The sequence below is a fragment of the Caretta caretta genome, chromosome 2 (assembly GCF_965140235.1).
Source record: "Caretta caretta isolate rCarCar2 chromosome 2, rCarCar1.hap1, whole genome shotgun sequence".
In the NCBI taxonomy this organism is placed as follows: domain Eukaryota; kingdom Metazoa; phylum Chordata; order Testudines; family Cheloniidae; genus Caretta; species Caretta caretta.
In genome coordinates, this window is record NC_134207.1 from 67110872 (window position 1) to 67399229 (window position 288358).

At 42.1% G+C, this 288358-nt stretch overlaps 1 protein-coding gene and 1 long non-coding RNA gene across 10 annotated transcripts in view; both read right to left on the reverse strand.

Moving 5' to 3' along the window:
* Positions 1-4788, reverse strand: part of LOC125632482 (uncharacterized) — a 21761-nt gene extending 16973 nt beyond the window's left edge. For 2 of the 4 annotated variants that reach the window (XR_012666974.1, XR_012666975.1), the window contains exons 1-3: positions 4638-4788; positions 2646-4050; positions 1049-1288 (exon numbers count right to left, since the gene is read on the reverse strand). This is a non-coding gene — a long non-coding RNA (uncharacterized LOC125632482). Of the gene's footprint in view, positions 1289-2645; positions 4051-4637 lie in introns of all 4 variants that reach the window. The other 2 variants (XR_012666973.1, XR_007355324.2) reach the window with 2 other exon arrangements.
* Positions 4789-34069: 29281 nt separating this feature from the next.
* On the reverse strand, positions 34070-223018 carry FAM110B (family with sequence similarity 110 member B). 6 transcript variants are annotated; one of them, XM_048840737.2, is made up of 4 exons: positions 222731-223018; positions 162162-162307; positions 114252-114339; positions 34070-36954 (listed from the first exon to the last, which is right to left on the reverse strand). In XM_048840737.2, the coding sequence occupies exon 4, from the start codon at positions 36653-36655 to the stop codon at positions 35543-35545; it is 1113 nt and encodes a 370-aa protein (XP_048696694.1). In that variant the 5' UTR covers positions 36656-36954; positions 114252-114339; positions 162162-162307; positions 222731-223018; the 3' UTR covers positions 34070-35542. The 6 variants fall into 6 exon arrangements, with proteins under 6 accessions (XP_048696694.1, XP_048696692.1, XP_048696690.1 ...); XM_048840735.2 differs by lacking the exon at positions 114252-114339 and adding an exon at positions 194130-194239; XM_048840733.2 differs by lacking the exon at positions 114252-114339.
* Positions 223019-288358: the final 65340 nt, after the last annotated feature.

The window sequence follows — 288358 nt, forward strand, 5'->3', positions numbered from 1 at the left end:
CATCCCCATGGTCCTGTCTTTGAGACTGGTACAAAGGAAGGGAAGCTCCCAAACGTTCCACATTACCCCCAGCAGCCGGGCAATCTGGAGTTACCTCAAACAATTATGGTCCCGCAACTAGAGATGCTAAAAGCCTCCTTTCCTCAAGGTCAGGGTAAGAGAAGCCTGCACTTGACAGCCAAATCCACCAGCCAACACCCTGTTCTCAATCTGCCTCTGCCTGCCCAGCTAGAACGGTCTCCTTTCAGTGAGCATGCTGACTTACATTGTGGGCGGGTTGTCTGCCAGGTCCCTTTCCCGATAGCACAGCGAAAAGATCAAGTTGCACATGGTGACATAGCAACTCTGCCCCCTTCCCTCCAAAGCACATACCCTTTTCAAGCCTCAAAAGTGGTCAGCAGCGCAAGTACACAGGGAAGGTCCAGGTCTAAGTCTATTTTGTACATTTCCTGATTGCCAGTTCTTCCCTGAACTGTTCAAACTGGTGCTGGTTAACGAGCTTCAAACCCTGATTTGTGATTATTTTCACAAATGAAAGTATAAGGATGGGATGCACTTTGGCAGAGGAACAAAGTTACCCATAGGGTGTATGGCGGCAATCACTACATAGCAAGCCTTAGCAAAAGAAGTTCAGTGCTAAGGCACTTCTTGGAGCCAGCAACACTATGTGTACAGTTCTCAGCAATAACTTCAGTAAAGCATTCACTGTTACTTAAAAAGCCTCCAGTAGTGTTTCTTAGGTTATGAGAGCAAGTTGGCATCAGAACACAACTGAAAGAAAGAGAATAGAACCTGAAAAGTAACTGAAAATGGACCAATTAAAGTCTCCTGCAAAGTCAGTGTTTGAAGGAAATGCAGCAGAAAACTGCAGAAAGTGGAAGCAAGTACATGAGCTGTGTAGCATTGAGAGTGGCGCAGACAAAAATGATGAATGGCTGCAAACAGCATTATTTCTTCATAGGGCAGGTGAAGAAGCAAGAGAGGTTGTTAATACTTTGCATCAGACAAAGAAAAAATACAGATCTTAAAGAATACATTGGAAGCATACCGTGCACCATGAGATGTCACGTATGAGAGGTGTACATTTTTCACCGGAAGTCAGGCAGATGGGGAAAGTATGGACCAATATAGGACTGATTTAAAACTGGCAGCACAATCTTGCAGATTTGGAGAACGGTGTGAATCGCTCATTGACGACCGCATCGTGGGTAGTGTTGTGTCAGTTTCAGGCTGTTGAGGGCTGTTTAACCCTTGAACACGCTGTGTACATATCGTGCCGATGAAATGACTGCAAAATAATTGAAAGGGCTGGGTGGACCGGGAAAATATGTGAACAGATTGCAGTGTAAATCAGGGGCATGGCCATGGCCCACCCACTTAGCACTGAGGCCCACCCAGAGCATGGGCGAGGCCAGTGCCCCACAAATCCATAGGCTGGGAGGGGGGTGAGTCGTCCCAGGCAGAGGGGGGTGCCTCATGGGGGCGGGTCAGGATGGGGCTAGTACTGGGGCTGGAGCAGAGCTGGACCAGGTGCCTAGGCATGACTGGGCTGAGCATGAGCAGGGTGCTGGAGACCGGGGTAGCAGCGCATGGCGCCGGCAGGACAGAGGGATGCGGCCAGCCAGGCGGATGGACACTGAGCTGGGTGCAGGAGGGGTGGGCGAGCCTGAGCCCCAACGGGGCCCCCTCTGCCCCATGGGAGTGTCTTGCAGCCTGTGTGCCCCAGGCAGCCTCCTTTTGTGGTGGCTGCTGAATGGTAAAGGCCGGCTGGAGGGACCCCCATTCCTTCTGCCCCCCGTCACTGTCTGTCCCCCCAAAAGTCAGGGCCTACCCAGATTTCCAGTCCTAGCTACACCACTGGTGTAAGTCTGCCTTTATAAGCACTCACACATGCAGCCATGGACATGAGGACATCCTGCTGCTAATAAAGCCAGCGATCAAGAGAAGTGAAAAAAAAGAGGAGTCCGCGGAAACTCAGGATTGGTATAGATGTGGCCAGTGCCATGCCATAAGAAACTGTCCTGCATATAGGCAAGAATGCCAAAGATGTGACTGCAACTTTATTCTTAAATGACTGGGAGTACCCAGTAGATAAAAGTGTACAGTGCAGGTAATTCCATAATCATTTCAATATGTACCGGGGGAGAGGGAGGTCTGTCAGCCTTCCCTGTTACCCAACCTGTTACACAAGCAACCCTATGCTGGGACCTCACCCCCACCCTCCGCAATGAGGGTTATGGGGGAGCTATCAAGGTGGAGGAGGGGTTGGGTCCATTCCATACCAGTCATAGGAGCCTCATCCTTCCTCTGTTTCCATTCCTTTAAAGAATACCTCCTTTAAACCCTTTACCAATCTATTTTATCTGATCACTGTATTCATTCCCTATGGAGTACCTGCACTGAACATCTGCCACAAGGAGGCTCCAGCAATTAGCTTGGTTTCCTCTCCCCATACCTAGCTGAGTTCTCAGACATATCCTAATGCCCCCTTTAATATTGGCCAAAAATGTATCAGCCCCCAAGTCTGACAGGTGGACCCCATCCTCCCTGAATAATTCTGGGGCCCCGTATCGTATGTCTGGAGGCAAAATTACTGACTCCTTCCCATGACACCATTGAATCTGGCCACATCCTTATTCACTTACCTCTTTGTCTTGTAGAGCCACAGAGACTTCACAGCTCCCCGCCACACCCTGCATTACAGTATGTCTCATCAATTTTTACTCCTGGGAAAAGTTCCAGGATCTGCCCAAGTCCTCATATCTGAGCATTAACTCTACCCCTTTACACATTCCCTAATAATTTTCCCCAAGGTGAACCACAGTTATCTCTGGGGCCCGCTCACAGGCCCCCACAATGTACAGAAGGGGCTCAGCTGGTCCCATAATAATGCCCTCCTCCTGTGCCAGCTCAGGACTGCTTCACCACTGAGGCTCAGCTGCGAACCTCCAGACAACTGGAATGCCTGGCTATGTGTCCAGTAAACACCACTGTGCAGATCCACCATCTGCCAGCATCTGGAATGAAAACACAACAGAAAATTAACATAGATTCCCCACGTAGGGTCTCACATTCATTCTGTATGCTTCACTGTGAATAAAGGGACCCATCTCTTCCTGGGCTTATTGCCACGTATGCCCTCACAGCCTCCACAGAGCAGATCCCGGGCTCACCACCCTCCTGTAAAATGATGGATTCAACCCCAGCCTCCTTAATCTGTCTTTGACTTCCTCAATGTTAATATAACCAATTGCCCCTCCCAGTGTTTATCCCTCAGTTCCTAGGCCCTTCCAGGAGAATCCCTACAGGACCCATGTACTAGCTCACTGATCCTAAAAGTTCCACAAGATGCTACCAGAAATGCTGCCCTGAACAAGGCCACCTCCTGTCCACAATGACAAATGGATTCCAGGATCTGCATCAGGTGCTTGACATATTAACAGTGATGGGATGATGTGTAGCCTCCCTATTGCTGGGGCTTCAAGACCACCCCACTAGAAACCTTCGAACTAAAACAAGAGCACGGGTCACTTGCTGGAGGATTCTCTGCTCCTTGAAGTCTTTAAACCACGATTTGAGGACTTCAATAGCTCAGACATAGATTAGGGGTTTGTAACAGGAGTGGGTGGGTGAGATTCTGTGCCCTGCCGTTGTGTAGGTCGGACTAGATGATCATAATGGTCCCTTCTGACCTTAGTATCTATGAATCTGGGCAACCATTCAGACTTCTGCCAAATGTAAGGGCTGATAGGTGAGAGGAGATGGTTGAAGACGCCAGTCATTGGTGTGCTAATGACACCATGTACTGCAGCCCATGTTCCTCTGCAATGAGCCATATCGATGACAGGCCTTCCACATCCTGAAACTGCACAAAGTCATTAAACTGCATTAAAACTTCTCTCATAGCTCTGCAATGTTTGCAGAGCCACCTGATAGCCATCATATACCAAGGTTCCATAGTGCCAGCAGTATCCGTCCAGGTTCCTCACTGGCTTCATCTGAGAATGAGAAAATGTATCAGCTTTGCCATTATCAACCCCAGGCACATGTCTGAAAGAGAAACAGATAATAAAGCTTAATCACTGTAGTACAAATGCCTTCACCAACCTCATGTGTGATCTGGAGGACTGGCAATTGATAACATATACCACTGCCATGGTGTCACACCAGAAACACACCCTTTTATTAGCAAACTCTGTTCCCCAAATGACCACTGCAGCCAAAATGAGAAAAAAAATCCAGAAATGTTATTTCCTTTTTGTGTCCAGGCAGAGGGCCATTGCTGGGCACACCACCTGCCTTGGTAATCACCCCAAAATCCATACCTCCTGAAGCATCTGACTGGATCTTTAAGTCCTCCTCAAGTATCCATTCCTCCTGCCATAATGAGACTCCATTAAAATGGCTCAGAGCTGTTCCCACACCCCCAAATCCTCCTTCATCTCCCTATAATTTTTATAAAATGGTGAGATCTTGCCATGCCTGGGGTCACCACTGAAAGCCAGGTGCAGACCGCCCATCTCGGGGCTACCACCTAGCAGGCAGGGTTAAAGATGCCCAATAATAGATTGCAGCTCCCAGAGTATAGCTTTCTTGCCCCTCCCCCACCCCTACCCCCACCAGCTCCTGAAGCTTACCAAAGGGAGTTGCGATATACCCTCCAGGATGTCCCGCTCAGTCCCTTGGTAGGTCAGTGTAGTGGTTTTTCCTCCGCTAGGGGTACCCCCAATTTTTTTTGCAAGGACCTGAAAGGTGTCCACCAGGTTAACACACTCATCCAAATCCACCCTGCCTGCGAACAAACAGTTGTCTTAGTAGTGCAGTCCTTTCTGTAAACCAGCTTCCCACATCACTGCCCCATCTAGCACTGAACTGAATTTCTCAAATGCTGAATGGGATAGTGCACATCCTGTGGGTATAGCTTTAACAAAATAAAACTGTCCCTCAAGAGAGAAACTCAAAAGGTTGAAGTCAGAAGGATTTAGTGGTAGCAGTTGAAAAGCAGACTTGATACCACACTAGGCCATCAGCATCCCTGGGCCACAAGACCTAACCATGTGCCTAGCCCCATTGATGGAGGAATAGCAGACAGCACACAAGTCCAGGTCTATTCCATCATTAACTGAGCTACCCTGTGGGCATGACAGGTGGTGAATTAAGTGACATTCACTGGAAACTGTTAGGATATAGATATTCAGGCCTGTCTGTAAAGGCCTATACTCTAAGAATTTAGGTATATTCTTATCACTTAGCTAGTTATAGAAGTATAAAAGAAAGAATCAAAGTCACTGTCTGCCGGTGTAAGAGCCTTCTCTTACTGTGACAGTCTGAGGCCCTGTGCTTAGGCTAAGGCCTTTGGCTAAGCAGCAGAGGCAGCCATAAGCTGGAAAGCGAACGGTCACCTCCTCACATTCCAAACTAGTCACACTGAAATAAGGTGCTATTGGGATGTTAGGAATACAATCCTGACCTGATAATGCCTATCGCCTCCAGAGAAAGGGAAGTGCCTATAAGATGTAAAAGGAAACTTAGTTTGATAGCATCCGGTCTGGCAAGAACTCACTTATCAATAGCTGGGATGTGAAATCCTCACTTCTGTATTGTTTTGTCATTATAGTTCCCGCTTTGCTATTGTTTGTCTGTATAATCTCTGTCTGGTTCTGTGATTGTTCCTGTCTGCTGTATAATTAATTTTGCTGGGTATAAACTAATTAAGATGGTGGGATATAATTGGTTACATAATCATGTTACAATATGTTAGGATTGGTTAGTTAAATTTCAGGAAAATGATTGGTTAAGGTATAGCTAAGCAGAACTCAAGTTTTACTATATAGTCTGCAGTCAATCAGGAAGGGAGTGGGTATGTGGGTGGGGGAAATGAGAACAGGGAATGGGGGTGAGGAAATTGGAATCATGTTTTGCTAAAGGGGAAATGGGAACAGGGAATGGGGGTGGGGAAATTCGAATCATGTTTTGCTAAAGCAGGGGGGAATGGGAACAGGGACAAAGGTGTAAGGCTCTGTGGTGTCAGAGCTGGGAAGGGGGACACTAAGGAAGGAAACTGGAATCATGCTTGCTGGAAGTTCACCCCAATAAACATCGAATTGTTTGCACCTTTGGACTTCGGGTATTGTTGCTCTCTGTTCATGCGAGAAGGACCAGGGAAGTAAGTGGGTGAAGGAATAAGCCCCCTAACAGAAACCTTCTGAGGGACAAAGCCTAGGGGAGAAACCCGCAAGTTCTGTATAGACAAATGAGTGAATGGCCCTGCTACCCTATTGTCATTTAATTCGTGCGTAATCTTTTTCTTTACAATATGGTCTATTCCCACTAAGGACTTCAAACTTTTAGACATCACATGACTTTTTTCCCCCATAAAGGGGATCCTAAACCTTGCAGTAAACTAATCTCACAAATACGTCCCATCTATCTTGTCAGGGTAGCGCTAAAGGAGCACCCTTAATCATGGGCGGCCAGTGACCCGGCCTTTGGGGCAGGCTAGCCCCAAACCCCTCCCCTTCTGCCCAAGGCCCCTCCCCTTCCCATCTGCCCCCCCCTCCACTCCCCTTCCCCTGCAGGAGCCCAGAGTACCCCCACTGTGGCCCACAGCCCCAGCACTGGGCGGCCAAGGGGCAAGGCCCTAGCCCTGGTGCTCTGGGTGGCGCAGCCCCAGCACCAGTCGCCCTGACTCCCTGTGGGAGGCAGGTCAGTGAGCCCCAGCCAGCCTGGGCCAGCCATGGCAGAGCCCTTCAACCACAGAAGGGGCATTGCAGGAATTTCAGGTGGTGGAATTTGACTCAAGCCATACTGGGCTTACAGGCCGTGACAAGTTTAAAATTAGTGCAAAGAGTCAATATGGTAAGGAAGAACCAGAAGGTGAGTGGGATATATTTAAAGAATAAAAGTATGTATTTCAAGGCTTGCCAGGTAAACACACCATAAAGATGAACTTGCAAGTATCACCTATAATTCATGCACTTTGTAAAGTTCCTATGCATTAAGGGACAAAGTAGAAAAAGAATTGTACCACATGGAACAGTTGCAATTAATAACAAAAGTGCAAGAATATACAAAATGGATCAATTCTATAGTAACTGTAGACAAACCAGGTTGAGATGAAATAAGAATACATTTAGATCCAGGAGATTACAATGGGAACATTTTTAATTGCCTACAGTAGAAGAAATCAACCAACCAATTAGCAAAAGCTGAAATTTTCATGGTCTTTGATGCCAGTAGTGGATTTGGCAAATACAGCTGGGTGACAAAAGATCTATACTCTGTAGATTCAACACACCGTTTGGCAGGTACCTGTTCACCAGACTTTCTTGGGGCATCTGTTCAGCTTCTGAAATGCACCAAAGAGTGATCCTACAGACAACTGAAAGTCTGGAAAGTGTTGAGTGTTATATAGATGACATACTGGTGTGGGGAAATACCAGACAAGAATATGATGAAAGACTTAAGAATACTTTTCAATTTGATAATGCAGCAGATAAAGAAAAAATACAGATCTTGGAGAATAAGTCTGAGGTGTATTCTGCACTGCAAAGAAATGTACTCACAAATAACACCTGTAATTCATGCACCTTGAAAAGGTCTTGGAATGGTTGCTTATCTTGGGAAATGTATCCCTCACACATCAACAGTAACAACTCCTTTAAGACAATTGTTGGGAAAAGATGTCAAGTTTGCCTGGATAAGGTGACATATGAACACTTGAAATAATTGTGCACGAGGGCACCTGTGCTGATGTACTTTAAAGTCAAAGAACCAGTTACTGTCCCAGTGGATACAAGTTCTAATAGATTAGGGGCTATATTGCTACAGAATTGCCTCTAAAGTGACAGAATCCGAGTACTGGGAAGTCTCAGAAAAGAGATCTTGGCTATTATTCATGAGAGTCATCTGGGAGCAGAACTATGTAAAAGAAGAACTCGAGATGCTGTCTATTGGCTGGTATATGTAGTCAAACTGATGAGATAGTACAATCTTGCAATACATGTCAAACCTTCAAAAACAGAAAGGAAAAGAACCAGTGCTACCACATAATCACAGAATCATAGAATATCAGGATTGGAAGGGACCTCAGGAGGTCATCTAGTCCAATCCCCTGCTCAAAGCAGGACCAGTCCCCAACTAAATCATCCCAGCCAGGGCTTTGTCAAGCCTGACCTTAAAAACCTCAAAGGAAGGAGATTCCACCGCCTCCCTAGGTAACGCATTCCAGTGCTTCCCCACCCTCCTAGTGAAAAAGTTTTTCCTAATATCCAACCTAAACCTCCCACACTGCAACTTGAGACCATTACTCCTTGTTCTGTCATCTGCTACCACTGAGAACAGTCCAGATCCATCCTCTTTGGAACCCCCTTTCAGGTAGTTGAAAACAGCTATCAAATCCCCCCTCATTCTTCTCTTCCGCAGACTAAACAATCCCAGTTTCCTCAGCCTCTCCTCATAAGTCATGTGTTCCAGTCTCCTAATCATTTTTGTTGTCCTCCGCTGGACGCTTTCCAATTTTTGCACATCCTTCTTGTTGTGTGGGGCGCAAAACTGAACACTGTACTCCAGATGAGGCCTCACCAATGTCCAATAGAGGGGAACGATCACATCCCTCGATCTGCTGGCAATGCCCCTACTTATACAGCCCAAAATGCCATTAGCCTTCTTGGCAACAAGGGCACACTGTTGACTCATATCCAGCTTCTCATCCACTGTAACCCCTAGGTCCTTTTCTGCAGAACTGCTGCCTAGCCATTCAGTCCCTAGTCTGTAGCGGTGCATGGGATTCTTCTGTCCTAAGTGCAGGACTCTGCACTTGTCCTTGTTGAACCTCATCAGATTTCTTTTGGCACAATCCTCTACTTTGTCTAGGTCCCTCTTTATCCTATCCCTACCCTCCAGTGTATCTACCACTCCTCCCAGTTTAGTGTCATCTGCAAACTTGCTGAGGGTGCAGTCCATGCCATCCTCTAGATCATTAATGAAGATATTGAACAAAACCAGCCCCAGGACCGACCCTTGGGGCACTCCGCTTGATACCGGCTGCCAACTAGACATGGAGGCATTGATCACCACCCATTGAGCCCGATGACCTAGCCAGCTTTTTATCCATCTTATAGTCCATTCATCCAGCTCATACTTCTTTAACTTGCTGGCAATAATGTTCCAAACAGACCATGAAAAAAATTTGGCATGGACTTGTTTCATTTTCAAGGTGCAAATAATTTTACTCTGGTTGATTATTATTCAAAATACAGCTGTTTGCTTCAGGACCCCACAAGTGTGTCTGTCATCAGACACTGCAAGTCTATATTTGCAAAGTCTGGCATACCTGAAGAACTCATTTATGACAATGGACCACAGTTTTGCTCCAGAGACTTTAAAACTTTTGCAAAGCAATGAGACTTTATTTACAAATCATCAAATGATTTCTCCCACAGTATTCTTGCCAGCAAGTTAAAGAAGTATGGGCTGGATGAATGAGGGGGGATTTGATAGCTGCTTTCAACTACCTGAAGGGGGGTTCCAAGGAAGATGGATCTAGGCTGTTCTCAGTAGTAGCAGATGACAGAACAAGGACTAATGGTCTCAAGTTGCAGTGGGGGATATTAGCTTGGATATTAGGAAACACTATTTCACTAGGAGGGTGGTGAAGCACTGGAATGGGTTACCTAGGGAGGTGGTGGAATCTCCTTCCACAGAGGTTTTTAAGGTCAGGCTTGACAAAGCCCTGACTGGGATGATTTAGATGGGGATTGGTCTTGCTTTGAGCAGGGGGTTGAACTAGATGACATCCTGAGGTCCCTTCCAACCCTGATATTCTATGATTCTATGAAATCTGGTCCCAGAATGGAATGGAAAGGCTGGGAGAGCAGTTCAAACTGTAAAAAGGATTTTTCGAAAATTTAGCTTGGGTAACAGATACCTATATTAGCCTCTTGGATTATTGGAATACATCTACTGGAGAGGCTGGATCACCTGTTCAGGTTCTCATGGGAAGATGTCTAAGGACTCAACTGCTAACTTCATCACAGTTGTTGCAACCCAAGCTGATACAAGGAGACATACAAACGACCTTGACATTGATACAAGCAAAGCAGAAATATTTCGTTGATGAAGGTGAAAACCCTTTAGCACCACTGGAAAATGGAGACACACTTTGTACCCTTCAAAAAGAAGCATGGAAACCTGCAAAGGCGATGGACCAGTGTGTTGGTCAAAGATCTTGTTGAGACACAGGAAGGAGATTTCTAAAAGAAACAAGGGATTTGATGAGCACTAGGAGAATTGTGCATGAGGGGAATGAAAATATGAAACAAACAGAAACTGTGTCAACTTCCAACTCAGAAATGCAAGCAATACAGACCAATCTGCTGAATCTACTGAGCCTCAAGTGGTCAGTTCAAATACAGGAAAAAAAAATGGGACACTGACACTCCTGTTACCTCCTCTAAAGGAAGAGTGATAAGAAAACCTGCTAGATACAGTGACTAATTGTTCTAGACTCTTTAAGGATTAAATAAGAGTTACTGATGCTAAATTAAGTTGGTACAGTTAAGAAAAAAAGTTTGAACTTCAGTTAAATAGTATGAATCTAATTAAACAAAGAAAAGGCAGATTTGGTGATAGTAGCAGCTTTAGAATAGGAGCCAAAATTACTCACAACGCTGTTCAGGGGAATCATTATATAGTGAGCTTATTAGCAGAAACACAGAGCTACAGCACTTGGAGTGCAGCAGGCACCCCGGAACACTATCTGTACAGTTTTCAGCTAACAAGTTAAGGAAAGTGTTCATTGTTACTTAAAAAGTCTCTGGTATCTTTTCTGTTATAATAGCAAGTTGGCAACAGCTATGACAGAAAGCACTTAGTTTGTTTTGCTATGAATTTGTGGATATTTGGTAAGCATTTGGACAACTGGCTAACACACGTTCATGAATCCTGAATGTTTTATGAATTTTAGCCTGAATGATTATGTATCTGAACATTTGAAGTGGAGGTGTATTATCTGTTCTTTGCTCTTTTTGTTATTCTCCGCCTTAAATTTTTTTGGTCATCCAATCAGGAAGTGAAAACAATGCCATACGACTCAGGAGTCCAACCACACAACACACATAATAGCATCAATAGCTGAAGAAGCAGATCACAAAAAATCTACTTGTCTGTAAGGTTTCAGATTGCGAGCGCCTCAAAACAGGGACTGTCCTCAGATGTTTGGAAAGTTATACCTTAAACAATCACCACCGTCAACAATTATTTTGGATGCTGTGGGTGGGTTTTGCCTCTTTGCAGTTTTCTATGACACTGTAAACACAGTTTGTGATAAGGGTCAATTTACATCTGTATAGGACAGAAAAATCTAAGCATGGGCATTTCCTCAGGGTTCTCCCTGAGGAAATCCTAACCTTTATATTTGCAAACTCAGGCATTTGGTAGGTAGGATCCCATGGAAATCAAGCCTCAGGGGAAAAACTGGTCAAGAGAGTTGGCAGTTTTTCAAAGAGACATTATTAAGAACACAACAGCAAACTATAACACTGCATAGAAAAGATAGGAAGTATGGCAAGAGACCACCCTGACTTAACCAGGAGATCTTCAATTATCTGAAGCTCAAAAAAGTCAAAACTAGGTCAAATCACAAAGGATGAATAACACAAGTATGTAGGGACAAAATTAGAAAGGCCAAGGCACAAAACAAGATTAAACTAGCTAGAGACATAAAGGGTAACAAGAAAATATTCTACTAACACATTAGAAGAAACAGAAAGACCAAGGACAAAGTAGGCCCATTACTCAATGATGGGGGAAAGACAATAACAGAAAATGTGGAAATGGCAGAGGAGCTAAATGACTTTTTTGTTTCAGTTTTCACCAGAAAGGTTAGTATCATAGAATCATAGAATATCAGGTTTGGAAGGGACCTCAGGAGGTCGCCTAGTCCAACCCCCTGCTCAAAGCAGGACCAATCCCCAACTAAATCATCCCAGCCAGGGCTTTGTCAAGCCTGACCTTAAAAATTTCAAGGAAAGGAGATTCTACCACCTCCCTAGGTAACGCATTCCAGTGTTTCACCAATTTCCTAGTGAAAAAGTTTTTCCTAATATCCAACCTAAACCTCCCGCACTACAACTTGAGACCATTACTCCTTGTTCTGTCATCTGCTACCACTGAGAACAGTCTAGATCCATCCTCTTTGGAACCCCCTTTCAGGTAGTTGAAAGCAGCTATCAAATCCCCCCTCATTCTTCTCTTCCGCAGACTAAACAATAACAGTTCCCTCAGCCTCTCCTCATAAGTCATGTGTTCCAGTCCCCTAATCAATTTTGTTGCCCTCCACTGGACGTTTTCTAAATTTTTGCACGTCCTTCTTGTAGTGTGGGGCCCAAAACTGGACACAGTACTCCAGATGAGGCCTCACCAATGTCCAATAGAGGGGCACGTCCCTTGATCTGCTGGCAATGCCCCTACTTATACATCCAAAAATGCCAGTGGCCTTCTTGGCAACAAGGGCACACTGTTGACTCATATCCAGCTTCTTGTCCACTATAACCCCTAGGTCCTTTTCTGCAGAACTGCTGCCTAGCCATTCAGTCCCTAGTCTGTAGCGGTGCATGGGATTCTTCTGTCCTAAGTGCAGGACTCTGCACTTGTCCTTGTTGAACCTCATCAGATTTCTTTTGGCCCAATCCTCCAATTTGTCTAGGTCCCTCTGTATCCTATCCCTACCCTCCAGCATATCTACCTCTCCTCCCAGTTTAGTGTCATCTGCAAACTTGCTGAGAGTGCAATCCACACCATCCTCGAGATCATTTATGAAGATATTGAACAAAACTGGCCCGAGGACTGACCCTTGGGGCACTCCGCTTGATACCGGCTGCCAACTAGACATGGAGCCATTGATCACTACCCATTGAGCCTGACAATCTAGCCAACACTCTATCCACCTTATAGTCCATTCATCCAGCCCAAACTTCTTTAACTTGCCGGCAAGACTACTATGGGAGACAGTGTCAAAAGCTTTGCTAAAGTCAAGGAACAACATGTCCACTGCTTTCCCCTCATCCACAGAGCCAGTTATCTCATCATAGAAGGCAATTAGATTAGTCAGGCATGACTTGCCCTTCGTGAATCCATGCTGACTGTTCCTGATCACTTTCCTCTCCTCTAAGTGCTTCAGAATTGATTCCTTGAGGACCTGCTCCATGATTTTTCCAGGGACTGAGGTGAGGCTGACTGGCCTGTAGTTCCCAGGATCCTCCTTCTTCCCTTTTTAAAAGATGGGCACTACATTAGCTTTTTTCCAGTCGTCCGGGACTTCCCCCATCAAAGATAATGGCCAATGGCTCTGCAATCACATCCGCCAACTCCTTTAGCACTCTCGGACGCAGAGCATCCGGCCCCATGGACTTGTGCTCGTCCAGCTTTTCTAAATAGTCCCGAACCACTTCTTTCTTCACAGAGGGCTGGTCACCTCCTCCCCATGCTGTGCTGCCCAGTGCAGCAGTCTGGGAGCTGACCTTGTTCGTGAAGACAGAGGCAAAAAAAGCATTGAGCACATTAGCTTTTTCCACATCCTCTGTCACTAGGTTGCCTCCCTCATTCAGTAAGGGGCCCACACTTTCCTTGACCACTTTCTTGTTGCCAACATACCTGAAGAAACCCTTCTTGTTACTCTTAACATCTCTTGCTAGCTGCAACTCCAAGTGTGATTTGGCCTTCCTGATTGCACTCCTGCATGCCCGAGCAATATTTTTATATTCCTCCCTGGTCATTTGTCCAATCTTCCACTTCTTGTAAGTTTCTTTTTTGTATTCAAGATCAGCAAGGATTTCACTATTAAGCCAAGCTGGTCACTTGCCATATTTACTATTCTTTCTACACATCGGGATGATTTGTCCCTGTAACCTCAATAAGGATTCTTTAAAATACAGCCAGCTCTCCTGGACTCCTTTCCCCCTCATGTTATTCTCCCAGGGGATCCTGCCCATCAGTTCCCGCAGGGAGTCAAAGTCTGCTTTTCTGAAATCCGTATTCTGCTCCTCTCCTTTCTTCCCTGTGTCAGGATCCTGAACTCGACCATCTCGTGGTCACTGCCTCCCAGGTTCCCATCCACTTTAGCTCCCCCTACTAATTCTTCCCGGTTTGTAGCGACTAGATGTCTAACATAGTGAATGCCGGTGAAAATCAGGTAGGATGAGAGGCTAAAACAGGGAAAGAACAAGTTAAAAATTACTTAGACAAGTTAGATGTATTCAAGGACCTGTATGCAGGACCTGATGAAATATATCCCAAAATACTTAAGGAGCTGACTGAGGCAATATCTGAGTTATTAGCAATTATCTTTGAAAAGTCATGGAAGACAGAAGAGATTCCAGAGGACTGGACAAGGGCATATATAGTGCCAATTTATAAAAAGGAAAACAAGAACAATCTGGGCAATTATAGACCAGTCAACTTAACTTCAACAACCGGAAAGCTAATGGAGCAAATAATTAAGCAATCAATTTGCAAACACCTAGAAGAAATAAGGTGATAAGTAATAGTCAGCATGGATTTGTCAAGAACAAATATTGTCAAATGAACCTAACAGCTTTCTCTGACAGGGTAACAGGACTTGTGGATGGGGGAAGCAGTAGACATGGTATATCCTGACTTTAGTAAGGTTTTTGATACTGTCTCACATGATCTTCTCATAAACAAACTGGAGAAATACAACCTAGATGGAGCTAGGTGCAGAAGGCAGATGCATAAATGGTTGGAAAACTGTTCCCAGTGGCTCAGTGTCAAGCTGGAAGGGCATATCAAGTGGGGTCCCATCAGTTCTGGGTCTGGTTCTGTTCAATATCTTCATCAGTGATTTAGATAACGGCACAGAGTACACTTATAAAGTTTGCAGACAATACCAAGCTGGGAGGGGTTGCAAGTGCTTTGGAGGAAAGGATTAAAATTCAAAAGGATCTGGACAAACTGAAGAAATGGTCTAAAGTAAATACAGGAACTCCTCACTTAAAGTCATCCCGGTTAACGTTATGTCATCATGTGCCAGCAATGCTTCTCTGCCATGTACATTGGCCAAACAGGACAGTCCCTACGTAAAAGAATAAATGGACACAAATCAGATGTCAAGAATTATAACATTCAAAAACCAGTTGGAGAACACTTCAATCTCTCTTGTCACTTGATTACAGACCTAAAAGTCACAAATCTTCAACAAAAAACTTCAGAAACAGACTCCAATGAGAGACTGCTGAATTGGAATTAATTTGCAAACTGGACACCATTAAATTAGGCTTGAATAAAGACTGGGACTGGATGTGTCATTACACAAAGTAAAACTATCTCCCCCACCCACTGTTCCTCAGACGTTCTTGTCAACTGCTGGAAATGGTCCACCTTGATTATCACTACAAAAGGTTTTTTTTTCTCTCCTGCTAGTAAAAGCTCACCTTACCTGATCACTCTCATTACAGTGTGTATGGTAACACCCATTGTTTCATGTTCTCTGTGTATAGAAATCTCCCCCCTGTATTTTCCACTACATGCATACGATGAAGTGAGCTGTAGCTCACGAAAGCTTATGCTCAAATAAATTTGTTAGTCTCTTAAGTGCCACAAGTACTCCTTTTCTTTTTCCAGTTAACGTTGTTTCGTTGCTGATCAATTAGGGAACATGGTTGTTTAAAGTTGCACAATGCTCCCTTATAACTCCCTGTCATTTGGCAGCCGCCTGCTTTGTCCAGTGCTTGCAGGAACAGCAGCCCATTGCAGCTAGCTGGTGGGGGCTTGGAACCAGGGTGGACCAGCAGCCCCCCTATCAGCTCCCCGCTCCCCTAAGTGCCCTGTGCAGCAGCCGCCCAGCAGGCTACCAATTGCTGGGAGTTCAGCTGTCCCTCCCTCCACTGCCATGTGCTGCTCCTGCCCTCTGCCTTGGAGCTGCTCCATAAGACTCTTGCTTGCTGTGGGGGGGGAAGGGAAGGAGAGGGGGGCTAATGTCAGGGTGTCCCCCTCCCCCCTGCTCCTGCACCCCGCTTACCCCATCTTCCATAGAGCGGGGGGACACACAGATGGAGGCAGCTGCTGACTTAGGCAGCAGCTGCGGTCTGGTCTCAGCTTGCTGATCTAATTAACAAGGCAGTGTACTTCTGATCCCACACTTCATACTTAAAGGGGAAATGCACCTCTCTATCTCTCAAACACACACAGGGTGTGTTTCTCTGTCTGCCCTCCCTCCTTTCCTGCTGCCTTTTAGAGTGTGAGAGTTAACCCTTGAGGGCTCAGCCAATTGCTAGTTCATCATTTAGCAGTAAGGCATTCCCTGGGAAATATCTCACCCTCTGACGACTCCACCTCAACCAAGCTTCACAATCATCATCACTGTGTACAAGTATTAAATTGTTTGTTTAAAACTTATACTGTGTGAATGTATATATATATAGTCTTTTGTCTGGTGAAAAAAAATTCCCTGGAACCTAACCCCCTCATTTACATTAAGTCTTATGGTGAAATTGGATTCGCTTAACATCGTTTCACTTAAAGTCGCATTTTTCAGGAACATAACTACAGCGTTAAGTGAGGAGTTCCTGTAGAATGAAATTCAATAGGGACAAATGCAAAGTACTCCACTTAGCAAGGAACAATCAGTTGCACACATGCAAAATGGAAAATGGCTACCTAGGAAGGAGTACTGCGGAAAGGGATCTGGGGGTGATAGTGGATCACAAGGTAAATATGAGTCGACAGCGTAACATTGTTGCAAAAAAAGCAAATGTCATTCTGGGAAGGTTTAGCAGGAGTGTTGTAAGCAAGACAAAATTCTTCCATCTACTCCACACTGATTAGGCCTCAGCTGGAGTATTGGGATCAGTTCTGGGTGCCACATTTCAGGAAAGATATAGACAGATTGGAGAAAGTCCAGAGAAGAGCAACAGAAATGGTTAAAGGTCTCGAAAACATGACCTATGTGGGAAGATTGAAAAAAATGGGTTTGTTTAGTCTGGAAAAGAGAAGACTGAGGGGGTTCATGATAACAATTTTCAAGTACATAAAAGGTTAAGAGGAGGGAGAAAAATTGTTCTTGTTAACCTCTCAGGCTAGGGCAAGAAGTTATGGACTTAAATTGCAACAAGGGCGGTTTAGGTTGGACATTAGGAAAAACTTCCTAACTGTCAGGGTGGTTAAGACTGGAATAAATTGCCTAGGGAGGTCGTGGAATCTCCATCATTGGAGATTTTTAAGAGCAGGTTAGACAAACACCTGTCAGGGATGATGTAGATAATACTTAGTCCTGCCATGAGGGCAGGAGACTGGACTAGATGACCTCTTGAGGTCCCTTCCAGTCCTATGCTTCTATGTGAATGCAGATCTAGTCAGTCAATGTCTCTAACATACCTCAATAAATCTGCAATTGAGAGAAGGGGCATCCACATGACTGAGTACAAATTTTAATTAATCTTCATTAGACTTAGGCAACTCCCAGGGCACAGCATAAAACGTATGAGAGACATTCAGGTAATGAATTATAACTTGCAAACAGGATGTCCATTATTTATAGAGATTCTGTTAATTAGGGTTTTGGGGACAGGACAAGAAACCCTCCTTATCTGCTCATGCTATTCACATCCAGTTCTAGTAACTTGCTAAATTGCACTCAGCAAGTTTCCTCTCTGGCTTATCTTGAAGATCAATGTGCAGATTTATTTTTCATTAAGATCGCTCAGTAGGATACAGCCCAAAATCCTTTTTGTGGTAAATACAACCAATGCAATTGAAAAATGAAGCAACACAAGGACACGTTGCCATTTAGATGTGCAAAGGGAAAGAGAGAGAAGTAGAGACCCGCTTATGGCAGTTTGATGACCCTGGAGCTGTTTGAGATTTTTCATCTTCACGTTAAGTATTCACTGGGTTTTTTTTCTTACATTTTGGACAATCATAGCTAGTCAGTGAGATCTTTATTTTTGAAGGAGAATCTACTGCTATAGGTGAATATATTTTTAGAGGTAATGAGGAACTTGTGCTGAGACACTAAGCTTTGCTCATTGGCTTGGTTTTTTGTTGTCCCATTTGACTACTCTTAATCTTAAATTGCAGGGTGCTTGAACACTTGTCTATCTCAGCATTTCTCAGCAAATACATTAGGCCCTTGCTTCACTAAGGCGTCTGCATTACAGTAGTTGCTGGGTGCTGCTCTTCAGCGACAGGAAGTTTCATTACATACAGTACATTCCATGCATCTTTGTGTACATGCACCTCTTAAGCGCCGAGTACCAATTAATTTAGGAACATTTAGAAATGCTGCAATCTAATTTGCAGCTAAGAAGCACATTATGCTAAATCTGTATCCTTTATACCCGTTAGCCTCTGGCCCCACATTTGTTTCATTTTAATACTTTTATAAACACATTTCAATTTTGAATTTTTAAAAATATAGTCCAATTCAAAACAATAAGGCGGCACTTGGGCCCAGATTTGTAAGGGTATTTAGGCATCGCAGCACTGAATGCAACAACATCTAACTGGTTTAGGAGCTTAAGTCTCATTTTCAAAAGTGATGTAAGCGCTTGGAAGCCAAAATCCTATTGACTGTCAATGGGATTTACACTCCTAACTGCCTACATCACTTTGAAAATGAGACTTCGGCTCCTAAACCAGTTAGGCATTGCAATACTGAGTTCAGCAATGCCTAAATACCTTAAAAAGCTGAGCCTTAAATACTGCATTTAGGAAAATGTTGCTTAGAAAGATTGACAGACTAGATGAGCCAATATGTCTTTTCCCTCTGTGTTTCAAACACTACACTTTCTACATAAGAATATAAGAATGACCATACTGGGTCAGACCAAAGGTCCATCTAGCCCAGTATCCTGTCTTCAGACAGTGGCCAATGCTAGGTGCACAGAGGGAATGAAAACAGGTCATCATCAGGTGATCCAGTCACCCTTGGCTTTGATACCTTATGAGAAGAGTACCTGAGGTGTTTGATAATCAGCCACATACATAGTGCTCAGGGCTTAGGCTCTTAAATGACTTAGATGCTTTGGAAATGAGACTTAGGAACCTAATTAAATCAGGCTTTTTGAGAAGTGTTACCCAAAATGACTAAATTAGCTGCCACATTCTAAAGAGTACAAGAACAGGTGCATTGCACATTTAAAATAAAACCCTATGCCATAACAAAATGTTTAGGTAGTGCCCACCATCCTGACAAATATCACAGCACTTTACAGACTATATGCACTCTAACACAGTCATCCCTGGGGAGGAACACCAGACAATTGTTTCCTTATACTCCTCCATTTGTCTGTCTGTATTCCTCAGTCACCTCCTCTCATACTTTGATTGTAGGATCTTTGGGGCTGGGACTTTTTGTTCTGTGTTTGTACAGCACCTAGGGATTCTGCTCCATGACTAGGGCTCCTAGGTGGTGTGGTAATACAAAAAATAAATAACACCACACTTTGTGCATCCACTCAAGGTCTGGACGGAATCTAGTCCTCAGTCTCCCATCACCAGCATGTTACCTACACCCTCATATAGATCATCATCTGCTAAGATCGTGTAGCTCACACATTGTTGGGCTAGAATCGATGAATGTAACTGTCACAATTGAGACATGGGTAGTCTGACTTAGAGGTTGGAGTGTGAGTTGGGATCGAGGAGGTAGTCTGGGTCAGATACTAGGAGATCAGAGTCTGAGACAGGCCAGAGGACCAGCAGAGAAGCCGGTGTCAGGCAGGGTGAGGTTACAAGATTGAGATCAGAATCAGGGAATAGGTAGTGCTGGGGAAGCCATTCTGAGCAAGGGAAACCCAGCTGCACAGATAAGTTCCTATTCCTTTGCTTGGTTTAAACAGAAGCAGGGAATCAACTGGGATTCTTGGAGTTCCACCAATCATATCCCAGGACTGGAGTCCCGTGTCAGTGTTGAGCTTGTAGTTCTGGTGACTGTTAACAGGTCACTGCATGGAAGGTCAGATCTGTGGTCCCAGACAGTAGCAGGAAAAATCTGCTAAACAGGAGGATGTAAGGTCACATAGTTCCCTCTTTGCTCTAAATATAAACCTTCCTCCTCATGCCATGTAAATTGCTTGGGGTTAGTCTCCCTTACTCCCACACATAAATAAGTAGGTATAAATAGCCTGGGGGTGGGGCTGACTGATCTAGGGTGACCAGACAGCAAGTGTGAAAAATCGGGACAGGGAGTGGGGGGTAACAGGAGAGTATATAAGAAAAAGACCCCAAAATCGGGACTGTCCCTATAAAATCGGGACATCTGGTCCCCCTAGACTGATCCCACCTTTCATATCATCACCTCTATGTTTGGCCCTAAGGGTCTGGATGGTTTCCTGGGTGACTCCAGGAGCTGTTGTTACCACTTTTTCCAGACACATTACTTTGATTGAGCCCACAGAGGGCCTTGCAACCAGTAACATGGCACAAAGGCTTTCTGGAGGGGAGATGAACAACACAATCTCCCCCGCTGCAACTACAGGATGAATTGAGTTAGGCAGCATGCAGTTACCAAAGCTGGAAAATACCCTCGAGCAGCAGGCTAGGGCAAGTGGTCAGTGTTGCCAAAGGGGAGCCTCTTCTGAGTCGGTAGTACGACGTCCTGAGCAGCTTGAAGTGATTTAGCTTTCTGTCTTAGGTATCCATCCTAGTTACTCCTACAACCCCGCATCATTACAGTATCTGGGTGCCTCACAATCTTCAATGCACTGAGCCTCACAATGCCCCGTGAGGTAGGGAGGTGCCATTACCTCCATTTACAGATGCAGAACTGAGGCACAGAGAAGCTAATTAAGTTGCACTGGGTGGCACAGGAAGTCTGTGGCAGGGGAGGGTCTTGAACCCACATCTCCCAAGTCCTAGGCTCCTCCTTCCTCTCTCTTCACACGTATCCAATTCAAGTAGCAAGCAGGCCTTCCTCGACTTAGCTAACATATGAGATCCCACCTGTTATAGCTGCAAACAAATAGGCTAAACACAGTAAAACTAATTGTTGGCATCTTACATTCACTTTGCATCAGGGTGAGGCCCCAACTGTACACTGTTAAGTTTTGACGTTGATTTCACTGAGTGTAGGGCTGAGTAAAAACTGAGGAAGCACTTGAGAATTTGGCCCCCAGTTTTAACCATTTGTGTTACTAGCTGGCTATGAATCCTGGCATGGCATGTTACTTTGTTTTTTTCCATTCACCATACGAAAGGTAGAGGGGGGAAAAATGACCAGCAATTGAATTAGGAAAAACAACATACTGTAGTTTGACTTCCTTGCCTGGATTAAAGTTGCCTAGAAATTCAGTATATGATGAGCACACTTTTAAATACAGTTCCCACATTCATTTAGGACATTATATTGCATTTAAGAGGCACCAGTTGCTGCAAGTGCTAGGAACAAAACCTGGGAAATTCAAATATGACAGCTTTTTATTCACCAATTCTTTAAACAAAAGGGGGAAAAAAAATCAACAGATGGACTCAAATCCATAAGCTCACAGGCAGGGTTTGCAGGGAGAATGAGTTAGTTTTGTGCCAGATACTTGTAAGCGGATATGCTCCAAGATATGCATAACGTGGATAAAGCAAATCAAGCTTTTGTCGAGACTTAATACTATAAATTTCATGCAGCTAGACATATTCATTGCACCCACTTTCCTAAGTCATTTGCAGGTCAAAAATTAATGCAGAAGAATATGTGAATTGTCTGGTCTACACCTGCTCCTCCCTCCTGATACTCCCCCTCAAAAAACATATTTGGTGAAATAAAGTTCTCTTTAGCTAACCAGTATTATATTCTAATTCTTAAGTAAGACAAAAAAACCCCAAACACTGTCTGTATCTTCCATAAATGTCCCCAATGCTTGGAATAGAAAAGATTGTGTAATCTCACAATAGCAAGACTAACTTCATAAAAGATTAATACATTTGAAAAGCAGGCCACATGTAAAAATACCCTTTTAAAGCTTCAAACATTATTACCATTTTTTAAAAATTGCATCTCTTCTAAAGATATTTGCATAAACAGCTTATAACCACTCTCTCCAATTCTCCAGTAGTTCCAAGATTATTTTTTTCTTTTTCCTCCTCGTAAGATGGGAGTGGCCACTGTTAATACAATTGCCTTCTGCCCCATCACAATATGCCTACCATTATAAAGGCACCAGTTATGCCATTAACCTTAATGCTTTTGGAAGTAATATACAGGACATGCCTTTCTTCTGCTTCCATACAATGGAATAACTACTTACTGTATGTTACTTATCCCACCTATGGCCTCTCTATCCTGCAATCAGAGCCAAGTGGGTAGACCTTGCACATGGTTTGGGGCCCTGGTTTGCAAACCCATTGCTTTCTCTCCATGCAGATCCTTAATTTAAAAGAATTACTTCAGTCCTGGTACCATCAGATTCTGAACTCATATATACAGGCGAAATAAAACATATGCCACTCCCTCCTCTGGATCTGCCAGTGTGTCCCATCCACTTTCTGCGTTTACATTCTAAGCCTGTGCTTCTCAAGCTATCTGATGTGGGGGACTGGCAATTTTTTTCCCCTATGTGAGCGCAGACCGGCAGCCGATGGCTCGCGGACCAGGACCAGTCCACGGACCACCACTTTGAGTAGCACAGGTCTAAGCTCTTCAGTTCAGAGACGGTCTTCTTTTGTGTCTGGTATAGTGCTAACGACACTGTTGAAACTAACCAAATCATACACCAGGATGAGAATTATTAGCTCATTTTTTTTTAACTTGGATTTTAAAAAGACAGATGAAAAGTAATCCAGGCCTGTGTGTCTCTGATAATTAACCCCCATCCTTCTTTAAAGATTGCCGCCAAAGTCTCTGTATAAAGATGAGTCATGCAGTGAGCCCAAGTCAACAGCACGAGCTATTTGGGACCAGCAGTATATGAGGGGTGTGAAGCCCTTTCCAAAGCCCTCACAGAGAAAAGGGCACCCTGTCAGCAGTTCTGGCTTTTTTTATGGAGGGAGCTCCTCCAGCTCAAGTGCCTGGTCTGTTCTGAGCTGCAGCAACGTGGCCCAAGGAGATGGACCGTCTCTAAAGTAAGCATGTTGCGGTCCATTTGCGGCTTTACAGCTCTAAAGCAGCAGCACCCTGAAAGCCACAGGCAGATCACACCGCAGTGGTGTATCATGCATGGGCTCATTACCAAATACCTACAACAGAAAAATCCTACCCGACCTTACTAAAGCAAAGATATTTTCAGTGGTGGATGCAAAAGATGGATACTGGTAATTCCTATCAGATGAAGAAAGTATCTAACCGCCTTCTGGACACCAGCAGGCCGATAAAGATGGCTGTGAATGCCATTTGGAATCAAACCAGCTGCAAAAGAATATCAATACTGCCAGCAAGATGTATTAGCAGGTCTCAAAGGGATTAATATTATAGCTGATGGCATTTTAGTGTACAGGTGTGGAGACACAATGGAAAAGGCAATATTAGATCATGATCATAATCTCACTGAACTCCTAGAAAGGGCTAGTGAGGTCAGCCGAAATCACAACAAGCAGAAGATGAGACAGTGACTCACTGAGGTACCATACATGGGATACCGTCTGACCTCACAAGGCCTGTACCAAGATCCAGAAAGATGAGAGTAATACAGCAAATGCCAAATCTTCAAACTCCGAGTCTCTGAACCAACTATTAGGACTGGTAAATTACCTGACCAAATTCCTCTCTTGCCTCTCGGATGTATGTGATCCTCAGACAATTACTAGATTCAGATGCAACATGGATCTGGCTGCCCCAGCACGATACAGCTACCAACCACACGAAAAACTTAGTCACCACACATGCTGTGCTAAAATATTATGATGTGAAAGAAGCAGCTACTATACACTGTGATGCCAGTGAAACTGGACGTGGACTAGCCTGTGCATCAAGGTCCTTATTTCCGACAGAAAGACGGTACGCTCACATTTAAAAAGAGTGTCTGGCAATAGTATTTGCCTGGGAAAAATTTGATCAATCTATACAAGGTCAAAAAGCCATAAATATTTAAAGTAATCATAATAAGTCTTTTTAAAGAAACCACTCCTATCAGCTCCAAAATGCCTCCATCATGCAATTAAGATGCAGTGTTATCACCTAGATGTATGCTATAAAAAAAGGAACCAAAATGTATGTAGAAGACTTCCCTTCCAGAGGAGCTCTGCTACAAGAATCTGATACAAATGAACAAGACTACAAAATCTGTAACCTAACTGAAGCAAAAGAAACACAAGAAGAAATAGAAAGTATTAATCAAACCAACTATTTCCAGGTAAGGACTACAGAAAGTCCGTGAGCATACACGACAGGATAAAGAATTACTAATTCGGACATCTGTTATTTTAACAGGATGGCTGGACACATGTGAAGAGGTTCCAGAGGCCACTCGTGAGTACTGGAACTATCATGACAAACTCAGTGTGCAGGAGAACATTATATTCAGAAACAACCAAATGCTTATACCTAAAGCCTTAAGAAGAGAGACCCTATTTTGAACACATCACAGCCACTCTGGGATAGAAGCATGTCTACAAAAAGCTAAGGGTGTAGTATACTAGCCAAATATCACCAGTGAAATTAAAGCTCTGATAAGGAACTGCAATGCACGGGCAGAATCGCAAGCAAGCCAGCAGAAAGAAAAAAAAAACATTGAAGATACATAGCATTCCTGACAGGCCCTGGAGTAAGAGGGCAATCAAGCTTTTTGTTGTAAACAACACTGACTTCCTCATCATAGTTGATTACTACTCTGACTTTGGGGAATTAGATGAACTATCAAACAGCACTGCAGCAAGAATAATAGGCAGAAGGCATGTCATGCCGGATTGGGTCATCTCAGATAATGGATCACAGTTCACCAGCAAGGAATGTGCACAATTTACCAAAGATTGGGAATTTAAACATATCTTAGCCTCCCCTACAACGGTCAGTCCAATAGCAAAACTGAATCTGCCATCAAAATTGAAAAAACTCTTAAAGAAAAACTTAAAGAATAAGGAAAACAAGTGGCAAACTACTCTATAGTGGAGAAATACCCCAAGGCATGACCAGAAGCTCTGTGAAATATCTAATGTCCAGACACACATGCACACTGGTACCTACAGCCAATGTGCTATTAAAACCTGAAGTAATGGAAGCAGTCACAGATCAATTACAGGAGAAGCGCAACAAGCTAAAACCTACTATGACAGATAGGCCACAAACCTTCCAGAGATACAACCTAGAGAACTAGTAAGAGTGTGATTATTTCTTCAAGACAGATCCTGCACATGGAAAAGGGCAATGTGCATGGAGCAGAATACTCCTCACCCCTATATTGTTGTGGTTGATGAACATACATATCACTGGAACCATAAATTCATCTGTCCAATAGACTATCCTACAGCCAAAGGAAACCCAATGAGGGGCAAGGAGGAACTGTGAGATCCTCTTAACAACGATAAGTGGAATATAACAAATTAACTGCCTAAGACACACATGACAGAGGTGAAACCGGTAGAACATGCCACCCTGCTATGTGAAAGGAGAAGCAAAACTGAGCCAAACACAGTAGCCTTTGCTGGCACCATAAAAAAGTACTCCAGCATGAACGGACATCAAATCACCATCCAGATACAAAGACTTTGTACTAAGTGAATCACTGACTCTCTCAAACTACATCAACGGTTGCATAAATTCCGTTAAGTATTTGTTGCATTATGTTTTATACATTCTGTTACTTAGGTATACTTTCTTAAACAGACATGACAAAGGGGAGACAGCTTCCCACCCACAAATGGGAACTGCAGCTACAATCTCCAAGGGCCTGAGCTGTGCAATATCTTGTTTAACAAGATGTAGAATAGTCAGCACCACTTCTGAGAGCAGATCACAGTGACAACAGATAAGGAAGCAGTCAGTGCTGCAGCCCGGTTTGTAATATCTTAGACATATGAAATAAAAGATTGTTACTGAAAAACTTCAGGGATTTCTTTGCCTTATTGACAGAACCAGAACATCCAAGAGCTGATTTGGAGAGTAGCTGAGATGGGAACCTGGATCAAAGGAAACAGGTTACTAGAAAGGCAGATTTGAGAGTCAGCCATATAAATACAGTAGTTGAAACTATGAGTGGATGATGCTACTCAAGAAAAAGGTGTAAAGGGGAAAAAGAAGGGATCTTGGTCAGAGCGCTACAAAGAGTGGGAGATGGAGGAATCACTAAAAGAGAGAGAATGAAAGAATGACCCAAGAGGTGGAGGAAGAGTATAGAGAAGAGTGAGCTGTGAAAACCCAGAGACATCAAGATGCTGAGAAGGTGGATATGACTGACAGTGTCAAAAAGCAGAAGAATAGCACACATAATAGAACTTTTACTCATCACAAGACCATAATTTCTGAAAGTTACTACCAGCCAAGTTTCAGAAGTATGTCATTCAAATGCATACAGTTCTTGTTATAGAATTCCAATTTTTTTCATAAAGAGAAAAAAATGCATAAAATACTCTTTTACTTTTGCAGCTACTACAAAGTGCTGACAGCAAGACTATTTTAAAATGTAGCCAACATTTTAAATATTTAAAAATGAAATATTTGAGTGACAAGTTTTCATGTTCACACTCATTAGCCCAGAACAGTAGGCTGTGGATGCACTATTCCTTTCAGAATACATGACCCACAAAAGAGTACAGCATCATTTGAAGCTTTTAAAGTGAATGTATTCTTGCTACAACAGATGCTATTTTGTTAGCTACTAGGATTTCCATGGTGACAAGGAGAGGGTGGTGTTAGGCAAATTTCTCAGTCAGAAATGCATTCCTGGTAGAGTTCCGCAAAGTTGACATATTCCATCATTGAAGATAATGCAAATAATTTCTCTTCAGAGTGAGGAATAAAATCTTTGATCTTTCTCATAAAGCTAGCGCTTGATTCAGCTCAATTACAGTTAATTGGAGTCTGCTTGTTGACTTCAGTAGGAGCTGTATCGGGATCTTGGTCATAAGGATTTAGGATTTTGCATGGAATTATATTACAGTTCTCAAGACAGGGACCCTTGTTCTCATTTACACTAAGGGCCCTTTGCCCAGCTCTGTCAGTGTGAAGGAGCCTTAAAGTGAGTGTGCATTTACACCACTGCCAAAATGGTATAAAGGGGCCTTATTTGTCACCTACTACTTCTAAACATGTGTGTCTCAATGTATGCGGTCAGATGTTCTCTCTTTACAATAAGTAGTTGTCAGAAAGTCTGTTTCTGGTCTAGATGCTTGGTCCTTTCCTGTAACAGAGATCATTCAGCTCCATGTCCCAGAGCCCCATTAAGCACTTTGTTTCTTATTGAATGAATGCAGTGACTTGAATCAAACATATACAGCCACCATGGATGGATGAAATTGCAGTGAAAAGTGAGAAGTCAGCGATACTGATTGGCTGCATTGTCTAAACATGTCTCCTCATTGTTGAATTCCTGCCAAAAACATTATCCTTCTGTGTTTACCCTTCAAAAGCCCTTGATCAATCAGATGGTGCATCTCCTTTTTAACATAACATTCTCTAATGCAAAAATTTAATTCATAACTCTGTATCATTCCAGAACCCATCAAAACACATTGATCATAATTTAATTTAGTAGCTGGAATCATATATTTCTTAACTTCAGTACTATTACTGTGTTCTAAAATATGAAGTGGCAAGTTTTCCTGTTGACCTCTTTTATGTACACAAGAGTTATACCAATTTTCCCCCCAGTACTTGTACAACACTGCAAACAGGTTTCAAGATTACGTACACCATGTCAGGTCAATTACATTAAAACAAAACTGTGATATCTTTTTTGAGACAAAGTAGAGCTCCCTCTGCTGGAAATATACCTGCATTGTCTGTAACTCTGAGTGTCATGTTTACCAACTATGATGCTCAGCTCTAGCATTAGCAAAATTCTGTTTGTTAATTTTGTTCCACAGTTTCTGTTGCTATGTAGACACATTTTGGCGTGCACTTTGCACTTGATCCAAAGCCCACTGAAATCAATAGGAAATTGACTTCAATGTGCTTTGTAGAAAGTCCTTTTAGAGAACTGGCAATCCGCAAATGCTTGCTAGACTTTTAGGATGATAGCTATGCATTCTCAGGATGATAATATCAACGTGTATTTATACAGTACATTTCACAAGGATCCCAAAGCACTGATAAAAGAATTGACATTCACTAATCGTGTGGGCCAACTGGGTACAAAGATGAAATGGCTATTCCTATTTAAAAACAAAACAAAAACAAACTAGATCTGTGATCTGACTCATTCTTAAAAGTCAAACGTGGTAAAGGTAAGAATTGTTCATATATAAATCCCCTCTGCAGAAACTGTGTCAGGAACAAAAAAATCACTCATTTTCTCAGATGACTAGAAGCCACAAAAAGTTAACATTTATCAATAAATCAATCTTCTCTGTAATCTCTTTTGTATTACAGCAACCTCACCACCATTGTAAACACAGTTGATGTGAAAGTTAGGACTTGATTCTGAAAATCTTACAGCAGCAGTCCCATTGATTTCAATGGGATTAACTCGGGGAGTAGAGGGTACTTGTATAAATAGGGATTGCAGCATCAGACTCACTGTTGGTACCCTGTCAAAAGGTACTACATAAGAGTTTGTATGAGGAGATACTGCATTATAGATACCTCACCAGCCCAAACCACTTCTGGCATTAAAAGGAAATTAGTTAAACTTGGATCCCATTGCTTCAAAGAGAAAAGGAGTATTTGTGGTACCTTAGAGACTAACAAATATATTTGAGAGTAAACTTTTGTGAGCTACAGCTCACTTCATCGGACGCATTCAGTGGAAAATACAGTGGGGAGATTTATATATATAGAGAGAACATGAAACAATGGGTGTTACCATACATACTGTAAGGAGAGTGGAAGGAAAAGGCCTGTGTGGAGACCGTTGAATCGTGGAAGTCAATGAATGGTTACGCAGGTGGTGTCGGAGAGAAGGCTTTGGATTCTTTGACCACGGGATGGTGTTCCAAGAAGGAGGAGTGCTAGGCAGAGACGGGCTCCACCTAACAAAGAGAGGGAAGAGCATCTTCACAAGCAGGCTGGCTAACCTAGTGAGGAGGGCTTTAAACTAGGTTCACCGGGGGAAGGAGACCAAAGCCCTGAGGTAAGTGGGGAAATGGGATACCGGCAGGAAGCATGAGCAGGAGCGCGCGAGAGGGCAGGGCTCCTGCCTCATACTGAGAAAGAGGGACGATCAGCGAGTTATCTCAAGTGCCTATACACAAATGCAAGAAGCCTGGGAAACAAGCAGGGATAACTGGAAGTCCTGGCACAGTCAAGGAATTATGATGTGATTGGAACAACAGAAACTTGGTGGGATAACTCACATGACTGGAGTACTGTCATGGATGGATATAAAGTGTTCAGGAAGGACAGGCAGGGCAGAAAAGGTGGGGGAGTTGCATTGTATGTAAGGGAGCAGTATGACTGCTCACAGCTCAAGTATGAAACTTCAGAAAAACCTGAGTGTCTCTGGATTAAGTTTAGAAGTGTGAGCAACAAGTGTGATGTCATGCTGGGAATCTGCTATAGACCACCAGACCAGGGAGATGAGGTGGATGAGGCTTTCTTCCGGCAACTCATGGAAGTTACTAGATCGCAGGCCCTGGTTCTCATGGGAGACTTCAACCACCCTGATATCTGCTGGGAGAGCAATACAGCGGTGCACAGACAATCCAGGAAGTTTTTGGAAAGTGTAGGGGACAATTTCCTGGTGCAAGTGCTGGAGGAACCAACTAGGGGCAGAGCTCTTCTTGACCTGCTGCTCACAAACTGGAAACAATTAGTAGGGGAAGCTAAAGTGGATGGGAACCTCGGAGGCTGTGACCATGAGATGGTCAAGTTCAGGATCCTGACACAGGGAAGAAAGGAGAGGAGCAGAATACGGACCCTGAACTTCAGAAAAGCAGACTTTGACACCCTCTGGGAACTGATGGGCAGGATCCCCTGGGAGAATAACATGAGGGGGAAAAGATTCCAGGAAAGCTGGCTGTATTTTAAAGAATCCTTATTGAGGTTACAGGGACAAATCATCCCGATGTGTAGAAAGAATAGTAAATATGGCAGGCGACCAGCTTGGCTTAACAGTGAAATCCTTGCTGATCTTGAACACAAAAAAGAAGCTTACAAGAAGTGGAAGATTGGACAAATGACCAGGGAAGAGTATAAAAATATTGCTCGGGCATGCAGGAGTGCAATCAGGAAGGCCAAATCACACTTGGAGTTGCAGCTAGCAAGAGATGTTAAAAGTAACAAGAAGGGTTTCTTCAGGTATTTTAGCAACAAGAAGAAAGTCAAGAAAAGTGTGGGCCCCTTACTGAATGAGGGAGGCAACCTAGTGACAAAGGATGTGAAAAAGCTAATGTACTCAGTGCTTTTTTTGCCTCTGTCTTCACAAACAAGGTCAGCTCCCAGACTACTGCACTGGGCAGCACAGCATGGGGAGGAGGTGACCAGCCCTCTGTGGAGAAAGAAGTGGTTTGGGACTATTTAGAAAAGCTGGACGAGCACAAGTCCATGGGGCTGGACTATTTCACATTTGGGAACAATGTATACCTTCAAATCAGCAGCACTGCTATGGGTACCCGCATGGCCCCACAGTATACCAACATTTTTATGGTTGACTGAGAACAACGCTTCCTCAGCTCTCGTCCCCTAATGCCCCTACTCTACTTGCGCCACATTGATGACATCTTCATCATCTGGACCCATGGAAAAGAATTCCTTGAGATATTCCACCATGATTTCAACAATTTCCATCCCACCATCCACCTCAGCTTGGACCAGTCCACACAAGAGATCCACTTCCTGGACACTACGGTGCTAATAAGCGATGGTTACATAAACACCACCCTATACCAGAAACCTACTGACCACTATTCCTACCTACATGCCTCCAGCTTTCATCCAGACCAAACCACACGATTTGTCTACAGCCAAGCGATTTGTCTACAGCTATTGTCTACAGCCAAGCTCTACGATACAACTGCATTTGCTCCAACCCTTCGGACAGAGACAAACACCTACAAGATCTCTATCAAGCATTCTTACAACTACGATATCCACCTGCTGAAGTGAAGAAACAGATTGACAGAGCCAGAAGAGTACCCAGAAGTCACCTGCTACAGGACAGGCCCAACAAAGAAAATAACAGAACGCCACTACCCATCACCTTCAGCCCCGAACTAAAACCTCTCCAACGCATCATCAAGGATCTACAACATATCCTGAAGGACGACCCATCACTCTCACAGATCTTGGGAGACAGGCCAGTCCTTGCTTACAGACAGCCTCCCAACCTGAAGCAAATACTCACCAGCAACCCTCACCACACAACAGAACCACTAACCCAGGAACCTATCCTTGCAACAAAGTCCTGTCAAGGTTCCTTCCCCACTCTGAACTCTAGGGTACAGATGTGAGGACCTGCAAGAAAACCTCCTAAGCTTACTTTTACCAGCTTAGGTTAAAATTTCCCCAAGGTACAAATTATTTTACCCTTTGCCCTTGGACTTCCACTGTCATCACCAAACGTTTATCTGGGTTTATTGGGAAAACATTGTTTGGAGACGTCTTTCCCCCCAAAATCCTCCCAAACCTTGCACCCCACTTCCTGGGGAAGGCTTGGTAAAAATCCTCACCAATTTGCATAGGTGACCACAGATCCAAACCCTTGGATCTTAGAACAATGAAAAATGCATTCAGTTCTTGAAAAGAAACATTTTAATAGAAGAAACAGTAAAAAGAATCACCTCTGTAAAATCAGGATGGTAAATACCTTACAGGGTAATTAGATTCAAAACATAGAGAATCCCTCTAGGCAACACCTTAAGTTACAAAAAAGACACACAGACAGGAATATTCATTCTATTCAGCACAGCTTATCTTCTCAGCCATTTAAAGAAATCATAATCTAACGCATATCTAGCTAGATTACTTACTAAGTTCTAAGACTCCATTCCTGTTCTGTCCCCGGCAAAAGCATCACACACACAGACCCTTTGTTTTTCTTCCTCCTCCCAGCTTTTGAAAGTATCTTGTCTCCTCATTGGTCATTTTGGTCAGGTGCCAGAGAGGTTATCCTAGCTTCTTAACCCTTTACATGTGAAAGGATTTTTCCTCTGGCCAGGAGGGATTTTAAAGGTGTTTACCCTTCCCTTTATATTTATGACAAGCCCGTTGCCAACTGTGTGCACATATCTATTCAGGGGACACCATCATAGGGCCTAATCACATCAGTCACACTGTCAGAGGCTCATGCACCTGCACATCTACCAATGTGATATGTGCCAGCAATTCCCCTCTGCCATGTACATTGGCCAAACTGGACAGTCTCTACGTAAAAGAATAAATGGACACAAATCAGACGTCAAGAATTATAACATTCAAAAACCAGTTGGAGAACACTTCAATCTCTTTGGTCACTCTATTACAGACCTAAAAGTGGCAATTCTTCAACAAAAAACTTCAAAAAGAGACTCCAACGAGAGACTGCTGAATTGGAATTAATTTGCAAACTGGATACAATTAACTTAGGCTTGAATAGAGACTGGGAGTGGATGGTCATTACACAAAGTAAAACTATTTCCCCATGTTTATTCCCCCCGCCCCCACACCCACTGTTCCTCAGACGTTCTTGTCAACTGTTGGAAATGGCCCACCTTGATTTTATCGCTACAAAAGTTCCCCCCCCGCCCCTGCTCTCCTGCTGGTAATAGCTCACCTTAAGTGATCACTCTCCTTATAGTGTGTGGTAACACCCACTGTTTCATGTTCTCTGTGTATAGAAATCTCCCCACTGTATTTTCCACTGAATGCATCGGATGAAGTGAGCTGTAGCTCACAAAAGCTTATGCTCAAATAAATTTGTTAGTTTCAAAGATGCCACAAATACTCCTTTTCTTTTTGCGAATACAGACTAACACGGCTGCTACTCTGAAACACTGAATCCTAGGAAGCAAGTGCAGAATACTAGCATATGTCCTACTCAATTACCTAGTTATAAAGCTTTCCTGATTATTATTTCTCGCTGCCAACGGTCAAAGATAGCATAATTATCATCATTCTTGAAACATACCACTTAATAGACAACAACATGAGAGCATTTTATATTGGTTTTAAGTTCTTTATTTCTTAGCTGGACATCTGCATTACATTTGGCTTTAATCCCTTAAAGAATTACTTTCTTTGGCAAAACAGTTACTGAATGGGGTAGAATTCACAGTAGGAAAATATGTTTGAAAAACCAAAGTGATGTCAATGCCAGCTTAAATCCACAAAGCTTAAAATATATCATAAATGTACTTGTACTTTAAATATATATATTCCTCTTTTTTACCTTTGTTGGAAACAACAAAGGTTTATGCCATAAAACCACCCAGAAAAATGTGTAAAACATGTAGGTTGCCTTTTATATGTATTTCCTTTTCATGAATAATCACTCTGTAAACATAAAAAAACAAACACAATTTGTGCAAAGTGCTGTATCCAACAGCGGAGTCCACTATTCTTTGTACTCCAACTCCAGCCTCACGCCAGGTCTTCTGCACTGAAAAAGAACTGAAACTTCCCTAAAAGTAAGAATGCTACATGCAGTTGAGAACAGTAGTGCTAAAGGTGTAGAGGCTCCTTGAAATAAAATAAAACCTGACTTTGTAAGCACTTTTAATACTGAAATTTATAAATATGCATTACCGAAGAAAGATTCAGAAGAAATCAGAGGTTTGTTGGGAACAGATGCAATACAAGGGAACAATAACATTGCCAGATAAGCGTGCAGTAAGAATGGAAGAAGCAGGCTAGGAGACCGGATAAACTCTTCTAGTTCTACAGAAAGATGTTTCTATAGTTACAGTTAAAAGAATTAATGTTCTGCAAAGCGGTTTTGGGGAGAAATCTTCGACTGGAACTACTATTTAACCAAGATTTACCATAGCACCACAATTAAATTACCCACTATTTTTTAAAGAAAGATTAAAAAAATCTAAAACAAAGGAAAAACACCACCAATACCTGCACCAGGAGCTATTTATTAGCATAACACTCTTCTTTTTAAAGATTTAATAACAACTGAAGTATATACAAAGTATTACAGCATTTACACAATAAAAAAGTTTCCTATTAGCTGATGAAGTATAAGGTAGTGCTGCAATGTACTTCAGAGCATGAATACAATAATAATGAAGCAGACCACTGTACTTTCAACTTCTCTGCTACCACACACCACAACTGTCGGTTGGAATGACAGTTAATTAAACCATTGGGAAGACACAGATTGTCAACAAAATTGTAACAGATTAACGTGCAGCACTAACCATCATAAGGAAGGGGGAAAAAAGCTACGTACTGTCATGTTTCTACACTTTCCTAGAGCTGTAACAAACTTTCACAGCCTTAGATATAACATATGCAAGACAACATAATCACAGTTTCTCAGATATAGTTTAGCTATCGAGTGTATTTACTTCTTAACAGGAGGCTTTATACTGATATGGCTGTGTGTTTCCATTTTTGTTCATGAACTGTTCAAACAAATCTACAAAAACTTAAAAGACAGCATGGAGTTTGTAGTCATGGTGTGCTTGACTAATAAAGGCATTCAATATCAGCTATAGAATCTAATCATTCCTGTCAAAAGTTTAAGACTAGGAATCTTTATTTAACAAGAAAAGAAACAAAGGAACAAAAACAAAACAAAAACCCAACACATCATTGAAGACATTTCTATCAGTCAACTTTCTTTGACACTTTTTAACCTCTCCATCAGTGTAACATGAAACTATTAATATTTTTACACTGAATCAAACTCAGGACTCATTTAGGCTATGAAAGGTCAAGCAGCTTTGCTAAACTACTTTCACTGTAAAAATGAGGGAACTTAGAAAATTAAAAGCATCATACCCCAAACAGTGCTTTAATAAAGGTGGATTTGCGTATTTTAACAAAGGATGCATTATTCTCTGTAGTTTAGGAACACTTTTACGTGAGCCAATAAATCCCATTCCACAGAAGATCAAGTTTCTTTGCCTATTGTTGTATGTCTAAATCTCTTATTTTGGCCAATTTTGCCTTGTCTTTTAAAAGGATTCCATTTCAATTTAAAAGCTAGTAATGTCAGTTGACAATATCTGTATTTAAGACACAAAAACGTGAGATATAAAAAAACACAAGGAACTATATAAATATGAAGAAGTTATATAATCTTTTCATGTAAACAATTTGATTATGATGAAGCCCTAATTAGATTCTGGTCTTAAACTTTTGGCAGATAATGTGTATGCTCAGCCAGGATTTGTAGTGTTATTGTTCAAGTGGAAGCCAGGTCAGTTCACATGTTGACAGGCATGCAACTTAAAAACATTGCACAACAAGCAACACAAAGAGATTTGAGAAGTGTACAAGACTTCAAGTAGACTTCACAACCCTTCACAACTGAATATTCACAAAGTTACGGTCCTTGCTTATTCTATTGTGGATTTCCTCTCACACATGGGACACTTTCTGTGACTCTCTAGCTTGCTTGATGCTATACAACCACTTGATGATTCTGGCATTTCTTTCAATTGCAGAAATGCCATATGGCACACGGTCATTGGCACTGTCATCATTTCTAAGGTCACTGTTGCTGTCCTGAGACTGTTCACAGTCTGAGCTAATCATGCTTGCACTGCGAAAGTTGAGGGATATAATATCAGAGTTAGCCCTTGCAAAATTTTCCATCCCAAGGTTTTCAAGCTCTTCAGGATCCAGTCCACAGTAGTTAAAGAATCGTTCAACATCTGCATCAACACGAAAGTATCTGTCACTTAAATCTGATTTTGATCGTTGTAGGGAGGGTCTTCGACTGACTCCACAACTGGATTCTACTGTGTCGATATCTGGGGATTTCAAGGTGGCGATGGCAGTAATTTTGGGTTTTGGAGGCAGAGGTGGGGCTGAACTACTGCAGGGTATTGCTTTTAAGGGCTTACCACTAGTTACTTTTCTAATGTCTGATGAGCTATGGGAAACGTGCAAGAAAGTCTCCGCTGACTGTTCTAAGAGCCTCCTGCTCACGTTGGAGTTGCTTTCTTGAGGGCTGCTCCGGCCCTGGGTGGGGTAGACCTTCAAAGATTCTGCAAATGAATGCCGGTTCAGCTCTGCTGAATCAGATCTGTGGGGAGGCCAGTTTCGTGAACTATGTTTGTGACCTGAACCTGAGCTGGAGCCTTCAGAGCTATTAATGATGTTTTTCAAAATCTCTAATTTTAAATTTTCTCTCTGGACACCACTCTCAGTCTTTGCATTGTTGTTGAACACTTTCAGGGTAGGGCTACCCAATGCTCGCTTGGCGGCAGGGCAAACTGGTGGCTTTGCAAGCACTGCTGGCTTTACAGGCTCTTGTTTGGCATTGATGACCTCTTGGCTCTTTACATATTTTGCTTTATCAGCTTCTAGTCTCTCCACAGCACTAAGTCTTTTTGGATTAGGCTCTGCCTGCCTGCGAAAATAGTCCGGTCCTTTGTTTAAGATGCGAAGAGGAACGGCAGATGTGAAAGTAACAGCAGGACTGACTGGTTTCACCATGCTACCTGTCTGTAGTGTTTCTGTAGGCATGTTTGGTGGTCTTTCCCCCGCAGCCGTTTTGGATTCTTCTCTGGGAGCTTCTAAATGCACGGTGTAGAAACATGTACATTAAGCACAATGAATAGCAGATGAATCTTGGAATTGGAGTGTTAGCAGCAGTGCCTCGTCTCACAGCTCATTAAATAACACTGTTTCTTTTTTAAAGGCAGCCTTTGTACAAAAAGGCCACCAGACACAAGTCCGTATTAATCTGCTCTGCTGAATCCTTTCTTCTTGCTGAAAATGTGGGAGTCTCGTTGTTTTCTTTGTGCTCAACTACAGGCAGTGATCTGAAACATAAAATAACCAACCACATGTTAGTATCAGTGTGTGACATCACAGCTATAGCAACAGAGAAATTTTGTACACTCTTTCAGTTACTGGCTGAGTTACAGCTGTGGGCAGTTCAGAGGAAACAGGCAGTCCTATCTGAAACATTCCATCAGGCCTTTGCCTAGTGGCATATGTCTTTTTGACAGAGTAAGCAAACCTGGATTAATCACTCTCTCTTCATGGATATTTTCATGCATGTATTATAATGCATTTTTAAAATAAGACTTTCACTATTAATCACAATCTAAAGTTGGGTTTAAGAACATTATAACTGAAAATCAATGAAAAACATCCATACATTTATATATTATAGTTTGCATTCACATTTCCACATCTTATGCCATTTCTCACTATCTCTTGGCTACCTTTGTGTTACTTTTCCTTTGGGCGGGGAAGGGAGGAAGGGAGGCAATGTGATGCTGTATGTATATGGGTGGAATGTGCCAATTTGGGGAGGTTATGCAGTCTCACCTAACTACAAGGTGGTTGTTGAAAGATAATTTTCCCCACTGATACTAGTGTGTTTTAAGCTAGCTAATTTATGTATATGTTTTATCTTGAAAAATAAGAACACTTTCAGGACATATTGCCCATAAAGATAAAATTTGAAAAATATCAATGTATTTTCCTTTATATTTCTTTACATTAAATGCTCAGGAAGATGAGCGCGGTTGCAAAGCTAGGAGTAAGTGGAGATCTGTAATATTTCCAAGTGCACCCAGTAGGCATTAATCCAGCATCAAATCCATAATTAAAATGTAGTCTAGCTAAAGATACAAGCTGCATTGCAAAATCTGTTATAACCTAACTCACTAAACTTTGATGATGAATTTACTTACTAAAAAGTAAATTATATCAAAGATCCTTGAGTGTCATGGCTTAGATTTGGGCAACTTAAGGAACGTATTTATGAGTTTGGAATGTGTATAACTTCTGCTTCTTAAATTTTGACGCAATTGTTCAAGTATTAAATAGAGTACTCTGGCTAACCGTGAATGAAGTTTACATTATCCAAATTATTTTAAGATTCTGTCATTTAATTTTGGTCACACCAGACCGTAAAGCCCAACCTCAATGTTGTGTCCAAGTACTTTAATAATTTTTCCCACATAAGGCACTCAGGGGCACTTACCAATGTATCTTACCAATGTTTTTCAAATCAGTGATTTGGCTAATGGAGTTTATTTGCTCTATTACTGCCCCATTGAGCCGTGCTGCCCTTTTCAATATCCCATTTCTCTTGTCATTGAAATATATATATCTATCTTAAAAAAAGAGCTTCTTCAACAGTACCAAGAAATGCACGTAAAGCCTCTCCCAGAGACGGACTGCTTTAGTATATTTTAACAGGCCATGCATTTCCATCATATTATTGATAAACTGGATTATCATCCTCCTCAGTGTTTAGTACTCAGCTGAATTACTATAGAAAGGTAAAAGATTAAAATTAAAGATACAATTATTTAAAATATTTAAAATATTCAGGAAAAGAGCAAGTATTTGTTCAAGCAGATATGATATAGACATTGAACATTCCGTCTAAACCATTCAAGGTCAAAGCAAGCAAATAAAGTATACAAATACTGTAATAAGATTATAAGAAAAAGATGAGCTCTCCCTATAAGCTTACTGTCAGATGTATTCTCCAAATACAAACTAATATATTTTGTTTGGTGATGAACCAGACACAGTTTCAGTCCAACTGAAAAGGCAGTGCAATGTTAATTAAGTCTCTCTTTCAGGGTTGTTTTATTAATCCCAGTGTTAACTCCTCAGCAGTCTGACTTCTTAACTTTCAAGACCGTATTTCAAAAAAAGAAAAGTCCTCTTCCCTCATGGAATCAAAATAGATATCAGCACTATTGTTTTGTAATTAGGAACCAGATTATCAAAGATACTGAGCACGCTTGTGTACATACAGTTGCGTGCACTTATGCATGCAAATACCTAATATGCATTCACAAATCAAGTTTGTGCATATAATCGGTTTAGAGCTTTGTTTCTATGTTTGTACAAATACCTGACCAGTATATACATAGGGTATTTGTGTGCACAAATCAGACACACACAAATTATGCAGGAACACTGGCCATAAATTTCATAAAGAATGATAATATTTTGCACTTAAAGAGTGCCTGCTATTCAATGGCTTTAAAAGCACTCAAGCAAGCAAGACCACAACCCTCAGTTCCCTCCACAGCCATTGTCATTAGGCCACTATGATCCTGCCTCAGAAGACAGTCTTCCAGCTGCATTCTCTTACCTGGGGAGCAGACCAGCACAATACTACAGAGACACAGTATTTGTGAGAAAACAAAACATCACAAGCAAGATAATTTTGGAAAATCTTAACTAGTCACAGGCTCAGAACAGTCCCAATAAAAACACCACTTAACTAGTCACAGGCTCAGAACAGCCCCAATAAAAACTGGAAAGCATGCTACACACCCAGTGCTGACTTCAAATTAGTATTAAAATATTTAAAAAGAGTACAGTATGACTCTGTGTGTGTGCAAGTAAGCAAGTATGGGAGCAAAGGGCCTGATACAAAAGCTCTTTGAAGTCAATGAAAAGGGTCTATGAAGGGAAGAAACAAAGCCAACCTTACTCTATGGTTTAAATTGTATTACTGATGTATTGTACTTAAATATCAACATAATTTAGGTTAGAAAAGTTTATTAAACCTTCAGGTCAGAGAACTAAGCCTGACACTCAGATGCAGTTACAAAAGATGGTAACTAAAATATAATAGTTTACTGAAATTATACTAACAAACACCCTAAGTACACAGCCTTTCTGGAATGTAAAAGAAATATATAAAACCAACCAAAGTTGCAAGCACTATTATTAATATGACGTTACTGCACAATTCAAGTTTACTTTCTCTTTCCCTCACACATACCACTATATTCTAAGCAAAAAGCTAACAATGGTAATTGACAAAAAGAAGAGCATTTCATTTCCCTACATCTCTGTTGTTTGCCTTGTGGAGTGTATTCTTTCCATACCACACAAGTGGTATAACCTTTAACTGTGTTTACATGGGGTTTATTTACAATAACAGTGTACACTGAAATAATGTTAAAGTTGCAGCACATCAGTAAAAAGCAAGGGGGGAAATCCTGGTCGCAGTAAAGTCAATGGGGGTTTTGCCATTGACTTCAATGGGGTCACGGTTCTATCCAAGGATAACTGCTCTTAACTCACACTGCAAGGGAGAGGGCTGGAGGGAGGCAGGAGGAAGCACAATACCAAGAGATAATAAAGATTACCAGCCTTTACTCTGTCAACCCAGATTGTCAACCTTTGCTTTGTCTTGTCTGAATTTTTAAAGGCTCAAGTCAATTTTATTTTCAATTTTTTAAAAGTACCTATCACAACCTTTAGACACATTTACATCAAATATATACATCACTCAAATTAAAAACATAACTAAACACAACTAATTGACATAAACATAGCTAACTGACGTCAGCTCAAAGGACTCAAAGAAAAAATCCCAAATCACAAAAGAGATCTCACTTCCCATGTGCCTTGTAGGTCAAACTCAGGATCCACTGGACCAAAGGGGAAAGTACATTTTAGAGCTGTGGGTCCCATTCTGAAGTGACAGTGGCTTGGGCCTGGTCTACACACACAGTTGCACTAGTTCAACTAAAGGGGTGTGGTTTAAACTGATATAGTTACCCGCTGGGTTTAACAGCTGGTTCAATTTGGTTTGATCCTGGCTTATATATGTATAACTTGTATCTGTAAGTTTATAAATATAAACTAAATATAAATGTAAGCTAGAATAAGCCAGTAAACTGATAAGTTTCTTGTAACTGTTTAATTTTTTTCAGTGTTTAAATCAATTTTAAACTGTTGCAACTTGTGTGTGCACAGAAGGGCTCAGATGATGTCTGTTGTCAGGATACAGCATAAGGAGAGAGACAATTTCTAAGATAGCTTATGACTCAAACCACAAATCAAAGTGCTGATTTTCAATTTCACCTGGAAAAAAAAAAACTATAAGGAGCACTGATGTAATATGTTCCCTGCAGTAAGAGGCGCTAAACAGTCAGGAACAGTCTACACGGATGGAAGTTTCGGAGTGGTCTTTAAGAGTTGCCTCAGAAGGACTGTATTATATTGATCCATAGTAGCGACAAAGGCTTGGATAATTGTAGCAGTTGCCTTTCAAGAGGAAAGGCTGAAATTTTGTTGACCACTGCTACCTGCCTAATGCGTTACTTAAAATAAGCACTTATTCAAGAGAGAGAACTAGCTTTTCCTGTTATAGTATTTTCTTCACAGGATTTTACCAGTGGCCCGACAGCCTCATGCCAGTTCTATTCTATTCTATTCTTACAGCTCGTGCAAATATACACATCAATTCTTGATACTGAACCTCCTTATGAAATGTTTAAAACAATTTTTGAGTCTGTATAAGAAATCAGTTTTCTAACCTGAATATCAGTTGTTGCATCCTAATATATCAAAAAGTTCCATCCAATATTATGGAATAAGGAATGAAAAACTTCAATAGAAATAAAAGTCTGGTTTAGTTTCATAAAGACTGACTTGGTTAACTCTTAACTTAAATCCAACCAAAAGGATTTTTTTATATTAAATTAAATATTTCCTTCTAAGCTGAAACTTTCCATTATCAAAAACCAGTCATCAGTTAATATTAGTTCTATTCTACTGTGCAGTTAAACCTGTGAAGTTTAGACTAGAACCCCAGCATGTTCCGAAACAGAGCTATGAACCATGTTATAAATGCCAGGATTCTAGCAAAGAAAGAGTATCCCAAAATTCTATTTACATACAAACGCCAAAAAAGTGGCTGAGCAACCTAGTACCTTTTTCATCACAAAGGCAGGATGTAAGCATATGGTTATTGTTTGACAGGAGCTAGAGTATGTCTTTGATGGAAAACCTAAAATAAGAAATATTCTTTTCTGCTGTAGAATCCTGCACTGTTCTATTTTCAACCCAACATCCATAATCTACCCTCAGTTATACCTGCTTCTGGATAAATACTTTTCTATAAAAATCTGCACAAATACTCAAGAAAGCCCAGAAACAAAACCTCCTTTTCTTCCACCTCGAGACCAAAACCATTATGAGACATGTATAGGTCCCCACATTCTTTAGAGGAATATTACGAGCTGTATTTGTAAAAGCAGTAATGGTAATCAAGTCTGTTTTCTCTATGCCCCTATACTGCTCAGAACAGAATTCACTGAGGAATAATTCAGACTGTCATTTTAAAAAGTAAAAAGGTTTACTAATGTGACTTTTTTGTAACTACAGCTCTTTGTGAAGATTTCTATCTCAGTATATGTTTGATTAGAATGATTCACTAAAAACTCTGCAGGGGCTTGGAAACATTTCCTCCTCAGTCACACACCTGCAGACTACATTTATTTCTATGGCAATGACTGATAAATATTGTAATAGGTAGATGCATTTTATATACATGTGTAGTACTTCTTTCAAACAAACAAACTTTCAGAGATTGCATGAAACTTTTGCCGGATGAATTAAGCTTCACTATAAGTATCAAAACTGTATACATTTAAAAAAAACCTCTCCTGTTAATTAAACCTCTGATATTAATAGGGAAAGAAATGTTAAATCTAACTAATTTTTTCATCGTTTATGCTGTGTATTTACCCATTGCACTTTTCTTAGCACAAACAATGTTTACTAGGCTATTTTCAGTTAGTTTTTACTTGGGGTTTTCATGCACTTGAACATTTTTGCAGTGCTGTTTTTTTGTTGGGGGTTTGTTGTTATTTCTTACATAAAATGCCACGCACAGCGTGCATTATATATTATAGTTATTATTATTTGTATTACCATAGCACCAGTAATTGGGGCACTAGCCTAGGACTTGGGAGACCTGGGCTTAATTCCCTGCTCTGCCACAAACTTCCTGTATTAGCTTGGCCAAGGCACCTAATTCCACTGTACTTCAGTTCTCAATCTGTAAAATGTGGATAATACTACTTCCTTGCTTCACAGGGGTGTTGTGAGGATAAATATATTAAAGATCATGACGTGCTCTGAAATCTACTGATGAAAAGCGCTTTTTAAGAAATAGGTATAATTATTATTAAAGACTGTACCGTGAGATGTTGTTATGAAAGAATCTTCAAGACTTCGACACAGCCTGGGTGTGAGGACCTGGAGAGATATCTGAGTCAAAGCTGACACACAGATTACGAGCCTGAGTGATAAGCAGGATGGTGGTGTTGTGCACAGTAATTGAGAAAGGAGGGCTTATGGGGAAAGATTAGGAGATATGGTTTAGCTAGGCTGAGCTGACAACTAGACATCCACAAGAGAGGTCAGAGACAGGTTGAGATTTTATTTTGGACAGAAGGAGGCAGGTCTGAAGCAGACAGGCCTGAGTCGTCAGCAGTTGTTGAATTTGTGTTTAAAGATGAGATCACTCAGAGATATGGTGTAGAGCCGTGATTCTCAACCCCCGGCCCGCATGCACCCCAATTAGCACACGCTTGCGGCCCAGCTCAGCTGTGTGTTAAAGGCTGGCCTGCATGGCGGGTCCGGGTTCCCAGCTGCCCAGTGCGGTGGGGTCTGGGCTGCCCTGCCACCTAGTGCAGCATGGTTGGGGGTCTGGGGTCAAGGCTGCTGGACGGCTCCAAAGGGTTGGTGGTCTGGGGTCCAGGGCTGCCGGCCGGTCCCACAGGGTTCGGGGCTACCACCCGGCCCCACAAGCTCCAGGGTCTGAGGCTGCCACTCAGCCCCCCAAGCTCTGGAGCGGCCACTCAGTGCGGTGGGGATCTGGGGCTGCCACCTGGCCCCACAAGCTCCAGGGTCTGGGCTGCCACTGCCCTGCCACTCGGCCCCTGCAGCCCAGGTAACACAATGATAAATAAGTTGAGAACCACTGGTGTAGAGGGGCAGAGAAAAGGGGACCAAGGACAGTCCTGTCAGACCCCCGAAAGAAAGCTGGAGGGCAGATGAGGAGGAGCCTGAAGAAGTGATTTAAAAAGTAGAAGGTGTCTCAGTTAGGACATGACTTCAAGAAAAAGAGCATGGTCAACAGTGTCAAAGGTGCTGACAGGTCAAGGAGGATGAGGTCAATAGAGACGATTGCAAGAGCGGTTTCAGTGGAATGCAATGGATGGAAGGTGATTGGAGGGGGTCAAGGATGGAACTGGAAGAGAGGAGTTCCAGAGAGTAGTTGTAGAAAGTGTGTGTCACAGTTTCAGGGTAACTGTACCTGTATTCACCCTTTGTAATCCACTCCAGGAGTTCCCAGTCAAGTCTCAGGTCTCCAGCCCTCAACTGTCACTGGGCAGGACTCCCTTCTGACCAGGGAAGGGTAATGCAAAGGACCGTCCCAATACCTGATTTTTTGCCCTGAGAGGAGAGGGGAACCTTTGTCTGTGAATTATTTATTCCCAAGATGAAAAGGCTCAAACAGCATAAAGGACTAACTCACAGATCCATGAGTGTTCTTGTTCTGAGCAAAAAGGGGTTATACACTTGTAACCATAGTGGAGTTTGAAGGATTGTTCACTGGCCAGAGCCTTGGTTGGAGATGGGGTGATCTCTGATAAACTGATTATCATGCAGGAAGGCTCTTTTTATTGTTTTCAATGTTTTCTCTATAATACTTTTGCCTTAAGAATAATTACATGCTTAGAAAGACCTGGGTGGTAACAACTGTGGCAATTACACTATTTGCCATCTCTAAGGAGAAAAGAAAAGCAGGCCTGCTTAGGCCGTCTGACTTTGCTGAGGAAGTCATACAGTGCAGGCAGGGAGCTTGTCAGTCTGGAAATACCCCAGTCAGAAGGGAGAGAGGGGCAGGTCTCTGCCCAACAGAAGTGATGGCCAGGGAGCTGGAAGCCAGAGAGTGGGTGCTCTTGCTAGACCTTGGAAGGGAAGTAGAGGTGCAGTTGCCCTGAACTGTGACAGTGTGTTCAATGAGCTTAGAGCTGAAAGGCAGAAGGCAGATGGGGCAGTAGCTGGAGAGGCAAGTGGGGTCAAGATGTTACACAGCTTCTAAATTAATAAAACATTTTCAGATTGATTTACATTAATAAAAAAATCTAATTGTGAACAAATTTTCTAAAACTTTTCTTTTTAAAAAAAGTCTAAATTGGCATCTTTAGACCTAAACCTCTTGACCTTTTAAGTCTAGGGCCTCACCCTGTTCTCTGCTAAGTAAACAGTGTTGCTTGAACTAAAGTGTGCAGGATGAGGCATTAAGTTTGTATAGTCTTTAAAATTCAAAAGATTTTATGTAGATGCCTGGAGGTACAGAGATTGATGGTGGGAATTAGAAAATGTACGTGTGTGAATAGTACAGTATATACTACTGTGTGCACACATATAGTAAACGGTATAGTTAGTATAAAATAGCGATCTTGAAATAAAACTAGGAGTCTAAATTTTCTAAGGTCATTAGTGTTTTGAGGTGCCTCCCTTTCTGGCTGCCAAACTTGAGATACTTAAAGGGGGCTGATTTTCAGAATACTAGACCCTGTTAAGTTGTTTCATGTTGGTCACCGAAAAGTACTAGTCACAGCTGAAAATTTTGGTCAGGATATGTGAAAAATACTTGTATTGGCCTCTGTTTTGCTGCTACTGAAATTTAATGGGCGTTTGTTAGTAAAGAGAGGATCTAGCACTTCATCTATAGTATAATGACAAATCACACATTAACCACTTCATGTATGTTTTAGTAGTTTGTAGCCACAGCAGAATAATAATAGGCTATACTACAAATACATCACGGAGCATTCACGTGATTCATCACATTCATGTGAAGACTATGGGGTTGTAATAAGCCTCGTACAAATACCTATGTAATCACTTGAAAATATCAGCATCAGGAAACTGTATTAAAAAAAGCCTTAAATCTGATCTGACTCCCAAAGCAAGTCCAATTCAATACCCAGAGGATTTTTTTCCATTAATGACCTCCAGGATAGAGACTGGATACTAAAATGGAAAGCTGGCTTTAGAACAAAGCAGGTATGACTGTCAAATCCTGAGGACTAAATACCTTTCCTTATGCCTAAAGACACGGATGTAATTATGATGGAATTTTTCTTCCTGCAATAACTTTTTTGATCTATGAGTACAGTAGAACCTCAGAGTTACAAACACCTCAGGAATAGAGGTTGGTTACAACTCTGAAATGTTCATAACTCTGTGTCTTAAATATAAAGGGAAGGGTAAACACCTTTAAAATCCCTCCTGGACAGAGGAAAAACCCTTTCACCTGTAAAGGATTAAGAAGCTAGGATAACCTTGCTGGCACCTGACCAAAATGACCAATGAGTAGACAAGATACTTTCAAAAGCTGGGGGGAGGGAGAAACAAAGCCTCTCTCTCTGTCTGTGTGATGCTTTTGCTGGGGACAGAACAGAAATGGAATCTTAGAACTTAGTAAGTAATCTAGCTAGATATGTGTTAGATTCTGATTTCTTTAAATGGCTGAGAAAATAAGCTGTACTGAATGGGATGTATATTCCTGTTTTTGTGTCTTTTTGTAACTTAAGGTTTTGCCTAGAGGGATTCTCTATGTTTTGAATCTGATTGCCCTGTAAGGTATTTACCATCCTGATTTTAAGAGGTGATTCTTTTTGCTGTTTCTTCTATTAAAATGTTTCTTTTCAAGAACTGAATGCTTTTTTCATTGTTCTAAGATCCAAGGGTTTGGGTCTGTGTTCACCTATGCAAATTGGTGAGGATATTTATCAAACCTTCCCCAGGAAAGGGGGTGTAAGGTTTGGGAGGATTTTGGGAGGAAAGACGTTTCCAAACGGGCTCTTTCCCAGTTATATACCTGTTAGACGTTTGGTGGTGGCAGCGAAAGTCCAAGGGCAAAAGGTAAAATAGTTTGTACCTTGGGGAAGTTTTAACCTAAGCTGGTAAAAGTAAGCTTAGGAGGTTTTCATGCAGGTCCCCACATCTGTACCCTAGAGTTCAGAGTGGGGAAGGAACCTTGACACTCTGACAAAATGTTATGGTTGTTCTTTCAAAAGTTTACAACTGAACATTGACTTAATACAGCTTTGAAACTACTGTGCAGAAGAAAAATGCTGCTTTCCCTTTATTTTTAGTAGTTTACATTTAACACAGTACTGTAGTGTATTTGCTTATTTTGTTTGTTTGTTTGTGCTGCTGCCTGATTGCATACTTCCACTTCCAAATGAAGTGTGTGGTTGACTGGTCAGTTCGTAATTCTGATGTTCTTAACTCTGAGGTTCTACTGTAACTGTCTTTTGTTCAAATAAAATATTGCACAATTGCAAATCAGTAATATTGTAACAATTTGATATTGTACCTGTATTATCTCCGAATATTGTACTTTATGCTTATGCTTGTTTACATGTCAGTAGACTGACTTTTCTCCTGTTCACAGCTTTCAGACTGTACTAGTGTCTGAGCTCTGGAAACAGCCAGTTCTCTTGCCGCGTTTCCTTTGCAAGTGAGAATAACAGGAACTATTCCCTAGTATTACCCTTCATATTGTGATTGTGTATGAGGATCGTGCAATAACACAAATTGTTTCACAGGGTTCTTAACATACATGAATCTGGAAAATATAAGCCCATTTGAAAGGGAATGCCAGCTTTTCCCACTTCATTTCAGTTATGACAAAGCAAGATACAATATGACCTAATCAAAGCAAATCAGTCTCCTTCATAAAATATACTTGACACTTTACTATTTTACTTTACCTTCCATCTCTACAGATCGGGGTCGGCAACCTATGGCACACGTGCCAAAGACGGCACGTGAGCCAACTTTTAATGGCACGCTGCTGCCTGCCGGGTCCCGGCCGCCGGCCCCGCTCAGCCCACTGCCGGCCTAGGTGAACGGCTAGCAGCGGGCTGAGCGGGCCGGCAGCGTAAGATCAGCATTTTAATTTAATTTTAAATGAAGCTTCTTAAACATTTTGAAAACCTTGTTTACTTTACATACAACAATAGTTTAGTTATATAATATATAGACTTATAGTGAGAGACCTTCTAAAAACATTAAAATGCATTACTGGCATGCAAAACCTTAAAGTGAATAAATAAAGACTCGGTACACCACTTCTGAAAGGTTGATAACCCCTGCTATAGATCATACAGGTCTCTGGATGCTCTCAGCATTTATCCTCACCTCTTTCTGTCAAGGGCAAATTTTCCCTGCTGATGGTGATTCACATTAAATGCTCTTAGCTCTTGTTCAGTGTTATCCCTCTATCTTCTCCTTGGTCAGTCATGAGGCTGGACATCATAAGAATGTCCTTACAAGAGACATTTAACTGGTCTGCCTTCCATTGTTCTAACTACATGTCCTGCCCTCCATAACCCTCTAGAACTCACAACCAACTTGAAGACAATCAATAATCCTACAGAATTCTACATTACAAGTTACAGATTCATATTACTTGACAAAGCCAAAATACATTGTAGCCCATATATGTATTTTAAATATTACTTGCCTTTTCAGAAACCTTTAGCTCTCTTGCCTCAGAATGTGGCCTATTCAAGTAAATGGACCAACATGACCCTTTATTGATACTACAATTCTTCTATTATTTTTACACTGAAGCCTACCCAAAGTCAAGGCTGTGGTGAGTACTCCAGCATATTCAATTCAAACAAAGTGGGAGGCAGTGCAGGAAAGGAACAGATAGTTTGAGATATTCCCACCCCAAAGAAGACAGCAACAGGAGGAGAAAGATACGCAAGATGAAAATGAGGGAGGCAAAAGGGAAGGATAAATGGAAGCGTAGGAAAAAAGAGGAGAGGCAAAGTGGATGAAAAAAGAATAAAGGGAAAAAGGAGTCAGGAGAAAGGAGGCACTGGGAAACAGGACATATGAACAGAAAAAGAATACACAAGAGTGGGGAGAAATGAAAGGAAAGGGAATAGGCGGATGAAAAACAGAGAGGGATGGGGGCCATTCACAGAGACTGTGGGGAGGGAAGGAGGAGTGGAAGCTACAGGAACAAAACAGAAGATGCTAACAAGAAGAGAATACAGAAAAACAGAATACAGAGGAAAATGGAAATAGGCATGAGTGGCAGATCCATTTCTAGAAGGAAAAAAAAAAAAGGATGGAGGAAATCAAGTCAACCGGGAACTGCTTGCTGTCAATCAGGCAAGAGAGAACAGAATTGCTGTACAGTCTAGAGCAAATCCAGTTTTCCCTTTGACATCACTTCTTCCTCTTGCTTACCTTCCCAATTTAATTTGGAATCTGCTGCAATACCAATACATGTAAGTGCTCTGCCCACAGACCCTCCTGAAACTTCAAGTGCATCCAACCCCTTATCCTCAGAAATCCACCAATTAGAAAGGTGATTTAGATTAAAGAATGCTAAGCAGTTTGTCTATCTGCTGATATGGCCCCCAGAATTCTGTATCTGAGCACCTCACAATCATTCATGTATTTACCTGCATATCACCCCTGTGAGGCAGGCAAGTACCATTATCCCCATTTTACAGATGGGGAACTGAGGCACAGAGAGACTACATAACTTGACTAGGTCACATTGGAAGTCTATGGCAGAACCAAAAAACAGATTCAGTCTTCTGAGCCCCTGATTAGTGCCTTGAGCGTAAGACCATCCTTCCTTAAAAGATAAATATTGCCAAGTTCTTAATAGACGATTCTAGAGAAAATGATCCTCCAAATTCGTAGTACAAGTCTTGATGGCAGAATCTTTTCAGGAATCTTTGCAGTGTGGTGTAGAGGATAAGACAGTGGACTATGAGTCAAGAAACCCTGGATTCTGCCACTGCCTTATGTGCAAATTCACCTCTCTGTGCCTGTTTCCCTTCCCACCCACTGTGTGTTTTGTCTATTTAGACTCTATGTAAAGTCTTTAGGCTAGGAACTGTCTTTGACTACAGGCTTGTCTACACTACTAATTTAGGTCGATCTACAGCCACCACTAATTCAATTTAAGCTGCTGTTGGTGTCCACACTACCCTCCTTCTGACAGCAGAGCACATCCTCACCAGGAGTGCTTGCACTGACCGAAGTGAGACATTATGGGGCACTGACAGCTACGCAGGGCTCACAGCTGGAGTCCCCCATCTGCCCCGGGGTAACAGCCCCAGCTGTGAGCCCTGTGAGGGTTCAATTTCACAGCACAGAGCCTATCAGCAGTTGACATTCTTGTCAATTTCACACTGCTATTATCTATGCTCAGAGCAGCCCCACTCTGGGAGCTCCATGGGGAGCCTGAAGCCCAGGTTCTCAGTGCCCAGAAGCTGGGCTTGGAGCAGGGAGCCCAGACAGCAGCCCAGCTAGGAGCGGAGAGCCAGTGGGAAGCAGGACTCCCAGAAGGGAGTGGACAGCCCAGGCAGCAGCCTGCTGGAAGCAAGTAGCCAGGAGGGCACCACCCACCTGCCCTGGGATGACAGCCCAAATTGTGAGCCAGGTGCAGGATTCACAGAAGGGAACCTAATAGCTTTTCTTGTCAATTTCACAGCTCCAGCACAGAGCTGTGAAATTGACAAGAATTTTAGCCAACAGCCAATATAAGTGATGCAATGTCTACATAGACACTACGTCACTCTAACTACACCAACGTGGAGGTGGAGTTGTTATGTCGGTGTAGTACGGCACTTACATCAGCAGGAGCAAGCCTGTAGTGTAGGCACTGACATAGTTAGGTCAACATAAGCTGCCCTACCTTGATCTGACTCTGCATTATAGACCAAACCTATGTGCCTGATCTCTAGACACAACTGTCATACTAATTACTAACCACTGCTGGTTGTGGCTCCATAGCGAAGTTTGAGTTCCATTTTGCACTTAAAGCTGGGATTCAGCATCTTGTTTATGTATGAAACACACATGTCTTCCCCAAACTTACAGCACTCCATGTGCTTTGTATGAGAACTGATTAAAGAAGGAATTATCTGAGAATACATAAATAAATCCAATACAAGACACCAAGAAGGGGAAAAGCATGGAAAATGTGTGTTTTTAACTCTGAATTGCCTGGGTTTGTAATGATTGGTTTTGAGATAATTACATCTTTGGACTTAATTTTTACCTGTAAATTACTGATATGTACTCTCAACCGTAACAACTTTTTGCCTTGGAATAAACAACAAACAGTTGCCAACTGAAGTGCACATGTTATATAGCTTCACCTTCAAGAACTGAATTTGGTGACTGGAAACAGATGAAAAGAATGCCTTCTACTAAATGAACTAAATTTGAATACCAGTGAAGCGTGTTACAGATTCCATTGTTTTGTGATATATGATGTATTAACACTGATTATTATTTATTTTTATAGCATCTTTACACACGAAAAACATCAAAAGTGCTTCATATCTGACTGCAGTTTATAATCCAGATATAATGTATAAATTGGATTACACAAGCTCTACTCACGAGCTATTTATGAAGACAGAAGTACATTCCCATTGAATTGTAGATTCTTTGGTATAAAGCAGCTTGTGTTTCCCTTCCTTACACTCTGGTTTCAGCTGTTTTCCCTATATCAGCTAACAGTAAGCTACTTCTTTTGTTACACTTCTTTCTTCCGTCAATGATTTCTAGAGAGAGAAGATACTGTATTTTTTCTTTTAATAGCTTTAATGATGGAAAAAAGGATTTTAAACTTTAATATATTTGACCTGCCAGAACCCTAAACACAACATCAAAGTGCTGTGGTTAGACTCAAAGATGTTGAAGGCTTCCTCTGTGTTTGAGGGTATAACTAGTAAAATATATACATAACTGAAGACTCTAGATGTTTCAGGCTGAAAGGGCTTGCTTGGAAAGAGCACTTTTTTTCACAGGTTATCACAGCTAGCTGATTCGAAGTCCTTTTTCTACTAGAGACAGCAACAAGATAAAGTACAGACGTTGCACAAAAACAAACAAACAAAATCGAATAAAGAAAACCCTACTGGATTATTCCATGAGAGGATTCTGTCAGCATGATACATCTCCAACTATTTGATTGAGGACACCAAGAAATGAACCTCCACTTTCCTCACTGGAACCTTCTTTCTGAAGCATAAAGATTAAACATATACAAACCCAACCAACACCATCTGAAGGTCAAAGAAAAATTGCCGTTATCATTAGAACAGGTTTCTCAAAGATATAGGGCAAGAGATCAGAAAAAGCCTGTTGGAATCATATACCTTAACACAAAAGAGTACATGTAAAAATACAGTGCCAAATGCTGGCCTCCTTCTTGGTATGGGGATTACAAACCCTACTAGGGTAACTGTCTTCATGAAAGGAAGAAAGATCAGACAACACAAAAAACAGAAATACAGCAGCCACCTATAGGAATGATGTAAGAAATTGAAAAATGCAAAGGTACTTTTTAACATGGTTAAATAATTCCCTGATGTAAGAGAACACAGGGACACAACATTAACATGAGCTAAGACATCACACGCTACTGCAGAGGAAGAAGGAAGAACAGAGAAACCATGCAAAGAACCAAGAAATATTTCTAACTACTTTAGCAGATAAATGATAGAAGCAAGCTGGCTGTACACTGAAGAAACTATGGACTGTATATCGTAAGACATTTGGGAAGCCCCAGAACTTGGTCTTAATCCCTTCTATGCCATCTGCAATGTTGAGCCTAAACAGTGTTATACATTTATTCAAAACAAAACAAATAGAGCTATATTTTCAAAAGTATTCAAGCTATGCACTAAGCCATTGTGTCACGCACAACTGCACATTCAAACAAATGTAAACATTTTCATAAGTAAAAATATAAAAAAAACAAGCTTCCAACAACTTTCTCCTATTTCTAGATGATGAGAGAAAAAAATCAGCGTTCCTTTTCAGAGTAGCAGATGTGTTAGTCCGTATTTGCAGAAAGAAAAGGAGGACTTGTGGCACCTTAGAGACTAACAAATTTATTTGAGCATAAGCTTTCGTTAGCTACAGCTCACTTCATCGGATGCACTCAGTGGAAAATACAGTGGGGAGATTTATATACATAGAGAACATGAAACAATGGGTGTTACCATACACACTGTAAGGAGAGTGATCACTTAAGGTGAGCTATTACCAGCAGGAGAGCGGGAGGGAAAAAACCTTTTGTAGTTCCTTTTAAAACTACTACATTGATTCCACCCCAGAGTAGCCCAATGGTTAGGGGTATACACCTTGGATGTGGGAAACCCAGGTTCAAGTCTCTGCTCTGCCTGGTTCAGGCTAGGCCTCTTTCTCTTTAGGGGAAGGGATAGCTCAGTGGTTTGAGCATTGGCCTGCTAAACCCTGAGTTGTGAGTTCAATCCTTGAGGGGGCTATTTAGGGATCTGGGGCAAAAATTGGTCCTGCTTTGAGTAGGGGGGTGGACTAGATGACTTCCTGAGGTCCCTTCCAACCCTGATATTCTATGATTCAGCTTTCCTAGTCACTGACCCCAGAGTCATCTACTTCAGCAGCATTTTCCAAGGGCATTTCAACAAATTTTTCAAAATTAATGAATGTTCATATGAGTTGTTTCAAGGTAGTCCTAAGCATATTTTATGATAAAAACAGTACATCATATATGGTAGATTTCTATAAGCCAGGGATTGGCAACCTTTAGCACATGGCCCATCAGGGAAAGCCACTGGCGTGCCGGGACGTTTACCTGTAGCGTCCACAGGTTCGGCCGATCGCAGCTCTCACTGGTTGTGATTCACTGTTCCAGGCCAATGGGGGCTGTGGGAAGCGGCGGCCAGCACATCCCTTGGCCGGTGCCGCTTCCCGCAGCCCCCATTGGCCTGGAATGGCGAACCGCGGCCAGTGGGAGCTGCGATCGGCCGAACCTGCAGACACTACAGGTAAACAAACCGGCCCGGCCCGCCAGGAGCTTTCTCTGACAGGCCGCCTGCCAAAGGCGGCTGATCCCTATTATAAGCCTTCCACATCTGGAACTCGGAGTCAAGTCAATGGCATTTGAGAGTGAAGAAGTCTTCCAAGTTCAGTCCCACAGAGCAAGCATGGCAATCCTTTTTTTACAAAAAGCTTTCTCTTATTGATGTAGCCCCGTTATGGTACTGATACAGTGCTAGGACACAATTCTGCTTTCACTGAAGTTAATGAGAGTTTTGCCACTGAGTTTACCTCCTAGAGCAGGATGGAGGACTAGAACTTATTTACACAGCAAGTTACTGTGCTGAAAGCTAGGGCACGGATCTACAGCACACCAGCTTGCCATGCAGTAATGCCTCATGTGAACACTACTACAGCTCAGTGAAAGTGCAGTACGCTAGAAAGTTTCCAAATTTAAGAAATGAGATCAGAAGAACTTTTCAAATTCTTCTAGGACTATTACGAAAGTATATATTTACTTTTCATAATATATTTGTACTGAGTATTGGGAGATGCATCATGAAGCAGCGTCTGAGAGATAAGTAGTAGGAATTTTTGAAAAAAAGATTGAAATTTGGAATTTCAGTAACAAACAAAACAAACCTTGAACCTTTTTTGACCGGCTTTAAATTTTAGACATTGATATTTATACCATAACATTTGTCTTGTAACATATTACTCTCACGGCCAGACAATTACTGAACATTTCACTTTGCATTCAATACTTTTTCACCTTTCCCTACTCCTGGGGGAATTTTGTGCCAAAAAATAAAAAATTCTGCAACAAAATATTAAAAATTCTGTGCAAAATTTTCTCAAATTCTCCAAAATTCTGCATATTTTATTTGTCAAAATAACACAATATAATCATAACAGTTTCAATTATTTTTGGTCATTTATTTCAAAATACCTGTCAGCAAACAAGTCTGTAACAATACAGACAACAAAAAAGATTCAGGAAATGTTTTTTGACAAATAGATTCCTTACTAGACATATTAATACACAACTCTGAGTAACAATTCATTTAAACTACAATACAGAACCGTATTTCCCGCACCCCTCAGAAGCAGTGCAAAGCTTGGGGGAGTCAGGGGTAATGGAGGAGCTGAGGGAGAGGGAAGTCTTTGCTGGGAAGGAGCCTGGGTGTGAACTTGGTGGGATGTTTGGTATGGATGGGAAAAGTATGGAACAGGTGTTTTTTGGGGGGGCGGAGGGATTGTTAGGGAGCAATGCAGACCCTGGCTGACTCCTGGCCGACTCCTGGCCTCTCCCATTCAGTCAGGCCCATCTGCCCCTGTCCCCATGTGTCCCGGCACCCCCACTCAGACACCCACTGCCCACATCCCCATGTGGCCCTGAGCCCCCTCCCCCTATGTGTCTCTGTGCCCCCTTCAGCCACTCCTCTGTCCCTATGTGTCCCTGCATCGCCTCCCCTGTCACCATGTGGCTCTACGCCTCCACTCCCATTCAGCCCTGCCCCAGTCTGTCTTCCCCCATTAGACCTTATGAGCTCCTGACCCACCCCAGCTGCCCCACACTGTCTCCTGACCTGGCCCGACAGGTGCTATGAAGAAAGCAGGCTCTTTCTTCTTTCCTAGCTGGCTGGGAGCTTCTGCTCTGTTCTATCACCACAGAGCCCTCTAGTGGGAAAAAGGAAGAACTGCGGCAACTTTCCAGCCAAAGTTATTTTCTGCTGGGGCTGTCGGGGAGGCTGCTCTGTTCTAGTGCCACAGCACCTTCTGGTGGGCAAAATGCGGAACTGCAAGAACTTTCCAGCAGCAGCTTTTTTCTGCTTAAAGAATTAAAAATATTTGTGGCTCATTAATTATGCACACAGAGGTGCAGAATTCCCAAAGGAGTACCTTCCCCCTTCAACAGTAGAGATCATTATTTGAACTGGAAAAGTTCTCGTGAATCTGATTTTATGTCTACCGATGACTTTTTAAAATATCTTCAGACTTTATAGGACATATAGAATGCCACCATATTGTATTTAAAAATTATGGATAAGATTTCCCTTCATTCAATATATTTGTACACAACAATTTGGAAAAAAGTAATCAGTACATTTGTAGTATATTGCTATTACACAAATGTTTTAAATGTGAATTCTTAAAACAAATAAATACTAACTAATAACTATCATCATCCTTATTGTGTAGCTAGGTTAAAAAAGCAACAGCGAACGATGAGTTGTCCTTACTTAGCAGATATGGCTCTCTATCTGTATTTCAATTTTGACTGGTTATTTCACTGGCAATTTCCCCCCCTTGATTTTGACTTCTGTTAGCACAGCAGATACATTAGAACTATGGAAGAGCAAGCTGGATTCTATTCTGGTTTATACATCAGTCCGCAGAATTGTTAACTAAGGGAATGACTCAAGTAAAGGAATGAAAAGTCCTTACATTTTTCTGCTATACCCACCCACAATTTGAGAAATATACCCAACACCTACCAACCTGAAGACTAAATGCACTGGCTAGAGAGAAAATTTCTGTGCACCACACCAAGAGTAGACCCTGAAAGTCAGCCCAATCACTAGCCATTTTGAGGAATAAAGCAGTTGGGGACGGATCCACAAAAGGACTTTGGTTTTGCAATGCCTTTTAGGTGCCTAGAAAATCACTGGGATTCACAAAACCCAAGTTAGGCATATAGGCTCCCTATAACAATGCGGCTGGGGGTGGGGGAGGCCTCTATCTTTGCTTGTAATCCACAGCTGAGAACCCCTTTTCTGGAGTTAGGCAGCTTAGGTGTCTAAACCATTTTTTGCGAGAATGAGTTAGGCAGGTGTCTAACTCCAAACAAAACAATCAGGAGGAAGAAGAGGAGAACCTCTCTTATAATCTTTAGCCCAGTGATTATGGCACTCACCCCAGATCTGGGAGATCCTGGTTCTATTTCCCGCTCTGCCTGAGGAGGAGTTTGAACAGGGACCTCCCACCTCTCAGGTGAGTGTCCTGTCCCCTGGACTTACAGAGTGATTTTCACTCTCTCTCTCTCTGGCTCAATTAATATTAAATTATTTATTAAAGTGGAATAGCTTCAACAAAAGAGATGGAGATAAACCCATATCAGAATACTCAGTCCACTGGTTACCCCATCCTCCATGTCTGTACACTCCTCTCATGTGAATGGCTTTAGATTCTCCCTCTGCCGCAAGCCACAGCTTTCCACAGAAGTAACGTGAAACCGGCTTGAGTTTTGTCAGTTTCACAGTTACCCACAAAGTTCTGAACATCCACAATGAAAAGACTGGTCAGTCTACAAGCAGCAGCAGTGACAGTGGAGCTAATGATCTGCAGACTTAGTAAAGAGCACTGCATTAATTAACACAGGGCTCACACTGGAAAGCATACTTAACTAGAAGGGTGAGAAAGGTTTAGGCAAGAAGCTGTTGTCACTCATCAAGGGAAGTTTCCTCCTTGCTACAGACAAATAGATTGAGTCATATATACCTGGAATAAATATATAACATATCATATATTTAAATCTATTTTTAAATAATTTACAATAAAGTAATATGCAAAATTAACTTGTGGCAAGTTATGGCAATATTTCTTCAAAATATGTAACACTTTTGCTAGATCACTACCCCAAAGAGCAAAAGGGACCTAGAAGGAATACAGATTTATGACGGGATTGTCAACGTGAACTATAACAATGAAGATGTTCTTATATAATGAACAGCGGTAGATATATTTGCAAGATCTGTATCCTATTGAATCTCCTAAAATGAAAGACTGAGGTCACGGTAACAGAAAACACAAGTATTGCCCATGAGATTGTGGCCTTGTTGTCTGTGGATTGTTGCAATCGTCTAGCTCCATGACAAACAAACTGTGCCAATTCTCAAGGGTTCCTTTAGAGCATATGAAGTAAACTGTGAAATTGCTAGAAAAGGTCATGTCACAAGGGATTCACCAACCTTGGGTTGGGTCCCAGGATAACAATGACTGAGAAAGGTATACAAATAGAGAGAAGCAAATCAATGTTCCATGGAGCCTTTAATCATGTTGCTGGTGTCTAATGTCTATGATATGGAGCAAAAGACCAATAATTCTGTTCAGTGACTGTGAAAGAAACATACACTGCAGATGGAGCTAGCAGGCAAAGCTGATACAGGAACAAGGAGTTAGCAATATGGTTGTTGGGTATGAAAGATTTAAAAATTATCAAGGAAGTTGGTTTAATTATTCTTTGTTGCACAATATTTATAGTATTACACACGCATAGTTTTACTGTTAAGGCTTTAAATGCTACTCCAACACAGGAAGTGCATTTTCTAAACCAATAACACCCCTAAAAATACTCTTCATTCTCTGTACGGCATATGTGGGGCAAGCTGTGGCTTTTGGGGTGCTGGTTTTTGTTTGTGTGTGCAGCTAGGCAAAGATCTTTGAGCCCTCCCCCATCCAGCACACCTATGCCCAGGCCAGTCAACAACGGGCTCATGGTTTGTGGCAGGGTAGAAGTCCCTGGGAAAACTTAGAGGAAGATGCGCTCAGACTCTCAAAATGAAATTCTGTAGAGGAGGAGGACGTAATGGCAACATAATCAGCGACTGAATGTGAAACAATCTACTAAGTGCCTCAAGCACAGCCATATGTTAAGTTCATTATTTAATTTGATTAACTGTGTTGGTAACAAACCTCTCCCAGCAGTTTGTCAGTCCAGCATATTGCTCTTAGAGTGACATATTACAGAAAAACTTCTTAATCAACACAATGCCTAAAGCATAGTTTAAATTAGAGAGAGAGAGAGTGCACTGATTTACACTTATGCAACCCCACTGTATTCTACGGGATTGCACAAAAAATCAGTGCAGAATTTAGCCCAAAATCTTTATCAGTAGAAAATGTAAGTCAAAACCATTGGCCACTTATAAGTACAGTTAAAAGCATGAAATCTTACTTCACTGATGACTTGAATTAATATAAATAAAATAGTCATACATAAAACTCTGTTCAGTGCCAAATTACTTATGTAGATACAGTCGTAAAACGAAAAGTCTCGATTTTCATGTGCTACGCCAGTTAGATATTACAGGCCAGCATCTGTGACATGATGGTTATGTCTTCCTGATTCTCTGTCTGGCCTCAGGTACATGATACAGCAGCGTAGGGGAGTCCCCAAGAGACTATACGCCAGCTGAAGACAGTTGGAGCACCGCATACACTGCTCCTCTCTCTGTGGGAGGCAGGAAGGATCCTGTAGGAACCAGATACACTGATGCTACACCCACTGGGGACTCCTGCTACCGTGAATCACCAGTAGGCTGATGCAGTGAGCCTGTACTCACTTCGAGCTGGCTGCAAAAACAAAATAAGACTTAAAACTACCGACAAGTAATGAAGAGTTTTCTCTGGTTCTTCTGATTCTCCTTTGGGCCTGTTTCTGGAGCAGAAAGCTCTACGCTTTAGTCTTCCTGCATGTGTGTGATTTAGGTAACAAATAAGATAAGTGTATATGCATCTTACTACATTTTTTTCCACATTGGCTGTACTGTACAGCTTGTGAACATTTGCTAGTCCAAACAGACTATTCATCGTTCAATATTTCTAACTGGGGATTTAGTTCTGCCATGTACACAGGTTATGAAAACTACTTGCTCTTTTCAAGTCAGCAAGCCTCCTGATCTTGTTATTTTACCTTGTCTAGGTATGGAGGAGATTTCTTTCACTGAATGCTGTCCTCTTCAGCACTACTGTTCATTGTTTATTTTATCCCCTTCTATTTTCATCCTTTATTCTCTCCTCCGCTTTAAATAATTTAGAAAACTCAGTAATGGCAGACTTTACTCCTGGGAGAATTCTATGCCACTGCATGGACACAGAAATCATGTTGCTCTGCACATTTCTTTGCTTCCCTGCAGAAAGTGATGGGGAAGCAAAGGGAAGCTGAAAGAGCAGTCACATGCTCCTCCCCAGAAGTGTGGGCACCTAGTTGTAGGTACTCAAAGCAGCAGTAAAATCACCATGGGGGGGGGGGAGGGAAAGCAATGCCCCCACAACAGAGGTGAGGCATGGGAGGGCATGTGTCACTGCCCCCCGCCATTTCTGCAGGCACAGAGCTGCCAGAGTGAGGGAAGGTAGCCTTTGGGTTCCTGTCTCTACAGCTGAATGCCATCTCCTGGGTCCTAGTGCCGGTCTATTTCCCCTTCTATGTGTGCTGGTGGTTTTCTGTACAACGGTAAGTGCCCGCAGTGGGCAGAGCAAGGGGGTGGGCGGCAATGGGGGAAGGGAGATGGGGAAAGCGGGGAACAAGCAGTGATGAGAGAGGGGGGATCGGATAGGGCAGTGGGATATGGGAGTGAAGGGAGAAGATAGGGTAGGGGCAGTGTGGAGGGGATGGGTAAGAGAAGGGGGGATAGGGGAATGGTGGGGGAAGCAAGAGCCTGGCATGCAGCATCCCCTTGGTGGCAGCGACGGCAGCTGTGGCTCCCCCATTAAGCAGGCTCATTGAACCCCCACCCTGATGAGCATGCACCTTGGATACCCCCACACCTGAACCACCCCAATGAGCCACCTGGATCCCCCACTCCACTGATCCCCAACCAGCTGCACCTGGACCCCCACCACACCAAGCTCCACTCCCCCAGCACCCAGACCCTCCCTGCTGAGCCACATCCCCTCATACCCAAACCTTCCCTGCTGAGCCCCAACCACCTTCACTTGGACTCCCCTGAAGAATCCCATTGCCCCTGCACCAAGAACCCTCCAACAAGCCCCTATGCTTCCAGATCCACCACTGAGCTGCCCGCACCCAGACTGTCCCCCACAGAACCCTCTCATTCCACACCTGGATCTCCCCACATGAAACCCCTCCACACTTGGATCCTACTGGGCTGAGCCTGCCTGCCCACACCTGGTGCACCTGGCACGGAGGGGCAGTGGCATGGGGTGTTTCTGGGGCAGGACAGGCCTTTCTGTTGTGTAAGGGTCGGGTGCAGTCTCACCGCTAAGTCCCTATCCCGGGAGGTGGGGGGCTGCAGGGTAATATTCCACCTCCATGTAGCCAACGCCCTGGCCCCACTGCCATGCTGAAGTCTCCACATTTATTTATTGAATTTTGCAGAATTTTAAAATATTGTGCACAGAATTTTTTGTTGTTGTTGGCGGTGAATTCTCTCAGGAATAAGACTTGTACCATATGAACACAGGCTCAGGCCAGGGAGCATGTTTACAGGTTTTCACAAAATCGTCTTTTAGAAAAGAAAGCCCACAACAGCATCTTGCTCAACAACCTTTAACAAGTGTACAATACAGAGCCAAAGCCATGACAGATGAGCTTTTCTTAAAGCTCAGACTGATACCCACTACTTACTAAGTGATTTAAGAGTAGGAGTTTGGATGTATTTCTAATTTTGGGCCAGGGATGAATCATAAAAAAATTGCCTATACTTTCCTAACTGTTTCTTGTTCACTTCCTATACAGGATAAAAGATTTCAAGACAACATAACAGTCATACTGAGAGAGAATGAAGCAAGCTGATGTTAGCTTCATAAAACTGTGACAGCCACTAAACTGAACCCAGTGCACTAGCTAAATTACTTCTTGAGTCGCAACTGACACCTCCATTTCAGTTGCATAGGCAGAAGTCGTGGTTGACCGAACAGAAGACTAGAATCTGTGCCTTAAACTCAGGCTGTACAAAGTTAATTTTTCCAGTGTTACCAAATCAGCCATTAGCCTGAGTTTGGATTTAAATGTAAAGATGTGTAAACTGTTGAAAAATGATACCCTGCTAGAATGTTCTACAGAAATGAGCCCAAAGCTGGGAACCAAGAAGACTGATAAGCTTTAATATTTTGCTGGATCCTACACCAATAAAGTCATTCTATATTTGTACAAGGCCTGGCACAATGGTGCTGTGATTTCACTTAGAGTCTCTAGGTATCACAGTAATAGAAATAAATAAAAACAAGACAGTAATAATACATTGTACATGCTCCTCTCCAGAGTGAACTCCCAACTTCTGCCCTCAATCAGGCTGCATCTCTTAACATTCCAGAAGTTTTAAAATCTAAGATCTTCACTTTTAATTATTATTAGTAGGGCCAGAAAACAGTCTTCTGTCTCACTGATGGCTCTGTAGTTGGTTACTGTCCGTTAACACTCCAGCACTGAAATTGCAATAGACTATGGGAAACACTAAGAGCATGTGGTGTTGTCTTGGCCTCAGAATCTTGAAGTGTCAATAAGCAGCAGAGCCCGGTCTTGGTCTCTTAATCCTGTTGCAGAATGGGAAGGGAGTGGTCAACTTATCAGACTTCCAGATGACCCTGTTGTGGATACAATATGGGGAAAGAGATAGGGATTCCTTTTTCCAGAAGGATTGATGGACTAAGTTAGCCATCTGCCTCCGAAGAGCATGGGAGGGGGTAAGTAGGCCATAGCCATTCTCCAAAGACATCTACAAACACATCTTTCTCACTAGAACATTATGGTAGTGTGTGGGGATTCTGGGACCTGGGGAATATGTGTGTGTGTGTGTGTGTAAAACATCTAAATCTTGTCACTCTTATGTGCTGAGACCAACCAAGGGTGATTACTGAGCTAGGGGTACGTGAAGCAATTTATTTGTTCCATTCCCCATGAAGCCAGAGGAAGGAGGCAGATGTATTTTTCCTGTGAAGTGAGTCTCATGGCAGCTGGAAATAGCTCTTCTTTCTCCCCAAACCAGAAATGGGATATGCGGGCCCCAAGACTAGGCTGATGAGCCTGCAGAGTTAGGGGTGGTTTGCTGGGTCTCTAAGAAGGACAGCTCTCTCTCTAGCCATGGGCTCAAAGGAACAGGGGTTCTTAGTGTAGAAGAAAAAGTGTGTTTTCTCTGTCCGCTGAGAAAGAGTAGTAGTTGATTATTTAGCTGAACCAGGACTATTTACTTTGCTGAAGAAAATCATGAGAAAGTGAAACAGAATGAAATTATTAAATATGTTTTAATTATTTTCTAAAGCAGCACCTTGCCAGTGAAATGCAGCCTGCTGTTTGCAGCCTGCCTTCTTTATACAATGATAAAATATTTATATATACATATAGTTTGGCTGGCTGTTTAAAATCTGTTTGGCTTTTTTCTTTCTCCCATGTTTAGTGAGAACTTGACTCTAAACAGCATTAGTATGGCAATATCTCCACAAGAAAAAACAACAACACATGCAACTTTATTTGAACTGACCGGGAGATTACAACTTTCTAGCAGAATATGCAAACATACACTTGAGAGTTTAATATGGAAAGATGCACAGCTACCTTACATGTAAATGAAAAGAAAGAATTTAAAGATACTATCAGCTTTCCACTTAGGAATGCAGTGAGTGTTTAATACAGCAGGTGGTTAGAGCGTGGGATGTACAAGTGAAGAATTTTCAGAGCCACGCAGCAGCTAATTTACAACAAAAGTACTCCAAGGTTGAAAACAAGAAAGTAAAATTGATTGTTTAAAAGACCCCTAGCTATCGAGTTATCCCAAACCCTTCTTCCTCCTGAGTTTTTTTGTTCCTTTACGCAAAATGACCTCTAGACAGAAACAGAAAAAAGCTATAAAGCCATACAGGTCTAATGGTAGATTCCCAGTCAGTGGGCTCTAAACATTTGGTGTTGGGCACTGGTTTAACAATTCATTTAGTATAAACTTTTTGCATTTCACAGGAAGGGACTGGTGTCAGCCGTGCCCTTTTAAATGCTCCTTATGGTGCAAATTTACTGACAAAGTCAGTATTTCCAACTCAGGTATTGGCAGCAGAAAAGTAACTACCAAATCTATTCAGCACACTTAAGGTGATTTTAGAGAGACCAGGTGGGTGAGGTAATATCTTTTACTGGATCAACTTCTGTTGGTGAGAGAGACAAGCTTCTTAAGAACTGTGTGTGGCTCAAAAGCTTGTTTCTCTCACCAAAAGAAGTTAGTCCAATACAAGATATTACCTCACCCACCTTGTCTCTCTAATATCCCAGGACCAATACAGCTCCAACCATGCTGCATTCAGCTTATGTAGTTTGTTGGTTTATGTGAATTTTAAAATGACTGGAATTTTTGGCTGTGACATCCTATTACTGCGTATCTTATCTCACTGAAAAACTGGGATTGGTATTTCCATGATGGTATGGCATCATTCCTCTCCCTGTTGGAGGAAAAGCTGAGTGTTAATTACAATCATTCCAACAAGGTAACTGGAACCTTCATATTTCTGTCTGTTTAAACTGAAGACCAGTTATCTTACACCGAAGAATCTTGGGATTGCCTGCTTTTTAAACTCTGATAAAGTTCTCTTTCTGTCTGTCTCACCCCAGTTTTTACTCTGACTAGTGCAAGTAAATCAGATTATTTCAAAACAAAGCAGTCAAGAGCGTCCACTAATAAATAGCACATATAATAACTGCTTTGTCAGTGCATAGCATTCTCCATCCAAGACCTTAGGCCACATATGAAATGTTAACTCTCCCAACATTTATTATAACATAGACATATTATTATCATCAATGGGTGTATTATTGCACACATTTTTACAGATGGGTAAATTCTGACACTGAAAAGTTTAGGCCCAATTTTTCATAAAAATGGCTTTTAATTATGGGTTCTTAAATGCAGACACAGTCTGATTTTAAGACATGCAGAGTGTCACAATTTAGGGCAACTGCACCTGTATTCCCCCTCTGTGGTCATTCTAGGCTCCTCAGCTGTTACCTTTCTTGGATGGAGACCCATGTCTCTCTCCCTCTTGACCAGGAGTTTTTCCAGGCTCACAGTGTAGGCAGAGAACTGTGCAACAAGCCACGCTGCCTAAACAGGCCAATGTTTTTACTTTGGTTTCTCTTTGAAGGCTACCACCAGCCGTAACTGCCAGCAATTACCACACAACTCTTTCTAAGTAAGTACATTTATTCTTAAGGTAAAAGTGTTTCAGAGAAAACATATTAAAACAAAAGAACCTCTACACATGCTAATAAAGCTCAGCAGAGATCACCTCCAACTCCGGCTCTGGTCAGAATCAGTCCTTCAAATACCACATAGGGGTTTTTCTGTCATTACGAAGTCCATAACAGTCTTAGCTCAGAACTAGTACCACCCACGAATAGAACAGTCTTTCCTTTATACAGCTTGGGCCTTTGTTCTTGAGACTCTGGGAGCAGCAGATAATGGCCCCTCCTCAAGGGCATAGCTTCAAAAGCCTGGATTTTTGCATAACTAAAGGTGGGGACTTTGCATTCACCTCCCCATAGGGATTCCCCAGGCAAACCACTTGACCCTGTTTGTCCCAGATGTCTATTCTTGTCTGTCCCAGTGTTCAGTATAGTCCTTTGAAGTTAATAACACTTCCCAGAGTTCACATCCCATCTCCGCCCTAGAGAGATAACATATAATCCTGTCGCACAATAATATGTAAACCATTCATTTAGCACAACACATCCAAAACTTTTTTACATTTAATTCAACAAGGCCTCCTAAGGATAGTACAGGAAATTGCTCTATCTGTCATAATGAGCCACAATTCAAACAGATCACAGGTGATGTAAATGCTCAGCTCTTCTGAAAATCAGAGCTAGAGATCCAAACTTGGGTGCACACAATCAGAGGCTATTTTTAGAAAATATGACTATTCGTGTTTTCACCAATGGATGTATACAATCTAGGACTCCTGATTCCCAGTCTACTGCCCTCTCCATCAGTCCTTACTCACTTCTTCTCATTTCATCTTTGCAACCAATTTTTATTTTACATGCCATTATATAAAACTTTAATTTTGCTGTCCCTTTGAAGATTCCTGAATTCTAGTTGTTCTAGATCTAGTGGTAAGCTTCAAGATGCTATAAAATAAAATCTTCCTTTCAAACAGTCTCAAATAAGGAAATGGTCAAGTGGCTAGATTAGGTGACCACTGAGTCGCATGCAAGACTACAGGACAAGATGCATGCCTTTAGTGGAAGAAAAGATTCAAAGGCAGATGGCAGCTCTGGGAGCTGTTCTATAGTAGCTCTCCAGGGAGAGGTCAGACCTGGAGGATGGATCCCCAACTAAGGACCTAGGAAAGGGGGCTTGGCCCAAGAGGGACTGCAAGGCAGACCATGGAGGTCATGTAGGAACTGAGACCCAGATAGAGGCACTCAGCCCAAGAAGGGGGCTGTCAAAAAGGCATAGAGTTGTGGTACAGGAATCCTTGGGGAGGTCCAGGGGTCTGAGTGAAGTGGACAAATGCCGCTTGCTACAGGGTAGAGGGAAGAATGGGTTTCCTTTGCATCACCACCTTCAGGATACAGAAATTCCTGCATAAAAGGGGAGGATTATTGAGCCCAAGAAGGGCTGAAGGAGGACTTAGTGACTATTAAGCTCAAGGAGGGTAACCCTGTGTCAACAGGGCAAATGAACTCCTGACTCTGGAAGGGCTGAACAGACTATAGATAGGTGCCTAGGGAGGGCCTCTAAAGAGAAAGCATAACCCAAAGAGATGAGGAGTGCTAGCTGAACTCAGAGAAGGCAATCCTGGATCAGAGGTGAAGAACTAATGCAGTTTTGTGGACTGGTTTGTCTATCAGTGGGAAGAAAAGGACTCTAATGTAAGTTTTGGCGGAAGGCTAAACCTCAGTTCACCCATCTGCTTGAGGAGATGGTAGACTATTACCACAAGTTAAGGAAACAGAGAGACATGTGGCCCGACAGAGAGCAGAGGGGCTTTCCTATATGGTGTGAAACTCTTATCTTTCTGATTTAATATTCACTTTGGTAAGTTATAAATGACTACAATATGGTATAAGACAGTGGAGAATCAAGTCCCAAGCCAAAAGCAGCATTATCTAAGAATATCAGCAACCTTTGCAAAAAGCTCAATATTATTTAGATGTCACTACACATCAATGAGGGAACTAATTTCTTAAGACAAATTTAAAAAAAAACCCAGCAACCCCCAAACCAGCCAGTTGAAGTGCACTTAGGTGACTGCAAGTATCGTCAACCTGTGGTACTCTGCCTTATATACTCTGAAACTATCATACTGCTTTGGAGAAGTTAACTCAATTACCAGCTTGCAAATGATGGAGATCTCTAAAGAGAGAGATCAGGTGTCTTAACTTCTCCCTCCACCCCTCGAAATGGCTAACTGGTCTGTTTATAGTAGATTCGCTCAGGTTCCTCAAATTCTTTACAAAAAAATCAAAATATTACCAGGGAAGAATCTGCCTATAGAAAACTTCTCCTCGGCCAGTATTCATAACATGTGATTTGCTAGGTGTCAGAAATATTATACTGAAAGTGTCTTAGGAAATCGTTCATTTTGCTCTCAAGGAGAAAGTCTTGGGTATTTCCCCAACTACACTCCAGGGCTGTTGGGGGAAAAAAGGGCCTTTGCAAAGATTCTGGGCATTGAGCCAATCTCCAACTGTGCTTTGCCCTGCTAAACAATGTCTGGATTTTGCTGGAGGAGTGTATGGCATAAGAGCTCTCGAAGCACCAGAGGCAATTCTGCGGGCAAAGAATCTGGAAGCAGCGTAAGATGTGGAGTTCAAGGATTAATTCTCCACTTCAGACTTGAACAAAGGTTGATCTTAGATTTGAACCTCACTTTTTACTGGCGTTTGTGTGTGTGTCTTCTGTTTCAGGGTCTGAATTTTAATTGCTACTGAGATAGCATATGTATAAAATAATTCTAAGTTCTTAATTAAATTAAAAAAAAAACAGAGAAGGCAGGTCCCTAACCCTGAAGACACTACTATCATAATAATGGACATAACAGATAAGGATATAATACAAACTCACACTAGGAAGAGGAGGAGAGAGGAAGGACATGTGTTAGGAGATAATTGTGACAGGTTGGACCTCCCCCATCCAAGATGCCACCTGATGTACTGGGGTTTCACTGAGCCTCTCCTGCTCCACCAGCCTGGATTCCCTCTCCCTGTTTTGCTGAATTAGGCTCTCTGGCCTCTTGCAGCACACCTACACAAGTAGGGCCACACCCAGCTGCAGATGCAGACTGAAGTCAGCTGTGTGTGAATGGACTCATCCAGCACTCTCATGCACACCCCGCTTGGGAGATAAACCCAAAGGTATATTGTCTTGCGTATAGAAAAATCTGCATAGTGGAAGCTCATAAAAATTCACCCTCTTCTTTAATGTGAAGAGAGATATGCACACCTTCTCCCCCCTTCCCAGTTAGAAATTGCACAAGCTGAGTTTAATAATAAAACAAATGTATTATCTATAAAAGGCAGATTTTAAGTGGTTAAAGGGATAGCAAACAAAACAAAGCAGTTTACTAAGCAAATAAAACAAAACACGCAAACTAAGCTTGATTCACTAAAGAAATTGGCTACAAATAGTAATTTCTCACCCTAAATATTGTCACAGGCAAATTACAGAGAGTCTTGAAAGTCAGCAGCACTGGCCTGCAGCTTGAAACTTCAGGTGTTATTACTCACAAGCTAGATGCCCTTCTAGCCTGGGCTCAACTCTTCTCCCCCCCAGTTCAGTTCTTGCTTCCAGGTGGTTTTCAGTGTCTTTTTGGCTGGGGAGGCAGAGGAGAAGCACGTTGATGTCACTGCCCTGCCTTATATAGCTTTTGTGTATAGCGGAAACCCTTTGTCTTCCAGTGGAAAAACTCTGGCATTCCAAGGGGGGGTGTCCAGTACTGGGTAACTCAGACCCATGTTTCTGCAGGGTCTGTAATCCATGTCTGTATGAGATTTTAGTTTGTACTGACTTAGCTAGTGCTTTTTATGTAGCGTGTTGTAAAACTAGGCAAATATCTAGATGAGTTAATGTACCCCCAGAAGACCTTTGCGTATCTTCATGGGTACATATATCCCTGGTTGAGAACCATTGATGTACACTGTAAGAACAGACTGTGTAATTGTGTGATCACTGGGTTTGGTGCATATTGAAGGACCAACAATTTCTCCGTGGTGGGGCCAAATCAAGGATAAGGAACAGTTCATGGTAGCTCTACAGTTAAGAGAAATTATCAAGTTTGTATAATCTCTTTGGGACAGGGACTGTCTTCTTGTTCTGTGTTTGACCTGCACCTAGTATGATGGGATCCTGGTCCATAAGTGTGGTTCCCAGGTGCTATGATTATACAAACAAACAATAGCATTTCTGTATTAAATGAACAATTAGGGTTCAATTCTACAAGTTCCTGAGATGGTTGTGAAGGTGCAGAGAATAAAGGTAGTTGTTCAACTCCCAGTGGAGGCTCAGGAGAGTGCACATCTGTCGACACAATGCTGAGCAAAGCTTCTTGTTGCTTTACTACTGCAATGATACTACTGTAAGTGTGCCAAATATACAAAATGGGCATGCCAGTGGGCAGAGCTGGAGCAAGATTAGGAACCAGGTTTGACAAATCCCACTCTATAGTTATTCCCTAATCAAGTGAGGTTTTTTCATATCACATATTAGGAAATGGGCAGTTTAATTATAGGTAAGGCTAAGATTTTGTCATGGTTATTTTTAGTAAAAGACATGGACAGGTCATGGGCAATAAACAAAAATTTATGGAATCCTGTGACCTATCTGTGACTTTTGCTGCTGCGGTTTCATGGTGTTTGGGAGCTATGGAGTTCCCCCTCTGCCCACGGCGGCTGGGAGCTGCAGGGTGACCATATTTCCCAAAGAGAAAATGGGACACCCTAGCCGCTCCTCCGATGCTTCCTCCCTCGCCCCCTGTGCGAGGCTGTTACCCATCACTGGAACCCAGATGAAGGTCTCCTCAGGAGTCTGTCAGCGGTCGCTGGAACCTTGCAGGTGTCCCCTGTCGCTTGTTGCTAAAACCCTTCCAGGGCTCCTGCATCCCTTAGGGCTGAAGCAGAGGAATGTCAAGGAAGTCTCTGAAAGTTACGGATTTCGTGACTTCCATGACCTCCGTGACGGAAATGTAGCCTTAATTATAGGGAATCCTGTGCAGTCTCCCAGTTTCTGCAGTACTTATCACATATGCTGAAATAGAAGACTGGATTACAATTATGTGATCTATTCTTTACAGCTCTTGGCAAACCACATTCAGTTTAAAAATTGTAATAATACTTAATGCAACTGGACTGCATACAACATTCTTTAGCTAGCCAAACTAAGGTTAGTTCTGCCCTCACGAGGTGCTGTTTCCTGCACTGCATATCAGAGATGACCCGTGCCTGCCGAGAGTAGGAGGGGCCATGGGTCCCCTCTGCTGCATATCCAAAAGAAGAAATACATTTACATAAAATCTGGACTGGCATTCCAGGCAAACTAACAGTACAGGATATCTAAGTCACACAACCTTGCCTTTTCCATTCAGTGGATCTAAATAATGACACCATTATTTCAAACTAGCAAATGTAGTCATTTTAATTGGGGGTTGGACTAGATGACCTTCAGGGGTCCCTTCCAACCCTGATATTCTATGATTCTAAATAAAGACTGCAAAAGGCACTTGTTAGGATATAGATATTCAGGCCTGTCTGTAAAGGCCTATACTCTAAGAATTTAGGTGTATTCTTATCACTTGGCTAGTTATAGAGGTATAAAAGAAAGAATCAAAATCACTGTCTGCTGGTGTAAGGGCCTTCTCTTACTGTGACAGTCTGAGGCCTTGTTCTTAGGCTAAGGCCTTTGGCTAAGCAGCAGAGGCAGCCACAAGCTGGGAAGCGAACGGTCACCTCCTCACATTTCAAACTAGTCACATTGAAATAAGGTGCTATTGGGCTGTTAAAAATACAATCCTGTCCTGATAATGCCTATCGCCTCCAGAGAAAGGGAAGTGCCTAGAAGATGTAAAAGGAAACTTAGTTCGATAGCATCCTGTCTGGCAAGAACTCACTTATCAATAGCTGGGATGTGAAATCCTCATTTCTGTGTTTGTTCTATCACTGTAGTCCCCATTTCCCTATTGTTTGTCTGCATAATCTCTGTCTGGTTCTGTGATTGTTTCTGTCTGCTGTATAATTAATTTTTCTGGGTGTAAACTAATTAAGGTGGTGGGATATAATTGGTTAAATAATCGTGTTACAATCTGTTAGGATTGGTTAGTTAAATTTCAGTAAAATGATTGGTTAAGGTATGGCTAAGCAGAACTCAAGTTTTACTACATAGTCTGCAATCAATCAGGAAGTAAGGCGGGGAATGGGAACAGGGAATGGGGGTGGGGCAATTGGAATCATGTCCTGCTAAGGGCAGGAATGGGAACAGGGACACAGGTAAGGCTCTGTGGTGTCAGAGCTGGGAAGCAGGACACTAAGGAAGGAAGCTGGAATCATGCTTGCTGGAAGTTCACCCCAATAAACATTACATTGTTTGCACCTTTGGACTTCGGGTATTGTTGCTCTCTGTTCATGCGAGAAGGACCAGGGAAGAAAGTGGGTGAAGGAATACGCCCCCTAACAGCACTCTTCTCAAAACATCCAAACTACAGTAAAGTTGGCCAAGGTATTCTAAAACATGCAGCTCTTCACCACAGATCCTGTTTCTCTCAGTATTATATATGACAGATCACTTTCCTAATGTACCAATCAACTGAAAACTATATTCATTTAAAAATATTCACTTTGTTGAGATTCTTATAAATACAGTGTGATACTAAAGATACTTTCAGACCTGGGATGTTGCAACCTCCAAACAATGATTTTCTTTTGGTGGGATGGAGGAGGAGGGAGGGTCCAGGAGGAGGTGAAGAGGGGGAACCATTTGACAAAGAATTAAAATTAACCCTCACTGAGCTACAAATCATCTTACAGATACCCCAAACCTGAGGTCTAGGTTTGGGTTCTGGGCTGTTTACTCTGTTGTATATCACAGTGACGTTACTCTGTATATTTTTTGTTAGGTTGAAGTGAACTTTACAAATGTGATACTAATGTGCCCATTTGAGAAACATGCAAATGTTGCATATCCACCAACACTACAAAAGTTACAGTAACAAATATTACATTTTAAAGAGTGCAAGTGTGTATCTATGTGGCTCACGAATGTCCCTCCTCCTCAACAATCACCTTTCTTATAATGTTGTGCTGTAAATATCCAACTTAGCTATTTAAAAGGTATGCTATTGACCTAGAATTGCCAATGCGTAAAGAATGGTTTTACTTCAATATCTGCTGTACCAAGTTAAATGTTTATCACTGAACTTTTTTTAAGGTATCCTAGCAGTACTAAATCTTAAAAAAAAAAAGAAAAAAAAAAAAAGAAAAAGAAAAAAAAAGCCTATTATGTAATTTGGTCCTTTGCAAAACCAATTATAGCTTCTGTATACACATTAATTTACTTAAGAGTTGCTGATACTGAGGTGATGAAAGGTGTACAGAGGTGTTATGATGAAATTATCTGTTATATTCACACTGCCATAATATTTGCTGTTAATAAATCAGATGCACAGGTGGCTCACCTATCCCTCCACTAGGTTCTGATTGTTTTCACAGCCAAATTGCTTTCATTCTATGCAAAAATATACTAGGGTACTACCAAAACTCCAATTATGAAAAACACCTCACTTTTCAGATGTGCATCACTGCTTTTATAAATTACAGGGAGCAGTTCAATGGCAATCAATGGATTGGGTGCAAACCACTCAATCTGACATCTGGACATTTCCTTATGTATAGGTGAACTGCAAATCACCTCTGCTGGGGCTCAGCTCAGGGATTCCTACACTGAAAAGTATCTTGGCTGGTCACTACAAATACTAGGTTATAACTGAAAACAAGGAGAGCAGCCACACCTAACAGCACTCCTCCTCATGCCGTTCTCTGCAGTACACACCAGATTTTGACTACTAATCACTGCAATGGGAACAGAAAATTTTGCCTTATGAAACTATAATGCCATTTTAATGCGATCACTATTAGCATTTTTTTTTCAGACAACAAAATGCACCGATCACATTCACAATGACATTGTGGGGTAACAGCAGCGTATACAGACTGAATCACCCCACAAAAATTTCACCACCACAACTGCATTTGAGTCCATGTTCTCTGACAAATCCACTGCCTTAAAAAAATAAAAATAAAAGGCACTCCTCCTATGGGAAACCTCACTTCTGAGACAACTCAGGGGCAATCCTCAGTGCTGTGGTTTAAGCTCTGCCCAATCAGTAGATATCTAAAGCCAACTTTTTTTTTTTTAATGAGGGACCGTCTAACTATGGAAAACATATCTTGAACAGCGATCTCTTACATGTACATATACGCCATTTACTATTTGTTTAATCTGTCCGTGACCTACCAAACACACAATCAGGGCAAGAATGACACCAGGTGACCCTTGTCCACGCCTTGTTCCAGTATGCTGACATACAGAAGTGTCCCCAATCATCCCCCATCCCCCCAAAAAAACTATATGGAATCACATGATATAAATAAAGAGTTCACATGGTTTCTGGGGATTCTATATTTAATCATTCATATCAGCTAGTCATAAATAATAGCTATGCCATGTTACATAGAAAACACAAGAAAAGGTACTAGGCAGATTTCAGCTGAGTACACAGTTTGCTGCCTGGGAATGCTTAGCTCCTCTGTGTAACAGCACTTTCTCAGGTGCAGCACTATTCCCACAATCCTTGTAACAATGCACACTAAAAAAATATCCTTGTGACCATAAACTGAATGTATGTGTCCCTTACCTGAGCCTATGTTATGTCAGGAGTGGAAATTAGCCAGTATAAAGATATAAATGACATCACAGTACTCACAAAATGAGTCAAAACAAGCCTCTCCATATACCTTTTCACACTCAGTCTGCTAAACTACTTGTGGTGAAGTTTGTAAATGTTTCATACCAAAACTGCACAGTTGCTTTAACAGGACTTGTTTATTGTACACTTTCAAAAACTCAAGCTTCTACTCTCAAGATTACGTAGACACAGTTAGTGATTCTGACACACATCCAAACATATTTAGGGATAAAAAAAATTCACTACTATGTGTACTTCCAATAAAGTACATGTAAGCAACAGTTCCAGGATCTGAAAGCTAGGTTTGATACAAGGAAGGTTAAAATCATGTTAACTGTGACATTTAATATTAACTGCTTTCTAAAGTGGTTAAATGCTGTACAGCATGAGAAGTTCAAAGGAATTCAAAATTCCCATTAGTCTGTGAATTTGATTGTGAGAAAGGAAAAACTAGAAGAGTGTGCTTTGTTTTTACATAAATTGTAGTTGAATGGGGCTTAATCTTTTACACACAAATGGTGCTGTGAGCATGAACCCTTCTTCTTCTGAAATGAAGGTGGAACTTGTGAGAACAAAATGGGGTATTCCTGCATATGTTGGCGGAATGGTGTATGCCAGAGGCTTCCAAACATTAACAGTGTGGACAACTAAAAAACATGAGGGACTGGTCCCTCTTCCATCCATAATCAAATAACTTCCCTGTGGAATCTTACAGTAATTATTCACATGGTGAAATATAAGGAAAGTATTCCGTGCATTTTTAGCTGACATCAAGGCAATTCAGGAGCTGGAAATGAGAAGGAGCAGTTATCACCATGAGCCAACTCTTCATGGACCATACTTCTAGGAACCACTGGTGCAGACAGGTGTTTGTATCCCATACTGATTTTTTATTTTCTTGACTCTTGGAAGTTGTCTTGTGCACCTGAGCAACTCTGGTACCATTGGAGGCACAGATTGCTGCAGTACAAATAAGGATAGTGCACTATGCAGTTTCTTTCTCAGTGGCTGTACCATGTCCAAAACATACTGCTTTGCCGTCCAAGATTAAATGCTTCTGGAGGAGAAAGTTTCCACAAACTACGGGTACTAGTAAGAGTATTACTGTCTGAAAAGATGCTAACATTTCTATGGAAATGTAGCAGTTTTTAAAGACATTATGCATGCCATACATTTCAGCTGCATGGTGAGGACTCCTTTTCCTTTGAGTCCATTCTGTCTGGCTTTTATGTGCATAGCAAATGCCCTCACCAATCTCTCTTCTCATTCCTCCACAGCAGCTGAATACTTCATAACAAGCTCTGGAAAGCTTCACACAGCTTCATAGGGGAGACCTGATTGTGCATTGCCTTCAGCCTCATGTAGACATTTACACATGTGTGTAAAGCGAACATGTAACTGCCACTCAGAATGACTAAATGTAATATTCCTACACTGCAACATCTGATTAACATTGTAACAGATGCAAGACCTTGGAATCTGAGGCTATGGCTACACTACAGACCTTACAATGGTGTAGCTGTACCATCGAAGCAGTGCCAGTGTGGACGTTCTAAGCCCGTGGGAGAGAGCTCTCCTGTAGACTTAATTATTCCAGCCCTGTAAGCAGCGGTAGCCATGTTGGCGGGAGAAGCTAACCCCAGAATCTGGACTAACAAACCATGGTTTTAAAATATTTTTCTAAATACAGATTGCATACAGTTGTCACCGATCCACTGTTAACTCTCTCAACTGGCCACTGAGATCTCTACTTGCACATCATAGGTAAATTAGCTGCAAACCTTCTACGTGCTGCCAGGGGCATGTCACTATGGACCGTAGAGCCATAAACTGACTGCACTAATGACTAGCAAATCCTAACCCCGTGTGCGAGTAATTTTTCTTTATCCTCTTGCATTCACCAGTTTCTGCCATTTATTTCAGATTTGTGCTAGTATGTTCAGGCTTCTGTCAGGTTGATGGATTTGGCTTCTCTTTGTATTGTTTTGTTTTGTGTAATGTTTCTCTAAATTGGCCTCTTTTTTCTTTCCAGAAAGATGGTGTCCATATTATCATTTGACATGGAAGTCATGTTGGTGGCATCCTTAAGTGTGTCCTAAGTAGACCCATCATCATCTTACATAAGAACGATCACACTGTGTCAGACTAAAGGTCCATCTAGTCCAGTGGTTCTCAAACTTTTGTACTGGTGACCCCTTTCACATAGCAAGCCTCTGAGTGCGACCCCCTCTTATAAATTAAAACACTTTTAAAATATATTTAACACCATTATAAATGCTGGAGGCAAAGCGGGGTTTAGGGTGGAGGTTGACACCTCGTGACCCCTGAGGGGTCCCGACCCCCAGTTTGAGAACTCCTGATCTAGCCCAGTGTCCTGTCTTCCAACAGTGGCCAATTCCAGGTGCCCTAGAGGGAATGAACAGAACAGGTAATCATCAAGTGATCCATCCCCTGTTGCCCTCCATTCCCAGCTTCTGGCAAACAGAGGTTATGGACACCATCCCTGCCCATCCTTGCTAATAGCCATTGATGGACCTATCCTCCATGAACTTATCTAGTTCTTTTTTGAACCCTGTTATAATCTTGGCCTTCACACATCCTCTGGCAAAGAGTTCCACAGACTGACTGTGTGTTGTGTGAAAAAAATACTTCCTTTTGTTTGTTTTAAACCTGCTGCCCATTAATTTCATTTGGTGACCCCGAGTTCTTGTATTATCAGAAGGAGTAAATAACATTTCCTTATTTACTTTCTCCACACCAATCATTATTTTATAAACCTCAATCATATCCCTCCTTAGTAGTCTCTTTTCCAAGCTGAAAAGTCCCAGTCTCATTAATCTCTCCTCGTATTGCAGCCATTAAATACCCCTAATCATTTTTGTTGCTCTTTTCTGAACCTTTTCCAATATATCTTTTTTGAGCTGAGCCAACCACATCTGAATGCATATTCAAGATGTGGACATACCATGAATTTATATAGAGTTAATACGATATTTTCTTTCTTATTAGCTCTCTCTTTCTTGATGATTCCCAACATTCTGTTCTCTTTTTTTTGACCCCAAGATCTCTTTCTTGAGTGGTAACAGCTAATCTAGACCCCATCATTTTATATGTATAATTTGGGATTATGTTTTCTAATGTGCATTACTTTGCATTTATCAGCATTGAATTTCATCTGCCATTTTGTTGCCCAGTCACTCAGCTTTCAGAGATCCTTTTGTAGCTCTGTGCAGCCTGCCTGGAATTTAACTATCTTGAGTAGTTTTGTATCATCTGCCAATTTTGTTATCTCACTGTTTACCTCTTTTTCCAGATAATTTATGAATATATTGAATAGGACTGGACCCAGTACAGACCCCTAGGGGACATCACTATTTACCTCTCTCCTTCTGAAAATTGACCATTTATTCCTACTCTGATACCAATCCATAAGAGGACCTTCTCTGTTATTCCATGACAGATTACCTTGCTTCAGAGCCTTTGATGAGGGATCTTGTCAAAGGCTTTCTGAAAATCTAAGCACGCTATATCCACTGGATCCCCCTTGTCCACATGCTTGTTGACCCACTCAAAGAATTCTAGTAGATTGGTGAGGCATGATTTCCCTTTACAAAAAACCATGTTGACTGTTCCCCAACAAATAATGTTCATCTATATGTCTGACAATTTTGTTCTTTATTCTAGTTTCAACCAGTTTGCCTGGTACTGAAGTCAGGCTTACTGGCCTGTAACTGCCGGGGCTACCTCTGGAACCTTTTTTAAAAATTGGTGTCACATTAGTTATCCTCCAGTCATTTGGTACAGAAGCTGATTTAAATGATAAGTTACAGACTACAATTAGTAGTTCTGCAATTTCACATTTGAATTTTTTTAGAACTCCTGGGTGAAACCATCTGGTCCTCGTGACTTATTACAATTTAGTTTATCAATTGGTTCCAAAACCTCCTCAAATGGCACCTGAATCTGGGACAGTTCCTCAGATTTGTCACCTAAAAAGAATGGCTCAAGTTTGTGAATCTCCCTCACATCCTCAGCCGTGAAAACCGATGCAAAGAATTCATTTAGCTTCTCACAATGGCCTTACCATCCTTGAGTGCTCCTTTAGCATCTCAATTGTCTAGCAGCCCCACTGGTTGTTTAGCAGACTTCCTGCTTCTGATATACTTAAAAAAAACCATTGCTATTATTTTTTGAGTCTTTGGCTAGCTGTTCTTCAAATTGTTTTTTGGTCTTCCTAATTATATTTTTAAACGTCATTTGCCAGAGTTTATGCTCCTTTCTATTTTCCTCACTAAGATTTAACTTCCACTTTTTAAATGATGTCTTTTTGCCTCTCACTGCTTCTTTTACTTTGTTGTTAGCCATGGTGGCACTTTTTGGTTCTCTTATTATGTTTTTTAATTTGGGGTATACATTTAAGTTGAGCCTCTATTATGGTGTCTTTAAAATTTTTCCATGCAGCTTGCAGGGATTTCATTTTTTGCGCTGTATCTTTTAATTTCTGTTTAACTAACTTCCTCATTTTTCTGTAATTTTCTGAAATTAAATGCTAGAGTGTTGGGCTGCTGTGGTGCTTTCCCCACTGCAGGGATGTTAAATTCAATTATATTATGGTCACTATTACCAAGAGGTCCAGCTATATTCACCTCTTGGACCAGATCCTGTGCTGCCCTTAGGACTAAATAAAGAATTACCTCTCCTCTTGTGGGTTCCAGGATTAGCTGCTCCAAGAAGCAGTCATCTTCTTACCATATTTGATGTTTCAGATTGGTTTGCTTTACTTAGAATTTCTGATATTGCAAAAAACTCTTTGCAATGGACTCAGGCATTTACTTTGGAATGACTTGGTCTTCTTATCAATATCCATTACAGATTTCTATGACTCTGCTCCATTAAAGGATGCAAGACATGATGCTGGTGTTAAAAATCAGGATTTTTGTGTCAGTGTAATTCATGCTACTTTTCCAAATCTTTTCAAGTTTATGAAAGTTGTTTGCTGCTTTACATCTTGCATAGTGTAGCCATTACTGCATATCTCACTACCTAGACAGGTACAGTGGCTTACATCTACTCGTGTTTCTACTAGTGCATCCGATGAAGTGAGCTGTAGCTCACGAAAGCTTATGCTCAAATAAATTGGTTAGTCTCTAAGGTGCCACAAGTACTCCTTTTCTTTTTGCGAATACTAACACGGCTGTTACTCTGAAACTAGTGTTTCTTTGTCCACTCTAATAGTGACTTTTGGGTCATTGATAGCTATATATTTTGTCTTCCCCTTGTTGATAGAAAAAACAACATGTTTTGCTGAATCTGCCAAAAGCTGGGTCTTTTCTTCCATTAAGATATATGTTGAACTAAGCAGGACATCAGCAGCAAAAATAAGGTAATCCAATTGTGATTTGTCATTTGTCCATAAAATTCCTTTGCTGCCTTTTGCGGTTACTTTCCTTATGACCATTGCAAACAATTGTGGAAACATAATACGCCCTTGACTTACTCCAGTTGTCACTGTGAACTATTGGTTAATGTTGTCACCATCTCTGGCTGCACATTTGCCATTACTATATAGATTCTTATTCTAATAATTTTTGCTGTTATTCCATAGTATTCCAAAAACTGTCTCTGTGTGCCCTGTCAAAAACCTTCTGGAAATCTATACAATTTGTCACAAAAGGTGCTTGCCATTCCACACTTTGTCCTACAATATGTCTGAGAACACCAATATGATCTGCACGTGAGCTCAGTGCTCTAAAATCTGCTTGTTTATCTTTACATCGAATGTCTGTTGGTTTCTGGATACATTCCAAGATGATGTTGCAAATGATTTCCCCAGGCACTGACTACAATGTGATTCCCTTCCAGTTATTGCAGTTGGTAAGGGCAATTGCTGTTCTTTGGCAATTTTACTATAAGGCTTCTCTTCCACTGGGTTAGGTTCTTTTCTTCATTCAATATTCTATCAAAAAAACACAAGGAAAATCTGGATGACTGTTTCTTCGTCACTCGCTTTAAGCTTCTCCTCCAGTTGCTTTCTCATTTTTGAGTGTACTGATGGCTTTTCTATCTTCTTCCACTGTAATATCTCCTAAATCAATATCAAGTGAGTGGTAGGTCTTCATCCTATATTTCTAGAAGTTCACTTGGGCTTGATTTAAAACAGCCTGAAAATGTTCTGTCCATCTTCTCCTTTTGTTCTAAGAGTCCTTTCATTTACATCTTTAATAAAGCATCCAGTACTGTAAGTTTTCTGTTAGCTGTTTTGATTATTGTATACAACTTGTAAGGTCACCTCTTTGGCTAGCATCTTCAGTCTCTTGACATTTTCTATCAATATATGCCCTTTTGTTTCTTCTAGAGCTCTTTTTACCTCTCTACCTAGAATTCTATATTCTTCTTGCAACTTGCTTGTCTCTTCACATCTTAGCATTTGTCAAGGTTCCTCCCCCACTCTGAACTCTAGGGTACAGATGTGGGGACCTGCATGAAAAACCTCCTAAGCTTATCTTTACCAGCTTAGGTCAAAACTTCCCCAAGGTACAAAATATTACACCCGTTATCCTTGGAATGGCCGCTACCACCACCAAACTAATACTGGTTACTGGGGAAGAGCTGTTTGGACGCGTCTTTCCCCCCAAAATACTTCCCAAAACCTTGCACCCCACTTCCTGGACAAGGTTTAGTAAAAAGCCTCACCAATTTGCCTAGGTGACTACAGACCCAGACCCTTGGATCTTAAGAACAATGAACAATCCTCCCAACACTTGCACCCCCCCTTTCCTGGGAAATGTTGGATAAAAAGCCTCACCAATTTGCATAGGTGACCACAGACCCAAACCCTTGGATCTGAGAACAATGAAAAAGCATTCAGTTTTTACAAGAAGACTTTTAATAAAAAATAGAAGTAAATAGAAATAAAGAAATCCCCCCTGTAAAATCAGGATGTAGATATCTTACAGGGTAATTAGATTCAAAAACATAGAGAACCCCTCTAGGCAAAACCTTAAGTTACAAAAAAGATACACAGACAGAAATAGTTATTCTATTCAGCACAATTCTTTTCTCAGCCATTTAAAGAAATCATAATCTAACACATACCTAGCTAGATTACTTACTAAAAGTTCTAAGACTCCATTCCTGTTCTGTCCCTGGCAAGAGCAGCATACAGACAGACCCTTTGTTCCTCTCCCTCCTCCCAGCTTTTGAAAGTATCTTGTCTCCTCATTGGTCATTTTGGTCAGGTGCCAGCGAGGTTACCTTTAGCTTCTTAACCCTTTACAGGTGAGAGGAGCTTTCCCCTGGCCAGGAGGGATTTCAAAGGGGTTTACCCTTCCCTTTATATTTATGACACGCCCCCCAAATCTCAGCTAGGGTGAAACACTGGCTGGGATTTCTTCCTGGAGCTCTAGGAAAAACAGAGTTAATAAGACACATGCATCTCTAAATATACTACCAAGTACATAAAGACTAACAATATTTTCCACATCTCAAGGACGATTTTAACCAGTTGATTCTGGGAAACTTTCACGGGAGAGTGCATCAGCCACTTTGTTAGAAGCTCCTGAGATGTGTTGGATGTCGAAATCAAAATCTTGGAGAGCTAAACTCCACCGAAGAAGTTTTTTGTTAGTTTCTTTGACGGTGTGAAGCCACTTTAGTGCAGCATGGTCGGTTTGCAGGTGGAAACGCCGTCCCCAAACATATGGGCGTAGCTTTTCCAGAGCGTAGACAATGGCATAACATTCTTTTTCAGTGACTGACCAGTTGCTTTCCCTCTCAGACAGTTTTTTGCTGAGAAACACTACAGGGTGGAATTCTTGATCAGGTCCTTTCTGCATTAAAACTGCTCCCACACCACGCTCGGATGCATCTGTGGTTACTAGGAACGGTTTGTCAAAGTCTGGGGCCCTTAGTACAGGGTCAGACATGAGTGTCGCTTTAAGCTTGTTAAAGGCCTTCTGACACTTTCCGGTCCACTGAACAGCATTTGGCTGTTTCTTTTTGGTTAGGTCTGTCAGTGGGGCAGCGATTTGGCTGTAGTGCGGTACAAATCGTCTGTAATAACCGGCCAAGCCTAAGAAGGATTGAACCTGTTTCTTTGACTTTGGGACAGGCCACTTTTGGATAGCATCCACTTTGGCCTGTAGGGGGCTGATAGTTCCTTGACCCACCTGGTGTCCAAGGTAAGTCACTCTGTTTAGGCCTATTTGACACTTCTTAGCCTTAACAGTTAGTCCTGCCTCCCTTATGCGCTCAAGGACTTTTTGTAGATGTTCCAGGTGGTCTGCCCAGGAATCCGAAAATATGGCCACATCGTCAAGGTAGGCGACTGCATATTCTCCTAATCCCGCTAGGAGACCATCTACAAGTCTTTGGAAAGTGGCGGGTGCATTTCGCAGCCCGAAAGGGAGTACATTAAATTCATACAGCCCGAGATGTGTGATGAAGGCTGACCTTTCCTTGGCAGATTCATCTAGCGGTACCTGCCAGTACCCCTTGGTTAAGTCCAAGGTAGAGATGAACTGGGCCCGTCCCAGTTTCTCTAATAGTTCATCTGTGCGTGGCATTGGATAGTTGTCTGGGCGAGTTACAGCATTTAGCTTACGGTAGTCCACGCAAAAACGTATTTCCCCATCTGGTTTGGGAACTAGAACCACTGGAGATGCCCATGCACTTTCAGAGGGGCAGATTACCCCCATCTGTAACATATCCTGGATCTCCCGTTCTATAGCAGTTTTAGCTTGAGGAGACACCCGGTAAGGTTGGACCCTAATTGGGTGAGCATTACCTGTGTCAATGGAGTGGTATGCCCGTTCAGTCAGTCCTGGGGTGGCTGAGAACGTTGGTGCGTAGCTAGTGCACAGCTCCTGGATCTGCTGTCGCTGCATACGCCCAAGGGTCATGGAGAGGTTCACCTCTTCCACACCACCAGCACATTTCCCTTCGTAGTAAACACCTTCAGGCCACTCAGCGTCGTCTCCTCCCTGGGCTGTAAACTGACAAACCTTTAATTCTCTGGATCGATTAGAAGAGCTGAGAGGCGGTGGGTTGCTCCGTGCCGCTGTCCAAGCTCTCTGGAGGCTTTCATCTGCTTCCTGTTCGGTCTGGAACTGTTCCCTTGATGCTGGGGACATCAGTTCCTCATGGGATTGTGGACCTAGGCTTGGTCCCTCTGGAAGCGATATAGGGGATGGAGCTGTTTCTGTTGACTGTGAACCGCTCTCCGCTGGTGCACTATGTTGGGATTCAGGCTCCGGCTGAGCCTCTTGTGTAGGGTTATTGGCTGCTGCCAGTTCAGGTTCGGTGGGGCCTTCTGGTGTTGAGGTTGCAAGTACTGGATTCAGTGCTGACACGGGGTCTGGTGTTGGTTGTTCGGCTGGTTCCGGTTCTAGGACTGGTTCCGTCTGGGTCTCTGGGACTGGATCCACTACTGCTGTTGCAGACATTGGCCTGGGGTCCGGGTCCATCACCTCTGACTGGGTCCTGATAGAAGTTTCCGGAACAGAGCTAGGCCTCACGGCTTGTTTAGCCTGGCTGCGGGTGACCATTCCCACCCTCTTGGCCTGCTTCACATGATTGGCCAAGTCCTCCCCCAACAGCATGGGGATGGGATAATCATCATAGACTGCAAAAGTCCACATTCCTGACCAGCCCTTGTACTGGACAGGTAACTTGGCTGTAGGCAAATTGAAAGAGTTGGACTTGAAGGGTTGAATCGTCACTTGGATCTCTGGGTTGATTAAATTGGGGTCCACTAAGGAAGCATGGATAGCTGACACTTGTGCTCCGGTGTCCCTCCACGCGGTGACCTTCTTCCCGCCCACACTCACAGTTTCCCTCCGCTCCAAGGGTATCTGGGAGGTATCTGGGCCTGTGGACCTCTGGTGTGATTCCGGTGCAATGAACTGTAATCTGTTGGGGTTCTTGGGGCAGTTGGCCTTTACATGCCCCAGCTCGTTACACTTAAAACATCGTCCAGCTGACGGGTCACTGGGGCGAGGAGGGTTGCTGGAGAACGGGGTGGTGGGACGATAAGGGGTCTGGAGGGTTCTTTGGGAGGTAGGTGGGGCTTTGGGCGGCCCCCGGTAATAAGGTGTGGTCTGGGGTGGTCCCTTCTGGTCTCCGCTCCAACTGCGACCAGTTTTCTTCTTCTCTGCCACCTCCACCCATCTGGCTCCAATCTCTCCTGCCTCAATTACAGTTTTGGGTTTCCCATCTAGGATGTATCTTTCTATTTCCTCAGGAACACCCTCTAAGAATTGTTCCATTTGCATTAGGAAGGGCAAATTTACTGGAGATTCAACACTTGCTCCTGATATCCAGGCATCCCAATGTTTCACAATGTGGTAGGCATGTCGGGTAAATGACATGTCTGGTTTCCACCTTAGGGCTCTGAACCTCCGACGAGACTGCTCGGGTGTTATCCCCATTCTGACTCTCGCCTTGGATTTAAACAGTTCATACTTGTTCATGTGTTCTTTAGGCATTTCAGCTGCCACCTCAGCTAAGGGTCCACTGAGCTGCGGCCTCAGCTCTACCATGTATTGGTCAGTAGAGATGTTGTACCCAAGGCAGGCCCTTTCGAAGTTTTCTAAGAAGGCCTCAGTATCATCACCTGCCTTGTAGGTGGGGAACTTTCTGGGATGGGAAGTGGTACCTGGAGAAGGATTGCTAGGGTTTGTTGGTATATTCTGCTGGGCCTTTATCTTCTCCATCTCCTCCACATACTTCCTCTCTTTTTCCTTCTCCTCCAGTTCTTTGTCCCTCGCTTCCATAGCTCTCCTGTGAGCAGCTGCTTGGTGTTGTTCTGCTTCTCTCGCTGCCTCCCTTTCTTGTTCCTTCTTCAGCTGCATGAGTTCTATCTGTCTTTCATGTTCCCTTTGTCTTTCCTCAGCCTGAAATTTGGCTAATTCCAGCTGTAGTCGAGCTGAGGATTTGGTCATTCTAACCTCTCTGTTTTTAACTAACTTTACACCCGAGGTTTAGAAATAAACAAACAAAACTTGGCTGTAAAATTTTGCTGTGCTGCAATAGAATACCTATTCTCTGATAGTGATTGTCAGCCTACAGAAAAAGACAATTCCCTTGTCTCTGCTCTGGGCCCAAATTAAAGCAAAAAACCTCCAACTACTTGGAAACCTGCTTACCCAGCCCAAAGAAAAAGCAAATGGGTAGAACACACACCCCCTATTTACTTTTAGGAAGAAAAGAAAAAAAAACCTCTGGATTGGAAGATTTCCCTGCAGGAGTTAAGTACCCTGCCTCCAGGCAAAGAAAACCTGCAATTCACAAGATAATCCCCTTTTGTCTCTGCTTGGCCACAAAGCAGAGAGAAACCAAGCTGCTTTCAGTTTCAAAGCTGCTTTCTGGACTTTCTTTCCAAAGAAAAAAAAAATTTCCTTTTTAAAATCTGTATTTCTAGTTCAAAAAATCTCAACTGGATCTCAAATGATTTCAGGTTAATCCCACCACTGTGCCACCATGTCAAGGTTCCTCCCCCACTCTGAACTCTAGGGTACAGATGTGGGGACCTGCATGAAAAGCCTCCTAAGCTTATCTTTACCAGCTTAGGTCAAAACTTCCCCAAGGTACAAAATATTACACCCGTTATCCTTGGAATGGCCGCTACCACCACCAAACTAATACTGGTTACTGGGGAAGAGCTGTTTGGACGCGTCTTTCCCCCCAAAATACTTCCCAAAACCTTGCACCCCACTTCCTGGACAAGGTTTAGTAAAAAGCCTCACCAATTTGCCTAGGTGACTACAGACCCAGACCCTTGGATCTTAAGAACAATGAACAATCCTCCCAACACTTGCACCCCCCCTTTCCTGGGAAATGTTGGATAAAAAGCCTCACCAATTTGCATAGGTGACCACAGACCCAAACCCTTGGATCTGAGAACAATGAAAAAGCATTCAGTTTTTACAAGAAGACTTTTAATAAAAAATAGAAGTAAATAGAAATAAAGAAATCCCCCCTGTAAAATCAGGATGTAGATATCTTACAGGGTAATTAGATTCAAAAACATAGAGAACCCCTCTAGGCAAAACCTTAAGTTACAAAAAAGATACACAGACAGAAATAGTTATTCTATTCAGCACAATTCTTTTCTCAGCCATTTAAAGAAATCATAATCTAACACATACCTAGCTAGATTACTTACTAAAAGTTCTAAGACTCCATTCCTGTTCTGTCCCTGGCAAGAGCAGCATACAGACAGACCCTTTGTTCCTCTCCCTCCTCCCAGCTTTTGAAAGTATCTTGTCTCCTCATTGGTCATTTTGGTCAGGTGCCAGCGAGGTTACCTTTAGCTTCTTAACCCTTTACAGGTGAGAGGAGCTTTCCCCTGGCCAGGAGGGATTTCAAAGGGGTTTACCCTTCCCTTTATATTTATGACAGCATTCATAAGTTGGTGCTTTATACTTCAATTTTTCACTGCTACCTAAGTAGAATTCCCATTCTTCCCTTTTAGATTTTGTTGTTACTAGAACCATCTTTGAACTTTCTAAAACTGGTAGATATCTCTGGCTATGGCTAAGCATTTGGAAACAGACTTTTGAAGCTGTAGCTTCTTTTGCAGGTACAGAGCGCATATTTTCTTGTTTTCAGTTTGTTTAACTAGTTTGGTTCAATGACTAGTTCAGGCAAAGTTAAGAAACCAACTGAAAGCTGAAACAGTAGAAAAGCTTATTTTCCTCTTCCAGTCTATTAATAAAAACTAGATGTGAGAGGACGAAGATCTACTAACTCTAAAATCTTGAAGGACAATCAGTTCATTTCACTAGCTACAGATAATACTTTATTTGTTTAAAAAATAACTTAGTTTTAAATGCAAAACATGTTTTGATAAATTTTCTGATAAACTTAATCCAGAATATTTAAGATATGAGTTAAATAAAACTAATTTAAATATTTAAAAATGGTGTTTTGTGCATTTTAATTGAATTCAAAGAGCTGTAGCTCACGAAAGCTCATGCTCAAATAAATTGGTTAGTCTCTAAGGTGCCACAAGTACTCCTTTTCTTTTTGCGAATACAGACTAACACGACTGTTCCTCTGAAACCTGTCCAAATAGAGGTTCACACAGGCTACAAGTAACACATTAATTATCATCTAGTAAATAAGGAATGCATCGTTAACCGTTTTCTAACATAATAAAAATATAAAAATTAAGAATCTGACTAAATATAAAGTTATGTAATTGCTTAAATATATGTGTATAGATATAGTGTATCCCCGTAGTTAGCAAAAAGAAGTCCCAAATTTAATGTAAAGGCTATATTTAGTGGAATGTTAACGTTTTAATGGTTACCAACCAATAAGAATGCTACTAACTAAAATATACTAAGTAACTTTAAAAAAAAACCCAAAAAACCCAAAACCAAACCAAAACAAAACCCCTACAACTGCAAAACCAGATTAAAATGAATGATTTCAGTTCAGGTTTCCTTCATGCTGATTTAAGACACTTTGATTTATCAATCCACCCCGTCTTGAGCTGCAAAGCAGATGGCTATGTCAATGACACAGTACAATGATTTATTTTAAAGAACCCTGTCATAAATGTAAAGGGAAGGGTAAACCTCTTTAAAATCCCTCCTGGCCAGAGGAAAAATCCTCTCACCTGTAAAGGGTTAAGAAGCTAAAGGTAACCTCACTGGCACCTGACCAAAATGACCATTGAGGAGACAAGATACTTTCAAAAGCTGGGAGGAGGGAGAGAAACAAAAGGGTCTGTGTCTGTTGGTATGCTGCTTTGCTGGGGATAGAACAGGAATGGAGTCTTAGAACTTTTAGTAAGTAATCTAGCTAGGTATGCGTTAGATTATGATTTCTTTAAATGGCTGAGAAAAGAATTGTGCTGAATAGAACGACTATTTCTGTCTGTGTGTCTTTTTTGTAACTTAAGGTTTTGCCTAGAGGGATTCTCTATGTTTTGAATCTAATTACCCTGTAAGGTACCTACCATCCTGATTTTACAGGGGTGATTCCTTTACTCCTATTTACTTCTATTTCTATTAAAAGTCTTCTTGTAAGAAAACTGAATGCTTTTTCATTGTTCTCAGATCCAAGTGTTTGGGTCTGTGGTCATCTATGCAAATTGGTGAGGATTTTTACCAAACCTTTCCCGGGAAATGGGGTGCAAGTGTTGGGAGGATTTTGGGGGGAAAGACGTGTCCAAACTACGTTTCCCAGTAAACCCAGTTAGAGTTTGGTGGTGGCAGTGGTTATTCCAAGGACAAAAGATAAAATTAATTTGTATCTTGGGGGAGTTTTAACCTAAGGTGGTAAAAGTAAGCTTAGGAGGTTTTCATGCAGGTCCCCACAAGGAACCTTGACAAACCCAAATAAAGGTCATGAAGTGGTTGGCATGTTGGGGAGCCATCCTAGTACCCACAGATGTACTAGGATGGCTGTTACCCACAGCCATCATATTGGATTGTGCCTAGCGTGTTTTCATGGAAGGACTGAATCATGCTTAAGAGCTTGGGGAATATCCAATCTTTTTAGGAGCACAAATAGTCTGCTTCTACTGACAAAGTCAAAAGCCTTTGTGAGATCGGTGAAGGCTATGTAAAGAAGCTTTTTTTGTTCTCTGCATTTCTCTTGTATTTGTCTCAGCGAGAAGATCATGCCGATGACCTTTCAGCTCTGAAACTGCACAGTGAGTCAGGATAGATTCTGTCTGCAAGGGTCTGAAGTGTGTTCAGGACAACTTGGGCAAAGGCTTTTCCCATAACAAGAAGGGAAGTGCCACAATAGTTGTTGCAGTCGCTCCTGTCACCCTTGCTTTTATAGAGAGTGATGATGTTGGAATCTCTCATTTCTTGTGATACTTTGCCTTCTTTTCAGCACAGGCAAAGCAACTCATAAAGATGTTGCAGTAGAATATATTTTCTGCATTTTATGACCTCTGATGGTATTCAGTTTCTTCCGGGGGCCTTTCCATCAGGGACAAGAACTACTAGAAAATAATTCCTTTATTGGCAAGTGGATGGACCAGATAAGCCAACAGGTTGTTGTTATTTCTAACTTCAGTGATTTGGGCCAAAAGAATCCTACAAAATTCGATGATTCTATTGAGGTTCATGTACAGATCCAGTAGTGATGCCTCAAAAAAAAATTTTTTTTTGCAAAAGCCATACTTTGTTGTGCCTGGTGAAATAGTGTCCATTAAAACTGAACAATGATTATTTAAGTGCCTGCTTAGGGAATAAGGCAGAAGGATACATTAAAGATGTGCTAAATATTATTTGAAATCAAGTAGCTTTTTTATTTATAGTCTTTAGATTTAGAAAATGGGCAAAAGAGCTCTACACTGCAGTGGCCAAAAAGATAAAACATGTCTCCATTGCACTGGATACTGCTGTAGTTTCAATTATTTAGTCTTTCAAAATGAACAACATGATTCAATGTGCAGATATTAATGTACAGTACTATAAGTGCATTAGGGTGGAAGGGGAACAGGGAGGAAATAATTTTGCCTGAACTGAAAATAAATGCTGCTGTAAGTATTTCTAAACCTTAGGTACTTTTATAACATATTACTATGATGACCTCTGATATATGACAAATAATACTTGCTCTCTTGCTTATACAGTTTATTTTAAAAACAAGCTATTTTTGGATCAACACGGGAAGAGTTTAGTTAAAAGGCTTAAAACGGCATTTAAATATTTCACTGCCATCTGGCAATTGCAATGACTGGCAGCAAATTCGCAGTCAAATAATTTATTCTTTTAAGTGAGATTCAGAGAACTGTATTCATAATTAATTAAATATTGAAGTGTAGGAACAATCATATAGCCTAAGCCAAGAAGACTTGTAAACTTTTACTTAGAAATATGCTAGATTTCAATCCATTAATATATTTATAACTCTTTTGTTGTGAGCCAACCAATTTTAACTATTTATACAAGGTCTAGCTGTATAGCTTTCTAATACATTCAGAAATTGTGCAGCCTGCATCAAAAGAGTTTTATAATAAGATATTCCACATAAACCCCCCAATCTGTTTTAAGTAGAGTAAAGTTAGCATATGCACAATATAGGACTTCAATAAAGGGTGTGGTTGGTTTGCCTTTTAGTGAGGTGAGGATATGACAAGAGATAAATCAAAATCTGGATTAGAAATGTGTATATTTTTCTATTTATCCTTATTCAATCACTCATGACATTCAGAAATTATATTGGAAACATAATATAACCAATCCTCAGGCAGTCAGCAGACAGCAGCTGGTCCTAAATTCTGAGGCAAGGTCCATGTATTCTGAGGCTTTCTGGAAATTCTGCTGCCGCTTCATTTATTTTCTGTTTTAAATTAGTTTTTTAAGAAGTGTCGGTGTTATTCATACATAAAATTCAAATAATTCATTATGACGCCCCACATGTTCAGTTTTCAGAAATACTGCACATTTTTGTATTAATATATAACCATGTAATAGAATATGTTATAGGGGAAGCTGGAGGTTCTGGCAGTTGGGTGTCAGATAGGCCTGGTCTTTCACTACAAAGTTTTGCCCTGGGGGGGGGGGGGGGGGGGGGAAGAGAGAGAGAGAGAGAGAGAGTGTGTGTGTGTGTGTGTGTGTGTGTGTGTGTGAAGTCATACCCTTTGGCTGACATAGCTATGTTGGGAAAAGTCCTGGTGAAGATTCAACCCTCCTGACAGAAGTGCTTCCGTCGGCATAGCTAATGTTGTTTGGGGAGGTGGTGTAGCTACGTCGGCAGAAGAAGTCCTTCTGCCAGCTTATACTGCACCTACACTAGGGGGCTTTTATCTTCATAGTTATACTGGCCCAGACTCTGTAATGCAGACAAACCCATAGCAGTGGCTTTTGACACCTGAGGGAGCACTGAGACATTCACATTCACAGTATGTTTATGCTAAAACTAAAAGTAATGTTGACATTTCAAGTATTGTTGCTGTATTTCAGAGTTAACACCTCAGTAAGATGAACAGGCCAGTTCAAACATCTTGAAGCTTCAGGCAGTCTGCAGACTCAAGAGGACATCACTGCCTCACTTGCACTCTGTGAAAATATGAACCACCAGAAGGGCTAGAAAGTATTATTTTTCAAAAAAAATCAAAGTTTAGATTCTGAGCCACAATTCATTGCTAAAGGGTGGATTCCTTGACACCAAAGAATACTCAGAGGTCTGGATATAATAATCGTGTAGCATCTCTATTGTTTTAAGGCAGAATTGATGAAGTAGCAATCTAAGACTAGCTGTCAGTTTCGAGGCCTGTCGATCTAACACCACTTACGCAGAAAATTAAATGAAAAAAATAAAAGTAATATTACCAAAAACATTAAGAATACATTATTATTATAAATCAAACGGCATACGAAGTCACCATAAGGTAAATTTGATTAACATACTTCAGCAAAGGAGATTCTTGATCAACTTCATTTTTCTGTAATTTCTTGAGACTCCCTTTGCCTTGTCTATATCCTTCCACCACCTATTACAGCTGAGATTTCTAATACAATAGTTAACTACCGTCTATGTTCCACTAATGTCATTGGTCCTAACCCAGAGTTATATAAAGTCATCTTGATCACCTTGATAGATTGGTCCTTCAGCCCTCGTATAGACTGCGCCAACCACAAAATGTCTTCTATTCTTCTCGTATCCTGGCCTTCCTTCTCCCTGCGCGGCCATGTCTTTTCATGATAAAATCTTCCCATCTCTTTGAAGGTCGTTTCAGTTCCTGTGGGTACCACTCAGCAACAGCTGCAGTCCATCGATTGTCAGTGAGCCTCGCTATATGCCCAGCCCATCACATTTTACCATGCCTGCTCTCAACAATGACGTCCTGCACTCCACTCTGCTGTCTGATCACTTCACTGGGGACTCAGTCATGATTAAAATTCCCAGAATTCTTCTTTCCATCACCCTCTCCGTGACAGATAGTTGCCCATGTTTCGCTGCCATACAATACTGCTGGCAGTATTGTTGAGTTGAAGAGGCTGGTGCGTGTTGCTTTGTTGATTTTTCTTTAGAAGACATCCTCTATTAATTTCTTAGCCCAAATAGACATATTGCTCAACTTTTTCTATTTGGTCTCTCTTGATTGTTATTTGGGCTTTTGGCAAGGTATCAGACTGCATAAATTTCATTTTGGAGCAGTTAATTTTCAGTCCGACTTGGCTGCTTTTTGTGTTGAGTTCTCGCAGCATTTTCTGTAGTTTCATAGTATTTTTAGTGATCAACACAATATCGTCCACGAATCTGAAATGGTTTAACTGCTTATATAAAGTAAACAAGTAAATAGACCTTGCTGTGCATGCCCAACACACAGTCTTCAATTTCATCCTTAACAAAAAAAAATGTACGCACATATTAAATTAGACATTCATTTAGATTAATCTTAATGTGGCATTTTGTACTGGAAGTGAAACAAACAATGCATAATATTTATGGGAGACAGCAAAAGAAAAATTGATGGGAAAGCATAGTGACGCACAAAGGGCATGATCTACCATGGCACCGGGCACCTCCTCTCAGTGCTACATACCCTCAATTCCCACTGGTTCAGCAAACACTAAGGGCACAAAGCACACAGTAGGATCAGTCCCAAAGAGATTAATGTAAGAATCATCATATTAAATAGGCCTATCCATTTGTAGCAGTGAGTTCCACAGATTAAGTAAAATAGCTAGACATCTCTTGTTGAAACAGTTCGTACCATTCACTGTGAATTTCATATTGTCCCCATTTCTGCAGGAATTATTTTATAATTCTCAAATTATTACAGTGGAAGGAACTGTGGGATATTTCAGCATATTACCCAGCATGATCTACATAGCATTTCAGTGTGACCCTTCAAATACTGGCTCCATGTCTAGTTGGCAGCCAGTATCAAGCGGAGTGCCCCAAGGGTCAGTCCTGGGGCTGGTTTTGTTCAATATCTTCATTAATGATCTGGAGGATGGTGTGGATTGCACCCTCAGCAAGTCTGCAGATGACACTAAACTGGGAAGAGTGGTAGATACACTGGAGGGTAGGGATAGGATACAGAGGGACCTAGACAAAGTAGAGGATTGGGCCAAAAGAAATCTGATGAGGTTCAACAAGGACAAGTGCAGAGTCCTGCACTGAGGATGGAAGAATCCCATGCACTGCTACAGACTGGGACCGAGTGGCTAGGCAGCAGTTCTGCAGAAAAGGACCTAGGGGTTACAGTGGATGAGAAGCTCGATATGAGTCAACAGTGTGCCCTTGTTGCCAAGAAGGCTAACGGCATTTTGGGCTGTATAAGTAGGAGCATTGCCAGCAAACCGAGGGATGTGATCATTCCCCTCTATTTGGCACTGGTAAGGCCTTATCTGGAGTACTGTGTCCATTTTTGGGCCACACACTACCAGAAGGATGTGGAAAACTGGAAAGAGTCCAGCAGAGGGCAACAAAAATGATTAGGGGGCTGGAGCACATGACTTATGAGGAGAGGCTGACAGAACTGGGATTATTTTGTCTGCAGAAGAGAAGGATGAGGGGGGATATGATAGCTGCCTTCAACTATCTGAAAGGGGGTTCCAAAGAGGATGGAACTAGACTGTTCTCAGAGATACCAGATGACAGAACAAAGAGTAATGGTCTCAAGTTGCAGTGGGAGAGGTTTAGGTATTAGGAAAAACTTTTTCACTGGGAGGGTGGTGAAGCACTGGAATGGATTACCTAGGGAGGTGGTGGAATCTCCTTCCTGAGAGGTTTTTAAGGTCAGGCTTGACAAAGCCCTGGCTGGGATGATTTAGTGGCGGATTGGTCCTGCTTTGAGCAGGGGGTTGGACTAGATGACCTCCTGAGGTTCCTTCCAACCCTGATATTCTATGATTCTATGGTATTTTTTTCAACCCACTAGAAAAATTAATGGTAAAGTGAATATATGCTGCATACAAGGCAGATGCTCCATTGGTGTTAAAACATGCAAGGCTTTGAAAGTCTATGATCTTATATATACCAGCGAAGCAACTGTTAGCATAAAGGTGAATATAATAGAATTTGATATACAGTACTTGTGTGGTACAAAGATGCTAGAGTTTTACACTGAGCGGAAAACTGAATATGACGTGGGTATATTAGACTTCTGAGCATGATGCATATATCAGAAATTATGATCTCCCACATTTGGTGTAAGTAGTCATCCGTACAATGATTTTCAAAAATATTAAATTAAAAATCTAACTTCCAAAAAAAAGAAGTAACCATCAGAAGGGTAAAAGAAAAAAATGGGGAGGAAAGGGTGTTACCATACACAGATCTGCTTGTTGTTATGAACACAATGTGTTTCCTTGTGTAATACTAAATAAGGAAGAAAAACATTGTAAACAGACCTTTGTTATGGGCATGCTTCTTAGGCACCATCATAAACATTTAACAGTTACTTAGATACTGGGTATCCTAATGTCTTCTTTGGATACTAGTGTAGAGTTAATGTTCTTGAAACTAGCCTGAAGGGTTTCTAAACTAGTAAGGGTGTTTCCATGGTAACATACTGCATTAACAAAGTGAGATCATTTCACATGTTCACTGTAATCAAGCAAGTAAGTGACCAGGCATTTTGTAAAAATTGTTGCTTTTTTGGTTTTAATTTTGTCAGTATTGCTATAGAATTTAGTCTGACTAAAACAGAGTCAAGTAATTACTGTCTTTTTACAAGGGAAAAGATCTAATATGTGAAAAATGCACTTCTTGGGAATTGATAATGGTCTCTGTATTTCAAGTTCCTCAACGCTGTCTTGTCTACCCATTTCCAACCACTGTACTGTCCATCACAGCTGATATACATGATTAATCATTAACATTACAGTAGCTCCCAAAGGCTTGCCCATTGTACTGGGGCCTGTGTACAGATAACAAGACAGTCACTGCCCCAGAATGTTACAATGTAAAAGACAAATCATACTTCAATTTTAGATTACTTTTCACACTAAGGCCCTGACCTACCACTAGCTTGTGTAGCAGAACAGACTGCAAAACAGGAGCATAAGAATCTATTGAAACAGAAAAAGTAAAATGGTCATCAGAGATACTCAGACAACAAATTATTATACTTAATCCATTCTAGGGTTATCACTTTTCAGATTCCCCCAAAAAGGACACTGCTGGGGACAGGAGGAACTGGAGGGGGGAAGCTGAAGGGCTGGTATAGTTGAGTGTACTGGAGGGGGTACCTGCGGCGGGGGTACTCACTGGAGGTGGGGGGCAGTGTCACGCCGTGTCTCTGTGGTAGGGTGGCTGGTGCAAGCGCAGGATTCAGCAACAGCCATCAATCAGCGCCTCCCCGCTGAACCACCTCCCCAGGGCTGGGAGTTGGGGCCTGGGTGGGGGGGATCCAGCAGCTGTGGCTTGCAGGGGAATAGACCAATCAGCTGCGAATGCAGAGGAGGGACTAACAGGGAAGCGGATCAATAGGGACTCTTTCTGAGCTGCAGCTTGTCAGCTCTGCAAAACCCCTAAATATTTCCTGTTATTTGAGAAATCAGTCTGGACAGAGAAAGGAAGCTCAAAAAAGAGAGGCTATGTCTGGGAAAAACCTGGATTTGTGTTGGAAATGGCCTACCTTGATTATCATACACATTGTAAGGAGAAAGAAAAGGAGTACTTGTGGCACCTTAGAGTGATCACTTTAGATAAGCTATTACCAGCAGGAGAGTGGGGAGGTATTTTTTCATGCTTTGTGTGTATAAAAAGATCTACACTTTCCACAGTATACATCCGATGAAGTGAGCTGTAGCTCACAAAAGCTTATGCTCAAATAAATTGGTTAGTCTCTAAGGTGCCACAATTACTCCTTTTCTTTTTGCGAATACAGACTAACACGGCTGTTACTCTGAAACCTGTCACATATTGTAAGGGACCATTCAAGGTAGAGTGGCCCATTAACACCTCTGCAGAGGTATTAACAGACTACTCTACCTTGAATGGTTCCTTAGGCTACTGACAAGAAGCTGAGGTACAGGGGGGAGAACTGGCACAGGCCAGGCAAGGAGACTGGCGGCATGGCTACACTTGCAGATGTAGAGCACTTTGAGTTAAACCAGCCTTTGGAGAGCGCATTAGGGAAAGCACTGCATTCTTTCCACACTGACAGCTGCAAGCGCACTGGCGTGGCCACATTTGTGGCACTTGCAGCGGCATTGGGAGCGGTACATTATGAACAGCTATCCCACAGAGCCCCTCTTCCCATTCTGGTGCTGTGACTTGTGGGAAGGGGTTGGGGGTGCAGGGCATTCTGGGTCCTGTCCCAATGCTACATGATGCATCGGTTCACATCCCAGCAATCCCCGTGCTTCCATCCACATTTGGCACCATCTTTCAACCGTTTCTGTACTGCGCGCTCTGTCTTCCCTTTCGGTCTGCGGGAATGGAGCCCGAACTGCTGAGGAATATGCTGACGAGTCTCACCAGCATGTCACATTTGGCAGTCGAGTTACTCCGTAAGATCCAAACTGACAGTGAGGTCACCGATGATGATATCAACACGAGCAACGCATATGACACGAGACTGCTTGTGGCATTCATGGACATGCTCACCACTGTGGGACACCGCTTTTGGGCTCAGGAAACAAGCACTGAGTGGTGGGATCACATCGTCATGCAAGTCTGGGATGACGAGCAGTGGCTGCAGAACTTTCGGAGGAGAAAAGCCACTTTCATGGGACTATGTGAGGAGCTTGTGCCCACTCTGCGGCGCAAGGACATGAGATCGAGACTCTGGGTAACAGGCATGACATTTTGGCTGGCTTTGCACAAATGGGTTTCCCTAACTGTGGAGGGGCAATAGATGCGATGCATATTCCAATTCTGGCACCAGCCCACCTAGCCTCCGAGTACATTAATCGGAAGAGGTATTTCTCTATGGCTCTCCAGGTGCTTGTGGATCACCATGGGCGTTTCATTGACATTAACGCAGGCTGGCCCAGAAAGGTGAATGACGCACACATCTTTCAGAACCCTGGCTGTTCAGGAAGCTGCAAGCAGGGACTTTTTTTCCAGACCAGAAGATCACCACAGAGGAAGTCAAAATGTCCATTGTGATCCTTGGAAACCCACTTACCCTTTAATGCCATAGCTCATGAAACCCTACACAGGGAGCCTTGACAGCAGCAAAGAGCGGTTCAACAACATGCTGACCCAGTGCAGAATGACTGCGGAGTGTGCTTTTGGCCATTTAAAGGGCCCCTGGCGCTCTCTGTATGGGAAGCTGGACCTGGCCAATGACAGCATCTCCATGATATATCCGTGTGCTGTACCCTCCACAACATTTGTGAAGGGAAGGGTGAAAGATTCACTCAGGCATGAAACTCAGAGGAGGCTGAATTTGAACAGCCAGAGAGCAGGGCTATTAGACGGGCTCATCACGGGGCTGCAAGGATTAGGGATGCCTTGAGGGAGCAATTTGAGGCGGAAAGCCACCAATAATCTTTGGTGCCCTGCACGGGAGTAAAGTGCAGAGGTTCCAATGTTAGTTGGAATCTGTGTTTGATATGCTGACTTGCAGTGCCTGTTGCTTTCCTGGGCTAAGGTATTTTATACTTTAAGCAATAAAAAAGGATGTATTCAAAGCCAAAAAATCCATTTATTGAAAAGGAAATACATTTATTGAAAAGAAACACAACTGCTTGGGAAAAGAAAGGGCAAGGGGGTGGGGTGGGGAACGGTACAATCACAGATTTGCATATGTCCTGTTATCATACTCAGCCTTCCTGTATGGAGTATTGTGGAATGAGTGCTGCACTTCAGGATGGCTATAATGCATGGTGATGGGGGCTGAGTGCAGTGGGTAAGGATTGTAGTTGTCAGGGCTGAGTGGTGAAGCTACAGGTGTTGGAGGCAGCTGGTGGTGATAAGAACCCGGATGTTGGGGAAAGTGGGTTGGAGGTGACATGGGGGCACAAGTGAAAGAGTTTTGGGACAAGGGCCGCGCGGGGGGTGAGCACGGTAGTGTTCCGCCTGCATAGCTACGAGCCCCTGGATCGAGTCCGCTTGGAGCTCCATGATGCTTATAAGCCGATCTGTGCTTTGCTGCAGGAGCTCCGTGCTTTTGTGCTGGCACTCCTCATTCTGCTGACAGATCCTCCTTTTGCTCTCCCTCCACTCCTGTGCTTTTAGATGCTCATTAAGGGACTGCTGCATTACTTCATGCAGCATGTCTTTGCTTCTACGTGGCCTCTTCCTAATTCTTTGGAGTCTTTCGGTCAGTGATAACATGGACGGCTGAGATCTGAAGGTTGCATCCGTAAAGGCAAAATGCAACACTTAACAGAGGCAGCATTGTTCACACCAGACAGAGCAATGATTCCCCCATACTTAAGGACAAGCACAGTGTACACAATAGCAGAATTTGCACGTCCCAATGCGAGTGCACATAACCCACGGGAACCCCAAAATGGTGAGTAAGCACAGGGTCAAGGGGGATTGATTTTTTCACGGCCATACTGTCCTCTGGGTTTCTGTGCCTTGGGGAGAGCCAAGAGCTGCAGGGGGCCCCTATGCTGAACACTGTCCCCACATTTTCCACAGGAGTTTGTCCTGGAAGATATCTCGCTGCTAAGGGTGACCTGGGAAGCAAGGGAGGGTCTTCTACTACAATGTGGCTTCCGCCCTGGCCCATATGCAGCTTGCCTGTGTGCAGAATGGTTGCCGCACCCCTCACAGCAGAGTGGCGTGGACATGTTAGCCTGACTGGGACAAGACTGCAGTGGCTCTCCCAAGAAACCTGCACAAGCGCATTGGCCAACTTCTGGATGAGACCTTTGAAGAGATCACTGAGATCGATTACCACGATGTGAGAGAGAACATCAACGCTCTATTCTGCATCTAGGCATGCATGCAGCCCTAACCCTCCTTGCCCCAAGAGGCCACAATGAATAACTTCCAAATAACAAAATAAAAGCTGCATACCAGGCACCTCCACTGGTGTTTTTCCTTCCCCAAGCACCAGCCGCTGCGACTGGCTACCTTCCTCCTGGCTTGAGAACAGCTCCTGGCTGCATGCATCAAGGGATACCGGGGTGTCTTCCTCCGCCTCAGCACCCTCGCTCCCGCTTTTCTGCTCCTCCTCTTGCCTTGTTGGACTGGGCTCTGAAGTGTCCATCGTGGTATTCGGAGTGAAGGTGGGGTTGCCCCCAAGTATCGCATCCAGCTCTTTGTAGAAACGGCAGGTCGTGGGGGGCAGCACTGGACCGGCTGTTTGCCTCGCAGGCTTTGTGGTAGGCATTCTGCAGCTCCTTCACTTTAACCCTGCACTGCACTGTGTCCCGGTCATGGCCCCTTTCCATCATGTCCTTTGATATCTGCCTGAAGGTAACGTAATTCCTACGGCTGGAGCGCAGCTGGAAGCAGGCAGCTTGCTCCCCCCAAACACTGATGATGTCCAGGACCTTGCCATTGCTCCATACTGGGGATCGCCAGGCGCGTGGACACATGGTCACCTGGAAAGATGAGCTGAGAGCACTCCACACCCGGCTGAGCAAATATAAAGGGGATTTTTCAAAATTCCAAGAGAATTTAAAGGGTGGGTCTGATGGTTGGTCACCTGAGGGCAGGGCAGTAGAGTTCAAAAAGTGATGACCTGAGTGCCTAGAACAGGTATTGTGAGACACTTCTGGAGGCCGATCAGAGCGCACTAACAGACCAGGCCGTCCACACTGGCACTGCGGTGCTCCAGTAGGGGCGCATCAAGCATTATTCCACTCGCCGAGGTGGAGTACCAGGAGCGCTCTAGCAGGAGAGTCCAGGCGCTCTACGTGCCTTGCCAGTGTGGACGGGTCAGGAGTTAGAGCGCCTGGGGCTGCTTCAATGCGCTGTAACTCGCAAGTGTAGCCAAGCCCTAGGACTGGATGTGGAGAGAGAGAGAGAGAGAGAGAGAGAGAGAGAGAGAGAGATTGGTTGGGGAGCACTGGGAACCAGACAGCAATACCCAGAAGGGGAGACTAGGACTTGCTGGGCAATGAGACTGGGATGAGATGGCTAGAGACTGAGACTGGGGTAGGCAAGAAAAATGAGACTGGGGTTATGTCTATACTAGCACTTTTGTCGGTAAAACTTTTGTCAGGCAGGGATGTGTAAAAACCACCCCCAACCAAGTTTCACTGACAAAACTGCCGGTGTGAACAGCACTATGTCAGTAGGAGACGCTCTCTCACAGATATAGCTACCACCGCTCGTTGGGGGTGGTTTAATTATGCCAGCAGGAGAGCTCTCTCCCATCAGCATATAGTGGCTACACAGGAGTCCTTACAACAGTACAGCATAAGTCCATAGTGTAGACGTAGCCTGGGACAGGGACCCTGGGTGGGAAAGAGATAGGATTGGGTTGGAGATGACAGGGCTGAAAAGGTCAGACTTGAGGGGAATGAGAAGAAGAGTCTGTGCTCACTAGAGCAGACGCTGCTCTCGAACTTGGAACGGAACCCAAAATTCCTCTGTCATCAGCAAATATCTGTCAATGTGTGTTAGTCCCATTCCACTCTGGTGCTGGTCCAGTCAGAGGATAACAACCCACTGCTGCTTTCAGTTACTCTCTTAGGTCAAGTGGCAGAGGTCTATGCAGTAGAATTAAAGGTTCCAACTCTGCTGATGAACCACATGGGTGTCAATATGATGTCAGATGATAGAATGTTTTTTTCGGTTTGCTTTTTCAAAATCCTAGGAAACTACACATAAAAAACTATGTTAAAAACATTAAGGACAAAGTCAAGCACTCAAACGTTAGGAAATGCCAGAATTAAGGTTGCTAGTGTCATTTTAATTTGGCCCCCTTGTGTGTATGCATTATGATTCAGTCTTTAATTACATCAACACATACTATTTTCTTCCAAACAGGACCTCTGCCTCATTCAGTACACAGTATGGACTCTGCTCACTTAATGAGCAACTAATGTGTATTTTGTTTCATCCTCCTCATTCAGTGTGTGGTCCCAGGCCTTATTTACTACTCACTATTAAAACCCTGCTTTGTTTACCCCCCTCCCCCACCAATTATGGGCCTTCAAATTATCACCAAAAAATCCCTGAAGTTTGAGGGTTTCAAAAACATACAAAACAATATAAAAAATGTTGGTATGCAACATGTTTAATCAATCTCTTCCATTCTTTAATGCTATCTGATCTCTTGCTAGAATTTATGTGGGAAAACAAATTAAGAATTATGCTAGCTATGCTGCAGAAAGTCATCGGACTTTATATTTCCAGCTAAACAACATGTTTTGTTTGAGCTCTTATAAACTATGACTGTCCTGGTTGTTTTGACTGACAGGATCCTTACTTTACGATTATGTCATTTACAGTATCAGCTAAAATAATCACAAAATAGAGTGTTAACAGTTGTATCTTAATCGTAAAAAAAAACCCAAAAAACAAAAATCCAACACACTGTGACAAGGAAAAGAACCAACATTTGTTAATGCAAATTAATGGCTTCAGATTACAAACACCTTAGTGCAGTTGCATTTCTGTGAAACAACAAAATACGAGTTGTAAAATTAAGTTGCTTGAAAATAAATCAGACAACAAAACTTAATTACTGTCAGCAAGGACATTATATTTTAATGCTAAAATGCATGAAACACCAGCCAATTTCAAGAAGCAATAATTTTAACACAGACCTAATATGTAGATCACAATTTATAGGGAATAACAGGTTGAGATGCCTATTTGCTCAGAATTGTAGGATTTATAGTTTAATAGCTGGCATGTCAATTGCTGAAATGCTTTGCAAATTTTGCAGCTCTCATAGTGTATGATTCACTAGACTGGTACAAAAAATGACTTATTTCATCAGATGCACACTTCAAAATTACACTCGCTTTGGCAAGGAGTGAAACTAGTCAGCTGGTGAAAAGTTTTTATTTTAGTATCCATCCCTGGTTTGATTGCCTGCTTTAAAATATGAAAGTTTTACTGCAGATTTTCACTACCTATCAAAGGAACACTTAGAATACATTCTCTCTCTTGTCAAAGGCAGTATTTATGTATATGAGAAAATAAAATTGCTCTAACAGAATAGAAGCGTAACAAATTTACAGTGGAAGCAAGTTATGAAAGAGTTCAAGTACATTTATATCTCCTGGGAAGCTGATGTTCAAAAAGCTAACACTGATGGGGAGTGAGTACTGTATGGCTTTTGGCTGAAATATCATTTCACCTTGCTTATCGCACTCAACTCCTGCTTCTCCCTGCCCCTGCTTTGAGGACAGCTGCATACCGAGGAAGGAGATACAATAATTTTTGACTATTGTGCAAACTTTGTAACCTCGATAAAATTCCTAGATAATTTGATCTATAAAGTACCACGCAAACCTCTAAAATTTATGACATGATGAAATATACATCTCTCTCTCACACCCCCTTCCTCCCACCTCTCCCCCACCAAAATAAGAAAAAGTTAGAAGAAAATCTACCTCACCCTCTCCTAGGCCCCAGAACCTTGCAGAAGAGAAATAAACACTGCACTAAGTGGGAATGAGAGATCATGTCTAATCTTGGAGGAACCACTGCATAGGCTTGGTTCAGTCATTTGTGCCTCAATGGCCATACATAGCCAAGTGGCAGGACCACTCTGAAAATAAAACGTCACCTCTAATCTGAGTTTTAACTTGATAGGGTACAAATACAGAAAGAATGGGAGAATCTTTCCCCCTTACATTATCAGCAATACATAACATTAACATTTTAGCTGATGTTTTCAAAGCTATTGCCAGTTTTAAAGGGAACTGGGTGCCCAAATCTCCTAACCAGTTTGAAACTCTCAGCCTCTCTATTTATAGACCACCTTTAAGCCCAAATGATCTCCAAGTACTCTTTAAACTTTACAAATAACGGGCCATCTATTTGTCTTGTGCCACTCTTCTGCAAACTCTGATTATGTACATAAACTGCATGCACACTAACAGGGGACAGGTTGTGCCTCCTTTTGAAGTCTGCTTTTTAGATGAATATTCCTCCTTCCCCCACTTGTGAAATACACCCACATCTACGTTTCTAAGCCTTGGTCTACACTAGGCGTTGAGGTCGAATTTAGCAGAGTTAAATCGATTTAACCCTGCACCCATCCACATGAAGCCCTTTTTTTCGACTTAAAGGGCTCTTAAAATCGATTTCCTTACTCCACCCCTGACAAGGGGATTAGCGCTGAAATCGGCCTTGCTGGGTCGAATTTGGGGTACTGTGGACACAATTAGACGGTATTGGCCTCCGGGAGCTATCCCAGAGTGCTCCATTGTGACCGCTCTGGACAGCACTCTTAACTCGGATGCACTGGCCAGGTAGACAGGAAAAGGCCCGCAAACTTTTGAATTTCAATTTCCTGTTTGGCCAGCATAGCAAGCTGCAGGTGACCATGCAGAGCTCATCAGCAGAGGTGACCATGATGGAGTCCCAGAATCGCAAAAGAGGACCGAACGGGAGGTACGGGATCTGATCGCCGTATAGGGAGAGGAATCCGTGCTATCAGAACTACGTTCCAGTTTTCGAAATTCCAAAACATTTGTCAAAATCTCCCAGGGCATGAAGGACAGAGGCCATAACAGGGATCCGAAGCAGTGCCACGTGAAACTTAAGGAGCTGAGGCAAGCCTACCAGAAAACCAGAGAGGCGAATGGCCGCTCCGGATCAGAGCCCAAAACATGCCACTTCTATGATGAACTGCATGCCATTTTAGGGGGTTCAGCCACCACTACCCCAGCCATGTTGTTTGACTCCTTCAATGGAGATGGAGGCAACACGGGAGCAGGTTTTGGGGATGAGGAAGATGATGATGATGAAGTTGTAGATAGCTCACAGCAAGCAAGCAGAGAAACCGGTTTTTCCGACAGCCAGGAACTGTTTCTCACCCTGGACCTGGAGTCAGGACACCCCGAACCCACCCGAGGCTGCCTCCCAGACCCACCAGGCAGAGAAGGGACCTCTGGTGGGTGTACCTTTTAAAATACTATACATGGTTTAAAAACAAGCATGTTTAATGACTAATTTGCCCTGGCTTTCGCAGCTCTCCTGGATGTACTCCCAAAGCCTTTGCAAAAGGTTTCTGGGGAGGGCAGCCTTATTCCGTCCACCGTGGTAGGACACTTTACCACTCCAGGCCAGTAGCACGTACTCGGGAATCATTGTACAACAAAGCATTGCAGTGTATGTTTGCTGGCATTCAAACAACATCTGTTCTTTACCTCTCTGTATTATCCTCAGGAGAGTGACATCATTCATGGTCACCTGGTTGAAATAGGATGCTTTTCTTAAGGGGACATTAAGAGGTGCCCGTTCCTGCTGGGCTGTTTGCCTGTGGCTGAACAGAAATGTTCCCCGCTGTTAGCCACGGGGAGGGATGAGGGGGTAGCCACACGGTGGGGGGAGGCAAAATGCGACCTTGGAACGAAAACACATGTGCTATGTATGTAATGTTAACAGTAAGCTTTACCGTGAAAGAGTGTATCCACTGTTCTATAAAACGTGTCTTTTTAAATACCACTGTCCCTTTTTTTTTCTCCATCAGCTGCATGTGTTTCAAGGATCACAGGATCTTCTCCTTCCCAGAGACTAGCAAAGATTAGAAGGCGAAAAAAATGCACTTGCGATGAAATGTTCTCTGAGCTCATGCTGTCCTCCCACACTGACAGAGCACAGACGAATGCCTGGAGGCAGACAATGTCAGAGTGCAGGAAAGCACAAAATGACCGGGAGGAGAGGTGGCGGGCTGAAGAGAGGGCTGAAGCTGAAAGGTGGCGGCAGCGTGATAAGAGGAGGCAGGATTCAATGCTGAGGCTGCTGGAGGATCAAACTAACATGCTCCAGCGTATGGTTGAGCTGCAGGAAAAGCAGCAAGAGCACAGGCCGCCCCTACAGCCTCTGTATAACTAACCGCCCTCCTCCCCAAGTTCCATAGTCTCCTCACCCAGACACCCAAGAGCGCGGTGGGGGGGCCTCCGGCCACCCAGCCACTCCACCACAGAGGATTGCCCAAGCAACAGAAGGCTAGCATTCAATAAGTTTTAAACTTTTAAAGTGCTCTGTGGTCTTGTCCTTCCCTCCTCCACCATCCCTCCTGGGCTACTTGGTAGTTATCCCCCTATTTGTGTGATGAATGAATAAAGAATGCATGAATGTGAAGGAACAATGACTTTATTGCCTCTGCAAGCGGTGATCAAAGGGAGGAGGGGAGAGTGGTTAGCTTACAGGGAAGTAGAGTGAACCAAGGGGCGGGGGGTTTCATCAAGGAGAAACAAACAGAACTTTCACACCGTAGCCTGGCCAGTCATGAAACTGGTTTTCAAAGCTTCTCTGATGTGCAGCGCGCCCTCCTGTGCTCTCCTAACTGCCCTGGTGTCTGGCTGTGTGTAACCAGCAGCCAGGCGATTTGCCTCAACCTCCCACCCCGCCATAAACTTCTCCCCTTTACTCTCACAGATATTGTGGAGTGCACAGCAAGCAGTAATAACAGTGGGAATATTGGTTTTGCTGAGGTCTAACCGAGTCAGTAAACTGCGCCAGCGCGCTTTTAAACATCCAAATGCACATTCTACCACCATTCTGCACTTGCTCAGCCTGTAGTTGAACAGCTCCTGACTACAGTCCAGGCTGCCTGTGTATGGCTTCATGAGCCATGGCATTAAAGGGTAGGCTGGGTCCCCAAGGATAACTATAGGCATTTCAACATCCCCAACGGTTATTTTCTGGTCTGGGAATAAAGTCCCTTCCTGCAGCTTTTGAAACAGACCAGAGTTCCTGAAGATGCAAGCTTCATGTAACTTTCCCGGCCATCCCACATTGATGTTGGTGAAATGTCTCTTGTGATCCACCAGTTCTTGCAGCACTATTGAAAAGTACCCCTTCCGGTTTATGTACTCGCCAGCTTGGTGGTCCGGTGCCAAGATAGGGATATGGGTTCTGTCTATGGCCCCACCACAGTTAGGGAATCCCATTGCAGCAAAGTCATCCACTATGACCTGCACATTTCCCAGGGTCATTACCCTTGATATCAGCAGATCTTTGACTGCGTTGGCTACTTGCATCACAGCAGCCCCCACAGTAGATTTGACCACTCCAAATTGATTCCCAACTGACCGGTAGCTGTCTGGCGTTGCAAGCTTCTACCAGGGCTATTGCCACTCGCTTCTCAACTGTGAGGACTGCTCTCATCTTGGTATTCATGCGCTTCAGGGCAGGGGAAAGCAAGTCACAAAGTTCCATGAAAGTGCCCTTATGCATGCAAAAGTTTCGCAGCCACTGGGAATCGTCCCAGACCTGCAACACTATGTGGTCCCACCAGTCTGTGCTGGTTTCCTGAGCCCAGAATCAGTGTTCCACTGCATGAACCTGCCCCATTAGCACCATGATGCCCACATTGCCAGGGCCCGTGCTTTGAGAGAAGTCTGTGTCCATGTCCTCATCACTCTTGTCACCGCGCTGACGTCGCCTACTCGCCCGGTTTTGCTTTGCCAGGTTCTGGTGCTGCATATACTGCTGGATAATGCGTGTGGTGTTTAATGTGCTCCCAATTGCCAAAGTGCTCTGAGCGGGCTCCATGCTTGCCGAAGTATAGCGTCTGCACAGAAAAAAGGCACAGAACGATTGTCTCCTATTGCTCTGACGGAGGGAGGGGCGACTGACGACATGGCTTACAGGGAATTAAAATCAAGAAAGGGGGTGGCTTTGTGAGAAACAGAATGGCCCCCTCAAGGACAGAACTCAAACCCTCAAGATAGAACTCAAAACTGGGGTTAGCAGGCCACTGATTTCACAGAGGGAGGGAGGAGAAAATGAATACAAAACAAATCTGGTCTATTTCTTGTTTTGATCCACTTCATCTATCTTTATACATCTTGCTGGCAGCGGACCGTGCAGTAGGACTGCTAGCCATTGTCATCTCCTGGGTGCTCGGCAGAAGACAGTGCAGTATGACTGCTGGCCATCGTCTTCTGCTGGCTGCTGATTAAAAGACAGTGCACTGCTGGTAGGACTGAATCGCCATGAGACGAAACTTAAAAGGGAAATGACCTGGCTGAGTCACTCCCATGTTTGCCCAGGCGCCCCGACCTCATTGAGGTCGGTTAAAAGAGCACCCAGGACTACATCGACGATGGCTACCAGTCATACTGTACTGTCTGGTGCCAAAAGGCAATAAACTGCTGCAATAAACAGCACCCAGGAGACATACGGTGACGGTTAGCTGAGCGGGCTCCATGCTTGCCGTGGTATGGCGTCTGCACAGGTAACTCAAGAAAAAAGGTGCAAAACGATTGTCTGCCCTTGCTTTCATGGAAGGAGGGAGGGAAGGGGGGCCTGACGATATGTACCCAGAACCACCCGCGACAATGTTTTAGCCCCATCAGGCACTGGGATTTCTACCCAGAATTCAAATGGGCGGCGGAGATTGTGGGAACTGTGGGATAGCCACCCACAGTGCAACGCTCTGGAAGTCGACGCTTGCCTCGGTACTGTGGACACACTCCGCTGACTACATGCACTTAGAGCATTTGTGTGGGGACACACACACAATCGACTGTATAAAAACGCTTTCTACAAAACCGACTTCTATAAATTCGACTTAATTTCGTAGTGTAGACATACCCTAAGTACTAAGTTTCATTCAGAAGACAGCTTCTGACAGCACAGTGCTCCCAAACACCATGATGACTTAGTGAAAAATTAAAAAGGTATATTAGAACCTGCTTCTTCAGCTGAATTATGAACATTGGGAAGAGAAAGTACACATATTCTTGGCTAAGGATGTGCTGTACTGCTAGACACACAATCTTTTGGAGGAGAAAAAACACAAGTCTCTTCTGACTGTGTGTGAAAGTTAAGGTTCTGACAGCACTTTTCAAAAAGATACAAGGGTAACCCCTACGTACTTATCAATGCTCCATTATGAAGTTTTTACAAAATACACTAACACACACACACGCAGTACTTTATGGTGAAGGTATTTTTTATTTAAATGGTTAATTAAAATTTAGGGGCCTACTGTTACAGAGTGCTGAGCATACAAGAGCTCTTATTGATTTAAAATGGCACCTGATGAATGCAGAACACTTGAAAATTAGGGCATTTATGTCAGAAACTTCAGAAACTAATTTTAGACAACCATTTTTGAAAATGTTAGCCTCCACCTTCAAAGCATTAAACAAGCATTACCTAATTACTCTCTGCAACTACCCTGCAAGATGGTTAATATTATCCCTATTTTATAGGCAGAGAAACTGGGAAAGTGACTTGCCCAAGGCCATACCGCAAAGTCAGCAACAGAAGTGGGCTTGGCATGCAAATTCCTGGCTTCCACAGCAATCCTGTTTTCTGTCCATTAAACCAGATGCTTGAAGTAGCGCATGAAATCTTGCTACTAATATCCCTGTGTACAACATAAAATTGCTATGTTTGGTCACGTGGTCACTGCACTAGCACTTGAAAATACACATTGACTGTATATAACATCTTCAATACTGTTGCAGGTCGAGTGTGCCCCATCCCTTTTTGAGACGGAGCAAGGGTGATTATGGATCCGCGGCTGAGTCTATACAACCATCCCTCGTCTTGGGATAGCTTGGCCTAGGGGTAAAAGTCAATATGGCCGCTCTCTCTCAGGGCTGTGTGGCCTAGCACTCAAAGTCCATAGGGCTGTCCTGTTTAGCAGGGCTGTGTTGTCTAGTGGCCAGAGTCAGTATAATGGCCCTCTTAGGTAGGGCTGTTTGGCCTGGTAGCCGGTCATGACAGTGGACTGCCACTGGGGAGTGGGCTGGGGGAGAGAAGGGGGGCGTGGTGGCCTGGTAGGGGAACCCGGGCCCTCCCTGTTCCACCAGGTCCAGGTCCACCAGGTCCCAGCTCAGGCCCCTGATAGTGGCAAGTACGCTTGCCACTGGGTCAGCGGGGAATCCGCCCAAAACACACTGACACCACTAGGTATAATGCCTAGTCCCCCTGAGCTACTTATAGAATCACAGAATATCAGTGTTGGAAGGGACCTCAGGAGATCATCTAGTCCAACCCCCTGCTCAAAGCAGGACCAATCCCCAGGTTTCGCCACAGATCCCTAAATGGCCCCCTCAAGGATTGAACTCACAACCCTGGGTTTAGCAGGCCAATGCTCAAACCACTGACCTATCTCTCCCCCCCCACTTCCTCCCTGTCCCTTGTATAGTGGTCCTGATATCTCCAGAGTCCATAGGCTCTTTGGCCTGTGTGACTCTCAGCAGCTCTGTCACTCCTTGGGAGTCTGCAGGAGCTTGGGCATTTGCCTGGGTCTCGGCGTCTCCGGCTTCTGCCGTCTGTGGCTTCAGCAGCTCCCGGGCTGGAGCTTGCAGCATGCATCATCCTTCTTCAGCAGTAAGCCCTGAATGAGCCAAGCTGCTCCCTTTTATAATTAGTCTCCAGCCGGAGCATGCCCAGCAGGGCTGAGGGGGCATGGCCTCCTTGGCCCAGAGAGTAGAGTTAACCCTTGCAGTACTAGTGCAGGGTGAGTGCACCCTGTGACAAGTACCAAAGGTGTTATAAGACAACGAACTTTTAGCATTCCTTTATTCTCTGTTTTCCCTTCTCCTTTCTATAATCTCATTTCTCTCTCTTCCTTCAGTGAAATATGACAATTTATTCATTTACTGCAAATTTATCTCATAGCATATACATCCACCGATCTAGAGATGTTATTGGGTTAGACTTGTTCATCGCAGTACATGAAGGCAACTTAGCTAAAGTTTCTGGTGCTGTTACATGCCTTTACATAATAGATGTACGCTGCAAAGCTTTCCCAGTAGACATATAACTCCAATTCTTTTTAACACTTAATAGCATTATTATGGATATTCCTTTTGTGAGATTATTTATTATTACACTGTAATAAAAAAAGGGACCAAACACAGGAGTCTCTGGAATTCACATCACAAAATGGTATCTGGAGTGATCAAATATACCTTAGTTTAAATTTTCTCATTCTGCCTTACACATGTGAATTGAAGGAGGGTTACACAAGTATTCATATAACAAGGAATTAAAAAGAGGATAATTAAAAGAACGAGGGATGTCCTACAGACTGGTTAATATAGATTACAAGAGAATCAATTTATAGGTAAGGAACAGACTATTCTATTCCTATACATGAATACAACCAATATGGATATGTTTCAGAGTAACAGCCCTGTTAGTCTGTATTCGCAAAAAGAAAAGGAGTACTTGTTGCACCTTAGAGACTAACCAATTTATTTGAGCATAAGCTTTCGTGAGCTACAGCTCACTTAATCGGATGCATACTGTGGAAAGTGTAGAAGATCTTTTTATACACACAAAGCATGAAAAAATGGGTGTTTACTACTACAAAAGGTTTTCTCTCTCCCCACCCCACTCTCCTGTTGGTAACTGCTTATCTAAAGTGATCACTCTCCTTACAATGTATATGATAATCAAGGTGGGCCATTTCCAGCACAAATCCAGGGTTTAACAAGAACGTCTGGGGGGCGGAGGCAGGGGTAGGAAAAAACAAGGGGAAATAGGCTTGAATAGATACTGGGAGTGGCTAAGCCATTATGCAAGGTAACCTAAGTTAATTGTATCCAATTTCCAAATGAATTCCAATTCAACAGTCTCTCGCTGGAGTCTGGATTTGAAGTTTTCTGTTGTAATATCGCAACTTTCATGTCTGTAATCGCGTGACCAGAGAGATTGAAGTGTTCTCCGACTGGTTTATGAATGTTATAATTCTTGACATCTCATTTGTGTCCATTTATTCTTTTACGTAGAGACTGTCCACTTTGACCAATGTACATGGCAGAGGGGCATTGCTGGCACATGATGGCATATATCACATTGGTGAATGTGCAGGTGAACGAGCCTCTGATAGTGTGGCTGATGTGATTAGGTCCTATAATGGTGTCCCCTGAATAGATATGTGGGCACAGTTGGCAATGGGCTTTGTTGCAAGGATAGGTTTCTGGGTTAGTGGTTCTGTTGTGTGGTATGTGGTTGTTGGTGAGTATTTGCTTCAGGTTGGGGGGCTGTCTGTAGGCAAGGACTGGCCTGTCTCCCAAGATTTGTGAGAGTGTTGGGTCATACTTCAGGATAGGTTGTAGATCCTTAATAATGCATTGGAGAGGTTTTAGTTGGGGGCTGAAGGTGACGGCTAGTGGCGTTCTGTTATTTTCTTTGTTAGGCCTGTCCTGTAGTAGGTGACTTCTGAGAACTCTTCTGGCTCTATCAATCTGTTTCTTCACTTCCGCAGGTGGGTACTGTAGTTGTAAGAATGCTTGATAGAGATCTTGTAGGTGTTTGTCTCTGTCTGAGGGGTTGGAGCAAATGTGGTTGTATCGCAGCGTTTGGCTGTAGACAATGGATTGTGTGGTGTGGTCAGGGTGAAAGCTGGAGGCATGTAGGTAGGAATAGCAGTCAGTAGGTTTCCGGTACAGGGTGGTGTTTATGTGACCATCGTTTATTAGCACTGTAGTGTCCAGGAAGTGGATCTCTTGTGTGGACTGGACCAGGCTGAGGTTGATAAGCTATTACCAGCAGGAAAGTGGGGTGGGGGGAGAGAAAACTTTTTGTAGTGGTAAACACCCATTTTTTCATGCTTTGTGTGTATAAAAAGATCTTCTACACTTTCCACAGTATGCATCCGATGAAGTGAGTTGTAGCTCACAAAAGCTTATGCTCAAATAAATTGGTTAGTCTCTAAGGTGCCACAAGTACTCCTTTTCAGTATGGTATGTATCCAGTCCAGTTGGAAATAAAACAAACAAGAGGGCTGGGTGAAAACCACAAGTATCTGAAGAGTTTTGTGCTTTTCTTTAAATGGGGAACTGTAACCTAAAGGACACTGAACTAAGGCTGTATCTGTGGAAGATGAAATACCTACTTTGTTGTGTTTCATGACTCAAAGTCACCGCCCTGTTAATCTTACTATATGTGACTATTTTTCTCTGTCCAAGAGCTGGTAAATATCTGATTGAAAGGGTTTCAATGTCCAAAGGAGGCATATGTTTAGACATGCACATCAGTTCTAACAAAAATTTGACCCATCTGGAAACACTGAACCTTTGGGCCTTTTTGTGTGTGTGTGTGTGTGTGTGTGTTCTTCCACATGATAAAAAAAAAAAAAACTCTTCTAGAGAGCTTGTAGCCTACTAAAGTAGTATTTGATGATGACTGCTCAAGTGTATGAAATATGACTGCAGTGTTTTTGTTGTTGTTGTTTGTTTTTATTTAAAGGGATGAATTGGTTTAAGGTGGAAAGAAGGTAGATATGCTTTCTGATTCGAGTGGATAGTGGAGTTTACTTCAGGGAGAAATTCTGGAGCTGGTATAAGAGCTACTTGTCTGAAAAGAACACCATGAAAGGCTCCTTGAGACAGAAGACTCCCAGCTGGCCTACTCATCTAGCTAGTGTAATCACTATTAAGAAGGTGACCTTTCTTGATAAGAAATATTAGGACATTTCAGACAGCAGTTAAAAAGGAAGCTTCTTAAAGACCTTACAAAGAATTTTAAGTCCATCTGGGTACAGGATGTCCACAGTAGGTCTCACTGAGTAATATCCTTAAGAAATCTGGTTTTCCCTTTTTTGATATATACAGTGCACACCTCCATACATAAAATCACAGCCCAGTAAAATTAGACATATGCAAACAGAGCTTCCAACCTACATATAGGAGATAACTTAGTCTTTCAAAACTGATATAATGTGTGAAAGCAATAGAACATAAAAGTGAAAACTAATTTTTTTGAAAGATTAAAGGAATATCTTTGCACAGAATACATAATTAGGATACACAAGCCTCAACTTTGTGATACAAAAGGCTTGAAAATCTGCTTGCCCACTCAATAGCGTGGAGTAGGAAGCTTTCCCTGGTGAGTTCAGAGGCTAAGCTACTAATTTCTTTAGAATTTAAACTTTAATTTAAAGGTTTTTCTACCCTGAAGAATGATTACATAAAAATAGCACACATTTACTCTTGGTAAAGAAATCATGCGAAGTTATACTGGCAAAAGCACTTTTATGCGAGTATAACTGTTTACACTGGGGAGTTTGTCGGCACAGAAATGTTGCAAATACATAATAATCATAAAAGCAAAACACACACCTCAGGGAGAAACTCTTGAGCTGACTTCCGATCTTCGGACATTTAGGCCTGTTCTATATATCAAATCTAGTTTTTAATTACAGTGGTGACCCCCACCTTCATTGTCAATAATCAGCTGTGATTACCCCTTTTCTGCTTCCCACATCAGCATCAGCCTTCATGCTGTCTCCCATGCCACCCCAGCACATTGTGAAGCCACCACCTTTTCTCCTCTTTCAAATCTCTCCTTAAAATATCTTTCTTGATAAAATTTTAATCTTACTGTATTTTCTTTGTACACATAGTATTCAATCTTAAATCTGTAAACACTGTCAGTGGAGTTCCTCTTGTAACATTATCCCTGTGCTTAAAGTTATGCTTGGGGCCTAAAAGGAGATTGGAAAATATTGGGAAAAATTTTAACTGTACAAATTAAATTTCAATTTAACATAATAAGATGTATACACCACAAGGAGCATTTTCAGCTCATCTGGTCACTTTTATCATAATTCAGGTCTCAGGAATCCAGAACTCTGATGTGCCAGCTCCTATTCTGGGTCATTTCCCAGTGTGCACTCTGCTAGGGATATCAAACGTACAGTTGAACAAACAATGCTGGAGCTTGCATTATGGTCAAGTCCCACTTTTAACCCAATATTGTATATTTTAAACATTATTTTATCATGAACAGTACATGAATTTTAAGTATTACACTTTAAAATTATGGAATATTGGAGACAATGAGACTCTTCTCACCACAAATAGATAGCCAACTGTTGGTGCAACATAAGATGGACTCTGGGATATCACTCCAAATGGGAGCTGGAAGTCACAGAGGGTTTGCATTGTTGCAGAGAGATGGAGGTGGAGAAGCAAGGAATTATTTTGGAAATATATTCTCTTTCAAAAGAACAAAAAAATCCCAATTAAATACAGATATAAAAGTGCTTCCGTACTCTCTTTAGTTGGGGCATTTAACAAGCTGGAAATGTCTTCACCATACTTATAGATCACCTTAAAAGGTATTTTTAAAAGACAACAGCAATCTAATCAAATGTAAAATGTCTAACCTGCCAATGTAAAAAGAAACAAAAAAGCCTGCCCAACTGACAACAGTAAAAGGATTTATTTTATTTAATTTTGAAAAATCAATATAAAAATGAAGTCCAAAACTTCTTAGTGGATGTGTCATGATTTATTAAGCATGGAGCCTAAGCAAGCCCTCATAAGAGAGAAATTGCTTTCTTTCATCTTTAAAACAGACTTCTCATTCTTTTGCAAATACCATCATTTCAAAATAATTCTTGTCCAAGTAGCAGTGACACACCATCAGAACTTGTGAACAAGGCAGAATAGAGTAATAAATGCTGCACTATACATGCATTTTACACATTCAAAACACACAGAATATGGTGGTGTAATGGATTTAAAAATAAAATCTAATCTAAATTCCATGTAGAAACGCATGCCACGGAACATTTCTGGATCTATTAATGTAATTAATAACTATTATTGTAGATAATGAGAATCATCCTGTGAGAGGCCTCTGCTACTCAGTGAAGAGCACAATATAACTACAGAGACAGGTGTGGAGATATTCTTCAAATATCACATGAGAACAGATGTGGAATTTCAGGCTTCCAATTTCTGTTTTAATGATGAATTGCTCAAAAGATTTCCAGATGTAAACAATACTGTTTGTTCTAACTTTACCAGTAGCATGCTGCTGTACTTACAGTAAAGAGGACATACTGATCAGTTGTCAGGTATCAACAGATGCATTGTGGCTTCATGGTCTTATAAACTGTTCTGAGATGCACGTGTCTGTAAAACAAATTTGCATCTCCTGTCACCCTCATCTCTGCCTGTCTCTCACACTTCTGGAAGTTTCACACCAGCTTAAATTTAACATGGCTCAAACTGAATTCCTTATCTTTCTTCCCAAGCCCTCTCCACTCTCACACAATCTCTGGCACTCGTGGCAACAGCACCATCCTCTCTGCTAATCAGGCCTCCTTCATTTGGGTGTTGTCTTGGCTAGGAGATCTTCTCACCTTACTATAGGCCCCTGGCTATTATGTGCCGGTGCATTTTTTCAAATGGTATGTTCAGAGGAGCAGAAGGATGTGAAGGTGTCTATGAGTGGGATAGATGGATAGATTCAGGTTGGAGAGACAGGGATAGACTGAAAAGAGAGAAAAACATAAAAAGAGGAAATGTGGGGCAGCCAGAAAAATATGAAGGCAAAGCTTGAACACATTATGTAGGGAAAGAGATCTAGGAGCCAACGGGAAAGAAAAGAGGAAACAATAGACAGTGAAAACAATGAAGGATAAGATACTGTCTTAAAGTTTTGTACCGCTGCCCATGATTCTAGTAACTACCACCCACACCAAAATCACTAACAGCAAAATCCCCAGTGGACTTCATGGTGCGTCCGGCATTTTTGCACCCAAAACTCTGCTAGGTGTAGGGTTTTTGTTTTGTGCAGGGGGTAGTGGTGGTAACTGTTTAGAAACAGAAAGGGGTGTTTGAACTGTGAGCTTCACTTCTGGAGGAAATACTTTCTTAAAGAAACATGCTCCATGATGATTACGGTAAAGAGAAGAGAAAAAAGGTGAAATAGGGCCAGGTAGGTAAAGAACATAAAAGGAAAGCCTGAGATTCTTAGCACAACTTTCATTTTTAACAACTATTAATAGAAAGTTGTTACAATTACATACAAGAAACAGTACACAACTACTTATTTCTTTAAATTTGCATGGGTTCTCTCATTGTCATTATTATTTTGATTACGGTAGTGCCTAAAGGCCAGGGCTCCATTGTGCTAGGCACTATTCAAACACAGAACAAAGAGATGGTCCCAGCCCCAAAGAGCTTATACTCAGTGGTGCAAGTAAAATTCATTTCTTACCGGTACGGGGGGGGGGGGGGGAGAACCAGGTAAGCGGGGCTTGTGACTTCCCCATGTGACCCTCCATGTGATTCCTCACTGTGCCGCCCCCAGCCCGGGGCTCCCACGCTCTCCCCATCCCCTCCCCACATCCATCCCATGGTACTGGGGTGGGGGGGGGGAGGGAGAAGAGGGCTCTGTCCTCCTCCTGCTGTGCCAGAGACTTCAGGGCAGGGCTCTCCCGGGAGCTGCTATGGTACACAGATGGAGATGCAGCTCCGTGGAAGGGCAGAGGGCGGGGCTAGGCATTCTGCTCCTTTCCATGCTGGGAGGGGCAGCGGGGAAAGGAGCAGAACTCCTCTGGCGGGGCTGCTGCTGTGTCTTTCCGGTACACCGTACCGGCTATAAATAGCTTGCTGGTACGGCATACCCGCATACTTGCACAGCTGCTTATACTGTAAGTGGTTGCAGAGATACCTTAAGTTTCAAACCTTGTTCAGATAGATTTATTGTGATGGCTTCTACCACTAAAAAGTGAGGTAGTGTGGTCTAGTGAATAAAGCACTGGACTGGGACTCAGTAGACCTGGGTTCTATTTGCAGGTCTGCCAATGAACTGCTGTGTGGCCAGAAGCAAATTGCTTTCACTTCTGTGTGGCTCTCCTCTTCTGTCACCGTTTTACCTGTGTTGTCCATTTAGAACGTACATTCTTTTGGGCAGGTACTGTCTCTTATGATGTGGCTGTTGTGATACAGCATGGCCAGAGGGCAGCAGGAGAGTGTTGGAGTCTTAGTCCCTGTAGAGGGAAGGAAGTTTGCTATAAATTAATTAAAGCATCTGAAGCCAGTCACATGATAAAAACTCCCTGCTTCAATCACACAAGAGGAGGAGTTGAAGCAGAGTGGATTGGTGCTGGAGTAGAGAGCAGTTTGGAGGGAAGCAGAGGAGAGTTTGGAGAAGTGCTGTGGTGGGCTAAGAAGACCAAGATCCTAGGTAAAGGGACACCTGGTTTGTGCAGAGGGAGGGCAGGAAGCCCCACAAGCTGAAGGGCAGGAGAGGGAAGTAGCCCAGGGGAAGGAACCACTAGTTCTAGTGGTTTACTGCTATCCCTAGGGCCCCTGGGCTGGGACCCGGAGTAGAGGGCGGACCTGGGTCCCTCCCTCTCCTCTCCCCTCCCTTCCCCTCCTCTAGGACACTAGTGAGGCAGTTAATACCCCAGTTCCGGGGCAAGAAACGGTGTCCTGAACCCCCCACCCCAAGAAGAGAAAGCGCGAGACCCATCATAGCAGTGCTGGCAATTTGCCACACTGTACAGTACCTAAAACCTGGGGCCTCTACACATTGCTGTAATGCCGCTACTCCTCCCACCACCACTGACAAAAATGGGCAAATACCCAGGTCTTCAAAGGGTTAATTATAGATAGGGGCCTTGACCCACACACGCATGAACTTTTGGAAAATTCAGATACAAATCCCAACTTTGATATCCATGCCCATCTCCAGTTAATTTACATTACTAATACAAGACACGCCCCACACACTGCAGGGGTTAGCCACAAAAAAGTTTTCTACAGACGTCTTACTCAGCTGTCAGTTATGGTCTCTGCTACCAGAAAATGACTTCTCTCTCAGCTGGCAGACAAGGAATGATTTATAATTGCCATAATGGAAACAAAAAGGCACAGTTGCCCTTTTTCCATAAAAGGCAAACTTGTTTTGTATATCAGAAACGTCTGAACCCAAAAATCTATGTATATTTAGTTGTTACGCTAAGGGCTAAATTGCAGCTAGAAGCTAGAGACCTCTGGCAGGGGATGGTGCAGAGGTTCCCAATCCCAGGTAGGAGTAGATTGAGGCACTATGCCTCAGATAGGTACACAGCATGTCTTAGAGCACACAGCTGCCGAGATTGCTGTGTGTGCTCCCTCTACACAGTGCCGGTTTTGCTGGCATGGGGGGATGTGAGAAGTACAGAGCTAGCAGGACTCCATCTTTTTTCCACCTCCTTTCAAATGCTGTGAGGGCTAGACTCACAGAGTTCTTGCATCCCTTGAGAAAGAGTGACTGTACTTGGTCCCTGCACAGTAGGGCAGTGAGGGGAATAGGAACCTTCTTCCTCCCTGCATCCCCTATGGCACACACCCAGCAGATTTACATACAATTTGGTAGTGTTACCACTGTCTTTAATTGGTTGTATTGCCATAGTGCCCAGAGCCCCCAGTTATAATCAGAGCTCCATTGTGTTGGGCTCTGCACAAACATATTCAGAGCAGAATCTGCCATAAAGATTTTAAAATCTAAAAGGTTAAAAAGTAAAACAAACCACCAAAATAAAAACTAGTCAATGTCAGAGACACTCTTAAGGAGTTCTAACAAAGTTATAAGAATATCTGTAGAATTACAAATATGGGTTGACACTACATATGCAATAGTAACCCCTGCACTTGAACTGAAAAGGCAGAGAAAGGAGAAACATGTCTGTGACAGATATGGAAAGTTCCTGCAATATCTTTGGGAGTATTAACGGCAAAGAGTTCTGTGGCACCTTATAGATTAACAGATGTATTGTAGCATGAGCTTTCGTGGGTGAATACCCACTTCGTTGGATGCATGCATTACCCACGAAAGCTTATGCTCCAATACGTCTGTTAGTCTATAAGGTGCCACAGGACTCTGCCGCTTTTACAGATCCAGACTAACATGGTTACCCCTCTGATGCTTTACTGTATTAAGTTTATGTATCATACTGGGCAAGGGACTGTATGCAATTCTATGGGGGAGGGTGACAACAACTCCTCCAGGAACTAAGAACAGTGGGGGGTGAGTACACAAATTCACTCAGGTTGTCACACCTCCAGAGAAGTACTTTCAGGTGTTCATGTGAAGAAGCTCACATATACTAGTTCAAATTGAATTCTCCACAGATCAACTGACAAAGAAAGGACTTTTGGATAAACAGCTTGAGCTTAAAGTGACTCAGAGCTTTCTTTCTGATCCAGCAAATGGATAGGATCTTCTGTCCAAGGGGGCCCCAAATTCTTCCTGGGAAAAGTTGGAAGGGCTTTGGCCTACTGAGGCCCCATTAGACTAACAGCTGACAATTGGTAAGCTTTTAGCAATAGTATAGGAACTTTTACTGTTTTTTGTATGTTTTCTCTGTAATGCTTACACCTTAACAATAAATGTGTTTGCTCAGAAAGAGCTCTGTGATAACTTTTGACTGCTGGCAATTATGCTGTTCATAAGACTTTGGAGAGTGAGCAAAGCACAGATGCTGGCCTGCTAAGGCAGCGTGGCTTGCTAGGTCTACCACAATGTAGGCAGGGAGCTGTGCGGCCTGGAAAAATCCTGGTCAGGAGGGAGAAAGACACAGGTCTCCAATCAAGAGAGGTGATGACTGCAGTATTGGGTTTACAATGGCACCAGGCCCACACTTGGAAGGGGCCCATTAAGGCTCCGGCTCCGAGTGGACTCTGCTGCCAGCCACCTGCAGGGTCCCACCTGCCTCCCCAGGACCGAGCTCCCTGGGACCAGTAGAGACTGGGCCACTCTCGACCAGTGGGGGGGGGGGGGAGAAGTGCATCACAAGAGGCTTGGCAGGGCCCCAACAGGCAAGTGGGTCCTGAGGGAGCCTGGCTCGGGCAGGCCTCCCTCCTGCTTCAGCCTGGTTGACTGCACAGCTCCCAAGTGGCTGGAGTAATCCCCACCCAGGACCAACTCCCGGCCACGCAGCCAGCTCACCCCAGGGGACACAGTCACCTCCCAGTGGGGGTGGTGAATGCAACTGGGAGGCGGGACATGGGGCAGTGGGTCTCTGGAGAGCTTGTGGGGGCGAGGGGGCGCTGGGCATTGGGGGAGGTTTGTGCTTTGTGGCGCTGGTCAGTGGAGGGTCTGTGGGGGGTGCTGAACATAGGGGTCTGTGGAGGGGGCACTGTGGGTGGTGGTGTGCAGGGTGCTGTGCAATTGTGGGGGGGGTCTCTGGGTGGGGAGGCACTGGGCATAGCAGGTCCAGGGGGGAACTGGGCATAGGGGTCCATATGGGGGTCGCTGGGCTGGGGGGCCGTGGGAAGGTGCTAGGGTGTGGTGCAGGCCTGCTCCCAAGGGGTGCGGGCAGTGCAGGGCTGGGCAGGCCAGCGTATATCTGTGGCTGTTGGTTTGTAAACAGTGCCCTCACGCTGGGGTGGGGGACCAGGGCTGCCCCGGGCAGGCCCCTTGCTCTGGGTACCTAACGTACCCCACCTCATGCCCATTTCCCCCATGGGGGCCCCTAAATATGTTTGGCATCGGGCCCACAAAAGGTTAATCCAGCCCAGGGTGGCTGAGGAGTGGGTGCCAGTCATGGACCACGGAGTGGAGATACAGATGCACCTGCCCTAAACTGTGACAATATGCTTTAGGACACAAAATCTCACTTTACTTGTTTTAGGACAATTCTAGAAATTTATATTCTGGCATTCTTGTTTGCGCTTGCTTAACTTTACAAATCACAAGGCACCCAAGTGAAAATCCCACAGACAAACACTTGAGTAATACCTTAAATCCCAATGACTGTTTTCATATCATCTCTCTTATTGCTGGAAGACTACAAAAATGCATTAACCTTAAGAACAGTCTTTCCTCTTTAGATTTGGCACGGTTTTAAGTACAGCGAAATTTACTTAAATATTTAGCAGTAGAAAGACATAATACCTTAATAAATCTAAGCTAGCGTAACACTATTTGTTAGTGGCAGTCAGACTACTATATATACCAGGGGTGGGAAAAATCCAGTCTGCAGGCGGATCCAGCCCATCTAACATTTCTGTCTGGCCCGCCAGGCTCTTTGGCTGTCCCCTCATGATCTCCAGGCTGCTAAAAGTCCTGCAGTGCAGCGGGGCACTCAGGTAGGCTGCCTGCCTGCCGTGGTCCCACGCAGCTCCCGGAAGTGGCCAGCTGCTGCTGGCATGTCTCTGTGCACCCCTGGTGAGGTGGCGGGGGGGGGGGGGGAGGAGGCGACTCTGCGCGCTGCCCCCACCCCCATTCTCACAGCTTCCATTGGCCAGTTTCCAGCCAATGGGAGCAGCAGGGGCGGTGCTTGTGGGCGTGGTCAGCACACGGAGACCCGCTACCCTCCCACCCTCAAGGGGCGCGCAGAGATGTGCCAGCAGCAGCCAGCCGCAGCCGCTTTCGGGAGCAGTGTGGGGCTACGACATGCAGGGAGCCTGCCTGAACCCTGCTGTGCCGCCGGCTGGGAGCCACCTGTGGTAAGCACCTCCTGGCCATAGCCTGCACCTCGCACCCCCTCCCACACCCAACCCCCTGCCCCAGGTCAGAACCCACTCTGGTACCCAAACTCCCTCTCAGACCCCACACCCCTTCCTGCATCCCAATCCCCTACACCAGCCCGGAGCTCCCTCCTGCACACAAACTTCCTCCCAGACTCCACACCCCCTCCTGCACCCCAATCCCCTGCACCGGCCCGGCGCTCCCTCCTGCACCTAAATTCCCTCCCAGACCCCGCACCCCCTCCATTCATATAGTAGAAATGTGCGACCCGTGATGACTTACCAAAATTCGTGGAGTGGCCACCTGCGAAAATTATTGCCCACCCCTGGTATATACTCAAATTCAGTCTGAATATAATTTTTGTAAACCCAATCAATAATATGCACACACACAAAAAAGTCAGCAGTCATTACCGATCCTGAAAATACTGGAATGCAAATCTCTTTTCTGACACCACTGCATTATAACGGGATACCTACTATGACAGTAAAGATGATAAAACCACATTCAACTGTACAAAATCTATTTTAAATACAATATACAACAAATGATTCTTAGGCAATTGGATATTGGACATTTTCTAACTGCTGAAACCCTGTGCCGGATATCACATGTCTGTATTCTTACTTTGTTCCTTGGCATTAGTTTTCCCTTTTTATGTTATAAGAAAGTGCGATTTAATAGGGAAGTTTATACAAGACTTGATGAAAACTGAGGCATGCTACAAAGCCACATATCAGAGGTAAGACAGGTATATTAAGATAGGTCACAATACAATTATCATGTGTAATCCATATATTTCCTAACATTGAATAGTTTTTAAATACTTTTTTAGTTTTAAATAAGTCCCCTGCAGCTCACTATTTGTTGACAACCAGCTGAAACACATGCCAGATTTAATCTAGTAAAATTCTATTTTGAAAGTTTTTTTCAAAAGTTCATTTTAGCTGAGATGAGTAAATCCTAAAATGTTATCTATGTGAATTACTGCTTAAATTGAATTTGTTTGCTGCCCCTACCCAAACGGAAAACACATTCCATTAGAAAACAAAGCTTTCGCCTCTAAAAAAGCCATTTATTTCTTGATGATAATAAAACAGTATTACTGTAAATTACAGTCATCAATGCTAGTTTCATGCTTTTCTGCATTAGCCGCGCCAGAAAAAAATCAGTCACACCTAACCGAGGGAGAGACATCTGTCTGACTAACTATTGGTGAAACAACATCATTATAGTTATTTATACAACGTGCAATTCCAGTATACATTTTCTTTTAACAATGCTTTACACATCACCAAGAAAAAAATATGCTCACTTTTAAAATATGGACCAAGTTACCTATCTGAGATAAGCATAAGAAACGTTTTCAGGTAAGAAGTCATTATCATTTTACAGATATACAGTATTAGTTCACTGCATATACTTAATTTTCACTTTAAGTAACACGTTGTCTTCATTTTGAATGAAAACAGTCAGCTTTGCTAAGTACATTATTCAGCTGGGGATTTCTACCTACCAACTTCCCTTAACCACTACCAGCATCTCCATCATACACGGCTTGAGAGGCTTGTGTCAAAAATTATTCTAGATATTATCAAGAAATCTCTTCTTTAAAGCATGCACATGACATTAATTTACAAACCATATAAATACAGTTAGATGGTAATTCTGAGGATATTGGAAAAAAGTGCCATACACTAAGAACATTGTGCCTGCACATTCTCCCCATTCATCACTGTCCAGACCTAACTGTTGCTATGCAGGAAGGTTATTTTCAAAGCCTGCACCAGTAAAAACACCTTATGGCAATAAAGCACAGACAAATGCAGACAATACAAGCAGACAGTGACTGAGTTTCCTCTGTGGTAGCAATAATAATTTCAAAACCATTTTTGTTGGCAATGCTTTGTCCTGTACTAAAATCAGAATTTAAGTATGCATTTGAAATTTACAGTAGTGCAAATATTTTTGAACTAAGTCAGATAAAATATCTTTGCTTTTGAAGTGCCCCACATTATGAAACACTCATATACATTGTACGTATATCCACTTACATAGAAAGTTAAGCAAGCAAGTGACCAAGATGGAATTTTATGGGCCTTTTTTAAGAAGGTTACACTATTTTAATTCAATATTTTAGAAGTTTACAACTCTACTTTGCAACATTTTGGACAGCACAAACACAATACCTCATTGGGAGGTGACAGGAAGGAGTAGAAAGCAACATTAAAGTAGCTACAGTTCCTTATACCTTTCTGATATTAGCTGAGGCAATCTACTGTTACCTCAGACGCATGGTGGCAGAAAGCCAGCTGGATGAATGGTGACTTACCACACAAGTTTGTGGGCTCTACAGTCTGACACAGACAATATCATTAACTTTAAGTTTTAACAGTCAGCTTTAGAGTCAACTACCTTCATAAGAAGTCTGACTACATTGCTCAGTGCTTGTTTTCTTCTCTTCCAAATACAGTTTTAACTGGGAAACATACCCTCTAAATTGGCATTGTTTTTATCAGAAAAAGTTCATATTAATTAATATGTAGGTCACAAATCTCAAAGAGATTAAATAAAATGGTGCTCAAATTATGGAAAACATTCTGGAAGTCTCAGAATCATAGAAGAAAAGATTGTCTTATACACATTGTTTCATTCTATTGCTAAAGGCAATTCCTACAACAAACAAGGCTTTGGGACAAAATCTGGCCTTTGGGAACAATATTTGTGTGTGCAGCAAAGAATATGCTGCAATATACCAGTTTGGGATCTCCCCCCCCCCCGCCCCCCGGCTGCCTAATAGGGAATTCAAAGAACGAAAGAAAGAAACTACTCAAATACTAAAGCTACAAGCATCTTTGATGAAAGAACGATAGCATATTACTCCACATTTCTTGACCTCTTTGCAAAAAACACAAGGATAGTTATTACCCTGATATAAGTATAAGTACCTCTCTCAGAATTATCCTTTTAACTGCTCATTATTTAGAACAGTTTCATCTCCATGTAAAGAAAGTCCTACATGCCTCTAATTCAACTGTTCTGCAGAGACCCAAATAAATGCAATATTGCCATTACCATAACAAAAGGGAACTAATAAAATTGCTCACATGCACAGGCTTAAGGTTTCACATGAAAGCAAATTTTCCTGTAAAAATATATTCTATTTCCCTGCTAAATCCACTCTGTAACGACATGTTTTGTAATCTGATGGCTATCCCACTGGAGGACACATGATATTAATGAAAGCAAGACCAAATTAAATAGATGACATGATTAACAGTATTCATTTCATGCATGACTGTGTTTTATGGGAGAGATAAAGACCTGAAAGTAATTACCATGAATTGAAACTCCTTCACTGACCTCTGTTTGCAGCTAGCAGTCGTTAAGTACTGAGGTTTTATAACAAAGACCAATGCCTTTCATCTGTGCGCTTTCTTTTAATGCTACAAGATGAGCACCTCCACCGTTGCATGGACACAGTACCTCTGTATCTATGTCTGTAATGCAGCATAAAGATTACTGTGGAAACCTATCAAACTGGCAAGCAGCAACGTCTGCAGCCAATCAGAGAAAGGCACATGCAGAACCCAGCACATGCTCTCTGAGGCTCAGATACTGTCATCACTGTTTAACAGGCTGCTAATCTAATTATAGCTGTTTGCTAGCACAGTGCTACTGAAGTAGAGCACATGAGCAAAACTAAATTTCAATACATTAAACCACTTAATCACAATAATCAAATTTGGGTTTTTTAATAAAATTTAAATGCTTAAAGTTAAATGTTCACCTTACACAATGAACTGCTTTAAAAAAGTGCTTTTTTCTGAACTCTGAAAAAAATGAGCAATATTTAGTAGTGCACTTTCAAAATCAGACTTGTAGTTCATTAGTTATATATAGTAGTGAAAGATTTATTACGATGTAGCAGTTTATTCTGTATTTCTGAATTCTGATTCTGTATGTATATTGCAAAATTACACAACTCAGCTTGCTTTATTTACAATGTTTAGCATAACAATTTAGACCCCAATTCAGCCAGGTACTTAAGCATATGCGATTCAGTACATGAGTAATCCTACCATGTCAAGGGAATTACTCATATGCTTTAAATTACACGTGCTTAAATACCTTGCTGAACTGGGGAACTCTATGTTCATTTGGAACCCGAGCTGTAATCAATCTTCTGTCAGGCTACAGTGGAATGCCATGCAAATTGCTGCTACTGTACAAACTACTAATCAATCTGGAAAATATTCATCATGAATATATTCTACACATGCATGGTGAATTTAATCCACTAAATCTTAGATGCATGTTATAAATGCACGCCTAGCTCCATAAAATAACTAACGTTATGGATTCTGAAACAGAATACACAGATTTCAGAGTAACAGCCGTGTTAGTCTGTATTCGCAAAAAGAAAAGGAGTACTTGTGGCACCTTAGAGACTAACCAATTTATTTGAGCATAAGCTTTCGTGAGCTACAGCGAAACCTTATGCTCAAATAAATTGGTTAGTCTCTAAGGTGCCACAAGTACTCCTTTTCTTTTTGAGAATATACAGAGACTATTATGTATGTAAGTGTTTTTTAAAATTGCTGATAAGTTCTGTAATTCATTTTTTCAGTTTTCCTACTTATCAGATGTAAATAATGAGAAAAAGGTGTAGCTATCTGACATTTAGTACTCTTGACAGTGTATGTCAAGTAATTTCTGTGACCAGCACAACAAGAAAGTAGTTTTCTGAAGTTTTAAGGGCCCGTATGATTCTCATATGTAACTAGAAGTCTACAGTGGCCACAGTTTTAAAACATGGATGTCTCAAATTAAGCATCTAAATCTATACTTAGGCACCTAACTAAAATGGCCTGATCTGCAGCAGAGCTGAGTATCCACATCTCCCATGGAACAAAGTGGATTCTTTAGGTGCTTAGCACTAAAGATAAAGGCACTTTTACATAGCTAGCCAAATAGAGAGAGTAGGTATGTAACCTTAGGCAATCCAGTTTAAAAATGTTCCCGTGTCCATCTATTCATATGTACAATACATAGATAAACTCCTCTCACACAGACTTAAAACCCACTGCAATATTACTCAAAGTGAGCTGCTATATGCCCATACAGCACTTTTCTCCTCAATGCTTTACTTTCTTATTACTAACGACACACAGTATTAATCACTCTCCTACTGTTTAGTATTAAAGGTTTACATATGTTTCTGTTGCAGCATTCTTAGCTGGGGAGCAAAAACTGAATTTGTTACTTCATAAAAGTTGCTAACACAAGACTTCCATATAGTATCAGAAGAAGTCTAAATTTACTGACAATATGCAAATAACTAAACCATAGCTTTTTTTTTTTACTCTGTTAGTGAAAACTGTTAATAAAAACCTGTTACTGTTTCTTTTAGAAATGGAGTCTAATACTTGTACAACATATGTTCAAAACTGTATCTGGCTAGGAATTAAAACTGAACGCAGACAGCATAAAATTCCTTCAACTTTTGTTCAGCAACATATCATAGGTTATAACAAAAAGGGATACCAATGCCATGTCCTAGAAACAAAAATGACATGAATAAAAATCAGGTATAAAAACAAGTATATATATCCTCAACTTGGTACTTATAATGTTTATTAAAAAAATTAGAGACTAACCAATTTATTTGAGCATAAGCTTTTGTGAGCTATAGCTCACTTCATCGGATGCTGTAGCTCACAAAAGCTTATGTTCAAATAAATTGGTTAGTCTCTAAGGTGCCAAAAGTACTCCTTTTCTTTTTGCGAATACAGACTAACATGGCTGTTACTCTGAAACCTGTCATTAAAAAAATTCTTCCTCTCATAAACATATCCCTATTACTTTTGTGTCTAAGGTTCTGTAAACAAAGCACTGTAGAAATTAGGAAGTTTCACAACACTGTTCTAAGGCAGGTAGATTATACATTAAAGATGAGAAAGGGGGTTATAAAGAGGTAAGGAACCTGATTTTGAGAATAGGTGAGCACAATTCCAACAGAAGTTGACTGGAGATACAGGCGTTCAATACCTTTGGAAATCAGTCCCTCACAACTTGTCTATCACCACATCAGGTTGAAGTTTTCAGTTATCACTTCCATAGTCATAGGACAAAGGAGGGTTAGCAAGTTACAGATTGTTGTAATGAGACATAAAACTAGGGTGTCTATTGGGTCCATGATTTTTAGTGTCTCTCAAAGTTATGAATTTAAGCTCCCAGGCTCATCTTTTGAAGGCATTGCACGGGGTTCCCTTGAGGAGGGGGACCCAGAGGTCAGATATGAAGTGATCATTTTGTGAAAAGTGTTTGCCAATGGGTGATACGGTGTTTCTTTCTTTTATAATTTTTCTGTGTGAGTTCATTTGAGAGCACAGTGATAGTCTGGTTTCATTCACATTGTTGTTGGTGCATTTGATGCTCTAGATGAAGTGCACCGTATGTTGTGATAAGCATGTGTAGGACCCATGGATAGCAAAAGGTGTGTTCGGAGAGCACTGATAATCATACCCGTAGAGATATGTCTGCAGGTTTTGCACCTGTTATGGTAGGGTCTGGTGTTGTTTGGAGCTGATGTGTCCTGTTGTGTAGGGAGCTTGCTTCTGATGATGAGCTTGGCGAAGTTGGGGGGTTGTATGAAGGTCAGAAGATGGGGTTCGGGAAAGAGTTATTTCAGGATGTAGTCCCCATCAAGTATGATTTATAATTGTTTGTTAATACGCCACATGGACGCCACAGTGACAAGTAGGAGTATGCAGAATGTGGAGGTTTTTTTTCCAACTTATAAAATGATAAAAGACAAAAACAACAAGAAAAGGAGTACTTGTGGCACCTTAGAGACTAACCAATTTATTTGAGCATAAGCTTTCATGAGCTACAGCTCACTTCATCGGATGCATACTGTGGAAACTGCAGAAGACATTATATACAGAGAGACCATGAAACAATACCTCCTCCTACCCCACTCTCCTGATGGTAATAGCTTATCCAAAGTGACCACTCTCCTTACAATGTGCATGAAAATCAAGGTGGGTTATTTCCAGCACAAATCCAGGTTTTCTCACCCCCCCACCCCCACACACACACACAAATTCACTCTCCTGCTGGTAACAGCCCATCCAAAGCGACCATTCTCCCCACAATGTGCACGATAATCAAGGTGGGCCATTTCCAGCACAAATCCAGGTCTTCTCACACCCCCCCCCCCCCACACACACAAACTCACTCTCCTGCTGGTAATAGCTCATCCAAACTGATCACTCTCCTTACAATGTGCATGATAATCAAGGTAGGCCATTTCCAGCATAAATCCAAGTTTAACCAGAACGTCTGAGGGGGAGGGGGGTAGGAAAAAACAAGGGGAAATAGGCTACCTTGCATAATGACTTAGCCACTCCCAGTCTCTATTTAAGCCTAAATTAATAGTATCCAATTTGCAAATGAATTCCAATTCACAGTTTCTCGCTGGAGTCTGGATTTGAAGTTTTTTTGTTGTAAGATAGCGACCTTCATGTCTGTAATTGCATGACCAGAGAGATTGAAGTGTTCTCCGACTGGTTTATGAATGTTATAATTCTTGACATCTGATTTGTGTCCATTTATTCTTTTACATAGAGACTGTCCAGTTTGACCAATGTACATGGCAGAGGGGCATTGCTGGCACATGATGGCATATATGTGTGAGTTTGTGGGGGGAGGGTGAGAAAACCTGGATCTGTGCTGGAAATGGCCGAACTTGATTATCATACACATTGTAAGGAGAAAAGGAGTACTTGTGGCACCTTAGAGACTAACCAATTTATTTGAGCATGAGCTTTCGTGAGCTACAGCTCACTTCATCGAATAACAGAGACTTGGTGGGATAACTCGCATGACTGGAGTACTGTCATGGATGGGTATAAACTGTTCAGGAAGGACAAGGAGGCCAGAAAAGGTGGGGGAGTTGCACTGTATGTAAGGGAGCAGTATGACTGCTCACAGCTCAAGTATGAAACTGCAGAAAAACCTGAGAGTCTCTGGATTAAGTTTAGAAGCGTGAGCAACAAGGGTGATGGGAGTCTGCTATAGACCACCGGACCAGGGGGATGAGCTGGACGAGGCTTTCTTCCGGCAACTTGCAGAAGCTACTAGATCGCAGGCCCTGGTTCTCATGGGCAACTTCAATCACCCTGATATCTGCTGGGAGAGCAATACAGCAGTCCACAGACAATCCAGGAAGTTTTTGGAAACTGTAAGGGACAATTTCCTGGTGCAAGTGCTGGAGGAACCAACTAGGGATGGAGCTCTTCTTGACCTGCTGCTCAAAAAACCAGGAAGAATTAGTAGGGGGAAGCAAAAGTGGATGGGAACCTGGGAGGCAGTGACCATGAAATGGTCAAGTTCAGGATCCTGACACAAGGAAGAAAGGAGAGCAGCAGAATACGGACCCTGGACTTCAGAAAAGCAGACTTTGACTCCCTCCGGGAACTGATGGGCAGGATCCCCTGGGAGAATAACATGAGGGGGAAAGGAGTCCAGGAGAGCTGGCTATATTTTAAAGAATCCTTATTGTGGTTACAGGGACAAACCATCCCGATGTGTAGAAAGAATAGTAAATATGGCAGGCAACCAGCTTGGCTTAACAGTGAAATTCTTGCTGATCTTAAACACAAAAAAGAGGCTAGGAGAAGTGGAAGACTGGACAAAGGAGCAGGGATGAGTATATAAATATTGCTCGGGTATGTAAGAATGAAATCAGGAAGGCTAAATCACACCTGGAGTTGCAGCTAGCGAGGGATGTTAAGAGTAACAAGAAGGGTTTCTTCAGGTATGTTGGCAACAAGAAGAAAGTCAAGGAAAGTGTGGGCCCCTTACTGAATGAGGGAGGCAACCTAGTGACAGAGGATGTGGAAAAAGCTAATGTACTCAATGCTTTTTTTTGCCTCTGTCTTCAAGAACAAGGTCAGCTCCCAGACTACTGCACTGGGCAGCACAGCATGGGGAGGAGGTGGCCAGCCCTCTGTGAAGAAAGAAGTGGTTAGGCACTATTTAGAAAAACTGGACGTGCACAAGTCCTTGGGGCCGGATGCGTTGCATCCGAGAGTGCTACAGGAATTGGCGGATGTGATTGCAGAGCCATTGGCCATTATCTTTGAAAACTCATGGCGATCGGGGGAAGTCCCGGAAGACTGGAAAAAGGCTAATGTAGTGCCAATCTTTAAAAAAGGGAAGGAGGAGGATCCTGGGAACTACAGGCCAGTCAGCCTCAGCTCAGTCCCCAGAAAAATCATGAAGCATGTCCTCAAGGAATCAATTCTGAAGCACTTAGACGACAGGAAAGTGATCAGGAACAGTCAGCATGGATTCACCAAGGGAAAGTCATGCCTGACTAATCTAATTGCCTTCTATGATGAGATAACTGGTTCTGTGGATGAAGGGAAAGCAGTGGATGTGTTATTCCTTGACTTTAGCAAAGCTTTTGACACGGTCTCCCACAGTATTCTTGTCAGCAAGTTAAAGAAGTATGGGCTGGATGGATGCACTACAAGGTGGGTAGAAAGTTGGCTAGATTGTCGGGCTCAACGGGTAGTGATCAATGGCTCCATGTCTAATTGGTAGCCGGTATCTAGCGGAGTGCCCCAAGGGTCGGTCCTGGGGCCGGTTTTGTTCAATATCTTCATTAATGATCTGGAGGATGGTGTGGATTGCACCCTCAGCAAGTTTGCAGATGACACTAAACTGGGAGGAGTGGTAGATATGCTGGAGGGTAGGGATAGGATACAGAGGGACCTAGACAAATTGGAGGATTGGTCCAAAAGAAATCTGATGAGGTTCAACAAGGACAAGTGCAGAGTCCTGCACTTAGGACGGAAGAATCCAATGCACCGCTACAGACTACGGACCGAATGGCTAGGCAGCAGTTCTGCAAAGAAGGACCTAGGGGTGACAGTGGATGAGAAGCTGGATATGAGTCAACAGTGTGCCCTTGTTGCCAAGAAGGCCAATGGCATTTTGGGGTGTATAAGTAGGGACATTGCCAGCAGATCGAGGGACGTGATCGTTCCCCTCTATTCAACATTGGTGAGGCCTCATCTGGAGTATTGTGTCCAGTTTTCGGCCCCACACTACAAGAAGGATGTGGATAAATTGGAGAGAGTCCAGCGAAGGGCAACAAAAATGATTAGGGGTCTGGAACACATGACTTATGAGGAGAGGCTGAGGGAATTGGGATTGTTTAGTCTAGGGAAGAGAAGAATGAGGGGGATTTGATAGCTGCTTTTAACTACCTGAAAGGTGGATCCAAAGAGGATGGATCTAGACTATTCTCAGTGATAGCAGATGACAGGACAAAGAGTAATAGTCTCAAGTTGCAGTGGGGGAGGTTTAGGTTAGATATTAGGAAAAACTTTTTCACTAGGAGGGTGGTGAAACACTGGAATGCGTTACCTAGGGAGGTGGTGGAATCCCCTTCCTTAGAAGTTTTTAAGGTCAGGCTTGACAAAGCCCTGGCTGGGATGATTTAGTTGGGGATTGGTCCTGCTCTGGGCAGGGGGTTGGACTAGATGACCTCCAGAGGTCCCTTCCAACTCTGATATTCTATTATTCTATGATTCTAGGAAAACGATCACTCTATAGCTGACCTCGTGGTCTCTGTCCTCAAGGGAAGCCTGCACAATACCTTCAAAAGAGGAAGCTGTGAGCTTAAATTCATAACTTTGCTCGACATTCAAAACCATGGATTCAGCAGACACACTGATTTCATGCCTCATTACAACAGTCTGTAAGCCACTGAGGCCATGTCTACACTACACAGTTAAGTCATCCTTCGTTAGGTTGACTTATAGCCGCTGCAGTAACTACTGCAGTTTTTCCTATCCACACTACCTTTCTTTTGTGAATGCTGCATGTCTTCGTTAGGAGTGCTTGCACCAATTTAAGAGGAGCAGTGTGGAAGGCTGAGATCCTGGGCTCTGCAGTCTCAGCTTGGGAACTCTGCAGGGAGCCCCAGCCTAGGCTCTCAGCACCAGGCAGCGATGCTCCAGCTGTCAACACTGCTGGGGCTCACAGCTGGAATTCCTCCTCTCCCCTGCCCACTCAATTTCAAAACAAGGAGGGGAGCAGCCGTGAAACTGACATTCTTGTCAATTGCACGGCTCTGGCTTTCAGCCATCCTGACAGTCAACAGGCAATGCAAGTAATACAGTGTCTATACAGATACTGCGTCACCTGAACTATGCTGACCTAAGCGTTACACCTCTTGTAAAGGTGGATTTACTAAGTCAGCAGGCGAGTTACAGCAGCAGGAGGAACACTGTAGCATGTAGGCTTACATAGTCAAGTCGACATAAGCTACTTTATCAACTTAACTTTGTAGTGTAGACATGCCCTAAGCCTCCTTTGTCCTATGACTGCAGATGTGTTAATTGCCTGCTTCATCTTGAATGGTCTCTCGCAACGTGTTAACACCTTATGCACAACAATCTGTTCCACCTTATATTTAGCTGTGACACTGATTACCTTTCCCACACCTGAAGAAGAGCTTGTCCCTTTCACCAACAGAAGTTGGTCCAGTAAAAGATATTATGTCCCCCATCTTGTCTCTCTCATATCCTGGGACCAACACTTCTACAACATTGCAAACAATATTTGCACATGCATGCACACAAATACACAAGTAGACGATCTCTCCCGATAGCAAAAAAAGGAAGCACTAGACTTCCACCATTGTCTCCACTAATGTAAGCAAGTTTCAAACATAAGCATGGCATCCTTGAAGCCTGGTATTAACAACTTCCAAAGAGAGACTTTGCAAATGCTTTGTACTGAAACTGCTCCTTTTTCTTATCTTTCCTTCTGTGATACGGTAAAGGGAAGGTCTTGTAAAGAGGTTGTGTCAATTCTGCAGACCAATAACATGGACATTTGTAGTCTGGACAGTACTTCATAAAAAAGGAAAGATACCAGAAGTAATCTATGTAAGATCAAAGACTTTTCCCATCACGGTAAGAAAACTGCAGAATGGCTTATCATGTAAAACAATAAGAAAAGGAATACTTGTGGCACCTTAGAGACTAACAAATTTATTTGAGCATAAGCTTTTGTGAGCTACAGCTCACTTCATCGGATGCATTCAGTGGAAAATACAGTGGGGAGATTTTATATACACAGGGAACATGAAACAATGGGTGTTACCATACACACTGTAACAAGAGTGATCAAGTAAGGTGAACTACTACTAGCAGGAGAGCAGGGGGAACCTTTTGTAGTGATAATCAAGGTGGGCCATTTCCAGCAGTTGACAAGAATGTGTGAGGAACAGTAGGGGGTGGGAAATAAAAATGGGGAAATAGTTTTACTTTGTGTAATGACACATCCCCTCCCAGTCTTTATTCAAGCCTAAGTTAATTGTATCCAGTTTGAAAATTAATTTCAATTCAGCAGTCTCTCGTTGGAGTCTCTTTTTGGAGTTTGTTTTTGTTGAAGAATTGCCACTTTTCGGTCTGTAATCGAGTGACCAGAGAGATTGAAGTGTTCTCCAACTGGTTTTTGAATGTTATCATTCTTGACGTCTGATTCGTCAATTATTCTTTTATGTAGAGACTGTCCAGTTTGGCCAATGTACATGGCAGAGGGGCATTGCTGGCACATGATGGCATATATCACATTGGTAGATATGCAGGTGAACGAGCCTCTGATAGTGGGGCTGATGTGATTAGGCCCTATGATGGTGTCCCCTGAATAGATATGTGGACACAGTAGGCAATGGGCTTTGTTGCAAGGATAGGTTCCTGGGTTAGTGGTTCTGTTGTGTGGTGTGTGGTTGCTGGTGAGTATTTGCTTCTGGTTTGGGGCTGTCTGTAAGCAAGGACTGGCCTGTCTCCCAAGATCTGTGAGAGTGATGGGTCATACTTCAGTACAGGCTGTAGATCCTTGATGATGCGTTGGAGAGGTTTTAGTTGGGGGCTGAAGGTGATGGCGAGTGGCGTTCTGTTATTTTTTTTGTTGGGCCTGTCCTGTAGTAGGTAACTTCTGGGTACTCTTCTGGCTCTGTCAATCTGTTTCTTCATTTCAGCAGGTGGGTATTGTAGTTGTAAGAACGCTTGATAGAGATCCTGTAGGTGTTTGTCTCTGTCTGAGGGGTGGAGCAAATGAGGTTGTATTGTAGAGCTTGGGTGTAGACAATGGATCGTGTGGTGTGCTCTGGATGAAAGCTGAAGGCATGTAGGTAGGAATAGCGCTCAGTCGGTTTCCGGTGTAGGGTGGTGTTTATGTGACTATCGCTTACTAGCACCGTAGTGTCCAGGAAGTGGATCTCTTGTGTGGACTGGTCCAGGCTGAGGTTGATGTGGGATGGAAATTATTGAAATCATGGTGGAATTCCTCAAGGGCTTCTTTTCCATGGGTCCAAATGATGAAGATGTCATCAATGTAGCACAAGCAGAGTAGGAGCATTAGGAGACGAGAGCTGAGGAAGCGTTGTTCTCAGTCAGCCATAAAAATGTTGGCATACTGTGGGGCCATGCGCGTACCCATAGCGGTGTCGCTGATTTGAAGGTATACATTGTCCCCAAATGTGAAATAGTTATGGGTGAGGACAAAGTCAAAGTTCAGCCACCAGGTTTGCCGTGACATTATCGGGGATACTGTTCCTGACGGCTTGTAGTCCATCTTTGTGTGGAATGTTTGTGTAGAGAGCTTCTACATCCATAGTCGCTAGGATGGTGTTTTCTGGAAGATCACCGATGGATTGTAGTTTCCTCAGGAAGTCAATGGTGTCTTGAAGATAGCTGGAAATGCTGGTAGCGTAGGGCCTGAGGAGGGAGTCTACATAGCCAGACAATCCTGCTGTCAGGGTGCCAATGCCTGATATGGGGCGTCCAGGATTTCCAGGTTTATGGATCTTAGGTAGCAGATAGAACCTGGTCGGAGTTCTAGGGGTGTGTCTGTGCAGATTTGTTCTTGTGCTTTTTCAGGCAGTTTCTTGAGCAAATGGTGTCGTTTCTTTTGGTAACCCTCAGTGGGATCAGAGCATAATGGCTTGTAAAAAGTGGCGTTGGAGAGGTGCCTAGCAGCCTCTTGTTCATATTCTGACCTATTCATGATGACAACAGCACCTCCTTTGTCAGCCTTTTTGATTATGATGTCAGAGTTGTTTCTGAGGCTATGGATGACATTTTGTTCTGCATGGCTGAGGTTATGGGGCAAGAGATGCTGCTTTTCCACAATTTCAGCCCGTGCACATCAGCAGAAGCACTCTATGTAGAAGTCCAGTCTGTTGTTTCGACCTTCAGGAGGATTCCACCCAGAATCCTTCTTTCTGTAGTCTTGGTTGAAGGTCTTTGTGGGTTAGTATGTTGGAAATATTCCTTGAGTCGGAGACATTGAAAATAGGATTCTAGGTCACCACAGAATTGTATCATGTTTGTGGGGGTGGAGGGGCAGAAGGAGAGGCCCCGGGATAGGACAGATTCTTTTGCTGGACTAAGAGTATAGTTGGGTAGATTAACAATATTGCTGGGTGGGTTAAGGGAACCACTGTTTTGGCCCCTTGTGGCATGTAGTAGTTTAGATAGTTTAGTGTCCTTTTTCTTTTGTAGAGAACCAAAGTGTGTGTTATAAATGTCTAGTTTTTGTAAAGTCCAACCACGAGGAAGTTTGTGTGGAAGGTTCGTTTTTTATGAGAGTATCCAGTTTTAAGAGCTCATTCTTAATCTTTCCCTGTTTGCTGTAGAGAATGTTGATCAGGTGGTCTGCAGTTTCTTTGAGAGTGTGTGGCACAAGCAGTCAGCATAGTCTGTGTGGTATGTAGATTGTAATGGATTTTTTACCTTCAGTCCTTTTGGTACGATGTCCATCTGTTTGCATTTGGAAAGGAAGATGATGTCTGTCTGTATCTGTACAAGTTTTTTCATGAAGTTGATAGATTTCCACTCCACGTGGCTAAATTCCGTGCCTTGTATAATGACAGGTTTCAGAGTGGCAGCTGCGTTAGTCTGTATCCTCAAAAAGTAAAGGAGGACTTGTGGCACATTAGAGACTTTGCTCAAAATTTATTTGAGCATAAGCTTTCGTGAGCTACAGCTCACTTCATCAGATGCATTCAGTGGAAAATACCGTGGGGAGATTTTATATCCACAGAGAACATGAAACAATGGGTGTTACCATACACACTGTAACAAGAGTGATCAGAAAGCTTATGCTCAAATAAATTTGTTAGTCTCTAAGGTGCCAAAAGTACTCCTTTTCTTTTTGTGGATACAGACTAACACGGCTGCTACTCTGAAACATGTAAAACAATGTGAACAGAAGAGAGAATTAGGCTTTTTTCTTAAAGCGTAACAAGTGTAGTAAACAAGTTTTAAGATTTTGTTATGAACAAATACCCATGAGATAGCTTAGCTCATTTCTCTTTTAAAAGGCTAATGAATTCATCAATCCAAGTAAAATATTCATTAGAGTAATTGGTTTAGTTCAACCTCTCAATGCTACAGCTTGAAAATATATACATTGTTGCCTTTAGAAACATAACGTCAATTCATCAGCTCTTTCAGTCAACTCATTTTCATTCCATACTGTGTTAGGCAAAATAAGAGTAAGTAACCATTACAAATGTTTATGAGTAATATTTAATAACCTAAAGCAGGGATCGGCAACCTTTGGTTCGCAGCCTGCCAGGGTAAGACCCCTGGCGGGCTGGGCCGGTTTGTTTAACTGCCATATCCACAGGTTCGGCCGATCGTGGCTCCCACTGGCCGCGGTTCGCCGCTCCAGGACAATAGGGGCTGCGAGAAGCGGCGGCTAGCACATCTCTTGGCCCGCACCACTTCCTACAGACCCCACTGGCCTGGAGCAGTGAACCGCGGCCAGTGGGAGCCACGATCGGCCGAACCTCAAATACCCAATGCGAAAATTGGATATGTAAGAATATAAGTTTTGGCAGCTGTGTAAAAAATATTTGTGTGTCAACTTTGCAAATCAGATTTTTTTTTATATTTCATTTAAAATGCACAAAGTACTTTGAATACATACAACTCCTCCTTATTTTTAATATTGTATTTCTCACAAACATCTTGTGGAATTAAAGCAAAGGTTCTTCTCAGTTACTTCAGTTTTTATCCCCCAGTTAAGAGAACACAAGGCAACTTTCCCTTCTCCTGCCATCCCCCAGTCCTGTCCTTTTTATATTGAAATGTTGGTGTTTAAATTAATTTAAGTCTCATTTCCCTCTTTGGTGGTCTGAAGCACCACTTTCCAACATGGTAAAGTGATACAATACTTCAGGAAGCAGTGGCTTCCGTTCATTATTTAGCATCTGAATGTATTGATCTAGCACGACAAGTAATAAGAGACAAGATACAAAATAGATGACTTTATAAAAAAACAACCCACCTCTTATTTGAAATTGAAGGAGAGCCAACAACCACTGAGAAGTGGCCCTGTTTTCTCCAGGTACAATTTAATAGATAAGAACGTGAGAACGGCCATACTGCGTCAGACCAAAGGTCCCCCTAACCCAGTATCCTGTCTTCTGACAGTGGCCAATGCCAGGTGCCCCAGAGGGAATGAATAGAACAGGTAATCATCAAGTGATCCATCCCCTGTCACACATTCCCAGCTTCTGGCAAACAGAAGCTGGGGACATCATTCCTGCCCATTCTGGCTAATAGCCATCGATGAATCTATCCTCCATGACTTTATCTAGTTCTTTTTTGAACCCTGTTATAGTCTTGGCCTTCATAACATCCTCTGGCAAAGAGTTCCACAGGTTGACTGTGTGTTGTATGAAGACATACTTCCTTTTGTTTGTTTTAAACCTGCTGCCTATTAATTTCATTTGGTGACCCCTAGTTCTTGTGTTATGAGGAGTAAATAACACTTTCTAATTTAAAAAGAAAAGGAGTACTTGTGGCACCTTAGAGACTAACAAACTTATTTGAGCATAAGCTTTCGTGAGCTACAGCTCACTTCATCGGATGCATGGTTTAACGAGAACGTCTGGGGGGGGGCGCTAGGAAAACAAGGGGAAATAGCTGTTCCATACCCCTAATCATTTTTGTTGCCCTTTTCTGAACCTTTTCCAATTCCAATATATCTTTTTTGAGATGCATGCAGTATTCAAGATGTGGGCATACCATGGATTAAAATAGAGGCAATATGATATTTTCTGTCTTATCTATCCCTTTCTTAATGATTCCCAACTTCTGTTTGCTTTTTTAACTGCTACTGCACATTGAGTGGATGTTTTCAGAGAACTATCCACAATGACTCCAAGATCTCTTTCTTGAGTGGTAACAGCTAATTTAGACCCCATCATTTTATGTGTATAGTTGGGATTATGTTTTCCACTGTGCATTACTTTGCATTTATCAACATGAATTTCATCTGCCCTTTTGTTGCCCAGTCACGCAGTTTTGAGAGATCCTTTTGTAGCTCTTCGCAGTCTGCCTGGGACTTAACTACTTTAGTAGTTTTGTATCATCTGCACATTTTGCCACCTCACTGTTTACCCCTTTTTCCAGATCATTTATGAATATGTTGAATAGGACAGGTCTCAGTGCAGACTCCTGAGGGACACCACTGTTTACCTCTCTCCTTTCTGAAAACTGACCATTTATTCCTACCCTTTGTTTTTGATCTTTTAATCAGTTACCAATATATAATTAAATAATTAGATCTTTGCTTCATATCTGGGTCTGAATAAACAATAAGATCAACATTTGTATGCCGTGTAGTTGTAGCCATCTTGTCTAAGATCAAAATTTATCTTTCATTTCCACCAAATATTTGAGGAAATTTTTTGGGGTCTATACCTGGACATTTCGTTCCTCCTCCTGCCCTCCACCCCCTGCCATCCCAAAACTAACAAAGTTGAGGAGTTGGTGAGTGAGGAGATGGGCCTTATGCCATGCCAACCACCAAGGGCTAAATCCACAAAGAGACTTAGGCATTGTTACATACAGAGTTGCGGTGCCTAACAACCCAGTGGAATCTACCGCCATGAGTTAGGTGCCCAGGCTTCCTATACAATGGATGGGAGAGATTGGTTCCTAAGAATGGGCTCCACAAAAGCCAGCACACTGAGCAGGGAGTCACCTAAGCTAGCCAATAGCAGATCCTGAGGAGAGACGTGTGGCCTAAACCCTTCCCCTTCAGGTACTTAGGTGCCTAAGTCCAGGCTGGATGGAGGTGTCTATTGCTACTTAGGATTCACAACCGTGAACTGTCTACTAGAGTTCTGCTCCTAAGCTATTTCTTGCAAGAAATGTTGGTGCACACCTAAACTTCCTCTCTTAGAGTGCTCTAACCACTGCACAATAAGAGTTATTCTCACTCTCTCCCTTTCTGGCCCAATGCATATTCAATTATTTATACAGTGAAACCGCTTCAACAGGATAGACTGAGAAAGAACTGCCCCCAGAATACCCCATAGCCCATTAGCAGTTAGGGAATTCTCCTAAGAGATGGGATAGCCAACTTCAAATCTCTTTTGCACATCCAGCAGAGGGGAGAATTCCTCCAGGGCCTCTCAATTGCCCTAACCACTAGGCTAGAGATTATAAGGGAGGCCTCTGCCCTGGCCATTTTGTGTCACTTTAGGTGTGCTCTGAGTTCACTTAACGGATCGGGCCCTGCAAGCAAGACAAGCAGAGGAATGCCTAGTTTGAGTATCCCACAGGGGCTTAGACATGGGAGAGACATCAGCTGTCAGGACTGGGGACTTCAAAGGCAGAAATGTAGGTCCTGAGGAACTTGAGAACCTGCAGGGTTAGGCAGAAGCTGAGCTGGGGTTTTGAGGATATCAGTGGCACCCAAATGTTAGAGTTAGGCAGCCTAAGTCCTTTTCTGGATCCGGGCCTGGGTTTTCTACAGTATCTTGTCCTATTTTATGGTGTCCCTTCCAGTCATAGAATCATAGAATAACAGAGCTGGAAGGAACCTCTGGAGGCCATCTAGTCCAACCCCCTGCCCAAAGCAGGACCAATCCCCAACTAAATCATCCCAGCCAGGGCTTTGTCAAGCCTGACCTTAAAAACTTCTAAGGAAGGGGATTCCACCACCTCCCTAGGTAACGCATTCCAGTGTTTCACCACCTTCCTAGTGAAAAAGTTTTTCCTAATATCCAACCTAAATCTCCCCCACTTGCAACTTGAGACCATTACTCCTTGTCCTGTCATCTGTTATCACTGAGAATAGTCTAGATCCATCCTCTTTGGATCCACCTTTCCGGTAGTTAAAAGCAGCTATCAAATCCCCCCTCATTCTTCTCTTCCGCAGACTAAACAATCCCAATTCCCTCAGCCTCTCCTCATAAGTCATGTGTTCCAGACCCCTAATCATTTTTGTTGCCCTTTGTTGGACTCTCTCCAATTTCTCCACATCCTTCTTGTAATGTGGGGCCCAAGTACTCCAGATGAGGCCTCACCAGTGTTGAATAGAGGGGAACGATCACGTCCCTCGATCTGCTGGCAATGCCCCTACTTATACATCCCAAAATGCCATTGGCCTTCTTGGCAACAAGGGCACACTGTTGACTCATATCCAGCTTCTCATCCACTGTCACCTCTAGGTCCTTCTCTGCAGAACTGCTGCCTAGCCATTCGGTCCATAGTCTGTAGCGGTGCATTGGATTCTTCCGTCCTAAGTGCAGGACTCTGCACTTGTCCTTGTTGAACCTCATCAGATTTCTTTTGGACCAATCCTCCAATTTGTCTAGGTCCCTCTGTATCCTATCCCTACCCTCCAGTGTATCTACCACTCCTCCCAGTTTAGTGTCATCCGCAAACTTTCTGAGAGTGCAATCCACTCCATCCTCCAGATCATTAATGAAGATATTGAACAAAACCGGCCCCAGGACCGACCCTTGGGGCACTCCGCTAGATACCGGCTGCCAACTAGACATGGAGCCATTGATCACTACCCGTTGAGCCCGACAATCTAGCCAACTTTCTACCTACCTTGTAGAGCATCCATCCAGCCCATACTTCTTTAACTTGCTGACAAGAATACTGTGGGAGACCGTGTCAAAAGCTTTGCTAAAGTCGAGGAATAACATGTCCACTGCTTTCCCTTCATCCACAGAACCAGTTATCTCATCATAGAAGGCAATTAGATTAGTCAGGCATGACTTTCCCTTGGTGAATCCATGCTGACTGTTCCTCATCACTTTCCTGTCGTCTAAGTGCTTCAGAATTGAGTCCTTGAGGACTAGTCTTGGTAGCAGCTGAAGCCTAACTTGGTGCTTGATAAACCTTGCTCATTGATTTCCTCAAACAAAGGGGCATCAAGCCCAAGTCACTGAGATAGTTCAAGACAAGGCTGGAAAAGAGAAATGGGGGGCAGGGGAAGGTGGTGGAGATGGAACATTATCACATTGAGAGAGGCATGTTCTCTTTTTTCACTTTTGTTTAAGGGAGGAAATGGTGGAGCCTGCACAGCCCCAATAAATGACAAAAGGTATCTGGGGTGCTGAGGAGCCTATGAACAAAAAGCAGCCTTGCAGGTGGCAGAATCTCCTGGCCCACCTCAGAAATTCTGGAATTTTGCAGGGGTAAAGCTTTAAAACTCTCTGAGATCTGCCTTCACAATGTCACTGCTGGATGTATATTTGTACACTATGTACATTTGTTTTAGATCTCTGGGGAATCTTAACCATAATTGCTTTAAAAATAATTATTCAGGCAGGTCTCTTTCCCGCAAGAGTGCAAGTGGCAACTTGTACTTACTAACTATATCTCTAGCAGTGTGGACATACTTTTTACGGATAAGTAGATTTAATTTATGTAGTCTTCAAGGCAACCAGATGGAAAAACAGTATTGATTTCTTGTCTGAATGCTTACACAGTCTGTGGCTCAATGCTCCAATGAGTTAAAAAGGCAGACATCTAGACCTTTGATTAGCATTACAGTCTGTAGTATGGTGTAGCTCCTCAATGAGACACAGAAGGTAATCAAGGCCATGGTTTGGAATGGTCTTATCTTATCAATAAGCTAGAACAGACTCCTGAATTATTAGTTTCCATTTTACACTCCCATTCAATTTTCTCTTGGCATTACATTTACACTCCCATAATGTGCATTTCTTAGATACGTGATGGACCCTGTCTGAACTCATGAGTTCCTGATTATCCTCCCTGAGTAACCACTGAATAGCAAATACAACAAACTACAGGACCTGGTGAGTAGCTGGTATAAGGGAGAGCACTGGGATGGCAGCTAAAGTGAACAGGAGGGGGAAGAATGGTGTTTCTGAGATTGGTTTGAGGCAGCAGCAAAGAGGAAGGTGATTTCAAGTATCTGAACCTAACTGGTGCCCTTAGTCCAAGTTTTTTCAAATGGCCAAATCACCTTCAATTCAGAATGTATTTATTCAGCCTACTTACGACTGTGTTGGGGGTTCAGTAGTCTTTGGTGAAAGACACCATGAAAGGAGCTAGATTTAAAGTCCAGATTCCCCAGGAAGAAACAAAATCCATTAGAATAGCCTGCAAAGGTACCAGGAAGATCTCTTCCAGTTTTGCCACATTAACATAACTGCATGTTGCTTCTATATGAGACGGAAAGGAAAGAGAGCTAGGGACAAGGAAGCAGCACAGCAGCAAATACAAGTGTAGAGATGTCCAATATTTTAGATAACTAATGTAACAGAATGATTCACCAGAGTAATAAAAGCGAATAACAATTCTAACTTTGCCTGATTGCATTATATAAAGTATGCAGGGCATCTAACATGCATATACCTTGAACACATGCCATATATTCTGCTCACCTCTGAATCCCCAAAAAGATACCTTGTGTTTTTAAAAAAAACTAATCAGTCATTTTGAACCATCAGTTCCTATTATAGAAGCTTTTGTGATATTACTTAGAAAAAGTGTTAATCCTGAATTTAAAGGGCTCTTGTGCGAGCATGACAAGGACTTTATGGAAAGACATCTTGTACTGTCTGTCCTGACAGTGAAATTTAAATTACTGTCTGCATTTGGAAGACCTGCCTGCAATGGCATAATAGCAACCTTTCAGTGAATGAGAGCACTGACTTGAAAAACTACTCGTGATCTTTGCCAAGAGGAATGTGATCTAATACTTTAAACTTAAAATTACCTTGTATTCTGACTTCCAAAATAAAAAAAGGAAAGTTTTGCTAAGGGGAGTCAACATTTTCTGAGTCACTTTCATTATATGCTACCTCTCATAATGAAAGCCAAAGTGAAGAAATCCTTTTCACTCCCTTGCGGTTGCTATTCCTTTACGTACAGCTTATACTGAATCTCTCTAATGGGCCAATATCCCTCATTAATATAACTTTCAAACAATAACAAAGACTCACATGGTAGTAATTCTATTAATGATATCAGTCACTTGCCATGAAAATAAATAGGGGTGTCACAAACTAAGTGTTCTGGCTTAATGGTAAGATAAAACAGGAAGAGGAGCTGGCCTGTGAACTTTGTTGAACTAAATGATCTATGATGATCAGTACATGTGGTAAGTACAAGTTTACTATTCTCTCTCTCTCTCAATCTCCCCACTTCTTTTTTCCATATTTTTTTTATTTGTCTTGTACCACAGATGTCATAAGACTGATACCACTTTATCAGAATAATGTACAAGTAATAGAATATTTGAATAGGAAGCCATACAAAGACAAAGCCCGAGAGTTCGGATGCCAGACTGGTCCCTAGGAACCATCTTTGATCTTTTAAGGAAGTACCAAGTGTTTCTCCAGTTGCTGTTTCCATCTTTGGCTTTCTAAGCTAGTGAGAAGCCATTCAGGTAACCACTGTGCATTCTCAGTCAATTCTTTGTGAGAGTCTAAAACAAAATATACAACAGAGGGATTTTATCCCCTGAAAGGATAGGATATCCCTGGTGCCAGCTCTGCTATCTTTTTGTCTGCAAAAATAATCTCTGTATCTTCATGGAGGACACAAGGGAGACAGAGAGGTACACACAAATGAGATTTTCCAGAACACAGTAGAGCAATCCCACCCCTGGTCTGACAGGCTCTGTGCTGCTGAGGAGGATGAAAGTCTCTGGGAAGAAGAGCATCACGCGGGAGTAGAGGGAAATGATCCCATAGCTGTGACTCTCCTGCCAGATGAAGACATGGTATCCTCTCACACTGAGGATATCGCTCCAAGGGGGGAATCCCTATTACTGGGAATCGACAGATAATAGTAATGGGGGATTCAGTTATTAGAAATAGTTTTGTGAAGAACCACATGGTTGAACTGACTCCAGGGTGAAAAGATTGCAGATCTCTCGAGACATCTAGATAGACTTATGTGTAGTGCTGGAGAGAAGCTGGTGCTCGTGGTACTTGTAAGTACCAACAACATAAGGAAAGATAGGAGAAAGGTCCTGGAGGCCAAATTTAGGCTACTAGGTAAGAGATTAAAGTCGAGGATCACTATGGTAGCATTCTTTAAAATGCTTCCAGTTTCATGACAGCGCCTTTTGGAGAAGCAGAAAGGCAGGATCAAAATGCGTGGATAAGATTATGGGGTTCAGAAGAGGGACTTAGGTTTATTAGGAATAGGGAGAGCCTATACAGAAAGGATGGGCTCCAACTAAGCCAAAATGGAACTAGATTGCTGGCATGTAAAATTTAAAAAGTTGTAGAGGAGTTTTTAAACTTAGCACTGGAGGAAAGCTGACACGTGCAAAGAGCACATGATTCAGACAAAGACATCCCGTAGGGGAGGATTTATTAATTTTACATCCCGTAGGGGAGGATTTATTAATATTACTCTATACCTCATAAAGAGAAGAGGATACAAGTTGATAAAGTACAGGTAGAAACTGAAGAGAGAGTCCAAGAGAGTCCCATTCAATCACATCACATGAAGGCAGACAACTCAAGGAAGACATGGTGGTTGCAGGGAAGGAAATGAAGAATTCTCGGCATCAGTCTTCAGTTGCAGAGGACATGAGGGAGATTCCCACACCTGAGCCATTCTTTTCAGGTGACAAATCTGAGGACCTGTTGCAGACGGAGGAGTCAATAAAGGACATTTGGGAACAAACTGATAAATTGAAGAGTAGTAAGTCACCAGAAACAGACGGTTTTCATCCAAGATTTTTGAAGGAACTCAAGCATGAAATTGCGGTGTTCCAAGTGCCTTAAACTGAACTATGCCTTCAATGAGCAACTGAATCCAACTGGCTGGTGTTGGCTGCAATAATCTCCTTCTGTAGGTAGTGAAATAGTATTTCTATTTAGTAAACTCTGCAGAGTCACATCTTTCTATGGTTCAAATCCTATCCTATCCTATCCTAGTCAGTCAAGGTTGAAAATTCCATCCCTCACTTTGACTTCCCCCATTTGTTGGATATCATACATGTAACAGGAAGAAATTCCTGATAATATCTCACTGAAGGGAACAGCCTCTCTGGCAGTAGCATGATTTATATGCTGGACATATTGTCTAGTTAGCATCCTTGGATGCTGGGGATAGGACACAATTCTGCTCTGCTACATAGGACCTTTCCTCCATTATTAAAAACGATCTCTTTATAGTTATTTACAGACATTTTTAAAAAAGTGAACAATTCTCACCCCAATCTCTGTTAGTGGGAAGAGGATTGAGAAAAACACACTGGTATCATGAGTGCAAAGAAGCAGAGTTAGCCCTTGTCTATATGAAAAAGTTGAACCAATATAACTAATCTGACATTGAGAGTCCACATTGAAGATCATATACTGGTTTAAGCTACTTCACTTGCAAAACATTGCGTCCACACATTGTGGCACAGTATTGCTTCAAAGGCTTGCAATATGGCTGGGTATTCCATAGTGCCAAATGCTACTACTAGGCTTTATGTAGTTGGGTAATTTTTTGCACTGGATTATGGGATGCCTGCTAGCACCCAGTGAAATCATGGAACTCAAGGTCCAAGTCCCATGATACTATCTACTGTATTCCATAGCTCATGTGTTCTCACTAGCCAAAATCATTTTCAAAGAGCTGCCAAGAAGCATGGAGGAAGCAATGCAACCAGGATGATCCTGATTATAATTAGCATGATTTCATACAGCTACTCTTAGAGAAGGAAGAGGAGAGTTTCCTTGAGTAGCTGCACTCAGTGGAGTGCCACTCTTGGGCCCATCTGATCAGCACTGATTGGTAGGATAAAATAGCGATGCAGATCCAGAATGACCAGCAGAGGTTGCAAAACTCAGAATCATAGAATTTAAGGCCTGAGGGACCACTGGATCATCTGACCACCTGTATATCACAGGCCACCAACACCAGCCAGCACCCACACACTAAACCCAACAACTTCAGGAAGACCACTTTACTGAAAGTCTGTCAAGATCACAACAGGCTGCAGTGCCAGACTACCAACACTAGAGTTCTCCGCCCCCACATGAAGAAGCATTAGGCTATTGCCATCTGGAACCTGGTCAGTAGCTAATCAGTTTGGTGTTGGAAAATCCACAGTGGGCTGTGAATGCTTGCGATTAACTGCTAATTATCTTATCCTATCCCATCCCGAATCCTTCATGCACTGCTTCTGGTTGGTAGGGAAGAAAATAATTATGTTATCTAATCCTGCAAATTGTTTCCATCCAGGAAGAGGTGCACTGACTTAATGAAGTTCTGAATGTGTGAAACAACTTGCAGAAATGAGGCCTATGAAGAGATTTGAATTTCCTTTTGGTATACTTTGGAACTGACAAAAGTGTTCCTCCTTCACTGAATGTTTTGGGATATCCTTCTCTACAACTATGTAAAAACTGCCAGAGGACATCTTTTAATTAAAGTCAAGGATTTGATTATTTTATGCATGGCCCATCCAAGGAATAGCTACAGCTGGCATCTTGCTACTGCATGACTAGCAATCTCCTGAAAAACTTCAATGCATCCACCATAAAAAAAGTTTCAGGATTTTTTAAAGTTTATTTAAAAGCTGTATTTGGTAAACTCTCCCTCAAGTCACTCTCCCAAACAGGTCTCCTCTAGAGAAAAGACTGTGCATACAGACATGCAGAGGTCTTGAAAGTCCGTCATAAAGTGACATTTTCCAGAATCCTAAGGGGAGAAATACCCTACCAACAGGATAATAGTCTCCTTAGCGACACAGGAGACTGTGCTGTCTAGTACAGGAACTATAAGGATTTTAAAAACATTGTGGCTGGTCTATTCAATCTCCTGCCTTTACTTAGGAATTCCCACACAGCTAGTCTGAGGTTTTCCATCCACATGTAAGAGGACAAGCAGCTCATATTATGAAGCTCTAAGAAAAATAATGAAGTCTTTGTTTAGAGGACTACTTTTTCAGCCTATAGCACAGGCTTGAATGATTCCTGAAGGAATAGTCTTTCCTAGGGATCGTGGTCTGAATTTTTCAACTGGGAGTCTGACAATGATCCCTTTTCCTGGGGATTCACCTCAGGGAGAGAAGAGAATTTTTGCTTTCTTCTCTTCTTGAGTTTGAAGAAGGTCGATCATGGACCAGACTCAGTTGCCTTTCGTCCCTCTCCTTTGCCTTACTAGGACAGAGGTTTTAGCACTGAGAGACTCAACTGGGTCAGATAACAGAGTGGCATCTTTCAAACTTGGGGCTTTCACCGAGATTTGAAGGATCATTCTAGGTAGCTTGAAGATGTGAAGTAGAGAGGGAAAAGAGAATGTTTTGTCTTTCTCCTGTGGCATTCGCCTGAGGATCTCTTCGAGAACTCAAGAATCATTGGATGTGGAGGCTCCAGCAGGGGACTGGTGTGATCTAGAATGCAGGCTCACTAACAGACTGGGCACAGCACCCCCTCTGTATGATTGCAGGACATGTTGGCCCTCCCTCACAGTTTCAACTGTATGTGATATGCTTAATTTTACAATACTCTTCACATTGTCATGAACCACAGTGTTCTTTAGGCTTTATCTTGGACCAGCCACTCATTTTGTCATCAGTAGTGTTCGACTTGTAGCAAACCAGTATATCATAGCAAAATGGGCCCACAAATCCTTCAAGAGGGGGAAAAAATAAGAACATCAAGTTCACTACTGGAGCGTAAAAAAAGATGTTAACCCTAAAAGTTTGGGTCCCTCCTCTCAACTTTACATTATTTTTCACCTTTGCCCTCTCAAGTGTACAACATATCTCCCAATCCTGGCCCTCCCTTAACCCTGTTAGAACTTCCTGTCACATCCTCCTGTGTCCCCACCCCTTTTCATGCCACTTCCCCTATTCCTGCTCTTTTTGGAATGCCTACTGCATCTCTACAAAACCCCCTACCATTTTTGACCTCTTCATCTTTCATTTGCTCTACCGCCTTGTACTCACCAAGACCTGGCTGCCCCCTCCAACTAGCCTCTCCAGCAACACTTTTCTCACAATGGTGTCTCCTTCTCAGACATGCATCACCGTGAGACCTCCAGGAAATAAGACATTGGTGTTGTATTATTCCTCCTCTCCTGCACCAGTTATTTCCAAACCCCTCTTCCCACCCATCTCCCACTCCTTTTCCTCCTTCAAGTAACTTGAATTCTTAACTCCTTTCTCCCTCGTAGTGGCTGATCTTGATTTCATCTGCTTGACCCCCAGCTCTTCTCTTTCCTCCAATCAGTTTCCCACCCTCATCCTCTGTGACTTCAATATTTCCACTGATGTCCTGACCTTGCATCTTCACTTCCTTGTTTGACTTTCAAATGTAAATCAACTCTTCTACTCAATAGGCACTTATTCAGCCACATCTTCTGATCTTTCTACCACTTCATCTTCTTTAACACAACACACTTTACCTCTGCCCTCCTCCCAGTCCTTCTGTGATCTGCAAGCCATCAACACCTCTGCTCTGTGTTGCTCTCATCCGCTTCTCCCCACTCTTTCTTCCATTGATTCATTTGTCAAGTTCTATTTTTCCTCCCTTGAATCCTCTACCTCTTTTACCCGCCCTGGCTTACACACACCATCCTACTCCTCTACTCCTGCTCTCATGCCACTGAATGACTAAGGAGAAAATTCCATGGCCACACACTCTCCCTCCTCTACATATTCCTCCTGTTTTCTTTCATAAATCTAAGGCTTTGACTACACTGGCACTTTTTTCATTAAAATCTTTGTTGCTCTTGTGTATGAAAAAACACACCCCTTTGACTGACAAAAGTTTTAATGATGAAAAGCACTGGTGTGGACAGCGCTTTGTCAGCAGGAGCTGTGCTCCTGGCGACAAAGCTACAGGAGCCCTTGTGGAGGTGGTTTTATTTTGTCACCAGTGAAGAGCTCTCCTGGCAATAAAGAGCAGCTACACTGTGCACCTTACAACAGCACAGCTGCAGCCATGCTGTTGTAAGGTGTGCAGTGTAGACATTGCCTAAAAGTCACAGTTCACTCTGGCACGCCATGTCACAGTTTACTAGGGGGGTTGCACCAGTGAAGCTACATCAGTGTGAACACTCAGTCCTAGTCTAGCCTAGAAAATTAGGTTGGCTTTACTACATCGGTCAAGGGTGCGAAAAATCGCCCCCTTCCCCTCAAGCAGCACTGTTAAGCTGACCTAAGTCCCCATATAGACAGCGCTATATTGATGGAAGAATTCTTCCTTTGACATCAGTACTGCCTCTCAGGGAGGTGGATTACCTGTGCTGACAGGAGAACCCCTCCCATGACTGTACGTTGACTCCACGGAAGTGTTAGAGCAGTGCAGCTGTGTCAATGTAGTGTTTTAAGTGTAGACAAGCTCTCAGTGTAAAAAATGCCTACAGTGAATACAGTGCTGGAGGAGAGGAGTTCACAGTTTTCTGCTCCTATTACTGGGCTGGAGACATTTTTCCTGAGAGGCTGCGATGAAAAGGTAGCAGCACATTAAAACAGTAACAGATAAGGGTAAAAGCAATAGGGGAAAAAATAAACATTTACGTCTATTGGCTTCAATGGAGTTACACCAACAGGAAGTTTAGCTCTTAATTTGCATCTTTTGGAGGATTGTGCATTTAATTAAAAATAATTTTGTAAAGGTAAGAATTGAATATTTCAATCAATTTTGTTTTGAATTAATGGGAAAAATAGCTATTCACGGACAGAATACATAATTTCTATTCACTTACAGGCATGAAATACTAAGATATCACTGCTCACAATATAAACACTGCATTTTATTTAAAAAAAGAAAACATACAGCATTCATGTATTTAAGAATATGGATTCCACAACTCACCCTAGCCACTTGGAAAATTTTCACTCTGGAGATTTCATACTGTTCACACTGACACGTGTGTGTGTGTGTGTGTGTGTGTGTGTGTGTGCTGGAGTTTTTATTTCATTTTTTTTTCGCGTCAAGTACTAAAAGTGAAACAGAAATGTAAAGAAATTCAGTGCCAGTAGAGGGAGGCAGCTGCTCTCCAGGCAACACATCTTACTGTTCACTGATGCACAGTAGGGAGCCAATTGAATTTGTTTTTGTGGAAGTGAACTCACCCCTCAGCCATTGTGTAAATGTGGCTTTAAATCAAGCTGTAATTAGATTTTGCTGTATTTAACAAAACCCCTCTGTTGCTCTTCTTTCCCAGGAAATAAAAGCATTCATACAAAAAAAAAAGTGTATGTCTTTTCCTTGAGTGTGTTCTGGCATACTTACAAATGTAAGTATGGAGTATAAAGCAACTGGCTAGGTTTATGGGATGTTTGCTTAATTTTCCTACAGTACTTAAGAAAACAAAAAGATCTCCCACCTGGCTAACTATTTAAAACATTATCCCAAAGTTAGCAAAATTCTGCCTTGTTTAGAATACTTAGAAAGCATTAACAAATCCAACTCTTTAGTTTTGTTCATTAATTTACTTGACAAAAGACAAATGGAAATCTTTTGCAAAAGACACAGGCAGACTAGAACTGTCACATATTCATTTTGGGACAAGTCTTTTCCGCCTCCCTTCATTTTAACCACTTCTGTCTTTACCATCCTTGTCCTATCTCAGCAACTGTACTCCATTCATTGTGCACTTTTGTTCTCGATTGGTATCCATTAAGGTCAACTCTCAGTATCCTCCTTCTTTCAAAATGATTTGACAACAACAACGCACCCTGTATTAGGTGGTTTTATTTTGCTTTTGCTTTTTCTTACTGTGAGTACATACACAGGACTTAAAGTCAAAGTGATTTAAATTACCAATTTTAATTATTTAAATCAGCATGCAAGAAACCTTGACTTAAATAATCAATTTGAATTGTTTTGTATTCATATTCTTAGTTACTTTCTAAACAAAGGTTGAGTCTCATTATTGGTAACAATTAAAATATTTATTTGCAACTAAATATAGCCTTTATACTTAATTTGGTGCACTTTCTTGCTAATCAGGAGGATATACTATATTCACGCACATTTATTTGAGCAATTATATAGCTCAATTCATTCAGGTTTTTAAATTTTACATTTTTAATACATTAGAAAATTGTGACTAATGCATTTCTGATTTACTAGAGGATTAATATTTTATTGAGGATTTGTGTCAGCCTATTTGGATGGAAATTTAAATTCAATTAAAATGCACAAAATAGCATTTTTTATTAAATAATACTACCGGTACCTTAAAAGTGCTGGTTACATAAGAAACAAGTTTTGCAATGAAAGGTAACTGAATTATTTAAAAAAGGAAGTACTATCTGCAGTTAATGAATTGATATTGTTTCCGGTCACCATGTCCTTTAAGATTTTAGAACTAGTAGAGCTCACCCTTTCCTCATACCGAGTTTTTAGGTACAGATTGGAAAAAGAAACCAGTTTTCCTGCTTTTTCAGCTCCCAGTTGGTTTCTTAACTTTGAACTAGTCATTGAACTGAACTGTTGAATAGACTGAAATGAAGAAAAAATAAAAGGCGTACTTGTGGCACCTTACAGACTAACAAATTTATTTGAGCTTAAGCTTTCATGAGCTACAGCTCACTTCATTGTAGCTCACGAAAGCTTATGCTCAAATAAATCTGTTAGTCTCTAAGGTGCCACAAATCCTTCTGTTCTTTTTGTGGATACAGACGAACACGGCTGCTACTCTGAAACCTGTCATTATGCAAGGAAGAAAAAATAGTCTCTCTTCACTTGCAGAAGAGGCTACTGCTTTAAAAAGTTGACTTAGCACATCAACGAACCATGACTCTGTGTGCTTAGCCAGCGTCTTCCACCATTTATTGGTTTGACTTCCTTTAAAACTTGGCAGCAAACATGTACTCTATGTAAATAATCATATATTGTATTTAAATTTAAAATTATAGATTTAATTCAAATTATTTGACTAGATTATAATGTGTTTCAGTCTTTACATAGGTCATCCATTTCAAAGTTAATTTAAAACATAAACCTATACTTAATATAAAAACATTGATTTTTGTATCCATCCTGTATGTAAGCAACACCAAACTTATAAGTAACAATTACTGTAAGTTATGTCATACCCCACTCATAAATAGCACAAGTTTGGCATTTATAAAGCATTTTTCAGCTAAAGATCTCAAAGTACTTTATAGAATTGTGTAGGAATTATCCACATTTTACAGACGGTGAAACTGAGGGAGAAAGGCTAACTGATCTGTCCAAGGGCACATGGCAAGACTGTGGCAGAGGTAGGAGTGGTCTCCACTCACAGTTCAGTGCTCTACCTTCTGGAGCATACTGGATTCCCCAAGTCAAAATAAATAGGTAATTATTTGCTCTACATAAAAAGCTCAGAGTCCCTCAAGGGAAGAAGTTTTTTAATATCAATACTAAGGACTCTTTTAAAAGCAGAAGTCATTGGGTCTTTACAACTTGCCTACTCTGTGTTTTCAAAACAAATGTATTTAATATTAAACACAGAATCATAGAATATTAGGGTTGAAAGAGACCTCAGGAGGTCATCTAGTCCAATCCCCTCCTCAAAGCAGGACCAACACCAACTAAATCATCCTAGCCAAGGCTTTCTCAAGCCGGGCCTTAAAAACCTCTAAGGATGGAGATTCTATCACCTCCCTAGGTAACCCATTCCAGTGCTTCACCACCCTCCTGGTGAAACAGTGTTTCCGAATAGCCAACCTAGACCTCCCACACCGCAACTTGAGACCATTGCTTCTTGTTCTGTCATCTGCCACCACGGAGAACAGCCTAGCTCCATCCTCTTTGGAACCCCCCTTCAGATAATTGAAGCCTGCTATCAAATCCCCCCTCACTCTTCTCTTCTGCAGACTAAATAACCCCAGTTCCCTCAGCCTCTCCTTGTAAGTCTTGTGCCCCAGCCCCCTAATCATTTTTGTTGCCCCCCCACTGGACTCTGTCCAATTTGTCCACAAACATCTACCTATATATGTTAATATACCTTCCTCGCTAATGTTACAAGTTTTAAGAAAATTAAGACTGTTCCCTATTATTAAAAAATAGCCATACTCTTGAAATTTAGCAAATCTGTTTTTGCTTTGGTCTATGAGGTTTTGCTTTCTTTTTGAAAAAAGTAAATTTTAGTTTAGAAGGGAAAACAAATTATAGTAATACTTTTTAAACTACAGGGGGTTCAGAGAAGGGTAACTAGAATGATTAAAGACATGGAAAAACTTTCACATCCAAAAAGATTGAAATGAGTGGGATTATTTACCTTAGAAAGGAGACAAATGGAGGGGACATGATAAAAAATACAAAAAATGATGAATGATGTACAGAAGGTACATCACGGATCTTATGTTCTATCTATAGCATATCACAAAATAAGAGGTCAGACAATTAAATTAAAAGTGGGAAGTTAAAAGTACAGAAGGATGAAACCTTCTATGAGGGGCAGATTATCTCACATATGTCTACTGTGTAGTTCTTTCACCTGGCTCTGAAACATTCAGTACCAGCCACTGTTGCAGAGAGCATACTGGGCTAGATGGACAGTGGTTTTGATCCAACATGGCAATTGCTATCATATGCAGAGGCATTCTGTTGCAAATGATGAAGTTATAAGAAATTAGCTGAGCACAGATTTCTAGAATTCCAAGCCTTAATACATCACAATTAAACCAAAAATTCTATTTATTTTTAAGATAAATCTTTATTTATAGCAAATCTAAGATTCGCTATACCATGCTAGTACACCAAGTGCCATTAGCTTGCTTTGGGCACACAGGACAGAGATTTTCTTTTGGGTGTGTGTGTGTGTGTGGCGCCTCGTACAATGAGGCAATACCAGACTGGGGCCTGTCAATTTGCCCAGCCTCATCAATTATTCACAGAAAACTGAAAATAATAATGCACACCTATCCAACTGTACAGGTCAGTACTCAAATAGGAGAGTTCTACACGAATGCCTTGAGGTGAAGCACGAAATGTATTATTCTTATTTTACTCAGATTGAGTAACAACAAGTATGCATACAAGTACCTGGAAACAGATGTAGTAGTAGTTCAAGGAAAAATTCATCTTAAAGGTTAGATTAGTGAAAACCCAAGTTTCAAAGCGAGGAAATAATGTAATAGTGACAGCTATGTTTGGCATAGCTAGAACAATGATGACAACAAAAAAGGGTAATCTATTTATATTTGATCTACAAGAACAACTAAATTTCAAGCAATATGAAGGCGAGACACACTCACATATAGTAGCTTATAGACTCAGCCATTTTGTTGACTGTACTTTTTGCCAGCCTGATTTTCAGTTCACTTGCAGCTGAGGAACTGCTAAACAGTCCTCAACCAGAGCATTTAATTTTATGTTATAATCTACATAATAATTCATGCCTTTCTTCTCAAAAATTGTGTCTTGCCAAAGAGCATCATTTCTATTTCTTTATTTCTGAAAGGCTTTCTGCATCCCACCCCAAAGCACCAGACCCTCAAACTGCAGCCTGTCTTGTATTCTACAGAAAAATGCTTGCAGCATTGGTACAAAGAATCTTCTTTGTACCAATGGGAGTGGCTGGGTCATTACACATATTGAATCTATTTCCCCAGGTTAAGTATCCTCACACCTTCTTGTCAACTGTCTAAATGGGCCATCTTGATTATCACTACAAAAGTTTTCTTCTCCTGCTGATAATAGCTCATCTTAACTAATTAGCCTCTCACAGTTTGTATAGTAACTTCCAATTTATCTGTGTGTGTGTGTATATATATATATATATATATATATATATATATCTTACTATATGTTCCGTTCTATGCATCTGATGAAGTGGGCTATAGCCTGTGAAAGCTTATGCTCTAATAAATTTGTTAGTCTCTAAGGTGCCACAAGTCCTCCTGTTCTTTTTGCGGATACAGACTAACACGGCTGCTACTCTGAAAAGAATGTTCAGTTTCACAGATTATATGGAAATGAAGCGTAAGTAACGTGAGCAAAGCAAGTACATTCAGAGATCCAGTGAAAACTACTATCAGAATAGAGTCAGGACCACATTATCAAACACTAGCAATCCATGGTGAAGTACAGATGTACAGTGGAGAGAGAGGGAAAAGTAAGTACACAACTATCACTTGTGAAGTCTTGTCAACCTAAGATTAAAAACCTATTTGACAGAAGATATCACTGAAGCAGATGTCAGGTGGTGTAAAGAAACTGAATCTGAATGATAGTTGAACTCAAAATTGGTTGCATTATATAAACCTTATGAAAAAGGAACAAAATATATTGGGTTGAAAAAAATGGTGCTTGTATCCAAAGCTCTAAATTGTGTTTACAATACATATACTGTTAGGTTGCACATTTAGAGTCACTATAGAATGTTTGGCAAATTATTGAAAATTCTTGCAGCACGCCCGCAAGAATTAGCAAAGGAGTAGCCACAGGGGCAAGGCCCATAGTGATTGTATGAACTTTACAAATCCTGATTGGTTATTCTGACTAGGTGACGCTGTCAGCAGGAAGACAATTTATCTGCATCATAGACACATCCCAGAAGATAATTAAGGTTATACTGCGATTTGCAGTTACCATTTAGTGGTGACTAAAATCCCATTAGATGATGTCTCGCTTGGCAGTTGTTGTGCTGTAATTCTTCATTATTATGCTAATCATAATCATCTCACTATTATAGTAGGCTCCCCAAAACTGCAAATAAATAATAATATGTATAAAAAAACTTTAACACCAAATTTACATTACTTACTCTGAGGGCAGCGACTGAATTTTCAAGAAGTAAATCTGTTTAGTAACTTAGAAACATTTTTTAACAAATTACTCTTTGAAATGTAAACCCACAAGTCTAATGTTTTCTTCCGTTTCCTCTGGACAAGTGAACGGTTAGTTTTAAGACTTGAGAATTTCGGTTCATGTAGTTCCACGCCAAATCTGACACAGGCTACTTTTCAAACAAAAAAAGTAATGCAATAATTAACATACTTATTATATGTTTGAATAAAACCATATTCATGATTATTATTTTTGTGTGTGTCAAAGGAAACAGGCAGATAATGGGTTTGTTGTCAAAACAGCCTATAACCCAGGCAGTGAGGTGCTGAAGCATAGCACTTTCCTGCCCGTGCTGGAACCAAGGCCCTATTTCCTCAGGGCTTGCCTACACTGGCAAGTTTTGTTGCCAAAAAACTGCCTTTTGGCAACAAAACAGCAAGAGCATACGCACTACAATGAGACTTTTGTCGTGAAAAACGCCCAGTTTTGGCAACAAAAAACTTCCATTCCTATGAGAGACTTTTGTCTTTTCCCCTCGCTTTATTGTCGACAAAGAGCCAGTGTAGACACTGCTGATTGTTTTGTCGCCAAAACTGGCTTCCCCCAGTATCCCACAATGCCTGCCCTGATTGCGCTGCTCAGTGGTTTGATCTCTGCTGCCCCGCAGGCAAGAGCCCCTCCCCTTTCAAAGCTCTGGGAAGTATCTGTGTGCTGCTCCGATTGGGGAACAAACAAAGAGCAAATCACTGGACTGCTCTTGTTCTTCCCTGCACTAGGAACATAGCAGCAGGCAGACTGATGCCGCAGGAGGAGTGGGACAGACTGCCGTGCTGCTTTGCCATTCCTCAGCTCACAGAGCTACTCATGATGCTGCTCTCCGCAGCTGAAGGGGCTGTGGGAAAACTTGGAGAGAATCCCAAGATGCGCAGCGATCAGCTCTTCTTTCCCACAAGACTGCACTATGGGATACATACACACAATGCATTGCTCACCCTGTTGGTGGTGGTGTCCCCAACGTGGACATGATCTGTCGACTGAGGGAGCAAGTATGAACACCCTTTGGCGATTTTTATTTTCTCGACTTTTGGGTGTCGACATAAGTTTTGTCAACAAAACTTGGTAGTGTAGACAAGCCCTCAGACTCCTTCACTCTTATCCTTCAGGGAACTGCTGCTCTCTAGTATCACACTCAGGGCTTTTCTACATTACCCGCTGGATCGACGAGCGGCCATCAATCCAGTGAGGGTCGATTTATCGCGGATAGTCTAGACGCAATAGATCGACCACTGAGCGCTCTCTCATTGACTCCGGTACTCCGCCAGAGCGAGAGGCGCAGGCGGAGTCAACAGGGGAGTGTCAGCTGTCGACTTACCATAGTGAAGACACCGCAGTAAGTAGATCTAAGTATGTGGACTTCAGCTACGTTATTCACATAACTGAAGTTGCGTAACTTAGCTCGATCCCCACCCACCAGCGTAGACCAGACCTCAGTACCTTTTGTCAACCCTCGGACCATCTATCTTTTTTAGGTGTCCAGACCCTTCCTGGCTTCTCAGCCTTTCTGCATACCTATGGTCTCCAGCCAGAATTCACCTAAGCTTCTTCGATGCCTCCCCAAAATCCTCAATCGATGCCTCCCCAAAACCCTCAATGCGCCCCCCCCGCAGGAGACACCCAGACCCAATCTGTCACATTTAATAGCCTGAGGAAAGTTCTCTCTGTCTAGCAGAAGCCACTTCTCAGATAACGCTTTCTACAAATATCCCCTTCTCCTTACCCCTTCCATGTCCCATGTGACTGGTGGGTCACAGTGAGAGGCTAGGACAAGGAAGAGACCTGCAGCAAAAGTAGCCTAGAAAGTAGACATAGTAGCTCTGCTAAAAAGGCAATTTTTAAGTTTGGAACACATGCTACAGCTTGTCAGAGATAAACCTTGGTCCAAGAGACATTAGGTCCTAGACTCCTTCTGGTGAATGTTAGTATCACAGAAAGGTAGGGCTGGAAAGGACCTCGATAGGTCATCTAGTCCAGCCTCTTGTACTGAGGCAGAACAAAGTATAGCTAGACCATCCCTGACAGATGTTTTTCTAACCTCTTCTTAAAAACTTCCAATGATGGGGATTCCACAATCTCTCTTGGAAGCCTATTCCAGAGGTTAACTATCCTGATAGCTGGAAACACTTTTCCTAATATCTAACCTAAATCACCCATGTTGCAGATTAAGCCCATTACTTCTTGTCCTACCTTAAGTGGATGTGGAGAACAATGGATGACCATCCTCTTTATTTCAGCACTTAACATATTCAAAGACAGTTATCAGGTTCCCACTCAGTCTTCTTCTCTCAAGACTAAACATGTCCAGTTTTTTTAACTCTTCCTCATAGGCCAGGTTTTCTAGACCTTTTATCATTTTTATTTCTCTCCTCTGAACTCTCTCCAATTTGTATTGCTGTGAGTCCATAAAAGGTTGGAGGTGCAATGGACTGGGAATGTGTAGGGAACAAAGGCGAAGCGGAGGCTTTAGCCAGGGATACAGAAGGATCAGGGGCCATTGTAATGGGTGCTTGTAGTGTGGTGGCTGCCCCACTCCTATACTAGATGGGGCTTCAGCAGGCCAGAGAGGCTGTGTGGGTGGATGGCCAATCAGAGAAGGCCTGCTAGGGAGCCAATAAGAGGCTGAGTAAGAGGCAGCCAATCAGGGCCAGGCTCAGCCCTATATAAAGGCTGCTCAAGAAGGGAGCAGTCAGTCTCTCCCAGGGCTTCAGAGGGTGAAGGTCTGTCTCCTGTGTGAGGGGACTAGCACCAGGGACGGTGCAGTGCGGGGCAGGCGAGGGGAGCAGAAGGGAACTCCAGCCCGGTATCTGCCAGGCTGCAGGCCCTGAGGGAAGGGCCAGGCAGGTGTGAAGGGGAAGCGACCCAGGGAGAGAGGTGGACAAGGGGAGAGAAGAAGGGCAGGAAAGCTGCCGCCAAAGGGTCCCTGGGTCGGGACCCAGAGTAGAGGGTGGGCTGGGGTCCCCCCCTTCCCCTTTGCACATACACCCAGCCATTGGACGTGGCGATAGCGGACTGCACCAGACCCCTGGCACAAGGGGTTAGATTTTGGGGTGTGGTTGGCCGCTGCGGCTGGGCGAAGTGAAAGACTGCTGATAACCTCTCCCCCCGGAAGGGGGTGAGAGAGGACTAAGGGGGACTCCTGGAGGGCAGTGTCTTGAAGAGGATGCCGCAAGAAGGGAGCAACGCAGGTCCAGGCACCAAGGGAGGGCAAGAGATGGATGGGACACCACCAGTGGAGGGTGCTCCACACTGGACTGAGCTAATTCCCTGACAAACCAGCAGGAGGCGCTGCGCTGGTGAGACCCAACCCTGTCACAGTGCTATACAAACATATGACAAGGGGGGTTTTTTTCCTGGAAGATCCTACCCTTCCCACACTCCTTAAACAGGAAAAGGGTCCAATTATGGAACATGCTGAAACAAAAGACAGGTAACTGCTACAACAGTCCACAATCTAAATAAAGACAAAACCATTACTCAAATGTTCAATCTGAACCATTAAAACAATCCACTAAAGAAGATACTGTCTTCAAAACAAAGACAAAATTTGGTTTAATATGAAAACCTGCTATGTTAGCTTTACTTCTGCAGGATAAATGGCTCCACTGTAGGAACCAACTGGATTTAGCAAAAATTGCACTGCCATATTTGATCTTGTTTAGCAGGAGGGGGAAAAAAGAGAGAGAGAAAAAAAGGACGGGTAGGAAGGCCTATTTCCCCCATGTCTAAAGATATCGCTGCAGAACAGAAAGGACATACTGACCCTTAACTCTCCTCTTGAATGAGGGCTTGGTATTTCAGATGAAAAACAAAGGCATTTTTCCTCTGCACAAATGTATTTTAAGGTGAAGCTCCATCAAAGTGAAGTTGGTGGAAATAGAGAGATTGCTTTCGTCAGTACTTCCATCATGGCTAAATATTTTGAGCACTTCTGATTCATGAAATGCTGAAGTCACGTAAATATGGAGGTTTTTAATCATAAAGAGGCTGAAATTTCAGTACATACTTAGTAGAAACAAAGCAGCAAAAAGCAACGAATAAAAGTTCACCCCATAATATCTCAGAAACAAAGTGATGACTAAAGAAATCAAAGTAATCAGTTTTGGTTTGTGGTACAGAAGTTTACTTTTGAACACAGCTGGAGCTCAGCCAGCTCCCATGACAGCACCTTCAGGCTGTATTGAGATTTCTATGGGAGAAAAGGCATCATAAATCTGTTTCAACAGCTTTGTGTCATTCTTTTGGTTGACTTTAGAAGGTAAATTAAATGTTTTCTATTAGTATGGTAAAGAAACTATATAGTTTTGTTTTCATTTTAAATACTGTCTCAAGTTACGGAACACTTTAGCTAGAATGTGGCAAGAACTATATGTTTAATATTTGTAAAGCTTGCAATTCATGCTTATGTGAAAACAGATGTGTGTACTGCACCGTTCCCAGGACGATGGATGTTTTTCTATTTTTTTAAGTATGTTCATTTTTTGAACTTTTCAGTTAAATAATGGAGGAAATTGAAGCAAAAGCCAGTACTCCCTTTGGGGGGAAAGAAACATCAGAAAAATCACAAGCACATGAGTAAAGCTTTGGTACAAAGAATGAAGTATGCTTTTGAAAAGCAATAAGCATATCACTTGAGGCAACACGTGAAGTTGCCTTGATCAATTATTCATACAATTTACAGCAACAGTTACAGTTGCATCAGTGAAGGGAAAATAAACTAGGGCAAACACCATCTTCATAATTATGAAGTGTGCCCTTGATTTTCACTGGAACATTTGGCAACCATTTCATGTCATGTGTTTCTAGTTAGTAATACCACCCCCTTTTCCCACCAAAAAAGGGAACAAATTGATTTGTTGGAAATAGTAATAGCGTTCAAGACCACGTTTCAGTCTCACACACTCCCTGAATTATTGATAGCTTATGGTACCTTAAACTGTGTACATGAATCATAAAAACCTCCTGTAAGTATATCCACTAACCACTATGGAATTATTCTATACCTTTCACGAAGCCTTTACTTCATTATTCTTATAGTGTAAAATTTGATTTTTTATACACCATTTGAAAGGGATACCACCAACTCAAACATTACAAATTTCCATCTCAAAATTTTGTCCTTACTATAGGTACACCAGCAATCCCCTAAGGTAACTGTAACTGAAATACTAGAGGGCAAAATATTTTTTCAGTTTGGTCACTTTCCGTATTTGACAGCACTCTGTATAAGAATCAGTTTTGTGTTTTGTTCATGGTGTACATTCTTCCCTGAACCCTGCCAAACTGATGCTTACCAGTAACCAGCTGCAAGGCTGAAACTGAATCTGAATGGGCAACAGGCAGAGAGAGAGGGAAAGAAGTAGGATGAGGCAAGGAGGGCAGGAGTATGTTTGAGGTGTTGCTCTCAGGTTTGTCTAAAAGACCCTTTTGGGGCCTTCAGGGCAGGGATCTTGGGTGAAATCCCAGCTGTACTGAAATCAATCACTGACTTCCTTGGAGCCAGAATTTCACCCTATGTCTTCGAATGTGTTTATATAGTCCCTGCACAATGAGCCTTGGTCAGGACCTTGTGGGCACTACTGTAATATAAATGATATATTTCTGCTCAGCTGTTTTATTAGTATTTATCTTTGCAATTTTTCTAAAAGGAAGTTTTAAACAATTGACATTTCCTATCTAAAAGGCATGCTATCAAAAAAGTAATTTTATCATGCAATAGTCATTTTAAGAATTTGAAGTTTGCAGCCCTTTAATCTTGATGTTCTGCACAGATTTCTTTGTCTTCCACGTCTGTTCCTAGAGCTTTTCAGCCAATTTCTACAGGTAAGTTTGTTCCACCCATCCACCACAAAGTTCTCATTAATATAGAACAGAAATATGGTGAAATTCCTGTCTGTGCTACACAAAAAACTGTTTTAGTAGAGTCCCCTGAGAGGTTTGCAGCTGTAGTACAGAAGAGCCCAAACAAGTACAACTTCTAGGACTGCAGTTCACACTACTTATTTATTTTCCACCCTTTAGCCTTTACAAGCAATTAGCCAAAATGAATTTGGTACTAAGAAATAATTATTGTACTGGTCAACAGAAATTCTCTATATGGAAACTTCACTCTTCCCCTTTTGTTAGTGACATACTATAATGTTTCTATATTTTTCCGGTCACATGAGAAACTAGTTATGAAAGCTGCAATTAAAGTTTGGTGCATCTTTACAAACAGAACACATTACGGAGATCTCAAGCAGGCTGCTCCCTAGTGGATGTAGATTTGTGAACATTAAATTGAGGTGGTATCTTTCAGCTTTTTAAAAGGAATTTTTGCCAGCTCCAAATTAAAATGCACAGTCTGAAAAATAAATTTCTTACCTGGATAGAAGATTTCCGAGCCTCAGCTATGCCACTCTGAACTACTATCCTTAGGCTCAAGTTTCTAAATGGAATGAGGGCCTTTTCATCTCACTATTTTAGGTAGCTCTCTTCACCTAGGAATTCCAGAAGATTCCTTGCAATGCCTAGAAACATAGCAAAAGTGAAGGATATTTAGCTTGTTGGATGTAGATCTCAGAAACCACATTTTTAGATATGAATTGAAAATAGATACATTTAATATCAAAACCATTAGGTGAAACAAAAAGAGAACAGATGTTAGACAACAAAAGATATATAGATACTCCTTAGGAGGAGGGTGGGTGGAAAATGAGGAGAAAGGAGGTAGTCAATGGTTTAGGCTAACCATCAAATCAGTTGCAATATACTAGTCCTGCTAGTCAATGTTGAGGGTCCTAATCCTTAGCAAACAAAATATACTTTCAAGATATAAGTATGCCTAATAAAACACTGGCCCCATTTGGAAATTACATTAACAGATGCTTTGGGAACCAGAGAGGGCAGTGGTGTGAAATCTTAGCCCCAATAAAGTCAGTGGGAGTTATACCATTGATTTCAAAGGGGCCAGAATTTCACCCCAGGAATCACAATTTCTTAAGGCCTGTAGTCTCATGAAGAATGTAACTGCCTTTCCATCTAATAGTGTCCCAAATACTACCCCTGGATTATTATGAAATAACAATAATTCTGTATGGAGAGGAAATGTGGGACTATCCATCAAACTACTCTTATCAGAATTGAGGGAGGAGGCAGATTAATTACTAACCATCCTGACTAATGTGCAATTAACAGCTACCTTTATAAAGCAAAACATACATAAAAGTTACTTGTTTGAAGGTGGTGTTGCATGGATTAACCTCGAGAAAGGCAGTTCTACTTTACATTCTAGTTTGACCTTCATTACCACCAGACACGATGGACTCATAGTGCATAACATACAAAAGACAAAAAGAGCAATTCGGCACTGAATTCCCATTGTTATCTTAATGAAATTACAATCTTGTACATTTTTTTCAAATTGCTACTATTGCAGAAGCTTTAATCCTATGGACCTCATTCAGAATTTGATCCTAAGAAGAAAAGACACTATTCTGAAGTTAAGTTTAACACCTTTCTTCAACTGTGAGATCATCATCACAAGTTTTTAAAAATTCCTTATTACAGGCAAAGCTGGTAGCATCATCTATCATTAAGGATACCTGACACTTCCCACTAAAAGATCCTGTTTTCAGTTACTTATACCTTTTCCAAATTTCATCTATTTGGGCTAAAATTTCCATGCCAGATGTATGCCTCAGTCTGAACTTTTCTAGAAAATTCCAGCCAAAATGGTTCAGCCATTGCGGAGATCAAGATGAGGGAAATAGAAGTTGTTTTGCCCACGTTAAAAATTCTGGCCATCTTTCAAGAAACTCTATCATGCCCCCATGCTCCCCCAACCTGAGGAAAAGAGAGGAACAGGGGAAGAGACTGGGACTACTGGCGCGGGAGGGGAGGAGAGAGAAACTGGGACTGGCTGGGCAAGGACACTGGGAATCAATGGGGTGAAGGGAAGGAGGTGATGAGACAGATCTAATGAGTAGAGAAGGTGTGGGGGCAGAATTCAGACTGGCTGGGCAGAGAGTGGGACAAGGAGCTGGTGGGGGGATGGGCTGGGGGTTTGGGAAGAACCGAGGGCTGGTCTTCACTACGGGGAGATCAACGCTGATTTAGCGGGTCTAGTGAAGACTCACTAAATCGGTGGCAGAGTGCTCTCCAGTTGATCCCGGTACTCCAGCCCCCCAAGAAGATTAAGTGGTAAGTGGGTGGGAGAGCATCTCCTGTCGATGCAGCGCAGTGAAGACACTATTTTGACTCCAGCTACATTATTCACGTAGCTGGAGTAGTGTATCTTAGGTCGACTTACCCCAGTAATGAAGACAAGCCCTAAGATTGATTGAGCAGCCCAGGGAGGGTGCAACCTTCATTCTGGCACTCCCTAACTTTTATGTGCTTGAGCTGTAATATTAACAGTGTACTTCTAATGTATTTTTATGTGTGTAGTATTTGAGAATTTGTACGTGGTCAGCTAATTGAATACTATCATAAAGCATATGCACAAAGGGACCAAACAAACAATACACATGCAATGTATTACACTGCATACACACACAATGTGTATAAAAGTCAGTAACTTTGTTTGACTCTGTCTACCCATAACATTTTCCATTAACTCACTTGGCATAAAAGTGAAGTACTTAATTTAAAAGATGCTTCTTGTGTGCACTCCATCGCTTTCATCTTTTCAGTATGAAGTTGTGTGTGTCAAAATCTCTTATGAAAAGCTGGTCTAAATTTTCTCCAGCAGTCAGCATTCCCATTCAAGGGAGCAATTAGTCAGTATTTCTAAATGTATATCTGTGTTCATCCTCCCTCCTACTCTTGAACTAGAGTGTTCTTTGTACAAGGCAATGAGTTACTTTCCTAGTGGTCATGTGATGCAGCACATAAGAAATGAATTACTGCTATGAATATAAATTGGGAGACTGAAATTGGTTGGTTCAGAAGACTGTTAATGGGTACAGAACGTTTCACCTCTAGGTCACAGGGCAAACGAGCAACTCAACAGTGACTGAATCTGGTTAAAATCTTTCAATTGCCTAAGCATGATGAAAAATCAGTTAGGGATGGACACGTGCTATGATTACAAAAACCAGAATTACAGTTCGCAGACTCAAAGGCCACTAGAAACACACACCACGGAAGTTGTAAGATATTTCATAGACTATTGGTATAACCAATATTTTCAGCTTTTATTTAAAATAAAGATGCAGAATGTTTCTAGCTCCTCTGGGTATGATGATATCCTTACGCATGTGAATCAGTGCAGCACTGTCTTTCTCAGTTTTCAGACAAATAGCCTGAAATATTACCTCTAAAGCCAAAATCCTGCCAAGTGCCAAGCAACTTTCACTCCTGTTAATTTCAATGGGAACTGAAGGTGCTGGGCCCCTCACAAGCACTGTGCTCAGAACCCCCAGTTAACTGCCCTATTCATCTTAATAAGTAACAGTGAAATTTAGGGACCCTAATTCTCAAGCTCTCTTGCTTAACATTAAATTCCTAAATCACAGAGTCATAGAGTTTAAGGTCAGAAGCGACCACCAGATCATCTAGTCCGGGGTGGGCAAACTTTTTGGCCTAGGGCCACATCTGTGTATGGAAATTGTATGGTGGGCCATGAATGCTCATGAAATTGGGTTTGGGTGCGGGAGGGTGTAAAGGCTCTGGCTGGGGGTATGGTCTCTGGGCTGGGGCCAGAAATGAGTTCAGGGAGCAGGAGGGGGCTCCAGGCTGGGGCAGGAGGTTAGGATGTGTTGGGGGGAGGGCTCCAGCTGGAGGTGTGGGCTCTGGGGTGGGGCTGGGGATGAGGGATTGTGGTGTAGGAGGGTGCTCCAGGCTGGGACCAAGGGGTTCGGAGGGCAGGAGGCAGATCAGGGCTGGGGCAGATGGTGCAGGCTCTGGGGTGGGGCCAGAAATTAGAAGTTCAGGGTGTGGGAGAGGGATCAGGGCTGGGGCACGGGGTTGGGGCAAGGGAGGAGTTCAGGGGTGCAGGCTCTGGGCGGCACTTACCTCAAGCAGCTACTGGAAGCAGTGGCATGTCCCCCCTCTGGCATTACAGCCAAAAGACACTAGACTATTAAGTGCAATGGGCAGACAATAGGCGGGACCAAGGCACACCAATGCTCAAGGCCCCAGCAAAAGCAGGGAAATGATTAAGTAAGATATACCCAGATAATCCTGGATAAACCCTGGGAAACCCACACACCGTACAGAAAAGCAAAAACACCCAAAGGTCATTGCCAAATTGACCTGGGGAAAAATTCCCTGTATATGGCAATCAGGTAGACACTGGACATGTGAGAAAGAACCAGCCAGCGAAACACCTGAGAGAGAGAATGCTCAATGCCACTTCAGAGCCTCAGTGCTTCCCTTCCAATGTTCCATCTCCAGCCATAGCCACCACTGCATCCCTATTTCTAACATCAGCTACTGCGATTAGAGTTGAATTTATACTGTGCAATAATTAATAAATTTACATTTGTAAAATATTTGTGGTTTTCTGCAGATGTATGAGCAAGTAAGTTTATAAGCAAAAACATGTGCCAAAATAATTACTTTTAAGCAAATTTTCGGAAGGAGAATTCTGAATTTGTAATGGTCAGTATTAACTCTAGAAACCCGATTCTAAGTTATGATCACCCAGTTAGGATACACACTTGTGTGCCCAACCAGAATAGTTTGAATTTCAAACACTGAAATCTCACAAACTTCAAACTATCTATGGAAATTATTTGTGAAGTAACTGTGTATCATGAATAAATCTGAGATAAACAATCACCTTGGAAAATTTGTAAACAGAAAAAGAAACAACATTTGTCTGCTATGAATTGTTTATTGAGATTCTCCCACTTCTGGCTAATAAACTCAGCCAAAGAGACTGGGTCTTGAGAGAGGAGATTGTTGATGTTGTCAGACACTGGTGGAGAAAGTCCCACTTACTGGGTTGTACTGGAGATTAAGTTTAGTTTGAGTTTTTCTGAGAAGTTGCTGGTTTTGTTTCTGTTTTATTTCAACCAATGTCAAAGGGTGCCAAGAATAGCAGATGGATGCCTTTTTATATGTGGTTATAAATCATAAGAAATAAATATGAGGCATGACATAGGTGCTATTATTTAGGATTATATTCCATATAGTTATGTAGGTATTTTACCATAACTATAGTGGTGCTGTGGTATTGTAGTTCTGCTGTTTGGTGCAATAAGAGAAGACAAACATCAACAATAAGCAGATGAACAGAAACACACTTTTACAATTCAATACAAACATTTCTTTTGTTAACCAAAATTAACACATTTTAAATGAAAATCTCACTAAAATTATGCACTAAAGCGGAAAACTCATCCATCTTAAAACTGGAGCCACTTTGTAGGGATCTGCAGAGGAAACATGCCTTCCTACCAGAGCCTCAGGTTGACTGAAGGAGGACAGCAGAAACTGGCTAGTTCAAGCACCAGCAAGCCCACCCATGGTTGGCCAGAAGTGTGCAGCTTGTGTCTTGTAAATGTAACTACTGAACCTGTTCCAGCATTGGCATCAAATTGGTAGAACTGGTAGGAAAAATGGCAACAATTTTTGCTCAAAATTTATAAAAAAAATTCTGTGAATAAAACCATTGATATTTCAAAAGCTTTGTAACAGCTTTACAAATAACTTCCTTCTTTACTTGTCTACTGAAATTAGAGCTCTGGGCCTTATATTTCTCTCGTTAGAGCTGACAGGTGCTACTGAGGCTAAGCAGTGTACACACTGCAACTCCTCTCTCTGTATTAGGTGCTGCTGATGTCGTCAGCTTGTATAGGAGAAACAGATCCCTATGTTAAACTATGACAACTAAATTAATCTTAAAATATATATATTTGTAACTGTCAAAGCGACACGCTTTCTTTTAAGGACTTGGAACCACAGGACATATAGTTCTTATTTAAATAAAGGATATTAGATTTCACCCCAAAGAGCCCAGCGTAGGCTCTGCACAGCCATTGTCATCTAGCTATATAACCCCTTTCTTTGAAAATACCAATAGCCTCTATATCGCTTGTCACTGAGAAGTCTCAGGATATTTGTTTCAAATAGGAAAAAGTAGTGTTTTCCTTGTTTGACGTTTTCTGCCCTCTTTTCACTCTCTGGTATGGCATGAAATCAAAGTGCTGGGGTTTGTGAAGATAATGCAGCTCTAAGGTCACAAAAAAGACATGCCCAGGTTAATTATGAAGGATTTATGAATGACTGAAATAATTCCTTGTTCTAACAATTCCAAAAGCACCTCCCTAAACTTTCAAACATCACTGGAGGGGTTGTAGCTATTAAAGAGATAAGCTGATCTGGACACTTAATAGCAGCAGGATAGAATACTACCTGTGCTCACTGTCACTGGAGGAAAATGGAAGGAAAGGAAAGAAATATTAGTCTACTGTTTAACTGTAACTAGATAGCTTGAGGGCTCCAGCTACATTCTGTTAAATGTGACAAACTCTCTATGCTAAGATAGATTTGAACGCCTTCCGCAGCTGAAGAAAACTAGGATACCCTGCTATCCTTGGAGGGAGAGAAGTTATTTAACAAAGCAGATAAGGTGTAGGAGTCCACAGACTTTCAAATAACTGAAAATAAGGTACTATTTGCCAGTGGACATTATGCCAAAGAGAATCAGTCTACTGAATGTATACTCCAAATTTTTCCAGACAGGAGAGGTGAGTCACTGCTCTTCTAAATCCATAAAGCATTAGTCTCAAATCAGCAAAACCAAAACAGAAGCTTTGAATTAAGAAGTTACAGTGAATTTAAAGGGTGTGACATTCTTAAGACATTGAAGGTGGGGTTTATAATTTAAGGGGCTATTTTGCCTCATTCCAGTAATTTCTCTTCCAGACTGTTGTTAGGCAATTTGTTTCATAAACACACACACACCCTACATTAAACTGATGACAAGATTCAGAAATTAAACACACAAAAGTCAGGAAATGCAAAAGTTTGGTTCCCCACAATGAATGCTAACTCAGCAATACAGTATCTTGCATTTTACCTGCCTGTGTTGTCAATTTATGCTTAATATGTCTTTAGTGTGGCAGAGTTTACTGTTGTTGTGGGAACCTTAACTTCTGAAGTTCATGACTTCTGAATGGCCAAAACAAACAAAAAAAACTACACTCTGGATAAAGACCAGGAACGATAAATTTTAGCCCAAAAGAAGTGTTTGAGAAAATTATGAGCAACTGAAATGAGGGGTTTACTATAACTCCCCATAGAAAGCAAAGTCTGATGAAAACAGATACATTGTTGACTATTCTGAATGGATACATATTACAACAGGAAAAATAGTGAAACTGCTACTCAGGGCATTAGTGTGGTAACAATCCCTTCTAAATTCTAACAACAATTTATTATCACTACTACTATTATATGTCTGTCTTAGCTGTTCATGCTTACTGTAAAAATGTGTCGTCGTCGTGTCCCCCCTCCCCTCCCCCCATTAGGTATGGCCCTAGTAAGTAAAGCTTGAAACTGAAAATAAAATTTGGGGAAATTAAGGGGATTATGGATCTTTATTAAAGATCCACTCTTTCTCTTCAATTGAAAATAAATTATAGATCTATAGATAAATATAGATATATACACATACATACTCATTAGAAAAGTGCCATAAACAGAACTAATTAATTTTGTTTTCCTTCATTCCTTTACTAAGGAAATATAGCTCATGTTAGCAAATAACTCAGTTTTTAAAAGATCCAAGTATTGTGACTGAAATCTGCAGCTATGCCTGAACTTAGTCTATAGGGGTTGTTTGTTTTAAACTTCCTATAGAAGGACTTTCCTATGGAAAGCCTTCATGCCAGATGCTAGGTTCAGGGCTGTTATTACTTATAAGGTCCCCACCCACATTTTCAGTTCTCTCTCTCTCTCTCTCTCTCTCGATCTCCCCGAACAGTGCGTTTTACTTATAAAGAATTTAGCTCTGCATTTGTATCCATTACAGATTAACCAATCAGTGTATGTAGGAAGTATGCATTTTGTAGTCAGGGTGTCACTGTATGATCAACATGCATTGCTGTGCTGTGTGTCAAAAAAACAGTACTTGCAGTGATCATACGATTATTTACAAAAGCACATTAGGCAAAATATTGTACAAGTCCTTACTCCAGCAGAAATGCACAGTGGACCCATTATAAGGTTACATTTTAACAAAAAAGTGCAGAATATGTTTCTTTTAATACGCTTCCATGGAAAATCTAACTGCTGCTGGTATAAATCTAGTCTTTCAGTAGCAATCATTTTCTACATATCCAACTTCATATATATGTGAACTGTATCTATTTCTATGGGTATATATATATATACACACATCTTAGAAAGGTAGGTGATTGTTCACTTACAGAGAACTTCTTAGATTATGGAAAATGAAGAAAACAACTTGCAGAAGGGAATAAAGTTGCTTCCCTTGCTGTACTATGCTATATGTTACTAACAATTGCTTTTTGCTTTTTTTTTTAATTCCGCTGAATTTACATATTGCTACAGGAGGAGCCTGGCATCTGGCTGAATTTGTTTGTATCAGCTTCTGTGATAGCTCTATCAAACAACAAAACTAATGCACCAGCAGGAACTCAGTGTTGCGTGATGAAGGAAAGCAGTCTGAATTATTGCTGGCAAAACTAATTTCACAGATTATCTAGTCAGATGATTGCATCACACAGGACACTTCAATACATCATCATTTATCTCTGTCTTATTTAACTTCTACTTGGCCATTACCACTTGGGGGGTCCCCTTTGATAATCTGTTGCAATGCCTAATAGCTCTGCTTATATTGTATGTAAAACAAACATATAACCATTTATGTAGTAAGGAAGCGATTTAGAAGCCATTCACAAACTACACAGGAACACACACTAAACATTTTATTTACCAAGGAAAAAGAAACAGACAGAAGATATCCAAATATAATGTAAAATTTTTTGTATCCTTGCCTATGGGCATGTAAGGGAGAAAGCAATTAGTAAAATACTGAGTGTTTGAACATATACTATCATTTGCTTACTTTGATAAACATAATTCAATTTAAAAGATCTCCTTTGGGGATGGCAGTGTTAGCTATAGTGAATATAGTCCTCCCTCTCAAACATAGCATTATAATACTGATTCTACAATTAAAAGTACAGATAACGCTCAAGATGCTTATTTTTCCATTTACTGTGACAAAAGTATTACTTTTTCGACTGGAGTTTCTTACGTTTGATCTCATGCTATAAGTAGTGAAGAATTTATGGGAGCTACAGAAAGTTGCAACTGCAAGGACAGAGTCTGGAAGTTGGGAAGAGAAGGCCAAGGGTATTACCAGTGTCTGAAAAAGCAGGTTCTTCTCCGGTTTGAGAGACAGAGTAGTCCAACCACTTTCCAATGTAAAGGTTTGCAGTTCATTTACTTGCTGCAGCAGATGCTTCTCACACACACACAATCCTTCAGTTTGATGCATGTTCACCTGGGGCCAGATTCCGATACCTTCATTCACACCGACCAACAGTATTTCAGACGGATTGCTCATGCAGTATGATGCTCTTCTACATGAGCACGAGAACCAAAATCTGGCACTTGGTTGGTTGCCTGTATTCTAAACTGTCTACATTAGATTTCGTAGTTTGTGTGTGTTCTTGCCAGACTGCATTTATACATTAGCAGTTTTTATTTATTTTAACTTTAAACTTTACTAACAAGCTGTCACTGGGTAAATATGGTAAAAATGTCAAATGCTAAAGAAGACATAGTCATCTGCTACATTAAATAATAAGGATATCCAGATCTCAGAGCAAAGTGACCAGGATTGTGCACAAGTTAAGAACCTTTACTTTGATGCCCAGGACAAAGAATTACAAAGAGCAAATAAAATAAGATTATATACTGGAAAATATGTTTTTTAAAATGTAAATGATCATGACAGACTGAATACCAAGGAGTTAAATGTTCTGTATAAAGTATCCCTCTGTAAACGTTGTAACAACAATCTAGTAAAGTACCAATATTGTCAATAGAGCTGGGCATAATTTTTCAGAGAAATTTATTTGGCAAAAAAATACACTTCAGGTCAACCAAAATTATTCACAAAAAGAAAAGGAGTACTTGTGGCACCTTAGAGACTAACCAATTTATTTGAGCATAAGCTTTCTTGAGCTACAGCTCACTTCATCGGATGCACCAGATGTAGCCCACGAAAGCTCATGCTCAAATAAATTGGTTAGTCTCTAAGGTGCCACAAGTACTCCTTTTCTTTTTGCGAATACAGACTAACACGGCTGTTACTCTGAAACCCAAAATTATTCATAAATTCATGTCAAGTTCACCTAATAGTTTTGACTGAACCAAGAAAGTCAAACTGTTTTGGTAACACTGAAGCAAAACATTTCAACCTGAAAATGTTCATTTTGATTTTCAGGCATTTTGACAAAAGCAACTGAAAGGAGGACTATACCACAAAGCAGCCAAAGAGGCCACAGCTCCTTAAGCTTTAGCCTAGTGATTAGGGCACTCACCTAGGATATAAAAGAGACCAAGGTGCAATTCCTTCCTCTGCCTGATGTGGGGGAGGGATTTGAACACAGGTATCGCACACCACAGGGAAGTACTCTAGCTAGTGGAATAAGGGTCATTCTCTTTCTCCCTCAGGCACAGTGGCTATTCATTATATTCATGAATGACTATGAACTGTCACTATAAGTGACAAAGAGGTTTTGTTTCAATTCAAGGTTTTTTTTCATTTTCCATTCACATAAAATTTTTGAAAAATGTTTTTGGTTCAATTCAAAGTTAATTTTTGTTTGTTTTTGTTTTTGGAATTGTCAGTAAATTTTTAAAAATCCACTGTTTGCCCAGCTCTATTGATAGGGCCCTGTGGCACGTCACATCTTCCTTTCCTCCTTCAGTAAGGCGGTGATGGGGGCAGGGGTAGAGAAAGAAGGCTACCAACAACCTAGAGGAGAGGCTTCATGTTGATCAGGTTGAATACAACCCTGTTCAGGAGTATATTTCTTCATATTCATCTATTAGCCATAGGTGAATATGAAGAAATATACTCCTGAACAGGGTTCTTGAATGAGCCTTTGGTGAGAATTTCAGTTCCCGCAACTCTTAGCTTCTGAGAAAGGATTCCTCCCAGGTCTTTGTCCCTAGACGTCACTGGAGGGCCCACCTCTATACCGTAGGTGTAGTCCTCCAGTCAGCAGGTAGCTGGTAATTTCCAACTCCAACCCCAAAACAGTGATTAGATGTAAAACACAAATCAATTCATACGTGGGAGATCTAACTTTATCAGAGGTATTCAATAATAATTCACTTATTCCATACTCCATTACTCTAAGGGGAAGAGAACCAACCCCATAAGGAGAATGTTCATCTATATACGCTAAAATAAACCCTGGTTTAAAAAATGGCTCGTTGAAGCACCTTAGTTCAGAGAAGTCACAAATGCATATAAGAAATCAAGACTAGTTGTTTTCCCTGGGTTTCAAATCTCAGTTTGGTTGCAATACTAGCTGAACCACCACCAAATTCCAGTTTAATACTTGTGTAGTTCAGTAGCCAACAGCAACTAAATCTGAGTAACTGATTGTATTTCTCAAAGAAACTGGAAGCCGGCAAACACGTGAGGGGCAAGCAGCCAAACCAACCATTAATGCTGAGAACAGTATAAATCATCAAATGGAATGTGAATATTTCACACATCACTTTGGAGGACATAAGCCACTTACAGCTTCTATTATAAACATTTAATATTAGTGATCTGTCAAGTTATAGAAGGCATGATGGCGCCAATGGCCACAGAATCCCTCTCTGACCTTGGACTTACATCACTTTTGTTTTCAAAGTATCAGAACAGTACTGAAATTAAAAAGTTCCTGTATTAACGTACACATTAATTCACAACTCTTAAATTTATACTTTTAAAACTAAGTTTAATAAAGTATAAATTAAAATACCACCTGTGATTTTTCTCCATTTATACTGTTCATCACTATATACAGCTCAGAACAGTAGTAATTAGCTGACATTGCTTTTCTGTGACATGACATGTGTCTGGTTTTCATTTGATAAATCTTATCCACATTTAACAGCACTGCAGTCCAAAGGAACAATCATACGACTTTAATGAAAAGCTTGTAAAAACAGCAATGAGATTCATGCCATGGACAGATTTAATTACTAATATTAGGCATATTATATAAACAGTATTATAAAAGCCTTTTACACATCTGTGTCACAGCAGCACGGAAGCAGAAAAGGTGGTAAGACAGAGTCTGGTGTTGGAACACTGCAGATTGTTGACAAGCCGAAGGCCACTGGCATTTCACATTCACACTTGATTGCTCCATCAAGCATTCATTCTCCTCTACACTGAAACTTTAGAATCAATGGGTTAACTTTGCATTTGTAATTGAGAGGCAATTATCTAGCCAACACCCATTTTACAAATGGGATGGCCCACCACAGTTTTAAGGAATGGTTTCAATTGCCACTTTAAATTCAGGATTCCACAGTTAAGTATGTTTTGGCAACCTGTTTAGTCTATAAAACATATTTTCATAAAGAAAGATACATTGTTTTGGAGATAGCAATATCATAAGTGAAGATGCTCAGATACCACAACTTGTGTGCTTTACCCAAATAAAGAGCCAACATTTGGGGTTCTCGGTGATTTTTAAAGAGAAAAGGAGTACTAGTGACTTAGAGACTAACCAATTTATTTGAGCATAAGCTTTCGTGAGCTACAGTTCACTTCATCGGATGCATTCAGTGGAAAATACAATGGGGAGATTTATATACATAGAGAACATGAAACAATGGGTGTTACCATACGCACTGCTGATGAAACGTATATATTAAATATTTTGTATAATCAATAGCACTACAAAATAAAATATGAAATATAGCAACTTCCCAGATACCATCAGAGACTTACCATCTTTCAAGGAAGGTAATATTGGTGCGTCATACTTTTCTGCTTCTGTATAAACTTAAAGTTGGCATGGCCATATTTATTACTACATACCAGTACTTAAGAGTTACCTAGAAACCAACTCTTAAGGCTCAGGTTTAAAAGTTTTTCAGAATTTGTTTTAGGGTTAAACAGTGACCTCTTCCAATATATAAATGCACAAAATGCTTAATTTTAAACAATATTCTAAGAAAGTGTCTCTGCACATACATATGTAAGGAACATAAAAGCAAGTGTATTTAAATGTCAAGAAATACATGTGAAAAAGTGTCATAAAAGCAGCAGCAGCAGAAGAAATTTCTGCCTTCATCTGTCCTGCAGGGTTATCTTTTCCTCTACTACATATTTCAATCTGTTCAAATAGTATATTTTGCATTATACGGGTGTGTGGAGATACAATGAGATAAATTTCACTGTCGTACATCTCATACAACCTTACTGAAGTCATGAGGGCTGCATGGGATGTAACTCAATGTAGTATAGACTAGCCACCCAGAAGCAGGCAAAATAGAGCATATTTAAAGAAAGAAGTAGCATTGCTTGGTTGTTACTCTATGTTAACAGAAAAAGCCAATAAGTGTAGAAAAGAATTACCCATTTAGATCCAAATATATATTTTGTGAGGTAAGAATGGAATGCAATAGGAAAGAGAAATTTCAATCATTAGATATTTTAAGTACCTGAAAGTAAAAATGTATAGAAAACTATAATAAGAAAACTCCAGAGTTCCCCATGGATTTAAATCTGTCTATAGTTGAAAGTGTGGAGAAACTATTTCAAACTGTCACAGCATGACAGATTATTGCAATGAATAAATAATAATAAGTGTCTCTGTATTTTTAAAAAAAGAAAAGGAGTACTTGTGGCACCTTAGAGACTAACCAATTTATTTGAGCATGAGCTTTCGTGAGCTACAGCTCACTTCATCAGATGTTTACCGTGGAAACTGCAGCAGACTTTATATACACACAGAGAATATGAAACAATACCTCCTCCCACCCCACTGTCCTGCTGGTAATAGCTTATCTAAAGTCATCAACAGGTGGGCCATTTCCAGCACAAATCCAGGTTTTCTCACCCTCCACCCCCCACACAAATTCACTCTCCTGCTGGTGCTAGCCCATCCAAAGTGACAACTCTTTACATAATCAAGTAGGGCTATTTCCTGCATAGATCAAGGTTTTCTCACATCCCCCCCACCCCCATACACACACAAACTCACTCTCCTGCTGGTAATAGCTCATCTAAACTGACCACTCTCCAAGTTTAAATCCAAGTTAAACCAGAACATCTGGGGGGGGGGGGGGTAGGAAAAAACAAGAAGAAACAGGCTACCTTGCATAATGACTTAGCCACTCCCAGTCTCTATTTAAGCCTAAATTAATAGTATCCAATTTGCAAATGAATTCCAATTCAGCAGTTTCTCGCTGGAGTCTGGATTTGAAGTGTGTATATAAAGTCTGCTGCAGTTTCCACGGTAAACATCTGATGAAGTGAGCTGTAGCTCACGAAAGCTCATGCTCAAATAAATTGGTTAGTCTCTAAGGTGCCACAAGTACTCCTTTTCTTTTTGCGAATACAGACTAACACGGCTGTTCCTCTGAAATCTGTATTTTTAGTTGTATAACTTCTGGGAAAGAGAAAAAGGTTGTTCATTTTATATATGAACTCAGATTATTTGACGATTACATTTTAATTTAGGAGACTAATGATTTTAAAGGTGTGAGTGTACAGGTGCGTGCACACACATGCATAATTGTTTGGCCTAAGCTTTCTTTGCATTGACGGTACTTTAGCACTTACATTGCATAGTGATTTCCTCACAATGTTATAAATTCAGTCTTATGTGGGTGTCAACTGGTCTACTTAGAAGTTTTGCTTCATATGTACAAAATTTATGCTAGCAAAAAAGATCCACTTACATTATTCATATGGACTATTACATTCTGTTTAGGGCTTTTTGTACCATCTTACTTATGAAAGTATTTGACCCGCAATTCCACATGTTACAAAAACAAATCTGAAAGTGACAAATTTGATGAATCACATCTTTTAGAATGTGACCTAAAACCAACATTTTACAAGTCAGATTTGTATCAGAGGCAACTTCTATCACAGCATATGGGAAAGCTCCACCACCCACACACCAGAGGAAGATTCATATGAAAGTAAATTGAAGGTGTTACCATGCATAACTGGGCAAGTAAAATTAGAAAAGGAAAGAGAAAGAAAAAAGAAAGAAAAAGAAAAAGAAAAAACAGGAAGCCTGAAAATTCAAATGTAAACTTCCACTTGAAAAGCCTCAGTGTTAACCACAGAAATACAGATTAATTCATAGATCTGAAGACCAGAAGGGGCAATTTTGATCATCTAGACTGATCTCCTGCCTAACACAGACCACAGGACTTCCTTTAGTTAATTCCTGATTCAAGTCCGATAGCTGTTGAACTGGAGTACTTTTAGAAAAACATCAAGTCTTAGTTTACAAATTTCAGTTATTCAGAATCCAACAGAGTCCGTGGAAAATTGTGCCAGTAGTTAATTATCCTCACTGCTAAAAATCTGCACCTTATTTCTAACATACAACCTTAAAGGGAAACTATCGATTTAATAACGACCACATCTTTGAAATTTTTAATCTATTGTTCTGATAGTACCACAGTTTACCATCATTGAAAGATCCAACAAAAATATTTCTCTGTTCTTTCAGTTTACTTTGTGTGTTTGACAGCACTTTGTTTATAGTCAGTACAAATACTGCCAGAAGGACTCAGAGCAGATGTAGCAAACTACTTCTCTTTCTGAAAGTGACAGGTATCACTATTTGGTGCCCCTTTAATTTTGCCCTCTGATCCCTACCTACCTTCAACCCCCAAAATCAGAAGACAACTGTATACCACAAAAATTCAACATACAACCTCTGGTTTTGTAATTCCTAAATGGCAAACGTCACTGATGCCATCAGAAAAATGGCTTTGTGCATTTGGGAGCCAGGGCTGAGAGATCAATGGAAAAATTATTTGTTTGTTTACAGTAATGCCTTCTATATGCTGGAAACTTTCCAGACAGTCAAGAAGTCAGAAACTTTCCAGCAGATAAGCAGATAGAGGTTAGGGAGAAAATGGGAAACAACAAATATACGAAGGTCATATCAAGCATAGGAGGCCGTGTGGAAGAAGGCATGGAGAAGCTTGTGAAAGAGGCTGACAAACAGGCAGTCAAAGGTGGAATGAGGCAAGGCGGAGGTGACAAGAGGCGATGCAAACACTGGATAGGAAATTTTGCAGTAGAAATTAGAATTACAATGAATCAAAATTTAGTTTCTAAATTGACATTCTTGAATCCTTTTTATTTTGCTCCTTACAAACATTGATCAGAGGAAATGATTTCTGTGAATGTTTGTGGAAAACAAATTACAGGTCTGTAGCCAAGATTTGTTTAGCAACAAAACAAAATTTGTTTTGCGTGGAAGTAGGCTCCCTACATTTCCCAGTCAATGTGTCCAGAGAAAACAAAAAAATATTTTAAATCTTACCCCACCACACAGTATTATAATAGCTAACTTTTCTAGCAGAGATCTACCTCCAAGGCCTGATTTGTATTGCCTGGAAAGGAAAAATAACTTAATCCTGCTAGCCTACCTCTTTCTAACTTCATCAAATGCTCCTGTCGCTCTATCTGAGAGAATCACATATCAAGCTCTCTCTCTCTCTTTATTAGAATTACATTCAGGTGGCCAGGAAACAAATTACGTATGACTATGGTAATTGCTCACACAGCATTAAAACCATCAATAAATACAGTTGCAAGGAATCCAAAAACTGAAGTCTGTTTGCCTAGAACACTTACTACTAAATTACTATGGAACAAATTCATTAAAAAAAAAAAAAAAACTAGTCTGCTTACAAACAATTTGCAAATGAAAAGAGGACAAAATGCATAAAATAAATTGTTATGAATAGCTCACCCAATGCTACTGGAACAGATGGAATTCACATATAACCCAGTCTATTGTCAGGTCCACAGGGGTATAATGCAGCCTCTCTACTGATGCTCTGAGTTGGAATGGGAATACATATACATGCGGCCTCCCCCAGTTATCTCTCTTCAGAGTGGCACAGTCCACTGACACTACAATAGGTCTTCAGCCTGTTCACATCTTTGGTGGTAGAACATAGATCTGTCAATCAATGGTTCAGAGAGATTCCCTACTATTAAAGCCTGCCAGATGAGATGACAGCAATGGTGAAAACTGTGTCCTCCTAACTGCAGGGGGAAAAGCTTATTAGGAGATAAAACATTAACAGATCATAACTGAATGCGTCTTCTGTAGTCCCAAAACCAGCTGAAAACAGGCACACATACCCATGAGTCAGAGCCGCCAGCAGCCTGACCACTCATTACAGGATCTGTGTACCTTACTAAATTGCAGAATAGCAGTTGCAGTTCCTCCAGGGCACCTATACAAGACTTTCAGGAGATTAAATTTATGCATGCATCAATCCTGAACTTCTCTCCTGGATGTGTCAGTGTGGATAAGAATTAGAGCTGGTGGAAAATTTCCAACAAAACTGCTTTCCTATGGAAAAATTGGATCATCGTCTAAACAATATTTTGTGAAAAGTGTGTGCTTTCTGTGAAAAAAAAAAATGGGATGTCCAAAACCCAAAATGTTTCTGGCCAGAAACTAAAGTGTTTCAATTCTGAAATGCTGCTGCAGTAGCTCTTGGGAGGTGTAGTTCATGTGTCTTGTGTTCCCATTCTCCTCTATGGGCTAGGTTCCCATCACTAAGGGTATGTCTACACAGCAAAGAAAAGGGTTTTTGCTGTGTATATATGTACATCCCACAAGGACAGTCTGTGAGGCAAACTGGGAGATGTAGTGAGATGAAGGAGCCTGGACCACAGAGGTATAGAAATATTGCCTTGCCAACCCAGAGTATCCAAAAATCATAAGATTGGCTTAAAAACCATACTGAGGCTCAAAAAGCCTTTCCAATTAAAATGGATTCCACTGTGCATAATACCACCACTTCGTACTTATACAGCACGTTTCAATCAGTAGGTCTCAAAGTGCTTTATAAAAGAAATCAGAATCAATATCCCCATTTAAAATGGGGAAAAAGAGAAAAAGTAGGGAAATGATTTGCCCAGAGTCACCAGGAATAGAACACAGGTCACTTGTGCTCCAGTCTAGTGTTCTATCAGCTATGCAATGCTGCCTCCAAAATTATATATTCATAGATTATAAAGCCAGAAAAGACCACTGTAATCATCTAATCCAGGGGAGGGCCAACTATGGCCAATGAGCCGGGATCTGGCCCATCAGGGCTTTCGATCCGGCCCGTGGGATTGCCAGCCCCGTGGCGCAGCAGGGCTAAGGCAGGCTCCCTGCCTGCCCTGGCCCCGTATCGCTCCCAGAAGCAGCCGGCATCATGTTCCCATGGCCCTTGGGGGGTGGGGGAGATCCATGTGCTGCCCTCACCTGCAGGCACTGCCCCCCGGCAGCTCCCATTGGCCGGGAATGGGGAACCACAGCCAATGGGAGCTTCGGGGGTGATACCCACAGGCAAGGGCAGCGTGCAGCCACTACGGGACATGCTGGTCACTTCCGGGAGCGGCGCGGGGCCAGGACAGGCAGAGAGACTGCCTTAGCCCCACTGTGTGCCACTGCCACCCTGGAGCCGCTCGAGGTAAGCAGCGCTGGGCTAGAGCCCGCACCCCTCCTGCACTCCAACCCCCTGCTCTGAGCCCCCTGCCACAGCCCTCCTGCACCCCTATCCCCTACCCGGAGCCCCCTGCCATAACCCTCCCGCACCACGCACTCCCTCCCACACCCCGCACGCCCTCCTGCACCCCAAACCCCATTCTCAGCCCTACATTAATGGCCCTGCATACAATTTCCCCACCCAGATGTGGCCCTCGGGCCAAAAAGTTTGCCCACCCCGATCTAATCTGACCACGGGCATAACACAGGCCAGAGAACTTCCCTGAATTGATTCCTGTTGGAGTATGTCTTTCAGAAAAACATTCAATCTTGATTTAATAATTACCAGTGATGGAGAATCCACCACAACCCTTGGTAAATAGTTCCAGTGGTTAATTACTTTCACTGTTCCTATCACAACTTGAAGCACAGTGGGAAAGTGTACATACATGAGTTTTTACGGAGGTTATCAAGATTACATCAGAGGAAGGTGGCATTTCAGAATGTTACAGAAATAGGAAAGCCATTACCAGTGTTTCACAGCAGTGATTCCCCCCCGCCCCAACTGCAGTTGAAAACTGTATTTCTTGAGTCAGAAGGCTTTCCAGTCACAGAGGATAATTTCTGTTGAATACAGTTATTTGTAAGTTATTAATAAGACTGACAATCTCTTGACCTAGTTTTTTTTCATAGCTAAAACCCCCCCACCAATCTCACACACACACACACTCCCCCCTGTAATAGTTTTTCCTTTTGAATACCAACATATGATACTTACCACACACTGAAACAGATACTCACAAATAATAACAAAACTGCTTTTACTCTGTTCTCCAATACCCAATTTTGTTCCATGAGAACATGAGTACAAGTAATAATGTTTTATTAAAATAGAAACTTGAACTCCAGGTGGAATGTATTTAGTTTTCAAAAGCACTTTTCATTTTGATTAACTTTCTTTTAGCCTGCTGAGATAATTGATCAAAATTACACAAGAATTAAAATTAGCACAGGTGGTGTTTATACGGTTCAAAGAGAATTAATCCCCAAATGGAAAATCTTTACATTAGTGTGCATTATATATATATATATATATATATATATATATATACACACACACGTTTTGACTTTAAAATATTAACTACAAAAGATTAAACTAAAAGTAGGGCTTTTCAGCTTGGAAAAGGGGAGATATGATTGAGGTTTATAAAATCATGACTGGTGTAGAGAAAGAAGATAAGGAAGTATTGTTTACTACTTCTCATAACACAAGAACTAGGGATCACCAAATGAAATTAATAGGCAACAGGTTTAAAACAAATAAAACACAATGCACAGTCAACCTGTGGAACTCCTTGCCAGAGGATGTTGTGAAGGCCAAGACCATAACAGGGTTCAAAAAAGAACTAGATAAAGTCATGGAGGATAGGTCCATCAATGGCTAGCAGACAGGATGGGCAGTAATAGTGTCCCTAGCCTCTGTTTGCCCGAAGCTGGGAAAAATGATTACCTGTTCTGTTCATTTCCTCTGGGGCACATGGCACTGGCCACTGTCGGAAGACAGGATACTGGGCTAGATGGACCTTTGGTCTGACCCAGTAGGGCCATTCTTGTGTTCAAAGACGAAGTCTGTTTTCTCTATATTTTAAACTTATTTCATATCCTAACAGAAATTTTAAAAATAGGGGACCGTGATGTTCCCCTGGTGTTATCTGGACCGGTGATCTGCTAGGTCACTCCCATCGTCGACTCTGGGAGCCAGACTTACTCTGCTCTGCTGTGAGAACCCTCACTCCTTGGCTGTTCACACACAGCCTCTAGCATCTAAGCTGCTTGGATTGTGAAACCGAATGACACTAGCCAATATCTCTGGTCCCAGACACAACCCTAGGAACCTCCATCTTGCAGCGTCCACTTATGCCCACTGGATGCTGCAAGCTTATATGAGTTAGTCAATTTAACAAAGAAATTGATATGTACCAGGCTTGTTATTCCAAGGGGAGTCTGACACGCTTCAGACCAAACACATCGCTTCAGGAAGAATAAACAAACATTTATTAACTACAAAAGATAGATTTTATGTGATTATAAGTTAAAGCACAACAAGTCAGATTTGGTCAAATGAAATAAAAGCAAAACGCATTCTAAGCTGATCTTAACATTTACAGTGCCCTTACAAACTTAGATGCTTCTCACCACAGGCTGGCTGTTGCCCTTCAGCCAGGCTCTCCCCTTTGATCAGCGCTTCAGTCACTTGGTGGTGTTGTCTGGAGATGGAGATGGAGATGGAAGAGAGAGAAAGAGCATGGCAAACGTCTCTCCCTTTTATCATGTTCTTTCTTCCCTCTTGGCTTTGCTCCCCCCTGCTTCTGCAGATACCCGACATGACAAACTTTGCAGAATCATATTATAAGGATGGGTTTCAGAGTAACAGCCGTGTTAGTCTGTATTTGCAAAAGGAAAAGGAGTAATTGTGGCACCTTAGAGACTAACCAATTTATTTGAGCATAAGCTTTTGTGAGCTACACCTCACTTCATCGGATGCATACTGTGGAAAGTGTAGATCTTTTTATACACACAAAGCATGAAAAAATACCTCCCCCCACCCCACTCTCCTGCTGGTAATAGCTTATCTAAAGTGATCACTCTCCTTACAATGTGTATGATAATCAAGTTGGGCCATTTCCAGCACAAATCCAGGGTTTAACAAGAACGTCTAGGGGGTGGGGGGTAGGAAAAAACAAGGGGAAATAGGTTACCTTGCATAATGACTTAACCTCTGGATGAACATGGGGGTGCAGGGTGTTCCCCTGAGATACAGAGTGTCACAAGGAAGTTTTAAAAACAATTCATACCATAAGACTATATCACCTCTGACATAAATATACAACCTCAGACATGTATATACATGCAACTATCCGTATGTGCAAACAAACCAAAAATAATTACAAACATATATTCCAACTGCACTTTAGCTTCAATTAGTCAACTTTGTTTTTCTTTTTCTTTTTAAGAAGCAGCAAAGCTATGGAAGATCAGGACTGAGGTGCCCTGATACTGCTGGAGAAAAAAACTTGAACAAGGCCTGTGTGAACAATGTCTGATTCCAGCTAATGTTAAAGGTTCTCAGTATCAAATAATATCATATTCAGTCCAAGATTTTTAACAAGTTTTTAAAAAGATAAACACTTTTGTATTTCAGTATAAGATATACCAGCAACACACTTTTCAGCACCAGATCTGCATGGTTTTAAAGCTTTCTGAACGGAATAAGGAAACCAGATTAGCTGAGACTATTTTATTGCCAATACACAAATCTGTTCAAAATCCTTGCTTATTTCCTTTGCCAATTTTATACTGCTACAGCTGGATCACAACTTCCTTACACCCATGAGGTCAGGAACCGTTTGAAAAGAAATGTATGATACAACTAAGCTTTGTGTCAGCAGGCCATGTCTAATATAAAAAATGTGATTTTCCCCATTTCCCGACCCCCAACCTCTCCCAACAAAACTAACTAGCATGTTGCTAATCCCTAATTTGTTGCAGTACTTTGTTGAACAGATTTTAAAGACACACATACCTAAATCACACAGGATATAAAGAATTTGTTCTGTGCTCAGAGCTAATGGCCAGGCTTCTTTTCAAAGGCAAGAGAAAAAGCTATCTATTTACCACCTAGAATTGCATTCACTATCATAGAAATGGAGTTATCCTGCCTGTGAGGGGGTTTACAGAGTCCACACTAAGGTAAAAGAGTGGTGGAACAATACTGGGCCAAGTATTGGGAGCTGGGCATACTCCCTAAGAAGGGACTAGTTAAAAGGGAGATCTGGCAGAGTAGCAGTGGGGGTTGGGGGCATGCAACAAGGCAGACAGGTTGTAGCCGCAGAGGTGCAATGATCTACAAAGGAAAGACCAAGACTGGGAGTAAGATTTAGCCAGGATCCACTTTTCCCCTGACTAAGCGGGCGAGATGCGGGGGAACAACTGAACTCTGAATGTGAGCTCCGAAGTGTTGTGTCTGGATCTTCTGTCATGTAAGAGCTCACTCTGACAGGGTTAATGAACAAACTTCAGCTTTATTGTGGCTGCTTACAACATGGTTTCTTCAGCCTCATGGCTCAACAGTTACCCTGGAGGTGTCCCTTCCAAACAGTTCTCTCCAGGAAACAGTATGCGGCCTGAAAAGCTTCTGCTAGCACTTGTTAGAGGAAGCATCCCTCCCACTCCCACCTCCCCAGCTGAAACCCTGAACTACTGGGACTGTAAAAGCAAAAGTCTAGGGCCACACCCCAAACAGAAGAGAAAAAGAGGGAAGGCAAGGAGTGGCCTAGGGGAGCCTAATCTGGAGTGGCAGCCAGAAGGGACTGAGATCCCACCACCTCTCCCCGCTTAGGCCCTGGCTGGGACCTGGTGGAGAGGGAGAGGCTGTGTACCCCTATCCTTCCCTTGGCCTCCTATGAGATCCTGGAGGACTCCAAGGGGGTGACAAACTGTGGCTTGGCTGTCGAGCCCCCAGGCGGCCCAGAAGAGCTGTCTCCAGGCTTGGATAGACTGTTTGGGTGTGGCCTGACTGGCCCCCAAGCTCGCTACGAAGTGGTAGAGAATGTGGACAACATAAAAAAGAAGAGAGGTGAGCAAAAGATAGATTTGGGCAAGATGTTGAAAAGGGAGATGGACCAGCAGGAACAATGGCAGCAGCAGACCCAGTTCCTCCTGGCTGCTCAGCAACAGCAGCAAGCCTTCCAGAAGCAGCAACAACTCATCAGGGAACAATCAGCTCAGTAAACAGACCAACAGCACCAACCGGTGCAGCAGACGGCCACACTGTTTCACCCTCAGGGTATCCTAGGCAATTTGGCAGCAGGTGGCGCTGAGGCCTCCACTGAAGCTAACAAAAATGGGGCCTGGGGATGCCCCAAAGGTGTTCCTAGTAACCTTTTAAAAAGTGGCTAAGGTGGCTCGCTGGCCCGCAGGGAGCTGGGCCACTCTGCTAGTGCCCTGCTTGACAGGAGCAGCCCAAGCCAGGTATCGGGGGTCTCAACACGATGGCTGAACAAGACTACCCTTGACTTAAGGCACTCATCCTAGATGCCTTTGATATTTCCACAAAGACATAGCACCAGCAATTTCAGGGGGAAAGGCTCAAACCTGGAGCGGGCGGCATCCCAATGCCTAAGAGAACATTGCTGGCAATGGCTCCAGCCCCACGAAAAGTTGAGAGTCCAAGTAGCTGAAATAATTGTCCTAAAACAGTTCACACAGATTCTCCCATGGGGAGGAGATGATGCATCACCATTCTGAAACTGTCTCTGAGGCTATAACCTTGGCAGAGAATTACCAGCTCCCCACAAGGCCCATGGTGGAGACCCTTTGGGTCAGTCCAGTGCCACCTCCACCAACCCAGGCAATGGAAGGGAGGGGGGGATGAGTGGGGGACACAAAAGGACAGGGCTTCCTGGGCCCAGCAAAGATAGGGTGCAGATCAAGAGTTACAGGTGGGGATGCACCTCTACCAGGACCAGGCATTAAGAAATGTGGAAGACCAGGGGGCAGCCCCTCCCTAAAGCTGGCAGGAGTGGCAGGACTCAGATGGGGTCCCCTTGGCAAGAGGGGCTTGTTTCACATGGAGGCAGCCAAGACACTTCCACCAGGACTCCCTGTACATTGACTGCTTCCATGGCCAACTATGGCTGGCCAAATCCAGGGCCCAGAAGAGAGTGCAAAAGAAAATATTAGTGGCTGTACGGGTCAATGGTATGGAGACACAAGGACTGATTGACTTGGGGTGCTGCAAGACGCTGGTGAGGGCAAATATGAGGGGACATGAAACAGTTCCACGGCCACCATCTGTTCACAATTCATCCATAGGGGATGCATGCCCTTGCCCTACGAAGATGCAGCAGAGGGTGCAGGAACACGATGATAAAATCTGTCAGGGGGTATCCCCGAACCTGCCATATCTGGTGATATTCAGGTGAGATTGGAAGTTTTCTAAAGACCTGATGGGATCCAAAAACAGGGAGCCTCTAGAAGGGACAGACAATGAAACAGGGAGATGGCAGAACTGCAAGACTTAGTAGGCAAAGATGGGGAGGAAGACCTAGGAGAAGGAACATTGTCCGCCATGAATGATGCCTCACCTGGGGCAGGATGGCTTTCCCCAAGGGGACCAAACAACAGGAGAAATTACACGAGCCTGCAGTAACCAACATATTTTCAGACAACATGGATTTTGCTAAAGTACAAAGAAATAACCAAATGTTGGGACGAGCCTCCAATCAGCTCATCTGGGTCAACGTTGAGGTGGTAGAAACTCGATTCCTGAAAAAATGGCTCCACTTCAAGCTAGAGGGAGAGACAATATACAGAACAGAGAAGGATCACCAAACAGGAGGAGGTTAAAATGCAACTGCTTGTCCCAAAGCACCACCTCAGGGAAATACTATGCCTTGCACATACCATACCGTGTTGGGAACACCTGGGTCATGAGAAAATTCTCGATTGAGTTTCATTTAGTTTCTATTGGCCAGGCATCCATCAGGAGGTACAAGAGTACTGCGTGCTTCCTGCCCAGAATGGCAGTGGGCAAGTCAAGGAAAGGTACCCTAGACCCTGCTAACACCCCTCACCATGATAGAGACCCCATTTTAGACAACTGGCATGGACCTGGTGAGGCCCTTTGGACAAGAGTGCAGCTGGATTCCAGTGCATGCTAGTCATATTAGACTATGCCACGCAATACCCTGAGGCAATTCCACTCTGCTCCAAAAGGACAACAGCCCTTACCTCAGAGCTCATGAAAGTGTTGGCCCAGGTGGGGATCCAACAGTAAATAATCACAGGTCAGGGCACCAACTTCATGTCCCAACTTATGAGTTAACTGTGTAGCCTGTTGAAGTCCATGTACCACCCACAATGTGACTGGCTGGTAGAGAGATTTAATAAGACCTTGAAAAACACCCTGTGGAAGTTCATAGCCTTGGAACCTCACCACTGGGAACAAATACTCCCACCACTCCTGTTCACCATCCTCAAAGTCTACGGGTCCTACTGAAAGGTGAACTGTCAGGCTGGAGGGAGGTTACCAGTGGAGTTCCTCAAGGATCTGTTTTGGGACCAATCTTATTTAATCTTTTTATTACTGACCTTGGCACAAAAAGTGGGAGTGTGCAAATAAAGTTTGCGGACGATACAAAGCTGAGAGGTATTGCCAATTTAGAGAAGGACAGGGATACCCTACAGAAGGATCTGGATGACCTTGTAAACTGGAGTAATAGTAATGGGATGAAATTTAATAGTGAGAAGTGTAAGGTCATGCATTTAGGGATTAATAAGAATTTTAGTTATAAGCTAGGGACGCATCAATTAGAAATAATGGAGGAGGAAAAGGACCTTGGAGTATTGGTTGATCATAGGATGACTATGAGCCGTCAATGTGATGTGGCTGTGAAAAAAGCTAATGAGGTCTTGGGATGCATCAGGAGAGGTATTTCCAGTAGGGATAAGGAGGTTTTAGTACCGTGATACAAGGCACTGGTGAGACCTCATCTGGAATATTGTGTGCAGTTCTGGTCTCCCATGTTTAAGAAGGATGAATTCAAACTGGAACAGGTACAGAGAAGAGCTACTAGGATGATCCAAGGAATGGAAAACTTGTCTTATGAAAGGAGACTCAGGGAGCTTGGCTTGTTTAGTCTAACTAAAAGAAGGTTGAGGGGAGATATGATTGCTCTCTATAAATATATCAGAGGGATAAATACCGGAGAGGGAGAGGAATTATTTAAGCTCAGTACCAATGTGGACACAAGAACAAATGGATATAAACTGGCCACCAGGAAATTTAGACTGGAAATTAGATGAAGGTTTTTAACCATCAGAGGAGTGAAGTTTTGGAATAGCCTTCCAAGGGAAGCAGTGGGGGCAAAAGATCTATCTGGCTTTAAGATTAAACTCGATAAGTTTATGGAGGAGATGGTATGATGGGATAACATGGTTTTGGTAATTAAATATTCATGGTAAATAGGCCCAATGGCCTGTGATGGGCTATTAGATGGGGTGAGATCTGAGTTACCCAGGAAAAAATTTTCTGTAGTATCTGGCTGATGAATCTTGCTCATATGCTCAGGGTTTAGCTGATTGCCATATTTGGGGTCGGGAAGGAATTTTCCTCCAGGGCAGATTGGAAGAGGCCCTGGAGGTTTTTCGCCTTCCTCTGTAGCATGGGGCACGGGTCACTTGCTGGAGGATTCTCTGCTCCTTGAAGTCTTTAAACTATAATTTGAGGACTTCAATAGCACAGATATAGGTGTAAGGTTTTTTGTTTTAGTAGGAGTGGTGGGTGAAATTCTGTGGCCTGCGTTGTGCAGGAGGTCAGACTAGCTGATCATAATGGTCCCTTCTGACCTAAATATCTATGAATCTAAGTCTCTCAGGCATCAACAAAGTTCTCCCCATTCAAATTACTATGCTGGAGACAGCCAAGGGGAATACTAGACTTCCTTTGGGAGACATGGGAGGAACAAAGTTTCAAGCCCACAAAGTTGGTACAGTATGTGCTACGGCTCAAAGAGAAATTAAAGATCTTTGGACAAGCTTTTGAGAGAAAACTCTAACCAAGGCACAACAGGGGCAAGCACAAAACAAGGGAACCGACATCCAGGGGTTCCAATAAGGGCACCAAGTGTTACTCCTGCTTCCCACCCTGGAATCCAAAGTGTTTGCTAGGTGGCAAGGCCCCTCTGAAGTAATCAGATGAACTGGGGCAGTAAATTATGCACCATGTCAACCTGCTAAAGTCCTGAATATATCAAGAAGGGCTCCTGGTATCGCCATTTTCTGCAGAACTGAAACTCAGGCCCCAGGCTCCTGTAGCTCCCAGATCCAACTTTTGATCATTGTTGAGGCACAAGTGGAGAACAGTACAGAAGGAACTGCAAGCTGTATTTGACTTTGGAGTGGTCAGAGAGCCACATAAAAATGACAAAACCCTATAGTGTTGGTACCTAAACAGGATGGGTTGACCAGATTCTGCAGAAACTACAAGCAGGTGAGTGCAGTGTCCAAATTCAACACCTTCCTGATGCCAATGGTTGATGAACTGTTAAAGAAATTAGGAGCTGCCAGGTATATAACCATCCTCGACCCAACCAGGGGTTACTGACAGATTCCCTGGACTTCGGAATCCTGAGAAAAGATTACCTTCTACATGCCGTTTGAACGGTACCAATTTAAGATGATGCTATTTGGCCTAAAAGGCATGGCAACCACCTTCCAAAGGCCGATGGACAAGGTTCATTGGTCTCACAATTAGTACACAACTGCATATATCAATGACATAATAGTCTATAGCGAGTCCTGGAATGAGCATTTAAAATGTCACAGTGATCTTGCAGGCCCTCAGAAGAACTAGACTTACAGCTAACCCTGCCAAGTGTCACTCAGCTAATACAAAGATGATGTACCTACGGTATACAGTGAGGAGGGGGCATCTGTGCCCCTCAGCAGGAAAGGCCCAAACTGTAGCAGAATGCTCTGAACCCACCACAAAGACGCAAGTATGGTGCTTCTTAGGACTGTCAAGCTATTATAAATAGTTTATTCCAGATTTCGCCACAATTGCAGCCCTGCTGACAAACCTGGTGAAAGATACAACCTCCAAGAAGGTCCAATTGTCTCGGGACTGCGGCACAGACTTCAAGAAATTTAAATATCAGCTGACTTAGGAACCTGCCCTGTTCCACTAAAATTGTTCGAACCCTTTGTCCTGCAGACAGATAACTCAGTTGTTGACCTGGGCGCCATGTTGCCCCAAGAGGTGGAAGGAAATTGTTCCCTCCGGAAGTGGCATACTCAGTGATAGAGGAGGCGGCCTTGGCAATAAAATGAGCCATTGCAGCACTCTGTTCTTGCTTATGGGGACAGCCATTCCAACCCATGACAGATCGAGCATCCCTCCAGTGGCTGAATGACACAGAAGACCATAACCTGCGGATTGTGCACTGGTAACTCTCACTACAGCTATATAAATTTTGCAGTACTGCATCAAGCAGGATGTGACCACATGAACATGGACTTCTTTATGTGGGATGGAGGAGACCCACCCACGCTGACTAGCTCCACAGCAATCAGCCTGGGGGGGAAGGTATGTGATGGGGTTTACGGCCCACACTAAGGTAAAAGGAGTGGTGGGGCCAGGCCGCAAACAGATGGAAAAAACAGGAAAGGTAGGGAGCAGAGCAGGGAGCTGATGGACTGGCAGTCAGAAAGGACTGAGCACCCCTTGCCTCTCTCCCTTTGGGCTCTGGGCTGGGCTATCCTTCCCTCTTCCCTGGCCTCCTGAGAGATCCCCAATGACTCTGAAGAGGTGATGAACTGTGGCTTGGCCATTGGACCCCCAGACTGCCCTTAAGAACCACCTTAAGGCTCAAAGAGACTGTTTGGACACAGCCTGACCACTAGACTGCTGGCTCCTAAGTGAAGTCCACTACACTTCCCCAAAATCCATTGACAGTGAAAGACAATCCAATTAAGTAGGTATTTTTATGCCATAGCTATTTTCCTGGGATCTTGTAATTCTCCAATCTGAGGCTCCAACAATAGCATTCAAATTTTTGAAACTGAGGTGGGACCTGTAACAGACTCACCAGTGAGCTGCACTATCATATTTGCATTATTTAATATTTACAATACAATAGTGCCCAGAGGCTCCATTATATGAGATGCTGTATCAACATATATGAATACAGTCCATGTCTCAAAAGATTTTTAAATCCAAGGCCTCAATCCCGTCAACTGTTCTGCAGACGTGGACTTGTGTATCTTTACTGAAGTCACTGGGGTTCTGTCAGTCACTGCGCAAGCATATGGTAGCACTAATGCAGAGCTCACTGGTGAATTTGGGATTTCATATCACTTTACATTTTAGACCCCAACAGAAATTAAGACAATATACCACATTCTTTGCTTCTCTTAATTTGTTGTCTAAGAAACATGCTATCATTAACCAGTCCTGGACATTTTAAAAACTTTTCCTTTAGACTTCTTAATTAGAACAGCAGGGAGTTTTTTGCTAAACTATCCTGTATGTTACTCATATCTTTATTACAGCTCCTTTATAATGTGGTGTAATTGTAATGAGGTGTAACTGGCTGATTAATCACATATAAAATTCTGAAAAGGACTCCAAGCCCCTGCTAAAACTAATATTTTTATTTTAAAAGATAGAACATATTTTTGTGCGCAACTGGCCATATATAATTTTTTTATCCTAGAGAAGTGCCTAAGTTATTGAGTACAAGAGTCACTGAAAGTTAACCACACCTGTGCTTCTATATCTCATTTAGATGTTTTTGAAAAATCCCACCCTAAATCAGTCACTAAAATTAGTTTAAGTTACTAATAACAGAATATTTTCTATTACAAAGACTTATGTGATTGTATACACTGAGTTTTCTGAGAGATCAAGGCATAACTCTTAATACATTTCACCAATACTTTATAAAATGATAATGTCCTCTGCCACAATCCCATTCAAATTTAGTGTATATAATACAAAAATATTTTAGTGATACAACTGTACATCAAAAATACAACTTTAAATTACAGATATCTAAACTGGAATAATGTAGATCTGAAATTAATCTGCAGCAGAAAATTCAAGATTAGGACTGAAATTCTTTGCTAATCCCTTGTGTCCACAAGGATCACCAAATAGCATGTGATCTTCTGCATAGTATATCTGTAATCCATAAGAGGAGTCTAGAGAATACCTGCCCTAAAGTGAAACTTTGTCTGAGGGACTGTCTGAGAAAAGTCACTTTAGCTAAAGAAATTGAAGATATGTCTTCACGAAAACAAAAAAGTGCCCTCATTTTGTCAAACAAAAGTGATCCACGCATTTATGACATCCAGACTCAATTACTGCTACTGCCATACCTGAGAACTAACATGACATTTGAAAAAATTCCAGCTGGTAAAAAATGTGCCTGTTTACATGCTAACCAATTCAAGCATGTTACCCCACAGTGCTGCAGACACTGTACTGGATTCCCATAGAACTCTGGATTAAATTTAAAGTCTGAACTGATCTTTGAAGCACTCACTGTAGATACCTTATGGACTACTTCTTTCTTCACAAACATAACATACCAGGAAAACTGAAATCCTTCACAAACAATGGAATTTCAATAATGGATGGGAAGATATGTTAGAGCAGGGACAGAGCACTCTTTGTGGCTAACCCTTCGCCATGGAACACTCTGTCATAGTGTCAGAATGGCAGCAAATCTCAACACCTTCAGACGTAAGACCCATCGCTAAGCCACGCTCACTTGTTATTTCAGTGGACAATGCTGGGAGAAAATGAATCTCTTTACTACATATTTGAGGATAGGAGAGAAACAGAACACCCAAGTTGCTTTTAGAATTGGTATTTGAGTGGTTTACGAACACTTTAAAAAGTTAGCACAGTGACAAGTGCAGTACAGATGGAGCATGACATCTGTTCGCATTTGGAAGGTTTTCTTCATAACCATTGTGACGTTGCACCCCATAATGCTTTATAGAAATAAGCTAGATATGCTTATCTATCTATCTATGCCGTATAACATATCTCTGCAAAGCTTATGATCTACTGAATATATTCATCCTATTTGTATGCATGTATCATTTTTGTATTCGAAGTTATGAATACTGGTTATGTACTTGTTTGATTTTAAGTAGCGTCAGTGAAGCATTTGGTCAGCTTCTTGAGAAAAGACTATTCTCAGTAAGTGTCCAATCAAGAAACACTAAAACTGACAATGGACTTTGATAGGGATAAGTCTTCAATCCTGCTTCTTGCCTCTGGAGGAATTTTGCTACAAACTGAAGCTCTGAACAAAGGACTGAATGACCCATCCCAGCTGTCGATATACTCCACAGACTTGATTTGAAGCTGCAGTTTGTTTCATTACTGCTACAAGCCAGAACCAAAAACTTTGCCATTACTGTATGTAACTGATTCCACTTAACCAATTCTAGCTCTCATCTATATCTTTTTCCTTCCTTTTATGAATAAACCTTTACATTTTAGATTCTAAAGGATTGGCAATAGTGTGATTTATGGTTAAGATCTGATTTGTATATTGACCTGGATCTAGGACTTGGTCCTTTGGGATCGGGAGAACCTTTTTTCTTTTACTGGGGTAGTTGTTTTCATAACCATTCATCCGCATAACGAGTGGCACTTGTGGTGACACTGGGAAACTGGAGTGTCTAAGGAAACTGCTTGTGTGACTTACGGTTAGCCAGTAGGGTAAAACCGGAGTCTTCTCTGTTTGGCTGGTTTGGTTTGCCTTGGTGTGCAAAGGAACTCCAGGCTTGGGCTGTAACTGCCCTGCTTTAAGCAATTTGCCCTGAATTGGTACTCTCTGTTGGGTTCCACCAAAGCCAGCATCGTTACAACCATAAAGACTGTAATTTTTAAAAGTGAAATTCTACAAAACTTGATGGGTGAACCACTCCTCCACACACATACCTGGGAAAACTGAGTAAGTAGATTGTTCAAGCCTTGTATGTGGATGCATTGCTCTAAAGAATACTTTGTTATGCTACCCTGACTGTTCCCGCTTGGTACGACACAACATGCTACAGACAGAAAGGTTCCTACCTTTAGATGAAGGTTGCTATTGCAGCACAGGTAAGAGAACGGATGTGGTAACCATTACTAAAAGGGTGAGTATTGTCCTCTATAAGACAAGAGAAATGTTCGATTGTAAACTGTTAAAAGATAAAAGAAATATGCAGCTTGTTAAGTAGCTACAAGACTGATGTCTTAAATCCTCCACTGTCCCACTATATAAGAAAACTACCAGCGGAAGACAGATACTATGTGCATGGGGCTGGAAAAGCATGGAGGAAGAATTCTTAAAAACCATACTGCTCAAATTTATGCGATGAGGCGGGAAGGGAAGGTTTATTTTTGAGGTTGTCCATCCCCTTTAAGCTCTCTGTTGCAGCAGCAATCCTCCCTCATGCAAATCCTGCTCAACATCTCAACTCAAATGTCGGATCATTCAACAGGTACACAAGGAACTTGCTTCATTTTTAGTCCCTCATAGCCTGAGGATCAAGAATTCAGTCTTGAACTCTACCCAGTTAGATGGAACTCCAGCAACTCCTAAGAACCTAGAGCTGTTTTGTTTTGAGAGCAGAGGGAAAAGGCTCATATGGAGAAGTCCTACAGATAATTTAGTACTTATAATCTTGGTACAGAATGCTTAAAAAATAAAGTCTATAGGAAGTGTATCACTCGCTATTAATTCCCATTTTGAGTAACCTCTCTCAAATGCTATTGGTTTCTGTTCTGTAGGACTTTTCCATAAAGACTCATTTTAAAATATGGAAAAGTCATTCAGCTAACTTTTTTTTTGGTTGGTCCTCATAAGAAGGTATATAAAATTTAAATTTTGATTTCTTTGACTACGTTTACCCATAAAATACTGGCCAAATCCTGATCCCATTAAAGTCAACAGTAAAACTCCCACTGACAACAAGACCACAACTTAGTCCTCATACAGCTAGAGTGACAGAACTGGAAGTCTGCAGTCACCAACACAGAATGCAAATCAAATGTTATCATTCGAATTGTTTGTCACTTTATATTTTATCCATTATGTATTGCTGTTTTCTGATGAACCAGCTGTAATCCAACATTCTAAATGCTCACATGGTGGAAGGATTCGTTTCCTGTATCTGTATGATATGTACCTGAATTTTTTTATTAGATACTGGGCCTGTTAACCCTTACTCACATGGAATCATAGAATTATAGAACTGGAAGGGACCTCGAGAGTCATCTAGTCCAGTCCCCTGCACTTGTGGCAGGACAAAATATTATCTAGAGACCATCCCTGACAGGTGTTTGTCCAACCTGCTCTTAAAAATTCCCAATGATGGAGATTTCACAACCTCCGTGGGCACTTTATTCCAGTGTTTCACCACTCTGACAGTTAGGAAGTTTTTCCTAATGTCAAACCTAAACTGCCCTTGCTGCAATTTAAGCTTCTTGTCCTATCCTCATGGGTTAAGAAGAACAATTTTTCTCCCTCCTCCTTGTAACAACCTTTTATATCCTTGAAAACTTATGTCTCTTCTCTTCTCCAGACTAAACAAACCCAATTTTTTCAATCTTCTCTCATAGGTCATGTTTTCTAGACCTTTAATCATTTTTATTGCTCTTCTCTGGACTTTCTCCAGTTTATCCACATCTTTCCTGAAATGTGGTGCCCAGAACTGGACACAATAATCCAGTTGAGGCCTAATCAGTGTGGAGTAGAGTGGAAGAATTACTTCTCCTGTCTTGTTTACAATACTCCTGATAATACATCCCAGAATGAGGTTTGCTTTTTTTTTTTCCCAACAGCATTACACTGTTGACTCATATTTGGCTTGTGATCCATTATGACCCCCAGATCCCTTTCCGCAGTACTCCATCCTAGGCAGTCATTTCCCATTTTGTATGTGTGCAACTGATTGTTCCTTCCTAAGTGGAGTACTTTGCATTTGTCCTTATTGAATTTCATCCTATTTACTTTAGACCATTTCTCCAGTTTGTCCAGATCATTTTGAATTTTAATCCTATCCTCCAAAGCACTTGCAACCCCTCCCAGCTTGGTATCGTCCTCAAACTTTATAAGTGTACTCTCTTAGCCATTATCTAAATCACTGACGAAGATATTGAACAGAATCGGACCCAGAACTAATCCGTGCACTCGTTATGCCCTTCCAGCATGACTATGAACAACTGATTACTCTCATGAGCAAGGATACACAGAATTATGGTCTTCATTATTATTTTAAATGTTCACTCTCAGTCTGACATTGTGTCACATTTCAATGGGGAACAATTTTTCATGGTTAAGTTACAAGATCCTAAAAATGAGACTTACTATAGTGACATTTAAATAAACAGGATTACTAACAGGCACTTAAGAGAAAAAGAATATTTCAGCTTCATATCTGAATGATTTCACTCCATTAAGATGGCTAATATTTTCCCTAATTTATTTGGGGTCAGAGTGGGAGGACTGCTGCAATAAAAAGTTTTAAAGCACAGACAGAATCTGCACCCATTCTCCATTTATTAGCCACATATATTTTTTCAATAAGTCCAGACTCAGGATCTCACTATTTGGATCAATATTTTTAAAAACAGATAATGTACCATTACTAATGATGCAATTATCAGTGGTTGATTTAATCTAAAAATTAAAGGTAAAACTAATTAATCTGGTGGTTAATCATGTTACCCAAATGACTCTTATTATTATGAACTGCTTTATCCTGTATGAAGTGGTCAGGCAAAATGCAATTCACCAGCTGTGTAAGAGCGTCACTTTCTTCTAGGGATGTAAGAGCAAACAGAAGTGTCACATGCTGTAAGAATTCTCTCTGAGGGAAAAATGAATACAGGTATTACTTTCTTTACCAAAAGAAGATTTTGGACACTGTATAAGGCCCCACAGAGTGCTTCATCCGGTTACTAAAACAGGTTTTATTATTCCTAATTCAGATATCATCTTTTCAGAATCACTCACTGTTTGAGCAGAGACCCACCAGCTGAAGGAGTCAAAATCAGTGATCTAAAAGCATTTTTTTTTAAAAAGAAAATATGTATTTTGCAACTATCCACATTTTGATAGTGCTCCACATGAAGACAAAAATCTCAAACCCTGTTTCTCCATAGAGCTCCTCTTCTATCTTCTCCATATGCCTATCAATTTGCAAGTCATCTTATACTGCTGGTGAGAATTTCTATGAGAGGTAATTATTGCCAGACAAATCAACTGGGTGTATATACTTTACCTGTAAATTAAAAGCATTTGATATATTTTAAGAGATTTGCAAGGAGTTTACAATGTGTTATTGGGAAATAATCTCATGCAGAGTCCTCCAGAGTTCTGTTTTGTCATCCATCCTGTTCAGTGCACATATAAAGCCAATCATGGGAGAGAATGAATTGTTTTGGGATGAAGTGTTGTTATTTGTTTATTAAATTACCATCAGTGTGCTTAACACTGTGCAAAAAACAGAAGGTATGAGTCCTGCCCCTAAAGATTTACATTCCAAATGCAGCTAATGATACTCAGCTGCACATCTCTTTCTCTTCCTTGGATACAGACAACGCACCATCTCTCTGCTTTTCCAGAGTCAGACCAAAACATGAACGAGACTGAGGTGGCTGAAGCCCAAACGGGAGAAGAAGGAGGGTAGGCTGGTGGAAACATCTAGTCAATTTGGAGGTTCCTGTCCCCTTATGAGGAGCATGCCTATCCTCTGTCAATGAGGTTTGCAATATAGAGTTACTTTTAGGCCAAGATACTCCTACTAGCTCAGATAGCAACATTGGGTAACACTGCTTCCCCCTTTACTTCCGGCAGTCTTTTCTCTGATTTCACCATAGTGATCCATCTCTTTGTCACCTCCAACACAACTAAAATGTCCTGTACTTGGAGCTATCAAAGGGGTTTGTGGTGCCTGCAGCACAGCTGCTCAGAGGTGCAAATCACATATGGCAATTCGTGGTCCAAATAAGGCCAATGGCTTTTTTGCCACAGTATTCAGTGGAACTAAATTTTTTCTTATTTTGCATGTTATCCGTTTACTTTGAGAGGGATGGATTTCTAATTTGCTTCTGGATACAATATAAGATGTTGTATGAGATATATAAAGACCTATATGGTCTGGGTCCTGGCTGCTTCTCACCCTGCCTGCCATCTCAGCAGGAAATCAGCACGGGTCTTCTGTTGATAGTCCTTAGATTTTAATGGTAGGGACTGGATGCAAAGTCTTCCTGGAAGAGGGTCTCCAACTCTGAGGCTCATTCCCTGTTGATTTGACCCAGTCTCATTGTTTTGAATTGTATGTCCCATCTGTTTACTCAGGTCTTTAACTAAGGTAAACAGATTAGAAGGGAGTTCTATTATTTTCCATTTGAGTGCAATTATTGTGGTGTCTAATTTGTTGGCCACTTTAACCAACTTAAATGTACAGTAATTCATATATGAACCTACAATCTATGAAATGAGAACAAGTTTTTATGAACTGGAAAGTAAATAAAAACAAAACATGCTACTTTTGCATATACAGGCCAAATTAGAATGTGTGTGTCTAGATGTTGGCACCTAGTATGTAAAGCTACTGTACAACCTTAACAATATAACTTGCCATTAATACTGCATTTTAATTGGGTAACTACTTAAAGATCACTGGCATAGAAGGGAAAATTTTAAATCCTGGCTGAAGAAATTATTTGACAAGTAATAAAGCTGCTGTTCATGATATGGTAAGAAAGACCTCTAAAGCCAATTACATTGAAGTTTTTTCTTTATAAGTTTTCCCTTTATCCAACTACTTATATTGTATGAACAAACAACAAAATAAACCAGATGCCTTCATTTCAGTTGGTTTATATGTGTTTATAGGCTGAGGATTAACTATATAATTTAAGACAGAATCAAAGCATCCTAAAACTGATCTGAATTATCTAAATGAAATAGTATTCAAGACTCCATGATAAACACTTTTCTTCCCAAAGCAGGAAAACTTTAGTTAGAACAATATCTATACATGTTTAATTACTTTCAGAATATATTCTCTCTGTATTTTCTCAGGATCCTGTGTTATGCTATATTTTAAGCTGTGAAAGAGACCTAAGGCATAAAAGTGTCCTGAAACAGGGGTCTAGACAGTGGCTTAGTGGCATTTCTGAGGAGCCCCCAGTGGTACAGAGTGTGTCGGAGTAGCTGTTTTGAGCAGAACATTACTCTCTCAAACTCTGCCAACAAAACTGCTTATTCCTCAGGAGTTTTTGTCAGAAATTCTGCAATGTGAATCTCATGAAGTTTCTTGCATCCTCACTAACATAACCTTTAATGACTGGTTTATCACAAGTGTAGACTGCATAATTTGCTACTAAAAATTCCCCCCAAAACTGTGCTTTTTATTACTACTACTACTTTCAAGGTATCCTTTTGAATTAAGTGATATATATAAGAGTTTTATATCTAGCTCAATAACAAGATAAACAAACTAAAATGATGTACAAAATTATATATCACTGTTTGCTAACAACAGGATAGGAGGGGACTGTTCAGATCTTGACTTTGCCAGAGCCTAAAACTTTGGCATAAAAGAATCGGGTCATTTTGTATACGCGAAACAATTTTAAACAGGTAATGCTTGGTCATACATTTACTCTATACAAGTAAAGGAGGTTCCCATCCTAATACTCCAATCATTAGGATTATACTTTGTAAAAAGCTTATTGAAATTTTTTCTTCTTCTATATATTCTCTACAAAAGAAGGTATTATGCACCAAGCAGATGTATTCTGAAAATGTTTAATGAACCCACTGGAAGTCCATCATTGCAACTCCAGAAAAGGAGACTGTTTACAATAGAATACAAAAAGCTACTCAATTGCTTTCAATTTAGCATATTATTTTAACAAATTGTACTTCTTTGAGGACAAAGAACTGTATTACCACCACCTGCATTGTGCTTGCCAGCATTCATCAACCTTTTCAACAAAGGAAGAGAGTTGACCTGATTTTCAAGCATTATGTTTCTACAACGTTGCACTGCATGATGAAGTATTCCACAAAAATTAATCTCAGTGTCAAAGGAACAAGTTTTGTTTCTCATCACTAGAAATTCAGCTTAAAACAAGCAGTTCTATGTATTTGCTAGAAACAGGAAAAAAAGGGAATTCAGGTTCAGAGCAGTTATAATTAGGGGATATATTAGGCAACCTATGTGTCAGAATGATTTTTAGCAAAAAGGAAGTTGGTAAGCCATATGGCACCCATATTAATTCAGGTGCAAATGCAATAAAATATTAAAACAAAACAAACCCTTAAAATTATTCCATAAATAAGACTACATAACATTTGTAAGTACACCAATTCATCATTAGCTCAATATACAATGGGTTGAAAGTATAACTATCATTTAGCTGTAGCTCAATGCTTGTATCTCATGCCTACCATAAATAAGCAACTGTTATAAAGTGAAATGACCCAATTACAATTATATGCTTATTTTTTTAAATCACTCTGATTCAAAATAGAGACTCGGTTCCCTTCAATCTGTAAACTCTTCACCTTGGACAACCCCTTTGCTTGATGAGACTATGCTAAAATCCTCAAAAGCTTACACATGACACACGTAGATCTCTGCACGCTGCAGCTGAATAGCGTAGGCGACATGGTCAAAGCAACATTTTGCTATGTGACTCTGAGCACAATAGGCCAGATCCCAAACAAGTTTAGCACATCTGGTCCTAAACCCATTTGCAAATTTTGCCGTAAGTGTCTCAATGGCGGCTAATAAGTATTGAGCACTTTTGAAAATTTGGCCAAGTGTATTCTAACAGGAAAAGAAGCGCAGGAAAAAGATGAATGACTGCACCTGTGGGCTGCCTTTTCTATTTTGTACTTTTTTAATGCACACTGGGAGGGACATCAATCAAATGCTACATCGGTGCTGCAATGTCTGTCTAGCAACTGTATAACAGGGTCCAAAAAGAATGCCTCCACAATAACCCTTAAACTGTTGCCACAGTTCATGCCACAGTTCAATGCACCTTATTCCCCCACCATGGTCCACCCAGGTCATCCATTCTAGGCTCCTGGCTCTTCAGCTGTCTCCTCTTTTGGGTAGAGACCCACATCTCTCTTTCTCCTGACTGGGGTTTTCCCAGGCTGCACAGCTCCCAGCTTACATTGTGATATAACCAGAAATCCAGTTTATCTAAATAGGCCATCATCTGTGGTTTTCTCAGTCTCTGAAGGGATATGAACCGCGTAGCAGCAGTTACAAGTCACCACACAGCTCTTTCTAAGCAAGCACATTTATTCTTAAGGTAAAACCTTAAGAGGAAACATCACATTTCCCACTAGAGGGAGGTTACATACAGTCCCAGCCCACAAAGATACATAAATCATTTATTTAATACAATGGACTCCAAAAATACTTAAATTTAATTCAATAAGGTTTTCACGGATATTGCAGGAAATTGCCATATGTCACAACTGCCATCCAAGAATGAACAGCCAACATCTGGTATGTTTGTATTGCTCCTTTAATTGTTGTAACTCAGCCAGCAATGCAGGAGTTAATAAAATGTGTGTCTCACTGAGATCTACATTTCTCTGGTCCAGTTAGCATGCTCAACATGCAAGCTGGACAGAATGATCTCAATGTTCCCATAATAAGCCATAAGATGAGCCTCTGCACAAGTTAATTCATCCAGAGGAGCCTCACCTCCTACTTCCCTCTGGAAAGCAGGAGATAGTGTGCTGCAGTCTTGATTCAGGAAGAGCCCGAGGAGAAAGTCCGCCTTCTACTGCATCTTCATTCCTATTAGATGAGGAGTGAACATCTCGCCTCTGTTTAAAAAGTCTGCAGACGAAAGGTTTAAGCCATGTGAGGCAGCTGGTGAATCAACCAGTTCCATACCCAAATTTACAGTATTCTCAACCTCTGCATGCCCCAGGTTCCGTTAACAGAAGAGGACATCTGCTTAAAAGATAGCCTGGCAGCAGAGTTCTGCTCCAGGGCACCAGAAGAAACAGCAGACACACCAGTACAATTAGGACATAGAAGCAGTTCTGGAAGGCAGTACACTTGCCAGTCCTCCACAGACAAATCAGCAGTAAACAGTAAGAGGAGTTTACTGGCCTGTAACAGGAGGTTCTTTGAAGTGTGTGGTCCCTATCTGTATTCCACTGAGGGTATACGCATGCGTGCCATGCATCCAGAGCTGGGGAATTTGAAAGTAGTAGCGTCTGTTAATCTGCGCATGTGCCTTTCCTTCACCTCTTGGTTTCGTCAGAGGTGATAAAGGGCAGGACAGACCAAACCAACCACGTCTCCAGTTCCTTCTCCACTGCAAATCAAACAGATCCATAGCAGAGGGGAAGCAGGGCAGGAAGTGGAATACAGATATGGACCACACATCTCGAAGAACCTCCAGTAACAAGTAAGTAACCACCTCCTCTTCTTCAAGTGATGGTCCCTATTGTATTCCACTGAGAGTGATTAACAAGCAGTACCTAATTCAGAGGAGGGTGTAAGGAAGAGAATGGGACAGTTGAACGGAGGACAGCCACACTGAATGAGCATCTGTCAGAGTTCTGCACCAAAGCATAGCATTCAGCAAAGGTATGTACCAAACTCTATGTGGCTGCCCTACATATGTCTGGAAGCGGCACATCAAGGAGGGATGCCTAGGCAGCTTTTTCAGTAAAGTCTTTCAATTTGCCATAATTAAGGAAGGCATATTTGGCCAACAAGGCCTGGAAAACGAAGTCTGAAAAACAAAACTGAAGGCTTGTTGAAGAGAAGACCTTGTGTCTCAGAAGGTCTAAGCATTTGGAGCACAGATGTTGCTGCCTACACCATGAGGGAATTGGGTGGAGGGTGTGAAAAAGAAACTTGAATCCCTTCGCTGGTACATAATATCTCCTCCCTGCCCCCTTTGGAGTAGACATGCAAGTGGCTGAAGTATGCCAACCTGTTCAGGCTGGTTGAAGAATGGCATCGTTGATCAGGTACTTGTATTGGCAGTAGGAAATGGGTGGTCCTTGTTTTCCATTGGAATCCTCCGATGATGAGAACTCAGATCCCGGTTTCAGTGGTGGTACTGTCAAAGCCGGCAGAAGTATATAAACCACAAAAGAATGAGTCGAGGCATGACATGACTTTGGCAAGTCCTGGATAGGAGATTGGACCTCCCTAGGTACAGTTTGCAGAGGAAGGCATGGAGATCTCAGTTCCCCAAGAGTGAAGTGCTCATATGACTTCGATGCTTTCTCCAAATGCCCCAGTGTTAATGGTACCCGTTCCATAGCTGGAGCCGGTGCTGGACCAGAGGACTGTCCTGGAACTGATGGATCCCTTGTCTTAAGGAAGGCTGACACTGAGGGGATGTGGATCATGGCGCTCGATACCAGTAGATCCGCTGGTCTCTGCGATTTCTTGTCAGGATTGTGCCCTCTGGAACACGCTGCCCCTCCGTGGCTGGAACTCGTGGAAGGGGCATCGTCCTTCCTTGGTTCGGAGCAAGACTTATTACCATGCTTATGCACATGCTTACTTGCCTCCCAAGAAGGCCCCAGCATGGAGTCCATAGAGGAGGGACCGCCGGAGCAAGACTTGATCTCAGCAGACGGAGGCACACTCCTGGCTTCCTCAGGATGATGTACGGGGGGAGAGAGGGATGTTCCCTGGTCTGGGTCTGACTGAGGCCTCATGGCAACTTCCATAAGGTGCTTCTTGAGGCATAGAGCCCAGCCTTCTCGGGTATGGCTTGTGAAGGACTGGCAGATACGGCACCTGGATGAAACATGGGCCGGAGGAGAGGACTGTTAAACAGATTCCCCCAATGTCCCAGTCCTACTAAAATTACTACTAAAAACTAAACTACATAAGAAAATAGTAAAACAGTGGAAGAAAAAACTAACTATACACAGTTCAAAAACTTGTTTATTTGGGATGGGGGGGGGTAAGTGCATCAGATGAGAGGACACTAACAGCTCCGACTTGGACCAGGGGATGGTGAAAAGGAACTGGAGTCATAGTTGGTCCACCCCATCCTTTATCACCTTGGATGAAACCATAAGGCAAAGCAAGGAAACATAAGAGGACCAATGGACACTTCTACTTTCAAATTCTCCAGCTTCAGACTCCTGGAGTGCATGCTAAACTCTCAATGGAATACAAGAGGAACCATCACTTGAAGAACAACTGTTCTATGGACATAATTCCTACAGCATCATCCAAGATAAGGTTTAAAAATTATTACATTTTGCATGAAAATGTTGAATGCTACGGAGTGTTGCAACATTTCGTATTTCAGAGTAGCAGCCGTGTTAGTCTGTAGTCGCAAAAAGAAAAGGAGTACTTGTGGCACCTTAGAGACTAATAAATTTATTGAGCATAAGCTTTCGTGAACTACAGCTCACTTCATTGGATGTATTCAGTGGAAAATACAGTGGGGAGATTTATATACATAGAGAACATGAAACAATGGGTGTTACCATACACACTGTAAGGACAGTGATTACTTAAGGTGAGCTATTACCAGCAGGAGAGCAGGGGGAGGGAGGGGAGAAACCTTTTGTAGTGATAATCAAGGTGGGCCATTGCCAGCAGTTGACAAGAACGTCTGAGGAACAGTGGGGGGGATGCAGAGGGGGAATAAACATGTGGAAATAGTTTACTTTGTGTAATAACACATCCACTCCTAGTCTCGATTCAAGCCTAAGTTAATTGTATCCACTTTGCAAATTAATTCCAATTCAGCAGTCTCTCATTGGAGTCTGGTTTTGAAGTTTTTTTGTTGAAGAACTGCAACTTTTAGTTCTGTAATCAAGTGACCACAGAGATTGAAGTGTTCTCCGACTGCTTTTTGAATGTTATAATTCTTGACGTCTGATTTGTGTCCATTTATTCTTTTACATAGAGACTGTCCAGTTTGACCAATGTACATGGCAGAGGGGCATTGCTGGCACATGATGGCATATATCACATTGGCAGATGTGCAGTGAACAAGCCTCTGATAGGTTTCAGAGGAACAGCCGTGTTAGTCTGTATTCGCAAAAAGAAAAGGAGTACTTGTGGCACCTTAGAGACTAACCAATTTATTTGAGCATGAGCTTTCGTGAGCCACAGCTCACTTCATCAGATGTGTACCGTGGAAACTGCAGCAGACTTTATATACACACAGAGAATATGAAACAATACCTCCTCCCACCCCACTGTCCTGCTGGTAATAGCTTATCTAAAGTGATCTATCTATCCACCTATCCACCTATCTAAAGGTGGGCCATTTCCAGCACAAATCCAGGTTTTCTCACCCTCCACCCCCCCACACAAATTCACTCTCCTGCTAGTGCTAGCCCATCCAAAGTGACAACTCTTTACATAATCAAGTCGGGCTATTTCCTGCATAGATCCAGGTTTTCTCACTTCCCCCCCACCCCCAAACACACACAAACTCACTCTCCTGCTGGTAATAGCTCATCTAAACTGACCACTCTCCAAGTTTAAATCCAAGTTAAACCAGAATATCTGGGGGGGGGGGTAGGAAAAAACAAGAGGAAACAGGCTACCTTGCATAATGACTTAGCCACTCCCAGTCTCTATTTAAGCCTAAATTAGTGTGGCTGATGTGATTAGACCCTATGATGGTGTCCCCTGAATAGATATGTGCACACAGTTGGCAACGGGCTTTGTTGCAAGGATAGGTTCCTGGGTTAGTGGTTTTGTTGTTTGGTGTATGGTTGCTGGTGAGTATTTGCTTCAGGTTGGGGGGCTGTCTGTAAGCAAGGACTGGCCTGTCTCCCAAGATCTGTGAGAGTGATGGGTCGTCCTTCAGGATAGGTTGTAGATCCTTGATAATGTGTTGAAGAAATTTTAGTTGGGGGCTGAAGGTGATGGCTAGTGGCATTCTGTTATTTTCTCTGTTGGACCTGTCCTGCAGTAGATAACTTCTGGGTACTCTTCTGGCTCTGTCAATCTGTTTCTTCACTTCAGCAGGTGGGTATTGTAGTTGTAAGAATGCTTGATAGAGATCTTGTAGGTGTTTGTCTCTGTCTGAGGGGTTGGAGCAAATGTGGTTGTATTGTAGAGCTTGGCTGTACACAAAGGATCGCGTGGTATGGTCTGGATGAAAGCTGGAGGCATGTAGGTAAGCATAGCGGTCAGTAGGTTTCCGGTATAGGGTGGTGTTTATGTGACCATCGCTTACTAGCACCGTAGTGTCCAGGAAGCGGATCTCTTGTGTGGACTGGTCCAGGCTGAGGTTGATGGTGGGATGGAAATTGTTGAAATCATGGTGGAATTCCTCAAGGGCTTCTTTTCCATGGGTCCAAATGATGAAGATGTCATCAATGTAGCACAAGCAGAGTAGGGGCATTAGGGGACGAGAGCTGAGGAAGCACTGTTCTAAGTCAGCCATAAAAATGTTGGCATACTGTGGGCCCATGCGGGTACCCATAGCAGTGCCGCTTATTTGAAGGTATACATGGTCCCCAAATGTGAAATAGTTATGGGTGAGGACAAAGTCAAAGTTCAGCCACCAGGTTTGCCGTGACATTATCGGGGATACTGTTCCTGACAGCTTGTAGTCCATCTTTGTGTAGAATGTTGGTGTAGGGGGCTTCTACATCCATGGTGGCCAGGAGGGTGTTTTCAGGAAGATCACCGATGGATTGTAGTTTCCTCAGGAAGTCAGTGGTGTCTCGAAGGTAGCTGGGAGTGCTGGTAGCGTAGGGCCTGAGGAGGAAGTCTACATAGCCAGACAATCCTGCTGTCAGGGTGCCAATGCCTGAGATGTTGGGCATCCAGGATTTCCAGGTTTATGGATCTTGGGTAGCAGATAGAATACCCCAGGTCGGAGTTCCAGGGGTGTGTCTGTGCGGATTTGTTCTTGTGCTTTTTCAGGGAGTTTCTTGAGCAAATGGTGTCGTTTCTTTTAGTAACCCTCAGTGGGATCAGAAGGTAATGGCTTGTAGAAAGTGGCATTGGAGAGGTGCCTAGCAGCCTCTTGTTCATATTCCGACCTACTCATGACGACGACAGCACCTCCTTTGTCAGCCTTTTTGATTATGATGTCAGAGTTGTTTCTGGGGCTGTGGATGGCATTGTGTTCTGCACGGCTGAGGTTATGGGGTAAGTGATGCTGCTTTTCCACAATTTCAGCCCGTGCACGTCGGTGGAAGCACTCTGTGTAGAAGTCCAGTCTGTTGTTTCGACCTTCAGGAGGAGTCCACCCAAAATCCCTCTTTTTGTAGTGTTGGTAGGAAAGTCTCTGTGGGTTAGTATGTTGTTCAGGGGTGTGTTGGAAATATTCCTTGAGTCGGAGACGTCAAAAATAGGATTCTATGTTGTGAATCTGTGGAGGAGTAAAACCTTAAATGGATTTAACAAATGTCTCGTGTGCTGCCATGGTGCTGTAGGAGGTGTCAGTTGATCCCTGAGAGGTCACTCCTATTGCGTCCAGAACCCTAATTCCCCATATGAGGGAAACCTCTTATAGGATTGGCCTATCTCAGCGGTCGGCAACCTATGGCACGCGTGCCAAAGATGGCACGTGAGCTGATTTTTAATGGCTCGCTGCTGCCTGCCGGGTCCCAGCCGCCGGCCCTGCTCAGCCCGCTGCCAAACCCAGGCCAGGACCCCGGCAGGCAGCACCGAGCCATTAAAAATCCTGCCTGCCCTGGCCCGCTCTTCTCCGCCCCCCCCCCAGGCAGGGTGAAGAAGCTTGGTCCTGCCGGCTGCTGCTGCAGAGCAGGCAAGCTTCCCCGTCCCCCGCCTCTTCCCCCAGCGTGCTGGGTTCCGGCCCCTCCTCCTCTCCCTCCCTCCCTCCCTGCCGTCGATCAGCTGATGGCCCTTGCGAGGGAGGGGGAGAAGCGGAGCCACAGCGGGCTCGCTGCTCCGGGGAGGAGGCGGAGAAGAGGTGGGGACAGGGCCTTGGGGAAGGGGGGTGGAGTCAAGGCATATCCCCTCCAGCCTCCTGCTGTGAGCCGCTCTGGGCAGGGGGCTGGGAGCACCCCGACGACCCTAGCCCACACCCCCAGCCCTCTGCCCTGATCCCTGCACCCCCCCACACACACTCCCAGCCCCCTGCCCTGAGCCCTGCACCCTCCACACACCCCAGCCCTTTGCCCTGATCCCAGCACTCCCCACACACCCCAGCCTCCTGCCCTGACCCCTGCACCCCCCACAACCCCAGCCCTGACTCCAGTACCCCCCACACATACCCAGTCCCCCACACCCCATGCCCTGACTCCTGCACCCCCTCACATACCCAGCCCCCTCACACCGCATATCCTGACTCTTGCACCCCCCACATTCCCATCCCCACCCTGAGCACCAAACAGGAGCTCCTGCAGCCCTCCCACCCCACCCCCCACATTCTCACCTGCACCCCTCACACCAAATGGGAGCTGCCCAGGTAAGCACTCCACACCCAAACCTCTTGCCCCAACCCTGAGCCCCCTCCCTCATTCTAGCTCCTGGCCAGACCCTGCACCCCAACCTGCTCCTTCACCCCCAGCCGTGTGCTCCATGCACTCCCACCCTCAGCTCAGTGCAGAGAGAGAGGAAGAGAATGGGCTAGAACCTGGGAGAAGGTAGGTACCCACTCTATATGGGCAGAGCCGGGATCCCAGACCGGCAGCAGGCTGAGCAGGGCCGGCAGCCGGAACTCTGGCTGGCAGGAGCTTCTGAAAGGTTGCCAACCCCTGGCCTACCTTATGGTAGTAGCCCAGTGGCCAATTTCCACTGGGTTGCTATTGGCTGCAGAGCTGCTAGGGATTCTGCCATCATCATTTTGCCTTAATTGGGCAGGACTCTCCATTTCCTTTTTTAGTTGTGGCCCCAACTGCATGGTCATTTCACCTTCAGCCCTGCTTATCCCCCCACCCCTGCTGTCGCATTAACACATCATAGAGTGAAACTTACCATACTGTAGGTGACCGAGTCCCTGATTCAGAGGGATGTTCAGTGTTTCAAGGGGCTGTTGGCAAAAAATGCTTCCCGATACGATCTTGTATTTTTATGACAAATTTTGAGAGAAACCACACTGCAGCAGCCCTCAATCTGTTGGGCATTCCTTTTCTGCAGAATTTATCCCAAAGAAAGCCTACACAGTCAAATTTTAAAAGATGTATCACCTTGCATGTCTCCTGGGTCTCTGATTTCTTCCTATCATGCAGTGTTCACCACGTAGACTCAGCATGATTCCTTGCTGAGCAAGCTCATTTTCATTGAGGAAACTTTTGGCATTTGCTTCATACAACAGCTGTCTTCTAAAAAACTTGATGTTTGAGTGCACAGCTGGAGCCTGAGTTCCAAGACAGCCTGAAGATCCAGAGGTGCAACCTTCCCATAGTTTTAAAATACTTTCAACTCTCAGAGTGACCAAAAGAGGCCATACAATTTTCCTGCCATGCACTGCTTTGAAAAATCCCTTTCAAGTTCCACTCACAATTACACAGGTGCAAATCCAAAGAAACACCAACAAAGTTCCTTCAGTTTTACATCCTTGTGACACAGCAAATTTTGCCCCAGAATGCAGCTCAATCTGTATGCACTGAAAGGAAAGTATGCCAATTTGTGTGTTAGCTTTCTTAATTCTCACTTTTTAATTCATTTTAAAGAAAGACTTTATCTTAGACAATCTAATACTGTACAACTAATAAATGTTGTGTTGTCTGTTAGCAGATTTTTGGCTTTAAGAGTTTTGACTCTTCCTGTGAGAGGAAGATTTTTCCCAAAGGAGTTATGCAATTTCATATAACAAATGTAAAAACAAAGCTACTTTTGTTTAAGTACTGCAGATTTGGTTTGTTTTGGGGGGAGGAAAAGAGAAGTGACATCAATTTATAGCTAAACCTATATAAAGGAAGATACCACCACGAGCAGGCTTTAAAGAAACACGGTCAACTTAAAATTTCTCACACATGAATTTCTTACCATCTACCATTACAAGTAATTCCTGAAGTTACTATAACAAAGATTAAGGGGAAAAGTATTTACTTTGCTTTCTAGTTCATTGCATTGTGCATTCAACAGCACTTTGTATATGTTCTGTTTCACTAGAATCAGTTTCTCCTTTTCTTTGTGTGGATCTTTCAGACAGAAAGAGGGAAGAGAAATTTTTAAAAATAGGAAAATGTGGTCTCAAAAATACACAAACTGGCAGGAGGATTCAGGGCAGGCATAGCACCTGAAACTACTCTTTCTTTCTAAAACTGATCTCAAATTGACAGTTTCCCTTTAACCTACCACGTCATTCAGTTTGCCAAGACAGGAACCAATACTGCGATGAGATCCATGTGGGCAGACCCTTGCACCTGCACAGGGCACACCGCAAGACGGGGGCAATAGAGTAACCTCAAATAAATGTAAGAAATTACTGAAAATATCAGAGAATAAGTATAAGAAAAAGTAGTGCCTTGTGCCCTGATCCTGCAAAGAGATCTAGGCAGGTAGCCCTCACACAGGGTCCCCAAGGGATCCATGCAAAGACTTTTGCACCATTGTGTCAAGGATGTGCCCATGCAGATCCACATGCAGGATTAGGGTTCTAGTCTCCTATCTAATGGGGTTGTTACAATGACTCATGAATATTGATTAATGAATCACTTTGATTATTGTTAAAATATTTATGTACTGTATCAAATTTTATCCAGTGAACTTAGGTAATATATCTGACAATATCTTAAATGGGAAAATAGTTGCTCACTCGCAGTAGCTGGACTGAAATCTGTAAATTCTCATTCACGCAGCCTGCCATTTTAACTGATGAAAAGTTACAGCTCATTGAAACTTTTAGCATCTAGTATCCCAATTCCTAAAAATTACAAAATGAGCATATTTGGGGAGCTCAACATCAAAACACTCCAGAATTGATTTGGGAAGATGAACAGCAAAACACTCCAGAATTGCCCCTACTTGAAAAGAAAGAAGTAATATGTTTGGTAGGAACTGTGCACTTAGATTTAACTTGCACATTGCAGTCTCTCAGAATTTGAAACTAGTGATGTTTAGATGACTAAATTTATTAATTGTGCTATAAAATGTTCCTCCGTTTAGGTGTATACTCATCAGATTATACAGCACTACGTGCTACATCCAAAACTATAAGAGTTCTTAACTCCAAGATATGAACATAAGTATGCTGTCATTTTTGGGGCAACAACCTGGACCTGAAGAGCTATAAGACTGATTAGAGTAACATCATTAAAAAAAATCCAAAAGCATTCTATGAATCATAGAACTAGAGTCATCCAATACAAATGGACAGATATGGCCAAATTCTGCATGGACATACACCTCATGCAGTCCCACGGACCTCTGCTAGTTTGCACAGTGTGTATGTGAGAAATTGATTTGGCCCACAGAGTCTATTAGACCCGGTTATAGACTGGTTATAGACTAGTATTTTGCCAGATGATAGAGGCAAATTATTATTATTTATTGTAGCACCTAAGAGCCCCAGTCATAGACCACTGTGCTAGGTGCTTTACAAACACAGAACAAAAATACAGTCCCTGCCCCAAAGAGCTTACAATCTAAGTATAAGACAAAAGACAACACATGAACACGCAGACAGATGGAGGAGTACAAGGAACCAATGATACAACACTCGTCAGCATGATAGGTAATGGTGTCAGCACACCAGCAGACTAACCTTTTGTATGTGATGATGTACATAAGGCTGCACTAGTCCACGTGATCTGCGTCCACCCAGTAATTAATGACATGTCAAAACATAAAAACAGACTTGACTCATAATGGACATAGACGCTGAAAGGAATACAGTGACTTTTACCCCAAGGCATGTTAATGGTTCTTCAGAATCACAACAACAGCTACCCTTATCAACTGGTAGAGTAAATAACCTTAAATTCTATATATGATGTTTAACATGATACTGAATATACACAAATGTGAAAAGGGACCCTTTACACTAAATGATAAAATAGAAAATCACCTAATTACCTTTTTGGAAGCCATTGTTAGATTTATATAATTAAAAAAAACACCTGAAGGGATTCTTGCCTTTTGTCTGCTTTGTTTCCATGCAACTAGGCGCAGTCGAGAGATGGAAATAAACTACCCTTCCTTTCCTTCTTTATTTTCCCCAATTCCCCCTTCCTTTTTTTTTTTTAAACGGCATAGTAGGAAAATCAAGGGAAAAATATTTTACAGTTGCCATTATAGGCATCTGTAAAATCTCTCCGTGACTTAACAAAAATAATGATTCACTGCCTTCTTCCTTTACCACCTCCACCCCCCACCCATTCAAAGCTTGCTCTTATAATGGAACTTGAACTTTTTAATACATACCAACATTCCTCCCATTTTTATGTACAAGTTTAATTAATGTGACCACTACCCCTTTATGGCCCCATTCACAAATTCACTAGTAATTCTATCAACTATCCTCATATATCTCTCTCCTCTTGGGGTAAGTCTACACAGCATTTTGGAGAAGGCCATGCTAGCCCTGTTCCAGTCTGGAAGGCTAAGGCTAGTGCTCTATAAATAGCTGTACAGACAGTGCTTTGAAGTTGAAGCTTGGGCTGAAGCTCAGACTCTGAAGCCTAGGCTCCAGCCCAAGCCGCAACTTCAAAGTGCTGTCTGCACAGCTATTTTTAAAGCACTAGCCCAAGCCCCGCTAGTCCAAGTCTGTCAACCCAAGCTGGGAGGCTTGCTCCAAAAATTGCTGCACAGACATACCCTCAGACTTTTCTTCTCACTCTCGTTTTCCCTCCTTTGTCCATTCTCCATATTTCACCTCATTCTTACCCCTCTCTCTTCAGTCTCTCATTTCCTTCCACTTCTCTTCTCCTTCACTCCTCCTCTATCTGCATTCAAACTCACTATACATCCCAAACTCATTCTTCTCACCATGCACACACACTCTTCCTTAGAGTATATCTATACTACAAGTGCTACAGTGGCACAGCTGACACTAACACTGTGGAGTAGACACGGAAGGGGTTTTTCTGTTGCTTTAATAAATACTCCCTCCTCAGGGGTGGTAGCTGGATCGACAGAAGAATTCTTCTGTCTACCTCGCACGGTCTTCCACAGGGCTCAAATTGGTTTAACTACATCTCTCAGGAGTGTGAATTTTTCACACCCCTAAGCAATACAGCTAGTTTGACCTAAATTTTATGTGAAAACCATGTCTTAGTCTGTAAACTGCAGTATTAAAGGACCCTCTTGTTTTCTCTTGACTGAGTTTAAGAAGATTTTAGATATATTTTCACTGACCAGAACAAGCTTAAAAATTTCCTCACAGTTATAAATGCAGTTTTTCAAACTCAGATTGTAAAAGCAAATTAATAAAGTGATACTGTAGATAAAAGACTGGATGAGGAGTGAGATCTACATTACATACTATACTTTGCAACAGATTTTGTTTGTTTGGGTTTAACTAGTCATTTTTAATCCTTCAGTAGTACTTACCTACCTTACTTACGTAAGTGTTGTCTATTAATATTTGACACTAAGATTCTCAAATCTCAAAAAAAGAAAGGTAAGCAGCAGGATACGAACCCTGGACTTCAGGAAAGCAGACTTCGACTCCCTCAGGGAACGGATGGCCAGGATCCCCTGGGGGACTAACTTGAAGGGGAAAGGAGTCCAGGAGAGCTGGCTGTATTTCAAGGAATCCCTGTTGAGGTTACAGGGACAAACCATCCCGATGAGTCGAAAGAATAGTAAATATGGCAGGCGACCAGCTTGGGTTAATGGTGAAATCCTAGCGGATCTTAAACATAAAAAAGAGGCTTACAAGAAGTGGAAGGTTGGACATATGACCAGGGAAGAGTATAAAAATATTGCTCGGGCATGTAGGAATGATATCAGGAGGGCCAAATCGCACCTAGAGCTGCAGCTAGCCAGAGATGTCAAGAGTAACAAGAAGGGTTTCTTCAGGTATGTTGGCAACAAGAAGAAAGCCAAGGAAAGTGTGGGCCCCTTACTGAATGAGGGAGGCAACCTAGTGACAGAGGATGTGGAAAAAGCTAATGTACTCAATGCTTTTTTTGCCTGTTTTCACTAACAAGGTCAGCTCCCAGACTGCTGCGCTGGGCATCGCAAAATGGGGAAGAGATGGCCAGCCCTCTGTGGAGATAGAGGTGGTTAGGGACTATTTAGAAAAGCTGGACGTGCACAAGTCCATGGGGCCGGACGAGTTGCATCCGAGAGTGCTGAAGGAATTGGCGGCTGTGATTGCAGAGCCATTGGCCATTATCTTTGAAAACTCGTGGCGAACGGGGGAAGTCCCGGATGACTGGAAAAAGGCTAACGTAGTGCCAATCTTTAAAAAAGGGAAGAAGGAGGATCCTGGGAACTACAGGCCAGTCAGCCTCACCTCAGTCCCTGGAAAAATCATGGAGCAGGTCCTCAAAGAATCAATCCTGAAGCACTTGCATGAGAGGAAAGTGATCAGGAACAGCCAGCATGGATTCACCAAGGGAAGGTCATGCCTGACTAATCTAATCGCCTTTTATGAGGAAATTACTGGTTCTGTGGATGAAGGGAAAGCAGTGGATGTATTGTTTCTTGACTTTAGCAAAGCTTTTGACACGGTCTCCCACAGTATTCTTGTCAGCAAGTTAAGGAAGTATGGGCTGGAAGAATGCACTATAAGGTGGGTAGAAAGCTGGCTAGATTGTCGGGCTCAACGGGTAGTTATCAATGGCTCCATGTCTAGTTGGCAGCCGGTATCAAGTGGAGTGCCCCAAGGGTCGGTCCTGGGGCCGGTTTTGTTCAATATCTTCATAAATGATCTGGAGGATGGTGTGGATTGCACTCTCAGCAAATCTGCGGATGATACTAAACTGGGAGGAGTGGTAGATACGCTGGAGGGGAGGGATAGAATACAGAAGGACCTAGACAAATTGGAGGATTGGGCCAAAAGAAATCTGATGAGGTTCAATAAGGATAAGTGCAGGGTCCTGCACTTAGGATGGAAGAACCCAATGCACAGCTACAGACTAGGGACCGAATGGCTAGGCAGCAGTTCTGCGGAAAAGGACCTAGGGGTGACAGTGGACGAGAAGCTGGATATGAGTCAGCAGTGTGCCCTTGTTGCCAAGAAGGCCAATGGCATTTTGGGATGTATAAGTAGGGGCATAGCGAGCAGATCGAGGGACGTGATCGTTCCCCTCTATTCGACATTGGTGAGGCCTCATCTGGAGTACTTGGGCCCCACACTTCAAGAAGGATGTGGATAAATTGGAGAGAGTCCAGCGAAGGGCAACAAAAATGATTAGGGGTCTGGAACACATGAGTTATGAGGAGAGGCTGAGGGAGCTGGGATTGTTTAGCCTGCAGAAGAGAAGAATGAGGGGGGATTTGATAGCTGCTTTCAACTACCTGAAAGGGGGTTCCAAAGAGAATGGCTCTAGACTGTTCTCAATGGTAGCAGATGACAGAACGAGGAGTAATGGTCTCAAGCTGCAGTGGGGGAGGTTTAGATTGGATATTAGGAAAAACTTTTTCACTAAGAGGGTGGTGAAACACTGGAATGCGTTACCTAGGGAGGTGGCAGAATCTCCTCCCTTAGAGGTTTTTAAGGTCAGGCTTGACAAAGCCCTGGCTGGGATGATTTAACTGGAAATTGGTCCTGCTTCGAGCAGGGGGTTGGACTAGATGACCTTCTGGGGTCCCTTCCAACCCTTATATTCTATGATTCTATGAAATGAAAGGAGCTAAAGTCACATAATTTTAATGATAATATTTTAACAATAAGCAACACATTCATATAAAGCAGAGACAGGAGTAAATGAAAACATGCAACAAATGAATACTAAATGCCACTAAGACATCCACTAAAATTTTTCTTGAGTTTCTTAAATTATCTTCTTGACTGCTTATCACAGTCTCTTTACACTTATTTCCTACAAGGAACACAGATATTTCAAGTTTGCTATAGCTCCTCTTGAAAGAAAGCATGCATTTAAAGTGACCATTAAAAATCTGGACTATCATATTTTGGATTAACTATGCCTGGGTGCTCTGCAAGAGCATTACATCCCAAGAAAATTATCCATATGCTTTATCAATTAAAAACCTTAACTGGCATAAAGCAATGTCAAAGAGCACTGATGTTGCTCTGATACATAAAATATTACCCAAAATGTCTTACTTCCTTAATGATTCTTCCAAAAATCTGTCCACATTAGTGACATACATTTGCCTTCTGTTTTAAACATTCTCCTTTGAATTTCAAAAGCCTGAGTTTACATTCTCAAAGCCCAGCCCTGCAAGGTTTACTGTGTGGTGCCTGAACAGAGGCCCAATTAATACAACTAGGTTCTGTCTGGGGCCTTAGATTCCATATATCTGCTAAATTTCTTTATTAAATGGTCCATATGTAATTTTGTTGTCATCCTTCTTGGAGAAGAAGGAAGCACTTGGCTGCAATTAAAGACTGTCTGTAACAGCGGCCTAGCAGGCCGGTGCTAGGATGCATCCGTTGTCTGTCTGCCCTTGCTCTCTTTGGTCAAAGAGTGAATTTTAGTGCTTTGGCCCCCTGGTTAAAGCAAAAGTCTGCTCCTTCCAGGATAACAAAGGTCCCAAGCACAGAATTAAAATACATCAGTGGTTTTCCTAGGACTACAGCATTCACACCTGTTATAATTCAAGGCTTCACTACCAACCTTCACCCACCATCTGGCTAAAGAGTTCTTTAGCCCTCCCTAAAACAACAAACGCACACCTTTTTTCTTAGGCCCCTTACTGCCAGGCTCACAAATCCTGGGTCACATGGATTTCCACACTATCCTTCTAGGTGGCACTCAAGTGGGTGAGAGGGCATGTCTTTTCTCTGCTACAGGCTCCAGCCCAGGCCCCTAAACGTGAATGCCTTTCCCCTATAACTTCCATCATTGCACTATGCCTTCCCCGGTCCTTTCCAAAACTACTTGCTTTTTATTCATACCTAAAGGGACATGATGGGAGCAGCAAACAGGCCCTAGGTGGCAGATCCTACTCAGCAGACAATGCATCTGACAAAGTGGGTATTCACCCACGAAAGCTTATGCTCCAGTACGTCTGTTAGTCTATAAGGTGCCACAGGACTCTGCCGCCATTGCAAAAGGAACTCTTAGAACAAGAAGTGGCATGTGATTGGAAAGCCATGGAGATAATAGTTGTTGGCAGACGTCCACAAAGAGAAAGAATAATCCTTTTATGTATCAAGGGGTTCAAGTAATTCATTCTGACCTCCATCCTAGATTTCTCTATTTGTGTGTTTTCTTAGTTGTTCGTGTTAGTTTGTGCTTATTTTTTAGTTAAATTTCTCCTCTTCCCCCATATGAAAAGGGAAAACAACACAGTAGCCATCAGAGGAAATACATACTCACCTCTACCCACTCCTACCATGTGACAGGAGTATTTCTTGAAATGGATTGAGGTTATAAAAAGTGAGTAGGCCGGGGGTGGGCGGGGACGGAGGGTGAGTTCATTCAATTACCAGCATGCCTACGTGTCCCACCATTACTACAGAATTGTTTTGTTTCTGTTGTTCAAGGGGTGGTGTTAGGGGAGCAGGGTTAAGGTTGTTTGGTTTATCTGAACTGTGCATTTCTTTACTTTCAGACATTTACATGTAATCTTAATTCTGAATTTCCAGTTCGTGTTTAGGAAAATTACAAGATATATTTAAGGGATTTTTTTTAATTAAGCAATCTGTATACATTTACAACCTTAACTGTAGTTTATGCAGGTTTTTTGGCCTGGAAATTGTCTTGGGTTTTTTTCTTTGTCAGTTTATCTCCCCAATTTGGAATACCAAAATATACTTTCAGAAAAAGAGTCACATTACTTTCCCCCCCGCCTTCCTAGGAATGTTCCCACACTGAAAGTTTCCAATAACAATCTGAGATTTCACATTCCCACCATGTCAGAAGTCCACAAGGAACAGACACTGAAAATGTTGATACTAATTTTAAAAACTATAGAAAAAAGAAAGAAAAAAGTAATATCAAAAGATACAAGGTAATAAAGTATGGTGAATTATCTGCATATGGAACTGGAAATTATCACGGTGTACTTAGGGTTTGTTAGAAAGGTGTACCACTTTAACTATGCCGGTATTGTAAAAACAGAACAACCCTCCCAGTCTGGACACAGTTTATACTGATCTACTGTAGCCATTCCATACGAGAAAGTGGAAGTCACCTTTATACCAGAGTAATTACACCCACACCAGGATTTTTAGTGGTATAACTATTTTGGTAACAATAAAAACAAAAAAAAATCCGTACACCTAAAAGTTATCAGGTTAAGGGCAGATTTGGCCTTACAATCATTTTGTCATACTGGAATGGCCTTTCATAATGAACATGGACCACATTATCAGCTCTTGTGAAAAAATCCACCAGAGGAGAAAGTTACAAGAAATATTCCACATGGCTGAGGACATAGGAAACTTGATCCCTCTGGGAACGGATCAGCAGCTGCATGGAAGAGGCCATGGGCATGGTTGCTTAACTGCATGGTGTAAAAGCATCTCTGTAAAAACCCTACAGTTGAGGATCTCAGGACATCCACTCTAGAGCGCCTGCCCCTCCATTTCCCCATGATGGCCACCACCACAGTTAGCTCAGTTGCCACTGAAACCTCCTGTGGCACCTGCCTGCTACCTCCAAAGACTGTTAAACCCTGAAGAGGAAGTTAACATTGAAACACAAAACAATAATCTGTGACAGATTGCCGTGTAATTTAGGGCCCTTTTGACTGGGATCATGCCATGGAGAGTAGCTGTTCTGAGTTAAATCTCAGCCACAGCTCTCGGGACCATGGGCATATGACAAAAATATCTGCCTCAGAAAGGGCTGCTAATAATTGTTAAGAATGCTGCATAGCCACATCTCTGCCACCCCTTCCAGATATCACATTTTCTGCACAGATTAAGACACAAACATGCAATGCTGACGCTTAACTTTAGTTACAGTAGTCCCATGAATACATGCATAAGTGCTTATTGAATCGGGGCTTTAATCACTCTGTGCAACAGAGGAGGTTGCTGGATACTTTGCAAGTTTCAGAAAAAACAATTCACCATAGAGTGAGTCTAACAGCGCAAATGACACTCTGATTCTTTACTCCACAAACATATTTTCATATACTTAGGATAGGGCTGTCAATTAATCACAATTAATTCAAGCGATTAATTCAAAACAAATTAACTCAATTAAAGAAATTATTTGTGATTAATCACAGTTTTAACTGCACTGGTAAACAATAATTGAATGTCAATTTAAATTTATTATAAATATTTTTGGATGTTTTTCTACATTTTCAAATAAATTGATTTCAATTACAACACAGAATACAAAGTGTACAGTGCTCACTTCATATTATTTTTAAAACAAAAATTTGCACTGTAAAAAAGATAAACAAAAGAAATAGTATTTTTCAATCCACCTCATTCAAGTACTGTAGTTCAATCTCTTTATTGTGAAAGTGCAATTTACAAATATAGATTTTTTTACATAACGGCACTAAAAAAAAAAACCACAATATAAAACTCAAGAGCCTGTAAGTCCACTCAGTCCTACTTCTTATTCAGTCAATAACTAAGACAAATAAGTTTGTTTACACTTACGGGAGATAATGCTGACCACTTCTTATTTACAAGGTCACCCAAAAGTGAGAACAGGCATTCACATGATACTTTTGTAGCTGGCATAGTGAGGTATTTAGGTGCCAGATAGTCTAAATATTTTTATGTCCCTTCGTGCTTTGACTACCATTCCAGAGGACATGCTTCCATGCTGATGAGGCTCATTAAAAAATAATGTGTTAGTTAAATTCGTGACTGAACTCCTTGGGGGAGAATTGTATGTCTCCTGTTCTGTTTTACCTGCATTCTGCCATATATTTCATGTTATAGCAGTCTTGGATGATGACCCAGCACATGTTCGTTTTCAGAAGACTTTCAAAGCAGATTTGACAAAATGCAAAGAAGATACCAATATGAGATTTCTAAACATAGCTACAGCACTCGACCTAGGTTTGCCTGTCGGATGTCTATATTTTCTAACTAGTCCCAGTTACGAGTCTAAGAGGTTTTAAGCAATGTCTCCCCCATCTCCCTTTACAGTCAATTCCACGGTCTTGACTCCTTGCCCTGTGAGGAGTATTAAGGCAGTATTAAGGCAGGCATTAAGAATCTGAAATGCCTTCTGAAATCTGAGGGGGATGAGGTGTGGAACGTGCTTGTCAGAAGTCTTCAAAGAGCAACACTCCAGTTCGGAAACTACAGAACCCAAACCACCAAAAAAGAAAATCAACCTTTTGTAGATGGCATCTGATTCTGATGATGAAAATGAACGTGCGTCAGTCCACACTGCTTCGGATCGTTATTGAGCAGATCCTGTCATCAGCATGGAAGCATGTCCTCTGGAATGGTGGTCGAAGCATGAAGGGGCATATCAATGTTTAGCACTAAGGAATGGATTAAACTGATCTTTTCAGAGCATTTTAAAATAAGTGAGGCACTCAGTTTAAGTCTACACACGCACAAAGCTATCTACTATTAAGAACACACAACAGATTTTGTATGTAGGACAAGAAGTGAAAAACATTTTTGTAACAAATTAACATTTATACTTTTATAGCATCAGCCCTATGAGCCATACTCTACAATTGAACATTTAGCATCAATATGTTGGAAAAGGTAAGGATATAAACATTTTACAGATGAGGAAACTGAGGCTCAAAGGTTACTTTCCCAAGATCACCCAGGAAATCTATGAAAGAGTTAGGAATACAAACAATTTTTAAAACCTATAACTAAGTTATTAAAAGAACTACATTCCCAGATCTTTTAAAGGTATGTTAAATCTTTAAGGCAAGAAAACTAATGCTGTCATTTTAAGTACAAGGGACAATTGCATATAATGAAGCGAAAGCAACTATCAGCTTCAGTATGTCTGAGTTAACCTATGTGTGATCAATTTTTGATCTTTAACACTGAGATAACAGGGATCAAGATGCAAATTACATGAATTTTCACGTTAAGTAAAACTTGCAAAGTTAAATGTTTAAATGCATATACTTTTCAGATTCTGTAACATAACATCTTATTGTACATCCTATTTGCTTAGACTAGGTTTTTGAAAGACTTCTTTCCTTCACAGACCATCTCCTCCCCCTACAAGTGATCACATATTAGGTCATATGACACATCACTACCTTTCCAACAGTAATGTAAAACAAATTGACTTCGCTGAACTCTGAGCAATGGCTCTGAAAAAGTATTTTCTAAGAAAAATATAATATATATCATAATAATAGCAGGAAAGGGAATATAGAAAAACCCCTGGTACATTTCATTTTGGATAAGTCTTCTCTCTTCCCTCACCTAAAGTTTCCTTCAGAGTCAAATCCTCCCTTGAAACAAAACCTGTCAGTGGTCCTTAAAAAACCAGTCACAAGACAGGACTAATTTCATGTAATGTTGTGACAGATGTGTACCAGATTCTGAACAGGGCATTAGCCTGACCCACAGGAAGAAGCCTTGTGCTTTACCCTGCATCACAGAGAAAGAGAATTAGAGGAGGAAGGAAGTCCACACTTCTTTCTGAGTCAAAAAAACACACCCGAAGGGTTAAACAGCTACTCTCAGTTTCTGTCTCCTGGGCCACGTGTTTTCCCTTGACATTAATGAGGAATTTAGGAACAAGCAAACCACTTTATTTCTGAGCAGTTTTATAGTGAAAAAAAAAAAAAGAGTTGGGGGACTTGTCCTGTTACTGGAGCTACAATAACCTGATCTTAAGTAAAAAGAACTAATAAAAATTTGGCACCGCAATTTGTCTCTATGCAGAGAGGCAGCTGGGCTTTCCAACAGCAGGGATAGCCCACCACATTATTGCATCTTATTCTGAGAAGTGAATTGTGCACTACTGAGACAAACAACCTTTTCACTTTTCTTTGTCATTCCCCCCGCCCCCAACCCACCACAGCTGCTTAGGCACCGATCCTGCAAACACAGAGGAACGTGAGTATATTGAAACATGCCTTAAAGGGCAACAGTGGCATTAAAATCAAGTGCATGGAGAAAAACTGTCAGCGCTCCAGGGTTCGAGACGTCCCAACTAGACAGCAGGATCCTGCTGAGTGCATCTGCCCTGTTACGTTTAATATCAGCTATCAAATCCCTCCAGCATCAAACATTTAACCCTGCAAGGAAAATCCTTCCGAAAGCCTTGTGTGTCCAACCTCTCCATCATAACTTTTCCCTCTCTCTTTGCAGCTACAAGGGCTGCAGGCTCCGTCTGCTCACACACAAAACCCAATCCCTCCCCCCTTTAAAAACAGCTTTCCGCTTCCCGAGCTGCTGGGGAAACTTCCACCTCCTGCTGTCACAACTCCAGACCCAACGAGCCCGAACCAGACCCTATATCGCAAGAGGAAAAGGGGGGGGACGACACGTGAGGTGGGGGGGAAGAAACACCCCGACGCCCACAGATGTTCTTGCAGAATAAGCTGCTACCCCCAGAAGCGAGCTCCGGGAAGCCCAGCCTCCGTGCAAAGCTTTGACACCGAGGGGGCCGGCAGCGGGAGCTGCAGCTACTTGGGACAACAATAAGCGCGTGCAGCCGGGCACTGCCTCCCCCCGGCTCCCCGCTCGCAGAGCTGCCTGCCGCGCGGCGCCCTTACCGTCCCTGCCGGCCTCTCGCGGGCGCCTCTGCTCCGGGGGGCGGCTGCGCGCAGGCAGGGGGCAGCCGGCCTCCTGCGGGGAAGGCGGGGAAGCCGCCGCCGAGAGGAGGAGGCGGAGAGCAGCGAGCCGCGCGGTGGGCAGGCGCCTCCCGTGCAGGCAGCGCTTCCTCCCGGCACTGAATGAAACTCTCCCGGGCGCTGCTGCTGCTGCTGGCGGCGGGGGGAGGCAGAGCGCAGCCGGGCTCTTCCCACTGCCCCCACGCGCGGAGGGGAGCGGAGCTACGGGCTCGGCCGTGCCCCGCGCCTCCCAGCGCCTCGCCCGCCCCCCGCCCTCGGCTGCGCCCGCCTCCCGGCCTTTGCCTAGGGTGAGCGGCCGCTCGGGAGTCGGCGGCTCCGCGCGTCTGGCGGCGCGGCGCGGCCCGGGCTGCAATGGTTTGGTCCACGCTGAAATGGGGAGGGACTGGGGGGGGGGGTGCTGCACACACAATGGGCTGAGCCGGGCTCTGGGTTGGCGCGGCTGGGAGCCTCCGTCGAGCCAGGGCAGGGAGGCTGGGGGCTGCAACCCAGACACGGGCAAAGGGTCACTCCCCCTGGGCAGCCCAGGCTGGGGTCAGGGCTGGTGCGGGGCTTCTCTACGGGCAAACACACGCATTCACCAGCGGGCTGTTAGACACGCTCTTGTGGCGCTGGAGGAGAAGCTGATTAGCGGCTCCTTGCCAGCCCTAACCTGCGATGATGTGAGAACTGCTGCATCCATTTTAATATTAGTTGCATGAAATAAAAGAGTAACCGTGATAAAAAATAATGGGTGATATCCTGGCCCCATTACAAAAGGAGTGTTGTTATTGGCGTCAATGGGGCTAGGATTTCCCCCAGGAGATCTTTGAAAGCAGGGGACGAGTCAGGATTTCACCCAATAGATCCTTGAAAGTGGGCTCCAGAAAACGTACTTCACCATAAAATACATAGTTTTGGTGAAATACCATTGAAGAGGGGATACTTCAGGCAACGTAGGAGAATTTCCAAAATAGTACAGCTGTTCACTTTCCCTTTGTACAAGAAATGAGACATTCACTTACAGAAGATGTTCATTTATTTTGATCATTGTTAACTGGTCTATGGGGCATGCTTTAACGACAGTAGTTAGACGTGCACCAGTGAAAAATCTAAAGGAACTTCATTGAAGCGAATGGAGTCAATTGGTTATGTGTAGTACTGACAGCAGCATTTGCCACAGTGGGCTAGAACCTCAACTGCTGTAAGTCAGCATAGCCACATTGTCTTCAATGCCTATTTATGTCCCCTGAGGAGCTGACCAGTGACTCCTAATTTAGACTAAGCTTTCTGTTACATAATTGTCAATCTTAGTAGCAGAGATGGTAAGGACTATTTCTTTTGCGTTCACAGCGATCATCTTTGGAATATACAAAAACTGTAGCAAATGCAAATCTGGTACACACAAAAGTTAAAGCTCATTTAGACACCGTTCTTCCTCTGGTCTGAGCCAGCGCACATGTACTGATACTTTCACTATTCACATATTCACTCACTCATTTAGTTACTTACTTTCATTTGCCTACTCATTTACACATGCAGGTGTCCATATAACTGCTCATTCGCACACACACACCCCTTTTTTTTACAATACGTAATCATTCTTTCCTTATGCATTCTCCTGTTTTTCCACATTCCTAATCTGAGCCTTTGACCCAGTTTTCTGGCTGAGTTTGACTTCCTGTCCCTTGACACAGATGCTCACCCTTTTGCTATCATAACCTATTCTATTCATTAGAAGTGAAGTTTATCCAGGTGTGTATTGCCCAGGCTTTCTCCTACAGTTACTCCAGATATTAGTCATCTGCATGAGAAGAGCACAAGCAGAATGGCTGTGTATAGAGGCCTCTTCACCTCCTACACACTACATGGTGGGGAGGGAGGCAGATCTGAATAGGCTGGCACAAACGAAGAGGGCTGGAAGGGTCTAGAACCAGCAGCCCCAAAAGCCAGTATAGGAGCAGCAGCTACTAGTCCAGCTAATATATTTGACTGTTATCCACAAAGTATCAGTGCTGCATATCAACAACCTGCTCACAGGTTATTTGTATGTATTCCATTACCCAATGTCAAAACTCCCTATTACTTAGGGTTTATGTGACAAGAAATGAATATTGTCATACCAGAAAAATAAGCAGGGTTGAATTAAGGCCTAGGGGCTATAAATAAATGCCAGAGACCCAGCTTCTGCAGCCATTTGATTACACCAGAACCTAAGCTTTCATTTAAAAAGAGGAGGTTTCTAGTCCTCATTGTTGGGAAGAAAAGCATAAAAATGTGAAACTAGTGTAATAAATTCAGGGAGTCTAACTGACTCAGCAGAGATCCTAAAACAATAATTAAACAGCACCATGTACCTCAGTGGGGTATTAACTCCAAGACCCACTGCTGTGGGGGTCCTTGCTAACAACACCCCTATAGAGAATTTTGTGGAAGGGGGAGAAAAATGCAGTGTACCCAGCCCACCAACCCAATTAGATACGCTGACTGCTGGGGTGAATACTAAGGGCTTCCTTCTGCCTGTCCAGACTTTGGGAGGAGCACTGTGACGCTGCTTCTGAGGGGGAAAGTGTCACTGCCACTACCTTTCTGGGAAGGGTGGGGGCTTACCTGCCATCCCCATCCAAGTGAGAACAGGGCCAAGGCTCAGGGAGCACAGCTATAGGGGAGAAGCCACAGGGGAGCCCGCATGTCATGGTGTGCTGAGGGCCCTTGATCACCTTAATATGACCTTGTAAGTAAGCACTACCAAACACTCTATGAAGAGGCCTACAGAGCTCCACAATGCTACTTGGGTATGCCAAAATCTTTCTAAATGCTCAGTTACATGTATTGTGCCTTTGCTGTCATGTCCTTGATAATAAAACAGAGCAGTCCATCAAATTGTTTATTATACTATTCACTGACAGACTTTTACTCTCAAACTTCACATGACGGATAGCTTCATTAAATTGCCACCTTATGCTTCTAGCAAGAGTGGAATACTATGTTTGATATCTCACCTTTATTTTAGTGTAGCCATTTTTGATTCAACAACTTTAAACCCTCATTTATTTCCTTTCAAATGTAAGTACCCTGTATTCAGGGAGTTTTGTTTAGGCCATGAAATTTACCTCAAAGCTGAAATTTGGCATGCAGGGTCTTAGTCTGAGAGCAAATTATTTCATAAGTATTTGTAAAAAACCAAACTTCAAAACAAAACTCTAGCAATTTACATTTTAACCTTGAAATGTTGTTTATTGAAAATAGATAGTAACTGATTTACAAATACTGTATTTGAAAACACATTATATAATGAAAGACCTCAATCCTGTATACATGTATATGCTTAACTTCAGGCAATGTCTACAGGGCTATAGAAAAAGTTTACTGCTATAGCTATCCTGGCAAACCTTCCTAGTGTAGACACAGCTTATACTGGCAAACAGGTGATTATCCTGGTTTGGCAAGCAAAATAAACTATACCTGGCAAAAACACTTTTATGCCAGTATAATTCTATCTAGGGTTTTTGCCAATATGCAGATGTTAAATAAATAAATAAATAAAATTATATAAATCACACCCCTTACCAACATTGCCATACTGGCAAAAGTTTCTAGTGTAGACCTGACCTCATGCACCTGAGCAGTCCCATTGATATGAGCGGGACTACTGTACATGAATGAAGTTAAGCACATGCATAAGTGTTTGCAGAATCTGGACACAAGTAAGTGAAAAGCCATTTTAATTAAGATGAGTGTAAGAAAATACACTCAGTATATTTTCTTACACTCATCTTATTTAAAATGGCTTTTCACTTACTTATGTCCAGAAATGTTTACATTTACCTAAAAATTAGTTATTATAAAAATAGATTAGCTTATCTCTAGTTTGAAGTATTTTGATATTTTGAAAAGAAGTTGAGATATGAAAAATTTAAAACCCAACTAATGCTGTTAATCAGACTCTTTTCAGAATTCTCCTGCGCAAAACACATATCCTAAATCCATATTAATGCAACTGAGTATAAGAACAATGAGCCTTATTCCTCTAAATGTATGGTTCCAGTAGGGTTTACTCACAACCAGCTTACTCAGTGGTAAACACAACTTGCTTCTGTCTACACTGATTATATCATATTTAACATCATATTAATTAACACAGCTCCTCAAGGTTGTATTCTAACACAACCTAATATTCTTGTGATGACAAGCCCCAATTAGTCTCTAAGGTGCCACTAGTACTCCTTTTCTCTTTGCCACAAATCTGTGGCTCACCATGGTGCACACTACAGCCATTATGAAGTTTATATTAATAGTGAGGCTAGAACTGGTGGTATCCTGCTAAATACAGACCCCTCTAACTTGAGCTAAAGGAAAATTTGGAAGCTGTTAAAGTATAAAGCACGGTTGGACAGTTCTGTTTCTCCCCAGGAGAGGGTAATGATCCTATCCAATAGAGGGCAGCAATTAGTTACACACACACTTTCCTTACAAAATGGACACACAGTAGTGATGCTATAATTAAGGGCCTGATCCTGCAAACTTTAGTCGGACAAGTAGTGCTTATCCAGGTAAGTAATTTCATTGACTGGAATTGGGCACACTCACATGAGTAGCCATGACTTGTATGACTAAGGGATGGGAATTAAAGTTCTAAAGCTGAATTTATAACTGAATGATTTAAGATTAAGTTTTGCTTCAATATTTTTTAGATTGGGGGCTAAATCTCTAGCCTTTTTCATTGTGATACAGCCCCAAGAATGTAAACCTTGGTTTTAGATATAAAATGTAAAAATAAACCATTATGGTTGTTTCTCAGGTGATTTTTCCTATCAATATTTTACAGGAACAAGAATCTTAGATTCTCTACTTTGGGACAGGGAATAGGAATAGAAGAAGCAGCCACCTGTAACAGTGTATAGCATCGATCAAGGGTGGGGAACCTTTTTTCTATCACGGGCATTTGACCCACAGAAAAAATCAATCACGTGCCACACACAGCCCCAAGCGGGGGAAGGGATGGGGGGGTGGTAGGAGGCTTGGGACTTCCCCCCGCAGCTGTGCGCAGCTCCAGCCCCACGGGGGGGCATCAAGGCCAGATGAAATAAAGGAATGGGCCGGTAAAGGTAAAGGGGTATGGTAAAGGGGCATGGTTTTTAAGGTAAAGGGGCATGGTTGCTGAATGTTTAGGCTTTGGACCAGTCCTGCTTGATCATGTATAAACTTATCCAAAATTATCAAAGTATGCTTAAGCATATATTTAAAATGGATATTTTTCAGCAAAAATTATAAATATTTCCTCAGGAAACATCCCCTCAGGACTCTAATTCTCAATGGGTATGTCTACACTGCAACTGGGAGCTGTGATTCCTGCATGGATAGACAGACCCACACTAGCCCAGCTTGAGCTGTGCACTAAAAATAGCAGCATGGATGTTGTAACACAGGCAGTGACTTAGGCTACCCACTAGAGTCCAAGCCCACCTGACCCACCAGTCGAGTTTGTAACTGCTGTGAGCCCTTCAGATATACAAGCTGATGTATTACTTAATAGAAGCCTAAAATATGTAGTTAATGACAATTGCAAGCTCTGTGGGTTATGTTCACTACTTCTGTTGGCTCTCAGATATAATTCCATTCACACTAGATACAAGGTTGAGTCCTGCCCCCCCCCCCCCGAACCTCTTCACAACACATGTAAGCATTCATGGAAAATATAAACTTCACTGCCCAGCATGATCATACATATAAATTATAGATGTGTATGCTTTCTCGCAACAGCAGTAACAGTAGCTTTTTGAGCAGTCATGTATTCTGAAGGACTAAGACTAGATGAGAAATCCTGAATTCTAATCTTAGTTTTGCCATTTATTTACTTTGTGACCTTGAGCAAATCACTGCAGTTTCTTCCTCAATTTCTCCATCTGTAAAATGGAAGTAATATTACTTCCTTCATAGAGGTGTTGTCAAAATTAATTAGTCAATGTCTGAACAGCGCTTTAAACATATAAGGTGCTTTATGAGACTAAATATTGTAATTTTAGGCTGCCCTTTTGGGTTCCTTTGTCTAATTCTCTGTGTTATTTTATTTATTTGACCCAAAAACAACAGGAACTGAGATATACAAAAAGTAAATTAAGAGTTCCATTTTTAGATTTCCCAAAGGACAAGGAATGCATCTATATCAGTATTTATTGTAATAATAACAAATTTTAAAATACCCAATATGGTCTAATCCTGTTTACTTTTTTCCCCCAACACACACAGTCCCATTCACTTCAGCCTCATAAACAGCCCATTCACTACATTACATTACATTTTACTGATTTGTAATTAAATAGTGTCATTTCAACAGAGAGTTCTACTTAGTAACCAATAACACAATACAGCCCTTTGCAGCTACATCTGAGAGAGGGAGAATCTTGTTGTTCTCGCTGTAGGTATTAAAACCACTCTGCTCATTACTGCACACACACAGGAATATTGGAGCTGAGTCATGATCAAACCAAAGTGATGGCATTACTAGTAGAGCCAATACCACCAAGATAACCGGACGGTGCTAATTTGTAGAGAAGAAAATTTACCCCAGTGTAGAGGGGCCATATAAAACCTTCCACACCACTTATGTCCTGGAACTGCAAGCCATGCTATACTACCCTTGCACACCATAGCAGGGGTCTTGTACCAGATTCAAACAGGCCAGCCTGCAAGATAGCACTAGGTGAGGGTTGGATTGGCCAGGGAGGGGCAACAGGATACAGTCGTTCTTATACCCACATAAGGTATAACCCTATATACCTATGTCATAAATATAAAGGGAAGGGTAAACCCCTTTGAAATCCCTCCTGGCCAGGGGAAAGCTTCTCTCACCTGTAAAGGGTTAAGAAGCTAAAGGTAACCTCGCTGGCACCTGACCAAAATGACCAATGAGGAGATAAGATACTTTCAAAAGCTGGGAGGAGGGAGAGAAACAAAGGGTCTGTGTGTCTGTCTATATTCTGTCTTTGTCGGGGATAGACCAGGAATGGAGTCTTAGAACTTTTAGTAAGTAATCTAGCTAAATACGTGTTAGATTATGATTTCTTTAAATGGCTGAGAAAAGAACTGTGCTGAATAGAATAACTATTTCTGTCTGTGTATCTTTTTTGTAACTTAAGGTTTTGCCTAGAGGGGTTCTCTGTGTTTTGAATTTAATTACCCTGTAAGGTATCTACCATCCTGATTTTACAGGGGGGATTTCTTTATTTCTATTTACTTCTATTTTTATTAAAAGTCTTCTTGTAAGAAAACTGAATGCTTTTTCATTGTTCTCAGATCCAAGGGTTTGGGTCTGTGGTCACCTATGCAAATTGGTGAGGCTTTTTACCAAACCTTGCCCAGGAAGTGGGGTGCAAGGTTTTGGGAAGTATTTTGGGGGGGGAAGATGCGTCCAAACAGCTCTTCCCCAGTAACCAGTATTAGTTTGGTGGTGGTAGCGGCCAATCCAAGGACAAAGGGTGGAATATTTTGTACCTTGGGAAAGTTTTGACCTAAGCTGGTAAAGATAAGCTTAGGAGGTTTTTCATGCAGGTCCCCCCATCTGTACCCTAGAGTTCAGAGTGGGGGAGGAACCTTGACATGGTGGCATAGTGGTGGGATTAACCTGAAATCAATTTGAGATCCAGTTGAGATTTTTTGAACTAGAAATACAGATTTTAAAAAGGAAATTTTTTTTTTTCCTTTGGAGCTGCTGGAAAAGCAGCTTGTTTTCTCTCTGCTTTGGAGCCAGAGCTGAGACAAAAGGGGATTATCTTTGTGAATTGCAGGTTTTCTTTGCCTGGAGGCAGGGTACTTCACTCCTGCAGGGAAATTCACAGTCTTCCAACCCAGAGGTTTTATTTTTTTCCCTAAAAGTAAATAGGGAGGGGGGTTTTCTACCCATTTGCCTGGAGACAAAAGTGGCAGGGTTTTTTTTTTTTTTAGGATTTTGATTTTTTTGTTTTACAAGGAGCACAGGTTTGAAAAGGAATTTTTTTTTTCCGTTGGGCTGCTGGTAAGCAGGTTTCCAAGTAGTTGGAGGTTTTTTGCTTTGATTTGGGCCCAGAGCAGAGACAAGGGAATTGTCTTTTTCTGTAGGCTGACAATCGCTATCAGAGAATAGGTATTCTATTCCAGCACAGCAAAATTTTACAGCCAAGTTTTGTTTATTTCTAAACCTTGGGTGTAAAGTTAGTTAAAACAGAGAGGTTAGAATGACAAAATCCACAGCTCGACACAAACTGGAATTAGCCAGATTTCAGGCTGCGGAAAGACAAAGGGAACATGAAAGACAGATAGAACTCATGCGGCTGAAGAAGGAACAAGCGAGAGAGGCAGAACAACACCAAGCGGCTGCTCACAGGAGAGCTATGGAAGCAAGGGATAAAGAACTGGAGGAGAAGGAAAAAGAGAGGAAGTATGTGGAGGAGATGGAGAAGAAAAAGGCTCAGCAGAATATCCCAACAAACCCTCGTAATCCTTCTCTAAGTACCACTTCCCATCCCAGAAAGTTCCCCACCTACAAGGCAGGCGATGATACTGAGGCCTTCCTAGAAAACTTCGAAAGGGCCTGCCTTGGGTACAACATCTCTACTGACCAATACATGGTAGAGCTGAGGTCGCAGCTCAGTGGACCCTTAGCTGAGGTGGCAGCTGAAATGCCTAAAGAACACATGAACAAGTATGAACTGTTTAAATCCAAGGCAAGAGTCAGAATGGGGATAACACCCAAGCAGTCTCGTCGGAGGTTCAGAGCCCTAAGGTGGAAACCAGACGTGTCATTTACCCGACATGCCTACCACATTGTGAAACATTGGGATGCCTGGATATCAGGAGCAAGTGTTGAATCTCCAGGAAATTTGCCCTTCCTAATGCAAATGGAACAATTCTTAGAGGGTGTTCCTGAGGAAATAGAAAGATACATCCTAGATGGGAAGCCCAAAACTGTAATCGAGGCAGGAGAGATTGGAGCCAGATGGGTGGAGGTGGCAGAGAAGAAGAAAACTGGTCGCAGTTGGAGCAGAGACCAGAAGGGACAACCCCAGACCACACCCTATTACCGGGGGCCGCCCAAGGCCCCACCTACCTCCCAAAGAACCCTCCAGACCCCTTATCATCCCACCACCCCATTCTCCAGCAACCCACCTCGCCCCAGTGACCCGTCAGCTGGACGATGTTTTAAATGTAACGAGCTGGGGCATGTAAAGGCCAACTGCCCCAAGAATCCCAACAGATTATAGTTCATTGCACCGGAATCACACCAGAGGTCCGCAGGCCCAGATACCTCCCAGATACCCTTGGAGCAGAGGGAAACTATGAGTGTGGGCGGGAAGAAGGTCACCGCTTGGAGGGACACCGGAGCACAAGTGTCAGCTATCCATGCTTCCTTAGTGGACCCCAATTCAATTAACCCAGAGATCCAAGTGACGATTCAACCCTTCAAGTCCAACTCTTTCAATTTGCCTACAGCCAAGTTGCCTGTCCAGTACAAGGGCTGGTCAGGAATGTGGACTTTTGCAGTCTATGATGATTATCCCATCCCCATGCTGTTGGGGGCAGACTTGGCCAATCATGTGTGAAGCAGGCCAAGAGGGTGGGAACGGTCACCCGCAGCCAGGCTAAACAAGCTGTGAGGCCTAGCTCTGTTCCGGAAACTTCTATCAGGACCCAGTCAGAGGTGATGGACCCGGACCCCAGGCCAATGTCTGCAACAGCAGTAGTGGATCCAGTCCCAGAGACCCAGACAGAACCAGTCCCAGAACTGGAACCAGCCGAACAACCAACACCAGACCCAGTGTCAGCACTGAATCCAGTACTTGCAACCTCAACACCAGAGGGCCCCACCGAACCTGAACTGGCAGCAGCCGATAACCCTACACAAGAGGCTCAGCCGGAGCCTGAATCCCAACGTAGTGCACCAGCGGAGAGCGGTTCACAGTCAACAGAAACAACTCCATCCCCTATATCGCTTCCAGAGGGACCAAGCCTAGGTCCACAATCCCATGAGGAACTGATGTCTCCAACATCAAGGGAACAGTTCCAGACCGAACAGGAAGCAGATGAAAGCCTCCAGAGAGCTTGGACGGCAGCACGGAGCAACCCACCGCCTCTCAGCTCTTCTAATCGATCCAGGTTTGTTGTAGAAAGAGGACTTTTATAGAAGGAAACTCTTTCTGGGGGACACCAGGAAGACTGGCATCCTCAGAGACATTTGGTAGTTCCAACTAAATACCGGGCCAAGCTCTTGAGCTTAGCCCATGATCACCCTAGTGGCCATGCTGGGGTGAACCGGACCAAAGACCGTTTGGGGGGGTCATTCCACTGGGAGGGAATGGGCAAGGATATTTCTACCTATGTCCAGTCTTGTGAGGTGTGCCAAAGAGGGGGAAAACCCCAAGACCAGGTCAAAGCCCCTCTCCAGCCACTCCCCATCATTGAAGTTCCATTTCAGCGAGTAGCTGTGGATATTCTGGGTCCTTTTCCGAAAAAGACACCCAGAGGAAAGCAGTACATACTGACTTTCATGGATTTTGCCACCCGATGGCCAGAAGCAGTAGCTCTAAGCAACACCAGGGCTAAAAGTGTGTGCCAGGCACTAGCAGACATTTTTGCCAGGGTAGGTTGGCCCTCTGACATCCTCACAGATGCAGGGACTAATTTCCTGGCAGGAACTATGAAAAACCTTTGGGAAGCTCATGGGGTAAATCACTTGGTTGCCACTCCTTACCACCATCAAACAAATGGCATGGTGGAGAAGTTTAATGGAACTTTGGGGGCCATGATACATAAATTCGTAAATGAACACTCCAATGATTGGGACCTAGTGTTGCAGCAGTTGCTCTTTGCCTACAGAGCTGTACCACATCCCAGTTTAGGGTTTTCCCCATTTGAACTTGTATATGGCCGTGAGGTTAAGGGGCCATTGCAGTTGGTGAAGCAGCAATGGGAGGGATTTATACCTTCTCCAGGAACTAACATTCTGGACTTTGTAACCAACCTACAAAACACCCTCCGAACCTCTTTAGCCCTTGCTAGAGAAAACTTACAGGATGCTCAAAAAGAGCAAAAAGCCTGGTATGATAAACATGCCAGAGAGCGTTCCTTCAAAGTAGGAGACCAGGTCATGGCCTTAAAGGCGCTCCAGGCCCATAAAATGGAAGCATCGTGGGAAGGGCCTTTCACAGTCCAGGAGCACCTGGGAGCTGTTAATTATCTCATAGCATTCCCCACCTCCAACCGAAAGCCTAAGGTGTACCATATTAATTCTCTAAAGCCCTTTTATTCCAGAGAATTAAAGGTTTGTCAGTTTACAGCCCAGGGAGGAGACGACGCTGAGTGGCCTGAAGGTGTCTACTACAAAGGGAAATGTGCTGGTGGTGTGGAAGAGGTGAACCTCTCCATGACCCTTGGGCGTATGCAGCGACAGCAGATCCAGGAGCTGTGCACTAGCTACGCGCCAACGTTCTCAGCCACCCCAGGACTGACTGAACGGGCATACCACTCCATTGACACAGGTAATGCTCACCCAATTAGGGTCCAACCTTACCGGGTGTCTCCTCAAGCTAAAACTGCTATAGAACGGGAGATCCAGGATATGTTACAGATGGGTGTAATCCGCCCCTCTGAAAGTGCATGGGCATCTCCAGTGGTTCTAGTTCCCAAACCAGATGGGGAAATACGTTTTTGCGTGGACTACCGTAAGCTAAATGCTGTAACTCGCCCAGACAACTATCCAATGCCACGCACAGATGAACTATTAGAGAAACTGGGACGGGCCCAGTTCATCTCTACCTTGGACTTAACCAAGGGGTACTGGCAGGTACCGCTAGATGAATCTGCCAAGGAAAGGTCAGCCTTCACCACACATCTCGGGCTGTATGAATTTAATGTACTCCCTTTCGGGCTGCAAAATGCACCCGCTACTTTCCAAAGACTTGTAGATGGTCTCCTAGCAGGATTAGGAGAATATGCAGTCGCCTACCTTGACGACGTGGCCATATTTTCGGATTCCTGGGCAGACCACCTGGAACATCTACAAAAAGTCCTTGAGCGCATAAGGGAGGCAGGACTAACTGTTAAGGCTAAGAAGTGTCAAATAGGCCTAAACAGAGTGACTTACCTTGGACACCAGGTGGGTCAAGGAACTATCAGCCCCCTACAGGCCAAAGTGGATGCTATCCAAAAGTGGCCTGTCCCAAAGTCAAAGAAACAGGTTCAATCCTCCTTACGTTTGGCCGGTTATTACAGACGATTTGTACCGCACTACAGCCAAATCGCTGCCCCACTGACAGACCTAACCAAAAAGAAACAGCCAAATGCTGTTCAGTGGACCGGAAAGTGTCAGAAGGCCTTTAACAAGCTTAAAGCGACACTCATGTCTGACCCTGTTCTAAGGGCCCCAGACTTTGACAAACCGTTCCTAGTAACCACAGATACGTCCGAGCGTGGTGTGGGAGCAGTTTTAATGCAGAAAGGACCTGTTCAAGAATTCCACCCTGTAGTGTTTCTCAGCAAAAAACTGTCTGAGAGGGAAAGCAACTGGTCAGTCACTGAAAAAGAATGTTACGCCATTGTCTACGCTCTGGAAAAGCTACGCCCATATGTTTGGGGACGGCGTTTCCACCTGCAAACCGACCATGCTGCACTGAACTGGCTTCACACCGTCAGAGAAACTAACAAAAAACTTCTTCGGTGGAGTTTAGCTCTCCAAGATTTTGATTTCGACATCCAACACATCTCAGGAGTTTCAAACAAAGTGGCTGATGCACTCTCCCATGAAAGTTTCCCAGAATCAACTGGTTAAAATCGTCCTTGAGATGTGGAAAATATTGTTAGCCTTTATGTACTTGGTAGTATATTTAGAGATGCATGTGTCTTATTAACTCTGTTTTTCCTAGAGCTCCAGGAAGAAATCCAAGCCAGTGTTTCACCCTAGCTGAGATTTGGGGGGCGTGTCATAGGATTCCCCTTTGAAATCCCTCCTGTCCAGGGGAAAGCTCCTCTCACCTGTAAAGGGTTAAGAAGCTAAAGGTAACCTCGCTGGCACCTGACCAAAATGACCAATGAGGAGACAAGATACTTTCAAAAGCTGGGAGGAGGGAGAGAAACAAAGGGTCTGTGTCTCTGTCTATATTCTGTCTTTGTCGGGGATAGACCAGGAATGGAGTCTTAGAACTTTTAGTATGTAATCTAGCTAGGTACGTGTTAGATTATGATTTCTTTAAATGGCTGAGAAAAGAACTGTGCTGAATAGAATAACTATTTCTGTCTGTGTATCTTTTTTGTAACTTAAGGTTTTGCCTAGAGGGGTTCTCTATGTTTTGAATCTAATTACCCTGTAAGGTATCTACCATCCTGATTTTACAGGGGGGATTTCTTTATTTCTATTTACTTCTATTTCTATTAAAAGTCTTCTTGTAAGAAAACTGAATGCTTTTTCATTGTTCTCAGATCCAAGGGTTTGGGTCTGTGGTCACCTATGCAAATTGGTGAGGCTTTTTACCAAACCTTGCCCAGGAAGTGGGGTGCAAGGTTTTGGGAAGTATTTTGGGGGGAAAAGACGCGTCCAAACAGCTCTTCCCCAGTAACCAGTATTAGTTTGGTGGTGGTAGCGGCCAATCCAAGGACAAAGGGTGGAATATTTTGTACCTTGTGGAAGTTTTGACCTAAGCTGGTAAAGATAAGCTTAGGAGGTTTTTCATGCAGGTCCCCCCATCTGTACCCTAGAGTTCAGAGTGGGGGAGGAACCTTGACAATCTATATAGCCTAGGAGAGACGGACAGGACAAAGAAGTGCTTTAGTCTTAATCCATGTTCCCTGCTTTCCTTAAATTATCCCATTTCACCTTCATGAAGCACAATTATTCAGACTTTATGCAGGTGAAAAATGTTTTCTTCTTAGGAGTTAAGAAGTATGGGGAGCCTCACATGGGCCTGTAGCATATTTCACAGAAAATTAACAGTTTATGCAATGTTTTTCTAATATTCATAGATCATAGAATATCAGGGTTGGAAGGGACCTCAGAAGGTCATCTAGTCCAACCCCCTGCTCAAAGCCGGGCCAATCCCCACCTCAAGTAAGGAATATAGATTTAAAAATCTACTTTAAATTAACACTACAGAACCTGAATAATAATAATAGGACAGATTTATATAGAACCAGACAGTATGAAAAGTCTCTAGAGAAATGTTGCAACTATAGCTTTATAAACTAACATGACTGTTTTTCTTCTCAAAACCTCATGCAAGGAACAATACAAAAATGATGATTAAGTAATGAAAGTTTACCTTCAATGAACAAGAGGTAGGAAATTAAAAAATGACACATTCTGGTCCAGATTCATATCTCATTTAACTCTATTCAAACTAGTTGAATTACTCTGTAGTTACATTGTTGTAAATAAAATCAGAATATGGTCTTCTGTTAACTCAATTCTTTAAAATATTTAGAGCAGGGTTTGTAGTTTCCTTTCTATTGTGCATTCAATTAAAATTCTTAATGTTATTAAATATAGTCTGTTTTTATTTAATATGTTGTACATTGTATTTTTTATATAGGGTCAGTAAGGACGTATCATGAAAAAAGACATTCCTTAAGACAAAAGATTTTCACAAGATGTGAACAAGTAGATGCCAGAACTGCATGTCTGAATTAGTAGATGCCAGAGTAAAGAAATCAAAGAGCTTTTATTATCTTGGCCACAAAGAATATCAGACTGAAGATCAAAATCAGGGTGGAAAAACTCTTTACAGTTCCCAGGAATTAGAAAACAAAACAAAACATTTGGATTGATAAATCCTTAATCCAGCCAACAGCATTTGCTTTCTGGAATGATTTATTATAACCAATTCAGAAAAATGCATGTGTTTAATTTTTTTTAAAAATATGTTTGTAAAACTTGCCAGAAAAGAATGGTTTCAGAGTAGCAGCCATGTTAGTCAACTTTAGGATGAAATGACTAACTGATTCAAGAAACAAATCTTCAAGGGGAAAAATTGAAACACTCACTAAGAGGGACATAAAAAAGATGCTATATGCTACAGATTGAACACTTAAAGGAGTGTGAAGACTGCAGTGAGTACAAACGCAAAAATGCACTATCATTTAGATGAACTCTCTGAAAAATCAGAATAAGGATGTATTAATAAAATATTATTAACAGTTTTGTTATGACATGGCACTCATTTGTACAGTATGATAAATGTGCATGGCACTTTAGAGACACCCACAAAAATAATATTGAGATGCTTACAACCTAAATAAAAGTAAAATGGCAAGTGAAGACCCTAAGTAAAGGGTGAGATATGGGATATAAGAACCTCACCATTACAGCAGTGAAAGATCATAAAATGTTTATTGTAATGGACAGATCTTGTTAGCTCTATGCTTTGTTACTAATACATAGTGTAAATATCCTCTTCTCAGGGTATTTATCAACAAGAGATCATGTCATGGGCTAGATCCTGTCCCCTTTGTGCAACTCTGGCGGTGAAAAGAGGGCAGAAAGCTGCACTAATTAGGCAGCAGTTGATTTCCTTTGTGTGGGAGGCACCCCATCTGGGATAGAGCTAGAATAGGTACTTCTCCACCTTCCCTTCCTAATCTTGCTGGGGTAGGGACATGCCAGGATGGGCAGGGGCATGGTCAGAGTACTCTGGTGATCCCTATTGATGCAATGATTCCTCAGGGCTGCTAAAAGCCAGTACAATTTAGAACAGCCCAGAGGCTACTCTATATTGCAGCAGGGATCAAGCTGCTGCCCCCTTGGCAACCTCAGGAATTGGGAAAGTGAAAAGGTGACTTAAAGCCACTTTTACTTCCCCATGTTGGGTCCTGCACCAGTCACAGCTAAACTGGAACCAAGGATCTGGTCTCTTATTTGTGCATGTGATGGCCAGTATTTCTTCCAAAAGTATTCCACCTGAAATGCTGCTGCATTGGGACTTAGGCTTCATTTCCTTCAATGTCAATATTCTGAGCAGCGCTGCAAGTACCCATTCACGTAGGAGCAAATAAAAAGTACTTAAACACTCAACATTATTTGGATAGGATCTCAGAGTTGGGGTGTGGCTTCTGCTGATTTTATCAGCTGCTGCTAATAAGTGTTATGGTTCAACCTTATCATGACGAATGTGTGTAACATGTCTAAATGTTATTCCTTCAGTGGGTGACATCAGTGTTCCTTTGTCCCTGTTTTGTTTGCCAAGTGACATTCTCTGTGAACTTCTTTTGGCAGTTCATACATGAGGGGGTTTTGTTATTCTTCTCTGAAATGTAGTGGTAGAGTTTTTTATTTTGGGGAAGAGTGTTAACTCAGGCTGTCTCAGGAGGAATACATTGGAACTGACAAGCAATGAATAACTGACATCAAGCATAAGTAATATTTGTATTATGACTTTGGTATGTCATTTAAAAAAATACACATCTCTGTTATCTTGCAGGAAAGGAGAGTCAGAAAGAATGACAGAAATGGAGGAGTGAAGATAGCAGTAGAAAGGAGTGTGGAAAATGAGAGTGAAGAGATTTAACAAAGAGAAAAGAGGGGAAAATAATGTAAGTATAAGAATGGATTCAAACTGATAGATTATGTGAAAGAGCAAGAGAGAGATTGAGCATGAGAGAGAACTACAATGACAAACGGGAGAAAAATTAAGGAGAAACAAATACTTTTGCATAATTATTCTGTATTACTGTATGTAACCAGGGAGCATTCAAAAAGTCTATAAATATCTCCAAACTAGAGCTGTCAAGCGATTAAAAAAATTAATCATGATTAATCAAGCAATTAATCGCACTGTTAATAATAAAATACCATTCATTTAAATATTTGTGGAGGTTTTCTACATTTTCAAATATATTGATTTCAGTTACAACATAGAATACAAAGTGTAGAGTGCTCACTTTATTTTTATTACAAATATTTGCACTGTAAAAAACAAAAGAAATAGTATTTTTCAATTTACCTAGTACAAGTACTGTAGTGCAATCTCTTTATCATGAAAGTTGAACTTACAAACGTAGAATTATGTACAAAAAATAACTGCATTCAAAAATAAAACAATGTAAAACTTTAAAGCTCAAAGTCCACTCAGTCCTACTTCCTGTTCAGCCAATCGCTCAGACAAACAAGTTTGTTTACGTTTGCAGAAGATAATGCTGCCCGCTTCTTCTTTACAATGTCACCTGAAAATGAGAACAGGCATTTGCATGGCACTGTTGTAGCCGCGTTGCGAGATATTTACATGCCAGATGCACTAAAGATTCATATTCCTTTCATGCTTCAACCACCATTCCAGAGGACATGCATCCATGCTGATGCCAGGTTCTGCTCAATAATAATCCAAAGCAGTGTGGACCGATGCATGTTCATTTTCATTATCTGAGTCAGATGCCACCAGCAGGAGGTTGATTTTCTTTTTTGGTGGTTTGGCTTCTGTGGTTTCTGCATCGGAGTGTTGCTCTTTTAAGGCTTCTGAAAGCATGCTCCACACCTTGTCCCTCTCAAATTTTGGAAGGCACTTCAGATTCTTAAACCTTGGGTCAAGTACTGTAGCTATCTTTAGAAATCTCACATTGGTACCTTCTTTGCATTTTGTCAAATCTGCAATGAAGGTGCTCTTAAAATGAACAACATTTACTGGGACATCATCTGAGATTGCTATAACATGAAATATATGGCAGAATGCGGGTAAAACAGAGAAGGAGATAAATTCTCCCCCAAGGAGTTCAGTCACAAATTTAATTAACACATTATTTTTTAATGGGCATCATCAGCATGGAAACATGTCCCCTGGAATGGTGGCCAAAGCATGAAGGGGCATTCAAATGTTTATCATATCTGGCACGTAAATGTGCCATGCAAACGCCTGTTCTCACTTTCTGGTGACATTGTAAATAAGAACCGGGCAGTATTATCTCCTGTAAAAGTAAGCAAACTTATTTGTCTTAGCGATTGGCTGAACAAGAAGTAGGACTGAGTGGGCTTATAGGCTCTCAAGTTTTACATTGTTTTGTTTTTGAGTGCAGTTATGTAGCAAAAAAAAAATCTAGATTTGTAAATTACACCTTCACGAGACTGCACTACAGTACTTGTACGAGGTGAATTAAAAATACTATTTCTTTTATCATTTTCACAGTGCAAATATTTGTAATAAAAATAATATAAAGTGAGCACTGTACACTTTGTATTCTGTGTTGCAGTTGAAACCAATATACCTGAAAATGTAGAAGAACATCCAAAAATATTTAATAAAGTTTAATTGGTATTCTATTGTTTAACAGTGTGATTAAAACTGTGATTAATCATGATCAATTTTTTTGAGTTAATCACAAGTTAATTGCGATTAATCGACAACCCTACTCCAAACTAAAGACCTGCTCCTGCAAAGACTTGTGTGTGCACTTAACATATTAAGTTAATGACTTCAAAGATACTTCCCTATTACTCAACAACAGTCAAAGGATGTGCTTTAAATTACACTAAACTCTAATGCAGCAGCAGGAGTGTGTGCACATAAAAAGAATGACACTTTCCCCTCTTCTCAGAAGCAATTGGGGAAGAGTGAGTCACACTCCACTTTTGCCAGGAATTCCTGCAAAGACTAAACCACCAGGAGACCTGGTACAATGATTTCTGAGGTGTGGGACTGTGGGAAGGGAAATTATCTTAATTTGGGGTCACTGGAGAAGCCCTGCAGCAAAGTCTGTCATTGGGCAATGTTGCTAAGATTAGCTATAGTCCTTTAGAGAAGGCATGTATTGACAACAAACACAAAATATGCAACTGTGTAGGGAGCTATTGAAGCCATTTGTATTTACAGAATGTTGTTCTTTCTTCCCACTGTGTCAATTACTGTCTCCATCATCAGGAACAAACATAATGTAGCAGGCTGAAAAATCTATAAACGCTACAATATCATCAGAAATTGGAATCCTTACTTTAGAAAACCAGAAGGCGGAGAGATGGGGCACTTCTCATATGGATAGTGCACTATAATGCACTGAGACACAATACCAGCTCCTCTGTGGTTACCTGATACAGTATTACATTTAAACAAGAGTTATTAGGAAAACTAGTTGTCAGATAAAATTCTTTACATTAGTTAAACCATATTTTCAATATGTGTGGACTGAACAACAAAGCAAGATGAGAAATACCTGAGCCATCATGTTTGCCATTATTATAACTCATAGAAAGGCTTATCTGTTCATCTGCAGCCCACCCAAGAGGCAAATCTTTGATACAGAGAAAAAGGATGGTTAAAGTTAAACCAGAGAACTGAGAGTTAGGAAACTATATTCTATTCCTGGCTCCACCATGACTTGCTCTAAGACCATGGTAATATTCCAATACTTACATTTCCAGAAGTGGCCACTAATTTGGGGTCCCCAATTTGCAACATCTACAGTTCTCAGAGGTACTGACTACTTACAGCTTTACTTCAAGTCAATGGGAGATACAGTTGCTAAGCACCTTTGAAAATCAGACCCTAGTGCTCTCAAGGTAAGCACCCAATAAATGAGGCGCCCAAAATTAGTAACTGCTTTTGAAAATGTGGGCCTTAACTTCTCTGTGCCTCTGTTCCCAATATTTAAAATAAGCAAAATCAAGATTCCCTTAATTCACAGGGTTTCTGCAGGGCTTATTGTATTAATGTTGGTAAATCATGATGAAATCCTTGGATAGAAGGTGATGTGCAGTGTAAGTATGAAGTATTATTATTGTATAAAAGATTGACCAATAAGTAATCTACTGTTCATGATCACTTTTACATTATGAAATCACATAGATCAAGGAGAAGCAGAAAAGCAAAGGTGTTTGATTTCACATCAGAATAGAGGTTATTTGTAGTTACTGTGTAGATATGCAGTATTCTCCCAATAAAATCTTCAGATTGCAAGTATATTATAATCAGGGATCCTCGTTTTCCATGATAAAAACTGCAAAATTCTCTGATATAAAAAACCATAAAAATCAGCGTTTTTCTGCTATTAAAATGAACTGCTGAACTTTAGTTTCTCTAGCCACAATATATATAGGTATCGTTTGAACACAATATGGAGAGCAGGATAATGGTGGCTTGGATAAATGGGATTCTACTGCATTTTTTTTTATTTTTTTCACAAAATGTAAAAACTAAAGATTCTCTGTAAAAAATGCAAATTCCATGCTTTTCTGCTACAGATTTCTAGGATCCCTGATTATAATTAATAAAATGTCTTGAATGAGAAAATGCTGTGCAAAGATATGATAGCCTTACACTAGTCTATTTAGCTTACAGTATCCAAAAATCTGTTATAGAAAGAATGCTTTCTTATTCTTATTCTATGTAGTTAATGGAATTGCTCATGAAAAAGAATGAGATATCTGATTCCCACTTTTCCAAGTGAGAGGTGCTTTAATAAAGTTACCATAACTTGGGACAGATCCTACTTTTCTCATTCACCCAAAATTCCATTGGCTCTGGAGAGCTTTTATGCCTTGATATGAATGATTTTGGGTGCAAAGGGGATGAAGGAATGGTTCCTACGTTGTTCACACAGCTATAATAGTACTAATAGAACATATGGCTAGAGGAAAAACACTGTGTCATGTATGCTAGCATGTTGTCATCACATCGCACACGGGACTTTACTTACATTCGTATTTCCTGTTTATACAAATGTTTATTCTAGCTACTAGACAGCACCCCAATTGAGGAAGGCAGCCTTATTCAGAAAGGGTGCTTACAACATGCTAAACTTTAAGTACATGCTTACGGGAATGGACTTAAGCATATGCTTAAGTGCTTTCCTGAAATGTGGACAAGCATATGTAATTTTATTAATTAAAATATAAACAGAATACTATTAGATTTTTTTTTCTTGTTAATACTACAGATTTTAAGGTAAGCAGATTTTCAAGAGCTACAAAAAGCATTAATGAAATTCAGGGCTGCACCAGGATAAGTTTCTATGATGGTGCACCCCATAAGGCTTTATGGGAATATGCTTATGAATATATATATATGATATAACTGGAATATGTTTCATGCTACATATGCCATATAACATATCTCTGTAAAGGTTATGATCTACTGAATCTATTCATCCTATTGGTATACATGTATCATTTTTGTATTCGAAGTTATGAATATTGGCTGTGTAGTTGCTTGATTTTTTAAGTAGCCTTAGTAAAGCATTTGGTCAGCTTCTTGAGAAAGGAATGGGCAAATTAAGTGCCCAATCAAGAAGCACTTAACAAACAATGGATCTTGGAAGGCTCCAATCCATATAAGAAGTCTTCATGAGGACGTTCAAGGTAGCATGTAAACCATGGCTGCTACCTGTAAGTTCTGAGTCATGCATGGACATGTGACTTGCCCATGTGACTCCAAAACTCCATCTTGTAGCTGGAATTCTACACAGGGGGAGGGAGGGGTATCCACCCACAAGAGAAAGTCTATTTAAACCCCTGAGAGACCCCTCCATTTGGTCTTCAGCTGGCTCAAGAGATAGCCTCTCCACCCCCAAGAATACCTGAAAGAAACTGGAACAAAGGACAGTAACTACAGGGTGTGAGTGATTTCTGGACCCAGACTAGAAGGAGACTAGTCTGTAAAAGGAAGCTTACTGGAACTCCTCTGAGGGTGAGGTTTTATTTGTATTCAGTTTTCTTACTGTATTAGACATAGACTTGCGTGTTCTATTTTATTTTGTTTGGTAATTCACTTTGTTCTGTCTGCTATTACTTGGAACCACTTAAATCCTACTATCTGTATTTCATAAAATCACTTTTTTCTTATTAATTAGCCCAGAGTATGTATTAATACCTGGGGGGGGGGGCAAACAGCTGTGCATATCTCTCTATCAGTATTATAGAGGGCAAACTATGTAGGGGGCAAACAATGTAAGCTTTATACAGGGTAAAACAGATTTATTTGGGGTTTGGACCCCATTGGGAGTTGGGCATCTGAGTGTTAAAGACAGGAACACTTCTTAAGCTGCTTTCAATTAAACCTACAGCTGTTAGGGGATGTGGTTCAGACCTGGGTCTGGGTTTGCAACAGGCTAGCGGGTCTGGCTCAAACTAGGCAGGGCTCTGAAGTCTCAAGTTGCCAGGGCAGAAAAGCAGGGCCAGAAGTCTTGGCACTTCAGTTGGCAGCCCTAAGGGGGTTTCTGTGATCCAACTCATCACAGCTTCTTCCTAGATCTCTAAAATAATTATGAAGGATGCATTTATTTTGGCATTCTTGGACATAAAAAGATTTAAAATTGTTTTGGAATGTTTTTGACTTATTTATTATGTGACTTAGAATATGCTGTACCTTTCTGATGTTTTACAAAGGTGTTATTAATATGATTTATTCATAAAAGAAAGTGACAAAACTGTATTGCTAATCCTCATGATTCAGTAATAAATCTTTACTATTTTGTTCTAATACGCATTTCCAATATTGCAGAATATACTTTTCACTACATTTTATCCCCTTGGGTTCAGCAACTACAGCTCCTTATGATTATGATAAATGCTCCCAAATGAAACAGCTGTTCTTTAGCACAAAAATTGGCAAATTTTATTAAAATTTATAAAAATCTTGTATCTCTTGAGGGATTTGCTTATGTGAGCTCTGTAACTGCAAAGTTTATTAGCATGAATAATGTGTGTTCCTACAGAAGGCCACAGTCCTGCTTAAACCAGTTGGGTTTTGAACATAGGAGTAGTTTGACTTCTATATTTGGGGTAGCAGCTCCAGTCAGGCCAACGGGGCCATGCATGGGGGGGCAAATTCCATATCTGCCCGAGGTTTGCAGTTTAGGGAGGGCAATGCCCCCCGTCTCCCAGTCAAACTACGCCCATTGTTTTGAACAAAAGTAACAAATACAAGAGGAGATGCACAGAATAATGTACTTTCTTTTGTCTTTCTTAAAAAATAGTGGTGTTTGGCTTGTAGCAACACTCATCTTCTTTCTCTGAAGTAAATTAAAGTACACCATCCAGGAAAGACTCAGTATGATTATCAAGTCATAGGGGACTATGGGGACTAACAAGTTAATTGCAGTTAGTTACCTGTGGAGTTTTGAGAAACCTAAATTATATAATATTAAAATGCATAGTAAGCACGCCCAAAAGATTTGTTGACAATTTGATAATTCCCTTTCCTAAGTGAAAAGGAGATAGCATTCCAAAATTGCAATGGTGGATTAGATATGGAAACTGACCAGAAATATCTATTTTTAAATTTATTTTGAGTATAAGTGGTCCTGAATTACACAGTCTGGTTCCAGAACTAGTTATCAGTAACTACATTTATCCATTATAAACATCAACTTAAAAAGTCAGAAAATAGGAAAGAAAACAGTCATTGTGAACAGTTTTTCAAAGAATATTTATCAGCCAAATAGAAATTAGATATACACTTGTAAAGTATGAATATACCTTTATCTGATATTTTTAACTACTGACCTTCTTAATATTTCATTTGGGTTTGATTGTCTCTTTTTATTTCTGTCAGTAATAGCAGTAATATATTTCATTTTGCCTGTGCTATCTTCTTCTGTTTAGATAGTCAGGGTGAAATCCTGGCCACACTGAAGTCAGTGGCAAAATTCCCATTAATTCAAATGAGACCAGTGTATCACTCTAGATCTCTTGCTTCTATACTGATAAAATTAGAAGGCATACAAACAACCTATAATTTAGTGCACTAAAGGTGGAGGGCTAGGAATTTAAAAGGAAACCAAAGGGATTAGGCAATACAATTCCCATTGAAATTTAAGGCTTACACATGTGCAGAATCTTATCAGGATCTGGGCCTTAAGTTTCAATGGGATTTGGGCATGTAACTCCCATAGATTCCTTTGAAAATCACAACCATAATGTTTTTGTCTTGGGTAAACACACTAGAGAGACATAATGTATGGTGTCATCATTTCATCACTGTCTGCCTAGCCATATTCTTTAATTGAACAATTTTACCTTGGTACCAAAGTGATTGAATGTCTCTGTGACTCCTTACATTTTTTCATGAAGTCTTTATATGGAAATATTGGGTTTGCTTTAGACATCACATATTTATAAAAATACATTACGTTTTTGGACCTTTGTAGTCTCTTCACTGACATTCCTTGTGTTATAGACATTTCATCCATTTCCATCAATCCAGAACATCAGGGATGGTAGCTGCATTTTCTCCCTCAGATATCATCCTGTGTAAGCAAGAAAATATCAGCTACACAAGTTATTTCAATATTTTCCATGTTTCCAGCCCATTGGAGGTGAACAAAAGTTAGTCCTACCCATATCAGTATAGATGGCATTAGAGTTAATCAAAAACCATTACTCAGGCTCCCCAAAAGTATGAGATTAATTTAAAAATGATGAGATTTTTAAAAATAATAATGTTTGGGTTCTTTTTATTTGTCTTCTGGCTTTTGAGCCTTTGTTATACTCAGGTATTGTTTTCAAGCTTTTCTCTGCAGCCATCGGGGCTACTTTTCTTTCTAAATGAAAGCTGAGATTCTCACGTAATTATTTGATTCCATGAGCTGGCGCTTTAAGGAAAACATCAAATATAGTGAGACTCCCAATTAAATCAGAAGGGCTGGGAACAATATCTGTTCTGATTAGTGAGGGGCCCAAACCAAAATTACAGATGCAAACTTTGCACAAGGCCTGATCTGCATCTGAACGTTACAGCTGTGCCCTTACTCTACAAAGGGCTAAACCAAACCTTAGATTTACACATCCCTCAACTTGATGGAAGTGTGGAACCTGATCTGCATCCAAATGTTGTATCTTGGGTTCATTTTTAAATCACTTCTAAATAGGTTCTTATACATATATTTTTCAAACAGCATACACTAATTTATGACTCTGAAAGATAGTGATGTTTTGGTTTGTGTATTTTCTACCAATAGAGAATGAATGCATTGCAGAGGTGTTTGTGGAAGCAGTCTCTGAAAATACATTTATCACACCCATAACGTTTCCAGTACTAGTCAGTAGGTAATGCAGTGGAGCCCTGACCACACCCCTAACCAATCCAAACATGCCCCAATAGAAATAACAGGGCAGGACATTATGGAGCATAAGCAGCTCTGTTATGGTTGCCTTCTTCAAGGATGTTCTATGGGGTGAGGGAGAAGGAGCTTCCTGTATTCCCTCTTCTGCTTCCTCCTCACACCCACTCAGATATTCTCCCAACCTCACATTACCACTCAGATATAACCATAATATTTTCCACATCACATTTTGTGTCTGGACAGTCAAATCATAGGGAAGACATATGTTCCAATCTGACTGCAAAGCAGCTCTAAAAACTAACACAAGGGAAGTTTCTCGGTTCAGAAGTGATTCAGGCAGGAATAGTATAAGCAAATTAACAAGAATAATGCAAATAGAAAAAGTACATTTTGTTATGGAAAGTGCCTCCTGCTGTGGAACTAGCCACCCTTAGATACTTATAATGGACCAAAGTGTTAGGTTGTTCCATTTTATGGGTACCCTGGTGGGAAGAAAACAGTCTTACTTTGATAAAATAAGCATTGGGTTTTTAAGTTATTTCTTTATCCACCGATTTTGTAATAAACATAGAACACATGACACCTCAAGTGTGTTTTTGCTGGTAATATAGAATGTTTCTGTTACAGTCCCTCCAAGGTAAGAACTACTTTGCTCTGCATCACTGTCCTGACTCTATGGTAGAAATTGGAACTGTTCATCAGAGAGCTTATAGTATAAACAGTTATCCTTCTAGGCACCATAAAACTTTATATGAAAGAATCAATTCCCTCTGAGTATTCCCACAGCATTCCAGCCGTATGGTAATCTTGTCATTTGGAGTGTTTTTTAACTTCAAAGTATTTTGTACTATTTGGCTGCATAAGAAGATTTGCTGACTTTAAATAATCCATATTTTTAATATTAAGTCTTAGGCATTTTATATAGTATATGCCACTAATTAGCTGATTAATGAAGACTGATGGGAACTGTCTCCACCTGAGTTATAGTATATAATTTTTAAAAAGCTACGAAATCTGAAAATGCTTGAAATACAATATACCCAGCAAAGAAGAAGCTTCATTTAATTTATAGGGCTAAGTTTGGTGTTAAAAGTTTTTCTTGATAATAAATCCATCTCATTTGACCTAAGTGATCCAAAAATTATATATTTTACTACATTGATGGTTAATATAATATAGCTTTTATGTAACTTCCAATGTAATAAGGCGAGCTTTTTTTTTCTTAAAAAAACAAAAAACTTGTAGAGTTCTGCTCACTGGGTTTCCTGTAAGGAATACAGTTGATCAGAAATAAAGCCCTCTGCCTACAGGATGGCCATGAACAGTGATTGACACATTTATGCTTAATTCCAAGAAGAGAATCTATAAGGTGCAGAGCACCAACATTTTAACCTGAGAAGCAATGAGTAAGAATCATAGTGTGGACGTAAACTTCTTTTTCTCCCAGATAACGTCTGAGATTTCTTGGACTACTGAGAATCTATCCCTCTGCTTCCTCTTTAGTATCTCCCCTCTTTCTTAAAGGTCCCCCATCAGACTGACCTTTCCTCTGACAGAGAAGAAAGTAGATAAAGCTCCTTCCAGATTCTGTCAGTGCCTCTTCATGGCATCCCCACTTTCAGAGGGTACTGGTAAAATGTAACATGAAGGACTTCTGTCTTATCCTCTGAGCTGAGTATGCTGACTTCCATAAGGCTTCCTGCATTTGCTGGCTTGGATTCTCTACAATGAATTTAGACCCCACCACCCTTTCCACGGTAGGGTGAAGTACTACAAAGCAGTGCCTCCTTTCGCAACTAGAAAGACAGCCCAGCCTTGATGGTTTATTTTTGAAAAGCCTTGGGATTTGCTACTGCCCCTTGTACCTCTCCAGCAGCACAAAAGGGCCATATTGCCAGCTTAACCAGACAGCCTATCACTGTATTATCTAAATGATACACAGGAATGAAAGAATGAAAAAGTGTTTCAGCTGCCATTCCTCTGAGCAGTGATTAAAAAAAGCAATGTATACACACCAACTGTCAGGGCGGCGGCGGCGGCCTGTGGGCATGGGGTGAGTGGCTCAGCATTTGGGCTGGAGGTTGTAGATCAGTCCAGGGCCAGCCCAGGTCAAAACTGCAAAGTCAGAGTCCATTACCAAATTGAGAGCATGAGGTGAGAGTTAGGGTCAGGCCAGGACAGGATCTTGCACCAGAGTCAGTAATAGTCCTCAGCCAAAGACCGTAAACCAAGATCAATATCAGAAGCCAGACTGGGGCTGAGAACTAAGTGTCTGGGATCCAGGAGAGTTGTAGCAAGGAGCGGTGAGCAGGGCCCAAGACAGAAGCACACCGGAGGTCTGTATTGCTCAGGCAACCCCCAGAACTGGCTTCCTCGTTTATATGGAGAGTACCAGCCAATCAGGGAATCACGGAGTTTTGTTGCTCATCCCCCTTAGGGCAGGACTTCCTTCAGGGTGTTAGCTTTTTAAATAATTCTCGGTGGCAACCCTTCTTGGGCCCCTGGTGAAGATGAGGAAGCAGTGCCTGCCTCAGACCCTGCAGTCCCTGGTTCTAGGTCTGTGGCTTCTTACATCACTCCCCCACTTCAGGTCCAGGCCAGGATTGTCTAGATGAGCCTTATAAAACTCTCTCACCAGGTTAGGAGTGTAGACATGGGAGGCAGGAATGAGGGATGGAATCCCTAATTTGTGAAAAGGGGCTCTGTCCTGTTGAGGCATGGTCTGCATTGTTGTAGGAAAACTCAGCAAGCAGTAAGAGGTTGCAACAGCTATCTTAGTGATAGTTAGTGAAGCATCTGAGGTACTGTTCCAGTACTTCGTCACCCAGTAGGTTTGTCCATCTGTTTGGGGGGTGGTAAGTGGTAGAGGTAGAGGTCCAGATGTCAAATAGTCACAGGATTTTGTCCCAGAAGTGCAAGGTGAATTGGGGGCCTCTGAGATAATGTGGCCTGGGAGCCTATGAAGACAAATAACATGTCTTATCAAGAGTTGATTGGTAACCTCAGTGGAAGGTAGGTGGCTGCAGGGGACGAAGTGGGCTATTTTTGTCAGACAGTCCACGACTGTCAAGAAGACAATGTGACCATTAGAGTCGCAGAGTTCCACAATGAAGTCTAGTGAGATCACTGTCCAGGGCTTTGCAGTTGTTTCTAAGGATCCCAAAGGGCTTGGTTTGAGGTGTCTTGGAATGGGCACAAAGCTTGCAGAAATCTACATAGGCTTGAATTTCAGCCCTCATGCAGGGCCAGTATTATTTTTTTTTAAAAAAAGGCTGTGTGGGAAGTCTTTTGATGATCAAAATGTCCTGCCAGTCAGGTGTCATGACAAAGATGTAGTACCTTGACACGGGAGCTCTCCATGGGTGGACATACATGCACCTGTTGAAATATGTTACTCCATTGAGTTTGGAGCAGAGCATCCATGTCCCTGAGTACTTAGGAAGTGGCTCCTGGGTGACAGGATCCTCCTTTGAGGTGGACTGAATAAGTGAAATCAGACCTTGATGAACTGCCGCACTGCGGAAATTACTGGGTTTGAGGAGGAATGGTGGCTTGATGGTTGGTTTCTTGTCATCCTAATAGCACCCTCCTTTTCATGAAAAGGTGTCAGCTTTCCCATTTTGGGACCAGGTCAATAGATGATGTGAACTTAACCAAGAGAAAAACAGGGTTCACCGTAGCTGCCTTTGGTTTAACACTTGGGCTTTGCAGAGATAAGGTTCTTCTGGTCTGTGAAGACCTGTACAGGGTGCCAAGTCCCCTCAAGATGGTACTGCCCCTCCTCAAACAAACACATTTTTAACTGTGAGTAGCTCCTTATCTAGGATTTCATAGTTTTCTTCCACGGGGGCAAACTTGCAGAAGTAAAATGCACAGGGGTGAAAGACTTGCTGGGTCTACGCTTCTCTGAGAATATCATCCCCAGGGTCATGCTGGATGTGTCAGCCTCCACTATGAATGTGCAGATTGGGTCAGGATGCAGGATGGGAGCCATCATGAAGGCAGATTTGAGCTGGGTGACGGCATGTTGGGCTTCAGTTGACCAGATGAACCCAATGGTCTTATGTAAGAACAAATCAGGGGAGTGATTTTTCCAGAGAAGTCAGCGATAACCCATCAGTAAAAATTGGCAAAGGCCAGGAAGCCTTGTAGTTCACAGAGATTCCATGGAGCTGCCCAGTCACAGATTGCTACTATCATTTGGGAGATCTATCTGAATGCCTGAGGTAGAAATTATATGCCTAAAAATTTGATGGAAAACTGATCAGAGAGGCACTTTTTCAGTTTGGCATACAACCCATGCTTATGCAAACTTTCTAGAATAGTTCTTATGTGACAACAGTGTCCTTCTTGGTTCTCTGAAAATACTAGGATATCGTCAAGATAAATGATCTCATGTTGATCCAATACATCGCTGACCACATCATTCACAAAGTATTGGAAAGCTACTGGGGCACTGATGAGGCCGAATGGCATTATTAGGTATTCAAAGCACCCTTACTGAGTACAAAAGGCAGTTTGGCACCCATTCCCTGGCTCTTATATGTGCTAAGTTGTAAGCTCCTTGAAGGTCTAGCATTGTGAAGTTCCTGGCCATTTGCACTTCCGGAACTAGTAATTCCAGTAAGAGTAAGAGGCTGAAGATGCCAGTTGCAGATTGTGACTTGACTTAGGGCTCAAGAGTCCATGCAAAGGAACAGTGATCTGTGCTTTTTCTGTAAAAAAGGGGCAGAGGTCCCTGCTGGGGAGGTAGATTAAGAGATGAAGCCCTCCTCAAGATTTTCTTAGCCCTGGTCTACACTAGGACTTTAGGTCGAATTTAGCAGCGTTAAATCGATGTAAACCTGCACCCGTCCACATGATGAAGCCCTTTATTTCGACTTAAAGGGCTCTTAAAATCGATTTCCTTACTCCATCCCTGACAAGTGGATTAGCGCTTAAATCGTCCTTACCGGGTCGAATTTGGGGTACTGTGGACACAATTCGACGGTATTGGCCTCCGGGAGCTATCCCAGAGTGCTCCATTGTGATCGCTCTGGACAGCACTCTCAACTCAGATGCACTGGCCAGGTAGACAGGAAAAGAACCGCAAACTTTTGAATCTCATTTCCTGTTTGGCCAGCGTGGCAAGCTGCAGGTGACCATGCAGAGCTCATCAGCAGAGGTAACCATGATGGAGTCCCAGAATCGCAAAAGAGCTGCAGCATGGACTGAACGGGAGGTACGGGATCTGATCACTGTATGGGGAGAACTCTATCAGAACTCCGTTCCAGTTTTTGAAATGCCAAAACCTTTGTCAAAATCTCCTAGGGCATGAAGGACGGAGGCCGTCACAGGGACCCGAAGCAGTGCCGCGTGAAACTTAAGGAGCTGAGGCAAGCCTACCAGAAAACCAGAGAGGCGAACGGCCACTCCGGGTCAGAGCCCCAAACATGCCGCTTCTATGATGAGCTGCATGCCATTTTAGGGGGTTCAGCCACCACTACCCCAGCCGTGTTGTTTGACTCCTTCAATGGAGATGGAGGCAACATGGAAGCAGGTTTTGGGGACGAAGAAGATGATGATGATGATGAGGTTGTAGATAGCTCACAGCAAGCAAGCGGAGAAACCGGTTTTCCCAACAGCCGGGAACTGTTTCTCACCCTGGACCTGGAGCCAGTACCCCCCGAACCCACCCAAGGCTGCTTCCTGGACCCGGCAGGCGGAGAAGGGACCTCTGGTGAGTGTACCTTTTAAAATACTATACATGGTTTAAAAGCAAGCATGTGAAAGGATTACTTTGCCTTGGCATTCGTGGCTCTCCTGGATGTACTCCCAAAGCCTTTGCAAAAGGTTTCTGGGGAGGGCAGCCTTATTGCGTCCTTCATGGTAGGACACTTTACCACTCCAGGCCAGAAACACGTACTCGGGAATCATTGTACAACAAAGCATTGCAGTGTATGTTTGCTGGCGTTCAAACAACATCCGTTCTTTATTTCTCTGGGTTATCCTCAGGAGAGTGAGATATCATTCATGGTCACCTGGTTGAAATAGGGTGCTTTTCTTCAGGGGACACTCAGAGGAGCCCGTTCCTGCTAGGCTGTTTGCCTGTGGCTGAACAGAAATGTTCCCTGCTGTTAGCCACAGGGAGGGGGGAGGGTTGAGGGGGTAGCCACGCGGTGGGGGGAGGCAAAATGCGACCTTGTAACGAAAGCACACGTGCTATGTATGTTATGTTAACAGCAAGGTTTACCCTGAAAGAGTGTAGCCACTGTTTTATAAAATGTGTCTTTTTAAATACCGCTGTCCCTTTTTTTTTCTCCACCAGCTGCATGTGTTTCTCCTTCCCAGAGGCTAGTGAAGATTAGAAAGAAAAAAAAACGCACTCGTGATGAAATGTTCTCTGAGCTTATGCTGTCCTCCCACACTGACAGAGCACAGACGAATGCGTGGAGGCAAATAATGTCAGAGTGCAGGAAAGCACAAAATGACCAGGAGGAGAGGTGGTGGGCTGAAGAGAGTAAGTGGCGGGCTGAAGAGAGTAAGTGGCGGGCTGAAGACAGGGCTGAAGCTCAAATGTGGCGGCAGTGTGATGAGAGGAGGCAGGATTCAACGCTGAGGCTGCTGGAGGACCAAACCAGTATGCTCCAGTGTATGGTTGAGCTGCAGCAAAGGCAGCTGGAGCACAGGCTGCCACTACAGCCCCTGTGTAACCAACCGCCCTCCTCCCCAAGTTCCATAGCCTCCACACCCAGATGCCCAAGAACGTGGTGGGGGGGCCACCGGCCAACCAGCCACTCCGCCACAGAGGATTGCCCAAAAAAAAAGAAGGCTGGCATTCAATAAATTTTAAAATTGTAAACTTTTAAAGTGCTGTGTGGCATTTTCCTTCCTTCCTCCACCACCCCTCCTGGGCTACCTTGGTAGTCATCCCCCTATTTGTGTGATGAATGAATAAAGAATGCATGAATGTGAAGCAAAGACTTTATTGCCTCTGCAAGAGGTGATCGAAGGGAGGAGGGGAGGGTGGTTAGCTTACAGGGAAGTAGAGTGAACCAAGGGGCCGGGGGTTTCATCAAGGAGAAACAAAGAGAACTTTCACACTGTAGCCTGGTCAGTCATGAAACTGGTTTTCAAAGCTTCTCTGATGTGTACCGCGCCCTCCTGTGCTCTTCTAACCGCCCTGGTGTCTGGCTGCGCGTAACCAGCAGCCAGGCGATTTGCCTCAACCTCCCACCCCGCCATAAACGTCTCCCCCTTACTCTCACAGATATTGTGGAGCACACAGCAAGCAGTAATAACAGTGGGAATATTGGTTTTGCTGAGGTCTAAGCGAGTCAGTAAACTGCGCCAGCACACCTTTAAACGTCCAAATGCACATTCTACCACCATTCTGCACTTGCTCAGCCTGTAGTTGAAAAGCTCCTGACTACTGTCCAGGCTGCCTGTGTACGGCTTCATGAACCATGGCATTAAGGAGTAGGCTGGGTCCCCAAGGATACATATAGGCATTTCAACGTCCCCAACCATTATTTTCTGGTCTGGGAAGAAAGTCCCTTCCTGCAGCTTTTGAAACAGACCAGAGTTCCTGAAGATGCGAGCGTCATGTTCCTTTCCCGGCCATCCCACATTTTTTTGCGTCTGTCTTCACGAACAAGGTCAGCTCCCAGACTGCTGCGCTGGGCATCACAACATGGGGAATAGATGGCCAGCCCTCTGTGGAGAAAGAGGTGGTTAGGCACGATTTAGAAAAGCTGGACGTGCACAAGTCCATGGTGCCAACGAGTTGCATCCAAGAGTGCTAAAGGAATTGGCGGCTGTGATTGCAGAGCCATTGGCCATTATCTTTGAAAACTCGTGGCGAACAGGGGAAGTCCCGGATGACTGGAAAAAGGCTAATGTAGTGCCAATCTTTAAAAAAGGGAAGAAGGAGGATCCTGGGAACTACAGGCCAGTCAGCCTCACCTCAATCCCCGGAAAAATCATGGAGCACGTCCTCAAAGAATCAATTCTGAAGCACTTACATGAGAGGAAAGTGATCAGGAACAGTCAGCATGGATTCACCAAGGGAAGGTCATGCCTGACTAATCTAATCGCCTTCTATGATGAGATTACTGGTACTGTGGATGAAGGGAAAGCAGTGGATGTATTGTTTCTTGACTTTAGCAAAGCTTTTGACACGGTCTCCCACAGTATTCTTGTCAGCAAGTAAAAGAATTATGGGCTGGATGAATGCACTATAAGATGGGTAGAAAGTTGGCTAGATTGTCGGGCTCAATGGGTAGTGATCAATGGCTCCATGTCTAGTTGGCAGCCGGTGTCAAGTGGAGTGCCCCAGGGGTCGATCCTGGGGCCGGTTTTGTTCAATATCTTCATAAATGATCTGGAGGATGGTGTGGATTGCACTCTCAGCAAATTTGCGGATGATACTAAACTGGGAGGAGTGGTAGATACGCTGGAGGGCAGGGATAGGATACACAGGGACCTAGACAAATTGGAGGATTGGTCCAAAAGAAATCTGATGAGGTTCAATAAGGATAACTGCAGGATCCTGCACTTAGGACGGAAGAACCCAATGCACAGCTACAGACTAGGGACCGAATGGCTAGGCAGCAGTTCTGCGGAAAAGGACCTAGGGGTGACAGTGGACGAGAAGCTGGATATGAGTCAGCAGTGTGTCCTTGTTGCCAAGAAGGCCAATGGCATTTTGGGATGTATAAGTAGGGGCATAGCGAGCAGATTGAGGGACGTGATCGTCCCCCTCTATTCGACATTGGTGAGGCCTCATCTGGAGTACTGTGTCCAGTTTTGGGCCCCACACTACAAGAAGGATGTGGATAAATTGGAGAGAGTCCAGCGAAGGGCAACAAAAATGATTAGGGGTCTGGAACACATGACTTATGAGGAGAGGCTGAGAGAACTGGGATTGTTTAGTCTGCAGAAGAGAAGAATGAGGGGGATTTGATAGCTGCTTTCAACTACCTGAGAGGTGGTTCCAGAGAGGATGGTTCTAGACTATTCTCAGTGGTAGAAGAGGACAGGACAAGGAGTAATGGTCTCAAGTTGCAGTGGGGGAGGTTTAGGTTGGATATTAGGAAAAACTTTTTCACTAGGAGGGTGGTGAAACACTGGAATGCGTTACCTAGGGAGGTGGTAGAATCTCCTTCCTTATAAGTTTTTAAGGTCAGGCTTGACAAAGCCCTGGCTGGGATGATTTAGTTGGGGATTGGTCCTGCTTTGAGCAGGGGGTTGGACTAGATGACCTCCTGAGGTCCCTTCCAACCCTGATATTCTATGATTCTATGATTCTATGTTGGTGAAATGTCCCTTGTGATCCACCAGAGCTTGCAGCACTATTGAAAAGTACCCCTTGCGGTTTATGTACTCGCCGGCTTGGTGCTCCGGTGCCAAGATAGGGAGATGGGTTCCGTCTATGGCCCCACCACAGTTAGGGAATCCCATTGCAGCAAAGCCATCCACTATGACCTGCACATTTCCCAGGGTCACTACCCTTGATATCAGCAGATCTTTGATTGCGTGGGCTACTTGCATCACAGCAGCCCCAACAGTAGATTTGCCCACTCCAAATTGATTCCCAACTGACCGGTAGCTGTCTGGCGTTGCAAGCTTCCACAGGGTTATCGCCACTCGCTTCTCAACTGTGAGGGCTGCTCTCATCTTGGTATTCATGCGCTTCAGGGCAGGGGAAAGCAAGTCACAAAGTTCCATGAAAGTGCCCTTACGCATGCGAAAGTTTCACAGCCACTGGGAATCGTCCCAGACCTGCAACACTATGCGGTCCCACCAGTCTGTGCTTGTTTCCTGAGCCCAGAATCGGCGTTCCACAGCATGAACCTGCCCCATTAGCACAATGATGCATGCATTGGCAGGGCCCATGCTTTCAGAGAAATCTGTGTCCATGTCCTGATCACTCACGTGACCGCGCTGACGTCACCTCCTTGCCTGGTATCGCTCTGCCAGGTTTGGTTCTGCATATACTGCTGGATAATACGTGTGGTGTTTAATGTGCTCCTAATTGCCAAAGTGAGCTGAGCGGCCTCCATGCTTGCCTTGGTATGGCGTCCGCACAGAAAAAAGGCGCGGAACGATTGTCTGTCGTTGCTCTGATGGAGGGAGGGGCGACTGACGACACGGCTTACAGGGTTGGCTTCAGGGAGCTAAAATCAACAAAGAGGGTGGCTTTACATCAAGGAGTATTTCAGGCAGAACTTCACGGAGAGTTCCAATAAGAAATGGTGCACCTAAGTTATTGTTCTTATTGGAACAAGGAGGTTAGCCTGGCCTCTGATTGATACATGGCTAGATTTACCTCGCTGCACCTTCTCTGTGAGTGACTGCAGTGTGACCTAGAGGAATGAGTCCCCTAGACGGGGGAGGAGGCAAATGAGTACAAAACAAATCTGGTCTATTTCTTGTTTTGATCCACTCCATCTATCTTTTACATCTTTGGCTGGCAGCAGACGGTGCAGAAGGACTGCATGCCATCCACATCTCATGGCTGCTCGGCAGAAGATGGTACAGTACGACTGCTAGCCATCCTCATCTTTTGCCTGCCCGGCAGAAGATGGTACAATACAACTGCTAGCCATCCTCATCTCTTGCCTGCCCGGCAGAAGATGGTACAGTATGACTGCTAGCAATCCATATCGCCTGCCTGCTCACCATAAGATGGTTCAATAGGACTGACTGCAGGACTAAAGAGAATGACCTGGTCAAGTCACTCCAAATTTAGTCCCTGCGCCCATGTCTGCCTAGGCACTCCCGGCCGACGTGGCCAGGAGCACCTCGGACATGACGATGACGGCTACCAGTCATATTGCACTGTCTGCTGCCAGAAGGCAATGGGTTGCTGGTACTGTGTAGCAATGCAGTATTGCATCTGCCAGCACCCAGGAGACATACGGTGACGGTTACCTGAGCGGGCTCCATGCTTGCCGTGGTATGGCGTCTGCACAGGTAACTCAGGAAAAAAGGCGCGAAACGATTGTCTGCCCTTGCTTTCACGGAGGGAGGGAGGGAACGGGGGCCTGACGATATGTACCCAGAACCACCCGCGACAATGTTTTAGCCCCATCAGGCATTGGGATCTCAACCCAGAATTCCAATGGGCAGCGGAGTCTGCGGGAACTGTGGGATAGCTACCCACAGTGCAACACTCCGGAATTCGACGCTTGCCTCGGTATTGTGGAAGCACTCCGCTGAGTTTATGCACTTAATGCACTTAGAGCATTTTCTGTGGGGACACACACACTCGAATATATAAAACCGATTTCTAAAAAACCGACTTCTATAAATTCGACCTAATTCCGCAGTGTAGACGTACCCTTAGATATAGTGCTTCCAGTTCTGGTTCGGACATGGTAGATAATCAGTCATACAGGACATTCAACCAGGGGTCTAAGTCTATGGGATAATCCCAGTGTGGGGGCAGGATGTTTGCATTTTTTTCCTCAAAAATTTCATTGTACTCCTAGTATTTCTCAGGGAGATGGAGTTCTGGCTTGTTGCCTCTCCTTCTGGAACATTTCAAAATACATTGCCTCTTCTTCATTATCAGGATCAAAATTTGGGCTCTCATCCTGGTTCTGTCTAGCCCAGCCTATAGTTACATCCTTCTATCAGCCTCCCTGATTCTCCACTTTCCCATCTTTAACCGATGCAATGTACAGTATTTAAAATAAACGTCTTCCAGTATACAGCACCCTCCCTTCAAGTTGTTTACTGTTCCTCTGTTTTCCCATAGTTTCCTAATCCTCATTTTTAAAACTCTGCACTGCTCTACCCTGGCTGCATCTCAGCTTTAATCTCCCACCTTTCCCCTCACACCTCCTCCCCACCTTGTCTCTCCGTTTGTCTTCAAATGTTTACAAGCACTCTCACTCCCTTTCTTTAAATCCCATCTCAATACTCTCTTCTTTTGCCTTGTTTTCTGCTGCTGTCTTCCATGCCCGATCAATCTATTCCTCCTCTCTTGCCTCAATTCAGTTTCTGCTTAAAACTATCTACATTTGTATTGCGTGCTTTGGATACAATTCAACTCACATTGTTTTTATTTGCTTTAAGCCACGTCTCTTTCCTTTGTGTCTCTCTAATTCAGGTTGCAAATTCTTTTTAATCTCTAGAATGTACCATGAAAAGTTATGATGCTATATACATGCTTCAGCCTAGATACTATAGTGATTGGTGCCTGATAATAAACATCGAGCTATTTAGCTAAGAATAATAATTAGCAAAATGTTTATAATGGACAGAACCATGTTTCTGAGTTTTGTTTGATATGTTTAGCATCTGCATAAGTGAGTGGGGAAAGGGAGGTTACTAATCAGACATAATTTTAATTACTCAACTGTGTGTGCTACAGAACTAACAAACTATATTATTATTCCCCTATTGCTTTAATATGATACCTCTAAAACTACATACATGATATTATCTATGCTGCAGTTTCCACAGCAAAACCAATGCACAGTCATGGAGCTTTTAATTCCCCCTGATGCAGCAAATGTAGTCAACTTTCTTAAGGCCCTGATCCAGCAAAGCATTTAAGCACGTTCATCATGTGCACGAGTAGTCCCACAATTAACATGACTGGTTGTGTTAAAGTAAAGCATATAATTAATTGCTTTGCTAGATTGGGGCCTTAAACAACTTTATTGGTTTATTACATTTGTTTTGCTTTCAGGACATAAAAGAAATCATTTAAAGAAACTTGCATTTTGCAAGATGCTGAATATAATAGGATTTGGGTTTTTTTCTCCCTAACTAAGACATTAGTCTACTGGCTTTTATGGAGGTTCTTACACAATAAAAAAAAATTTATTACCAGTAGAGTCTCCTTATATTGAAACCTAAATATGTCAACGTATCTGGACAATAAACATACCCTGCCCTGCCCAGTTCATTTAGACTAAAACATTTGGGTAATATCACATTTTAAAGATGATAATTTGTTTACTTATAGTAATAAATACACACTTCCACTGCAATAAAGATAAGTGCATAAATAAATATAAAAGCATATAATATAAAGTACTAATATAAAGTCATAAAAATGAGCTAAATTCTTTTCAAGGTACATACATAAGTTATTATAGCATTAATAATAGTGCAAATAATGTAAAATCTAATTACCATGTGCCCCTTTGTGCACAGATGAATCAAAAAGACCAAATGCAAAGAATCAATGAGAGAGAAACAAGAAAAAGTATATATATTTTTATATAAAATCATAAAAATGAAAATATCCATAAAATATCTAACATAGGAGCAGCAGATGGAAAATCATTTGAATAAAATTACCTATACATAATGCAGTTTAGATTTACAAAGGAGAAAAACTTTCTTAAATGTAAAAGAGCAAAACATAATTTCTATAACACCTTTCATCTAAGGGTCTCAGATATTAAAGAATTAAGCCTCACAACTTCATTATGACAAAATATCACCTTCCCAGTTTTACACATGGGGAAACTGAGGCACAGGGATGTTCAATGACTTGCTCATAGTTCCACAAAAAGTTCATGGAAGAGCCATGAATAGAACACAACTAGCCTGACTCACAATCTTGGATTTTAACCACACGATCAGCCACTCTCTCCAAGAAGTTCCACTATCTTGGAAGTATCTGCATCTATCCAGTTTCACTTTTCCAGGCATTTTCTGCTACATAGGATATGTGTAGGTGTATATAGGTTTTCCAACCACCAGTGTGTTCACCTCTGTGAATTTCTTGGGATTGCAGTTTATTTACACTTTCTAAAGCATCAGCTGTAGCTTTCAAGCCTGGGTTTAAGTTCCAGGGATCATTTCTATTAATCAGTCTTAAAGAGAACAGATAAAGAATTCTAAGTCAATCCAGTTTTGACTATAACCCAACAATTTCTCAGAGGCTGTTCTGTGCTACAGAAAAGGAAAAGAAACTTGTACCAAACAGGACATTGCACTTAGTTTAAGCTTAGAACTTTTCTCAGGGAGCCCATAACTGGGTTTAAATATCGCTCAACAAATAATCCTGAAATAAATAATGAAATTTCTCATTAGGACAGTCATATTAGAATCTAACATTTGAACATCAAAGGGTCCATCCTTCAAGGTGCAGGCTCTGATTCCAAGGGCAGGGAGTTATATGGGCCTGTGGTGCCCGTGCTCCAGCAAATTCAGGGCACAGGGGGTCAGCTCCACCAATGTTTGGGGCCCGGTCTCTCCCCTGGTCCCACCTGCCACCCCCGCGCACCTCCCCGCCTGCGCAGTGGGTGGCTGCCTGACTGCTCTGTGCTGCACTCCTTCACTGGCTGCAATGCCGGTGCCACCACCTGAGAAGATCATACAATATCAGGGTTGGAAGGGACCTCAGGAGGTCATCTAGTCTAACCCCCTGCTCAAAGCAGGACCAATCCCCAATTTTTGCCCCAGATCCCTAAATGGCCCCCTCAAGGATTGAACTCATAACCCTGGGTTTGGCAGGCTAATGCTCAGAACGGACTTTAGCATTAAGCTTAAACATCTTTCCAGTCAGCTAATCAATTTTTAACCAGGGAAGAGGTGCACACATGCTGGTAGCCCTCCCCCGGCACCCACCCCGGGGAGGCAAGGGGGCTTCCTGGACCTGAGAGGGGCCCGGCCCCTAGAAGCATGTGCAATGATGGTGCCAGGAGTGTGCTGCCAGGTGGGAGAGAGGGGTCCCTCCCGCGGAGCTCACTGCTGTCGGCGGGGAGAGGGCTGGGGGGGACTCTGGAGTCCACCTCTCTGGCTTCAGCCCCCGGGCAGCCTGCCTGCACCCCAAACTCCTCATTCCCAGCTCTGCCCCACTCCAGAGCCTGCACCTCCAGCCAGAGCCCTCATTCCCCTGCACCCCACCCTCTGCCCCAGCCCTTAGTCCCCTCCTGCACCGTGAACCCCTTTCTGGCCCTACCCCACAGCCCTCACCCCAACCCTCTGCCCTAGCTCTGAGCCCCTCCCACACCTCAAACCCCTCATCCCCCCACACCCAACCCTCTGCCCTAGCCGAGTCCCCTCCCGCACCCAGAGCCCTCACCCCCCCACATTTTGCAATATAGGGAAACTGTTAAATGCTTACTCTTTCCAGTCCATTTTTACATTTTTAAAAAATATATACATTGGCTTACAAGGCAGGTTGTGTGTGGGCTGGGGAGGCCCGTGTGGGACTTGGACCCATTCTGGGCACCACCAAAAATTATACAAACCAGCCGCCCCTGTCTGATTCAACAAAGCACTTGTTTGCGTGCTTAACTTTAAGTCCCCTTTCCCTGATGGGTGCTTTTGAAAATCAGATCACTTACACAGAAACCCAAATATGGATTTAGGAACCTAACTTTAGGTTTTTATTTTTTAATATCTTGAGCTGTACCTTTCTCTGGGTCTGTTGTGATAATAATTTTCAGTCCAAATCACTTAAAGGGAAGCATGAGTATGTGTTTATTTATCTGAATTTTGTTTTACTTTTAGGCATTTCTATGGTGCTCATCACTGGATCTTAAATTCCTAAAGATAAGGGATGTGGGGCTGTTACTGTTATAGACGGAAAATGGTATTCTGTGAGGCCACACTACTTGCAGTTCTCTGTCAGATTCAAGCTTTAAAAATCTGCTGCCTTAATTTTCTGCAAACTGAGACCTCGAGTCAGCAAGGTACTTAAGCATGTGCTTTACTTTACATGTATGAGTGTCACTAACTGACTTCATATGCTTATGTATCTTGATTAATAAGGGCCTTAATTACTCCCTTCTTCCTCAGCATCTTCTTTCAGATCCACAGTCCAGGGGCTGATGAGGCAACTTCTCTTCCATAGCTCTTCCCTTTTTTCCCGAGACTCATCTACTACGGCTTTCTAACTCAGTCACATTACCTTCCAAAATCTTCACTTTTTCCATCTACGTTTGATAGCCCTGGACACAATGCATTCATACCTGACCTCCCTTTTGCCATTTCTGCTTCTGTTCCCACTACAGAGGAATTCCTAATAGTTTGGAGGGATTTAATTTCTTCAAGCAAAGAAGCCTATATTAGTCTTGTTACCATGGTTACCAACTCCTCATGCACTCTTCACTCCAGTCTTTTCAGCCAATCCTGCAGAACCAAGAACACTCCTCTCATTTTTTCAAAAAAATCACCCTCTATCTTTGGATAGCATAACTTTAATTTTGACTCCCTGCTTTTGTTCCGGTTTTCTGAGGTAGCTCTTGACAGCAGGGAGTGGGCTAGGAAGCCATTACCTGAGACAGTCATATGCAGTCATTGACTAGGCCTGATTCTGATCTCACTTAATGGGGTGTAGTAGAGAGTAACCCCCCAAAGTCAATGGACCTTATTTTGATTCACCACTGAGTTACTCCAGTTTTATGCCATTTTAACTGTACTGAAAATACACAGAACGGGAGTACCCAGTGGAGCTACAATGGTCTAATATTGCATTAAATGAGAGGATAGTCAGTCTTGCTATCTTTTAATATGTATTTGGCTAAACTGGACAGTTAAAATAATAGAAGAGAATCATAGTCTTAAATCATGAACTTTTCTTGGAATTGATGCAGATTATTAGCTTAATTGAGGACAAAGGGCCACGATTTGAAAGTCTAAAAAATTGATTAGCTGACTGGAAAGATGTTTAAGCTTAATGCTAAAGTCCGTTCTGTTTAAACATGTGAATCTTTGGGGACAAATTCCAGGTAATCATGCAATCTTGTATGAGATTCTATGCACCATTCCCACTTGTTTCTTTTTGGTCCCTAAAGAAAACAAATATAAGAAGCAATTTAGGGATTATGAGATTAGTGTGGGCACTTGTATCAAGAAATCTGAAGACTGAACATTTTAATTATTAAAGAACCTTTTAGTTTAATTTTTAAGTTTACATATGGAGAATCAGCTTTAGTTAGCACCACTGTGTCCCAAAATTTAAAAGAATGTATCTTCTTGGCGTTAGTATTGGCCTAATATCAGAAGAACAGAACTAGACATCAGTTTAAATATTAAAGTTCTTCTTATGACTCTCAAACCTGTATCTCAGCAGGGCAGAAATTGATCTAAAATGTTTCTCTCATACAGATGATGTACTTTAATATCCAACTCAAAACCTAATCTCTCAAAATGAAAGTTTACAATGTTTCAATGCATTATCATCTCTTCTGATACCCATTACAATAAACATTTAAAATGAGATAAATTATATTAACATAAATACCAAAAAGACTATGTAATTCCATAGGAAATTTGTTGTAATTTAGTGTGATTTAATGGACTTCATCTTATTCCTATTTATTTCAGAATTTACAGAGGGTAGCCTCAGTGGGCACATTTGAGCAAAAGCTCTGTATCTTTGTGTGAGCTAAAACCACATAAAGCAGCAACAAGGACCAGAAAATTAGATTACATAACAGAGCACTCAAAATTTTCTAGTTTAATTTTCTAGTTTAATTTTTATTACTGGGACAAGACCAAAATCTGCCCTCCGTTACATTTGCGAAACCTCACTGAAGCCAGTTGCGTTGTGTGTGTGAAACTGAAGTTACAGTTAGGACCACTGGGTATAATCTAATCTCTGTTTAATCCTACCGGAAACTTTTAAATTACAGAAGAAGCCCAAATAAATCTCCATTACAGAAGAAGCCCAAATAAATAAATAAAGCAGAAGAGCTGGGCATTTCATTTTTCTAGTATATTTGTAGCGTTGGTGTAGCTGTGTTGGTCCCAGGATAAGAGACACAAGGTGGGTGAGGGAATAGCTTTTACTGGACCAACTTTTGTTGGTGGAAGAGACAAGTTTTCAAGGCACCCAGATGCTCTTCTTCCAGATGTGAAGATCTTACCTCAACCACCATATTTTTCTACTATGTTCTTCCAGAGGAGTTAGGGGTTAAACATAGTCTATTAAATTTTGCAACATCTCACCCCCATATAAGGCTCCAGAAACCGCATTCCCTCATATGCTGTAATAATAATACTGTAATGCAATAACAGCCACGAATAAGAAATACTTACTAATAAGATAGCTCATGCGTCATCTAGTGAAAATCAGGCTGAGATTCTCTCCTCCAGTAAGAAATCAATTATTACGAATTATTGTTTTGTTTTTTATATAAAGTGTGACCTTGGCCTGTGCGTTACAGCGTCACTGATGATTTCCCCAAGCCTCCTTATTAACTTAACTTGTGCCTGCCCCTTAAGTGTGCAGCAGGAGAAGAGTCCCCATTCGGAAGAACAGAGACTACTCCCTCTTAGCAGCTCTAGGGTACAAGTCAATCAAAGTGGGGCCATGGTTCTGCCCACCCTATGCAATGGCCAGAATAGTAGTCTAGCTTCATATGGAGAGTATGGTGCACCATCCTACAGGGATCCTGGATGCTCCAGGAGTGATTTGTTCCTCTTCAAAGGCATCAAGCTCTTCCCTTTTGGTGAAACTGATCCCTGAGCAAAGGACCAGCACAAGGCATATGCACTACTTAAATCCTACATCAACTACTTCATATAATGATGCATTGGCTTTGTACAGGCGCTTTGCATGGGTGACTGAGACCCTTTAGGAACAAGTGCCAGGGCAGATAAAAATAGTGAATGCATATGCAATGAATACATATAGCCAAAGCTAGAGTGAATTTTGCTAATACATTCAATTCCTTTAGTATTTTTCTAATCTTGACAATCATTCCTAACTGCTCTGCTTCTCCTCCCTCTTCTGAGCACTAGATATACTCGGAAGTAATTTATCGTGACTGAAGTTTCTGTCTTTTGTGAACAATTGCGAAATATTATTGAATTTAATATGTTAGCTTTGGGAAATCAATTTTTATCCAGTATAACCCCTTTTCTCTTGTTGACCCATAACAAGAATTCTTTGGAGTCTGAATTACTACCCATAGTTAGTTCTACAGCTATTCACACAGTTGTAGAATGTTTTATTTTCTTACTATCATGCTTCCGTATTTGAGGTGGCTATTTCATGAAAAAAAACAATGCTGATTTTAAAAAATGAAAATGCCTGTGTGACCAACTTTTGTCATAGCAGCTGCTCTTGAAACTTCCCTCTCACCAAAAATACACAGAGAATGGACTTGGACAAATAGGGCTGGGGATTAGATCATCTTGAATTATCACAATCAGGATGACTATAGGGTTGCATTTTAACATCAGGTATTTAAAAAAAGCATTTATTGAAGACACTGTTTATATTTTTTGGACCTGTCTTCGTTTTGTTTGTGGTAATATAGTTAATGTCATAAATGGTGTGTGATTTGGCTTATTAAGCTCTAAATAGGCTCATCTGTCTGTACCTCAGCTTCCCCATCTGTAAAATGGGGATCATGATGCTGATCTCCTTTGTAAAGCACTTTCAGATCTATGATGAAAAATACTATACAAGAGCTAGATATGATTAATTTATTAATTATTATTATATTACAGGGCCTGGTCTAGCCTTCCTGACAGACCACATCTCTCCCCAGGAAACACTTAGATGATTAGTTAGTGGAGGAGCTCCATGCTATGTACCCCTTGATATAACAGAGTGGCCTGTGCTATATTCCCCCTGATATAATAGAAAGTGGGTGGCTGACAGGGCATTCTCCAGAAGGGCCCAGAGCTCTGCTTTCCAGGACATGTTTTAGGATGCGTTTGTTGTGCCTGTCCATTGAAGAAAGTTAAGGGGAACTGAATCACTGAGCAATGTGTTGGGGGTATAGTGATTTGTATTTAGAGCTGCTGCTTGGGAGAAGGCGTGAAGGGGTGAAATTATTGAATTTTTATTTAGTTATATAATTTAATGTACTTGGCAGGGCACTCTGAGCCTCCGGATGGGCACTTTTATTGTAATTAATCAAAATAAAAGAAATAAGCACATTGTTTTAAATAATAGATTTTACTCTCAGTTATTAAGCCAAGTTATTTTTGCACTGTAACGGGGTCACACTCACCTCCCGCGAGTGCCGCCTGGCCAAGTGCGTGTGGCTGCACTCTCTCTCTATTTGTGGTGGGTCTTTAGTGACTCAGCCCTCCGGCCAAGTCCTACACAGTCTGTCTGTGAGATAAAAGCAAAGCATATCCCTTTTGGGGTACAAGTCCAACAGGGGCCTTTCAGTGCCCTCTGTGATCTCTCTGTTTGTCCCTGCTCTGGAATAGAGCAGTGCCCCAGGGCTCCTTCCCTGGAGGCAGTGTCTTCACCTTTCTGGCCCCAGCTCTTCTGCTGGGCCACTACAGTTCAGCCCCCTTCTGGGGTGCCTCAAAGTCCAGGCCACTTTCCCAGTGACTGGTGGGAGGGGAGTGGGGAGACCCAGGCCCACCCTCTACTCCGGGTCCTAGCCCAGGGACTCTATAGATAGCAGCCGTTCACAATGTCTCTTTAAATAAACTGCGTTGCTGCTATAATTCCCTGGGCCACTTCCCCATGGCTCCCGCACATTCTTCACCCTTACTTCAGGGCCTTGTCCTCGTGGAATCCCAGCAGTCAACCAGAAGCACCAATCACACTCCTCCAGCTCTAACAAGGAACTGAACTCTCTCTGGCCTTGCAGCTCTTCTTATACTAGGCTGCTGGGCCCTGATTGGCTGCTTCCCACACAGCCACTCTAGGCAGCTTGAAGGACCTCTCTACTGCCCCGTTCTGGGGAGGTGTGTGGCAGGTTCACAAGGCCTCCAGCAGGGAGCCTCAGGGCCTAGTGCACATGCACATATTTATTATACAACAACTTTTAACATCTAAGAAGTTGAGTATCCCTTTTTAACCCCTTGGCAGCAGTAACCTGCATGTATTTGTTACAGATAATCATAGAATCATAGAACTGGAAGGGACCTGGAGAGGTCATCTAGTCCAGTCCCTTGCACTCAAGGCAGGACTAAGTATTATCTAGACATTCCCTGACAGGTGTTTGTCTAACCTGCTCTTAAAAATCCCCAATGATAGAGATTCCACAACCTCCCTAAGCAATTTATTCCAGTGTTTAAACACTGACAGTTAGGAAGTTTTTCCTAATGTTCAACCTAAACCGCCCTTGCTGCAATTTAAGCCCATTGCTTCTTGTCCTATCCTCAGAGGTAAAGAAGAAAAATTTTTCTCCCTCCTCCTTGTAACAACCTTTTATATCCTTGAAAACTGTTATGTGCCCTCTCAGTCTTCTCTTCCCCAGACTAAACAAACCCATTTTTTTCAATCTTCTCTCATAGGTCATGTTTTCTAGACCTTTAATCATTTTTATTGCTCTTCTTTGGACTTTCTCCAATTTGTCCACATCTTTCCTGAAATGTGGTGCCCAGAACTGGACACAATACTCCAGCTGAGGCCTAACCAGTGCAGAGGAGAGCAGAAGAATACTTCTCATGTCTTGCTTAGAATACTTCTGCTAATAGATTCCAGGATGATGTTTGCTTTTTTTGTAACGGCGTTACACTGTTGACTCATATTTAGCTTGTGATCCATTATGACCCCCAGATCCCTTTCCGCAGTATTCCATCCTAGGCAGTCATTTCCCATTTTGTATGTGTGCAACTGATTGTTCCTTCCTAAATGGAGTACTTTGCATTTGTCCTTATTGAATTTCATCCTATTTACTTTAGACCATTTCTCCAGTTTGTCCAGATCATTTTGAATTTTAATCCTATCCTCCAAAGCGCTTGCAACCCCTCCCAGCTTGGTATCATCCACAAACTTTATAAGTGTACTCTCTATGCAATTATCTAAATCACTGATGAAGATATTGAACAGAACCGGACACAGAAACGATCCCTGCGGGACCCCACTCGTTATGCATAATAAATGAAAATGATGTGTAAATGCTATTCCCAGATCAGCCAGATTAACGCTGTAAAATCCTCCAACGTTCTGGTTGACAAATGCTTTATTGACATGACATACAAATATATTATGCTTTAGCATTAATGATGGGACATTTCCAGACCTCCTTTCAATGAGGTGATAAATGGCATTCAGCCATGAGAAACCAGGAAATTTTCCATTTTTGCCTAGACTCCGTGGAAAAGCACATCCGATTAAATTTACAGGAAGTAGTAATGTCTTTTTCTTTTAGTCAGTATAATGAACAACCATTTTGTTTATGAATGAATAATCATCTTATGTGACCTAGTGTTATCAGGAAGAGAATAGAATGTAAGAAATATAAGTTCAAGACAGATATTAGGGAACTGGTTTTTGAGCTTGAAGCAGCCACTGGGAATGAATCAACGATCTTAATCAAATGTTACATAGGAAAAACTTATTGTTATAGAAACTAAATTAATTTGTACATACATTCAGCATTCAGTCCTTGTATGCAGCTGCCTCTTTTAGACAAATCTCCTCAAGGCTACAGAAATCTAGACAGAGATTCACAAGGCCAAATTCTGCCTTGGCAAAGATAAATATATTGATGCTGAAGTCAATTGAAGTTGCAAATGTGCATGTGTAGATGGGATTTAACCCATTTATTTATCATGATACAAAATATGGGGCTGTCTGGTATTGGAGAATAATATTCTCTAGAAGAAGTGATCCCTAATGGGTTTATTTTACTATAATTCAAAAGCTATTATAATTGGAGCTGATCAGGAATATTTTGATTAATTGTTTTTTTCATTAGAAAATGCCAGTTTATCAAAATGCAGGAAAGGGTCAGTTTCCATTAATTTCTCATTTTGAAATGTTGGAAAAGTTTCAGATTTCAAAATTTTTGCATAATGGCCTACACAGTAGCGATAGACAAATCTTAAAAGGGCCACTGATTTGGTTTGGCTATATGTTCAAAATTTTGCAAACTTACCTGAAATTTGTGAAAACTGTACTGGGCAGGGAATCTCTAGAGACCAGGCATTTCCACAAGACTTCCAGCACTTCCTGCTTCCCGTGAATCTGCAAATACTGTGAAAATGATCTTTTCTAACGCCATTTCTACACTTCTGAGACCCCTGTTCACTGAAACCAACAAGTGATCAACCATACAGAATGAAAAATAATAATAAAAACTTAACTGAATTTAGCTGGGTAAAGTTTTGGGTCCATGTTTATTTTATCTTAACCATTGTTGCCCATCCCTCCAGCACAGTAAAAGAGTACTACCAGTACCTATCCATTTGCTTTGTATATAGTTACCTTCAGCATGAAAATCAATTAAAAGAATAGAATAAAATACAATAAATCCCATTTTGTCTCTGACTCAATTGGATTGTCACATCTCATAAGCACCTCATGGCGTGAGCTTGCCTCATCTTACAGAAGTAAAAATGATATTCAACTCAGGATGGCCCACTTGGGCTTTACATTCCACAAAATAAACAAAATAGTCTTTCATTGTCTCAAGCAAAAATGTGTAGTCAAAGTTAGGCCCTGACCAGGCCAAGTTTCTTGGGTTAAGATGGGGGAGATCCTTCTTCCCCATCCCAGCTTCACTCAGTACTGGGCCCTGGAAGAAGCAGCCAGCCCTTTTTATCTTGCCTGCTAGGCCCTGATTGGCTTTTGCCTGCTCCCAGCCCCTCTAGCTACCGGATGACCAATACTGATTGGTTCCACCTACAGCTGTTCCTGCGTGGCCTTTCCAGGCAGCTCTCAGAGGACTAAACTTTGTGTACCTTTTCCCCAAAAGGACTCCTCTTGCGGGTACACCCTGTCACATTGACTTTTTTGGAAGATATTTATTGTGGAAAGTGAGGAATATTACTTTGATAATAGGATTTCATGAATAATAATCCACCATGAATCCCATAAGCTCTTTTCCTTGGGAAGGATTTAAAGTAGATTTTGTCAAGTTTTGCAAGAAATGCTAGTGCTATTGGAAACTGTAGAAGGTTGCTAAAATGAAAGGTCAGTGTTAGATAAGGGGGAATTATGAGCTATCTCTAGACTAGAAACAGCAGGCCTTACAAGACACCATTAGTTTTCATTGCTGTGAAAAAAAAGTCGTACTTTTCATTGACATAACAGAAATGCCTGATAACTGAAGAAAGTTCATAAAATTGATTTGTAATAAAGCTTTTCATATGTTGTTTCTGGCATCTTATTAAAACCTACCGCATACCTGCTTTTTTTCTGCAAAGAAAAATTGGGCACTTTCAGAGGTTGAGGTGTCAGAAGAAGAGGTGCTGGAGCAACCTGATAATTTAAAAAAACAATAAATCACCAGGTCCACCTGGTACACCCAAGAGTTCTGAAGGAGCTCAAGTATCCAGTGGCTGAGCTGCTAACAAATGTATACAAGCTCTCATTAAAAACAACCACTCTTTCAGAGGATTGTAGGGTAGCAAATTTTGTATCCAAAGCTCCATTCGTGACCTGGAGAATTGTACAACAATAAACCTTGCATCTATATCTGGCAAACTGATTAAAATGACAAGTAAAAGCAGATTAGCAAAACACCTGGAAGATCATGATCTTATAGGGTTTAACTAGCGCAGTTGCTATAAAGGGAAATTGTCTCATTAATGTCTTAGAATGGTTTGAACGTGCCAGTAAAACAGTGGATAGAGGAGAACTGGTTGACCTAAATTATTTAAACTTCCAAATGTCCTCTGACAAGGTGTCATACACGAGGCTACTAAAGAAATTTAGTAGTCATGGAGTGGGAGGTAAAGTATTGTCCTGCAACAAAAACTGGCTAGACAGAATGCAAAAAGGAAAATGTAATAGTCAATTTTCATCCTGGCAAAAGATGAATAGTGGGGGTGCCTTCATGTTTTGTACTAGGTCCCATGTTTTTTTAATATATTAATGATCTGGAAAGGGGCGAGTAAGTAGTGAGGTATAAAATTTGCAGATGAGAGAAAGTTATTTTGATTAGTGAGGAATAGAAGACTGAGGAACTTCAGAGAGATCTAAACAAGTTAAGTGCATGGACAACATGATGGCAAATCATATTCAATGTTAATAATATTCAATTAAATGCAAAATCATGCACATCGGAGAGAAAAATATAAGCTCCTTGTGCACCGGATGAGGTCCTAAATTAGCTGTATCAACCCCAAAAAGGGACCTGAGCATTACTGTAGATAGCTCATGAAGACCTCTGTACAATGTGCAGCTGTGGTTAAAAAGAAAGCCAAGTATATCAGTTAAATGTTGTAACACTGAGCACAACAATACCTTTACAAATCTGGGCCTTAGTCACCTTTGAAAATATAGCTTAAAGTCCTAAACCACTAAGACTCTTTTGAAAATTTTAGCCCAACTCTGAAACTCAAGCATGGGGCTTGTCCTGTAAATATATATATATATATATATTATATATATATATATATATATTGCACAAGGAATGGGATGGTGAATAATGCTAAGAATATTATAATGCCTTTTTATAAATCAATGATGTGGCCTCATCTGAAATACTCTGAGCAGTACTGCTCAACGCATCTTAAACAGGACACTGGAGAACTAGAGGGGGTTCTGTGAAGGGCAGTGAGAATGATCAAGGACATGCAAAAATTCTCTGATGAAGAGAGACTGACAAGATAGGGATGGTTTACCTTAGAAATGAGATGAATAAGAGGGTACATGATAAAAGTATAAAAAATAATGAGTGGAATACAGACGGTAGATTGGGAACTTCTGTTCTCCCTGTTTATGATACAAGAACAAGGGAACAGTCAATGAAAACAGAAGGTGAGAAATTCAAATCTGATAAAAGGAAATACTTTTTCTCAAATGTGTAATTAAACTGTGGAACTCACTGCCACAGGAAGTCATTGAGGACAAAACTCAGCAAGATTAAAAAAGGGCTGGGACATTTACAGATTTATCAAGGATATTCAGAATCACCATAATTAGTGATAAATACTTTGTGGAATGGATATTAATCCTAATACTTCAGAGTTTAAGCCAATCTCTTAACTATTAGAGGTCAGGCTGAAACCTACTGTGGGACTGATGGACATCCCAACATCTATTCTTACAATAGAATAAGAATATCTACTGTGGGACATAATATTGATTCTACATTATCTTTTACTTATTATTCTAATTTAATCTTTTATCTTTTTTGTTTCTGTTTTGTCCCTGCTACCCTATTTTCCCGCCACCACCTAGCACACAGTTTTAATTTCTCCAGTTACTGCAATTAACCTCTTTTTAGATGCAAAAGCCTTTTTCATTACTCTTGTTATAAAAAGTGAGCTATTTGCCAGGCAGGTTTCCCAAGCTCTCCCAACTCTATTAAAATGTGAATTTCTGTATTGCAAAATCCCTGTGATGTATGCTCACAAGGCAAAATGAATTAATACTGTTTTTTTTTCAAGCAGAAAAAATAGTCAACACTGATAATTTTATTGAATATTTAAACAATGCTAATATTAACTGCTCTCTTTCAAAACTGAGCAGCCTATGTATTAGATGAATGTAGCCCTTTTCCTTGTCTGCAAGTCATCCACACATACATTTTAAAAAATAAAGTCTGTTTGTTATTCAGAATTGTTCAATGGATATTTTATGCTAACACATTTCAGCCTATGGGTTATCTCAGAACTATTCACTTTGACTTTTAATTTTTCCTTATCAGTTGCATGTGATTTGCCGCCTAAGTCACTCGCTGTTGTTTCTGTTCCATGACTAGATGACTGAAACTTTTATAAACATAAGGAAAGAAATCAAAGAGATTTCAAGTTGACCTTATCCAAAGTCTATTGAAGTCAGTTGGGAATCTCTCCATTGAGTTCAGTGGGCTCTGGATCAGGTACATGAATATTCTGGCAAGAACTGTCACAAGGACACATATTTGCATATATATTTACAGGACAAGCCCCATGCTTGAGTTTCAGAGTTGGGCTAAAATTTTCAAAAGAGTCTTAGTGGTTTAGGACTTTAAGCTATATTTTCAAAGGTGACTAAGGCCCAGATTTGTAAAGGTATTGTTGTGCTCAGTGTTACAACATTTAACTGATTCAGGAGCTTAAATCTCATTTTCAAAAGGCATGTAGGCACTTAGGAACCAAAATCACAAAAACAGCCCATTTGGACATTTTCTAAAAAACAATTTCATTTTCTGGTTCATAATGACTTTGTTTGAAATGGTAGATTTTGGTTAAAAACGAAATATAAATAAATAAATATTAAAATCCCAATAAAATATTTAGATTGACCCAATCCATTTTTTCCAGTTTATTGGTTGGCAAAAATTTCAAGGTTTTGACTTTTTCTTTCAGGATTGGACAAAATATCAAAATCTCAAAAACTTTTTCAGGAAGGGAAAACCATATCCCACCTAACTCTGCTGAAAAGATCTGGTATGGTTCTTATCAGGATTTATGTCCTGATTCTGCTTTTGTATCTTGTAGCATAAAAGCATGATCTCCTGGCACCCATACAGGGGTCCATATTAGCAAATCCTGATGAGGAGTCTGGAGTTTGGCTGCTGCTAGCTACTTCCTATTTTTCATTGAAAAAGTTCTCCCATTCATAAAAATTATGCAACATATTCAATAATATCGTTTGCTAATGTATTATGGGGTATGTCTGACATTCTTAATTAATTAGTCACAATTTCTTATAAGGTCACTACTCACTAAGTGGTGACATGTGAATGAGAAAAGGAAATTGTGCTGGGCAAAGACATAGTGAGTTCATTAGAAAAGTATGTAATGGCTGTACTGCAATTAATGAAGTGTTGGAGATAATCCATTGCCATCTGTCTTTATTTGACTAAGCCACACAACTGCAGACCATATCAGCAGGAAAAATACCCACATGTTTCAATCAGAGATAGAAGAATACCGCTGAACAGAATTGGCGAACATTTGTGCAAGTTCCGAAGAGCTGTTCACTTTGACCATGTCCATACCCCTTTTTTATTCAATGTTCATGAACACACACACACACACACACACACCAAGGAATTTTTGTTCAAAAATGTTTGAAGAGTGTTTTTCATACAAATACCTATATGCAAACAGAGGTATTCATCTTCTTTTGTTTAAAAAGCTTTAGTCTTCCAGCTGGGGATCAGAAAAAATGTCATGTAACTTTACTGAACAGTTACACACTATGAATAATGAACAGTGATCGGTTAAAAAGAGGGATTTTCAAAAGCACCTAAGTGAGTTAGGTGCAGGAATCCAATTGACTCAGTTGTTTCTGATTGGAAGACAGAAAAAGTGACTAACATTGTTCAGTATGTTACTCGGAATAAATAATTGGATCACCTCTAGTTCTGAGTTTTGATCACAGCAAAAGATAGAATATATTTTGACTGTAATATACGGGCTCAGTTATGGCTGGTCCTATGTGGGTGTGCAAGATGGGAGAGAAGACATTGTGCTTTGCCCAGTATAATTTCCTTTTTTCAGTTGCATGCTAACAGTGAGTAGTGAATTGTGACTAGTTATTTAATAACATCTGTGTTAGACATAACAGCAAATAAATACCATAGAAAACTATAATATTGAATATGCTGTGTAATTTTTAGAAATGAGAGAAACTGTTTGTTGAAAAATATGAAGTAGCATAGCTTTCTCCCCCATATGGCATACCCACACAGGACCAGTCACAAGTGAGCCCTTACACTGTAGTCAAAATATATTCCTTCTTTAGCTCAGATCCAAACTGGAAACTAAAATACAAATTACTTATTGTGGGTAATGCATTAGACAATGTTAGTAATTTTATTTCCTTTTGCCCCTGCACAGGGGTCAGCTGCATTAGCCTTGTCTATACTGGCAAAATGTATTGATGGCACCAACCTTTTCAAATGATCTGTGAAGCTCTCCGTATATGCCAGCAGTGCTGCCTGGGGATGCATATGCTGTTGCCAGTATCTTGGGCATCTCTGAAGCCACAAGAGACATTCTAGCTGGTTCTGCTTCCTCTCTCCCTAAGGAATGAACTTCCTGTCTGTGTCAGCTGCCCATCTTATATCTGATATAGCTGTAATTCAATAATATGTGCCTTTGCATTGCTATTAATTCAAATCAATCATTCTTTAAAAATGAAAATGTTTCTTATTTTAGCCTTATCCTGGAAGTTGGACTACCTGATCCCATAATTTCTCAGGGTAGAAAATTCATTTGACTATCTTAAATAACAGTTTGCAACCCTGTGGACACAATGATAAAAGGAGTACTTGTGGCACCTTAGAGACTAACAAATTTATTAGAGCATAAGCTTTCGTGAGCTACAGCTCACTTCATCGGATGCATACAGTGGAAAATATAGTGGGGAGATTTTATATACACAAAGAACATGAAACAATGGGTGTTACCATACAGAGTGTAACAAGAGTGATCAGGAAAGATGAGCTATTACCAGCAGGAGAACACCGGGGGTGGGGAGAAACCTTTTGTAGTGATAATCAGTGGCCCTGCTATGGGCACACGCATGGGCCCACAGTATGCCAACATTTTCATGGCTGACTTAGAACAATGCTTCCTCAGCTCTTGTCCCCTAACGCCCTTCCTCTACTTGCGCTACACTGATGACATCTTCATCATCTGGACCCATGGAAAAGAAGCCCTTGAGGAATTCCACCATGATTTCAACAATTTCCATCCCACCATCAACCTCAGCCTGGACCAGTCCACACAAGAGATCCACTTCCTGGACACTACAGTGCTAATAAGCGCTGGTCACATAAACATAACCCTATACCGGAAACCTACTGACTGCTATACTTACCTACATGCCTCCAGCTTCCATCCAGGACACAACACACAATCCATTGTCTACAGCCCAGCTCTACGATACAACCGCATTTGCTCCAACCCCTCAGACAGAGACAAACACCTACAAGATCTCTATCAAGCGTTCTTACAACTACAATACCCACCTGTTGAAGTGAAGAAACAGATGGACAGAGCCAGAAGAGTACCCAGAAGTTACCTACTACAGGACAGGCCCAACAAAGAAAATAACAGAATGCCACTCGCCATCACCTTCAGCCCCCAACTGAAACCTCTCCAATGCATCGTCAAGGATCTACAACCTATCCTGAAGGACGACCCATCACTCTCACAGATCTTGGGAGACAGGCCAGTCCTTGCTTACAGACAGCCCCCCAACCTGAAGCAAATACTCACCAGCAACTGCACACCACCCAACAAAAACACTAACTCAGGAACCTATCCTTACAACAAAGCCCATTGCCAACTGTGTCCACATATCTATTCAGGGGACACCATCATAGGGCCTAATCACATCAGCCACGCTATCAGAGGCTTGTTCACCTGCGCATCTACCAATGTGATATATGCCATCATGTGCCAGCAATGCCCCTCTGCCATGTACATTGGTCAAACTGGACAGTCTCTATGTAAAAGAATAAATGGATACAAATCAGATGTCAAGAATTATAATATTCAAAAACCAGCTGGAGAACACTTCAATCTCTCTGGTCACTCAATTACAGACCTAAAAGTGGTAATTCTTCAACAAAAAAACTTCAAAAACAGACTCCAATGAGAGACTGCTGCATTGGAATTAATTCGCAAACTGGATACAATTAACTTAGGCTTGAATAAAGACTGGGAGTGGATGTGTCATTACACATGTGTATTTCCCCTTGTTTATTTCCCCTCCTACTGTTCTTGTAAAGTGCTGGAAATGGCCCACCTTGATTATCACTACAAAAGGTTTCTCCCCCTCCCCTAGCTCTCCTGCTGGTAATAGCTCACCTTTCCTGATCACTCTTCTTACAGTCTGTATGGTAACACCCATTGTTTCATGTTCTCTGTGTATATAAAATCTCCCCACTATATTTTCCACTGTATGCATCCGATGAAGTGAGCTGTAGCTAACGAAAGCTTATGCTCTAATAAATTTGTTAGTCTCTAAGGTGCCACAAGTACTCCTTTTCTTTTTACGGATATAGACTAACACGGCTGCTACTCTGAAAAATGATCTTTACGATATTAAAATGGAGAAGAGTGGAAGCTGCAGGTCAGTGAACACCTAAAGAAGAGTGTGGAAAAACATTGGCCTTTATGAGTATTTATTCCAGTCAGTAAAACTGTGTAAATGTAACACTAACTATTTCATTACCAAATATATTGTAATAAACAAAAATTCAATATTCTTGTTTTGCTATGCCTATTGGTTTGAAGCATCCTGAAAGATGATGTTCTCTGTGTCAGGAATATAAAATGTAGTAATTCAAGGTACACAGTGCTGTTTGCCAAATAGATTTTGACAGTGGTGCTCCATCAATATTTTACCGAGAATGAAAAATGAACACTGTCTCCATTTTATTGATATTCTCTGGAACCAAGCAACCTTTTGCTATGCTCCCAGGGAAAACCTAGCACTTCTGAAATGATACAATTTCATGCACCCTTTCAAAAAGGCTTCAATCCCATATGTCCATTATTTTAAATTTATTGTTTTAATGGGACCTTTTCAGTGAGTCCCTATCTGGTATGGTTTTGAGTTGAACACATAGCAAAGCAGCACCTTTGCTCTATAGGTATCCATTCCTGCAGTGATTTGCGTTTTGATTCAGAGTTCAACCTGTCAGTGAAAATGAAGGCTGCATTCAAAATAGCAAAGATCTATATCTTCCCACATACTACCTGGCTAAACTCATAATAAAAGACTAACATTTTAGCCAGGGAGCTGAATGAATCCTCTGAATCCACTTGTACATGCTATAATTTACAAAATATTATAATAAAGAAATGTGTATTTTGAGTTAATTTCATATTTCTTCATGGTACTGAACAGACCACTCTAGGGAATGAAGCCCTCTCTTTAATTGCAGAAGCCCAAATTCTCCCACCGTTACTCACATTGAGTAGTACCTTATTCCATGGTTCATCTTTTTGGCACTACTCGTGATAAGGTAGGCAGAACCTGGCTCTCTACAGTGTCTATAGCATGGCAATGGCAATACAGTCTTCCTTTCCCACTCGCACGTCTCCACCGTGGCCTGGAGGGAACACCACAAGGAATAAGATAGTAGTTCTACATCCATAGCAATTCAGTCCTTGGCTTTTCTGTTCATATCACGAACAAGTGTGCCAACCAGTGCCGGTTGTGATGGTGGATTTTTGTGATGCGAACTCTTCTCCATGAGGAAAGAACTGAATTGAAATCACTATCTCATTTCAGAGGGATCACTAAATAGTCTTGGATGTTTGATCATTACTGGTCTGGATAAGATTTACACTGGTGATCATTAATTATATTCATTTTTTTTATTTCAGTTTGAATTTTCCCTTTTTCTGTTTCCTGTTAAAGTGTTTTCTCAAATAGAGCGTGTAGGGGCTCTTATGGCAGCAAAGGAAACAATTCAGATTTTATAAAGTTTAAGTGATACCAAAATGACAATGATGCATAAAGCACCCCAGATCATTCCCCATAGTCACTGCATGGTAACATGCTCAGAATTTCAGAATTCATAGAAGTGACTGACACACAGAGAGGTGAGATCACTGGGCCAGTGGTCAGCATTAAGGTAGAGTCTAGAAGCTGTCAGAGGAAGGGAAGTAGTTGGGAACCCACATTGGGAGGCACCACATATTCAGCAAGCTAATTATATTGATATCTGGATAAAAATCTTGTTTTATAGTCAGCTGGTACATCCAAACTACCATACTCTTTCAAGACAGTCCAAATAAACCAGAACATCTGTTTAGCCTATGGATTTCCCCAGGTTTCATGTTCCAGTGGTAAACATCCTATTGCATGCTATTGATCTGATAAGTGCCTAATAATAAAGTTTATTGTATTGGTAGCTGGGCCTTTATTCTCTGATGATTATCAGAAGCACACATATCCAACTACATAAATACACATATCATGGCACACCCAGGGAAAACTTGCTGCTGCACATTTTGATTTTACAAGATGCAGAGCACTGCACATCCCTGTATCTGAGGGCACAGTTAAGCCCTTAGAACAGCAGAATCTTGTCTTTGTACAACAGGGAATTTGATAATTGGGCAGATGAAGCATGAAGGAATGAGTCTAGAGTGCTGGTGGCAGAAATTCCCATCTGAATTCAGCCAATCACAGATAAAGATTTTTTACAAACATATGTCTGGGCTGCAGTAGTGGTGAAGAAACCTTTTTTCTCCACTGCAGCATCATTCAAGGTCCAGTCTTGTGTGCTACACTACAGATTAGCAGGAGGATGGTTGTATGGCTGCAGAGGAGGGCATCATTGTGTGATATGTGCCTCTGCTTGTTTCTACTGAGCTCTAACCCAGGTCTGTTCAAATCCCATATGAAACTTACCAGGGATTTCTCAGAATGTGACAAAGGGTCAGAGATCTCTCCTGGTTGCCATGAATGGCTTCACAAGATAAATGTGCTATAAATTCCTGTGCTACTTGCCAGAGGCAGACAAAAGCGCTGTAACATCCATGCTGCCGTTACATTCAAGCCTCGTATTTGATCATGCATGGGAAAAGTTTATTAATGACATAGTTAGGCATTTTGAAATAGTGCCAGCAGATGGCTGTTATGTTCTTACTGTAATTGATTACCACAGCAAATGCACAGAAGTATCCTTTACCAGCCAGTTTTCTTCAGCAGTAGTAGGATGTTTGTGTTAGCAATTCTCATGCATGAAGGAAACCCTGAAGAATTAGTCTCCGACAGCTCAATTCACACAAACGGAGTTTGAAGAATTTCCGAAGAAATATTAAGAACAGACCTTCTTCCATTTCTCGTCCTTAGGCCCATGGGGAAATTGAATATTTTAACAGAGCTTTGAAAGATAGTTTGCAAATTGTTGACCTAGAAAGCAAGCTTTGGAAACCATTGGCTATAGAACTTACAGAATTAATGAGAAATCCTGCAGAACTGCTGCATATGACAACCATGCTAGCATCAGTCACAGTCACACAAAGAGAAACTCATAGTGGAGCCATGTAATAGACTGTAACTATAATTACAGGGTGAAATCTTGGCCCTGTTGAAGTCAGTGGGAATTTGCCATTGACTTCCTGGGGGCCAGGATTTTATCCATAGTATATAGGAGAGAGTGACATATATATGTTAGGTTAATGTGGCTATGATAGATGCTGGCATGCACGAGGCACTTATGGGAAGTGCATCATGGGGCAGTGTTACACTGGAGCAGTAATAGTTTTCCCACATAATGGCTTCATCTGTAGCTTTTGAAAGCCACTCTTATACTTCCTACCGCAATTTGTGAGGAGGGGTTTTCACAGGACATGATGACATGCTATTTTCGCTTCTTTGTTGCATTGAATCTTTTGGGGAATATCTGCCCCTTTCATGCTGGTTTACATCGAAGCAGATGATATGACCCATAGTGAAATAATTTGAAAGTGTCATTAGAAAAGTACTTAGTTGCTGTAAAAATGACTTAGGGCTTTTCTACACTGGCTTGCTTATTTGTTTATTTTTGCACTAGTGAAACTGTACCAATGAAACACCCTACCATAGATGTACTGTGTTGTAAAAAGAGATTTGCTTTAGACTGTCATGCCCAGGTGCAAATCACTTTTTACAGTGATGTCATACATGGACGCTGATACAAAAGCAGCTATACCGGTACAGGTTTCCTCCTTCCCCAAAACAAACACACCCAGATAAGCCCTGAGTACATGCCTCTGTTAGTCTTGCACTCCCCCTGACATTCACCTAAGTTAGAAGTCACTTTAGTCACCAGATCAAGTGTCTAATGCAATACAAAATGCTTTGAGCAATATTTCTGTTTAGAAAAATTACAGAAAACATTTATATTTGTTTTGCAGAATGCAAAGTTGTTAAAGTGAGTGGTGGAACATTTTCTGCCACTGGCAAATCTGACATTATGAAATTCTCTGTCATATGAACAACAGTTTGTTTTTAGTAATATAAAGAGTATTAAGGTCACATTCCACACATTTTGCAACTAGCTTTGTACCACAAGTCTTGATAGAGTAAAGGAAGATGACAAAGTTCCCTGACTCCAATGCTTAGGGCATTGTACTCATGGGGATGCCACGTTTTATTAAAAGTGTCATTTTGTTCATTGATACCTGCTATAAATATGTATCATTTACATAATTGCACAATGCAAGGGACCAACATTGCTTTCCACTGGAGGGGTCCTGCACATGAGATTACTTTTGTGAATAAATGTTATCATTGCGTAACAAGTCTCAGCACACTCCTTTAATTTAGAGTTAAGAAGGCATACAAGTCCTCATGTTTCAGGGCCTACACTAACCTCTCAGAGGTTCAGAGGAAGGATACCAGAATAGCTGGACCACTGGTCTGTTCTAGTACAGCAATTCCTCAATGTGTAAAATTTGTCTTACTTATAAGTGAGCTGCAACACAAATGTATAGACCGAAACATTACATGTTTTTAGATGTATGACCAAAAAGATGCAGGGTCAAGTAAAGGTCTGGCCACGTGTGGTGTTTACTTCCTTCTGCAGGATGCTGAGAGCCCTCAACTCCCACTGGCATTACCTGGCACTGAGGGAGCTCAGCACTGCCTCAGAGGCACATAACATCTTGAAGGATTAGGCAGTGATGGATGAACAGCAAACGGTTTGGAACTTAGAATGGCCACCAAATAGTTTGGATGAGTATCTAATCTTCTTCAGAGTAACAATCTCCTAGGACTGCTAAACTGGGCTGTAAATCTTGCTAAATTTCCAAGACTCCCACTTCTAGTCCCAGCTTGAAATATGACAAAAAATAAAAATAAAGCCTCTCTCTTGATATTATAGCATATCCAGCTATGACTCTGGAAGTGAAAGGAACACAGTAAATGAACAACTAACCTCCTTTAAATTTACCTGGACCTTTCAAACCTGAGCAAAGGTTCAGTTCAAGTATGGTTCTAAACAAGCTGAAAGTTCAGGGAGGTTCCTTTTGTTATTCAAATTGGTTCAGCCATCCCTCGTAACAATAATAATTATCCATTGCTATGTTATTATTCATTTTTTTAAAAAAGCCTATCAGCTCACAAGCTGGAATGCCAGACAGACGCTTTTGCTGGCCAACCTTGCATTTTTTGAACCACCACTCTGCTGATGTAGCAAATATCAACACTAGCTTCTATAACAGCTTCGCTGTCCTGCCGTCTTTATCCTGTAGTCTCCTGTCTATTTAAGATATAAACAACAACATTTAAAAATAATGATATAACTTTTTTTACCACTATATAAGATATAAGGACAGTTAAAGGGTTACAATAATGCAGTGCTCTGTTAGCTTTTGACATTTGTAAGCAGGGGTTGGTGGAAGAGAAGCATAAAGGAATTTGTAAGATTTTGCAAGAAATCAAGCAAATGTGCATTACAGACAGAAATGGCCCTGAACCAAAATTCCAGTGATGAAATCCTGGCCCCACTGAAGTAAATGGAAAACTCCCATTTACTTCAACAGGGCCAGGATTTTATCCCAGATGTGAATACCCTAGAACTAGAGCTTTGGGGAAGTTCAGATATGATCTGGATCAAATTCAAATCAGATCTTCACAGCTGATCTCTTACTGCCTGTCATGGGTTTAACCAAAACAAATTCAATTTAAAGCTTCCGATTCATCTCTAATAATCTGTTTTGGGACTAGGCAAACCAGCTGGAATAAAACAAGGCCCTTTCCTGTCCCAAACCTCCCTCTGAATTCAAACCAAACCTATTCTGAGGTTATGAAATGTTAGCATGAATGCTTTTACACAGTTATTCCAACCAAACTAGAACTGGAAGTTCCAAAATACCATGAGAAAAACCTGTTCTTGCAATTTTTCTGTTCAGCTGCAGACGTCAGAAAGCATAATTTTAGGAAACTTCCAGGCCAATTTTGCTAACTCCTGATGCCCAGTTCTGATCTCATTTACACAAGTTTTCCACTGGTGTGGCTCCATTAATTTCAACAGAACTATTCCTGATTTACGGCAAAGCGATGTCAGAATGTGGCTCTAGAGTTCCAGTTAGTTCAAAGGAAATGCATCTGAATTTCTGGATGTTCAGCTACACTAAAGGCAAAATTTAAAATTTTCGAGTTTCACTAGTTTGAGTTTCTCTGAACATTACACTTATCAAAGAGGCATTGAGAACAAAGATTTCGGTTTTGTGAATTTTCACAAACAAATATTTTTCTTGATTATTTATTTGCTTCAAGTAGCCTTTTCACACATTTTTGTAAATATCTTCATATGTGCTGTTTCTTACTAGATATCTACATCCAATAAATATTAGTGAAGGTATTCACTAAGCTTTACAAATGGATACATACTGACTTGGGGCATATCATGCCATTTTTTTTAATCGGAACTCTCCCTTTAAATCAATGAAATCATCTTAAAATGAACGATAATAGGGTTCTAGGTTTGTCATTTATTAACTAATGTTAAGGAAATGCATCTTCATATTTTATCTTTAATGAATAGGGCCCTTTCCTCCTTACAGATATCTCAGTAGAGAATGAGCCTTGTCTCTTCCATTTTCGGTGGGCTGCTATAAATAAGATACCTACATTTAAGAATTATGGGACTGATCATCAGCCTCTGGTCTAGCCCCTTTGTGACACTATATTTTGTATAGGGAAATTCCCAACTGAAGCAGATCCCATGTAGCTCATTAATATTATTATTTAACATTTATATTGCAGTAGTGCCTGAAGGCTGCAACCAGGTTGGATCCATTGTACTAAGTGCTGTACAAATATAAATAATAGTCTGTTTCCAGAAAGACTTATAGCCTTAAAAAAGAAGGTTTCTAACCATCAGAGGAGTGAAGTTTTGGAATAGCCTTCCAAGGGAAGCAGTGGGGGCAAAAGATCTATCTGGCTTTAAGATTAAACTCGATAAGTTTATGGAGGAGATGGTATGATGGGATAACATGATTTTGGTAATTAATTGATCTTTAAATATTCATGGTAAATAGGCCCAATGGCCTGTGATGGGATGTTAGATGGGGTGGGATCTGAGTTACCCAGGAAAGAATTTTCTGTAGTATCTGGCTGGTGAATCTTGCCCATATGCTCAGGGTTTAGCTGATCGCCATATTTGGGGTCGGGAAGGAATTTTCCTCCAGGGCAGATTGGAAGAGGCCCTGGAGGTTTTTCGCCTTCCTCTGTAGCATGGGGCACGGGTTACTTGCTGGAGGATTCTCTGCTCCTTGAAGTCTTTAAACAACGATTTGAGGACTTCAATAGCTCAGACATAGGTGAGAGATTTTTTGCAGGAGTGGGTGGGTGAGGTTCTGTGACCTGTGCTATGCAGGAGGACAGACTAGATGATCATAATGATCCCTTCTGACCTTAGTATCTATGAAAAACAAGGCTAACATGTGGATGAGACAAACAAGCAGGACGGGCGGGGGTGGAAGAAATGGGATAACACAAACATAATAGGACAACCTCCTGATTCAGAAGGTAAGAGCAGAGCCTCGCACTCCAGAAATTAAGGCCAACGGAGTAACTTCTGGGGGGGCTGTTTCTGCCAATGTAACTTAGCTCCCAGCTCCCCCTGCAAAAAATTAGGTTACGTTGGAGGAGAACAGTTTGACATTTTGAAGATCTATCTACTTCTCTTTTTAATTCATCCACCACCTTCATATCTATGTAAGGAGCTATTTATCAATATTAACATTGCTAACTGCAGTGCTCATTATAATATTAACAGTAACATATTTGTATTTCGTGTTTGAAGATCTTCAATAAGAGATGGAGTCTATAGAATTCTTTGTCCCTGGCAGGTATATATAGTTTACTATCCGGGTGCCTATACAATAGGGCCCATTCAGCAGAAACTAGTTTATTTCTTTGGGAATTAATCTGGAAAGCCTCAGTGGAAGTGTGGAACAAAGAAGGATTGATCAAAAAATAGACAGAGCAGTCATTTATTTACTGATGTGGCCTGGATCAGAGAAGTACACCAATGGGTTATTTCAACAAGCCTGCTTTATTGTGTTTGCACTAACAAGATTTCTATGACATTTCAGAGGGGGGGAACATGCCAAAGTTTCAGTAAAGTTCCTTGGCCTTTAATGTTAATTTTCACCAACTTCCTCCAGGCAAAATAGATCTGCTGACTGGTACAATCTGTATAATGTATGTTATCGCTGCAGGAACTGTTTTACTGGGAGTCTGGAAGGAACTCATGCAGCCTGTGCAGGGTTTATAATTGATCCCATTTGTAAGGAACTCATGCTACGTGTGCAGGGTTTAATTGAATTAGTACAGTTTACCCCCTATTGGTCATTGCCCACTGTGGGTCACCCATACCAGCTATTTAAGAACTCAGCAAGTGCCATCCAGCATCTGCTCCACACTCGCTAGGTATAGGCATAGTTTGACTGCTAAATTTAGGGGGCACAAAGTGCAGGAGCGCATGCACACACATGCATGCTGAAGCCAGGTCCCTGGGCTCACTGGCTCTCTCCCATGCCTGGAGTGGTACCTGGGCTGCCGGTGCTGGAACCAATGTCAAATCTGATGGTCTTTATTCTTCTCCAGATTTAACATTGTTTTGATGTACCGTCCAGGAAACCAGAAGGGCGAGCCCAATGAACGTGTAAGAGGGAATACCTAAGAGAAAGAGCTCAAGTTTAAGTCTATTCTACAATCCTCAAACCTTGTAATGTTACCAATGCCCTAGTACATAGGTATTTGCTGCCCCTTATTAGATTCTTATTATCTAAATGACCCATTTGTGGTGGAAGTCATGTTGTCTCACAATGACACTAATAACCAACCTTCTAACCCTGATACCCTGATCAAAGATGGGATTCTGTACTTTAAGAGCCATATCTATGTTCCACAAGGTCACCCGCAGCTTGAAGTACTTACATTTATTTCTTCACACAACGCACAGTCAACCTGTGAAACTCTTTGCCAGAGGATGTTGTGAAGGCCTAGACTATAACAGGGTCAAAAAAAGAACAAGATAAATTCATAGAGGATAGGTCCATCAATGGCTATTAGCAAGGATGGGCAGGGGTGGTGTCCCTACCCTCTGTTTGCCAGAAGCTGGGAATGGACGACAGGAGATGAATCACTTGATGATTACCTGTTCTGTTCATTCCCTCTGGGGCATCTGGCATTGGCCACTGTTGGAGGACAGGATACTGGGCTAGAAGGACCTTTGGTCTGACCCAGTATGGCCATTCTTATGTTCTTATCATTCTCCTCTGGCTGGCCACTTTGACCACTTTAAAATATGTAGATTAGTTTATCGAAATTTCTGGTGGCTGACAATGCAGCACTTGGATGTTTGCTCTTGAACAAACTATTCCCCGCTGCCCAGCACGAAACCTGTTGGGGCCCTCACACCTTTATCAACCTCAGCTAAGTCCTAGTCATCCTTCTCCATGGATTTTATCACTGACCTATCCAGCTTGGCAGGTGTCATAAATATAAAGGGAAGGGTAAACACCTTTAAAATCCCTCCTGGCCAGAGGAAAAACCCTTTCACCTGTAAAGGGTTAAGAAGCTAGGATAACCTCTCTGGCACCTGACCAAAATGACCAATGAGGAGACAAGATACTTTCAAAAGCTGGGGGGAGGGAGAAACAAACTCTCTCTGTCTTTCTGTGTGATGCTTTTTCTGGGGACAGAACAGGAATGGAGTCTTAGAACTTAGTAAGCAATCTAGCTAGATATGCGTTAGATTCTGATTCCTTTAAATGGCTGAGAAAATAAGCTATGCTGAATGGAATGGATATTCCTGTTTTTGTGTCTTTTTGTAACTTAAG

Bases quoted from the DNA above. Each gene is read 5' to 3' on its own strand.
- FAM110B (XM_075125198.1), bottom strand. From the start codon at position 36,655: ATGCCTACAGAAACACTACAGACAGGTAGCATGGTGAAACCAGTCAGT.